At 36.0% G+C, this 272,401-nt stretch overlaps 44 protein-coding genes, 3 long non-coding RNA genes and 3 other non-coding genes across 84 annotated transcripts; 27 read left to right on the forward strand and 23 right to left on the reverse strand.

Moving 5' to 3' along the window:
- Positions 1-1,771: 1,771 nt before the first annotated feature.
- On the forward strand, positions 1,772-4,674 carry LOC125215567 (GATA transcription factor 8-like). 4 transcript variants are annotated; one of them, XM_048117022.1, is made up of 3 exons: positions 1,772-1,936; positions 2,861-3,122; positions 3,605-4,674. In XM_048117022.1, the coding sequence occupies exons 2-3, from the start codon at positions 2,895-2,897 to the stop codon at positions 4,310-4,312; spliced, it is 936 nt and encodes a 311-aa protein (XP_047972979.1). In that variant the 5' UTR covers positions 1,772-1,936; positions 2,861-2,894; the 3' UTR covers positions 4,313-4,674. The 4 variants fall into 4 exon arrangements, with proteins under 4 accessions (XP_047972979.1, XP_047972976.1, XP_047972978.1 ...); XM_048117019.1 differs by lacking the exon at positions 1,772-1,936 and adding an exon at positions 1,944-2,117; XM_048117021.1 differs by lacking the exon at positions 1,772-1,936 and adding an exon at positions 2,134-2,215.
- Positions 4,675-6,910: 2,236 nt separating this feature from the next.
- On the forward strand, positions 6,911-9,457 carry LOC125211515 (auxin response factor 18-like). Of its 3 annotated transcripts, none has more exons than XM_048111342.1 (4): positions 6,911-7,238; positions 7,345-7,498; positions 7,656-8,473; positions 8,637-9,457. In XM_048111342.1, the coding sequence occupies exons 2-4, from the start codon at positions 7,447-7,449 to the stop codon at positions 9,279-9,281; spliced, it is 1,515 nt and encodes a 504-aa protein (XP_047967299.1). In that variant the 5' UTR covers positions 6,911-7,238; positions 7,345-7,446; the 3' UTR covers positions 9,282-9,457. The 3 variants fall into 3 exon arrangements, with proteins under 3 accessions (XP_047967299.1, XP_047967300.1, XP_047967298.1); XM_048111343.1 differs by having other exon boundaries at positions 7,668-8,473; XM_048111341.1 differs by having other exon boundaries at positions 7,345-8,473.
- A 4,128-nt stretch (positions 9,458-13,585) lies between these two features.
- LOC125214742 (mRNA-decapping enzyme subunit 2-like) lies at positions 13,586-16,385 on the forward strand. The gene is made up of 9 exons (XM_048115878.1): positions 13,586-13,678; positions 14,148-14,299; positions 14,428-14,555; positions 14,870-14,965; positions 15,171-15,323; positions 15,478-15,581; positions 15,656-15,723; positions 15,819-16,000; positions 16,132-16,385. Exons 1-8 carry the CDS (start codon positions 13,599-13,601, stop codon positions 15,995-15,997), a joined length of 960 nt encoding a protein of 319 aa, XP_047971835.1. The 5' UTR covers positions 13,586-13,598; the 3' UTR covers positions 15,998-16,000; positions 16,132-16,385.
- Positions 16,386-16,446: 61 nt separating this feature from the next.
- On the reverse strand, positions 16,447-20,660 carry LOC125214741 (double-stranded RNA-binding protein 2-like). 2 transcript variants are annotated; one of them, XM_048115877.1, is made up of 3 exons: positions 20,169-20,660; positions 17,992-18,211; positions 16,447-17,525 (listed from the first exon to the last, which is right to left on the reverse strand). In XM_048115877.1, the coding sequence occupies exons 1-3, from the start codon at positions 20,412-20,414 to the stop codon at positions 16,636-16,638; spliced, it is 1,356 nt and encodes a 451-aa protein (XP_047971834.1). In that variant the 5' UTR covers positions 20,415-20,660; the 3' UTR covers positions 16,447-16,635. The 2 variants fall into 2 exon arrangements, with proteins under 2 accessions (XP_047971834.1, XP_047971833.1); XM_048115876.1 differs by having other exon boundaries at positions 16,447-17,528; positions 20,169-20,659.
- A 2,729-nt stretch (positions 20,661-23,389) lies between these two features.
- Positions 23,390-26,462, reverse strand: LOC125211152. The gene is made up of 4 exons (XM_048110858.1): positions 25,218-26,462; positions 24,933-25,094; positions 24,738-24,829; positions 23,390-24,211 (listed from the first exon to the last, which is right to left on the reverse strand). Exons 1-4 carry the CDS (start codon positions 26,370-26,372, stop codon positions 23,572-23,574), a joined length of 2,049 nt encoding a protein of 682 aa, XP_047966815.1. The 5' UTR covers positions 26,373-26,462; the 3' UTR covers positions 23,390-23,571.
- A 1,810-nt stretch (positions 26,463-28,272) lies between these two features.
- On the forward strand, positions 28,273-33,296 carry LOC125213791 (nucleolar complex-associated protein 2). 2 transcript variants are annotated; one of them, XM_048114528.1, is made up of 14 exons: positions 28,273-28,507; positions 28,640-28,703; positions 28,846-28,954; positions 29,044-29,095; positions 29,202-29,293; positions 30,004-30,072; positions 30,415-30,755; positions 30,858-30,918; positions 31,292-31,594; positions 31,682-32,005; positions 32,117-32,323; positions 32,477-32,566; positions 32,653-32,750; positions 32,977-33,296. In XM_048114528.1, the coding sequence occupies exons 1-14, from the start codon at positions 28,402-28,404 to the stop codon at positions 33,101-33,103; spliced, it is 2,043 nt and encodes a 680-aa protein (XP_047970485.1). In that variant the 5' UTR covers positions 28,273-28,401; the 3' UTR covers positions 33,104-33,296. The 2 variants fall into 2 exon arrangements, with proteins under 2 accessions (XP_047970485.1, XP_047970484.1); XM_048114527.1 differs by having other exon boundaries at positions 28,274-28,507; positions 30,415-30,918.
- A 4,590-nt stretch (positions 33,297-37,886) lies between these two features.
- On the reverse strand, positions 37,887-40,478 carry LOC125210632. Its single transcript, XM_048110175.1, has 2 exons — positions 40,377-40,478; positions 37,887-38,792 (listed from the first exon to the last, which is right to left on the reverse strand). Exons 1-2 carry the CDS (start codon positions 40,432-40,434, stop codon positions 38,167-38,169), a joined length of 684 nt encoding a protein of 227 aa, XP_047966132.1. The 5' UTR covers positions 40,435-40,478; the 3' UTR covers positions 37,887-38,166.
- A 71-nt stretch (positions 40,479-40,549) lies between these two features.
- On the forward strand, positions 40,550-40,621 carry TRNAP-AGG. The gene has a single exon. It is a non-coding gene; the product is annotated as a tRNA-Pro (tRNA).
- A 2,969-nt stretch (positions 40,622-43,590) lies between these two features.
- Positions 43,591-46,249, forward strand: LOC125216798. The gene is made up of 4 exons (XM_048118570.1): positions 43,591-43,760; positions 44,701-44,859; positions 44,988-45,278; positions 45,393-46,249. Exons 2-4 carry the CDS (start codon positions 44,725-44,727, stop codon positions 46,011-46,013), a joined length of 1,047 nt encoding a protein of 348 aa, XP_047974527.1. The 5' UTR covers positions 43,591-43,760; positions 44,701-44,724; the 3' UTR covers positions 46,014-46,249.
- A 2,854-nt stretch (positions 46,250-49,103) lies between these two features.
- Positions 49,104-51,461, forward strand: LOC125211712 (tetraspanin-6-like). Its single transcript, XM_048111616.1, has 3 exons — positions 49,104-49,816; positions 50,542-50,855; positions 51,258-51,461. Exons 1-3 carry the CDS (start codon positions 49,325-49,327, stop codon positions 51,295-51,297), a joined length of 846 nt encoding a protein of 281 aa, XP_047967573.1. The 5' UTR covers positions 49,104-49,324; the 3' UTR covers positions 51,298-51,461.
- A 2,944-nt stretch (positions 51,462-54,405) lies between these two features.
- On the forward strand, positions 54,406-58,177 carry LOC125212831 (MLO-like protein 6). Its single transcript, XM_048113099.1, has 15 exons — positions 54,406-54,588; positions 54,729-54,786; positions 54,874-55,022; positions 55,137-55,253; positions 55,425-55,485; positions 56,113-56,201; positions 56,311-56,385; positions 56,495-56,589; positions 56,694-56,743; positions 56,853-56,893; positions 56,971-57,144; positions 57,225-57,260; positions 57,344-57,411; positions 57,496-57,556; positions 57,692-58,177. Exons 1-15 carry the CDS (start codon positions 54,466-54,468, stop codon positions 58,067-58,069), a joined length of 1,575 nt encoding a protein of 524 aa, XP_047969056.1. The 5' UTR covers positions 54,406-54,465; the 3' UTR covers positions 58,070-58,177.
- A 2,463-nt stretch (positions 58,178-60,640) lies between these two features.
- Positions 60,641-67,266, forward strand: LOC125212829 (MLO-like protein 6). Of its 3 annotated transcripts, none has more exons than XM_048113098.1 (14): positions 60,641-60,991; positions 61,070-61,127; positions 61,211-61,359; positions 61,446-61,562; positions 61,637-61,697; positions 61,794-61,882; positions 61,952-62,026; positions 62,119-62,213; positions 62,312-62,361; positions 62,510-62,550; positions 62,649-62,822; positions 62,944-62,979; positions 66,629-66,696; positions 66,762-67,266. In XM_048113098.1, exons 1-14 carry the CDS (start codon positions 60,857-60,859, stop codon positions 67,198-67,200), a joined length of 1,587 nt encoding a protein of 528 aa, XP_047969055.1. In that variant the 5' UTR covers positions 60,641-60,856; the 3' UTR covers positions 67,201-67,266. The 3 variants fall into 3 exon arrangements, with proteins under 3 accessions (XP_047969055.1, XP_047969053.1, XP_047969054.1); XM_048113096.1 differs by lacking the exons at positions 66,629-66,696; positions 66,762-67,266 and adding exons at positions 63,100-63,167; positions 63,270-63,867 and having other exon boundaries at positions 60,659-60,991; XM_048113097.1 differs by lacking the exons at positions 60,641-60,991; positions 61,070-61,127; positions 61,211-61,359; ... (7 more) ...; positions 62,649-62,822; positions 62,944-62,979 and adding exons at positions 64,401-64,680; positions 64,755-64,812; positions 64,897-65,054; ... (7 more) ...; positions 66,258-66,431; positions 66,510-66,545.
- Positions 67,267-67,280: 14 nt separating this feature from the next.
- Positions 67,281-69,164, reverse strand: LOC125212832. The gene is made up of 3 exons (XR_007174780.1): positions 68,955-69,164; positions 68,797-68,860; positions 67,281-67,489 (listed from the first exon to the last, which is right to left on the reverse strand). It is a non-coding gene; the product is annotated as an uncharacterized LOC125212832 (long non-coding RNA).
- A 433-nt stretch (positions 69,165-69,597) lies between these two features.
- LOC125209146 (chlorophyll a-b binding protein 6, chloroplastic-like) lies at positions 69,598-71,204 on the forward strand. Its single transcript, XM_048108755.1, has 5 exons — positions 69,598-69,630; positions 70,060-70,283; positions 70,372-70,474; positions 70,542-70,830; positions 70,925-71,204. The coding sequence occupies exons 1-5, from the start codon at positions 69,598-69,600 to the stop codon at positions 71,068-71,070; spliced, it is 795 nt and encodes a 264-aa protein (XP_047964712.1). The 3' UTR covers positions 71,071-71,204.
- A 12,166-nt stretch (positions 71,205-83,370) lies between these two features.
- Positions 83,371-85,639, forward strand: LOC125214965. The gene is made up of 2 exons (XR_007175190.1): positions 83,371-83,907; positions 84,356-85,639. It is a non-coding gene; the product is annotated as an uncharacterized LOC125214965 (long non-coding RNA).
- Positions 85,640-85,960: 321 nt separating this feature from the next.
- Positions 85,961-92,360, reverse strand: LOC125214964 (arginine biosynthesis bifunctional protein ArgJ, chloroplastic). The gene is made up of 18 exons (XM_048116227.1): positions 92,201-92,360; positions 91,987-92,067; positions 91,699-91,827; positions 90,632-90,755; positions 90,356-90,429; positions 90,082-90,126; positions 89,836-89,886; positions 89,687-89,755; positions 89,495-89,553; positions 89,194-89,263; positions 88,867-88,947; positions 88,702-88,788; positions 88,097-88,219; positions 87,565-87,627; positions 86,981-87,058; positions 86,751-86,896; positions 86,440-86,510; positions 85,961-86,318 (listed from the first exon to the last, which is right to left on the reverse strand). Exons 2-18 carry the CDS (start codon positions 92,044-92,046, stop codon positions 86,236-86,238), a joined length of 1,413 nt encoding a protein of 470 aa, XP_047972184.1. The 5' UTR covers positions 92,047-92,067; positions 92,201-92,360; the 3' UTR covers positions 85,961-86,235.
- A 3,651-nt stretch (positions 92,361-96,011) lies between these two features.
- On the forward strand, positions 96,012-100,925 carry LOC125214609 (survival of motor neuron-related-splicing factor 30-like). 2 transcript variants are annotated; one of them, XM_048115704.1, is made up of 9 exons: positions 96,012-96,212; positions 96,878-96,946; positions 97,386-97,421; positions 97,527-97,649; positions 98,445-98,527; positions 98,653-98,728; positions 99,031-99,216; positions 99,591-99,719; positions 100,127-100,698. In XM_048115704.1, exons 1-9 carry the CDS (start codon positions 96,141-96,143, stop codon positions 100,148-100,150), a joined length of 798 nt encoding a protein of 265 aa, XP_047971661.1. In that variant the 5' UTR covers positions 96,012-96,140; the 3' UTR covers positions 100,151-100,698. The 2 variants fall into 2 exon arrangements, with proteins under 2 accessions (XP_047971661.1, XP_047971660.1); XM_048115703.1 differs by lacking the exon at positions 97,386-97,421 and having other exon boundaries at positions 96,022-96,212; positions 100,602-100,925.
- A 454-nt stretch (positions 100,926-101,379) lies between these two features.
- Positions 101,380-109,774, reverse strand: LOC125214608 (DExH-box ATP-dependent RNA helicase DExH9-like). Its single transcript, XM_048115702.1, has 14 exons — positions 109,354-109,774; positions 108,941-109,141; positions 108,637-108,855; positions 107,314-107,649; positions 106,861-106,965; positions 106,644-106,754; positions 105,886-106,136; positions 105,126-105,249; positions 104,765-105,047; positions 104,538-104,692; positions 104,043-104,192; positions 103,710-103,942; positions 102,659-102,923; positions 101,380-102,169 (listed from the first exon to the last, which is right to left on the reverse strand). Exons 1-14 carry the CDS (start codon positions 109,615-109,617, stop codon positions 101,891-101,893), a joined length of 2,976 nt encoding a protein of 991 aa, XP_047971659.1. The 5' UTR covers positions 109,618-109,774; the 3' UTR covers positions 101,380-101,890.
- A 514-nt stretch (positions 109,775-110,288) lies between these two features.
- On the forward strand, positions 110,289-113,020 carry LOC125210994 (glycosyltransferase BC10). 3 transcript variants are annotated; one of them, XM_048110663.1, is made up of 3 exons: positions 110,289-111,452; positions 112,215-112,297; positions 112,379-113,020. In XM_048110663.1, exons 1-3 carry the CDS (start codon positions 110,877-110,879, stop codon positions 112,854-112,856), a joined length of 1,137 nt encoding a protein of 378 aa, XP_047966620.1. In that variant the 5' UTR covers positions 110,289-110,876; the 3' UTR covers positions 112,857-113,020. The 3 variants fall into 3 exon arrangements, with proteins under 3 accessions (XP_047966620.1, XP_047966619.1, XP_047966618.1); XM_048110662.1 differs by having other exon boundaries at positions 110,289-110,462; positions 110,731-111,452; positions 112,215-113,020; XM_048110661.1 differs by having other exon boundaries at positions 112,215-113,020.
- A 180-nt stretch (positions 113,021-113,200) lies between these two features.
- Positions 113,201-114,794, reverse strand: LOC125209148. The gene is made up of 2 exons (XM_048108756.1): positions 114,505-114,794; positions 113,201-114,372 (listed from the first exon to the last, which is right to left on the reverse strand). Exons 1-2 carry the CDS (start codon positions 114,792-114,794, stop codon positions 113,418-113,420), a joined length of 1,245 nt encoding a protein of 414 aa, XP_047964713.1. The 3' UTR covers positions 113,201-113,417.
- A 165-nt stretch (positions 114,795-114,959) lies between these two features.
- On the forward strand, positions 114,960-115,811 carry LOC125209149 (serine/threonine-protein kinase BLUS1-like). Its single transcript, XM_048108757.1, has one exon. It carries the CDS (start codon positions 114,960-114,962, stop codon positions 115,809-115,811), a length of 852 nt encoding a protein of 283 aa, XP_047964714.1.
- Positions 115,812-115,883: 72 nt separating this feature from the next.
- On the reverse strand, positions 115,884-121,443 carry LOC125215505. 5 transcript variants are annotated; one of them, XM_048116934.1, is made up of 15 exons: positions 121,125-121,436; positions 120,306-120,422; positions 119,807-119,866; positions 119,382-119,483; positions 119,091-119,174; positions 118,836-118,954; positions 118,590-118,691; positions 117,990-118,106; positions 117,380-117,445; positions 117,063-117,129; positions 116,650-116,703; positions 116,475-116,567; positions 116,308-116,370; positions 116,187-116,222; positions 115,884-116,098 (listed from the first exon to the last, which is right to left on the reverse strand). In XM_048116934.1, the coding sequence occupies exons 1-15, from the start codon at positions 121,137-121,139 to the stop codon at positions 115,979-115,981; spliced, it is 1,215 nt and encodes a 404-aa protein (XP_047972891.1). In that variant the 5' UTR covers positions 121,140-121,436; the 3' UTR covers positions 115,884-115,978. The 5 variants fall into 5 exon arrangements, 4 of the variants coding, with proteins under 4 accessions (XP_047972891.1, XP_047972895.1, XP_047972892.1 ...); XM_048116938.1 differs by lacking the exon at positions 121,125-121,436 and adding an exon at positions 120,521-120,805; XM_048116935.1 differs by lacking the exon at positions 119,807-119,866.
- A 653-nt stretch (positions 121,444-122,096) lies between these two features.
- LOC125216160 (2,3-dimethylmalate lyase-like) lies at positions 122,097-127,262 on the forward strand. Of its 2 annotated transcripts, XR_007175363.1 has the most exons (9): positions 122,097-122,472; positions 123,233-123,444; positions 123,763-124,044; positions 124,448-124,570; positions 125,087-125,237; positions 125,627-125,841; positions 126,490-126,526; positions 126,603-126,897; positions 126,976-127,262. XR_007175363.1 is itself a non-coding variant. In XM_048117796.1 (8 exons), the coding sequence occupies exons 1-8, from the start codon at positions 122,223-122,225 to the stop codon at positions 126,719-126,721; spliced, it is 1,389 nt and encodes a 462-aa protein (XP_047973753.1). In that variant the 5' UTR covers positions 122,097-122,222; the 3' UTR covers positions 126,722-126,941. The 2 variants fall into 2 exon arrangements, 1 of the variants encoding a protein (XP_047973753.1); XM_048117796.1 differs by lacking the exon at positions 126,976-127,262 and having other exon boundaries at positions 126,603-126,941.
- A 281-nt stretch (positions 127,263-127,543) lies between these two features.
- On the reverse strand, positions 127,544-132,947 carry LOC125212982 (shaggy-related protein kinase kappa). Its single transcript, XM_048113305.1, has 13 exons — positions 132,682-132,947; positions 131,774-131,983; positions 131,540-131,632; positions 131,394-131,453; positions 131,012-131,284; positions 130,844-130,918; positions 129,670-129,726; positions 129,461-129,601; positions 129,319-129,369; positions 129,017-129,112; positions 128,567-128,650; positions 128,384-128,486; positions 127,544-128,035 (listed from the first exon to the last, which is right to left on the reverse strand). Exons 2-13 carry the CDS (start codon positions 131,921-131,923, stop codon positions 127,947-127,949), a joined length of 1,272 nt encoding a protein of 423 aa, XP_047969262.1. The 5' UTR covers positions 131,924-131,983; positions 132,682-132,947; the 3' UTR covers positions 127,544-127,946.
- Positions 132,948-134,534: 1,587 nt separating this feature from the next.
- LOC125212981 (aspartic proteinase nepenthesin-1) lies at positions 134,535-136,277 on the reverse strand. Its single transcript, XM_048113304.1, has one exon. The coding sequence runs from the start codon at positions 135,945-135,947 to the stop codon at positions 134,646-134,648; it is 1,302 nt and encodes a 433-aa protein (XP_047969261.1). The 5' UTR covers positions 135,948-136,277; the 3' UTR covers positions 134,535-134,645.
- A 2,801-nt stretch (positions 136,278-139,078) lies between these two features.
- LOC125212980 (probable LRR receptor-like serine/threonine-protein kinase At5g63710) lies at positions 139,079-142,641 on the forward strand. Of its 2 annotated transcripts, XM_048113301.1 has the most exons (12): positions 139,079-139,304; positions 139,479-139,667; positions 139,783-139,915; positions 139,997-140,068; positions 140,179-140,322; positions 140,420-140,491; positions 140,571-140,636; positions 140,774-140,844; positions 140,923-141,063; positions 141,138-141,479; positions 141,637-142,031; positions 142,129-142,641. In XM_048113301.1, the coding sequence occupies exons 2-12, from the start codon at positions 139,562-139,564 to the stop codon at positions 142,438-142,440; spliced, it is 1,854 nt and encodes a 617-aa protein (XP_047969258.1). In that variant the 5' UTR covers positions 139,079-139,304; positions 139,479-139,561; the 3' UTR covers positions 142,441-142,641. The 2 variants fall into 2 exon arrangements, with proteins under 2 accessions (XP_047969258.1, XP_047969260.1); XM_048113303.1 differs by lacking the exon at positions 139,079-139,304 and having other exon boundaries at positions 139,526-139,667; positions 139,783-139,904.
- Positions 142,642-143,620: 979 nt separating this feature from the next.
- LOC125212983 (U-box domain-containing protein 26-like) lies at positions 143,621-145,131 on the forward strand. The gene has a single exon (XM_048113306.1). The coding sequence runs from the start codon at positions 143,844-143,846 to the stop codon at positions 144,990-144,992; it is 1,149 nt and encodes a 382-aa protein (XP_047969263.1). The 5' UTR covers positions 143,621-143,843; the 3' UTR covers positions 144,993-145,131.
- A 945-nt stretch (positions 145,132-146,076) lies between these two features.
- Positions 146,077-147,198, reverse strand: LOC125212984 (probable gamma-secretase subunit PEN-2). Its single transcript, XM_048113307.1, has 2 exons — positions 146,842-147,198; positions 146,077-146,339 (listed from the first exon to the last, which is right to left on the reverse strand). Exons 1-2 carry the CDS (start codon positions 147,134-147,136, stop codon positions 146,179-146,181), a joined length of 456 nt encoding a protein of 151 aa, XP_047969264.1. The 5' UTR covers positions 147,137-147,198; the 3' UTR covers positions 146,077-146,178.
- Positions 147,199-148,983: 1,785 nt separating this feature from the next.
- On the reverse strand, positions 148,984-152,539 carry LOC125209150. Its single transcript, XM_048108758.1, has 3 exons — positions 152,395-152,539; positions 149,742-150,083; positions 148,984-149,621 (listed from the first exon to the last, which is right to left on the reverse strand). The coding sequence occupies exons 1-3, from the start codon at positions 152,537-152,539 to the stop codon at positions 148,984-148,986; spliced, it is 1,125 nt and encodes a 374-aa protein (XP_047964715.1).
- A 2,131-nt stretch (positions 152,540-154,670) lies between these two features.
- On the reverse strand, positions 154,671-160,655 carry LOC125213498 (integrin-linked protein kinase 1-like). Its single transcript, XM_048114082.1, has 11 exons — positions 160,249-160,655; positions 159,695-159,787; positions 159,070-159,150; positions 158,140-158,231; positions 157,935-158,055; positions 157,449-157,528; positions 157,259-157,321; positions 156,228-156,319; positions 156,068-156,153; positions 155,506-155,612; positions 154,671-154,950 (listed from the first exon to the last, which is right to left on the reverse strand). The coding sequence occupies exons 1-11, from the start codon at positions 160,492-160,494 to the stop codon at positions 154,833-154,835; spliced, it is 1,179 nt and encodes a 392-aa protein (XP_047970039.1). The 5' UTR covers positions 160,495-160,655; the 3' UTR covers positions 154,671-154,832.
- Positions 160,656-160,941: 286 nt separating this feature from the next.
- LOC125213500 (target of rapamycin complex subunit LST8-1) lies at positions 160,942-164,208 on the reverse strand. Of its 2 annotated transcripts, none has more exons than XM_048114085.1 (11): positions 164,029-164,208; positions 163,790-163,917; positions 163,209-163,310; positions 162,980-163,092; positions 162,808-162,877; positions 162,515-162,592; positions 162,300-162,416; positions 162,128-162,222; positions 161,944-162,023; positions 161,795-161,854; positions 160,942-161,405 (listed from the first exon to the last, which is right to left on the reverse strand). In XM_048114085.1, the coding sequence occupies exons 2-11, from the start codon at positions 163,898-163,900 to the stop codon at positions 161,284-161,286; spliced, it is 948 nt and encodes a 315-aa protein (XP_047970042.1). In that variant the 5' UTR covers positions 163,901-163,917; positions 164,029-164,208; the 3' UTR covers positions 160,942-161,283. The 2 variants fall into 2 exon arrangements, with proteins under 2 accessions (XP_047970042.1, XP_047970041.1); XM_048114084.1 differs by having other exon boundaries at positions 163,790-163,945.
- A 774-nt stretch (positions 164,209-164,982) lies between these two features.
- LOC125213499 (probable Histone-lysine N-methyltransferase ATXR5) lies at positions 164,983-167,581 on the forward strand. Its single transcript, XM_048114083.1, has 6 exons — positions 164,983-165,460; positions 165,636-165,728; positions 166,576-166,802; positions 166,880-166,980; positions 167,068-167,280; positions 167,356-167,581. Exons 1-6 carry the CDS (start codon positions 165,196-165,198, stop codon positions 167,513-167,515), a joined length of 1,059 nt encoding a protein of 352 aa, XP_047970040.1. The 5' UTR covers positions 164,983-165,195; the 3' UTR covers positions 167,516-167,581.
- A 4,383-nt stretch (positions 167,582-171,964) lies between these two features.
- On the forward strand, positions 171,965-174,813 carry LOC125213497 (UDP-glucuronate:xylan alpha-glucuronosyltransferase 1-like). Of its 2 annotated transcripts, none has more exons than XM_048114080.1 (5): positions 171,965-172,083; positions 172,242-172,301; positions 172,371-172,577; positions 172,654-173,282; positions 173,652-174,813. In XM_048114080.1, the coding sequence occupies exons 2-5, from the start codon at positions 172,282-172,284 to the stop codon at positions 174,686-174,688; spliced, it is 1,893 nt and encodes a 630-aa protein (XP_047970037.1). In that variant the 5' UTR covers positions 171,965-172,083; positions 172,242-172,281; the 3' UTR covers positions 174,689-174,813. The 2 variants fall into 2 exon arrangements, with proteins under 2 accessions (XP_047970037.1, XP_047970038.1); XM_048114081.1 differs by having other exon boundaries at positions 172,672-173,282.
- Positions 174,814-176,224: 1,411 nt separating this feature from the next.
- Positions 176,225-180,369, reverse strand: LOC125209151 (endo-1,4-beta-xylanase 2-like). The gene is made up of 6 exons (XM_048108760.1): positions 180,202-180,369; positions 179,445-179,821; positions 179,208-179,367; positions 177,646-178,019; positions 177,418-177,563; positions 176,225-176,967 (listed from the first exon to the last, which is right to left on the reverse strand). Exons 1-5 carry the CDS (start codon positions 180,367-180,369, stop codon positions 177,425-177,427), a joined length of 1,218 nt encoding a protein of 405 aa, XP_047964717.1. The 3' UTR covers positions 176,225-176,967; positions 177,418-177,424.
- Positions 176,228-176,424, reverse strand: LOC125217278. The gene has a single exon (XR_007175692.1). It is a non-coding gene; the product is annotated as a U2 spliceosomal RNA (small nuclear RNA).
- Positions 178,680-178,875, reverse strand: LOC125217240. Its single transcript, XR_007175657.1, has one exon. It is a non-coding gene; the product is annotated as a U2 spliceosomal RNA (small nuclear RNA).
- A 1,846-nt stretch (positions 180,370-182,215) lies between the features above and the next one.
- On the forward strand, positions 182,216-183,181 carry LOC125209153. The gene has a single exon (XM_048108761.1). It carries the CDS (start codon positions 182,216-182,218, stop codon positions 183,179-183,181), a length of 966 nt encoding a protein of 321 aa, XP_047964718.1.
- A 683-nt stretch (positions 183,182-183,864) lies between these two features.
- Positions 183,865-193,026, forward strand: LOC125210844 (pullulanase 1, chloroplastic). 2 transcript variants are annotated; one of them, XM_048110447.1, is made up of 28 exons: positions 183,865-184,165; positions 184,891-185,026; positions 185,112-185,164; positions 185,321-185,429; positions 185,663-185,799; positions 185,903-186,102; positions 186,189-186,338; positions 186,609-186,669; positions 186,966-187,086; positions 187,590-187,680; positions 187,800-187,893; positions 187,991-188,086; positions 188,247-188,387; positions 188,548-188,598; positions 188,912-188,982; positions 189,063-189,155; positions 190,002-190,092; positions 190,234-190,305; positions 190,580-190,636; positions 191,054-191,122; positions 191,282-191,338; positions 191,413-191,487; positions 191,635-191,723; positions 191,903-191,980; positions 192,076-192,214; positions 192,321-192,430; positions 192,516-192,615; positions 192,713-193,026. In XM_048110447.1, the coding sequence occupies exons 1-28, from the start codon at positions 183,935-183,937 to the stop codon at positions 192,821-192,823; spliced, it is 2,883 nt and encodes a 960-aa protein (XP_047966404.1). In that variant the 5' UTR covers positions 183,865-183,934; the 3' UTR covers positions 192,824-193,026. The 2 variants fall into 2 exon arrangements, with proteins under 2 accessions (XP_047966404.1, XP_047966405.1); XM_048110448.1 differs by having other exon boundaries at positions 186,966-187,082; positions 187,811-187,893.
- Positions 193,027-194,089: 1,063 nt separating this feature from the next.
- LOC125216643 (probable pectinesterase/pectinesterase inhibitor 51) lies at positions 194,090-196,547 on the reverse strand. Its single transcript, XM_048118401.1, has 2 exons — positions 195,455-196,547; positions 194,090-194,895 (listed from the first exon to the last, which is right to left on the reverse strand). The coding sequence occupies exons 1-2, from the start codon at positions 196,443-196,445 to the stop codon at positions 194,198-194,200; spliced, it is 1,689 nt and encodes a 562-aa protein (XP_047974358.1). The 5' UTR covers positions 196,446-196,547; the 3' UTR covers positions 194,090-194,197.
- On the forward strand, positions 196,329-196,705 carry LOC125216644. The gene is made up of 2 exons (XR_007175441.1): positions 196,329-196,421; positions 196,535-196,705. It is a non-coding gene; the product is annotated as an uncharacterized LOC125216644 (long non-coding RNA).
- Positions 196,706-198,509: 1,804 nt separating this feature from the next.
- LOC125214995 (O-fucosyltransferase 38-like) lies at positions 198,510-205,916 on the forward strand. Of its 7 annotated transcripts, none has more exons than XR_007175194.1 (12): positions 198,510-198,796; positions 200,239-200,317; positions 200,568-200,635; positions 201,495-201,583; positions 202,165-202,342; positions 202,792-202,920; positions 203,219-203,355; positions 204,067-204,280; positions 204,385-204,563; positions 204,978-205,047; positions 205,425-205,528; positions 205,616-205,671. XR_007175194.1 is itself a non-coding variant. In XM_048116259.1 (12 exons), the coding sequence occupies exons 1-12, from the start codon at positions 198,599-198,601 to the stop codon at positions 205,731-205,733; spliced, it is 1,539 nt and encodes a 512-aa protein (XP_047972216.1). In that variant the 5' UTR covers positions 198,513-198,598; the 3' UTR covers positions 205,734-205,916. The 7 variants fall into 7 exon arrangements, 3 of the variants coding, with proteins under 3 accessions (XP_047972219.1, XP_047972216.1, XP_047972217.1); XR_007175193.1 differs by having other exon boundaries at positions 204,991-205,047; XM_048116259.1 differs by having other exon boundaries at positions 198,513-198,796; positions 204,991-205,047; positions 205,436-205,528; positions 205,616-205,916.
- A 606-nt stretch (positions 205,917-206,522) lies between these two features.
- On the forward strand, positions 206,523-207,101 carry LOC125212547 (2S sulfur-rich seed storage protein 1-like). Its single transcript, XM_048112750.1, has one exon. The coding sequence runs from the start codon at positions 206,597-206,599 to the stop codon at positions 206,963-206,965; it is 369 nt and encodes a 122-aa protein (XP_047968707.1). The 5' UTR covers positions 206,523-206,596; the 3' UTR covers positions 206,966-207,101.
- A 1,767-nt stretch (positions 207,102-208,868) lies between these two features.
- On the reverse strand, positions 208,869-210,354 carry LOC125212060 (protein PIN-LIKES 2-like). The gene has a single exon (XM_048112097.1). It carries the CDS (start codon positions 210,262-210,264, stop codon positions 208,975-208,977), a length of 1,290 nt encoding a protein of 429 aa, XP_047968054.1. The 5' UTR covers positions 210,265-210,354; the 3' UTR covers positions 208,869-208,974.
- Positions 210,355-212,649: 2,295 nt separating this feature from the next.
- LOC125212400 (ELL-associated factor 2) lies at positions 212,650-216,228 on the forward strand. 3 transcript variants are annotated; one of them, XM_048112565.1, is made up of 6 exons: positions 212,654-212,755; positions 213,270-213,334; positions 213,498-213,742; positions 214,084-214,448; positions 214,894-214,936; positions 215,530-216,228. In XM_048112565.1, exons 3-6 carry the CDS (start codon positions 213,622-213,624, stop codon positions 215,964-215,966), a joined length of 966 nt encoding a protein of 321 aa, XP_047968522.1. In that variant the 5' UTR covers positions 212,654-212,755; positions 213,270-213,334; positions 213,498-213,621; the 3' UTR covers positions 215,967-216,228. The 3 variants fall into 3 exon arrangements, with proteins under 3 accessions (XP_047968521.1, XP_047968522.1, XP_047968523.1); XM_048112566.1 differs by having other exon boundaries at positions 212,654-212,749; XM_048112564.1 differs by having other exon boundaries at positions 212,650-213,334.
- A 638-nt stretch (positions 216,229-216,866) lies between these two features.
- Positions 216,867-221,084, forward strand: LOC125214829. The gene is made up of 9 exons (XM_048115998.1): positions 216,867-217,002; positions 217,840-217,960; positions 218,047-218,104; positions 218,205-218,339; positions 218,432-219,034; positions 219,106-219,249; positions 219,320-219,448; positions 219,971-220,012; positions 220,327-221,084. The coding sequence occupies exons 2-9, from the start codon at positions 217,845-217,847 to the stop codon at positions 220,939-220,941; spliced, it is 1,842 nt and encodes a 613-aa protein (XP_047971955.1). The 5' UTR covers positions 216,867-217,002; positions 217,840-217,844; the 3' UTR covers positions 220,942-221,084.
- A 1,816-nt stretch (positions 221,085-222,900) lies between these two features.
- LOC125214830 (heavy metal-associated isoprenylated plant protein 21-like) lies at positions 222,901-223,907 on the forward strand. Of its 2 annotated transcripts, none has more exons than XM_048116000.1 (3): positions 222,901-223,011; positions 223,121-223,196; positions 223,445-223,907. In XM_048116000.1, exons 1-3 carry the CDS (start codon positions 222,940-222,942, stop codon positions 223,741-223,743), a joined length of 447 nt encoding a protein of 148 aa, XP_047971957.1. In that variant the 5' UTR covers positions 222,901-222,939; the 3' UTR covers positions 223,744-223,907. The 2 variants fall into 2 exon arrangements, with proteins under 2 accessions (XP_047971957.1, XP_047971958.1); XM_048116001.1 differs by having other exon boundaries at positions 223,448-223,907.
- Positions 223,908-228,998: 5,091 nt separating this feature from the next.
- On the reverse strand, positions 228,999-235,692 carry LOC125215969 (protein AAR2 homolog). 2 transcript variants are annotated; one of them, XM_048117556.1, is made up of 13 exons: positions 235,058-235,683; positions 234,887-234,969; positions 234,733-234,790; positions 233,781-233,840; positions 233,242-233,371; positions 232,298-232,512; positions 232,131-232,223; positions 231,973-232,044; positions 231,047-231,079; positions 230,278-230,418; positions 229,949-230,005; positions 229,225-229,320; positions 228,999-229,156 (listed from the first exon to the last, which is right to left on the reverse strand). In XM_048117556.1, the coding sequence occupies exons 1-13, from the start codon at positions 235,151-235,153 to the stop codon at positions 229,118-229,120; spliced, it is 1,173 nt and encodes a 390-aa protein (XP_047973513.1). In that variant the 5' UTR covers positions 235,154-235,683; the 3' UTR covers positions 228,999-229,117. The 2 variants fall into 2 exon arrangements, with proteins under 2 accessions (XP_047973513.1, XP_047973514.1); XM_048117557.1 differs by lacking the exon at positions 230,278-230,418 and having other exon boundaries at positions 235,058-235,692.
- Positions 235,693-241,829: 6,137 nt separating this feature from the next.
- Positions 241,830-242,258, reverse strand: LOC125209154. Its single transcript, XM_048108762.1, has one exon. The coding sequence runs from the start codon at positions 242,256-242,258 to the stop codon at positions 241,830-241,832; it is 429 nt and encodes a 142-aa protein (XP_047964719.1).
- Positions 242,259-243,733: 1,475 nt separating this feature from the next.
- On the reverse strand, positions 243,734-244,152 carry LOC125216462. Its single transcript, XM_048118174.1, has one exon. It carries the CDS (start codon positions 244,088-244,090, stop codon positions 243,872-243,874), a length of 219 nt encoding a protein of 72 aa, XP_047974131.1. The 5' UTR covers positions 244,091-244,152; the 3' UTR covers positions 243,734-243,871.
- A 2,606-nt stretch (positions 244,153-246,758) lies between these two features.
- Positions 246,759-265,183, reverse strand: LOC125213642 (protease Do-like 7). Of its 4 annotated transcripts, none has more exons than XM_048114293.1 (24): positions 264,712-265,168; positions 264,558-264,628; positions 263,916-264,050; positions 263,528-263,586; positions 263,191-263,227; positions 261,015-261,140; positions 260,147-260,236; positions 257,893-257,958; positions 257,689-257,745; positions 257,488-257,553; positions 256,288-256,395; positions 255,795-255,875; positions 254,466-254,515; positions 253,658-253,823; positions 251,996-252,505; positions 250,972-251,154; positions 250,800-250,902; positions 249,797-249,967; positions 249,591-249,670; positions 249,274-249,501; positions 248,453-248,668; positions 248,210-248,367; positions 247,365-247,476; positions 246,759-247,192 (listed from the first exon to the last, which is right to left on the reverse strand). In XM_048114293.1, exons 1-24 carry the CDS (start codon positions 264,986-264,988, stop codon positions 247,013-247,015), a joined length of 3,330 nt encoding a protein of 1,109 aa, XP_047970250.1. In that variant the 5' UTR covers positions 264,989-265,168; the 3' UTR covers positions 246,759-247,012. The 4 variants fall into 4 exon arrangements, with proteins under 4 accessions (XP_047970250.1, XP_047970252.1, XP_047970251.1 ...); XM_048114295.1 differs by having other exon boundaries at positions 263,528-263,617; positions 264,712-264,774; XM_048114294.1 differs by lacking the exon at positions 260,147-260,236.
- Between the last annotated feature and the right edge of the window lie 7,218 nt (positions 265,184-272,401).

A 272,401-nucleotide genomic window follows, 5' to 3' on the forward strand; every position in this document is an offset into this window, starting at 1 on the left:
ATGCAATAAAACAAGACTAGTAATCAGCCCCTTGCAAAAACCATAGAAGCAAACAATCATGATATTGATAACTCTGCAGAATTAAAATAATTGAATAAGGTTTTAGCCAAAATCACTTTTGTAAAAGGGTGAAGTCTTTTTGAAGGAAGTGATTCATAGAGTGCATCCCAAGTAAGCCATATAAGAGATAACTAAAAAAATCTACATAAAGATAGTTATACAAATTCACTATATATTCTTTTTATATGAAATAATATTTTCCAACATTGTTTACAAATTTATTGTGGCAAAAATTAATGATTCCAAGAGTACACCTTAAGATTAGTTGGGAAAAAAGATTGTTAAAGCGTGGAATCTTCCTTCGTGTCTGTTTGAATAAAATTATGCGAATTCACTTTATTACCTTTATATTTCATATGGTTATGACTTATGAGCTATGTAAAGAAAAGGTTTACAACAGCCAGTCAAATTAATTAGTTGATAATTTTTAGTTTTTATAAACTCACCAAAAGCACTCCCTTTATTTCCAGGGAAAAAAAGCATTTCAACAATGTCTGGATATTAAAAAAAGCATTACGAGAAATAGGTAATAATGCTGCAAAATCAAATTACAACCAGTTGTATAATTTTAATTTTAATTAGTATACATTGACTAGTGTGATTAATTGCAATAATGCCGTCTTGAAAATTCTAATAGGTGGAATAAGTGATTCCATGACCATTTTATAAAAAATAGTACTACTAATAATTGCAATAATACATGGTAATAGTAATTATAATGATTAAATGTCATGTACTTGTAGCTACATGAAATGAAATCAGTTGCTATTACACTAATCATAGAAAGCAATTATGAAATGAAACAGTAATATCCACTTTAAACCTCCCTTTCGCGCGCTTTTACAACGATTTTATTCCAACAATTTCAAAAATTACGAACTAAAGTTCAATTCCTCCAAAGGTCACACAATTCTATAAATATGTAATGAAATCATTAACTTTTTTGAATTAGTTTAACATAAATAAACTCCGGCTGTTTCGTTAAAGTGTAGACTGAAAATCAAAAGAAAAAGCTATTAAAATCCCACTTTGAAAGAAAAAAGTGGGAGTGAAACCACGGGCTATTAAGTTTGTTTTACATCATACTTTTTTTAAAATTTGATACCATACTAGAATTTGAAATTATTAAATCATGCTTTTATTATAGGGATATATCAAGATAAGATATGTACATGGTTTGCTTTAATTAAACCTTTCTAAAACTAAGAACGGAAATAAATCGAAACATACTGTAAAAAAATCCCAGAGTAATTTTTTGTTAAGCATCACGCGGTCTCAAGATATAAATGAACATTACTAACTTATTATTTAGGGAGTGTATCATTATTGATTAAACTAGCATGTTCCATGAAACAAAATAAGAGTCAAAAGATACGATCGATTTGTGTAATAAACATTGTCAAACTTCATCAAATTAATGAATGTGTAGTGAATTTCTTAAAAAAAGGGGCAATTGATGAGATTTTAAAATTAATATTCAGTACAGTTTGGTTCGAAAGATTATATCTTGCTATCGAATTATACTAATGAGTCAAAACATTCGTACGGCACCTCAAAAACAATCGGACTAGATGGATAACGATAATGAGTCAAAACAATCGTAGGACAGGTGAATAAATAAAATGAAAAAGAATTTAAAGGAATAATTTTTGAAGAAAAAAAGAAAAGGAGTGATTTAGTTTAGAAGGTTAGGAATGGATGAAGTTGAGAGGAGTAGGAGGCTATCCGGGACAATACCATACCCGTGTGCGCCCGCTCATTTACACATCCGGTGGCGCTGGGAAGCGCGGTAGGAGTGGTGTGGGACCCGTGCTCAAGCAAGCCTTAAACATCACGACAGTGAAGCCTGAGAGTGCAATTGACAGCTTGCATTCAAGCTACAATTTCACCTACCTATTCTATTCTTCCCTCTCTCTCACTCACTCACTATTTTTAGCCTTCCCTCTTTCAATTCCCTTCTCTCATATTCACAATATGCTATATACATGCATAATTAGGCTGTAGCTCAGTTCTAGCAGTGTTGTTTAAAGACACTACCTATTTCATTGTATTTGGGGGTATGCCTCGCATTTTCCTTTTCTGTCTCTTCTTCATTTACATGCTTTCCTCACGTTTTTCAGCTCCTGCAAAATTCACTTCTAAAAGGAATTTTATGGTATTTTCCCTTATTGCTGAAGAAAATAAATCAAATCAAATGGGAAAGTTTTAAATTCGATGTATCAGTATATTGAACCATTTGAGTTATTGAAAATGGGATTTGAATACTTATTTCGATTTCTGCAATTTTCCATTTTTGAGAAATGCTCAATCTCAAAATTTGCTTTTAAGAAAAAATTCCATTACTCATTATTTCATTCCTACAATTCTCTGCGTTTTTCTAGATTTTGAGAGGTTGGTTTTATTGTTCAAATTCTCTATCACTCTCACTTTTTTTATGTTGAACTTGGGCAAAATTTTATGTCGGTTGAGTTTTTGAATAAAGTCATATGTCCATATCTACTTTTGTTTGTTACTGATTGTGTGTAAATTGGAAAAGGGACTATGATAAGGTTTTGGAGGTTCTTGTTTGCAACTTGCAAGAATTCAAAAAACGCTTGAATTTGAAAGAAAAAAAAAATCACCCTTTTGGTCCCAGCTCTGTATAAGCTGTCAAGCACAATCTTCTGATAATCCCTTCTCGAATTCTTACCGTCCCACATTTTTGAACTTGTATTCTGTAACTCTGTTTTTGTTTTTATCTACGTAGGCAAACTAGTCCAAGTTCTTGTTATAACATCACATGTTTCTTGTTTTGTTGCAGTTATTGGCATTGGTGTAGTAGAGAAAGAGAGGTGATGGAGCCAGAGTTGATAGATGAAATCGATTGTGGAAACTTTTTCGACCAAATGGATGATTTGATTGACTTTCCCCCAGACAGCGAGTGTGGTGATGCTAACTTAGTTAGCTCCAGTGACTGCAAGGATTTCCCCTCGTGGGAAGAGGCCTTGCAGGGCTGCGACACTCTCTTCTCCGCCAGCCATGACAGCTCTGCCTCCGACCTTGCTGCTGAGCTCTCTGTTCCGGTCAGCATCTTCTACATAGCTCTTAATGTCTATTGTGTTTAATGAATATTGTGCAGAAGAATTTGATAGCTAGAGATTCCAAATTCACATTAGTTTTGAATCTGATCATGTTGTCATTGGTAGAATATGTTTTATTGTGTTTGAGTTTGATTGAGGCTCAATTCTTGATCAGGAAAACTTGAAATGAATAAATGAGCTTTTACCTGCTTTTTCATGGTGAGAGTTACTAAATTTATAATTTATGAATGTCTTGATTATTTCATCCAATGCTTTTAAAGAGGTCGCTGGTCGTCTTTCTTCGTTGATTCTGAAAATATCGATTTTGTGAGTTAATTTGATTCATCCAATGAATGTCTTGTTAAGTTTAAGTTTTTTGCTATACTAAACCAACATGATTTCTTATGTTTATGTTTGCATTGTATATTTATTCAACCTTCATTTGTTTAACTTTGATCTGATTGTTGAACTGTTTGTTGTTGCAGTATGAGGATATAGTACAACTGGAGTGGCTTTCGACCTTTGTGGAGGATTCGTTTTCAGGCGGGGGGCTGACAGTCGGCAAAGAGAATCTGCGTGCCAGCAACGACTCACCACATAGCCAATTCCAAAGCTTGAGTCCAGTTTCCGTAGTGGAGAGCAGCAGCTGCAGCAGCAGTTCCTCCTCAGGTGGGAAGGTGATGCCTCTCAGCCCCTGCCATCGTGGCCCCCAGCGTGCACGCAGCAAGCGCCCTCGGCCAGCAACTTTCAACCCTCGACCGGCAATTCAGCTCATCTCCCCGGCATCCTCTTATCAGGAGAACCCCCATGTTTCTTCTGCCCTCCACGGTGGGGTTTCATCGGAATCCAACAACTTTGCTGAGTCGTGGCCCGTAAAGAAGAGCAAGAAAATCAAGATAACGCCTCCTGCAAATCCGACAGCAGCGCAGCAAGACCCTCCTCCAGTCCGGAAATGCTTGCATTGCGAGATAACAAAGACTCCGCAGTGGAGGGCGGGGCCCATGGGCCCAAAGACGCTGTGCAATGCTTGTGGCGTTCGTTACAAGTCTGGGAGGCTGTTCCCTGAGTACCGCCCTGCTGCTAGTCCAACCTTCGTCCCGTCTCTGCACTCAAACTCGCACAAGAAGGTGACCGAGATGAGATGCAAGGCTGAGACCAGAAGCGCAGCAGCTGCACCCGACACTTCAGTGTAGACGAGACTTATCAGTCAGTTGGTGGTTTCCCTTCTCCGTTGCTAGTCAGTCATGCAGGTTATGCCATTTGTTTGTTCTTTAGTTCTTTGTACATTGATGTAAGGAAGGGATAGGAGCTTTATAATTCATCATATTTTAGCTAGTTCGGGGCGAGGAAGAAGAGGACGAAGAAGAAGAAGAGAGTCTAGGGAGTTTAGCAATGAGGACTGAGGGAAGGTTTTGCCCTAATCTTGGATAGTTCCTTGAAATTTATAGCATTTCCAGCAAGTTTTGGTGGGAATTCTTTTTGCAGTTGATTTGCTTGTAGTGTTGATCTTGAACTGGTAATGGAGTTGGAGTTAAGTTCATGTCTGCTTTTTGCACATTTTGTGTCTTGCAATCTTCCTACCTTTTTAAATTTAAAATGAGTTTTTATTTTATCCAATCTATATAAGTTGGTTGAAATTAAAAAAATGTCGAATTGTGGGAATGATAGAACATTGCACTGAATATACTGCATAAAGTATTGCATTTGCCATTAATTTAATAAGATATGATTGATAATTTAATTGAATCAAGTATTTAGTTTCCATTATTAGGATTGTACTTGATACACTACAGAGCAGGTATATAATTGCATGACTATAATCATTTACCGTGTATGCCTAATAAATCCAATTACACAATATGTTTTACATTTACCATGAAACCAATCACATTAGATTGCTGCTAAAATGATTTTCTTAGTAGCATGGTTGAAAATGAGACCAACACAAAATGTAAGTTGTTGGATTTTGATGGGATGTGGAAACTAATTCTATTATATTGATTTCGACAAAGTCATTTACATATGTTTGGACTCCAATTCCAAATAAATGAAGGGTCCATCGAAATTCAAATGTAAGATCTGGCCTTCTATTTCGATGGGCTTCTTATTTACGTCTTTCCACTAGCTCCATATTAGGCACATTATGGTGTCTAATTTTTAGTGAGAATGCAATTTATATTTCATGTGCAATTTGATCATCATTATTATTACATGAGTAATGTGTAACCTAAACGCCATCTTTGAATGACAGTCATATTTTGATTCTCTTCATCACGTGTTAGAAATAAAAAAGACAATACTAATACGGTTACTTGATTATAAAAATACACACCAACTAGCATAATAATAAAAAAAAACATAATGACCTTAGAAGAGAAATAAGATGGTTTTGAAGTCATTATCTCAATTCAATGGTGACTGAAATTTTCAATGATATGTGAAATTTTCATTTACTATATATGAAATGGTGACTGAATGCCTAACTCTACACATCTGCTAAATATTTTTGTTAATACATACATAAATATAATATGTATAACTTACAAATGAGTTGACTAAGTGGCGCTAAGGGTGTCATTATTATTATGCTGTAAAACCAAATTACTACACCAACAATGTTAATAGTGACCTTCAACTCCTAACCGGCTTGCATCATTAACATTAATTTAGTGTTGCTTCCTCAAAGATTGGCACTAATTACAAGTGTTCCCTTAGCCGCCGATCACTTTTGGCTTATCTTGTACCTCTATACTAGTGTCCATTGATCAACCCTCACAATTTTCAATTTTTATAATATGGTTGGATATATGATAGTACTATACTTCTAATTGGGCATACAACATTTTGATGAATAATTTTAATTAGACGAAAAGTAGACATTTTACATTGTGATTACGCCTATGCTTGCCAATTTTTTTTACTCCCTACAAACTATAGGTAATATCTCATTAAATTTGATCATACAGTGAGTTTAAAGTATACATTAGAAAAGGCTATGTTTATTATTAATTTAAAATCTTAATCAATTTGTTTTTGTAGATTCTAATTCTAATGTTATGATGAACATCAGTACATGTATTCTTGTTTCTAGTGTTGCTTTAGTTTCCCACCGGTCTACCTTCTGATATTCAAATATATGGACATTTAACTGAAAATCATAACTACGCCCTCGTTTTGAATTAATATAGTCACTAATAAAATTGTACTGCATTTCTTTACCAAAACAATCTTATTTAATATTCATGAAAACGATGTGTGAAGAAATAAATAAGGACAAAAAAGAAATAAATATCAATATATGTGTGATTTTAATACTGGGCTTTTCCCCTTACCACTAATTTCGACACTATTTAAAGCAAACATTAATCACAGCTTAAACTCTATTTTGTTACATTTGAAAATCGAAAATATATACCACCTGACCTCCCATAATTTAAAACTTTTCAAGAAAGTCAATTTATTATTTATTCTACACTATTTCAATAATTTTCATTAAAAATTCATCATTACCAATTTTCAAAAATGTATGTGCGTTTGCTGATTTATAGTATAATTAATTTACTTGCCGCAGATTTTGAACGACTCTGTTATTGGTTTGAACTAAAAATTTCGAACAAATCGAGGAAGAGCAAGAATTAATTCTATGGCATATGATGCAAGAAATGTTTTTCTACACTAGTGTAGAAGTTTGAAGGCAAAAAAACGCACTCAACCACAACAAAATCGGAAAATCCCACTATAAATAAATTGGGACGCTTAATTTTTCTGCATCATTTGTCAATATCATTTTCCTCTGCCACCTTCTGGTCGGCAAGTCACAAACCAAAGCTCAACTTCACTTGTCTCCTCATTTCATCTCTCTCTCTCTCTCTAAAACTCACTGTTGTGTGTTTTGTCTGGTGTCTGTGTCTGTCTCTATGTTTTCATGAAACTCTGCATAAATTCTCACTCTCCTCTCCCTCAACCATCACTCCTCCTCCACCTTTTTGCTCTTTCTTCAAGTAAAAGATCCCATTTTTCTTCCCTCTCTTCCATCCTTGTCACGCGCCTCTATAAATTTGAAGGGCCCCTCACAAAATTACAAAGTTCTTACCTTTTCAGGATTTCCAAGCTAAAAAGGTGCAAGATATTGCTTTGTGACTTCATTACATTCCAATTTCATACTTTTTTGCTGTTTTCCTGAATGAAAGATTCAATTTTTAACTGAAATTCTTTTTCCCTGCAGAAATTGGTGAAGTGGGATTGAGTAATTTGAAGAAATGATTAACGTGATGCATTCATTGAGCAAGCCCATGAATCAAATGGAAAGTTGCTTGGATCCTCAGCTATGGCATGCCTGTGCCGGTGGGATGGCTCAAATCCCTCCACCGAATTCCAAGGTCTATTATTTCCCTCAAGGTCACGCTGAACACGCCAATGAGAATGTTGATTTTCTGAAATTTCCAAGAATTGCACCTCTTATGCTGTGTAGAGTAGAATCTATTAAGTACTTGGCTGATTCTGAGAGTGATGAGGTTTTTGCTAAAATCAGATTAGTGCCTCTGTTAGGGAATGAATCTGGTGTGTGTGATGATGGGGGAGGGGTTGATGGGAATGAGGAGAGAGAGAAAACCAATTCATTTGCAAAGACATTGACTCAGTCTGATGCAAACAATGGTGGTGGTTTCTCTGTCCCTAGGTATTGTGCTGAGACTATATTTCCTAGGTTGGATTACTCTGCTGAGCCCCCTGTTCAGACAATCTTGGTTAAGGATGTTCATGGGGCTGTTTGGAAGTTTAGGCACATCTATAGGGGGACTCCACGGCGCCACCTTCTCACCACCGGTTGGAGCAATTTTGTGAACCATAAGAAGCTTGTGGCTGGGGATTCAATTGTGTTCTTGAGGGCTGATAATGGGGAGTTATGTGTTGGGATCCGCAGGGCCAAGAGGAGTATCAGTGGTGGAGCTGAGGTCTCGAGTGGATGGAACACGGGGATCCCTGCCTTACAAGGGGGATTCTCGGGTTTTCTTGGTGAGAGCGTGGGGTTATGCAGGAGACGGGGTGGGGGTGAGTTGGGGTTGAAGGAGAGGGGTAATGTGAAGGCTGAGGTTGTTGTTGAGGCAGCTAGTATTGCTGCTAATGGCCAGCCTTTTGAGGTTGTTTACTATCCTCGTGCTGGCTCACCGGAGTTTGTGGTTAGGGAGTCGGCTGTTAGGGCTGCGATGAGGGTGCAGTGGTGCTCGGGGATGAGGTTTAAGATGGCCTTTGAGACGGAGGATTCGTCTAGGATCAGCTGGTTCATGGGAACAATTTCCTCTGTTCAAGTTGATGATCCAATTCATTGGCCTAATTCTCCTTGGAGACTTCTTCAGGTAACCCTATGATCAAATCTTGTATTGAATGATCCATGCTTAGTTGCTGATCACATTTTATGCTAAATCATGTTATGTTTATAATCTTGGATTAGTGTAGAATAATGAGTTTTGAGGTATTCTTGGATTAGATTCAAACTGTTTTTGGAAATTGCATTTGTAGGTGGTTTGGGATGAGCCTGATTTACTACACAATGTGAAGAGAGTGAATCCTTGGTTGGTTGAATTGGTGTCGAATATGGCAGCAGGCCACGGCCTCTCCCGGTTCTCTCCACCAAGGAAGAGGCCGAGGCTGCCTCTGCCAACGGAGTTCCAACTTCCGATGGGGACACTCGTTACCAACCCCTTCAGTCCTAGCAAGCCCTTGTGTTATCTACCAGACCACATTCCTGCAGGCATACAGGGAGCCAGGCATGCTCGATCCAAGAAACTGCAGCCGTTTGATTTCAAGCTGCTCGACTACGCTTCTCAATTTCCTAGACTCCTCACCGGCTACCCTCTCCAAATTCCCAACTGTGATGTCTCACTGAACATGGGTAGTTCTCCACATGAGGTGAAGAAAAGCAACGAGGCCAAGACCCCGATGTTTCTTCTGTTTGGTCAGCCGATTCTCACTGCAGAGCAAATCTCCCAGAGCCACTCTGCAGACACAGAAGGCAATAGCTTAGATGGAAATCAAGAAAACACAGCAAATGCATCCAATGCCTCGGGTTCGGCTGTCATTCAGAATTTTCCACTGGAGGCCTCATCGGATGGAGAGTTCCCGGGATTCGACGACCAAACGCCTTATCTAGAGGCGGATTTTTGATGGTTTATTATTTCTGTTGTACAGTTTGATCAAACTATTGTTGTAGTTGTATTGTAGGTTTACAATTTTGAAGTAGTGGGAAAAATCAATTCCTTTGGAGCAAAACTGTAGTACTCCTAGTAATTTGCTTATGTATGAACTCACTTTTTACTATAAAGATTTTTCATTATGACTTATAATTATTTGGTTAGTACATTCTACACTCTGTTTTAGTCTCCAACCATTGCTATAAATGAAGTTGAGTCATTTGAACCAAAAAATCCTAAATTCATTTATTCAATCATACACCACTTTTGCAAATTAGACGTGTGATGGGAGAAACCCTAATTAATCAAAACACATAATTAAAGTTACTAAACAACAATCAACCCCTTTCTCACATGAGATTATCAAAATTCAAATGATGTAAAAAGGCTCTTCTAACACGTGTCATTTATTTTAGACCTAACGAATCTTTTTCGGTCCAAATTTATGTTCTCAAATGATCAAATCATCATGCACTAGATTTTCAAATATTGTACTATTTCGATTTCACACAACATTTGATAATAGTGATTGCATAAAATATGATATCGGAGTTAAACGATCTCTACTGTCATTTATGAGATCCCAAGTTGGACTTGAAATTAAAATCCCAAGAATAGGCAAGAATTCAATTTCCAATTCCAATTCTGATGCCGCATGAGTAGGGCGAGATCAAATTGGGATTTGAGCCTGATTTTTTTTTATTAATGAGGTCATTATTAACGAATTAACGAGTAAGTAGGGCCAATGGCTCTAATCCCAATTGCTTGTTACAGATGTCTTTGAGTAAAAAGTCCATTGTCCCAAGCTGATTGAAAATTGAATTGACCCAAAATCGCTCAATAATTATTTTGCCATAAGTAATTTGACCGAATTTATACTATATTTGTATGACTAAATTTTATCTATTCCATCAAATCGAATACTCATGTGAATGTTTTATATTGAGATTACAGTATTGATAAAGAAAAAGGGTTAGAAAATACATACATGCACTTATATAAAAATGGAGGGGGTTCTGTTCTACAATAGATCGCTTCATTTAAGCAAGTTTGTGCGTGACAATTATGTTAGTAATAAAAAATGGTTAATTTGGGAGGAAGCATTTATTGTGTAAATTAATTGTGTAATTAAGAGAAGAAAACATAAGGAAATGGGCTCACGTGAGAAACCTCGAATAGTCAACCTCTCTCAAGGCCCAGAAACAACGCTTGCGCCGTGTTGACGCTTGGGCCATTCTTGAACATTAAATCAACAAAGTCAAACTCGATTTGCTCTAATTAATAGTGTTTTCGATTTAAAATTGGAACATACTATAAAATATTAAAATGGGTGTGTGTGTGGAGACAACTATCCTTTGAATGAGCTGGATAAGATTGTTTGTTTCGTAATGTCTCTCTTAGGTTAAGTAATTAGTAAACCGATAATAATATAACTTGTGAAGATAAATATTTTGCCAATAAATAAATTAAGTAGATCAAATTATTTAGCATCTTGAACGAAAGAGGAGTAGAGTTGATCCAAAATGATTTTACTAACTGAAATTTAATAGAATTATCTATTGATCAACAACATTCAAGAGGCGTTAAAAAGATAATAGAATCTCCAATCACGAGAATAGGGTAATAATATTTATAGAAAAATTAATTGGGATCTTGAATTTTAGGGTTCATAATGGGTAATTTTGCAAACACGAAGCATGTTATTGATGATGCACGAGGGGAAAGCGTTGAATGAGAGACATTAATTATTGTTGCAAAATTTCATGACCGTATAAATTTTTGTTTATTAGTATGTGATTGTTTATGCTTAAAAGTTAAAAAAAAAGGAAGTGATACGAACTAATTGTTCGAGAATAAGAAGCTAATACGTATATGCATATACTTAAATTTATAGAAAAACAGTGTCAATTTTTTAATTTTACACTCGTTCTCAATTAAAAATCTTCAGTTATTTTGGTGATTGTTGAAATCTTAAAGTAATGTTTTGCATAAGAACAGAAATTAAAGTTGTGGTTGAATAGTTAACCATGGTTCATACAATCTCTTAGGTCAACACACATTATAATTTATACCAAACAACTTTATGTTTTTCAACCTATGTAAGGTATCCAATGTTTTGATCTCTAAAATATGGAATTGCATGGCTTAGTTTGGTATTGTTACTTTATAAGAAGTGTCGAAACTTGGGTTTTGATATGTGAAAATAATAAATGAGTTTGAATAGAAAGCTTCCCTAAGCGCTAATCTTATTCTTACATTTTGACTAAATGGACAATCAAGATTGATTTTCAAGTTGAAAATGCATCTTTTTGCATATATTGTGACTGTGGGCCTTTTTTATATCATGTCATTAAATAATAGTAGTAGAGGGGAGGTAATCAATTGCTAACTAATTACCAATTCTAAATTGAGACCAATTTTCAATCATTAGATTAGAAGATCTTGTGGTTAATATGATGCCAAGTGTAATATATTTTAAATTTAAATAATTATTAATTAAATTAAAATGGTATTAATGTCAAATCTTATATGTAATAATTATAACTAACTAACTACTTTCTCTCTCCTCAAAATCATCTCAAATCTTTAAATTTACGTAACTCTCTCAATTTATATTATTTTTTCGCAAAAAATATATCAAATTAACGATAATTTAATAAGGATTCCAACGAGATCTCAATTGCATATGTTCCGACGATGTTCGGGTGATGAAATTTGATAAATTATATTTCAATTTTCGTACATGTTGATAAGCAGCTATTTTCAACAAATGCAACAAAAAATCTCAATATATTGTAGGCAAAATCTCAATATTATGCATGTCCAATCTCAATAAAAATGTGTTGATATTTTCTTGTCCTTGTGTTGATATTCTAATGTCATATTGTTGATATTTGTAATACACAATGTTGATATAAAAAAACACTCACGAAAACGATATTACCCTTTTGTTGATATTTTATCTACTATTTATTGAGATTTTGTGAGCTTTAATCTCATCCACTCATTTTAGAATCCAAGGGTGGAGATTTAGTCTTGATTTTGGATTAGGGTGCTAAAAGCATTAGAATAGGACCCTAATAGGGGTATATTATTATTTTATGTATAAAGGAGAAAGTTAAATTCAGATTTTGTAGAGATTACAAAGGCCCAAGGTAGAAGTAAGTAAACCCCAAGCTAGAGAAAAACTATTGTTTAATGGATAGGGATGTCAATCGGTTCGAGTTTCGATCAATCGGGTGCGGGCTAATCGGGTTGTGATATCTTTTGAGCTATAAAAGTTTAATCCTAACCCTGAAAGCTCGGGTTTCGGGCTAGCCCAACAGGTTAATCGGGTTGTTGTTGATAATATTAACATGCGGTTAATCCAATAAATAATGATTAAAATTAGTTATATTCATACAACGTAAAACATTTAATTATATTTGAGATATATGCTTAAACTCAATCATAAATATGATCAAATACTAATATTTGAGACATTTCATCGATTTTTAATGCATGGTTTAGAAATTTAAATATTGTTAATTTTAAGTTTTTAATTTATTATCAATTATTATATTAATAAAAAATAATATATAATTTGTATATCTAATATAAAATTGAAAGTTATTTTTTTAGTTATCCATGTTATAAAATTTATCAATAAAGTGTCGAATTAGTAGTAATAAAAATAGAATAATAGACATTTTATCGGATTTTCGTGTCTGGCCCTAAAGAGTTGCGGGTTAATCGGGTGCGGGCTAATCGGTTTTGATTTTATCGGGCTAGAAATTTTCAGCTCTAACCCTATAAATTTGGCGGGCTATTCGGATCAACTCACGGATTATGGGCTACACTGACGTCCCTATTAATGGAGCAATATTTTGGCTAATAACTTAAATTTAGAGCCTAAGCTCAGTATAGTAAACCACTTTTATCTATACTCGTTTTACAATAATTTTAATCATATTTAATTATTTTATAGCCTATAGAAATATTAGGCTTCATAGCTCCCAAATTTTTAATAGGAAGATTCATATACTATAAGGTATCTGATGGGCCTCAGATGGTCCTGGGTCAGTATTAAATTGTCATCATCGTTACCTTAATATTAATACAATTATAAACAAAACTTAAAATTAACTAACAAATGCCTTCAATAAAACATTTTACAAGGCAAGGCTGATATGCAATTTAGACTGATATACATTTTACATTAACTAACAAATCCAATAAATCATTTTTATTTAGACTGATATATATTTTTGACTCAAAATATTTGACAAGGCAAGGCTTTGATGAAGGAAGAATGTCGAGCATGAATCGATATGCAATTCCTCCGCCTAAGTATGCCCTTCCTCCTCAAGAGCTCCTCGACGATCTTTGCAGGTCTACAAATGGGATTTCTTTCAATTTCTCGATTTACGTTTATTTTGTGGCAAATTAAGATTTGGTGGAAAAAAAAATTCAATTTTTATTTTTCTCAATCTTCCTTTACTTCCCTTACCCGTATTAAATTGGAAATGTATTATGTGCTTGATTTTGATAAAGTTTTAGGCTATTTCGGTTGAGAATTTTGATTGCAAAGGCAATTCCTAAGGAATGCATGTAGCATTAGTATTGTATTTTTTCTTGATGAATACAAGTTTACATTATTACATTGCTGTCATGACTGGTTGATATGTGTTTGATGCATCATGATTGATATATTTATTGTGAATCAATCTTGGAGATAAATATCTTTCTCATAGAAACAGATATTCAATTATACATTGTATTTTGCTCATGCTAACCTTTGAATGCTTGTACTTGTATAAGGTTTCATTTTGTTAACTGACGTCCGATTTCCATTTCGCAGTCGTTTTGTTCTAAATGTGCCTAAGGAGGACCAACAATCGTTCGAGAGGATTTTGTTTCTCGTGGAGTATGCACATTGGTTTTATGAAGACAACTCGGTTGAAAATAATCCATCTCTCAAGTCATTAACTTTGAAGGAATTTACTTCTTTATGTATCCTTCACCACTCCCAGATTGAGTGCATTTATCCTTTGTTCGACTTATCTTTCATAGACAGTCTCGTAGTATTTGATTCAGTTTTTGTCTATGGAGCAATCCTAGTTATCCTTAACATCTAGCAGTATTCAACAACTGTAATGTCTTAAAGCCATATGTTGCTCATATAGACGATATATTTAAGGACTTCACTTCATATAAAGTCAGAGTTCCTGTTACGGGGGCCATTATACTGGACCAAACCTATGAGAGGGTGAGTGCTTTGCACGAACGTATTTGGTGATTTTTGTTTTTTGTTTTTTTGTTTCTGAGTGCATGAGCTGGTTCATTGGCAATTATAGATATGTGCTTTAGAATCATGCTTGATTTCCTTACTACGTTTGTTCTCATTGATTATCTTGATTTAAATGTATGGAAATAAATTTTCAGACATTTAGGCATTGCGTAATATATGAGGACGAGCAACCATCTGAGCATTGTCACTGTAATAGAAGATACTTCATTTAGATTTTGTTTCTTTCTATGTCTTCGCTTCGCTGCTTTTTATAGCCCGGTTCTCGTCTACAGTGTCTACTAGTGAAGGGATGGAAAGGGACAAGTTGGAGCTTTCCCCGTGGTAAAAAGAACAAAGATGAAGAAGATCACAGTTGTGCCATTAGAGAAGTATGAAATCTTTCTTCCTGCCTTTGTACTTTACATACATCGCTTTCTTGACTTATCAGTGGAAGAAGTGTTAACGAGATAGGTCTGAAACTTGTGTTGTTGCTTAATAACACTGCTTCTATATATATGCTTATGAATTATGATACTCCTCTATCCCATATTTTCTTGCCTCGTATTCGAACACATCATTTTCTGCGAGATGCAGGTCCTTGAGGAAACAGGGTTTGACGTATCAAAACTTCTTAACAAGGATGCATACATCGAGATGATTTTTGGACAGCAGAGAGTGAGATTGTACATAGTGGCTGGGGTGAAAGATGGCACATTATTTGCTCCTCTTACAAAAAAGGAGATTAGTGTATGTCCTTTTCCTCTTCTAAGAATGTGCACCTTTGAATTCTAAGTTACTATTCCTCTGTTTGTTGCCTTATTTTGCTTGATTCTTTCTCCGATTATCTTAGACAAGACAATGCGTACAAAATGTTTATCTAATCTGTTTGTCGTTATTGCAGGAAATAGCGTGGCATGTGATAAACGAGCTTCCGCATGCAAATGCTGACGTCATATCTCGTGGGAGCACTGGCCTCAAGCTCTACATGGTTGCTCCATTTTTAGCGTGAGTATCTTATATCGATTTTGTTGATTCCGTTGTTCTTAAGTCTTACAAGAAATGTTGGGACGATTTTGCAGATCCCTAAAGTCATGGATCTCAGTGCATCCACCTCGTGTTTCGCCTCGACCAAATAGACCCGCGAAAGGTCACGTCTCATATGTTCTCTTCCATCTTATGTGAAACTTGGCAAACTTGACGCTGCAATTCTAAAATTTACCTTGCTCAATCTCACTTGTGCAGGACTTACCTTGTGGAAGGCAAGAAACAGCTCGGGAGGCAGCTCAACAACCGACTACCAGATGAGTAGAACTGTGGCTGATGTGTACCCTTACGTGGCACGTCCTAGTCGGAGCTTTCGAAACTTCAGATTTGATACTGGCCCGATTTTACAAGCAGTGGACGCTGCCTTCTCTTCTTGAACGGTGAGCAGAGTCCTTGAAACATTGGTGTACATATTTTCTAGGGTTTGTGCACATTTTACGGAGTACTCTTGCTGATCTGACGGCTAATGCCTTTCCGATTCTCTTACCATGATCACAAATACCTCCAATAGACAAACGTGGAAGCATCTGCAGTCATGTTTGCTCGAGTGATGACAACGATATCTCCAGTACCGCGCTACAAAGTGTTATGAAGAATGGAATGAAATAACAACAGACAACAACTACGTTTGTTGTGCTTTGTGTTGGACCATTTTTCGTTCGTACATAACACATTCATTTCCTTCATCTTCGACTTTCCTATGTTACTTGAACATGGATGATTGGGACAATTTACTAAAACTGATATATTTAATGATATTATTGAGAAGCCACAAAGAAAAGGTTCGTTTCTGCATACTACTAAATCAAGTCCTAAGACAACAATAGACATTAAAGCATATACTCTAACATTGCAAGCATAAGAAGTTTTAACTCTTGAAACAATTCCTCCCACAACAACAGAATAAGTAAACCAAAAGGAGAAAGGAGGGGGGGAGAGGGAGAGAGAGAGAGATTAAAAAAAAGAAGCCAAAACCTAGATAATCCCTTACTGAAAGAAGCTGGCTGTTCCAATATCATATCTTCAGATCTTTCAGGCCTTTGATTTCAACCTCAGCTGGCTCCTGCAGCTTGTTCTGTTCAGCAGACGTCGTCTCTTTGGCTGATGGTGCCGGAGGACTGACATCAACGGTGAGAACTTCAGTTGTGGGTTGGTCGACTTGAACTGTTGGAGCTTCAGAAATTGGTGCCACTGCAGCAGGCTTTGTATAACCAAAAGGGTCCTCAACTAGAACAGGAGAGAATTTGGAGAATGGTGGCTCCTCTACTTGAGGTGTAGCAGGTATGGAAATCCGAGGATCCTCTACTTTAACAGATGGACGCACCACGGACGATAGCTCATCCATCCGTACTGGAGCAGCAAATGCAGGAACAGCTTGTCTGATTGACACGGGTGGGGCCATGTGCAAAGTAGGAGGCCTCATTACTAATGATGGCTGTGGCGAAGGAAGTGGTGGTGCGGAGAACACTGGAATCGCATTCCGAATTGTCACTGGGGGTGCAATCTTGCAATGCACTGGAATATATGGTGCTGCTCCTACTGCTGGGAATTTCTGTGGCCGGGGTTTGAAGATGTCTGCCAATGATGACTGACATTCATTCGGAACTGTAACCATTGGCTGGCCAGTTATGCTGACATTCTTTTGGAGAGTGGGGTTGTTGTTCAAGGCAGGATTAGGCCTGTTGCGCTGAGCAGTTTTCGGGCATATCAAGGGAAGGATTCTTGATGTTGTAGTTATAGACGGTTGTGTACTCGATGGCCTAGGATTTAGTGTAGGAAATTGTATTGGAAAAGATAGTCTCGCCAATCTAGCCTTTATTAGATACTTCTGCAGCGCACGAGCTACTGTCACATGCTCCTGTTCATCCTTATGGGACCTTTCATAAGGAAGCTCAGTTTGTTGCACTACTGGAAAAACAATGGGGCACAAAACATATTAACTATTAGATTCTTGCCACATAGTAAAATGCTTAAAATTTATATACATAAGGATCATATGATACTCAATAAGACCATATTAATCCTCCGTTTTCTCTCATAAACTATTTGCTATCCCCATGCCTCAGCATTATTCACATGATTTGAATTCCATATTCAAAGATTGATAAAAAGTTTAGGTGCAGAGGCAAGAAAGGCTGATGGACAACAGTACCAAGTAAGGCATCATAGGGACCATGTAATCAGTTTTAAATGGGCTACTGGGCGAGGCTGTATGACTCTTGATTCCTACTCATTAATCATCACCTATTTGTCTTTTATTTCTTTCTCTAATTGGCTTTTCAACTAGGTAGACATAAAAAATCAAGGGCTTGGTGACAGAGCAGCGGATGGGTTTAAAAAATTGAAACGAGTATGGACCAGGGCCACTTACAAGATTTAAGAGATAACCAAGCTGCCATGGCAGCATTCTTTTCTGCTTGCTTCTTGTTCTTAGCTGGCACACCGGTAAATATAACACCAGCCAACTCTACAGTACACGTAAAAATAGGAAGGTGGCCTAGACCAGTTCTGAAAGTTGAATATGCAGGCAAAGTTGCTCCTACTCTTTGTGAAACCTCCTGCAATAGATTCTTATATACACCTGTCTCGTCCTGCAAAGGTCAGAATGGTACAGCATTAGCAAGGAACAAGGAACCGAACTGTTCGAGAAATCCCAAACACATTATTTGACAAATGAATGTTATAGTTTACACAAAAGATGGTAACAAGACAGTTTGCAAAGTTCTAACAATTCATGTATAGGGCCTTCATTTTGAGATAAGCGTACATAGAAGAATATCGGAGATATTCAAACTTGAATGCACACCAAGTCATCCAATTTTTCACATGACAAACTTCAATTGCTTTAGCTCTTTGAAGCTACAAGGATCAATCATATATTGTTAATTCTGGGTGTGTCATTTGTAACTTAGCGATGAAAATCATTAAGTGTGTTAAAGATACTATATCCACTGAATGGTCATGAGTTTTCATGCGAATGATATGTTGAACTATAATTTGGTTTCCTATCACACGAGGATCTGGTAGAAAGCATATTTCTCAATTCTCAATCTAATTCTTATGTTATTGACTGAATATCAATCCAAACTGGCTATAATTTGGAAGGAGCAAGGTATAAGATTCTAGACTGATCCAGCAAAGAGTCTCTTTGGTAGACCTAGTGAAGATATGGCTTTGCTAAGTGTTATCGACTGAAACAACATAACAACAATATACAGCCTTTTCTCGCCTCCTTAGCTAGACCAAAGCACAACATATAATGAGTTTTCTAAGATTCAAAGATTTCATTTCTTCAATAAAAATGATTACAAGATTTCACACAGAAAGGTAAATTTATATTAATGTTTTGAATTTTAGAAAAGTTAATTTTTCCGGATTACAACCCATCTAATGTTCTAAGCGACGTTATGGTTAAGCTAAATACACGAAGCCTACTTTATTGAAAATATGGAGGCTGAGAAAAATAACATGAACTCGATCCTGCCACATGAGATGCCATTTAATGTTTTAAGTGACATCATAGGGCAGTTGGATTCTGTGATACCCTACTAATTCAAACCAAAGAGGCTGAGTTAATTACATTATTCATCACAGCTCACGACTGTCACTGTAACGGATATAATGTGTGACATACTACGCCTATTTCACAGAATGGTGGGTCAAAAAAACATGTTTTTCATGGCAAGTAGATAGCAAATGAAATTTAAAACATGGCATTGGCGTGAATCGCGTGATTTCCTGAAAACCAACAAACTTGTCCAAATAAATTCTAACAAACCATTCAAGAGTATTTTAATTTTTGCTAACAGACAGAAATCAATTCTTATCTGGAAACTTTTCCAATGCGAATGAAGTATTCAAAATGCTTATTATGCTACTAAAGTCTAAAAGTATGCGTATAATCTGATTCACTAAAGCCTTATGAGTCGTCTAGACTCTATAGTAGAGCACAAAATCCTTGACCAAAATGACTAAATTACCCATCCAAAAAGCTCTTTCTCATGTATCAAAGTGCAGAAGTTACTAAAACATGGCAAAGATTAAGTATACTTGGAGGAAAAACCCCCTCTAGAGAATCAAGGTTACACCAAAGGCATACCCAAAATCCTATCTAGTGAAGAGAAATTTAGTAGCTCTAGGAACTGAATCAATTAGAGGTTCTTACTTGTGAAATCGGCCTTAGATGCTAACAACATCTAAATGTCAACTTCCATGAGCTGATTGTTCACAAAACAAAGGCAGCATTTGAAAATAGAAATGTTTAGTAGCCACAAATTCATCGAAATGACACAAGTACAGAGTAACGTATTATAATTACACAATCATTCTCAAATTTACTCAGATAAATCCGTCCTTTCAGAAGATCACATAGACACATTGTTGCATTCTGTTTAATCCCCAATTTTGCAGCAATCAAATTATATCAAAGACGACAGGAGCACAATTTAAGAAATCAAACACCAAGCAAATTTCAAACAATAAAAGTTCCATGGAAACTAAACAACACAGTAAATTAGTAAAAAACTTGGAAGAAAAAAAGAAACTCACAAGAATTCGGGCTGCGAGCGAGTTTGACGGGCCGCGGCTGGCGAGCGCATCAAGCGCCATCTCAGCTGCAGAGTGCTCCGCCTGGCGGAGAGTGGAGCAGTAGGTAGGGCTCTCAAAGGTCTCCCCGTTAAAATTAACGACGGCCTTGAAGCGCGGCGCGTGATCGGGACCTTCCCTGATGGACGTGTAGGCCGGCAGATTGAAGCAGCTCCGCTGCGCCAGCTCCTGCAGCTGGTTCTTATACATCTCTACACCGAACCCCCCAAAAAATCAAAAAAATCAATCCAACAAACACACACTTTCTCTATTAGCGAAATGCATCAGATCATCGCCTCAATCGAGGCTCCAATTGAGATCCGGAGCGTCTTTCCTGGCGTTTTACTAGGGTTTTTGCTTGCATTTCTCAAAAAGATAGGCAGAGTTTTTCGGTGAGCTTTTTAGAGAGAGAAAGGGTTTAGAGAGAGAGAGGACTTTTGTTTCGCATTTTCGCTGTGCAGTAATAGCTTCGCTTTAAAACCAACGTGAGAGAGAGAGAAAGAGGTGGGAATATTTGGATGCATGCAGTTCCACGGTTAGATTCAGTGTGGAAAATAAATATGAATGCGTCGGAATTATTTTATACTACTAGATGGCAAAATAATTCAATTTAGTTTTAATTATTTTTATGTCATTTAATGATATGATGTCAACGTGATAGAAGATGGGTGCAAATAAATTTTTTTAGTGGCACATGGCAAATTACGAGGGGAATTTATGAGAGAAATTAAAAATGGGAAATGGAAAAATAAAGATAAGGAGGGAAATAAATTTGTGGGTGCCAATAATTAAATCAAGGTTTCTCGATAAAGATTGTGGGGATTGTTCCCATGTATATTTATTGGATGGCATTGACTAAACTAAGACATATTCGAGTGAAAAATTAAATCAAATTCAAGTACTTACTTTAATAAGTATGTTTTGGATTAACCATATTTTAGCTTAATGCATAAATTATAAAATAGTTAAAAAAAGAGAGGCGCATATACATTTGAATTTGGTAATCTGTTTAATTGAAACTTGCCCCAGTTGATTTTATTATTTATAAAGACTGCACTTGAAGTCGCTTTCTTAGAGAAAATAATTTGTGGCATAAATTTCAAAACAGAAATTAATGTAATGTGTAGTACCTTAAAACACTGCTTTAAATATTTTTTAAAATGCGACGATAAAAATCAACAATTACTATCTGGATAATTTAGGAATAATTACGGACTATGAAAAGGGACAAATGAAATAAAATTAGTGAGACCGATTTATAAAGCCGTTGGCTAATACTTGTCCCTTTTTTCTAATCACTATTAATTTCAACAAATTTAAAATTTCGGCGTAATGAAATTAATTAATCCTAGTTGTCCTATTCACATATGTCGAGCAGAAAATAATTTGGTCATAGATGGAATAGGGGGAATGGGAATTTAATGAGTAGGTTTATGGATGGAAAGTTGTGTTTAAATGGGATTAATTGATGATTCCTTTCACAGGGGACATAATTTACATCACTGCTTTTACTAATCATACTTGCTCAACTATGCAAATTTCTAGCCTTCACCTATATTCTATGTTATCATTACTTTTAAAGTTTACTAGTGTATCAAACTATCAATAGTATTAGTTCTTTTTAAGATTACAAATCTTTTTTCTCCATGTCCTAATTTCTTAAATCGAATAAAAATACCAATATGTAATAAAGGTAAACAACATTTTGTAAAACTCTGGTTAGTCCCATATAAAAACTATTATTTATATAATGACTTTGATATTTTATATCTATGTCCTACTAATTAATTTCTAATTTTAATGAAAACACACCAATATGTACAAGATAAATATTACGAAATTTGATCAAACTTTTTTAAGTCCTACAAGTTTGAAAATCGACTGCTAATAACATGACTTTGATATATTTTGTAATTATCCTGAATTATGGCCGAAACTTTTAAAATTAGCTAATAATATCATGAATATAATATATTTCACAACAAACTTAAATAATGTAGTACTACTTATTTAAAAACTGAAAAATAAAAATAAAAGCGATGGTAGAATTGTTTTGACGAACTACACTCAATTGGTCAGAAGCCAAAAAAAAAGATAAATGAAATGTTTGAATAAACCACTATTGACAAAACTCTAAATTGAAATTCATGACTTTTTTTTTTTGTTACATGATAGAGAGGGCATAGCCGACGGGGAATATCTCAGTTTGTCTAGAAGGAGAATGTTGAGTAAACTTTAGGAGGAGAATAGAAAATACTAGTAGGAGTATGAAACTCTGGCGGCATCCCAGTCGACCAATTTGCAAGAAAATCGGCAGCGGAATTGGCTTCCCTATAAACGTGCTTTATGTTTACCTCACATTGTAGCTCCATGAGCTGCCATATGTATTAGAGTAGGCTATGATCTATCTGAGTTAAGCATACATACCGTTACTGAGCTCTCACTTTCAACGTCTAATGCACGGATGCCATGCTCTCATGCTAGCTTCAAGCCATCTAATATTGCCCAGAGTTGAGCTATCGTGAATAACCATAGCAGCCCTTATGTGTTGTGAACATCCGTGAAGCTAGATGCAACACGTGTACTCCCTTTCACCGCCCCATCCGTGTTAGTTGATGGGGACTTCATTAGTGCTGGATGTTTTGGAATGTTTGGACCATGCTACCTTGTAACTGACATTTGCAGCTGCCCAAAACATTACCTAAAATCTAAGAGCTTTCAGTCTGCTTGCCTTTCACATTTCTCAGTGGAGCTACCATATTTCCTTCCGTGACCTGGCCACCATTCCACTAATTCGTCTGAGAAGGATTCTCGATATCACAGCTCGGAGAGCTTTCATCGTATAACTGATCAGGTATTAGTTAGTATTACTTGCAGAGTTCACATTTTTATCTTGTGAGCTTAGACAGAATGTACATGTTGATATTGGAGCTGAAATAAGGGAATATTTTTGCAGTTTGCCAGAGCTGAAAACTTCAAAAAAGAATGCTGCAAAGCCAAAAGAAAACAAGTAGCTGCTGATGTTCATGTTAACGCAGTGCAGAAGATCACCCTGCTGAAAATGGAAACAGAGGAAGAGAGCCCTTGAAGCTCAGTCTCAGTTATAACAACCATCAAATTCAATATAGCCTGGTATTTTTCTATCAAACTTGATTGACATCATCAATATTTTCCAGCTTTGAGGATTCTGAAACAAAACTCATATTTGCTGAGAACATAATGTACTTATCAAATAAATGAGATGTTATACTTGATGGCTGATATATTGGCATCACAATTCAATCAAAACCATGTAAATTGATATTGAAGAGAAGAATTTCCCTAATATTATCAACAAACACATCAATCAGCAAGGTGAGGAGGCAGGTTACTGGAATGACATGACAAACGAATAAATCTTTCCCTTCAAGAGCTCCGCCTTGTCCATCAGCACCCCGTCCCTTCTAGAGACAACACGATCCAACCAGTCGTTGACTCGTTTCAGCTGAGACAAAATAGTGGCCATAGGGCCACAGTCGAGACCTCCACCATTGCCTGTAGCGGACTTGCCAAATACACGAAAACCTGCATCAAGGGACTCCTCAACAAACCTCACGAACCACATTTGCATCTCAGACAGCAAATTCTTTCCCAGCTCTACAGTTTCGTTCATTCCCATGCATCGAGTCCATGTTCCAGCCACTGATGGTGACACCTTCTTGGCAGGTTCACTGATAGAGGGCCTCTTCTTTGAACTTTGCTCCACCTTTGATAAGCCATCAAACTCTTCGTTTGTGAGGAGGGAGACAACCTCAAGGTTCGTGGCCAAAGCAGCTTCCACCCATAGCTTGCTCGGTTTTGGTTGCTCTGTAGATGTAGAATCCGTACTTCTTGATGAACTGTGGCTACCGAAAATCAACTCAACGTCTGCTGTTGATTTCAGGGCATCCTCGTAAATGGACATGAATCGGTCGATAGTAGGCAGAGGATTCTCAGGCTTTGACATTGCAACTAAATCAGAAAACATGCTGCAAGTTGAAAATTTGAAAAGGGTCAGTACATATGTTCAAGATTGCTTTTTTACTAAAGCAGTAGTTATGTTTCCGTACTTTTAGTATAAAAACTTTGGGTATACAATTCTTTTTTACTCTAAACAATGATTATAATGAATATCACATAATCATGTTGGAAAGAAAGACAAAGCTCACAATCCAAATAATCAAGAAATCTAATACTGTAAGACAAATGAAAATATTGTAATAGGTTAACTTTACCATACTAGTTTAGCATAGCCTATGCGCAGTAGTCTATCCATTAAACCGAGACAAGATGCCTTCTACGTTTAGGTGGATTACAAGTATGGGTTTACTATATAGAGAGACTACTGTAAATATTAAAGAATCAATTTTCAAAAAGTACATGACAATTGACAAGAAGAATTCAGTCTGATCGCTCATGTTCAAGTTCTCTAACTATGGCTTCTTCATTGAACCTCTCAATCCATGGAAACAAATCACCTATAAATATATCCACTTTTCTGGAGTTAGACTATACCTCAAGTTTCTGACAACAGATTCAGTTGCCATGGCTTCCTCTAAAGCTTCAGCAGCAGCTATTGAAGCAATTCTTCTCCTCTGCATAGCATCCTGATCCAAAGAACACACAAACAGATTCATTTTTCAATTCTGGATAACATAAAGGAACATAAATAAGTATAATAGTTCTACTAAATATCATATCTTTATATACCTTCCCAAGTTTAGCAAGACCTGAAGTAACCGCATCAAGAGAAACACTGCCATCAGTCCATTTCTTTTCATGTATGGTGATCACTGGGGCTGCGCCATTCGGTTTCACATTCGGACTCTCAGATTTCTCATGTACGTCGCTTAGACGCCTAGATATAGCAGCCTGAAAAGGAAAAACACCACCACACTTTAAGATGAAAACAAGTTCATACAATTCAACCAAAAACAAAGCTAATTCAACCAAAAATGAAAGAACATTCATGAGGCTAAAATGGGAGAACTGGACCTGTGTCCTCAGGATAGCCTGGAGATCGATTTTGTTTTTAGCCAGAGTCTTTTCTTTATGTTCAGAAGAGCTGCCGCCGGATGCTGGTCCATCATCCCAATTTTTCCTACTAGGAGGTCTCCCATTCCCAACAAGCGCTTCAGAAACCTTCGAAATTCCAGCAGCTATATTAGCCATCTTCTTCCTCCCTGAGGAGTCCACTGCGGGTGATGCCCTAAGCCCGCCAGATAGCCTTCGAGCTGGAGACAACGACATCCTCCTCGCCACAATCGGGCTCGCCTGCCGCCTCCCAGCAGTCGGCGACGGCTGCCGGTACCTAGATGGTACAATTATCGCAGGCTCCTTTGATGTCCTCCTATTTTCTTCCTTTGCCACCACAAGGCTCGGGACCACACATTTTGACGGGGCAGGCGAGGAAGACCTCTTCCCTGATTTAGCCGCCGGCGACGGATCCCTCTCCGCTACCACAACTTTCCTTCCGGCTGCTGCTAATGGTCTCTGCTTCTGCGAGCCCGGCGATGTAAACCTTTGCGAGATCTTGTCTGATCCAGCTCTACTACTAACAGAGCTATTATCATCTCCGCAATTCGCAGCTATATTCACATTAACATTCTCTTTTTTGGGGGCAATTACATGTCTGCCGCCCTTTCCCTCTCCGAATTTCTCCTTTCCTTCCGTCTCCTTCTTCCCTGCCCTAGACAAATAGGCAGCGATGGGATCAGCAGAGGGGCTGGAGTCTGAAACCGGCTGAATGACGAATCCATTTTTGGAAGGGGAGATCCGAGCAATTAGGGGCTCGGGGGATCCGATGAAGGGCTGGCGGCCGGCGACGGGGCGGAGGTTGACGGGCGTTGGGACGGGAGGGGAGTCGGAGTCGAAGAGGAGGCGATCGAGGTGCACAAACTGACCTAACTGGAGGCGATTGTTGAGGATTAGGTCAGTGTCGCGGTCGGAGAGGGAGACGTAGGTTGAATTGAGGGAGTCGGAGAGCTGGACGTAGAATCCATTGTGCGGCCATAGAGAATCGGCGGCGGAGAGAGCAGGGAGGATGCCGATGACCTGGAGGAGGGGACTACGGTGGTCGCCGGTGACTTTGGTGGTTGAATTCATCGATTGGAGGAGCTTGAGGAGGATTCCGGGTGTTAGAGTGGCCATTTTGGAGAGAGGTGGAGAGGGCAGTGAGGATTTCTTCTTTACGAGAGGTGAATTAGAGTGAGGAGAAATTGAAAGTGGGATGCCTTAGCATTAGGGATTGACGACAGATGAAGAAATTGGGGTTTTAGGGATGAAGATGGTGACCGTTACATTTTTGAAATTCAAAAAAATGGCTTATCCGCTTAAATTGTTCTAACGGTGCCTTCTGTAGGGCCCACAGCAGTTGGATTCAACCAAAAATAATGCAAGCCGATTTGGACGCATTCTCGGTAAAAATCAGATGTGAGTAACATTTTTGAATTGATTTAGAATTAGATTACTTCAAATTTACTAAATAAAGTTGATATTAACCTTATTTTTACTCCTGTCTTTTGTCAAAATCTACTATATGATGTTGCATAAAATCAATAGTGAATTACATATTTAGGATCTATACTTATCACGACGAACGTTTGCGGTCTCTATACTTATAAAATATCATTTGCGGTCTTTATACTTGTACTTATGCACGTTTTAAGGTTCTTTTCACTCTTTTATCTTTTTTTGGACAAAAATACCCCCAAAGAAAAAATTTGTACACTATTTTCTCTCTTTCATCCTCCTTCTTTCTTTTTCCTTTGTCTATAATAAAATTAGAACTAAAATTATGGGTTTGTTAATCTTATTTCCTTGTATTCTGTTAAATTTTTTGAGAAATTTAATCATATGATGATAAATTTTATATTTTCACGTCATTTTCCTTTATCACACTAGAGTATTTGTGATTATGCTTCAAATGTGGAGTATTATAATTAATGATCCCGTAAATAAAAGATAAAAAATTTGAACGACGAATTTCAACAAGTGGATATTTGAATCTAATCAATCGCAAAGTGAGGAATAATAAGCAATAAATGGAATGTATGAAATTATGGTAATTTTGGTTGTGTATTTAGCAAGTGGGCAGCGCCCGTGACTTATGTGGGTTCTCACATCAGAAATTTCTCTTCGCAATTCTAACAAAATAATGTAAAATAAACTTCTTAGCTGAACATTTGATTTGTCTAATTTCCTTCTTCAAATATGTCTCATCTCAATTTTTGTTGTAATTATACAAGTCATTTACAAAAAGAAGAAAGAGAAAATATGAAGAAGAAAGAAAAAGGAGAGAAAATATGAAGAAGAAAGAAAAAGGAGAGAAAATAGTAATATATAAATTTGCCCTTCATTTATTTGGGGGTATTTTTGTCCTAAAAAATGTCAGAAAAAAAAAAAAGAACCTTAAAACGTGCATAAATACAAATATAGAGACCGCAAATGATATTTTATAAGTATAGGGACCGCAAACATGTATCGTGATAAGTATAAGTCCTAAATATGTAATTCACTCTAAAATCAATTGCCTCAAGTATCTATATGGTCTTACATTAAGGTACTCTACTCATGTAATCTTAACAAAGCAAAGAGCCAATTTAACAGTCATGGAGATATTTAAATGAATTGTAAAATCTAATTGCAAGACAAATGCCATAACAAAATCCAAATCGATGATGATGCTTGGACTTGGTTATAAGTACTAGTAGTATCTTTTAAACTAAAAGTCAACAAGTACTCAATAAATATAACTCCCATTTAATCATTACATTTGGTATTGGTTTATATTCCTCATATTGATTTCAAATACCATTCACTTATTCACACAATTGGAGTGCTATTTTGCACTCTAAATATAAATTTGTTTTTAAAAATTTACGATAAGATAATGGTAGATGGAATAGTATTTAAGTTTACAAAAGTTGTTCGCAAAGTATGACAACTTTGAGATGATGACTAATTGACTTTGATGAAGATAAATAAAAGATATATAACAAGCCCAGAAAATATTTAAAACATGGTGGCCCAAATAAGATATAGCCCGCCTCTTGTTGAACCCTAGTTAAACCCTTTCTCCACTTCCCTCCACTTTAGCCCCAAATTGCATTAGGGCTCAATCGGAGAGCAGCAAATAGAATTTTATTGCGCAATCGCGTAATCGAAGAGTGCGAATTTCATGGGTAAGCTAGGAAAGAAGGCGCGAAAATTTGCGAAGAAGCATCTTCAGTCTGTGCTGAAGCAGCGGCGAAAAACGAAAGCTTTGTTCAAGAGGAAAGCTCCAAGTTAGTAATCGTTGTTAAGTTATTGTGTAGATAGTTCTGGTTCATGCGGAAAACGAACATTATGTATGCATTTTTTATGAATTGAGTTGAATTCGTGTGCCTTTATATATGCGCAATTTCTGTATACTGCAGAAAACGGGAAAAATGACTCCGAGGAGGAGACAGTGGATGACTATGCAGGCACTTTTAATGGAAGGTAACAAGGTGAATTTGATTCGCATTCTTCATGCTTTAATTTTCAACTCATGGTTGGAGATTCTGTTCGATATAGACTACCTTTTGTGTGTTGATGAAGGCTGCGGTGTGTACTCAAGCACAGTCTCAACCTTTTTTCTCAGGAACAGTGAACCCGAGAGCACTGTAATTACTTCTCTTGATGCAGCATTCACTGAAAATGAAACAGATGAGATTGCACTTGCATCAGATAGTGATGGTTATCTTTCGGAGGTTCTTGATTGGATTCCATTTCCTTTTTATCAATCTCCTCATAAATTTTATGCTATCGCCAGTCCAATGATTTTGTATTCTATGTCTAGGATCCAAGTTGCCCATACTCGGTGGAGAGTGAAACGGAGAAAACACTAGAAGGTCAAATTGTTGATCATATTTATTCTCTCTCTTAGTTAATCTTTCTACTTATTTAAAATAGCTGTTAATGGTCTAACATCGTAATAAATGTCTATCTTTTATGCAGATACAATTGTTACTGTCTATTCAGCTCAGAACAACAAAATTCACTCTGATCTCGCTGCTCTAAAGAAGAAACTGGATAGGCTGAGAAAGAAGGTAATCTCACCTTTTGGATTTTTTTTGTTTACTGTAAATCAATTGTACTGGCCACTGGGATTATGTGGCTACTTAGCTTTGCATCTGTCATCATGCAAGGCTAAGTATGTATGATAATATGCGTTTCTCTATTTGTTTACATAGTGAGAAAATCTCCCCTTCTTTTGTCTGATCAAGATCTTTAGGTGATGGGTATCTTTAAACTTCTTAAAATACTGGATGAAGCATTTTGTGCTGATGGTTACCTATAAAATTGTCCTGTGAACTTTTGATCTTCCATGCCCAGGGAACTGTTTCCTTTTTATTACTTTTATACTTTATGAAATCTTTCACATGCTTGGTAAAAAAGTATTGGAAGATTGTTTTCATGCGCTTGACCAATATCTTTAAAATAAAATGAGGTTAATGAAAATTCTCAATAGGAAGGAAGAATAGTAAAGTAAAATGAGACTAAGTGCAGTTGCTTGCTCTATTTCTGTTTGTATGTCATTTCTTCTGTCTGCTATAATTCTGATAATTGGAATGGACATTTTCACTTGTAATGAATAAGGTTATAAGTAATTTGGAATCTCTTCATTATCTTTGTTTTTCTTATGTCATCAACCGTCTCAATGCTAATTTTATGGCCCTTAAGCTCTTTATCTGTTACATGTTTAAGAGAAATACATTCTTTTGTATTTAGTAAGTTAACTTGCTTCAAAACATTACAGGATCCAGGATTCAACAACTTCTTAGAAAGCTTCAAAAGCAGCGCTGAGACAATTCAGAATGATGATTCAGTAAGATACTTGCCATTTTTTCACTCTGTTTCCTTGTTATTATTCTTTCTGTTTAGGGAATGGGGGGTATTATTCCTTGAATGTATATGCTGCTTGACTTATTTATACATGAGAATGATAAGAAACCGAGCATCATGCTTTTTCAATTCAATTTTTCTTACTAGAATATAGATTCTGAGCCTTGACTTGCTGACTATTTGATATTCCTAAATCTATCATGATGGTTCTGCAATTGTTTTCAGATATACTACTTGATTTTATTCAAGCATTAAGGCAAAAATGGATATTGTAGATTGGCATCATAGTGTTAATAGCTTTTTCCTGTTTTTTCTCTTGTAACAGTTTTCAGATGAAGGTGATTCAAGCGATCACGAGGAGCAGGGTGAAGATGACCTGGTCAAAGATAAAGAAAAATTTCTCTCTAATCAAGTCATTGTTACATGGTGTCGAATGGTCAAAGAAGATAATAGCCAGTCAGCATTTGTTGGCCTGCTAAATGCCTACCGCACAGCATGTCACTATGGAGTTGAATCAGTTGGCCACAAAATCGACAGCAGTGAAACATTTTGCAACATTCTCATATTTACACTCTCTAATGCAGATGATGTATTTCGAGGCATGTTTCAAATATCATCTTCGAACAGCAAAAAGGAGACAGTAGAAAAACTACAGAAAAACTCAAAGTGGAAAAGCATGAAATCTCTTGTCAAATCTTTTGTGAGAAGTACATTGTTTTTGTTGGATCAGATTACTGACTCAGAAATTCTGACTTTTGCAATGGCGAGGATTCGAGCTTCTCTGATATTCTTTGTTGCCTTTCCATCTCTGGTTCAACGGCTCCTTAAGGTAACTTGAAGTTTCCTGGTGTTTTGATATGTTTTTAAATTGCTTGTTTTTGTAAGGAATCCCACCTGTTCTTAGGTGGAGCTCAGGATCTTTGCATTTTTTTGTAATACTGACTTCAAAGCAAAGGTGTCAACTTGCTATTATTGGATTGGTATATGTCTGTTATAATGTTTCATCTTATTTTTTATTGTGGAGGAAGTGAAAGAGCATTGTAGATATAATTCCTATTGCTTTATGATTGTTCATTGAACTTGGGCAAAATGGGTGGCCTTTTATCTTTCATTCCAACCAGTCAATTTTCAAATGAAAATTTCCACATGTATATTTTATTATTTATACTATCTGATTCCAACACTTAAAACTTATTAAACAGGCAACAGTTCATTTGTGGGCAACCAGCGGAAGGGTCTTATCATCAGCTTCCTTTCTTGTCATAAGGGACGTTGCTGCTATGTTTGGTTCAGATCACTTTGATACCTGCTTAGCGAAAACCTCCAGATCATTTCTTTCTCGATCTAGAGTAACTGAGATCACTGACATAGAACATATGGAATTTTTAAGGGATTCCGTAGTAGAATTGTGCTGTCTAGATGTGCAAAAATCATCTGTTAAAGCTGTTGCTTCTTTAAGTCAATGTGCAAAGATATTTAGCTTGGCCACACAAACAAAGAAAAAGGTTTGTTTTTTTTAATTTCTCTTTTTTTAAGCGCAAAATATCTGGAGGATACTAATTGGAATGAATTGCCCTTTTCTTCTGTGACAGGAAGCTGTTAAAAAAATTTGCAGTTGGGAATATGTTAACTGTGTTGATATGTGGGTTAGATTCATATCAGCAAATATACGCGACTTTGATCTTCAGTCCCTGTTCTTTATGACCGTAAAACTTATTAATGGTGTAGCTCACATGTTTCCCGGTCCAAGATATTTACCTCTGAGACTCAAGTCCATTGAGTGGCTGAATTGCCTCTCCAGTTCGAGTGGAACTTTTATACCAGTTGCTTCATTAGTACTGGATATTTTGGAATATAAGGTTGCCGGGGAGGGAAGAAAAGCTCAAATTGCATTCGATACTGCGTCGGTCTTGAAGGTGAGGATCATGTTTATTCTATCACATGCAGTAAATCTGTTGTCATTTTCTTCTCAATTTAATGCAATATTTGGATCTTGCTACCTTGTAATTGGGAACTGACATTTGCAGCTGCCCAAGCACTACCTAAAATCAAAAAGCTTTCAAGACGAATGCTTTCAGTCTGCTGTCAAACAGCTTGCCTTTCACTTTTCTCAGTGGAGCTTCCATATTTCCTTCCCTGACCTGGCTACTATTCCACTAATCCGCCTGAGAAGGATTCTTGATATCACAACTCTAGAAAGCTTGCGTCGCATTGTGAAGCGTATGATTGATCAGGTATTAGTATTGCTTGCTAGTTCTCGTTTTTATCTTGTTAGTTTCATCAGAATGTAAATGTTGTTAATGGAGCTATATCCACTAAATCTAAAGCAAGAATGATATTTCTGGCAGAAAGGCCATTGTGATTAGTTCTTACGTTTGCTACTGCAGGTGGAGCAGAATGTGGACTTTGTGCAGAAGAAAAGGGAAGATGCGCCTTTCTCCCCTCTTGATCATCAATCAGCAGATTCTTTTCTTCAGGTTTCTATCTCCGAATCCAATTTTTCATACTCTTACGTGTGTTGGGACATAATTTAATAAAGTATCATGGCTAAACATTAATGCAGCTTGAAAAGTCCAGTCTCAACTCTCCATTTACTCAATATTACAGAAGTGTACTGGACAAGGCTTGTGAAAGAAAGTTGCATAAATTTGATAAGAAAAGGTACAGTTACTCAAACTCTAGCTGCCCTTATGATTTAACTATTATCAATGACATAAAGAGTCATCTTGTTGCAATACTTGGTGAATCATCATGTGTTTAGTAAAGAAGAAATAAAGGAAAAGATTGGGATCTTGTGTTTTTGTAAACCATAAATTGACATTTTCAATTATCTGAAAAGAGTGTTATTCTTGTTTGTTTTCTATTGAACGAGGACTATTTTTTGCAGTTTGCCAGAGCTGAAAACTTCAAAAAAGAATGCTGCAAAACCCAAAAGAAAACCAGTGGCTGCTAAAGATCACCCTGCTGAAAATGGAATGGTGAATAGTAAACGAAGGAGGAAGGGGAGCCCTTGAAGCTCAGTTATAAATTATGGCCCATCAAAGCTTGGTAATTCACCCAATTTTGGAATCAGAATACTAGATTCACATTCAATATAGCTTTCTTCTTTTCTCATTGTTGTATTCTATTCGCTGAGTTCAATGTATCTGGAGATCGTAACTCTTTTTTTATTATCAAAATTGATAGAGAGGAATTTGCTTAGCATCATCAATATTTTTCAGTGTTGAATACTCAGAAATTTGTACAACTCATTTGCTGAGAACATAATTTATCAATGAAATGAGATGTTATAGTTGATGGCTGATATGTTTTATGTGCTCAACCAAGCCTGATTCTGAAATATTGGTAAAAATATTGGCATCATGGTTCAATCAAAACCAGGCAATTTGCTTTACACTAGTAATTTGTTCAACTAACTGTTGTCTAATCTGATTAACCTCTCTAATAAATGAAACTAAACATGATGAACAGTATGCAAATGCAAGTGCTTTCAATGAAGGAATCATCTTCCCTCTATCCGATTGCAGCTTATCGACCCAATGACCATGGCGTTGGGGTCACTGTTTCCGCCACAACTAAGTACTCTGACCACCTCCCACAGCCCTGATGAGCCTCTGCTCGTGTCTCCAGCCACCTTCTTTTCGTGGCTTTGTGTTGGGATGGGGCTGTGACGGTGGCTCTGCCTGCTCTTAATATCCCTCAGCTCCATTTTACTTGAAACTCTTGAAATCCCAGTCAAGAACAAGAACCATCTTGCTTTCCCAGATGGTGAGGATGTCAATATAGGCATCTTATGCAGTGGGAAATCATACCCTTTTCCCTGCTTGCTGCCGTTGTGCTTTTTCTTGGATGCTTGAGTTGTCCTCTTGGAGCCAACCCTCCATCTGAACATGCTCCAACCGCGCTTTTCCGTTGGTTGTTTGATGTCGACTTCTTTGGGTGGAACGATGCCTGATGCGTCTAATGGTTGTTTGTAAGGGATGATCTTCCCGCAGAAGACGATGTTCTCCTGTGGGAAACACGGGGTGGGGTGAGCGAGCTCGTGGCTGAAGAACTCGAAGTAGTCGTGGTGGTCGTCCGAGGACATGGATGTTGAGCCTTGTGAGTCAGCAGAGAGATTTTCTTCCCATTCTTCAACACTTTGATCACCATACAATGGGAGATCACGCAAAGAAAGTGTCTCATCTAATTCATCTGTTGTGTCATGCATGCCTTGGTGCTCCAAGAATGATTCTTGAACCAACATTTTGAGTTTTTTTTTTCTTCTTTTTTTGGGTGAAATCTATGTTATGACATAGGATGGTGGGAGGGTTTGGGGAGTTTATATATGGAAAAGGGTTTTTGTGGGAGACAAAGATTGTGAAACATGAAAAGGATTGGTGTTTGTTTGACTAAAATAATGAAGAAATTGGTTGATGGCTCTTGGGGTGCTTTTTGGCTCTCTTCTAGATCAACAAATAAAGGAGTTAAAAATGGATCTTTAGTGTATAAAATAAGTTTGAATATTAGTTGGTTTTCTAGAAGGGCATGCCATAGGCTACAGACAGGTCAGATCAGATTAAGGGCCATAACCCACAAATATGACCAATATACATTAAATATGGGAATTTAGCATAAGATTAAAACTTTTATACTCTATAGTTTGAGGTGTTTATTTTGAGTGATTAAATGAATTGATAAAATATACTTAGGATTTATTATTTGAAGGATATAATTGTCAAATAACTTTAAAATTAATAAATTCATCCAAGTAAATGATAAAATAGGTTCAATTTCTTTTTATTTATCCATCGCATCACTCAAATTAAATGTACATTAAGATTTTGTTATAGTGTATACTTATTCTTGTCTAACTACTCTGAATGACCCAAAAACACACACACACACAAAGACATTAAATTTAAAATTAAGTGGCTAGCACATATGAACTGTTACAACTGCCTGCAATCAATTTATCACTCATTTTTCCAATACAATAGTACAATAGAAGAGATTGTAAGTCCAAATTTCAGAATTTAACACCTCAGTCAATTTCTTCGCCACATTGATTAATGTAGGAAATCTCTCTATTTTTAGTTAATTATTTCATAAACGTTTCTTTAATGTAGTTACTAGTTACCTCCAAATTATTGCTAGCTAATTAATGACGTAACAGTCTACCATCTAATTGAGTCAAATATAGGTCACACATATTGATTCACTCAAATGGAGTATCTTTAAAGTGGTATGGTAGTAGACTAGTAGTTTCCTATGCGGTTAATTAACTCAAAATCTGTTTCGTTAATATATGTTGGATATTTGAGTTTAAGGTAATACGTAGCATTTAACAAAACATTTTCCCATTTCTAATTTAGAACAAGACTTTTGAATTTTGACACAAAAATGACTTTTAGAATGTGTTGATTTATAACATAATATTTCCAGTTAGATTAAAATTGACATGACTGTCGAAAAAATATACATGGACCAGTTCACATTACAACATTACACAAACTTTTTTTTTTATTCAATTTATACAATTGTAAAAAAATTAAAATATGTGATAAACAGGTACATTCTAACAACTTGTTTTACTTCTCATTTTCATTTCCTAACAAAATCATTAAAACAATGAATTGTTGAACTAATAGAAGACATAGTTTTGGGATCAAAGAGAGACTATTATAGAATATGATTCTAGATTATTGAGGGTTTCGTAAGTAATTAAGCTCAATAAATAAAAGTAAACTTAGGTAGTATATATAGAAGTTTCCGTTGTTACATGGATTATATATATAGTCTTCACTTCTAGAAAATGGGGCCCAGTTTACCAGAATAAATAGGTTAGTCATATACTATACAGAATTAAATTTATGTAATTTGTCGACACTATTTTTCAGTCTTCGCTCAATGAAAGAATTATATAACTGAAAACGGGCATAGTTAATTTCGACAAAAAAAATCTTGAAATGATGGTTTTTTTCCCCTTGAGATATTATAAGTGACTTTATCATAAAATTGCTCGTAGACTCGTAGTGGTGAGATAATATTAGTAAATCGCAAAACAAAATAGTACTCCATCTCTCTCTCCAATTGCAATTGTTTCGTTATTTTTACAAATGAATTAAAAAATTTGTGTTTGTGTTTAAAATAATAAAAGCAAAATAATTTTTTTTTTCTAAGCAAAACAAATTGCAATTGATGATTGACTGAAACAAAAGATTTTTCAGTCACGGTTGTGGTGTAGAGGTTTAACATAATCCCATGATTTAGGAAGACGATATGATGACTTTCCATCAAAGTATTAACAAAGTCGTGAGATCATATAGAAAATTTATTAACGTAGAATTTTAAACCCCGCAAATTAAAATTTTCTAGAGTCAGAGATAATTAATAAGATGAAATGTTTTTCACGTCGTAATTGTATGATTGCATCATGGACTTCATTGTCATTGAAAAAATAATACTTTAATTAATTGGTCGCAGATGTTACTATTTACGTAGTATTTTCAAAAACGTATTCATTTCAAATAAGAAATTATCAGAAATATTTGGCATTTTGTTATCACACCGGAAAAGAAAAAGGAAATTACAGGAAAAAAGAAATACTCATTTTCCTCTAGTTGACTCCTGTTTACACGTTTCCTCATAATAATAAATTAATAATTTTACTTTGATTATTTTGAAACGTAGTTGAAGGCTTAAAGCACTCATGTGTTCTAGAATACCAAATCAACTAAAAAAGAAAATATGACGATTTCTTATAGTACTAGTATTATTTATTAGGATTAAAAAACACAAATTGATTAATTATATTCAACATAGGTTAGGTTCAATTGTACGGTTTGGCGGTGAATATATGTTTTTTATAGAAAAAAAAATATGTCGATGTTGGTGTGGATCTTGTCTCTTTTATAGAATACTCCATATAAGGGTTTTGTATGGATAATTATTTATTAATTTTTAACTAGTTTTTTTTAATTCTTTTAAATTTGAAAACTATCATTGATATTTATGACAATTTTTTAAAAGAGATATTTTTGACACATTATGTGTAAGCTTCGCTAATTATTAGATTGAAGGAAACTACACAACAACCATTTCTATACTTTGTGATTGTTTATTATCTTAATACTGCAATTCTTATAATTTAAAAATTTATAATAGTTGATATTTTTTGACACATTATGCGTCAGCTTAGCTGATAACATTATATTGAAAGAAACTACGCAACAACTACTTTTCTAATTATGTAGTTGATAGCATTAGGTAACGAGTTTAGATTCTTTATGAATATTAAGAGAATCAAATTGCTATTTTTTTCCTTAAAACTCATACAAATTTTTATGGTGGCTTCAATTATTTTAACCTTACACACTAGTGAGTTCTCAGCCTAATTTCGAACTTACAATTTTCTACGACTTTCTTGAGTTAATTTTGCGCTTATATGATAAACAAACTTGATTTGAAATGGCTATACAAATTTAAGAAAAAGTTTAATGAAACATCACAATTCAAGATAAGTCAATATTCGCTTATATACAGCTAAAGTAGAGTTTATATGGATGTGTTAGGCAAAGTGCTATCCAAAACTTCTTTTTTTTTTTTTCTTTTTCTTTTTCTTTTTCTTTTTATGGATATAAATTAAAATGAGAATAATGCCTAATCTTTATATGCTAGATAGGTCAACAACTCAATAGGACAGCCAAGTGGAGATAACAACACTATTCTAACAACATTATGACAAGCTACAAATATACTAATGCAGTCAACACACACATTTTTTGTACATATAGATTTAAATAATAGACAATCAGCTACACCAAAAGAAGAATCCAAATGTTCAGTGTGTTTATTATAACAAAGATAAGATAAAGAAGCCAAAATTTAATAAAATGTACTTCTCAAGAAAAGGGAAGTTAAACTCACTATGAAGACAAAATGTGTTCAATATTATTCTGTAATTCAAGCATATGTGAACCTAATGATTCATCGGTAAACTTATTTCACCAAACAAAGCTTACCCGGTAAACAACGTAAGTATATCACCATACCTACAGAAGAGAGGAACACTTTGACCATGGAGCGTGGCAATGGACTATTGTTTCGGAGGGGTTAGTTTTGCCAATAACGCCTTGTTGTGGCAGTGCTCAGTGTCGACAAAGTAGAAGTTACCGTTAGCCTTGAAAGACACGAAAGGCCTCTGGGTCTGTGGAGGTCTGATATCTTCAAACTTGATGGTTTTTGGGACCAATCTCGCCAACCAGGACATCATTTCGACCTCAAAGGTGTCAGAGCCAGGCTGCCATCTGAGTGTGTGAATGTAAGGACTCACGAACCAATGAAGGGCAGCAGTTGTAGAAGCACTTAAAATTACAACAGTAGAAGCCACTGCGTACTTAAGGATGACATTCATGTCCTGTGATGTCATGAAAGTGATCACAGGACCTAATGAAACAGAGAGGCAGCACGTGGAAAGCGAGAGAAGCTTCACTTTCTTGATGGTGCCTGATATAGGACCGTTGTAAACAACCTCCCTCCCCTTTTCTTCATTTCCATCTTCTCTTCCTTTACGAGGTCCAATACTAATTTTACTTTCATCTTCTGCGACTGCAGCTTGAGATGCCCAGCGTACATGGGCAGAAGTATAGCGAGTGGTAGGACTATAATCAAATTTGGCACCGGATGCACGAGACCAGGGCAGGACCTTAGTAACACGATCACCTGTTGTGAAGAGAAAACAATTACTAAAAAGGAAGCAACTTCTTCGATATCTGATAAGTAAAAGATTAAGCTAAATTGACTATAAGAAAAGGTCCTGAAAGGGGAATAAACAGATCCCACAACATAAATGCAAATTAACGAAAAACTCAACACCTCTTGGCTTGGTTGAATACAAGAAATCAAGATCTGAAGCTTCTGAACATGAACCTTCAGATGAAACTGCAGAAAATGCCTAATATATACGTGAAAGTAACTTCACTTCTATCTTATTATTGGAGGAAACTAAGTCCCGTCAGTCAAACTTCATAAATTGATCAAAAGAAAGAACACAAGGAAAGTAAGCATAACAAAGTACAAACATATAAAAGTTCTACAAGAGGAGTATTATAAAGCATCAATGTGTTACAACCACATAAACATCACCCATTTGCAAGCACCAACAAAGACAAATATTCACTATATCAACCTATTCTTTATCGAATTTGGAACCTTTTACCAAGTCTAATATATACATTGTGTCATCCTCTACTAAACTACTTCTATGAGACTGCTAGAAGGTGCTTGATATGATAGAATGGACATGGAAATGGAATGGTGATAAATTTCATTCCATTATTTTGTTTGGTGTCACTCTTCTATAAGAATCACCATTCCCATTAGAGTAGGCATAGCCATTCCTATCTTCATTCCCTTCCCTCCTTATTCCATTCCATCATATCAAGCATTTCCTCGGTTCCTACAAATGGAGTATACCAGTTCTTAAGAGTTCCACCATGCAATTGCCATGGATTGTAATAAGCCAAAATCTCTCCATCAATTTAAGTAACATGTAAGGTCAAGAAATATGGCTGATCACACTAAGATAGGAAGATGCTCCAAATAAGCCTTTGTTTGTCTTATTTAAGAAATTCACCCTCAGTGCCTCACCCATGCAAACATGTTCTCTGAGTCAAAAACATTTTAATCCCCTCAAGCACTTCAGCAGTTACTTCGGCCTTCGTTGGGATGTTTTCTCCCAAAAAACATCCTGATAATTCGCATATTCTTCAAGCCCACTAATAAATCACATTTTCCCATAACATATAACGCCTCAAATACTCGACATAACACCAAATAATTTTAAAAATTTTAAACTACTTTCAAACTTACAATAAAATTAACATCTTCCCGGAGGCTTATAAACCACTACCCAAAACATTTCATCAGCTCTCAATCCTCAAATATGCTTACAACTCACAGAAAACAGATGTCATGTAGAGGATTTCATAAGTTATATTCAAGTTCAACGGGTGCTAGTGATTGATATTCTAATTTGAAGAGAATCGCAAAGGAATTGATTTAGCTAGACCAAAAGTCGGAATGCATTTTATAAGCTTTTGGACATTCGCATTATAATTCATCGATCTGATTTGGCTCATTTCAGCTCAAATCAAGCTGGCTATGAATGAGAACGGAAAAATCTTCGCCTGATTGAACACGAAGTATCTACGGACAAATATTAAAAATACAAAAACGAAACACGCAATCCAACACCGAAATTCAAAAAAGATAAACCAAGAAACAGATTGAATGTAGGCAAGGAACCTGAACGGAAGGCTCTGGATTGAGATCGAACCAGATGAAGCAGAGCTGCCCTCGCCATCTCAATTTGCAGTTCTAATTTAGGGCGAAAAATGATAAACCCCTCAAAATATAACAAAGGTTTTACCACTAAAGATACTGTATAAAATGTAAGTAAAATATTTAAAACACAAAATGGGCATTTGGTCTAGTGGTATGATTCTCGCTTAGGGTGCGAGAGGTCCCGAGTTCAATTCTCGGAATGCCCCTTTTCTTTTACAGTATTTTTTTTCTCTGTCGCTTTTTTTTTTTGTAAGTTGTTAATAATTACTCATTTCTCTGTCCGACTTTAATAAAAGTTCAGTGATTGCAATTTCAACGCTGTGTACAAGTAGTACAAGGCATGGTGCTTGGGATATGGTTCATCTAGAAAACAAACCTAGTATTTCCGCGTTATTGCCTCTTTATTACTTAGGGTGTATATTTTTCTAACACTATTTTTCCACTCATGTCATATGGATTTCTTATTATTCTTCTAGAAGTCTTTTCTCAACTCTAACTAATCACATACGTGTCACCATGTTGACCTTGCTTGCCAACATGAAATACAATTATATTCTATATCGCCAATACTACTATAGCAAATGGGGTTGTGTAAAATGAAAATATAATTATTTTTCATTTAGCCCCCGTTTAATGTAATCTAATACCATAAAATGTCTCATTTTAACGAAAATGGATGTAAACGATAAAATATACAGTACTACTATTCCGTTAAATTAATTATAAATTTCACTAATTTATTCTATTTCATAATAGTCTATAAGTAAGACATAACATAGAATTATACTGTATCTTATTTTTTTTATTAATTATTAAAATGATTAAGCCCTTATATTTATCTAACTTTTATTAAAATTCATAGGCATAGCACAGTTTTAAGAAAAGAAGGAAATACATGTAAGCAGACAAGCAGTAATATTGACACTAATTGTGTATCACAAGTCAACAACATATAGACTTTTACTACTAGTTGTAGTAATTAAGTAATTAGAGATATTTAAGTTTAGGAGGACCAATTCCACACAAGCATTTTGAAATCGTAGCTACAAAGAAACTGACCACCCCCACCCCCACCCTACCCCCAAAAACTCAATATATATTCATGCAAAATGCAATGTTACCACAACACTCAAAACCATTCACACAATTGTAGACAATCATTCCAGCTTTGCAAGCTTCTCACATACACAGATATCTCCATGGAAGAAGAAAACTACGCCTCTCTCTCTCTTAAACAAGAAAAAGAAGAAGAAGAAGAAGAAGAGCCCCACAGGCTCTCTTTCAGCCATCTCCCCATCCCACTAAACAATCCCTTCACCCCCTCTCCCAGCCCCAACCCCCTCTTCGAATTCTCCTCCTCCGACCCCACGCCTGCGCCACCTCATTCCTACCACAACGACATCGTTTTCTGCGGCAAGATCATCCACGAAGAAGAAGCCGACGAAGACGAGCTCAACGAGTACCAGAAGCGCGACTACTTCGCCACCGTCAAATCCAAATCCCTCCGCAACAAGCCCTCCAACCAGCGCCGCCTCTCCGCGACGGCTCGATTCTCCGGCGAGCTGATCACGCGGCCGAAGAGCCCCGACGTGGAGTACCACGTGCAGAGGGTGAACATAAGCTCGCTGACGTCGATGTCGGCGAAGTCGCGGAGGAGGATGTTCATGTTCGGGCCGGTGAAGTTCAAGCCGGAGATGGAGCTCAGCGCGATCAAGCAGAGGCAGGAGAAGCAGGCGGAGAGGAAGGGGCAGTGGGAGATGTTTAAGTCGAGTTTTAGGGGGAGATCGCACTTCACCACCGTGTTGGCGAGGTCGTTGGGATGCGGCGTCGGCGGTTGGTCGCGCCACCAGGATAACGGAACTCATCGTTTGGTGGCTGCGGATTCAAATTGAATACAGAGTTTTTTTTGACATATTGTGTGTGAACTCCAGAATGTTTCAATTATTTTTTATTTTTTTAGTGCATACAAATTCTAATTTGGAGGGCTTGTTTTGTATAGTTTTATTTGTTTGGCACTTCATTTAGCGTGATACCAATTAAGGCCCCTATATTTAGTCAAGATTTCTCATTTTATCATTAATTTAAAATCTTCATATCTGATTTGTTTCTGCGCGCCAACTAGTCGATTTGACCAATTACACAATTGCAGCTTTGTACTACTCCTACTACTTTGTTCCGCTAATTTGTTTATAAAAAGAATTTGGTCAATTCAAATAGTTCAAACACCATTTTGTTTATACTATATCCAATTTAAACAAAAATATACTCTAGTACTCCATATTTATCATCAGTCACATATATATGTGATATGTCCCATAAATGATTAAGACTGTGTATCTCCAATTCATATTGTAATTATTATGTTAATATGCTTTGTAAAAGGATTTGATTTTAAAAAAAACATAGTATTACTATAATTTTTATCCCAATTACTCTTAAAATTTAAAACCACATGGGTTTTAACTTGATTTTACTCAAATGGGTTTTAATTTTATTAGCGCGGAGAAGTATTTTAGTAAGTACTGTGTTATTACGTACTAGTATCTTGATTGTTGTCTACTTCAATAGCATTTTTATGATTTAATTTTTTCCATCTCTACATCAGATTAAATAACGAATAACGCTTATTTATTTTAATCTATAAAGTTATAGCTAAATTATCAATTATGTATTTTCTTAGAACTAACTAAATAGAATTGAGACAATACACAATAATATATAATAGAAAATGATTCAAACAAAAACATTTCTTATTTTGAAAAATTAGGATCTAATCACATCTTTTTATTTTGGTAGATGTACTACATGATAAATTCATGAGTTTTAAGAATTTAAATTTCGCAGCTTTTGGTCACATCTGTTATTACTTATTAGAATTAAGCATTAGATCAATACTTATAAATTTCACACAAAATATATCAAATCGACTATTGTCTATGTTACACACCATATTTGACAACACCCCGTCCCCACCTAAGGTAGTGGGCGACCAAAAACATTAATGAATTAGCCACCCAATATTGACTTAATAATTTCCAATTCAATCAAATTGATTTATGCATTTATATCAATATGAAATATTTTCGGAAAAAATAAAAATATAGGCATTCGGCCCCCACGCGCCCTCTCAATTGGCGTGTGGAGTAGTTAAGCCCCCACGACGTCGTTTAACTCTCATTCTGGCAAAAATTCCAACTTTTGTACGACTTCGCAATTTCTCCTCTCTTCCGTCCTCACCTACTCTGAATTTCTCAATCCCCCTCTTTTCTCTCTCTCAAGATCCATTTTTGCTCGAGGATTCTGATTGTGTAGCGTTCAATCCCTTATCTCGTTGGCATTCCGAAGGTAGTGATCTCGTATTTCGCTTTTATGCCTTCCTTTGCAATTACACTTTGATGTTATCGAGTTCTGAATCGATGCTGGCAGTTTCGTTGTTTTGGCGGTAGTTTAGACTCGAATCTCTGATAGATGATTTTCTTAAACTCTTGAATGGGTATAATGCGTACTTTTCTAGTCAAGGAGCATGCGAGTTCTATCTTATCTTTATGGGTTTTCTCTTATTTGACCTTTTATTTATGTTTGTTTGCCACAATTCTAAGTTTTTTTGGGGTGATTTTATCAGTACTTTGTTTCTGTTTTGGTAGATTGGCTAGGTTTGTTGACAATTAGAAGATAAGCAAAATTGGCTAGGTTGAGCTTTTGGGTTGAGCTGAGATTATACATAATAAGGTCTGATTTAACTGAAGTATGTTTAAGAGTCTCCAGTTCAATTGAAGGGTGTTAGGCTTAACGACTTGCAATTGATGAGGAAAAAATGGCCTATTTATCAATGGGCTCATATTTTGCTGAAATTTCAAGTTTTGAAGCAGTTATTTATGTTATTTGGGTTTACAAGCTCTAGGTGCAGTAGAGGATTTATGAACTGCATTGAAAGCTACTCGTATTCTGCCTGAATTTCGTGTGTTATCCTGGAAATATTTGTTTTGGGTGACTTATTCATCTGTAATCATTTTGGTTGAGTAATGAGGTGTTCAGTTTTCTCTGAGTTTTGGATTCATTCTAGATACCTACTTGATTATTGATTGATATCGAATGGAGAACTGTTTTCGATCGGAATTTTTATTCTCCAAAGATGCTCCGAGGATAGGTGTTTAAATAGATTGCAATAGAAATCTTTACTTTGGAGCCATAAGTTGTTTTTTTTAATGCTATCTGCTATGCTTTCGACAGTTTCTGTAGCAATTAATATCTTATTTCAATGTTCATTTTGTTATGCTTGTTTCAGGTTGCAGGATATTACATTTCTAGGATGGATTTTTTCTTTGGAAACTCAAACAGGGAATCTTCAAATTCTGACATGGACATTTTCAAGTGTCCATTTCTGAGGAACATCAATGAACCAACTAACTTCTCGTTTACATCATCAATGGCTTTCCCTATTCCTGTAAGTCGTATACATCTCTTACAGTTTCCATGTTCGCCCATATCATGATCTAAGCATCATCTTGCTCTCAATTATTTAATGCTCAAAGCTAATAGATTCCCTTGTCTCCTATTTCTTGCTCGTATTAGGCACGGGATGGGAAGGGTCCCATATTTGAGGATGGTCCAAATTTTGACATGGCATTCAGGCTCTTCCATGGGCAAAATGGTGTTGTTCCGCTTTCCGGAAGGTCATTTGTTTCGACCCAGAAGTCTCAGCCCGAACAGTCACCAGCTCAGTTTAACCCCTTGGCAGCTAAAGCTGCCACCATCAGCCTCTCTGGTTTTGGTGCAGGGGGGCCTTTTGGTTTTGATGCTTTCTTTGAAAAGTGGGGGAAAGACAACAAGAAACCAAAACCTTCAAAAAAGGAGTCTTCTAAGGTAAAATTATCTCCTTAAGCTACTGGCTATGCATAGTTGACTGATAACAATATTAATAATAATAATAATAATCTTGATGAAGCAATGTTTAAAGATGTTTGTGTTTGAATACAGGGAGGGAAATCAGACCATGAAGCAATGAGCGACGATTGGTTGCAAAAAGGGAACTGCCCGATTGCAAAGTCCTATCGGGCCGTGAGTGGTGTGCTTCCACTTGTAGCAAAGGCCCTTCAGCCCCCTCCCGGCATGAAGTATAGGTGCCCTCCTGCAATTGTGGCTGCCAGGAGCGCTTTAGCAAAAACCGCTTTTGCCAAAAACCTTAGGCCACAGCCCCTGCCTGCAAAGGTGCTTGCTATCGGCCTTCTGGGAATGGCGGTTAATATACCTCTAGGAATATGGAGGGAACACACTGAAAAATTTTCACCATCGTGGTTCGTTGCTGTCCATGCTGCTGTGCCATTCATAGGCATGCTCAGGAAATCTGTGCTGATGCCAAAGGCAGCCATGGCATTCACCATAGCAGCATCTATTCTAGGTCAGGTGATTGGATCTAGGGCTGAGAGGTACCGGCTCAAGACAGCTGCTGATGCAAGTGTATCGAAATTCGCTGAAACTTCAATCATTGGGCCAAACCAGGCGACGGCTACTGGGATCAAATGCCGGGAAAATGCTGATTGGAGTTCGAATTCTCTGCAAGTTCCTGTTGCCTCATCCTCTCCTGAGGTTTTCTGCTGATCTTGTGGTATTTTATTCTTGTTTGTCGCCGTTGTGTTGCAGGGTCTAGTCATCTGCAACTGTGAGCTTCTATTCTTGTTGTTTTTATTTACCACCAAAGACATCCATAAAAAAAAATTGGTGAAATAAATGTGAGAATAAGAGTCATTTGTATTAGATATCATAACTGAGGAAGTATTTTATGTAAAATTGTGTGTTGATTAAAAGATTATTGCACCTCTTCTTTGCCTGTTCAATCATAAAATAATTCTGAAAATGCACCAATCATGTAGCAAGACCACTCCAGTATAATAAGATAGTTAAATAGCAAGACCACTTCCTTGATTGATTAGTTCTTTACGAGGTGAAGAAAAAGGTTAGTGATAGAATCAATCTTGAATTAATCATCAACAAGAAATGCACCAATCATGTAGTACTAATCATAGACCAAATTGCTTTGAATAGGTCGCAGTTTGCTGTCTAACTGTATCACTAAATGTTAACCACCCAAATAAGTCAAAGTAATTAAAAACAAAGAAATGCCCAAATGAGAAATTGGTGTAGTCCCAGCCGTGAAAGCAACACAACCCTCTTTCAAACCCATAATCCAAAATATCTTTGATAGATAACAAAGTAACACAATTTTAAAGAAGCACGACTACAGGCCGAAACACATATTTCTATAATGCGTCTAAAATTTCTAGAAACAACACTTTTTTCAAAACAACAACAATTTTCTCCGGCGACGGTAATGTCAACGGGCTGTTTGACTATGAAATAACTGAGCGCCGAAACTAACGGGCTGTTTGAGGAAGGGCCCATTGTATTAATGGGCCACGCTTAGGCCCAAGCTTCTCAAAATAATTACATTTCTAAAAATCATAATCATATGCACTTCATAATTATTTTGAGCCAGAACCAAGTATATTCAATCTAAATAATAGTTGTAAACGCATGGATAAAATAAAATTTGTGTTCAATCTTATACTGGTGTGCCAATTTTGTATACCTCCATTTTGGCTTATCTTTCTTTCGGAACCTCCACTTAGAGAATCAATTGATGTGTCATTTTGGAAATAATGTTTACACTTCAAATTGGATCAAAGTTAATGAAATGCAATCGAATAGTTTATAGCTAACTTGTGGACCATCATGACTTAAACAAAACCAAGTTTAAGGAAACAAAAAGCTAGTTAATTAGGTGTGCACTATTTGATTTAATGAATAAATTATACACTAATCAAAGGCACTCTCTAAAGGAAGATAAAGCCTGAAGAACTTTATGAATGTTGATAATCATTCAAATTGTACAAGAATCAAAATAATGACCATGATAGAAGATAAGAATTGATAGTTAATAGTAGAAGAAACAATTTTTAAAATGACAGACCTAATACATGTTGGGGAAATGCTTTGTAAAGAAGCAAAATTGGGCTCCACAAATGAGAGTGAAATGACAGAATTATCCCATGTTCTTTACTTGCCTTGGGTCTCTAGACTGAGAACTTGATACTTTTATTCTAATCTAACTTCATCTTTATCGATTTGAAGAAAATTCCTTTTGCAAATTGACACTATAATTGATGTGAAAAAGTATTTAGAAGTAGCTAGAGATGCGATAATTAGATAACAACACACTAAATTGTAATGCTTCTAGATGGAAAGAAAGCTTACCGTAATTGTGCATTCGTAAATATATGAAAAAAGTAACGAATATACTGGTTTCATAGTAGTATTGATCATACTTATTAATTAACAAAGGATAAAATTTTGGAATAATCATAAATTTTGATCAAATTATAATTTTGTCTCATATATCTAAATATTAATTGGAAAATTTATAAATTTTGAATTTGTTTGCAATGATACATGACGACGACGACTTTTGTCGTGAAATTATATCTGATGTGTGATTAATCACATGTGAACATCATAAAAGATGTTGTCTATTCATAAAACAACAACAACAATGTTTTAGTTAAAAAATATAAAATATATATGTACATGTGAGCACCATTTTTTTTGCTGTGAAATAATTACGTAAGTATCCAAAATTTATAAATTTTCTTATAGATATTACAAAATTTATGGTTTAGACTAAAAAACTAAGATAGAGTATAGGTGTAATTTCTTTAGTTGTATTTAATCATGTTTGACACATCATTTCCCAATACCCTCGTACATATTCAATTACATGACTACATCATTTTATATAAATATTCAATTCTATGGTAAATATTACTCCCTCCATCCACGAAAATTTGTCCTAGTTTTCCATTTCCGTCCGTCCCCCAAAATTTGTCTCATTTCACTTTTACCATTTTTGGTAGTGGACCTTATATTCCACTAACTCATTCCTACTCGATTTTATTATAAAACTAATACTTTAAAAGTAGGACCCACAATTCACTAACTTTTTCAACTCACTTTCCATTACATTTCTTAAAACCCGTACCCGGTCAAACCGGGACGAATTTTCGTGGACGGAGGGAGTAACTAGTAAGACCATCTCCAGCTATACATTAAAAATGAGTTTTGGTGTAGGAATCTTCTCCAACCATACACCAAATTCATATCCATTTTGGTGTTTTTTATGAAATAACACCAAATATGGTGTTACTGCAAAATTTTTGTGGGATAAAAATTAAAAATAATGTAAATTTTGAATTTGGTGTAAATGGTTGGAGTAAACTCAAAAATGAGTTTGAGTTTGTTGTAAATAATTAGAGATGTCTAATGCATGCCACCTTTATATTCAACTCTTATAAATTAACTAAACAAGTGACATGTACCAAGGTAACATGTAGAGCATACTTATTTATTGGATGACTACACGCAATTAGCATTGTAGTACCACTACCATATTGAACAAGAAAGCTAGCTTAAATTTAAAATTTACTACTGAAGCACAACCCAATAATTTTACATTATATTACTCTCACAAATCGAATGTTTCATTTCTTTCTTAATACCTAATTAACACAACCAAAGTTCACTCACTTCACACTTTAGTAACTTCAAGATTTCCAAAAAAAAAGTGATTCCTTAGTGCCTAAGAAGTGCAAATTGGTCAATATATGAAGCATAGGGATATTGATCACTATATTAAAAGCACTCTCCCAATTCATACCTTATGCCAAGGAACTAAAGCAACTCACTTTAGCGACTCATATTTCTTTTCCACCAAACAATTCACACACACACAATACAAAAAGATAAAGTGATCATGTTCAAAAACCAACACCACAACAGCTAGAACCAAATCACCATCCTCTACCTCAACTCTCCAAAATCACACTAACTAGAACCAAAAAAAAAAAAAAACCCTAACTATGTACAGGCTCAGCAACTCAGTTATAGGGTTCCTGAACCTGTTCACCCTCCTCGCCTCGATCCCAATAATAGGGGCCGGGCTGTGGATGACGAGGAGTAGCACCACCTGCGAAAGCTTCCTCCAAACACCCCTTTTGGTGATAGGTTTCATTGTCCTAATCATATCCCTAGCCGGCTTCATAGGCGCGTGTTTCCACGTTGCATGGGCGTTGTGGGTTTACCTTGTCATCATGCTCTTGCTCATAGGCGCTCTCATGGGGCTCACCATTTTCGGGTTCGTGGTGACTAGCCCGGGAGGGGGGACTGCGATTCCCGGGAGGATGTATAGGGAGTATCATTTGGATAGCTACTCTCCATGGTTGAAGAAGAGGGTTTTGGACCCTCATTATTGGATGACTATTAGGAGTTGTATTTTGGGCTCCAAGACTTGTGACAAGATTGTGTTGTGGACGCCCTTTGAGTATTTGACCAAAGATCTTACTCCAATTCAGGTATTTACTTCTTTTTTTTAATTAATTAGGATTCCATTGATTTGTATTGTTGAGACATTATAGGAAGATGAGTAGATTATAGAAAAATCTTGATAAGTTTTGGTTAGATGATTAATAAATTCACTCATTAAAGCACTTCATAAGTATATGCGTGTTAATAGTAGGTTAGTCTTTAATGAAAATCGAACTTTGTTTGAATGCAATTGTTAAGAACTCGATTAAATATGTGAAAATTAATTTGTGAATTAAAAAAGTGTTCAAGAATGTACCTAGGAGAAGATGGTATTGGTAGCTGCTTTTTTTTGTTGAGTGCTTATTTAAAGTAGCTCATTTCCCAATATTATATTCGATCTTGATCAATGGCATGAATATACGTACGTGGAAAAGCACAATCCTTTAGTTTAATGGCGATTAGAATAACTTTATCACAACCCACACTTACCTTTATTGTTTTAATTAATTTCAATATATTTTAATTTCACAATGTTGGTAAATTTGGAATTCAAATGATGTAGGATAGATGATTCCCGCTGCAATCACTTTGCCCAACTTGCTAGTAAGAAAATAAAGAGAGAAGATAAAATTCTCTGTAACAACAGCATATATGCCTATTGTTAAATTAAATCAAGTTCAAATTATCCAATTTAACATGCCTTAATTTGATATAATTAAGTAAATAAAAAAAATAGTTTGATCTAATTAAGAATTTGGTGGTGGTGGTGTAGTCGGGGTGTTGCAAGCCGCCAACGTCGTGCAATTACGCGATGACGCTGGCGGCGCAGGATCCGGACTGCTACCGGTGGAACAACGCGGTGGCAGTGCTGTGCTACGAGTGCGAGTCGTGCAAGGCGGGGGTGCTGGAGGACGTGAGGCGGAGCTGGCACAAGCTCTCGGTGCTCAACATCGTGATGGTGGTCGTGCTCATCGGAATCTACTCCATCGGCTGCTGTGCCTTCCAGAACGCAAAGCGGGCCCACACCGACTACCCCTACGGCCACAACCGCATGTCCAAAGTCCGCCCGCGCTGGGACTTCCACTGGTAATTTCACGAAAATTAGTTTCAATTTTCAATTTTGGGTCGTCCATCAAAATTCGTCTCATTTTTTATAAAAAAAATTTCTTATCACTTTTTCTTTTTCTCTCTCTTCTATTATACTCATTTTTGTTTCCTTATTAAAATTATACTATCTGTTTTTCAATTATAGTGTCCCAATCTTTTTTAATTTATTTAATAAAAATTGAAACTACAAGGACTTAGTTTAAATAAGAAAAACATTACTCCGTATTAATTCAAACTTTTCTAGAAAAAAATTGTGGACCCAAATAAAAAGAAAAGAACTACTCCTATAAATATGCTGGGCTTTTCTTATCTTTAATTAGTCACTACAAATATATTGTATGTCAAAAATGAGTTTATTTATTTATTTAATGCTCCATATAGGTGGAGATGGTTGGATGACAGAAGGCACCAGCTTTATTAGCTAAAGAAGAAGTGTAGCTACAACTCTCATGTATCAAATCCATGTTTTCAGATTGAGTACTTTAATACTTTATGCATCAACCTATGCAAATTTTCGACTACAATGTTTGTATATACTTTAATTACATATATTTATATTTCTAGAGATGGCTATCTATTTATCCACTGATCCAGTATTCGTCTGAAATTTAAGAAATTATGTTTAAAGGTTAAATTAAGAGAAAAAAAAGTAAAAAAAAAAGTATGAGAATGAAAGAAAGCGTAAGGTATAAATTAAAGAGAAAAAGTTTTTGCTAAAAAAAAGAAAATATGCAACTTGCAAGAAGCTTGGGATATGTATCAATATGCTTAATCAAGTACTATTAGGCTTAGGACTATTAGACTTATCCTAAGCCTAATAGTATATGTAAGATGAGATCTGAAGTCTTACGGTTACTCTCATATTACTCTTTAATGCATATTGTTAGGCTAAATGTGTGTGTGATCATGAATGATTGTAGACATCAACCACCAATCTAATATACTTATTTTTCTTGAATCATCCGTTAATTAATGTATATGTAAATTAAATACTAGTAATTTGAATCCGTGAAGTTATATATGTCATGCTGAATTTGACCAACAATGCAACTAACTGCCTAGCTACTTATAGATGCATTGTGAATTTAATAGACAATAGTGCTTAAAATGGTCACTTTGTTGTTACTCACCCTTCTATATTTATACAAATTTCCAATTATAGCTCAATGTATTCACTAAATGCACCCTTATTAAGTTGTTAAAATTATGTTCATGTGATTTCCTGTGTAAATGGGTGATAGTATGCATTACTTTCACCACTATAAATTAGACCCCAATGTAAGCAAAAAATTACAATAACCTTAATCGATCATCATATACAAAATACATCGTGAGCCATGGATTACAATACCAAATTCCAAAGAGCTACCCTATTAATTGTTTTGATAATAGGAAGCATTGAGGTTGCAAAGAGCTGCACTTTCGTCACTCCTAAAGTTATTGTTAAAATACATAACAGCCTATCATCTTCATCTCCAGTCTTGCAAGTGCATTGCCGGTCTGGGGACGATGATCTTGGGGTGCACACAGTGTCTCAAGGGGGGGAGTATAGTTGGAGGTTCTGTAATTCCTTCTTCCAAACTACTGTATTCTCATGTGAAATTCAAGCTGGTTTCAAATTTACAAATTTTAAATCTTATGACTCAAGTGACAGAGAAAGCCAGTGTCCCAGCAATGTGTGTACTTGGATAGTTAAAGACGATGGTGTTTATATTATGGGGGTAAGAAAGGCTTCTTGGTGAATATTGTAACACATTTCATCTTCCAAATCAATAAATTAAATAATACACTTTGAGATCTTGCTTTATTCACTAGGAAATACTATGTCACATGAGTAAGACGATGTTAATTCACATTTCAATTACATCTCATATTATATTTCATTAGTTTTAAATTCAAGTATATACAAGTATATAACTAATTAACAATGTTCCATCAAATTTATTTTCATACGGCGATTATAATTCAAGAAGAAATCAGTTCGTACACAAAATGGGGTTCAATTTATTATTGGTGATCTCATTAATTAGATTAAAAATGCTGGGGCTTATGATTTGTTTCTAAACATAAATCCCAATATTCTTAACCGACACGCCTAAGGCAACCAACAAATTACACAAGAGCAATTATTATATTATGCTCCCTATACATATGTCATTATAGAAGCTGCGTTACGCATACACAAACATGATCATATATACAACAATGGAATTATTTTCAATAAAAAATATTATTTTGTGTGAAAATCAATTTTGTCAAAGTCATCATATGCTGGATCCTAGTTCATAGACTCCGAGATGAGTTTTATATACATGAACCAATCCCTATTGTATTTGTTGTGATAAAGGAAATAAATTTCCAAATTCGATGAATTATCAATGTGAATCACTGAGTAATTAAATGTGTTAGAAAAAAAAAAATATATACGACTATTCTAAATTGACTTTTTATATAATCAATCAAATGATTACACGAATACACCAAATTAATCAAAGTGACTTTAATTAATCTTAGCACATGATTCAATATATAGTCAGATATGGAAACTGAAATTCCAACCACATCGACACTAATTCAATCATACAAGAAAATCCCCCAAAGACCTATTCACCCAACTTTTTCGGAGAAAAGACCACACGATATCTATTCAACAGTTTTTATATATAATCATTTTAAAGAATGTTCTACAAATACGTATATACATGTTCAAATAAATTAAGATCTATTTTGATCATTATTTAATCTCAAAGATTTATCATGGATGCAATTCTTCTTTGCTGGATGAATGCAATTATGCAACACAATACGATTCGAATTTCATAAAAGTGTAAATTTTACTTTTTGTTTGAATGCACTTGATTGAATTCATTTTCATTAAACTGACTTTATATGTTTAATTCAATAATTATAAAAAAATAGTACTACTAATTTTCACATTAATCCCATGTAATGTGCATATTTTCTATTTTAGAACTTTATGGAATTGGTAACTTTGAGATGTAAAACACTTAATAAAATTAAATATAATATAAATCTGAATTGGTCCGCTGGTCAAGACTCCAAATGAAGTGGTCCCTAATATAGTGTGGATATGAAAGGTCTATCTATGCCCAAATTTTAGGAGTTATTTAATTATGATTTTAATAAAAATTATATTCTTGTGTCATTATTTGATTTAAATTTCTGAACTTTTCCTTCCATTTTTATAACAAACAAGTCAATATAGTATCTGTAGATGACGCGCCACCAATCTTATCTTACACAAAATATACCTAGGCTACAAATAACATCAGTGAATATTTTATATTAAAAAAAAGTTCAAACTCAATTAATTAAGACTATGACTAAGTCTAATCATTTCTTAATCACCAGTAACGACTTCACTCTCTTTCTATTAAATTTTTTTCTTGACTTATACAAAATCAGAAAGCGGAAAAATTCAACGCTTTTGCAACTTGCAAAAAACGTAACTCTTATCCTATATATATACACCACAAACCAATAATAGAATAAACTACACAGACAAAAATCTTACATATATTGCTAGAAATCTTTTGTTTGTTTAATTATTACTTGAATCGGAGAAGAAATGGACGAGTTACCTAAGGAGAAGACGTTGGAGGCGACGCCAACGTGGGCGGTCGCGGTCGTTTGCTTTGTGTTGGTTGCTATCTCCATTCTCATTGAACAAATCATTCATCATACTGAATCGGTATAGTAATATTCATAGATCATTTTATTTTATTTTTGTAAATAGTTCGACTTTACTAGAGTATATAATTTAATTTACTATGTAAAAAAACACTAACTTTAATATGCCTCTTATAACGTATTGTGCCTTTTATGTTGCAGTGGTTAAAGAAAAGAAAAAAGGAACCTCTACGTGAATCACTTGAAAAAGTTAAAGCAGGTGCAAATTAAATCAATATTAAAATTATTTTAAATGTTTATAAATGATTGTTTCTTTTTCTAACACTTTTGTTTTTTGGTGAAAAAGAGCTTATGTTGCTAGGGTTCATATCATTGCTGCTGACAGTATTGCAAGAACCTCTTTCAAATATTTGTGTTCCAAGAAAAGTTGGACATTCTTGGCATCCTTGCAAGTACACAGATAGTGGCAAATATTATGATCCATGTATAAAAAAGGTCATTATTTAATTTATATATAAATGATCTCCTACATTTTGGTATTATTTATAAATACTTTGTTTATCGTTTCACTATTTATGATGAGTTTGGTTCATTTTACATTAATTTCAGGGAAAAATTCAGCTGGTTTCAGCATATGGCATACACCAACTCCACATCTTCATCTTTGTATTGGCAATTTGTCACATAGTTTATTGTATTCTCACTTATGGCCTCGGAAAACTTAAGGTAATCTACTTTTGAAACTTTGTAATATAAATTTGGCCTACTTAAATATTTCAATATAATTACCTTCAAAATCATTAATTATAAACATCTTATGCATCTATCAAAAAATCCATTAAATCATGATATGTGTATATTAACGTAAATTAATCCATTTTTTTTCCTTTATATTAGATGAGGAAATGGAAATCATGGGAGGATGAGACCAGGACAGATGAGTACCAATACTATAATGGTCAGTATCAAATTGATTGCTATTAATTCGTTTGTTCATACGTACCTATCAAATTACTCATACTAATTTTTTTTTCTTGTATAACTTTTTAAGTGAAACACAACATCACATTATTTATTTATTTATCTAGATCTATGTATGGATAGTTATTAGTTAGGAAAGACATATTTTCCGTGTAACAAATAACAATACAATAATTATAATTACAAATCAATTTCGCCACGATTACTAACATTGTAGATTTGTAGTTGTACATTTTAATTTGGTAAATACTTATAATAAGATGTCGGCATATAAGATGGAATATTGGTTCAATAATTAATAATCGACACGTTTCATCGGAGACTTGTTAATAGCGACCCATATATATACTCTGATTATTAGTATTTTTTTATAAGGAGAAATCACAACCACTAAATAGGTCAATAGTCAAGACTCATGACATTGCTTCTTTCTAAATTCCCAATTAAATAAATAAATAAATAAAACTGGATGATCTAATGATTATCATTGCAGTCAAATAATTGAGCAATGAAATACATGTGTGTTTGTTTATTTAGATTGATATACCGAATTCTTACTTTTATTAAAAAAAATAATAATTTGTTGACTAATTGTGTTTTGCAGATCCAGAAAGATTCAGATTTGCGAGGGAGACATCGTTTGGGCGTCGACATTTGAATTTCTGGAGCCGCTGGCCTCTTCTTCTCTGGATTGTAATAACACTTCTCATTTACTTTTAATTAATTAATTTTGCTTCTCCATTAAACTTTTAAAATAAATAGATAGAGACTTATAATATAATAATCTGTATCTGTATTTTAGGTATGTTTCTTCAGGCAATTCGTCAGATCCGTTGCAAAAGTTGATTACTTCACACTTAGACATGGTTTTATAACAGTAAGTCATTCATTGCAGCAATAGATTCCAATTTTTAATAGCACTCATATGAGTTGCAAATATATATAATTAATTAATTACCTACAAATTAAATATGTCACAATTTCAGGAACATCTAACACCTCAAAGCCAAGCGTCATTCAATTTCCAGAAATATATAAACAGATCACTAGAAGAAGATTTCAAAGTGATTGTGGGAATAAGGTTTGATTAACTTTCTTCATTTTATTACTACAAAAGTAAAAAATCCTAGTCCCATTATTTGCAACATTTGATATTAATAAAACTAGCTAATTCTTGCAATGCAGCCCAGTAATATGGTTCTGTGCTGTTGTGTTCCTGCTCACCAACACCAATGGTGAGTCCAACAAACAATAATTTCTTCATCACGACTAAACTACTAATACTTTTGTGAAACCAAACTATTTAACTAAGACTAATGCAATTGTTCATGTTTCCTTAAACAGGGTGGTACTCATACTTCTGGCTACCGTTTATTCCTTTAATCGTGAGTGAATCCTTTCCAATCTCGTCACCGTGTAAGCCTGAAAATTTTATATCTAACATTTTTTTTTGAATATATAGATTATACTATTGGTGGGAGCAAAATTGCAAGTGATCATAACAAAAATGGGAATGAGAGTTCTAGATAGAGGAGATGTGATCAAAGGCAGCCCAGTTGTTCAGCCCAGCGACGACCTTTTCTGGTTTGGTCGCCCCCGTTTCTTGCTTTTCCTCATCCATTTTGTTCTTTTTCTGGTAACTTTTTTCCTCTACTAAATCAAAAAAGAAAAATATTGATTTAGCAAAACCTAATTACTATTTGCTGTGATTGGCAGAATGCTTTTCAAATAGCCTTCTTAGCATGGAGTTATGTAAGTCTAGATCTGCTGCAAATGATATGTACTAACAAAGTTCATTTCAACATATATAACTAATTAACATTCTTTTTTTCCAGTACGAATTCGGGTATCCGTCGTGCTACCACGACAATATTGAAGATATAATCATACGAATCTCAATGGGGTAAATAGAAACAATATTTTCTGTTACTACTAAATTCTAATTATTTTCCAAACCCTAATTCTTGTTTTTTTTTTTTTTGTGTAGTGCCATAATTCAGTTCCTATGCAGCTACGTCACTCTCCCTCTCTACGCCTTGGTGAATCAGGTACGATAAATGCTTATTTTCCTGTAAATACATGAACTTTTCTGATTTTTTTGTGAAATTAATTTTTCTTTAATAAATAATTTTCTGATCCAAACTCGAATTAAATAATCTAACTTGAAATAAATCACAATGAAGATGGGGTCGAAAATGAGGCCGGTGATATTCAGCAACAACGTAGCGACAGCGCTGCGGGGATGGCACCAGACGGCCAAGAAGCACGTGAAGCAGGGGCGGGCATCGGGCAGCAGCACGCCCTTCTCGAGCCGGCCGGCCTCACCGTTGCACGGGAGCACGTCGCCTCTGTATCTGCTGCAGGGATACAACAAGTCTAATTATGAGGAGGGACATGATCATGATCATGATCAGGATGATGGGCATGATTTTAAGTATGCAGAAACTTCAATTGTTGAGATAGAGACTGAGAGGGATGTTGAAAATCCCCCTTCTCCTAGTGTAGGGAGCAGACCTCCATACAATGATTTTTCCTTTCGAAACAAGGACCCTCAAACGTGATTTTCCTTTTTTGTTTTTCTTTATTAGTAAATAAGTGATCATTTTTTTCATGTGTTTTTTTTCATTGATGATACTTTACTAATTAATAAAGTTTTAAATTTTGATTCAGTTTCATTCGAATTTCTTTTATTTGGAATACATCAATTGTGATGTCATGTTATAATTAAGCATTAAACAGATTTTAAAATGGACCAATTAAAATTTGTATCTCGATCGCGTGATATATATATTTCATCCAAACAATTTCAATATCCAACTTAAGTTTATGGAAAAATTGAGAAGTATCATTGTTAATTAATCATATAACCACGAAGATTTGTAGTGCAATATTATAATTACTCGATCAATGTAACACCTCATTAATTAGTTTGAATATAATTGCATTAATTAGGACCATAATTTTATACTAGTATATGTTTATCATGCATCAACTATAATCACAAATTTTACTACTTCCTCTGTCTCAGCTCAAGTGATTAATTTCTTTTTGACCGTTGTTTTGCGAAGATGATAATAAATAGTTAAACCAGAGAAAAAATAATATAGAAGATAGTCGTATCTACATTATTCTCTCATCTACTTTATTTTCTCTCCACTTTAACTGTTTATTATCATTTTCCCTAAACACGTACTAAAAAGCAGTTAATCATTTGAGATTGGATGGAGGAAGTATATGTTTATGCATGTTTCTCATGTGTGTGCACTTGCCTTGCAGAGAATAATCTTTAACACTAAACTTCAAAATATTTTACATTAATATAATTAATTTTCCCTCATTAAGAATTTTCCTCGAGCAAAATACTCGTTTACTTGTACAAGGCACCGATATCTTGCTATGATTTTGAAGTACGAATAATATGAAGTTGAGAATTCTATCGTGGTATAATTCAAAGTAAATTAGTGGAGGGCATAATTGTCCGGATGAAATAAAACTCAGTCCACAGAATTTTGAAGATTTGGAAATTGTGGTGATGATAAAAACGAGTTTCGGTGATTTTTCAACTTAAAACTATAGAATTAAATTAAAATCAACTTAATTAGAGGGTTCTGTTTGGAAATTTGGGGTTTTCCTGTTTCCCACCAATGGGTATCAAACACCAAATATCGCAAATGTTACAGACATAATAAAAATTAAATTTATTTGAAGTTCGTGGGCCCCCAAAGGCCCAAATCTCATATAGTACGAATTTTGTGATGTACTGTTAAAACTTAAAACCATCCAACTCGAAAGTTCAAGATAGTGATAATTTATTTAAATTTTTTAAAGGGAAATTCATCTAAAAATCTTAAAACTGAAATCGGTCAAGATGACTGGACTTTTATTGTCGAAATCAAAGTAAAACGTTGAATAGTTTCGTATAATTTGATTTTTCTCCGCTATTAACCACGTCAAAATAATTGGAACACAAATAATTTAGTAAATTTCAACGCGACTATTAATAGATAAAATGTGATGAAATCGGTACGTATAAGTTATAACATGCCCCAATCTCGTAAACAGATTACAGATCGATATGATAAAGATAGTAGTATGTAGTCAAATAATTACTATAAATTTGTGTTTGAATTGCAAATATATATAAAAAAAAAGACAGAAAGTTCATGATTCTAATAAGTACTTACTAATTAGTTACGTACAAATAATTAAGACCGGAGTACAAAAATAATGATAGTATGTTGGTTTGAGTTAATGTAGCGTAATTTATAAATAAAACTATGCTACTAAATGGAAATGATTATTCATTCGTTCGATAATATATGTTCAAAATGATTATTCATTCGTTCGATAATATATGCTCTACTTTGACTTAGAATATATGTAAAATTTTTGTAAAAGTAGATCTCTTTTGTATATCCTAGCTAGTATTAATTTTATAATAGAACATAATTCAATGAACTAGTAGAACGTGTGACTTATTTATTAAATATGGTAGCATATATATGTGACATGCGAACATATAGAATTAAAAAAAAAAAATGAGCCATGGGTATTTTAATGGACTGAGGTTAATGGGAATGGTTTATTTTGTGAGTCCAAATTTATGATGAATGAATCTCGACGAAATTTATCATCGAGATTTAAAAACAGAACTTTCACTTATGAAATTTGAATCACAGACACCACAAATTTAGTGATTAAATTAATGAATTCCACTTTAATAAATGTTTTAATCACATTTTTCAAGCTATTTTGAGTCAATTCATTATTGCCATCGTTTTTAGATTGTTGGGTGACGATGACACCTTTCACCTTCTTTGGCAATTCCGATAACCCCAAATCTTTCGCGGCCGAAATTTTGACAGCATGTATTTATGTACACTGCATCTACATGATAACACATCAATTAATATTCCATGATTAACGAAATAAAAACACTACTCCGCATTAATTAAACATAAAAATTATCACCAAGCTGTACGTGTTATCTTATCCAAACATAAACATTGAGCTTTATGTTTATGGCAAGAAATTTCAAAAAACAAATTTGAATTTTCAATATTCAATAGTCCAAACACATGTTATTAGTACTATATCTCATCTTCTATGAAGTTCATATACTTCATCTCTGACTCATTAACTGACAAAATTGTAAGTTGGAAAATTCACACCAATTGAGTATGTACACTTATCAACTAAGTGAAATTTATATCTTTCTCCTCTCTCTATATATACATGATCGAAGATTTTGAAATTCCCTAGGGCCAGATAAATTCTATTTTTGTATTGTTGGCTGGTTGCAATACATATATAGTTGTCCACTACAACCTTTCCTCGTACCCGAAAAAATGGCTTCGCCACTGCCGCCGCCGCCCAAGGAGAAGTCATTGGAGTCGACAGCGACATGGGCGGTGGCCGTTGTTTGCTTTGTGTTGGTTGCCATCTCCATCGTCATCGAACAACTCCTTCATCATACTGAACTGGTACGTACAATACAACAACTTCACCTAAACTTAATATTTTTATTTTATTATGGACTTATTAGATTAATTTGATTGCAGTGGTTAAAGAAAAAGAGAAAGATAGCTTTATGTGAAGCTCTAGAGAAGATTAAAGCAGGTAACCATCAAATATTTCAATACTTGATTCTTTGAATACATGATTAATTAATTAAACATTATTTTTTATCTTGTTTTAATTAGAGCTTATGCTGCTGGGGTTCATATCGTTGCTACTAACAGTGACACAAGAAAGTCTTTCTGACATTTGTGTCCCCAAAACTGTTGCAAGTTCTTGGCATCCTTGTAATGAAAAATACAATAAAACATACTATGATCCCTGCCTGGCAAAGGTATAATTGGCTAATTTATATTCAATCTTTTAATTATTGTTACTTTATACTCCATTTTGTAAGTTACTCACGTACAAGTATTGTAGGGCAAGGCACAACTGGTTTCAGCATATGGGATACACCAACTCCATATCTTCATTTTTGTATTGGCACTTGCTCATGTTATCTACTGTATTGTCACTTACGCCTTTGGAATACTAAAGGTAATTTACACTTAGTTTTAAGTGAACAAATAGTGGCAGTGTTTTTTAATTTCTCGAAAATTATTTTGTTGCAGATGAGGCAGTGGAAAGCATGGGAGGATGAAACAAAGACAGTTGAGTACCAATACTATAATGGTGAGTGCAATTTTTCAAAGATTAATTTCATTGTGAAAATAAATTAGCATAACTACTTGAGTATATGTATACTTATTTTGAGTTTGTTGATTGTAGATCCAGATAGATTCAGATTTGCTAGAGAGACATCGTTTGGTCGTAGACATTTGCATTTCTGGAGCCGCTCGCCTATTCTTCTATGGATTGTAAGACATTTATTTTCTAGCAAAATATGTATGCATTTTTTGTATTTTAATTTATGTTTTGATGGGCAGGTGTGTTTCTTCAGGCAGTTCTTCCCATCAGTAGCAAAAGTGGACTACCTTACTCTTAGGCATGGCTTTGTAACAGTAAGTTGTTTTCATATATGAGCTCTAACATCTTAATAAAGTAGTAAGTGTGTTTCACCAACAATAACATTACTAAAATTGTTGAAATTTAGGAACATCTACCCCCTCAAGTCCAGGATTCATTCGATTTTCAGATATACATAAACAGAGCACTTGAAGACGATTTCAAAGTCATTGTTGGAATAAGGTTTGCAAAAAACATAAAAGAATTTATTCTCTTCTTTTTTATTGCATCATTTATAATTAAATTATTGCAGCATTCATAACTGATTCATGTTTTTGCAGCCCTGCATTATGGTTCTGTGCTGTCCTGCTTCTCCTCACAAACACCAATGGTGACTCAATATTTATTTGCACACATACATATATTGTGAATTTTAGTGAAACAGATCATGAAATCCGAATAATTCTAAATTGTACTAGTATTATAAAAAATTTAATTACTTAAAAACTTATTCAGTTGTTCATGTTTGCTTAAAACAGGGTGGTACTCCCACTTTTGGCTACCATTAATCCCCCTAGCTGTGAGTAAAAATCCTATCATCATATTCCATCTGCTAGTATTTAAAATTTTGAGATAATACAACTAATCTCTAACATGTACAAGTGATGAAATTCTCAGATCATACTATTAGTAGGAGCAAAGTTGCAAGTGATCATCACTAAAATGGGAACAAGGATTCTTGAGAGAGGAGATGTGGTGATGGGCAGCCCTGTGGTTCATCCCAGCGACGATCTTTTCTGGTTTAATCGCCCTCGTCTCATCCTCTCCCTCATTCATTTCGTTCTTTTTGAGGTATTCTTTCTTCCTAACAAACAAACCTTATCATTTCATCTACTTAGGCCTCTTTTTTATATACTTATGTTTATGTCTCTTTTTTGTGCACTTATGTGTCTCTTGATTTATCCTTTTGCAGAATGCATTTCAGATTGCTCTCTTTGCTTGGAGTTGGGTAAGTTGTTAGTTTGCCTCAAAGTCTCAAACTGATCAACAATAAAAATGTTTGTGCTAATTAAATTTCCAGCATTTATTCACAAAAAAGTAAATTGTGTTCATGATTTTGTTTTTTCAGCTTAAATTTGGATATCCATCTTGCTACCATGAGAATCTTGAGGAATTGCTCATACGAATCATGATGGGGTATTTGTTTCTTATGTTTTCAAATCGGAAAAAATTGACTTGATTCCTCAAAAAAGCATGTTAGTACTATTTACTAATGTTGTGTTTGTTTTATTTTGGCAGTGTTGTGATTCAGGTTTTGTGTAGTTATGTCACACTTCCCCTCTATGCCTTAGTTACTCAAATGGGATCAAGCATGAAGCCAGTCATTTTCGGGGACGACGTGGCATCAGGGCTGCGTGGCTGGCAGGCGGCCGCCAAGAAACCGGCAAAAGAAGGGCGTCCCACGGTCAAAGTCACCCCATTGACCGGTGTGCCTACCTCTCCGTTGCACGGTAGCATGTCGCCTGCCTACTTGCGGAATGTCCACAGAAAGTCCACTGAGGACCTGCGTGGTGGCGGGGAGAGATCGTACGCCTCTCCCACCCACCACAACTATCGTGAGAGAAATGACCGATCACCCCGAGCTTCAGTTATTGAGATAGAGAGAGATGTTGGAGAGCCTTCCTCTGTAGAGTTGGGCTACATAGGCCAACAAGAAGAAGACATTAGCTCAAATCATTTTTCTTTTGGGAAAAATGATAATTCCATTGCTCCAAAGTAAAATTGTTATGTTTTTTTTCTTATATTCTTTAGTCTTCTAGAAGAACCAATTTTTTTCAACTTTCTTGTAGAAATGTAAAACTATACTCTTTTTAGTGTAATCCTTGATACTCAGTCATATCCAAAAGCATTAAATTATTTATTATTATAAATTTATAATTCTTAGCTTCTTGAGGCGACGATATTTCAATGATCTTTCATGCAATCAACACGTCAAAGTATTATTGGACCAGTAACATGATAGCTTTGTTACTCTACCAACTAATCAATAAAAAATTATTTTATTGAGGCTACTTATAGTCAACTCTACAAAGTTTCTTATTTTTATGATTGTGTATATTAATATATATAATTATCATACTACGCCATTCTTGTCTTATTGATAATAAACTATTCTTATAATTGATGAGATATTAATATATATAGAGAAAACATTGGCATATTTAGAAATATATTGAAAAGTAGAGTTAGATTAGTACGTAGAAAAAAGAACACCCATCAAAAGTAACTACTGACCCTTGTTTTTTCTTTATCTCTTCAATTTCAACGTTTTAAGTTTTAAGTTTTGTAAAAAAAATGAAACCTTTACTGATTGAGGTCTATAAATTGAAATACAACAACGAAGATTTCTTATATTTCTCAGCTAACAAGCCACCTAAGTGACGACCTAACCATATATAAACTGAATTAAGTAGTTCCACAACCATGCATATTAATATTACAGCAAACAAAAGTCATGTGATTACTCTAAAATATCACTTTATTTATTGAATCCATAAATATACTGAACTTCTCATATCCATAAATGGCTGGTGAGTTGCCTAAGGAGAAGACGTTGGCGGCAACGCCAACATGGGCGGTGGCCGCCTTCTTCTTCGTGATCGTTGCTATCTCCATCGTTATCGAAAAAATCCTCCATCATGCCGAATTGGTAGCGTACCAATTTTATTAGCCATAGTCCACTATTTAGAAATATTCTAATCCTCAATTTGATTGAATATGCAGTGGTTGAAGAAAAAGAGGAAGGTAGCGTTACATGAAGCTCTAGGGAAGATTAAAGCCGGTAAATGTGTATCAATAATATTTGTTTCATCGAGAAAGTATATCTTTTTTTTTCATAAAGTTTGTTTTTTTGTTGGAAGAGCAGAGCTTATGCTGTTAGGGTTCATATCGTTGCTGCTGACGATGACGCAGGAGACTGCTCTTTCAGATATTTGCGTTCCGAAAAAAGTTGGAGATTCTTGGCACCCTTGTAAGGAGGATGTATATAGTAAAAAGAAATATCATGATCCATGTCTTGAAAAGGTATCGAAATTGTTAATTACTCCATTTGTGTGGATATGCAAGAGAAAAGATACATGTACAAGTTTTGCAGGGCAAGGTGCAACTTGTTTCAGCATACGGAATTCACCAGCTCCATATCTTCATCTTTGTATTGGCACTTTTTCATGTAGTCTATTGTGTTGTCACTTACATCTTGGGAAAACTAAAGGTAACTATCAATTACTATTAATTAATAATTATACATTGGTTAGGTTAGTATATTAATAGTGAATGAGTAGTTGACTTGTCTATTTACACAAACTCATAGAATTATTAATTGTTGAAGCAGATGGGGAAATGGAAAGCATGGGAGGATGAAACACAGACAAATGAATATAAATTTTATCACGGTCAGTATGCTGTAATTCCACATTAATAGTACTCCTTTTTTATCAGCATTTAATTATTTATTCAACTACATATATATGGTGTAAGTAGATCCAGAGAGATTCAGATTTGCGAGGGAGACTTCATTTGGACGCAGACATTTGCAATTTTGGAGCCGCTCATCTCTTCTTCTATGGATTGTAACTTTTTTTATCATTACTATTCTTCTTCTTCTTTATTAATTATAGTTGTAACCACCATGTATTTTGTATAATGTGTGCACATGATGCAGGTGTGTTTCTTCAGGCAATTCTTCCCATCAGTAGCAAAAGTGGATTACTTAACACTTAGACATGGCTTTGTATCAGTTAGTAATTGCACCTAAATATTTTTACATGGTTTTTTAAAATCTACAAACTGATTCCTTTTCTGATATACAGGAACATTTACCACCTCAAATCGGGGCAACATTCGATTTCCAAGTATATATAAACAAAGCACTAGAAGAAGATTTCAAAGTCATTGTTGGAATCAGGTAAATAATAATGATTCTTTGTCTTCCTTCTTTTTGTAGCAAGTGAGACTGATTGTTGATATGCAGCCCTGCATTGTGGTTCTGTGCTGTTTTATTCCTCCTGACCAACACCAATGGTGAGTTTCTCTCATCCCTTTTCACTCACAACTTTCCATCAGCTGAGGATTTCATCCGTCTTGAACACTAATTGATCAAGCTATTCATGCATCCGGAAACAGGCTGGTACTCTGATTTTTGGCTGCCATTCATCCCTCTGATTGTGAGTAGAAACCTTCTTTTCCAACCTAAAACACCTCATCTCTAACATGAAGAATCATTCTCAGATAGTACTTTTAGTCGGAGCAAAATTGCAAGTGATCATCACAAAAATGGGAACGAGGGTTCTGGACAAAGGAGATGTGGTGAGGGGCAGTCCTCTAGTCCACCCCAACGACGATCTTTTCTGGTTTCGTCGTCCCAGCTTCATCCTCTTCCTCATTCACTTTGCTCTGTTTGAGGTACACTTGTCTTCTTCATTTCTTCATCATGATAAAACAGAGTAATGCAACCTAGCCTTATCATTTCTTTATTTGCAGAATGCTTTTCAGCTTGCTTTCTTTGCTTGGAGTTGGGTATGATCATCTTTACCTCCAACATTAATTTAATTTCAACCAATATGGTTTGTGTTCATATTTATATATTTTGTTATTTTCAGCTTAAATTTGGATATCCATCTTGCTACCATGAGCATCTTGAAGATATGATCATACGAATCGTGATGGGGTATATGTTTCTTTCATTTCATGGGTGAAAAAAGAAGCATTTTGTTAAGTGGTTGTTTTTGGCAGTGTTGTGATACAGGTGCTCTGCAGTTATGTGACACTCCCTCTCTACGCCTTGGTTACTCAGATGGGATCAAACATGAAGCCAGTCATTTTTAGTGATGACGTGGTATTGGCTCTGCGCAGCTGGCAGGCAACAGCCAACAAGCACGTGAATGAAGGGCGGCCGTCAGCCATTGCCACCACATTCTCCAGCAGGCCCACCTCGCCAATGCGCATGTCACCAGCCTATCTGCGGCATAGCCGGAAGAGGTCATCAGGCTTGGACAGCGAAGGGCGGGGAGGTGAGAGGGCATCAGCCTCCCCCAGCCGCCACTACAACATTCAAGATTTGAACAAAATAGATGGGTTGTCTGAGATAGTAGGGGATGTGGAAAACCCTACTCCTAGAGAAGTTGACACTAGTTCAAGTGAATTCTCTTTTCGAACAAAGGATTCTTGCTGACAAATACCTTATTGTAAAACTCCACTATGAGTAATTACCTTCTATATTCAAAGTATTTCAACTTAATGACAGGATCCACATTCCACAGAAGAAAAGATCCTAGTATTAATGAATTGATAAAATGCAAAAAATTGAGGATCATAATCAATAAATGCTAAACAAGAACGAGATACGGGAAATGAGTGTGTGTTCATATGGATTACCTGAGTTCCTACACATTTCCTAACTCCCTTTTGTTCTGCCTTCAGTCTCTCAGCAGCCAACAACCTTTCTTCAAGCGCCACGTTCCCTACCAATTTGACAGGAATAGCATCAGAATCAGAACATGTAAACACCTACAAACGAATCTCTGCAGGCGCTATATAATCTGCTGCAACAAGTTTAACATGTCACCTTCTCTAATCATTCATTGACCTAAATGAAGGTGTTCTAATATAGTCATGGAAGCCTACACCACGGCATTAGGCTAGTGAGCTACCAAATCAAGTGTAACTCACTCTGATATCAGTCCCCATTCATGGAATAATTGCAGGAAATAAATTGGAATAAAATCAGCCCAAGAGTTGACTATGAAATGTTATGATTATGCACTATTTTAAGTAAGTAGGAATTGGAGGGATTTGAATAAATTAGATTTAATTTGAATAAATAAGATGTGATTTGAATCAATTGGGAATTGATTGGGATCAATTAGGTGCAAGTTTCGTGGGATTATTATAATGTAAACTCCTATATAAACTATGGAGGTTATTGAGAAAGGTATCCAGAAGAGAGCAATTGTTATTGGTGTATACCGTAGGCCTCGGTGAGAGGATTATTGGCCTCTTAGGAGGATTGTATCTTTTCATTTGTTTCTGTATTTCGAGTTAAGTTATATCCCAATCCAGTTTCTATTCATATATATCCTCTTCCTGCCTTTACTTCATATCACACTCACCTATTGTGAAAACAAGGCAAAGAATGCACAATCCATCATCCTGGACTAGGAAACGTGGTTTCTACAAAACTATAGTTCTTTGTCATTTGAGAGGGCTCCCGCCTTCTTCCACAATATCATGAAAGGAAGACCATGATAAAATGCGCACTTTCGGGAGAAATGTATATATGTTCCCTCCCCCGTATAGTTGTACAAGGAAATAGAAGAAAAACACAAACTGATGAACATCAAGAATTCCCTCGGCCCCCATATTGGTTCGAGCAATGAAGACCCCTACCTCAACTAGGTAGTGATCTTGTCTTTTCTATATATGCTTGATTGGATAACCCTAAGGGGGTGGTGATTGGCCCATTTCTACACTATCAGACCTTATGATATCCATATCACATATCCGATTTGGCCTAATGACAGATACAAGCAGAAGTTCCATGCTTGTTTGAGTGCAGAAGCAGCTACATTCAAAGTCATATAAAATAAAGCAAACCGCACCACAACAGCACAAAGAAATTCAAGAAAACCACCACACAACCATATATATACAGCCCAAAAAATGAAATCAGCAAATGTGTAAGAAATTAATTTAGAGTAGTTGGCAGGAATGAGAGCACGATAAGAAACAGCAGCACTGGTAATATGCACAACAATGTGGCTGCCTATACCTATTAATACCACTGCCAGCACCTTGCACAGCTTCGTGATTCCTGCGTTCAGCTTCATTCCCCCCTACAAAAAAATCAATCTTTTTGAATAAGAGTATGATAAATTTGATGTCGTGCATATATATGTATATACTGAAAAAAAGGAAATGATTGCGTACACCTGAGAGCTGTGTTTGGGTTCCAAAACTGGTTCGATGAGAGATTTTTTTGGGTAGGTCTGTTGATCAGAGATTTTAGGTAGTATTTGTTTTGCTGTGAATTAGTAGTTATCTAAATGTTGAATGTTTTTAGTATTTGTACACTTCCTGATTCTGAAACGGACCATAGAAGGAAGGAGAATTGGGCAATTGGCGTTGAGCCCCGCTCTATTTTATATTCTTATGGTCGATGTGAATTTGTACTGTTTGTTAAATTCCTAATTTTAAAGGGATATAAGTACGTAAATCAATTTGAGGCGCCTACACTAATCGATATCCAAATCGAATGGCTGAATAGTGCATACAGAAATGCAATAGGAAAATCTCAATCTTCTCAATCCAATACGTTCTGCATTTAAGTTGGCACGTTACCTGTTTGATAGAATTCCCCAAAGAGATGAAACATACAATGCAATTATAGGATACTGTTAAACCATTTGCGACGTAGTTATGGGGAATAAAGTTTTTTATTCCGTGAAAACGTTGCTGCAAATTGAATAAGTTGGATTTCGAGAATCATTCATTTTGTCGCAATAGTAAGAAAATCTTGACTCAATCATTCCGTTGTTGTGACCGGTAATTCCCATTAATTAGCTTTCTAGCAATGCTATTGCTAGTACTTATTCAGATTTCTGGGGTCTCAACTCTTCTTACTTTGAAATCGGATGAGAATTTGACTGATTTAACCAATATCTATATATATGCCTTAATTAAATTTTGATTTAGATAAATCAAAAACTTTTGTGACCATTATAGGAACTAGTTGTTCTTAATATTTTATCTGATGATTTATATAAATGTTTAGGTAGATTAAGGATAGCCGAAGTAAGTTATAAAAATTCATGAATTTTCACAAAAAGAGAATAATAATCCATTTAAGATATTGTGTGATTTTTTGAGACTTGACATTGAAGCTCCACCATGGAAACAGCTTCACAATATCCACATCAACATCTGATTGGTTAGTAGACGTGGACCAATAGCCTGACAGATAGCAGAACCCTGTAGCCAATAGCAATCACCATTTGGATTTGCCTATATCCTCCTCCATTCCCATATTACTTAGTGCTTCCCTCCAACAATTTTCTTCATTGCTCACTCAACAATGGCCGTGATGAGCTACGGCGTTGCAGCCGCAGCCGTCTGCCCCTCCGTCCTCTCCTCCTCCAAGTCGAAATTCGCAGCCTCCGTGTCGTTTGGCACCAATGCCACCACCTCCAGGTTCACCATGTCCGCTGAGTGGATGCCGGGCGAGCCCCGCCCACCCTACCTCGATGGCTCCGCTCCCGGGTAATCACTCTCAGTTTGAATTATTTCTAACTTGTTACACATGCATGTTATTCAATCTAATATAAGTAATATAATTGTTGGGGTGCAGAGATTTTGGATTCGACCCGCTTCGGCTAGGGGAAGTCCCGGAAAACCTCGAGAGATATAAGGAGTCGGAGCTCATCCACTGCAGATGGGCTATGCTAGCCGTGGTATGTTGATATTTAGATCATCTGTGTTGTTTATTTATCTTCCCTTATAATACAAGTTTATACACAGCCCGGAATCCTGGTCCCGGAGGCTCTGGGGTTGGGCAACTGGGTCAAGGCACAAGAATGGGCGGCGCTCCCAGGTGGACAGGCCACGTATTTGGGCAACCCGGTCCCATGGGGCACCCTTCCCACAATCTTAGCGATCGAGTTCTTGGCCATAGCCTTTGTAGAGCACCAAAGGAGCATGGAGAAGGACCCGGAGAAGAAGAAGTACCCAGGTGGGGCATTCGACCCACTCGGCTACTCCAAGGACCCTAAGAAGTTGCAAGAGCTCAAGGTCAAGGAGATCAAGAATGGTACGAGTATATAACATTAACATCTCTCTGTTTATCTATCTGTCTATCTATACATGAAGATGAGTCTGAATTCTGATTGATGATGTGGTTGAAGGTCGTCTAGCGCTGTTGGCGTTTGTGGGATTCTGCGTTCAGCAATCAGCATACCCGGGAACAGGGCCGTTGGAGAATTTGGCGTCGCATTTGGCTGACCCGTGGCACAACAACATTGGCGAAGTCCTCATTCCCCCCATCTCCTAAATCTACTCTCAAACACACCAATTCTGCAATTTTCTGTTTTGTGGCGTGGATGGATATTGTGTAGTGGTTGGTTGCTGATTAATTTGTGTATAAATTTGAAGAGTTCAATGAAAAGACAATGCCATTCTTCTCAACTTCACCATCATTTGTTGTGTTAGTCATGATGCTAAACCAGCATGCTTTTCTATTTTCAAATTTATCAGATATGGTATCTTAATTAACTGGGTTTTTTTGTATGATTTCAGAATTGAAGTTTTGTAAAAGTAAATAAATTGAAAGTATTTGTTATTGTTGGATTCACCATCTCTACCCAAAAAATTTGCAATTTGAATGTTTAGGACAAAATCTAGTTTGTTTTTCTGGCTGTTAGCCAGAAATTCGAATGTAAATGAAAAAAACATGTACTTCAAATTGTAGTTAATTCTCATGTTTAACAATTCTGATCAAATCAAAATTGACATGGTAAAATTAAAGTTGAAGTGTCATGTCAATGGATTCATGATCAAATCTATAGCAAACTGAGTCAATGGAGTATTTCAACTTTTGGAATTTGTCAATTTTATCTCCATCTTTAATATATACAACATGGGTGTGATCAATTGCTAACTTTCTTAAGTTGCTAACTTGCTAACTTATCAATGCAATGTATTAAAAATGCAATGTGTTAAAAATGTCAACAGTCAACACAATGACATTAAAATCTCAACACATGATTTTGTTGAACTTCAATATAATGTGTTGACATTTTAATATCACTGTGTTGACATTTTTAATACACTGCATTGATGAGTTAGCAGAGTTAGCAACTATTTCATCCTACGTAATAAAATTCCAAACCTTATAAATTGTCAATTACTACTACCACTACTATATAGCAATCTTTTCAACTTGACATGTCAATTTATCATAACAAAATTCACTCAAATGATTAGTCATAACTTGACGTGTCGAATGGTGATTTATGGAGTATTTTGTTCTTATACGATGATATTAGCATTTGACTCTTTTTAATTTTTAAAATACCAAAAGTTGATAGATTACAAATTGGAAAGGTTGAGGATCATATTGTCGCTACTCGCTAAAAGGTTCAGATAAATTGATCAAGTCAATGATTGAATGATGTCATTTTGAATCTAAAATTTGAAAAGAAAAAGAAAAAACGAAATGAAAATATCATCCATACATTTAGAGCCCTAAAACTCTGGAGTATTATGTGCTAATAACGCATCGATTTTTCTTTATTCAATTTTATTTATTTATTTATTTGTGTTATTACCGTTTTATCGGGTAATGACGAGTGTACCAAACTAAATTGGGGAGAAAAAAATATGTACAGTATATTTCTAAATTTTTGGTGGTTGTTTAGGCCTACAATTCAGAATGGGCTGAATATGCTTAAATAGGAAAATGATGAGCCCACCAAACAAACTCAGAATTTATCTATTGGGCCACTAAGGATTATATATACCCTCTTCCATATGATCATCTATTAATGAGCTAATCCCAAATCTTTTAATATTAATGAGCTAATCCCAAAAATTCAAAAATCTATACTAGTAGTATACAATATTGAACCAAAATTATTATAATATTAAATTTATAAAATAATAAAAATTAAATATATATCATTATAAGTTAAATTGTAGACCTAAGTACTATAACAGCTCATGATCAAAAGCTATAATAACCTTATGCGGTTAATTAACATCGAATAAAATGTGTTGTTTATTTTAGTCATGAAATAATTAGTTGTTGTTTATTTTTTTCTTATTATAATCCATATACATATACATAGCACAAATATTATTCTACGTGGCAAGATAGTTAATAAATTATTACTACACTATATAAGTGTTGTCGAAATAAAAGGTCCTTCATCTTATTGCTTCAAACTTAATGTCAATTATTTTGGGAATCGAGCACTTTACTAAATTTTCGACACTCTGAATGGCCTTAAAAAACATAAACATGCCCTTGGATCTTTATATGTCATCAATGAGATTGCTCTTTTCCGAGTTACTTGCTAGACTTTCAGACAATGAAAAGGAGTAGAACTTATAAGTTACACAAAGATTATATAAAACCTACCTATACATTATTAAATTATACTAGTAAATAGCATTTTGTACCAATAATTTATTATCATAGCATATACACACACCACTTTGCATATGTATACATCACACTTGTGAATCCAGGGGAGTGTTATATTGTTAACTCAATACCTAATTGCTAACTACAACTAAATAATAGTCATTAGATATTCAAATTAAGGGTCTAGATCATCAACCAAGAAATATCAATACGATCAACAAAAAACGTCAATAAAGCCATATGATTAATTTCATAAAATATCAATAGAGGTATTAATGTCAATTAACTACATGTTTAGTTATAACTAACTTTTAAAAGAAATTCCAAAACTTTAAATTCATATAACATATATCAAATTAAAGATAATTTTATAAGGATTCCAACGATATCATATATGCATATGTTTCGACGTCAAAATTTGAAAAAAAAATCGAAATTTTTTCAATTTTTTCGTAAAGCAGAAATGTCAACATACTATATAAAATATGTCAATATAATACATGTAGAATGTCAATAAAAGCAATGGGTTAACATTCTTAAAGCATCGTGTTGACATTCTCAAAGCATTGTGTTGATATTTCCGAAACACTATATTGACATTTTCATCTAAAACCCTAATTTGGCGTTTTTTTTATCTTTTTTTATTTTATTAATAAAAACGAAAATTACACATGACAAATTGTAGACCACACGTTTTCTAAAATCCTATAGCCTTAAATTAGTTGTAGTCAGCAATTAAATGATGAATTAGCAATTGATCACTCCCCTGTGAACCCAAAAGTATTTTATTTTTTCAAGATATTTATTTAACTTCTCCACTTAATTTCTTCACTCAAATTTAAATTAAATAAGGTTATAACTATACACACGCGTATCAATAGTAATATAATACTCCCTCCGTCCCACTTAAAATGCAATATTTGAGAATCGGCACAGGATTTTATGTAGTGTTGTTTTGTGAGTTAATGAAGAGAGAGTAAAGTAAGAGAGATGAAAAAGTAGAGATAGAGTTGTTTCCATTTAAGGAAACGTTTCATTTTTAATGGGACAACCGAAAAAGGAAAACGTTGCATTTTTAATGGGACAGAGGGAGTATATAGTACCATTAAACATAACATTAAAGAAAGCATGATCTTACAACATATAATTAATGAAAAATTTAGGGTTTCTTTCTCAACAAAACAAATACTACTCCACTATTTGATTACTTGATCCACTCCAGGACAAAAGAAAACCTGACTATGAGAGCCACTAATTAAATACACTATCAATAATACCGAATTGAGACAAACCAACATAATCAAAGCATGCTCACTCAATTTCTCCATATATATATTCTCATGCTTCATCTAATGATTATAAATTCGAGGCGTATACCATCTAATGATTATATTTCAAATAGTTACGCATCGATATAATATACATATAAATATACATCAAGAGAGAGAGAGAGCATATAAATATATATAAATATGTCAGCATAGTTGCAGCAAAATGTGATGGATGATGATCATACATGTTTGTCATCTTCGTGCGTGAAAGCATTTTCATGTTTCGAGGTGCATAGAAGCAATTCAAGCTTAAAGGCGTCAAACAAGCATCAAATTAAATTAAAACTCACTCTCCCATAATTCCCACAAACTCCTATACTCCTCCTATATATATAATCAAGTCTAATATAATAGTAGAACATTAATATATTGTGACCGTATATAAAGTATTCTCTCTATAAATTCATAAGAATGTGAAGAGGATGTTATATACTACGACTACTATTTAATTGAAATAATGCACTAATTTAAGTTTATTATTTTATTCATTATTATATTATAATTCTTGAATTACCAATACGTGCCTATTAATTATAACCAATACTCCATATATTATGATCAGATAGCTGTCTCCATATATATAATATATGTGTGTGAAATTCCCTCTCTTTCTCTCACGCTTGACAGGAAGGATTCCCACTCTCTTTTCCTTTCTGCCATTTTTGGCTACCATTTTCCACTTTTGTGCCATTTTTACCTTTTATTTTTAAGTAAGAGGTCTCCCAGAGGGGAAGTTGATGTTATAATGTACTAGTAATTAATTGAAATCATTTGATGTGTTCATTTCTAAAAAATTTCTCATTTTCTTGGTTTGATATGAGATATTGATATTAAGTTGAGATCTTATAAATTCACATCTGAATACCCTAGTTAGTACCATAAGAACTAGAATCTTAATAGTACTCCCCTCGTCCGGGATTAAATTCCCTACTTTGATTTGGTGCAGATTTTAAAATTGTTAAAGAAAGTGGATAAATTAATTTCGTTATAGACAATGTACAAGTTAAAATTAACTTCTTAACTCCATTCCTTTGTTATTTTCCCATTAATTGGAATGCAACTATGAATAGGGACTAGAGTTTGACGTATAAATATATAGGAGTTTAATACTTGAAAATATATGCCCTCAAATCATAATCCCCAAATTTTGTGTTTTATTTGACCTAATTCTAAAACAAGAAGTTCTTTCATTCCAGATCATGAAATGCACTGGATTCTTTTGGAATTACATGTATCATGTTTTAGATGAAGACAGTGAGAATTGTGTCCCATCAAACTAACTGACCTAATATGTAAGATTTCTCCAAATATAACTAGAATTAAATATGAGAGAGATTTGAACGAGTACCTAATGCTAGCTAGCGCTAGTATAAAAAAACGGTGTTAATTAACTCATATTTCCAGCGTTAATTAAGCTCAGAAAATAAATTAATTAAAGATTTTTTTTACAATATCTATTAAAAATAAATTAATTAAAGGTAGATATGCATGATGTGTATAATTAGGGAATGCAGAAAAGTAAGATGGTTTCCATGTGAGCAAATAGTTGTTTTTAGGTGAAAAATATAGTGCATCGTAATGGGGTGCATCAGAGTAGGACAGAAGTGTTGTTTCCTCACTTTATTGTGAATGTAATAACATAATTAAAATGAATTGCCTGTCTTTTCTTTGTAATAGTTTCTCATATGTCATGTAGCATTCATCAATATATCCCCTGGAGAATTTTAACTTTTCTGCTAGCCTTATGTGCAAAACTAGTAAGTACATTATTACAGTGCTGTTTTTACTCTATCTGGACATTATCATTGCCCACAACCCCATGTTTTTCAAATTGTTTTCTTTTATTTTCATGTGTGATTTAAATTTAATCGAGTTTGATTGTTTTATAATGCTAGTATCAAATAGTTTGAGGTTTATATATCGAATGAACTCTATATTTTAGCAGACTAACTTAAGATGGCTTCTTTTGTTTGGTCATATACTTTTGAATTTATGTAAATTAAGTCCAACAAGGTAGGCAATATTATATGTATAGTTGATCAAACAAACATGTCGAGTTTGTGGATTCAAGCCTAGCTAAAGCTATCGGTCTAAGGTACTGGACATGCCAAGTCTCCGTTTATAAATTTATCCGTCTATAAAAATCAGTTTTATTGGTACACGAGTTTTAATACAACATAATTGGTAAAGTAAAAAAAAAGAATGATAAAAAGTGGATAAAATAAAATAGTTAAAGATATAAGTTAGTAAAAAATTCTTTAAACGGAAAAGAGACTAATTTTTGTGGACATACCAATATAAAAACATGGAACATTTTTTCATGGCAGAGGAAATATTTCTAATAGAATTTTTTTTAGGCCTACATATTTCTAGTAATAGTTACTCTAAATTCCATTTTTTTTATTCCTGGCATCATCGATTTTGATATCTTTCCCCTTGTAATACACTATAGTTTAACTTCCCAGCCTTGAATAGTTTAATTTTCCACTATTAAGAATCACATCAAACTAAAAGTATAAGATACTCGTTATAAAAGTGTATTTAATTTTGGACCCACAAAACTTATAAAAACATAAATACCGTTCTTAATTGTATTAAAAATGTCCTTAATGATTTTTTTAGTGGTCATATATTGGTACCAATCATGAATTAACTAGTCAGTTTTATTTTCACATTAAATATTAATTAACTTTAGAAGGTAGACCTAGCCAATGGCCACCAAAACCTTAGTATTTTTATTGAGTCGGAAATTAAATCTTTTTTACATTTAAAGTTTCTCAGTATATGTAGTAACTTTTCATAACTAAGCAAATGACAAGATTTTCCATCATGTTGTCAAATCATCTTAAGCATGTCTTCAACCCATAACTTTTAAGTTGTCGTGCTGCTTTATTCACAACACATTCCCGAAAAAATGGTAAATATTCCTTCATTAGTTTTGTTACTACTATTTCAGTCCAACAAAAGAAAATCTTAATAGTTGAAACAAAATTTTAGTACTCCCTCCGTTTCATGTTAATGGAGTCATTTTTTTTTATTTGGGAAAGTTCTAAGTTAATTGAGTCATTTCTACTTTTAGCAAAAAATCATTCTCACTTTTACTTTTCTCTTCATCTCTCTTACTTTATTTTTCTCTTACTTTTTCCACCATCCATATAACACACTATTCTTAAACTTCGTGCAGAAAAGAAATGCCTCTATTAACAAGGAACGGGAGGGGGTATAAAATTATTAAAAGAAAAGAAAAATAGACAAAAAAATCTTAATAGTGAAACTGAAAAATAGAGTTTTAGTATAAAATTATTAAAATAAAAGAAAATTAGAAAAATGATTGTTAGTGGAAATATGACTCACTTCAGTGGAAAGAAAAACTTAAAAAAATAAATAGAGACTAATTTAATAGATCAATGATCCAAAATAGAACGGATATACTACTACATAACTTAATAAAAAAAATATATACATATCCTTATAAAAGAGAGAATGAGTATATATGATTGAATAAATTTTGCATGCTATATTCATTATAAAAGTTTGTTATAAAACTGAAATACTCAAAACGGTAAACTATTTTCAAAATTAAAATTAATTAATGAACAGTAAGCTAGCAAAATTATTAAATAGGAAATATTTTTGCATTTAAGAATCCCAATGTTGATGTGTCTATGACTTTCATGTTGGGACTGAGATGCCCTTGTCCCCCTCTCTTGTCACACCTACTTCTATAATGGAATGTCTTTTTCTTTTTTTCTTTTGTTTGTATAAAGATTTTAATTTTCACGTTCCCCAATTATTTAATGATCCCAATATCATTTCATTTTGATATTTCAAATTTAATCAAAATATGTTCGTTAAAGTATGCAAAAAGCCCATATATCTATTGATATTAATTATAATTTGCTTTGAATATTTAGTGGACAAAATTTGAGGATGCAAAATCTATTTGGAAGGGCCAAAACCCTAGTTTCAGTCTTATGTAAATTCCATATGAGAACACTACAAATTCCAGAGAACATAATAATTAGACAAGAATATGATCATCAGACCTTGTTTTATGTGATCATATAAATGTCGCTATCCAAGTTGATTTATGCTTTAACTCAGTTTTGCCTGTTATTGTAGCCTTTATAGACTATGAGTCTAGCTACTATTTATCTTTACATCATCGTATTACAACATCATCGTATTACACTTGATATTTATTATTACGTTGGGATATTTACATAACATTGAATGTTTTAATTTTTTTTATTTTAATTACTCAATAATTTTGTTAATCCACCAAAATTGTTTTCCGTAAAAATCTATTAGATTAACTTTTTTAGTCATCGAAAGAAAAATTGAATGAAGAAAGATTTGAAAGTCCTAATTACATGAATGAATATAATGTGGTCGAATTCAGTCTCATTCATTAGCTTAATTATAGCATGAGTATCAATATTTCAATAAAATTTATGTATGAACAAGAATCTATAGTATTTCCTATAAATTCTTTAGCAGCCTTTAATACTATTAATGCGAAGTGCGAACAGTGAAACTTTTCCCTTTGTATGCCAGCGACTCAATGATGTTCTAGCTATCTTGGTTGGGATTCCAATTCCGAAGATTTGACAAGAAAATTTTGGATTGCCTTATTCAACCGCTACTTTGGCATCTCGTCATGTAAATTAGAAGGTGGTATCCGAATTTCTCTTCCGTAAATTAGAAGCCGCTACCTGTCCATGTGGTTTTTCTTTTTCTCGTAGTTTGTTGGTAGAGTCGGGTGCCCCGACATTTTGGTTTTCTTTGAGCTTTCATGTGTTTTCTATATGGTAGATGAGCTAGGTACTCTAGTGAATTTTTGTCTTTGTTGTTGGGATTTTGGTGTTTGTCCTAGTTAGCTTGAGCGTTTGCTTTTAAAAAATAAAATATATTTACTCATTTTTGTGGACTGAAAAAGAATTGATCTCGAAATTACTAGTAGATAAATCTGATTAATAGACAGCTCCACTTTCAAGTCTTGTAGTTAAAGCATCACTATATGTGGACTGACATGATTTTAACTAATCATAACAAATTAAAGCAATTAATTAAATTAAAATTTGTCAAAGAAAGAAATATTTTGTTGTGCCCACAAATGGAAATTATCTGCTTTCTTTTGCTCTTCTTTCCCCTTTTAGTCAATTACACAACGAGTAATAAGATTGTAGAAGTCGTGATTTGACACATAATTCTCTTAATTTTCTCCCTTTGATTTAACAGTAATTCTTTTCAAATTTGAAAGAATCTTCTTATTTTAATGAATAAAGTAAAGTATACATAAACCTAACAAAATGTTAATTTGCAAAACGCTCCGTTTTATTTATTGAATTAGAAGGATTAATTAGTTGATTACACAATTGAGTCACTACTTAAGTTATTAGCTATGGATACGTCAGTTAGTATTTATTCCACAATCATACTGATTAATTATAGTACTTCAAATTATTGTATGAAAAGACACAATATGGGACTGTGAATCTGTGTAGTTGTTGGAAAATAAATCCAATTTCTCATTGGTCTATCAGTTATCATTTTTCCTCGACTAATTAAATTGATTGTCTCGTGTATAAATGGTTCTGAATTTATTCATGTCTTTCCTCTATCGAACTGTTATTGTGCCAGGTTTCTCAATTTGGTCGCATTCAAATTATAGCAGAGCTAACAATTTTGGAGCTAGGGTTCAATAATTTCATATGTATGGTCGTCGTTCTATAAATCTTTCTGAATTAAATAATATGTCAATTTTTTGTATAATGAACAATTTTTACACGTACAATCGCCATTTTTTTATTAATTTAATCAGCACAACTTGATATTTAGTTATTGGGTGGGAATGAGGGCTTGACCACGTTGAAGCTGATGTAATTTTTGTTTCCTTACTTTGATCAATAAATTAATGTTTACATTTAGGATTAGAAATAATTAACACTTCTAATTTCTAAAATAATTAAATTAACTAGCACGCACACACGCATGATGATTGGACGTGATATTTAAAATATCAAAATATTTATACGTTTTAATGATAATTACAATTATCGAATAAAAAGAATAATTCGCTGAATTATTCCGGTGGCAAGTGGCATATGATCTATTTATATGTACAGGGATTGCCATACTGCAAATTTTGTTATTGGGAGAATGTGAGAGCATTTGCATTTATCACATAAAATAATTGCATTTGAGAGATAATTAACTACATTTATAAAAGTAAAATTTCTACCCCCTTTCAATTTTCATGATTCGAATCTAAAATTGCATTCATCTAAGGAAGATATATCCATCATATTCATAATTTAATGGCTAAAACTGGTTATCATGAAAAGAAGGGGTACAGATAGTCTGAACGTCATTTGAACCTCTCATGTATACATTAATCGTGTGAATACCTTAGAAGCAAATTTAATTAAATATTTAAAATAATATATAAATAATACGCTAATGTGAATTAAACGAGAGCTGATGCTTATTAATAGTGTTCAAATAAGACATGGTGCATAATATTTCTTGTACTATAAATTAATCTCAAATTAGTTAACATTTCTTTTCTCCTTGTGGATTTTGAGAAACAAATTTAAACCACACACTTCGTTATTATTAATATATTGAATAGATATAGGATGAAATTAATCAAATAATTGGGCATGGTTCATTTGATATAAATTTGTACACACAGTGAGAGGGCTAGCTATCTGCAGTTGATGTCAACCCTAGGATTGGATTTGGTGACATTTTTAATATTGACAGCAAAAAGATTCTCATAAGATATTGACCATTCAAAGGAACATCAAATAAGGTTAGACGTGTTATGGTTGCCATGCACATATATGAGGCAATATGACGCTGCCTTCTATATACTCACTATCCCATCATTCTAATTCAGTTTCATCCTCAGTAAAAAAAATTAACATTCAAATATTAACCACAGTTGGCAGCAAGAAGCTGTGTCACGGGTTCAAACCTTGCCACTTTTTGGGAGACTTTCAGCCTTAATCCGCAAATCCGGTCGAACAGGATTAGTCAGATTCCGTCAAAGAAGGGTTCAATATACATGTGGTCAAAACAAAAAAATAAATCATACTAGTTTAATTTTGGTCCAATCACAATTTATTAGATGCGAGAAAAAGAGGTGAAAAATACTTATATGAATTAAGCTTGCATGATGACAATGTATCCCATCATTGCACATGTGGAACTTGGTAGTGAATATAGATAACATTCCATTTCTAGGTCCCTAAACAATACCAACCAAGAAAACAATAAAAATTGATAGTCTAATTTTTCTTCTAGCTAGATTTTCGGTTTCTCCATAGTGCTCAATCTTATTTTTTGTTTTTTGGCCATATGAAACATTATGTCATATTATTATTGTTTACACCTTGTGGGCCTACTCAATAAAATAACTCAACACTTACATAAAAATAATATGACCTTTCAATTGTTACATGTTATCCTCAAATTTTTAGTCTTTTTTCAGGAAAATTGGTAACCTATAAAACTAATGATTGCTGGTTGATGGAGTCTCACGTGTAGATTTATTTCAAAGAGACAAAATGAGTTATCTACCCACATTCATTCATACAAATGATGTATGTCGTTTCTGTAATCTTCAACTTTCTTTAGTTGTAAACTTGTAATATAGTCGGATCTATTTAATCTCACCTTGACTTGATCTTGAAGGTGATAGATGGGGACAAACGTACAAGGGGTTTGCAATCTTCTTATGGATCCCATTGTGTGTATTTGGTGGGAAACAAAACATGATCTTCATATGATGATAGATTTCTTTCGAGTTAAATAGGCATTTGAAATTACCCACACCCGTAGCTTGTAATTAAATTATGTCAATGTTCTCTTCTTTCCAAAACTTAATTTTCAAATATTGTGCTAATAAAAAAATATTAATGAACATGTAAAAAGACATTAGATATGATCACTACTAGCTATATGACATGGATTTATGAAATTAATTAATTAAATCTGGTATACTAGATGTGGGTTGAGAATGAGCAGGACATGTGGGAATTAAATAGCATCAAAGGTAGACTTTCGGCCTTAATCTGCAACCCCGATAGAGCAAGATTAGTCGGATTCCGCCAAAAGGCGGGTTCGGTATTCCTCTGGTTAAACCAAAAAAAAATAGCATCAAAGGTAGGGGAAAATGAAAGTTGAAAAACCAAACTCACATTTGGTCTTTGCTCTTTCCATGTAAAACGGATTAGTTAGGTGAATCCAAGTACAGTTATAAATCAGTTACACCAAAGTGGCATAGATTTATCACAAACCCTAAAACATAGATTTAGCCACTGCGTGTTTAGGACAACATATCAACACACAAAAATGGTAATAAAATCAAAGATATGATAGAAACCCTAATTGAAAAAAAAACAAAATTGAAACGAGACATAAAAATGGCAAAAAGGGTTTATAAAACGATATTTATTTAAGACAAAAGTATTTATATTATTTCGGGAAACAAAATAAAGGTAGAAATATATATGGTATTGGCACCTAATCCCACTTTCATTTATCGTTTATTTATTTCCAAATATGTTCTAATCAATATATACTATAAATCTATATTTTTTTGGAAAAAAATAAAGTAGATAGATGAGGAATCCATGTCGTCCAAACACTCCGAGACAAAGTAGATTCAGAAGAGAAAAGCAAGCTTTACTTTACGACCCAGAAAAAGGAAATTTCAAACCTACAAAAGAGTGAGCTTAGGAAATTGGGTCGACACTAACATAACCCTATTTTTTCATCTTCATACCCACCCCACCCCACCCAACCTATCTCTATATTTAGTGGGCAAGTTTTTGTGATTGAATATTACAACCCCCACAAGAAATCAGGAGCGCCCTTTTCTTGTGTTGAGTTATTAGGCCATGCTTGTTTCTTGCCATTTTCAAAGGGCTTATGTCTCTTAATTATATCTCTTCTCTATAGTGAATGTTTGTTTGTGGTTTTCTTTTGCTTTTGCTTCACTGTTGAAAAGGGTTTTGTGGGTATGATTTGTTTATCAATCTTTGCTTTGGTTTGGACCCATTTTGATTCTCAAAATCTCTTCTTTAATCCCTCTTTCCTTTCTTTAATATATTCGTTTATCATATATGCGTTGTGTATGCGCCACTTGAGCCCTATTTTCAGCTTCATTTGTCTTCCACTGTTTCATCATATTTTTGGGTTTTAATCAGTTTTGGGGAATTGAAGTGCATGGAATACACATGAGCACATATACGTATATGCCTGGCTCCCTGTATGCCATCTGTGGAGCTCACCGGAAAAATCGATGGCCCTCCGTGGATGGCGTATGAGGAGCCAAGCATATCCACACATCGTATATGTGTTTGATTTACTTTGAATTTCAATTTTCAATTTCTCTTGCCAGGTACATATATATATCTCTTTAGTTTCTTATTTCTTCTAAATTTTTCTTCAGAATTGAAAAAAAGATTAATTAGTTTCATTAACTAAGAGCATTTATATGTTTTACTAGTATTTTGTCAGAGATCGATGAGGTGTTTCACGTGGAACTAATTAAAGAGAGGTGTTGCAATTATTCGTTTTCCGATAAGGCATCAACACTCTCTATAAACCGACAACATGAAAGTTACAACCTATGTATTGCCCAATCAACTTCAACCCTATATAGTATATAAATTTGTGTGTGTTTCTGTAATTAATCTTTTTTGGCACCTTACAATTACATCAATTTGAGAGAACCCCACATCTCACCTGTTCCATTAGTATAATTCTTGATTAACTAATAGTGGTGGCCACTTAATTACACCTTTACTAAAATGGTTTTAGTTAACTCAATTCATTTAGTTTTGCAGATACTACATGCAACAATGTAAGAGTATCAAGATTGGAGATATCTTGGTGAGGAACATTATTTATACATAGTACTCCACTTAATCAATCAAAGATCAAGAAACCCAAAAACTTTACAATATCTTGCAAGATTTTGATGGGAGGTGGATGCTAGACATATAGCTAATTGTGGATAGATACAAAATTGAGTGGAGAATGTGATGATGCTAGCTGAAAATTGTAATGAGTTATACGCAAGGGACACGAGGCTAAGGGTTGTGGTCACTTTCAAGGGTATAGTGTATAGGAAAGTGAAACAGATGGATGTATGCAATGTGTTTGAGTGCTTAGGGTTTTTTAGGTCCATCTGCATAGACCCTAATGTGGGGTTACCCCTGTGTGTGTGTGTTGTGTGTGTGATAATATGAGATGAGTCTATGAGATGATATGAAGAAACATCATTTTATTTCATTTTGCAGGTTTAGAGTGTGTGTGGTTGGTTAATTGAAGACACACATACAACAATGTACATTCACATGTGTGTTTCCATATAAATGTAATGTGAGTGTTTGTGTGTGTGTGAGAGAGAGGGAGCTAGGGTATGTGGGCAGGAGAGTAATGGGATTCTATGAGTAGTAAAAAGAAGATTTTTTTATCATATGATGGCTGCTTTTGCTGGGCTTGTGGGATCCCCCATTGATTCATACATTTACTCTAGAGAGGGAATGGGGAATGGACCACATGCACCCATCTAAAACACAAGAAAAGGGGAAAGAGAATTTCAAATTTTCAATCTCTCTCTCCATTTCTTGGTCTCTGGTTGGTTAGTGGAGAATAAAATTACACAGTCAATGCAGGTCAAAAAAGGACATATTATTGGGGTTCTGGCATCAAGAGATGGGACCACCCCACCTCTTCCAGGAGATCTCCTGAAATCAATTGGATCTCTCATCTCTCTCTTCATGCATATCAGTATATGTATGTGTGTGTATACCTACACAGACACACAAAGAGATAGCTCATCAGGAAACCAGTGTGGTGTGCAGTATGGAGAACATTCCCACTGCATATATCAGCTTTGTCTTAAAAGGAGGAAAATGTAAAGGAAAAAGAGAAATTATTATTGAAATGAAAAATAAAAAAATAAAAAATAAATAATAAAAAAAGAAGGGAATATGTGAGGAGAGCATATATGGGGTAGATCACCTTTCTTTTCGCATTGTGTTCAGACTGTACTTAAAAGCAGATTCTATTCTCCACACACACCTCTCAAACTTTTAATAATATCACCTCATCTTCTGACTCCACAGCTTTAAATTAAACAAATCATTGTATATTTGCATATCATGTAACGGTTGTAAATTGTAAAAGTGCTTGAATAATTGAGCTTATAAGGTAAAAGTGAGGGGAAATTGAAACAAAATACCTGTAGATTTTGATGTTGGCTACCCAGCTGCATGAGATATGTTTGGTGGCCTATTTCATGGGTTGATTTTTCAAGATTTGTTGTCTTATTTTAAGGTGATGTTGGTCTCTGTCCCCACAGCTGATTGGGCTGAGTTTGAAGTTTTGAACTTTCAAGATTGGTAGGTTTTGCCTCCCAAGTTGGAGGCATTCGATCCTGCTGATTTAGTAAACAAACTAACATACAATTCAAATACTTGTTTATACAATTTGCTTGTTCCGAGATTGCTGATTAAGACCATAATACACGACTTAGGACATAATTATTGTCTAAAATCAACAGGCTAAAAATACCAGATTACAATATGATCCATCGACCAACTGTTGCAGAGTGCTGGAGCCCGAAAAGTGATTGTGTAGAGAGTGGAGACCAATCTTACAGTTGAATAACTGATGAGTGAAAGATTGTTCCATAATTATAGCCGCAAAATATATCTGCTCAAGTTGTGTACTCTGCGTTTATCTTCACGTAATCATAGCTGAGATCGCAGCCCCATGCTTGTCCAGCACCCGGACCATCGCCTATTTTAGACGGCAACAATGGTGTAAGGAAAATGAAAAAAGTTCCAAGGTCATGATATAAGTATAGTTGATATGCCCAAACATGACGTCAACAATTAGAAAACAGATTTCTCAAAGTTACCAATAGATATCTGAATTATGACAGTCCCGTGTCTTTCTCCCGCCTCTCGAAGGTAATTACTAGCAACAGCCCTGAAACATTTTTTGGCTTATTATCACAAAAAAGGAAAGAAACTTGACTGCTTAAGGACACCTATCAGCTTATATAATATGATGAACTTTTGTGAGCCTATACATATGCATGCAGAGTAAGCAGAAATTTCAGTTTGAAGGGAACTTCTTTATGAGCACATATGAAGAGGCTTGTAAGATAAGGTCCAAGACATGCCGATTGGCTCTAATTCCACCTAATTTCTGGTAATTTAAAGTTACCTATCAAATGACAGTGGCTGGCCTTTCTCCATCAATTTAGTATCACCAAGTGATATTCGAAGGTTATTTTGATCAAAAGGGATTCCAGCATAACCAGCAGCACAAGCTATGCGCCCCCAATTTGGATCCCTGCCATATACTGCAGCCTACAACATGGAAAATGAAATTAATATCTGATCATGTCTAATCAGAATTTCCCAATCAGATAATTTAAAGATATATTATCATGCCTTGGTTAATGAAGAAGAAGCCACAGATCGTGCAACTTTTGCCGCGTCGGCTTCTGTACATGCTCCTGATACTTGTACCTGGAAATTGTATTCAGTTAAATTCGGAGAAGCTATCTACAGACTATAGACTCTCATAACTTCGGTCAGTCAACACCAACTTCAAGCATTAAAAAGTAAATAGCTCCCCGTGTAAAAATATTAGGAGGGCACCACAGTGACATTATACATTGTTGACTCGGCCTTCAATGGTGTTTTTACCTTTCAATGAGATACTTTACTAGAATATAAAAAGGTAACTAAGCATTTTATATTATAAGATTGCTGAGCCTTGTGAAGCAGATGTGTTCCAAAATCTAAATTATAAGATTATATCATATGATTGATGCCCAGTGGCCGAAAGAGTTTATGCCCATGGGTAAGAGCTTATTCCTTCTTGGGTAATGGGTAAGACCTTATTTCTTCTTAGCAAATACTTAGCAGAATACTTTCGTACTAGAATTCTCATTTTTAGCTGCTATATAGTATGTCACAAGGGAAGGGTTTTCGAAGCAGATGGAATACATGTTTTGGGAAAATATGCACACCTCAATCAAACACGTTGCTCCTTCTCCATCCCAGGCTATTGACTTAGCAAGACCTTGCATTACCTGACAAATTGATATTAGAAAATGTCACGTGGAAGTGAGATCATCTTTGAATGTATGTATGAGATAAAATAACCAACCGTGTACACTATCCACCATTCCATACCTAGAGCAGTAATCACATATTACATATCTACTAATGGATCTCATATCAGTCAACTGCAATGTCAACTAGGTAAATAGATTTGAACTATTTTGTTCAAACCAGTTCCATGAAATAAACATCACAGCCCCCCAAACATATGGTACTTCCGTTTTGCTTCGTCCTCCCTGGCAAATAAGCGCAGGAAATTCATAGAAACTGAACTTCCTCTACTACAAAAAGCAAGCGCCTTAATCTTATTGCAGTTTTACACATTTTTTAATGATAGAACAATAATAGACAAGTATCAGATACAGTATATGCCAGTCTGGATAGTATAATAGAGAGTCAGAGAGATTATTTGATACCAACTAAGATTGAGATACGTACAACATCAAGACAGGCTTGCAAATGTTGTGCATCAGAATCATCAAGAGAAGATATTTTATTTGCTCTTGAAAGGCCACTAGCCAAAGCAATGACACAATCGTTAGTACTGGTATCTCCATCTACCTGCCAAAAAGCATCGAGCGGGATAAAAGTGAATACAAGCTTTTCTCAATCAGTAGTTACTAGTGTTAGGAAAAAGAAACTAAACTTTATTTCAGAGTTACGTACTGATTAATACATAAAAGAAGATGGTGTCTTAACTTGTTATGATTAAATAGTGAGTGTGTGTGTGTGTGTGTTAAATAGATTGCATTAGCTCATGTAAGATTATTAAATCATCAGGGAAAGCATTAATCAATCAATACAATGGACCATAGTATACATGTAAAATTGTCAGACTACACATGTGTCGATTGTCAGACAAATGTGTCAACTGTGTATCAAGAAATGGAGGGACTACATAGGTTAGTGAACGCTATACATGTAGAATCATCCATAATGAACAATAAGTTACTGTGCATATTAGAAGTGCATGTATTGGCTTCATAGTTCCAAGCAGATAAATCCTTCTGAAAGCAAGATATAGGAAGAACTTTGACACTTACAGTAATTTGATTGAAACTACGGCCGACAGCAACTCGTACCATTTTTCGCCACACTTCACTTGAAACTGAGGCATCGGTTGTTACAACCTATAAAAGTTAAATAAGTAAAATTAATTATTTGTTACAAATTTTGTAGTAGAAAAAAATGACATCTGAAGTACATACCCCAAGCATTGTGGCCATGTTAGGATGAATCATCCCAGAACCTTTTGCCATACCACCAATCTTTACTTGTTTTCCTCCAACCTATTTCAATAAATAACAGGAAAGCTAACAATGATTATAATGAAACTCATCATCATATAGCTCAACCATCAAATTCAAATCTATCAAACCATAGAAATTGACAACACTAGTATTGCTAAAAATTGCCCCAACTCAAGATGTCAACTTCAACTCTAGACCAGTAACAGCAGTTCAATATAAATCATGATTAGATAATAAAGAAGACATCATCAATGCATACACATGCATGAACAAAGAGTTCCACACCTTTGATTCTATTGCAACACTTTTGCTCACAAGATCTGTGGTAGTTATTGCTACAGCAGCAGAATCTGCACTGTAAAAATACAATAAATCAGAAACTTTAATGTGGGAAAAGGAAATCGAGTTTGAAAACGAAGGAAATAGGATGAAAGGGATTCAACTATGCATTTTGATAGAATAAAGGAAAAGAAAGCTCATCTTCACATCCAAGTCAAGAAAAGTAGCTGTAGCTGGAGCTGGAGGCATAAATGGAACAATATCTATAAGTCTAACATTTATCATTAGGTCTATTCTGATTAATTACCCTTGAATAGTCGACGACAGACGATTTACTAAATCTGGAAGTGACTTGAGAAGTGCCTCCTGCATGTGAGAAAGAATAGCATTTAGCCAGGCCAGTTGCTATATTGCAGTGTCTGGATAGTTAATTAAAATCTTAAACAAGTTATGAATACATGCATTGAGCATAACCAATAATCATGACTATTGTTTCTACCTTCTTGATACGTTTACCAATCACACCAGTGGATTCAATCAAAACTTGGTCGGGCTTCAGTTGCAGTAACTGTATTCTTGCAAGTTAGATACATAAAGACTAATTTTGCAATCAAAATATAAGAGAGTGGCAATCTCAAATACAGATACCTCAGCAAGGGCATGGGAACAGTCTAGTACATCCTGATAACCAGCATCACCCTATAAACAAGTTCAAAGAAAATTAGTTCCATCATATATTGGTCAAAATAGCCACTGCTACTCCAAAGTCCAAATGATCTAACTTCTGGAAGTAGCATAGAGAAATTTCCTGGCTGAATATTTCCTTTTCTTTTATCAAAATTTAACCATGTTGTTTTAATGTACAGCAGCAGTCAGTAGTTTAAGGAAAATTACCGTTGCTGCATTCGCTTGACCAGCATTTATCAGTACCGCACGGCCCTAAGAAATGGAGGCACACATCAGTTATCTGGAGATTTGTTTTCTTCCAGGTGTCTTAATTTCTCGTGTTTTCTAATCCTTTGTAGTCCATATATTAAGATTTCATAAGTTGAAAAATACAGATAGAATTAGATAATTTTAGAGAAAGGTATGAAAATTGTTGCCTGTAGGCTAAGATCACTGTAGGAGATCCCCTACAACCAACATAAACAGGGTTGTAATAACATACGGTTTCAGACTTTTCTAGTGCGTCTTTGCAGTATAGTACTGGCGCAGCAGCAACAACATTAGTTGTAAATGTGCCTGCATAAATAAGTAGTGTATTAGAACAAAGCACATGTTTAAGAAACTAATGAACCAAAACTCCAATTTTTTAAAGATGTAGCAAAAGGTTGTAGTATATCAAGGTTCCCACTGGGATGCTGGTTTAATGATATGAACCATTCTACTACTAGTCTAAATGGAAGACTGCTAACATCTCTAACAAGTAATAAGGAGATCAAACCTGCAGATACAGCATCTACATCGCAAGTGACCAGTGCAAGATCAGGCTTCTCTCCAACTGCACGTAATCCACCGTATATCCCAGCAGCTTTGAAACCCTTTGCTGCTGTAACTCCACCCGGTATCTGGAACATTGAATGCCATATTAGTGGTCAACTAAAATGACACGTAAACACCTTAGCAGATCCATTTGGTGAATTCTTCAATTTGGGAGGCAAAGAAAAAAAGCATCCCCTTTTAATATTTAAGAATTGATCGAGTAAGTCCAAACTATCAGTCTATATTGCACTACTTTATCTAGTTCAAATTCTACATCAGCATTGCCATATATAAAAAATTATGTGATTCTTACTGAATCTAGGTTCATTGCATCACATACGGACTGAATTCTGAAACATTCAAGGATAAGCATCTCCATATTAATTAACCCAAAACCAACCAACCAGTGACTCCCCTAAAAAGTTAATGATAAATAAAATACTACTAATCTACAAACCAATCAAAGAATTAGACTCTGAAAAATCAAACAAAAGTGTTCATTTTCCCCATGATTGTAAGGAGCAGATACACATGAGTCCTCCCATTTGGGTAGAAAACTAAAACTGCACCCATGTGATGAATGACTAACATGATAACACTGTAATGCACTCGAACAAAGAAGAGAGCACAAGACAGAAGCTAATATGCATACTCACATACCGCACTGTATACACGCATGTACATTGCATACATGTACAAGGCCAATCCATAATTTGATAACATGGTGAGCTAAAAACTTAACACTTGGATGCATCAAATTTTATAATACCAAAATATCAATGTCCATATAAAATGTGTTTGAGAAACTTCAATGCATAAAATTCAAGCCAAAATATTGAGGTATTAGTTTTAATCATTTTAGGTTGGGTTAGTTGTGTTGAGAGCATAAATATATAGGGTATACGGAAATGTTTTGGGCTTGCAATGGGATTCAGCCCTGCGCTAGCCCTTTGTAGATACACCTCTCACTGAAAGAGCACCAAATACTTGGAAGAAAAAAAAAATGAAAACTTGACTCTAATTATTAACCTGATGCCATGGCCCTTCAGGCAACAAAATAGGAGCTGCCGGTATGTAATTCGACACGTCCTCTCCAACCGACACTGTCGCGAAAACTCTGCAGTTATTCATTCTCAAACTACCTGCTGGTGAATATATCTGCACAATAAAACAGCCGGTCTGATTGCCATCCACAAATGCATATTTACTAATTTACTGATTAAATCATAAATGTAGAAGCAAATAATCAATTAACGAGACATGGAACCTATAGCTATCATTACAAGTATAGTTGAATGAAGGGATAGAAATGCAAACCTTGGATTGATTGAGTCCGCGGAATTTGAGGGTGAAATGGTGAGAAACGTAGAGAGACATTGTTGGCGGCTGAGTCCGGAGCTACATGGGATGGATTAATCAATTTAGTAATTTATTTTAGGGTTTAGCAAAGATTTGGTGTGAGATTAAGCTGGACTGAGACTTTAAACAACACAGTATATGAAACATAAAATATACTACTACTCCACATTACTGTTTAACGGCGACGGGAGAGAAGCGGAGATAGCGGCACACTGTGGCTGTGCTGCTGTTTATTGTTCGCAACGAGAGAGAGATACGATGCGACGATTCTTGATTATGTATGCATTGGCGTGAGCCGTTAAGCATCTCATTCAGGTATTTCAAGTTATTTCTTTCTTCTCTTTCTTAATTAATTCCCCAAATTCTAATTTTTTTCTAGATTTGACAACGGTTGAATGTTGAAAGATGGTCTTTTTCTACAAGACAATTGACATACCTCGAATTTTTGGTTGATTACTAAATGTGCTAAAATGTTTATTTGATTGAATTAATCGAGTCATTGGCACTCACAGTACACGCCTTAAATTCAGAGTTCATCTCTAAATAGGGGTGGGGAAATGGTTCTCGTTTCTTGGTTAACCGAGAATCGAACCTTATTTTTTCGGTTATCGGTTAACCGAAAACCGAAAAAATAAGATTAAGGTTCGGTTCTCGGTACCGAAAGGTTAGAACCGAAGAACCGATTAGTCTGTTTAATTTTGATTTTTTATAGATTCATTTTAACTTCATAAACTCTTTCAAGTTTCAAAGAAGTTGATAGAATCATAGAAACCAAACTAAATGTGACTCAACTTATTTTTAACACAAGTATACCCGCAAGTGTACGGGGCTAATGTAGCAAATAGTAAGCAAAGAGTATCGTATCCACAGAGACAATGAGTGTCAACCTAATTACCACGAACCAACCTCAACTACTATCTAGATGAATCAGAATTTTGGTTTTTCTAAATCTATTTAAAAGTAAGGTAAAAACAAATAGAGAAAGAACTAAAGCAAATAAGAGAAAACGGATGTAGATCAAGGATGAGGAAGGTAGAATCTTACGGGATCGATAACAACTATCATATGCTCAACTAATTTCCAAACTATGCCAACAAAGGGTCTCAAGGGTTATTAAACTATCACTAAGGTAAAACTATATCTTTTTCTCAAAGCATACAATTTGTAGATTGCTACCTAGAACCGAAGTGTCCTTCCTAGAACTAAGGTAACAACTCCTAAAAGCTCCTAAGATACTTAGCTTCATTCAAAGGCTCAAATTTGTCGATTATATTGGCAAAGATGTCAACTTCTCTTCTTTCAAATTAAACTACTCACTTCTCATGTATTGTAGTAAAATCCACATGCATTTATAAGGTGATGAATCAAATAAATGTATAAGCACAAGAGGAATCAAAATAACCACATGAGCCAAGGCATAGGAAAAGGAAATCAATTAAACATAAGAATCATTGTATCTCCCCCGTAGAACTCTACGAAGGGTTTAGCTACTCATGTTCAACACAAAAGTCAAAGAAATATTCAAAAACATGGTTTGAATAAGAATAAAACTAAAAGTAGAAACTCCTAGAATTGGATTGGGCGGATTGGAGGCTTCGTCTTCAATCTTGCGATGAATACTCGTCCTCTGCTCGTTCTTCTCTTCTTCCTAGGTGAAAAAATGGTATTTTTGGGGTAGAAGGCGTTTCCTAGGCATATATATACCTAGGGTTGACTTTGGGCCTGAAATAAACTGTCGAACGAAGCTGGCGGGTCGCCAGGTTGGGTGTGCATCAAAGCTGGCGAGTCGCCAGCTGCCTACGGCGTTTTTCTCGTGTTTTGTTGGCGGGTCGCCAGCTATGTCACTGCTCCGCGCAGTCTTGGTAAAATGGTCATAACTTCTTCTACCAAACTCCGATTGAGACGTTTAAGACATCCACGCGAAGCTATTTCGAAGACGAAGAGAATGGTATGCATTGCATGCGAATCGGACTTCAAAATCTCCAGAAAAGCTGTCTTGGACATTGAGTAGCTGCACATCCACATGTTTTGTACATTTTTTTACACATTTTTCACAAAATGGTCAAAATACCAACATAATAGAGAAGTAGCTATAACCATGTCTCAAAGTACATAATATATGATCAAAACCAAGTAAAACTACCCTCTAAAACCATGTAAAATCCAAGTGAATCAATATGTCCATATAATTTGTATGCATTTTAGACAAGAGAATACACAAATAAGAGAGATAACCAATCTCATGACATCTACTTTGTTTATTGAAATTTAGAACTTAATCGTATTAGATAAATATGGAGCATTAGCAAACAACTTAAATATCCCATAATGATATAGGTACATAGACTTATCTTCCTCTCTCATCTAAATTCTCGTAGCACGCCGACACCATTGCGCTCTCCACACCGGCGACGACGAGGCTACTGCTTCTCCTCGTTGTGCTGCTCTCTCCCGCGCCGGGGACGACGAGGTTGCTGCCCTCTCCACACCGCTGCTCTCCGACGAGGCTGTTGTCCAACTCTCCACGCCGATGTTCTCTCATTCGGTTCCTTTGGTGGAACCGAAGAATCAATCGGTTAGGACCGAACCGACAAAGGGTGCGGTTCCGGTTCTAGATTTTGGAAAAAATGGGATTAGGTTAACCGACTAATTGGTTCGGTCGGAATCGAACCGACCGAATCCCCACCCCTATCTCAAAGTCTATCTCAATTTTGGGAGCTTATCTCATAGTCTATATCAATTTTCTCCTGTCACATACACCTATCTCAGAGTTCATCTCCATGCAATGGGAGCCCATCTCACCGGGCATATCTCATTTCCACATCATCACCTATTTTCTTTTATTTTTAATGTCAATGTTTAAATAATATAAATTAAAATACATAATAAATTAATTCTTCTATGTATTACAATATTGAAAAAAAATATAACGCTAAGCAAATTTCAATAAAATTACAATAAAACATTTTAATTGGAGAAGAAATTTAATAAAGTAATTTTAAAAAATAGTAGTGAGTAGAGAAGGATGTGGGTGTGTGAAATGAATGTGATTGTGAGGTATTTATAATAGGAGAAGAAATTTAATAATGTAATTTTGAAAAAATGATTATTGGCCTCGGCGCCCTGCAAAGGGGGCCTATCTCGAGGCCGATTGAGTGCCGGTCGCGGATCGACTGAGGCGTATGATCGGCCATGGGGGGAGGCGTTGTTGAGTGGCGATCGGCTCCCTCTCCACAATGGGAGTTGATCGGCGGCGATGGGGTGCCCGATCGCTCGGCCTTCCGATCGGCCACCATTGTGAGTGTCCTAAGTCAGTTATTTAATTTAATTTTATTAGTTGTTCCTCAAATTTATTTTTCAATTAAGAATTTTATATGAACTCTAAAATTTTTAAAAAAATATATCGTGATAGTCTTTATTGGTGGTACTCATACCAGAACTAATGCGAAAATCGATATTCAATTGTGGCGTTTACTACATTTTCTTATTATTGTTCAAATTAGGAAGGTCAGTAAAGCCTGTAATCCATGATTAGATCCGAATAACTCATTAAATTTAAAGAGTTAGGATATCAAATTTAATATTTGATAAAATCACAATCGAATTACCGAACAACTCATTAAATTTAAAGAGTTGGTATTGGAAATTTATTGTCTAATAAAATTATGATCCGATCAGCCTGCTATCCAAGTAGTGTTGATCCGATCTTTGACAATTAATTCATATAGATAGTTTTTATAATATACTATAATTTTACAAAAAATTAATCTTTCATTTTATATTTAATATATATATGTGTATTATATTTTATTAATATAATACTAGATAAATGAGTTATAACACTTGTATTCCGTATAAAAAATATTTTTAATCATGCTTGAATGAACTAAATAAGCAATGGGGCATTATGTGATATTTAATTTTGGTAATAATATTATAAACCATATAAAATGTATTCTGCAGACGTCGGCCTATATATCCATTCCTAGACGAGGGTTTCAAATTATTTTTCTTATATTCGATTAGAATTCATTAATATCCTCTTCCTTAGCAAAATTGGGGTTTGATTCGATCCAGTTTGAATAATTTGAGTAGAATTTGTAGAGAAAAAGATGGAAGACGAAGAGGTGAATATCGAAGAATTGGCTGCCAACCTTTCTACTTACGAAGAGCAACTTCAACAGGTGCTTCCTTTTCCTTTTCCTTTTCCTTTTCCGTTTTCGTGCGGGAATTGATTTTGTTTGTGTAGATTACTCTCGCAGCGATTCAAAGACTTCTTTTTTGGCTGTTTTGCTATGGATTTTGGTCTTTTTTAGTGTGAATTGTTTCTTGTTCGACGCATTTTAGTGTTGATTGTTGACAGCGAAGATTGGAGGTTCTCCTTAGTCTTCAAACCTAACTAGAGGTGTTTAGCTGCTTTGATATCCTAATATTTACCGAGTATGGGAAGGAAATAGGCTTTAAAGTTTAAACTTTGCCTCTTTAAGTTAGGCTTCTGAATTTGTGATGTGTGTTGACAACTTCAAACTTCTCATTCTGATGCTATTCACTCTACTTTGTGGCAGTGAAGTCTAAATATGATCTTTGTATATTTTATAACCAAATTTAATGGGATATTGCTCTTGGAATCAAATACTTCAGTATAAGAGTGAGATGTGGTGTTCACTTATTCACTATCTTGTTCTTATTGAAGGGGTATGCCTGGCCAATGTACAGTTTTATCATTCCCTGCTACTATTTTTAATTTTTGGATTTTTGGTTTCTCTTAAAATTGAATATTACTCATTTGCTTCAGTATTCCAAATTTGGTATTTATGTCAACTGTATTTGTGTCTTAATATGATTCAAGGTACGCAAACTGTTGAAAGATGATCCGAAGAATTCTGAATTTTTGGACATGGAGAAAGAACTTGCGGAGGTGATTTTCATTTTTTTTGTTTTTGCAAACTTCCTTCCTCTCATCGTTACTGGTGGATCCCACAGTTGATAGTTCTAAGTATGGGATCCTCCTATTCTTTCTGCTTAACATTACATATATCATCATAGTTGCTAGTTGTTAGAGATGTTTAAGAACACCGACCATTGTTGTATAATAGGTTAGAAGGTCATTACTTTCTCTATAGTTTAATTTCAATCTCTCCCTCTCTCAAATATTACTATTGCTCGAACAAGCAGTTTCAAGAAACCACCTCTGACAGATGAAAGATGTTTTTTCCCTTGTGGTTTGTCAAGGTGAGAATATCTTATCTTGTTAAAAGAAATAAGCATACATGGTGTGCAGAAGTGTCGGGGTTTTAGAAAGAAGACACTAGGACTTTGTCAAGATGCCCATCACTTCTGTCTTGATTCCATTGCAGGTGTGCTATGTGGTGATGGCCGGCTTGCTCTGTCTCGTGAATTTTGGCTGTCACTCTGGATTGAAGTTCATGTTTTCGTCTTTTCACTAATTATATTATGATAATTGGAAGATTATAATTTGGGTTTATTTGTGGCTGAAGGTGATTGCATTGACAGAGGAGCTTCTGACAACTGCTAAACAAAATGATGGTAGTTCTGAACTTGTTAATGGGACTAGTGGAGAAGCATCTCCTGATCTGCAACTTTCTGGGATCACCTTTGATGTTAGTCCTTTTCTGACTTGATTTTTTTGACGAGTCTTTAGATTTTGAGCTAACAATGAATAACGACCTTATATTCTTGTAAGTTGTAAGACACATTACATCTTGGTAAGTTGGTATTCAATTTGTGTAATAGTGGTACTCTAGCTTGGAAATATTGGGTAATTTACATTGGGATTTGGACTCATCTCGGATAAGTGGTTGGGGTAATATCTGAGCATCGATCCCATGTTCTTTATTTTTGGAACTAAGTTCCAGGATTGAATAGATTTATAGTAGTCCTCCAAGCCATGTCCCTACTTATTATCTATTCTTTTATACGTACCCAAAATAGAGTTATCTCTACTAATTCAACTAAACTGCATAGTTGCAAATAATGTTGGTAAAAACATGTTTTGATTCTTCATGTAAAAAAAGGGACCCAATGTACTTATTTTTTCACCATGCAAACTTCATTTATCTACAAATTTACCATGCATGGCCCTCCATTTCTCCACTCATAAGCCGCAACACACTCTAACTAATAAAGTGGGTCCTTTTTCCACTCACAATACATTCCATCTAATATTTATTAAAACTTAGTGTCACAACCTATTGTTGTAGCGTGCACTATTTTGTGGGACGTATGAACTATATATATATATATATTATCTGATGTCCCCCTCTCTTCTGTACCGAAATCTTTAACTACTCACATATTCAAAGTTTTAAATCGAACTAATTTCTAAACAAATCCCAGTTCTGGGCTTCACTGCCACTCATGCTGATCTGACTACTTTTATTGGTAATCCCATGCAGAAACCAAGAACTACTGCTATTGATGGTAATAAATTTCCACTTGGAACCAAAGTCCAAGCTGTCTGGAGCGAAGATGGAGAGTGGTATTTATAGTGAATATATGTTTTTGTTGGGTTGTGTGTCTATTAGTTAGTAAAGATGTCTCTATCCTTCAGTTTCTTTATCTCTTCTCCCTCTTGTATGTGGCTGATTTAGATCGAATGTTCAGGTATGATGCAACCATTGACTCTCATACTCCAAATGGGTATTATGTCACCTATGATGGATGGGGTAACAAGGAAGAGGTAATTTATCTTCCTTCTTGCATGGTGCTTTTTTCTAACATCAAACGGTCAATGAAAACAAAAAAAATTACTAGTAATATTTAACCCTGTGACATAGCAGAAACAGGAAAGGACCCTATAGAACTTGTTAAACTTAAAAACTGTTTTTACAACCTGGTCTACTATCTGACCTACTAATCTGGTTTATTCATCACGCAAACCCTCAATCCCATGAATTGTATGAAGGCTCTGCCTAACCTTATGTAGCATCATATTGTAATGTGATTTTTGAGATTACATTTAGAAGGGGTTGGTGATTCCAGGTGGATCCCGATAACGTCAGATCTATCCAAGAAGGCACTGCAGACCCTTTGCTGGAAGCTGAAAAGATTGCTGTTGCTACAAAAGAAGCCCTAAAACGGAAGATTGCCCAATCTGCTAGCAAGGACTTCGAGGCCTGGACTGTTCCTGCAAAACTTCAAATTGATCGTAATGATCCTGAAGATGTGGTATGTTTGGATTTACTGCTCATTTTATAGTGATTATGATTGAATTAGTGCTCATATACTTAGTTGTCAACTAAGTTTAATCCAACTGTTATATGAAGGGATGTTTGATTTTATTTTCCACTAGATGAGCTAAGATTGGGAAGGGTATTGGTCATTCCAGAGCACTGGCCTCATCCCCTAATCTTAAAATATTCGTACCTGATTACTGATGTTTAATTGCATCCTGGAACCCCCTCTATGCCCTCCATCGGGGTTGAGGATAGGACCCATGATGGGGTTTGAGGATGCCATTCTGTGTAATAAATTAAAAAAGATGGGGTTTGAGGATACCATTCTGTGTTCTTTTACATTTTTTTAAAATTTATTTTACACAGAAAGCTACAAAGCGTAAAAAGATACATGCATTCAAGTCCAAAATGCGTATGGAAGAAAAAGAAGTTACACAAAACAAGAGGCAGAATGCCTGGCAGCAATTCCAGACCACGAAAGGCAAAGCTAAAAAGGTGTGTTCACGTTTGCTGCCTGCTTGTATTTGTGTTCCACACATCTTTTTGTTGAGTCATATACTGCTGTAAGCAACCCCCCATTTTGTGTGTTTTTTAAGAGAGCATGATCCACCTTTTATGCGCTACTCACACACACCCACACACACATTCTGTTGTGTGCACAATGCTGGTATATGTGTTTGTATTTTTCTTTTCTTGCTTTTCTCCTCGTGTCTCAATGTGCTAAGTGCATAACTCATAACCTACAAGTGCATCCAATGCTATTCTTTGCTATGAACTGTATGTGGAATCTAGAATCTTCAACCACCTTGCTTTAATTGCACACTTGTCATATCCTCTTCTTTTTTACTGACGAGAACTAAAAATTAATCAAGTCTTTTTTCCTCATGTTCGGTTGCCTGCAGGATTGTTCACCACTTGTGCTGTAATATCATGTCTTCCACTATTTTTACCTTTTGGTTTCCCTCAAAAAGCTTACAATCATAGTTGTGGGGTTTACATCAATGGTTGAAATGAAATTTGATATCCTACTTGCGCTACACCAAACATGCATTCTATGATACATCAGCATGTGACTGGATGGCTAATGCAGTAGGAGTTTAGACGTTACGTTGATGCTTGGAAGATCTGTACTGTCCTACTAGCTGCATGTATCTCATTTCTGTTATTTCTTTCTTCTTCCTGTCATTTACGTCTTTTGTTTGCTTTCTACACTCCAAGCCATACTCAGGGGAATTTAGTGACCAAGTATTACTAATGCTTGAGGCTTCTTTGCAATCTACAAGACAAACATTTTTCTCGTGTCGTGTCGTGTCTTTTCAACAAGTAAAAGGCTCTCTTTTTTCATGTACTATATTGAAATTTGGCTTTATCTTAAAGGTTGGTTTCTTCTCCGGCCGAAAGCGCGAGAGCATATTCAAGTCTCCTGATGATCCATTTGGGAAAGTTGGAGTGACTGGAAGCGGGAAGGGTTTGACGGAGTTTCAGAAAAGAGAAAAACATTTACATCTCAAAGGAGCAAATATGGAAAGTGCAGATGAGTAATGTAAACCAGTTAGGGCTCTCTCTCTGTTGTGTAATTTTTATGATAACTGAGTTTTCTGTGCAAATTGTGGTTGCACTAGCAGAGCCATATATGACCATGTTGGTTCGTGATTGAAATGGTTTCGAACTTTCTATAGATGGCATTAACTTGTGATCAAATAGTTCGTACCTCATCTGTTGCATCCAATGAAAGGCACACTTGGCCTAAACTATCGTGATCCCACATAATTTATGGAAGCTTGATCTACACTGAGTAGTAGACAGTGAAAATTACCAAGAAAATGAATCCTCAAATTTGAATTCTCTGTGGGGCGTATTGTAACCTTGCAATATGACAGACCATAACTTCACAATAAGATACCTCATGCCAAAAGACAAAAACTTACCTTTGTGAATGATTCGTGCTTAAAAAATAGACATTCTATTTAAAGAAACCTTTTTCTCTTTAATGAGGTGAATCTTATTCTCCAGTTACAATTCTCTAATATATTTATATTTCTATCTCTCTTACTTTACTAATTACGCATTAAAATCCATGCCGTTTCAAATCCATCTTTAATCTTTTCTTTTTTTCATATAATCAGTGCATGCGAATACGCACAATGGGGAAACATAGCATCAAAATTGGTCATTCACATAACTGATTTCCTGTTCTAACAGCGTTTCACAATCACGAAACTGGCAACAGAAGATGTAAAGAAAAGGTAAACAAAAATAATAAAACTACTTATAATCCATGAAACGGGGAGCAGCTACTCTTACACCTACAGGGAAACCAAGAATAACTTGCTTCTCTTTTATATCAACAGTTTTCTTCCCAACTTTGCAGCAAGCAGTTAAGTTAAACTCTCTCTTCCTTTTGCATACTCTCTCATAGCACCTTCCCTCTTGAATGCAGAACTCACGTCGTTGTCCTCAATGCTTATAATCAAGATTCTCCACAGAACCTATATCGTTTTGAGGAAGGACTAGGTCCATCAGATAAAGCATTTTCCTGGTGTAGATATACAGTCCGGAGCTGAGGAACTACCATTCTTTCTCTTGCTCACATGACCTTTAACACACTGGAGCCATCTGTCTACCTATGGATGCTGGCAAAAAAAATTCTCCAAGTCGTCTATAGTCTATAGGTACAATGATGCAGCAAAGACAATATCTCTCTTGATCTTGGTGACAGCTTCCTCGAATTTAACTTCAAGATCTTTCTCACCGATTGATTTTGCAGCTTGTATCAGCTGCTGGAGGAGTTCTTCCAGTCTCCTGATTGCTCGGATCAAGCTGCCCTCAAAAACAGGTGTCATCTCCATAATTTCGTAGAATTTAGATCCTCTAGCCCAAGCATAGACAGCCTCCATGATATCTGGTCTGAAAGAGCTCACGAAATTCTCAATATCTATCTGTACCTGGGGTAAATAGAATTTTGAAATGACACAGGTGGAAATAGTCTTAGTTAACTTTGAACAATGACAGAAACCACCGAAGCTATAAGCAGATAACAAAATATATATGTATGGATGACTCGAAAAAAGGTGTGTATATCAGCATAAAACTGAAATTATGTTTCCACTATTTCACTCAATATTAGAGGCCCTCAAAATGTAAAGCTATTGTTAGAAAAAATTGACCTAGCATCTAGAGATTATGCATACGGAGTTTAACTCCGTGTCACCTACTAAACAGCAATTTTGATAAAGACTACTCCTATCAAAATTCTATTCCTTGTGGACACTGGACATTGTCACAGACTATATTTTTAACATAAATTATAGTCTCCATCCTGTTTAAGAACAACTATAAGCAAGCAACGAAAGAAAGATTGACATTAAAAGCATCCAGAGAGACCAATATTTGAATCAATCACGAGGAGCACTAAGAATAAGGTGAACAGGTACCTTGCACTCAAGCTGAACCTTAGCCACCTTACGTGCTGTTTCCTGTAGTTGTGTAAAAAGCAACTCAAGCTCATCACGAGGCTTTTGGGCTTCCTGTAGTTTTTCTTGCCAAACAAAACATGACAGAAGAGATATCATCTCCTCCACTCTTATATCCTTTAGAACCCCATTAAACATGAGTTCTGTCAATGTCAACTCTTCTGCACTGCTGATTTCACAAGCAACTTTTCCCTTCAGCTCAACAACATCATCACTTGTAATATATCTGTATATTTTAAAGATGTTTAGAATTAACACTGATAATAATTATACACAGCAATACTGGTAGATGAAGAAATGATCACTAAGAAAGAATCAAGAGTAGCCATGGCATATAAAAATTCTTCAACAAAGGAATTGGCAATGGATCTTAGCTCCACCCGGTTAGTGAAATTCAAACCCGCCCACATAAATAAGTCGGAAATAGTTCAAATGAGAGTGGTTGATTTTCAATCCTAAACAAACTTTACATTCAAATGCAACCTTATAGAATTCAGATTATGCACAAGGAGCGTAAAAAGAAGTGCAACATGTGGCTCCAACTTTTTCCCCATAAAATGACATTGAACAGTATAGAGAAAAGCAATGTGCAATAGGCATATTAATGAAACTATTTCACGGTAAAACAACTGTATCTTAGTGAAATTCTCTTGAAGATCAAATGTATTGTCCTTCCATCATTATTATGGTTATCTAATACAAACTCTCAAGCTGTCGTGTTCTCAAATGGATACAATGATTAGACAAATAAATTTTGAAGCCAGTTTCCAGAGAAACAATTTAACAGAGGTAGATAGAGAGGAATGACAATATTTCTAGGAAATGCTCATGAAGACATTCTATATTGAAAAATAAGTATTTTAGCCAGCACGGCAATATAATAGTCTATAAGAATAATAAATATCTTGCTGAAAACAACAAATGATATATTCTTGCTTAGGCTGACCTTCAATGAAGGTGAAAATAGCAGGGTTTTAGGGTTTACTCATATTTGACCAGAAAAAAGTCTTACCCCAGTCTCCTAAGAGTCCTTTTCCTTGCTTTTAATTCATCTTTGAATGCCAACACTGATGAAGACTTCATTGCTTTCTTAAGAGATCTAATTTTTGCAGTAAGTTCCTTCTTCGTGTGCAGGACTTTGAGCTTCTGTTCAATCAGAGGAGACCTTGCAACTTTGTGCTTCTCAAAAAGATTCTCAAGTGCTTCTATCCGCCTTGTCGCCTTCCTGTAAGAGCTGCTTTGAACCTGGAGTTTTAGACCGTTATTCAACCAGGTTAATATAAATTAAAAACCTATAAAATACTTGAGTATCATGACCACAATGGAAAACTGAATTCTAACTTGCCTTCATGTCATCTTCAGGGTCTAGAATAGGTACACCTTCTTTTGCAAATCTTACCAAAACTTCAGACACTTTCTTCAAAGTATTTTCTCGAGCTTCTAATGGGAGAAGATCCTTTGGTATTATTAGCCGGACACTACTTAAGCTATCAATCTGCTCAAAATGACATCACAAGGAATGTCATCACAAGGATAAGAGCAAATTACATGAAAAAAACAACAGCAATTATAACAACTAGAAGAAAACTAAAAAAATATTGTACTCGATCTTTAACAGCATAAGCTACGAATGCTCAAAGTCAAGCTGCACATTGGAGTGCCATGGAATATGCAGATTATTTCATAGCCAGGACACAACAAGTTAACTGATCTAATTCCACTGTAGCACCACCCTTTGTTTAAGTTCAGCAGCATCAGGAAGAACGTAAATGCCAAAATAAAGCACATCACATAATGTCGAAACAAATCCCACCACAAGTTATCATGGAAAAGATTTTACCTGTGAAATAGGGATTGAAATGACAGCAGGCTCTCCAGGCTCTTTTAAGGGAACAATTCTAATTGTTTTTTTAGCAATTTCATCCTTATGCACTCTGCACCTCGTGAGAATATCCACTGTATAGCTTGCCTCTTCAGGCTTCTTGTTTGCATCATCTGAGTCAAAAGATTAAGGCTAGTGAATAAATACACATAGAAAGTTCACAAATGACTTAAAACCCATCTCACCTTCAGAGGCAACTTTAACCCTCTCAAAATTTATTATGACTCCCCATGTGACCTCATCCTGCATAGAGAATGATGGTGAATCCTCATCACTCTTTGTGCATTGTATAGAAACAAGTCTTCCGGGCTGTAGAAAAGGCAAACAATTTTTTGGAGAAAAAACTGTATCACGGATTTCCTTTTTCAGAGTTTTGTATTGTTTTATAAGGGAGTAATAATTTTCCACGCTATCTTCTTCCTCTATTATAATAGAATCCCTCTCTGCTTCAAGGATCTTTGCTTGTTTCTGCAAAGTTCAAATTATATGCTTATAGTTAATCTCATATATGAGACTCATTTCAAAAGAGCATATATACCAACTGACCTCAAGATCAGGAATGGCACGATCTGCCTGAAACTGATAGAAAGAATTTCGAAGCAAATTCTCAGGGTCTGCATCTGCAGCTCGTATTTGATTTAAAAGCATATTGTAGCTCAAGTGAAACGCACTGGATATTAAGATAAGCAAGCCATCATATATATGCAATCAGATCTATAAGTCTTTCTCCATAACAATTATTTGCAGTGATGAATATTGAAGCAACTAATTAGTATCCAGATGTAGTGGATACGAGTCTATACTTCCATCTTTTTCACACGCTGTAAAAACATTCTAAATTCCAAATCAATCTGAATTTGGCGAAACAATAACTAAACTGTATCCATCTATACAAAAGAACAAATTTGTCTTAAGCCATTAATTTACAGCCCTGTCTAAATCCACATTTATAACATGGATCCATACTTATTAAACTGTGGTTAAGCACCCTAAAGATGCAGCTAATATGTTCAGACTGGGCAGGACTGCAGGAGAATAACTCAGTATGGGTGATCGGTGTACATCGATGTTTTTAATTTATAAACATAAGCATGAATTATCCCTAACTACAAGAATTCATAGACAATTAGCATGCCTGGGAGAACTTGAGACAGGTAAATTTTAACAGTTTCTCGAAAGAGATTTATGCTAATATGCGACAAAGAACCTTAAGAAGCTGGTTGAAAATGAAGCTTTTTCGAGCAATACTACAACTATGCGGTCTTGCTTTTTACTATGACACTGGATAACAATTCTGCCAAATCACCTGTTCAAAGAATCTGCACTTCCTTTCAACATAAATTTCACTGTTGAAGGCTCTAGTTTCTCATCAACCATAAGGATACAAATCCCCCGATCATCAATTCCTCGGCGACCAGCTCGGCCACTCATTTGTATGTACTCCCCACTGGATATCCATCTGAACTTATCTCCGTCAAATTTTCGAACATTAGTAAAGACGACAGTTTTAGCGGGCATGTTTAGCCCTATGCTAAAGGTCTCTGTGGCAAACAAGCACTAGACAAAATGTAGAAAAGCCTTATCAGAGAAATGCATGAGATGATGACAGAAAAAGAACATACAGCTCCAGTTCAAATTATTGTCGCAATACACACAATAAGAGGAAGAGAAATGACATGGTAAAAGGGCAGGGTGCAGCCGTGCAGGTGCCTTCACCATTAGATGACACAAAAGTCCAAAGTGATCTAAGGTTATCAACACCTCCTAGCCATAACTAGAATAGTGCACCTTTATAACATACATATGACTCCGTATAGATATTATAGCACCAAACCAGTGGAAACTATATAGGTAACAGGAAGTATGCAATATATAGAAGGTAGGTCACTATACCACAATAAAATTCTGCATTAAATAACTTATTGAGCTAAGAATTCCTTTTCACTTCCAAACCCAATAAAATACAAACTTGAGCGAATATTAGGGCAGGCTTAAGCGTGACAGAGCAGTGAAGCAAGACAAATGAGTAATATGAGGTTTCATCAACTCCTCGTGCACACTGACCTTGATAAATCCTTCCTGGAACAATATTTCAATGACTTCCTTCAGTATGGGAAGCAAACCAGAGTGATGTACACCTATGCCTCGTTTCAACAGGGGCAGCATATTTGAAACCTAGGGTTGGTTGACATACATAGACATGGATAAGAACATGGTAAGAAGTATGTTCATGATAATAGCTACTACATGATATATTGGATGTGATATGAAATACTCTAACCTGTGGAAGCTTCGTATCATCATCAGACAGCATATCCATAGCACTCCAGAAGATAGTTTCAATGTTTACTTTCTCATTGTCGTCACTTAGATCCATTTTCGCCATCTGTTCGGAAAAGAATATGTTATCTACTAAGTAGAAAAACCCAAATAATAACTATGAGTATCTTTACAGCACTTGTCTACAGGCTAGACACAATCACAAAAAAATGGTGCTTTAGCATGATACTTCTAAATGCTGAGATAAAAGAGTTGGCAGTCTTACAAGAAACATAGCACTCTAAACAGTAAGGACTCCAAATTCCAGGCTTAATCTAAGTCGGGATTTGCTAGGTTTCAGCTATTTATAATAAAATGACCAGAATTTACAATCGCACATTTAAGAGAAATATGCAATTCATGAAATTATAAAGGATAACAGTCGCTCTTAAAAGGTGTAAAGAACGAATGGTACCTGCATAGCAAGAAATTCACATTCTCTTTTGCTAAAACTGAAACATATGACAGGATCATACTGTCGCAAAATGATCATTTTCACCATCTTAAATATATCACTATCTTCACCAGATTTACCAACAAGTACACCTTTCGGAACTTTTCCATTTTCTTTCTTTCTGTCTTCACTGGTCGGAATCAGAGCATTTAGAGCTTTCTGAAAGCTATCCTCACGAAACTTACCCTTTTCATCAACCACTAAGTAAAGGCCATCACCTCCACAAGGGAAGATGTAATGCTGAAGGGGTGTTGGTCGATAATCGGTGTAAACAATATGACATGGTTGCTGATGCACCTGCATTACAAAGATGATATTAGCACACCAGTGCAAGAGAGAAAAACTTGAAACAAAGAGTTGAAAAAGGTCTTTTGCTATCTCTATCATATGCATAAGTTCTCAAAGGATTCCCAAAGTAAGAACCTTTCATCATCAAGCAAATATAACTGGAAAGCATTAAATTCACTCATAACTTTCTTACAGTTTTGAGGAATTTGTGCAATCATGTCACGTGTCATGTTGACACGAGCACACATATTGCACAAACAAAACACATTCAGGAATAAATGAATGACTATTGTCTGCCCACAGTTACTTGCTGGTAACTCATTATGAGAATATACCTAGACCTACCCAACTCCTTCAATAACATATTGATATCCTAACAGTATGGTCTAGGCCCGTGCAAGGGTTCAATCAGAGCCCAAAACAAATTACAATAGAAACATCAATACAGAAAATAATAAAAGGAATAAGACATTTAAATAACCCAGCTACCCCAGCCATCTCTCACTTCCTGCTATGCTGGTGCAGCTTTAACACAATAAGCCCCGAATCGCGACACAAACACAACAAGGCATACATCTTCCCTCACATAAATACAGAATTTCGTACTAACACAATACGCATAATAGCAACTACAAGCAGTTTTTTTTGCACCGACACAACACAACATTAACAAAAAATAGTTAAAGTCAAAGTTTTCTAATGATATACTCCCTCCGTCCCAACAACCCACATATTATCGCCTCACTGACTCACTAACAAGTCGTTATCAAAATTATAGGATTGTTAGCTGGTTATCACACAGTACTAAGCATTAAGTTGTTAGCATGTTATTGTTTTATTATTTTCAACAGGTTGACACAAAACACAACATGACATGATAAGCCTAAACATTAACCTGATAATGATCATATACTATATTGCAAAGCATAAGGATGTATAACCATTTTAAACAGCATTGATTAAATATCAAGCGAAATGGGGAATCAAGTCAAGTACCTTTGCAACCCAATCAGCAAACTCCTTTGCGTTAGGTACTGTAGCAGAGAGAAACACAAATCGGGAGTTCCTCGGGGCCATAACAATGCTCTCTTCCCACACGACCCCTCTCTCTCTGTCTCTCATGTAATGCACTTCATCAAAAATAATCCAGGCCACCTCCCTAGTAATTTCTGATCCTTTGTATTGCATGCTTCGCCAAATCTCAGTGGTCATAACCTGAAACGACATTCCAAAATAAACTAAAAGAAAGAACATATCGAAAATTGAGCATATCGGCACATGTAATTATCAGCAAACTTACCAAGCAAGACGCATTGGGATCAATAGTTACATCACCTGTCATCAACCCAACATCCGAAAATTCTTCTTTGAACTCTCTATATTTCTGGTTGCTAAGAGCTTTAATTGGAGATGTATATATCACACGTTGCTTGTTGCGCAGCGACATCGCAATGGCATACAAGCCCACAACTGTCTTTCCTGCAGATGTATGCGCAGAGACCTACAAACATGTCACAACCAAATTCTGTGCCCATCAAAAACTCACCTCTCAGACAATTACAAACATGCTGTCTCTACAATAGATATGAGGGGGCATTTGGCTAAGCTTATAAATTATTGATAAGTGTTATGCAAAATAAGCTCCAACTACTTAAAGCTCTTCAATTAAACTAAAACAACCAATCATAAAGTGAAGTACCAACACAAACATACCATGACGGATTCGCCAGTTTCGAGACACTTAATAGCTTCCTGCTGAAAAGGATCAAGAGAAAAGGGGAATTCCTTGGCAGGCTTTGCCTCACGTTGCTGATTACTCGAAGCGGACGGCTGGTAGCCCTCTGGATACGATACTTGGTGAAGGCAAGTTACGGCTTCATCTATCAAACCATTCCCGTGCTCTCTCCGCTGCTTCATCGGCGGAGTCTCGCAGCCCTCCGTCGCTTCTCCCAACGGCTTTCTCTTGACTGAAACCATGACTAAACGACAAAAAAAGCCTCCACCAAGCCGCCGACGACGGAAAAAGCCAATAGGTTTGAACGAGAGAAATTCTCAGCGACGGGCGGCGATCGTTTAATTGGTTGGTTTTGCCCTCCGCTGTTGGAGAAGGAAACGAGGTTACGACGACGTATTGGTGGTGCCTATTTTTTAAGTTATGACGCAGCCCGCTTAAATTCGATTTACCAGTTTTTTATTTAAATTTTTACAATCCCTTTATATATAAATAAAATACAGTATACTCTATATTACACATTTATCAATTACATTAGTATAATTTTATTTCATAGAAATAATAATTACTGTACTACATAAGGAGTATTAGAATTGGAATTTTTTTTTGGTTTTTTTTATTCAAAAGAATTGGAATTTGGGTGTGCTTACATCTAGAACTAATATAGTAGTAATAGAATTTCAAAAGAAATATGATTGAGTTTGTTGGTGGATTTGACTACGAATCTATGATCTTTACTTTGAATTTAAAGATCGTGTATGTTGATTATATTCTCATTATTGTCCAATCTAGTCCTTCGACGCATCATTTGCGAAAATTAAAATATTTTATATTTATTTACAAATATTTAATAAATAGTTTATTATAGGATTGCCCCTATAAAATTAAATAATCTTAAATACTTAAATCTGAAGGTGTAAACTAAAAAGTAAAACCACCGTTTCCCCGAACTTTATAATTGCCGCCTTCAAAATCTGATCAATCCCCCTCAGTGATCGCCGAAATACAGGCAAAAAAAAGAGAAACAAAATCTAATCATCGAAATTCTCGTTGCTGCTGCTGGATGATCCCTAACCGAAACGCAATTCTGGTTATTGCTGTTTTGCCCTATTGTTCTTTCTGCTTTCTGTCGCACAATTTTTTTTATTTTTTTTATTTTATTCCTTAGTTATTTCGTCGACTCCTCTTTTTTGGCGTTTTTCCGATTTACCTTTTTAGATAGTTGCTGTAGATTGACTAAGATCCGGTTTCGATTTCCCGAATGGGCGAGGTTGATATTCAGCATTTCAAAAAAAAGTTTAAAGTTATATTTGAGGGGTATTGCTTTTCTGCTCATGGGGTTTTCTAATTTTTTTTAGGCTGATTAACGCTTCTTGAAAATATCCCAGCAAATCAGAATATAAAGATTCAGTCTTGGTTTCTCAAGTGGTAGGTTGATTTTTCACATTTTGGAGGACCTTCTATATGCTGTAGTGGTGTAGGGGAAAGGCAGAGGGATAGAGAGATGGTGCGGAATAGGGAGAAAGAAGAATCAGAGTCTCGACTGATTCCTCCTGTATCGATATCAGTTGCGGATTCAACATCAATTAGCCTTATAAAAGTTATCTCTACTTTGATTATTTTTGTTTTGGGTATAGTTATAGGACTAGTTTCTAGCTTTCATCTCCGTAAGTACTTCACTTTTGAGGGTGATCAGTTTAGTTTCAAAAGTATTTACTTTGAAACTGAGCAATTTAGCAGCCATGATAATGAGATGATGTTGGTAAATGGCGAAAGAGATGATTGCCTGAGCATGGACAGATTCCTCAGGCAGGGGAATTTGATCCATCAGATGACAGATAAGGAGTTGTTTTGGAGGGCCTCACTAGTGCCCCAAAAGGAAGAGTTTCCATTCAGGAGAGTGCCGAAGGTGGCGTTCATGTTCTTGACCCGTGGGCCGTTGCCCATGTTGCCATTGTGGGAGAGGTTCTTTAGTGGCCAGGATGTGGAAAAATACTCTATATATGTGCATGCTCTTCCTGGATTTGAGCTACAAGTGTCCAACTCATCTGTCTTTTACAGGCGCCAGATCCCTAGTCAGGTATAAATTCTGAGATGATGCCTCTCTGTGTTGATTTTTTGGTTTTTGGTAGTAATAATTTCTTGGTGGTACTTAGGGAAGAAATTCTGTTTTCACTGATGTTTCTTTTCATGTTAATTTCATTTGGATAATTAGGAGTTGTTTCGTAGTTCATAGCTGTTTTTCACCAGACATATTGCATGATGGCTTTAATCTACAAGGATAGCCTATGACTTTTTGCTTCAAAGGGCATACAAAATTATTGACTATCAAGTGTTGAAGGTCGAATTATAATGACAGATAGATGAGAATAGAAGTTCTTATGTTGATATGAACCTCTCCCTTGTTCTCTCATTTAAGACCGTGATTTATTAGATGGCCTAAAAATCAAATCCACTAGCTTTCAAAATGACTAATGTCAATTATAAAAAATAAGGATCCATGGAATTACTATAAAAGGTAATCTCCAGGAATAATATTTTTCAACCCTTGAAATGTTAAAACTTATGGTGTTCTTTATGGAATTGTCTTCAGGCTGAAAATATTTCATTATATTTGTGATCTTTATGCTAGGCCCTAGATTGTTTTTAATGAACATCTGGATTTGCACTGCTCTTGAGGGTAAGGCACTGTTATTCCACTTCTTCAGAACCACATCGTTGATTTGCTCTCTCAAAACTAATTGAGGGGGGTTGGGGTGTTGTGCAGTGATTTAGTAGACGGCATTTGTCTTCGTATTTATCCTTGTAGATAGATGATATATGTTTCCCTAATATATTGCAGCATGTTCAATGGGGATCAGTGTCGCTGGTTGATGCAGAGAAACGGCTCTTAGCCAATGCCCTTCTCGACTTCTCAAATGAGCGGTTTGTGCTTATATCTGAGAGTTGTATCCCCATTTACAACTTCTCCACAATCTACTCATATCTCATGGGATCTGAACATAGTTTTGTGGAGTCATACGATGACCCTTCTCGATATGGACGTGGCCGCTACAGCCGTTGGATGAAACCAGATATTAGACTTGCTGAATGGAGGAAAGGGTCTCAATGGTTTGAGATTCGTCGTAATTTGGCAGTGAGAGTAGTCGCAGACAGCAAGTATTACTTGCTCTTCAAGAAGTACTGCAAACCTTCTTGCTACCCAGATGAGCATTATATTCCAACCTATTTACGCAAGTTTTATGGCGCTCTCAATGCAAACCGAACAATAACATATGTGGACTGGTCACAAATGGGCCCGCATCCGGCAACCTTCGTGGCTGCTAACATAACTGTAGGATTCATACACTCACTTAGAAACAACGTTACACAGTGTTCCTACAACTCAAGAAATACGTCACTCTGCCATCTCTTTGCTAGGAAGTTTGATCCCAGCTCTTTAGAGCCTTTGCTGAATCTGACCTCCCAAGTATTGGGATTTTGAAGTCAGATTATACTTGTTACGATTTTGTTACATTCTAGTACAATTTTGTATAACTGCATAGTTTTTGTAGCCATTTGTAAAATACATGAAGAGGAGGACCCTTGGCTGGTAAATTTGTTAGCTAAAACAGTCATCTATCTATCTAAAAAAAAATTCAAACCTCACCACATATTCTTCAATTTAAATTTTATCCACTACAATGGTTCCCTTGTAAGGTACTATTCGAATTTCTTTTACATTTCATTTGTAAGTTTCTATAAAGTTTGAAAGTAGTCAAATTCTTTTAGGTGGGTCAACCCAAAAGAAAAACGATTTTAGTGTTACTACATAAATTTGAGCAAATGAAAAGTTTTACAGGGTTGTTAGAGACTGTAAAATCACTTTCGAAATGAGACTATAAATGCCACCGGAATGAGTATATTTTCATTTTTGTTGTGTGTAGTATAAATAAGTACTAATATGAAATAAGTGAAAGATACGTGCATGTGTTAAAGTCCAATGAAGTCCATCCATTTGAAAGTGCATAATCTAAGGGAAAGAGTGATTGAATATGAAGAATGATCAACCAATTCGGGTCATTGAAGAAGCATTTGAAAACTCATCATGAGGAAAGGGGCCCTCTGGAAGAACGTGCCAAGATTGGACCCTTTTGAAGGCGTGGTGGCATAATAGTTGAGCTGATGTGGGCCTTTTTTCCGGTCGGAAATCCAGACAAGCCACCACCAAATCCAGAAAGCCCTTAGAAAACACCCTTTTTTGGGCGGAAACATGCTCCGGGAACACGCGGCCTCGGGTGAGGCAGCACAAAGGAAAATGTCGCGTTCCACTAGTCGTGTCGGTTTCATTAATCTTCTTGGGGAGCCTCCTCTCCACATTTATCTTTGTCACAATAGATTCTAGCTCTCTCCTGCTGGTAATCCTGAGGCCACCATAGGCCAATTCCAAGGCAGTAATTCCTAGCAGCCACATATCGCCTTCCACGGTGGGTGCATGTGCATCGTACGCCTCCGGTGCGGCCGCCCACCTGCAGACTGAGGTCGAGGGCATGTAGGGCGACACGGAGTCGCTCTCTGTGTCGGTGGCCAGATCGACGACGGAGGCGGCGAAGCCCAGTTTGACCCGACGCGTGATCCCTCGAGTGATGTAGATATGGGCCGCGCAGATGCTGCCGTGGGCCTGGCCCAGCCGGTGGAGCGCGTCAAGGGCTTGCACAGCCTTGTAGAGGATGAAGAGTATGTGGTCCGGTTTGGGGAAGCCGTGGGGCCCGGGCCCGGGCCCCCGCATTATGCTGCTCAAGGAGGCACCGTACGGGTAGTAGAGTAAGACGCAGCAGTAGTAGGTTTCGTCGTGGTAGAAGTGTTGCTCGCACTCGATCAGGCTGCATGTTGGCCCAAAGTAACGATCGCGCCGACTCAGCATGCGAGATCTCGCCACATCCGCCTTCAGTCGTCGCTCGCCCTCAGGGTCTTTTTCCCTGTTCACACACTTAATCACGAACTCCACCTGCCGCGACTCCCTAATTATTGGAATTATTAACTTCTGAATTTCATCTCACCAAGGAAACATATTTAATCATGTGATTTAATCTTATTAACCCACAGCCCTTTATAAAAAGAATAAAAATAGATTAAATAAGTAATAGTAGTACCAGATTGAGGAGCTGAGCCTGAGCCATGCGACGTAGGCAGGGATGGAGGCGTAGGCGGAGGTGATTGGTTTGGAACGGATCAGCCGGAAGGCGTCCACTCCTTGGTGAATAAGGAGACCGGGTATGGAGTTATTATTTTCTTTCCTCGGAGGGTATCGGTTTTGGTAGTATTTGCACCAGTAGACTTCGAGAGTAATCCAATCAAAGAAATAACATTTCAGGGATGAACGTGTGTACTGAACTCGTTTAAGGATGTTGGGATCTAATGTGATCTTATCATCCTCATCCATCTTAATTAATTTTAGATTCACTGCATTGTTTATAACTTTTAAATTTATACTCCAGGTGGCATACATATATGTGGTGATCCTTGTTATTCTCAACCTACCTACCTAGTCTTCAGCCAACCTTATATATGTGTAGTGTGGTATATACATTTTTGTAGTTGTAGGAAGATGATTGTATTAAAGCAAGCAGTGGGGTGTAGCCTGGACGGCAGTGCAACGGTGAGCAGAGCGGAGAGGATGGTGGGATGTGAACGTTTCCTGGTTAAACGGCTTCACCGGAACCTGGATCCCGACGATACCGCCACACTGGAGCAGGAAATAACTATGAGCATCCAACTCAATGAACAACCACATATACTGCCGTGCGAGCACCATTTCGTGGAAGGGCCATATCTCTACGCCATAATGCCGGAGGTGGAGAACTCACTTTACGAGCTCATGGCCAAGTACTACGTCGATATGATGCCGGAGGGACTAATGCTCGCTATCCTACAGCGCCTGATCAGCGTGTTGGCCTCTATTCACGAGCTAGGCCACACCCACGGGAGGGTATGCGCCGCCCACATCTACTATGACGCCAATCGAGATGTTAAGGTGGGCTATGCTGCCTCCGTCTTCGACTACTACAACTACCACCTATACCCTCGCAAGAAGCTCAGCCCCATGTGGCCCGAGTCGGCCATATATCATCTAGCTGCTGCACCCGAGGCTCACAAGAGCTTCGAGTCCGATATTTGGATGGTTGGAGTGGTTGCTTTGGAGCTCATCTATTTTGGTTTGTATGTGAGCAAGAGGGAGGAATTTGATAATTTGGTTGCCACTATCCTAACTCACAGGAAGTTTCCTCTTGGATACTTCGGTGTCAAGGAGAATCTGTCGGCCAGGCAATATAGTGATGGATTTGTCAATCTAGTGACTAGTTGTTTCAATATGGAACCTGCAAATAGGCCTACTGCAAAACAACTTCTAACTTGGGATGTAATTTCCCACCCACTTGCTACTCGAGGCTTTTATATGTAATTTGGATTTTGCATTCTTTCAGAATCAAAACCACAAACACATGAAGTTTATTTATCATATCTACAACACAACTGACAACAACAAACCACTTCTTTTCAACTCACCAAACAAGGAGAAAAAGTTAAAATCATGTTCACAAAATGATTCTACTCTAGGTCTGTACAAAACTAACATTTTGTTGTGCAGGCTGGCTGTTTGAACGGGTCGACCCAGCATTCGTCTTCATTAACAGCTTTATTCCACCTATCCCTAAACATACCCATTTCAATATAGGATCGTAGCCGCACCTGCACGCGTTTCAATCAAATAATCAAGAATTCTCATTTATATATGTGTGTTGTGTGTGTGGGGATGTATGGTGTCAAGAAAACTTACTGCAGACCGGTTATCAAATTTGTACATATCACCTTCCTGCAATTTGTGGCACAAGGAATCACTTGTTACAAACTCTCTCCTTATGTAACAACTTTAATAAAAGTAGCATTGCACTTCATACCAATGACTCTGAATCTGACAAACTCTTAGAACGAGAAGATTGATCACCCAACTCGGCCTTTTCCTGCATTCATAATGAACAAAGGCACTGTTATTTGCGATAGTCTTTTAAGTTTGCAGTGAGTTCCACAGCAAATTTTCTCTGAGAAGAGGCAGTTATTTGCGTACCTTACTTCTATCCAAAAAGCCACCAAGAGTAGGGAGACCGAGATGAACAATATACTCCTCATCAACCACACCAACTTTAACAGTCCGATCACCCTGTAGATTAGATCATTAATATCAATATATGACCGAGGTGAGTAGGAAAACAGATGGAGTAACATCCTAGTCAAGAACTCGCCTGCGCACAATAACCAAGTTGCCTATCCAGGCCCCAAGCATGGATTAAGTCATTCTGCAAGTACGTGGTATGGTTAGTTTCCGAAATGAGGGCAATTAGAAAGCATTAAGACCAACAGACTAACAGTATCGTACAAACAATGAACTAGCAAATATTTGTAAAAAATCATATGCGAGTAAGGAACAGAAACTTGGTAAATTTCTTCTGCACATCAGCAGCCTAAGAAAATGCATTCTTTGGCCAAGACTAATATAGCTTGTCCAAGACTCGGTTCCTAACTCGTATTCCATAATAAACAAAGTATATAAGTGGTCAGATATTTGAGAAAAACTCATTGTGTCCTGTAAGCCAAAAAGCTAAATAGACTAGTCTAACAAGGTTACTGAAAAATGGTAAGGGCAAATATTCAATACCTGTATTAAATGCCAAACACAACGCCAGGCCGCTCTCGTGAAAACAGGTGCCATCAATTCCACCCAGCTGCATCGTATATATTAATCGACACTATCAGCATTAGTGTTCATCCAAGACATTAACAGCTAATGCTACATGTATGTTTGAAGCTAAGAATATTAAATAAGATTTTGACTAGCAAATATCAAGATGCAAGACAACAATGATGATCTTCCAAGACTACAAAAGTCGACATCCACATATGTAATCCTGATTGGAATATAGAAATAAAGAACCTGTGATTTGATGTGAGGAATGATAAGTGTTTCAAGCTTACCCAACACACGGGGGAGCTGTACTGTTTTCATCACACCTTCCACCACCTTTAAACTTATAGTATCTCCTACTCATGACACAAATACAGAAATTTAGATTACTGCTGTTCATGCAGAAAGATGGAGCTCTTAAGAGTGTCATTAAACAAGAGCACTTTTTCTTATCTAAAAGTACACAACCAAAGTTACATCCTTCTTCAAATACTAGAACCCATTTACTAATTTGGATTTACCTAGATAGATAAAGACAGTAAAGGTCAATCCATTGTTTACTAAGATGAATTTGATCAGTGAAGTTAATATTGCTTGATTCATATCCCATTGAAAGGATAGGATTGGAGAAATCCTAGCACTGAGTACTCAATTATGTGTCTTCTCAATCATGAAAAGTTAACGCCCCTAAAAAGATTAGCAATTTCATACATGACCACATCCATGGCAATTTTATGGTTAATGGTTAAAAATATCATTAAGACCATCGGCTGTCATATAATCGTAACAACATTTAAGGTTCAGTTGCACTAATGCCCCCTCTTTCTCTACTTCATTAGAAGAGTACTGTGCGGAAAGCTTTTCATTCTTTAGTTTTATACATGAGTTCTTTTATCTAACCTGTGACACCTTGACCTCTGTCTGCGTACGGTAATCGGATGATGCACCTCAGATTTACCAGGATCAAGAGCAGGCTGGGATATTTCGAGACCTTCTTCCTTGACTATAGATAGATACCTGTGGAAGTACAAATGAGGATGTCATTTTAAATATGAAGATTTGATCCATTCGTCAACTGTTTGTATTACTTTGTAAATCTGGGATGGAACTGTTAAATCAGGTACAACAATTAGATCACTCTTTTGCACAGTAAAAAAAAGTTAGGAGATCAATCACAATCAGAAATGTTGTCTTTGCAGAACTTAATCATCATTCCACATGTGGAAAAATATGCCTACATAATCCAGCTCTCATAAACATATTATTTTTCATCAAAAACACATGCTAAAGATCAACTTTTACACCCTTATTGCCAAATGCAGCTTAATTCTGCACCTTATTTAGAAAACTATTAGACTTCCAAGTGGTGTGTTATATAGGTTGTCTTTCTTGCTTCATTTGAGATTTTCCTTGTACACTTGTACAAATGTCTCTATAATATTTTATATGTTTTCTCATTCTTATCCAAATTATAAAAAGAAAATGCAACTTGGGATATACCGTGCTGGATGAAAATTGTCAAGTTTGAGGTCCTCATCCCACAGAAATATATACTCATAATCATCAACAATATCCGGATGTAGGAACCGTTTGGCAAACCACCTATTTCATTAAAGCAAAGGACATCCTGAGTTAACTCTATTTGCAAGAGAACGTAAAGGATATCAAATGACTCATAACACATTATGGACACATTTTCATCAACTTGAAGAGTTACTCGGTAAAGAAAAGCACTAAGACCAATACCATTTTGTTTGGTTTACAACAGAGACATGAATGGCCCTGTCACTCCATTCCAAATCATTCCATTTTTCCACAACCCCATCGTAATGAAAAAGCATCACAACAAAATCATTTTCCAGAAACTGCAAGAAACCCAATAACAAGATGCAAATGCTATGTCAAATACTCAAAATAAAATAATAAAAGGAAATTAAAAGAAAAAGAAGTGAACGGTTGATGAACTTCAATCAGGGTTAATAAGAGCTTAAGAATATGTACCTTTTTAACTATTTGGTTTACTACTCCCTTTTGATCTATCCCAACTGCCATGGCCAGCAAACCTGTTGGCTGATGTGATTTGTTCTGCCACGAGTATACAATGTATAGTCAATAAAATTGTATAAAAAATCAAAACGAAATTTAACAAAAGAATTAACCATGCAAGTATACTTCCGACAAAGAGTTCATCACTTTCTCTTATTGATTTGTAACTTCAGTTATCAATAATCTAGTGGTATCTGTCATTTTATATATATTAGGAAAAAAATTAGTAATGCCAGTTCAACACACATGCTCAGAAACAGGTCCCCACAACGGATGCATTTCCAAGTTTGACGAAACTGAAACAATTCCTTTTGGCAAAGCTTCAGTGCCCATGGGTCGCCAATTATCCTAACAGTTGGAAAATAAAAGTCAGGTACGATTCTTCAGAATGGAACTGAAAATGAGCACATGGAAAAAAACATAAAAATTATAATTTCAATGAGTGGTGTCCATCAAAAAAATTTTGTGGCATTATAGATACATATTATTGCATAAACTCATTACTCTTATTCTCTAGAATTTCGTTTCCACCTTAAAGGGCTTGCAAGCATACACCTCGCTATACCAGGCAAAAAAGGCATATGCTTCTACTCTATTTTCTAAAGTTGTTATTTGCAATTGGCATGCTGTTTAGATGCCTTCATAAACACTCCAATCACACAAAGATCTACCTTGCATTCATGAGAAATTGTATCTTGATCTACGGTCTTCTGCCCAAATACAGGTGAAAACTGCATTGATCATATACTATATTAGCAAAATTTTGAAGTAAAAAGCACGATATTGAAACAATTGGGAATCATTGATTACTTAATAAGCAAGGTTACTTAGATACAGCTTAAGTATGCACCACATTGGTTTAAAAAATGCAATACTAGAACTTGGATGAGGGATGTCAATAATCCCACCCGACTGGCCAGAACCAAATAGAACTACAGCCCAATAAGGCTGGCACAGAAACTAAAGTATTGCCAAAGTGTAATCTGATTGAAACTTGTGCTCTTTCTCGTAACATTTTTAATTAATGCCCGTTTTGTTGACTAAATTTTAACGCCAGTACTAATAACTAAACTCAAAACACCAAAACTACACTATCTACAACATCTTGAAACACAGTCTAAAATACCAACTACTTTTGGCTTATGAAGCTATGAAGGTTCTTTAGTATACCTTGATGAAATCTTTCCTCAGCCATGCACTTCTAACCAAGTAAACACCACAAACCAAAGAGATGCTTATGATAAGGCTGCTTAGCCATCTGCTTTTAGGATCTGATAAGGGAAGTATCTGAGAGCAATAAAAATCCCAAGTCAGTGTGAAAACTGGCAATATTCCCAAACCTGTGATTGAACTAAAGATTGTGGGAAAATACAATTCATACACACCTCACGCACACTAGGTGACTCGAAACCCCAACCTAATAGTAGGAGGGAAAACGCCTAACCAACTAAGACGACCATCAGGAAAATACAACAATACAACAACATTTTCTTTGTTAAAATATGGGATATGCACAATACTACTAGTATTCTCTTAGCATTGAATAGCATTAAATAGCCATGTAGACGATTGATGATGGTCAAGATGAATTTTCAAATGCTTATTAATGACTAGTCCATTTGTATATGCAAATGTATAAATTAGCTATCCAATTTAAGAGAAACACCTGAATGAAACAGAAAAAATAGTAGTGGAAAAGAAACAAATAGTGAATGTTAATGTAAATCACATTTAATTTCGGACAACACTGCCGTGGTTATCAGGCAATGAGACAAACCTACAAAAGAAAACAAGATAGCTGCTTCACCTAATAAATTACAGATTTACTGTTTCAACTCAAATTTCAGAAAACTTTTTCAAATAAGTTACACAAAAAAAGGGGGGGAAGCTATCTTCTTGGGTTCTTGTACAGCACAAATTCAAACAAATTTCTCAAATATAACAAAAAAGATTGTAGTATTTGTGGAGAGAGAAAGAGAGAGATGATACACAGGAAGACTTCATGTCGCATCACAATCAAAAATTCGCTGGTATTGCTGAAGAAGATAAAGAGGCAGAAAAGGCCTTTTGCTCCCCCCTTTTCTTAGGACTTTTGAACTGAAGATTTCCTTCGGAAAAAGAAAGGAATAAAGAGAAAGGCAACAGAAGCAAGGCAAAAAAAGGTATCTTGTTTAATTCCTTTGCCGCGCCGCGAGCAAAACTCCTTAATTTGAGTATGATTTGAACTTTAATTTGAGCGAACGCACAGGCGATTCGAGTAGAGTATAGTATAGTATAGTATGCATAAGTTTGAAGAGAACCGCTTTGGATCAAAGGTGGTGTGGAAAGTGACGTTTTTTAATTTTGCTTGGGGGCTTGACGTCTGCACGTGCCGCGACGTGTGTCCGATTTAGCTCTGGCCGCCACGTGCAAATACCTGAGGCAGTTAACTTAGTGAGTTTCAAAGGATACATTTGTAAATTACAAATTTTAATTGGTCAAACCATTCAATGCATTAGCAAATACTCCATTAATTACTTTATGTCTTCCTACACAAAAATTACTAGTAAGTATCATTTTTTTCATTTTGATTCATCTATTAAAACTATTTTCATTTCTGTTTATACAAATTTCTTATCACTTTTTTTTATTCTATATTCATTTCATTTTTAAAAATTTTTAGTGTAGTATTTCTAATTAAATTGATTCTTTTATTTAATTGAAATATGAAATATCTAATTAAATTGGTTTTTATATAATTAAAATAAAATATTCATATACAAATTCACATGATAAAAAAATATAACCACATTATTAGAAAAGATAAACACACTACTGTAAAACAAATTATAAATATAAAAATCCAAAAATAAAGAAATGAGCACAAACAATAAAAAACTTAATGCTACGAGTACTATTTTTTTCTCTTTTTATAAATGAGTTGTAGGAGTATTATTATTTTTATTTTTATTTTTAATTTTATTTTGTACAGAGGGAGAAGAAGACGTTGTCACTTTCGCAGACGAAAGCTGGATATTTCCAGCATAGTTTGAAAGCCAAAAACGAGAGTAGGTTTAACTAAGAAGGACTTTGCCGGTCGCCGGAGATATGATGAGCTTCTCTATTTCCCCCAATCCACATTCCTTACATCTCACATCTACAAATTTTTGTTCCTCAAATCGTCGCTCAATCATCACCTTCTCATATCCTAATTCAGCGGGAGACGTCGGCGCCACCCCCGCCGAGTCCCTCAGGCGAATTCTTCGTGCTCCGGGAGCTCACCTCGGCCCAGCTTGTTTCGACGCATTGAGCGCAAAGCTCGTCCATCGTGCTGGTTTCGATTTCTGCTTCACTACTGGTACATACACCATACTCTCCTATTACTGATTGGACTTTGATTTTTCATTTTAAGTAAGGATAATTGATATAGACCGTGGGTAGATTGGTGTGGTGAGTATCCTTTGATCATGCTTCGTTAGTACACTGGCAGTGTGACTGGAATGTGAAATTGGGGCTTGATGCTGACGGTCATGTTTAATTCGTGCAAAAATACTTGTGGTCTGTGGCTTTTGTGCTCTAACTGCAGTAGCTTCATTTGAACGTGATATTGATGTAAGCCGTTAACTCGTATCGAGAAGATTGGTTGCGAGGAAGATGCCTCTTCTCTTGCATCTGGATTGGCTGTGCGTGTGCTTATCTTCCTTGAGAAATGACATCTTTATGGAAAAACCATGATCTTCACCAAAAATATTGGTTGTCAATTCCAAATTGAACCTCGTCTGCTGCTGATTGTCTTCAACGTCATCTAATCTTGTACATCTGACCAGAAATCTGCATTGCGCTGATGCTAGTCTCGTAATCACTCTTTTGTTTGTTGATGCATCTTTCTTAGTAGTTCCTATTAACAACTATTTGAAAGAACAACTCTTGATATATAAAAACTTATTTGGCTGCATTTTTCCTTGCAACAACTAACACTACTTCTTTTTATATGAACAAATTAGTCTCCTGTTTATCGGATTCATTAACTTTACAAGCTTGGTTTCTCTATTATAGTAACTTATAGTAATCTTCTTAGTACTAGCAGAAAGTTCTGTAACAATTTCAACAATCCTTAGGGTTTGGAATATCAGCTTCTCGCTTAGGATTACCAGACACTGGGCTTGTGTCTTATGGAGAGATGGTGGATCAAGGACAACAAATAACTGGGGCTGTGCCCATCCCCGTCATTGGTGATGCAGACAATGGATACGGTAATCCTATGAATGTTAAAAGGACTGTAAGAGGGTACATTCGAGCTGGTTTTGCTGGATTAATTCTTGAAGATCAGGTTTGTGTTGCTTAAGAAATTCATTTTTCACATGTTATCTATTGCATATTCTTGTACAGGCGCCTGACCATTCGGGTGGTCTCTGAATAGTGAATAGTGGTTGTCTGATGGGCTGACTGTAATGTTGCCTCTTTTGGAGCATCTTCACATTTAGCTTGATATTAATTTATTAACTATATTATCTATAACCAGTGCCATATGCGTTTGTTCATATAGATGTTTCATTATTATAGTTTTGCATCAATGATATATAATACATACTCTTATATGAGTTCATTTGAGATCCCCCTTTACTGTGAATTATCTGTTGTTCTCAAGGTTTCTCCAAAAGCATGTGGTCATACACAAGGGCGCCAAGTTGTATCCAGAGAGGAGGCAATAATGAGAATAAAAGCAGCTGTTGATGCTCGAAAGGAGAGTGGTTCTGACATTGTCATAGTGGCACGAACTGATTCTCGTCAAGCTGTGTCTTTAGAAGAGTCTCTTTGGAGGGCACGTGCTCTTGGTAATGCGGGAGCTGATGTGTTGTTTATTGACGCACTTGCTTCAAAGGAAGAGATGGAGGCCTTTTGTGAAGTGTGTCCCCAAGTCCCAAAGATGGTAATTCACTTTACATTCAAATGCTTTCGTATCAAAAAATCAACAATGATGAAGACTTCCATAATCAGTAATGGAGAATTCTTCATCTTCATCCACACATTCTTGTGAAATTCTGGGGTGCTGAAGTTAGTGTTTATTACGGCATGTGTTTTTAGGTACAACTTTCTGTTGCTATTTATATCCTCCCAATCCCAATTCATCAAGAGGTCACGCAGTTAAAAATTAAAATATTTCCACACTTCAGCGACCCTGTCTTACTTGTACCATTTTTCTCTTAAACAAGCATATCAATGTATAATTATTGATCTCTGGTTATTGTTCAGATTTATCATTTCTTTTAGTAAATGAGTGAGTTTTGAATGGCTATGAAATTGCACTCTCTTTTGTAATATATCATCCTCAGGCCAATATGCTTGAAGGAGGTGGGAAGACACCTATACTCAGTCCTAATGAGCTGGCTGATATAGGATACAAACTTGTGGCATATCCTTTGTCTCTGATGGGTGTTTCCATTCGTGCAATGCAGGTAATATTTATATTTGATTTAATTTTAGTTGTAAAATCTTGATCTGAAATGATACTACTATAACTTTATCCGTGTATCTGTGATGTGACGGAACTAAATTGCAAACTGAAAACTCCTCTTCACATCAATTAGGAAAATATCAATCTTGTTGCCAGGTCATTCTTTAGTCATAATTTTTTTCTTGCTCTGGCAGCTTAGTATCTTCTAATACCTTCTGTATTTGCCAGCCACAAGGATTCATTTCCCTTAGCTTTGAACACAGTTGACTTAGAGTTAGATGGTTGTCATTTATGAATGATATTTACTCAATATTTCACAGTTTTCTCACAAGATGTGGCAGATTTAAACATCCATATTCTAGTAAAATATTATTTCCTAGTTTTCTCTGTTGACACGATTTGTTTGGTACAATTTGTTTGGTTATAATCTAGCCTGAGTTTCGTTTCATTTCATTTCACTGGCTATTTTATTTGATTTAACAATTTTGTGTGTACTTGTGGTTTAATTGGCGTTTAGGATGCTTTGTTGGCTATCAAAGGAGGTCGGATGCCCCCTCCGGGAAGTATGCCTTCTTTTGAAGAACTTAAGGAAATCTTGGGCTTTAATGCATATTATGAAGAAGAGATGCGGTACAGCACCAAGTCTACCAAACCTAACTCACAAAAGAGTAAGTATTGATATTCAGTCTGCCAAAACTCTCTCTCCTACTGTAAATCTAATCACTGGTGGTGCATGGTGATTTGGTTGACTTACTTTTGCATTCCAATGTTTGAAATTTGAACTTATTTCTGATTAGACAAAGAATGGTTTGGGGAAACTTATCCCTTGAACCTTTTTATATTATTACAAGGTTTCAGAAGTTTACCAAAAGAGCTGATGAGACTGTGATATCAATATCTTTATGATCTGCAATTAAACCTGTGAAATGATTTCAATTGGCAGTTTACCATATTCCATTTCAACTTAACAGTTCTTTACTCATTCATTTATTAATGGATGCATATAACCCTGGTGACATGGAGAAACTTGTGATTGCTAAACTTTATAATATTCCAGGTTATTCCTCTGTAAGCAACTCTTCTTACAGCATACAACAGAGTACCAAAATCGACCCAGAAAAAAATAATCAGAGTGCCCAAAATCCCAATGTGGAAGTAGTGATCCCTGAGATATTCAGTTCAAAAGGTTCATTCTCTGGCATTTGGTCACGAAAACTGAGAATCAAAATAACTGGCCGAGATGGGTTTGAAAGACTAGATGTCCGAGTGCCTGTAAGTTCTATGTTCTCTTTCCACAAAATATCATATGAATACGTGAGTATTTTGCTTTTGTGTACGCTAGTGCCCATAAAACTTGAAAAATCAATGGTAGATTGTTTCACCTACATCAAGTCCCTGGAACTGACTCTTCATAAAAATGAATCGCGAAAGATGTAGGTTGCTGCCCTTGATTATGTCTATGGCCACATTCAAACTTGAGAGAATCTGATACAGACTAGAATATGTATTTCTGGCTTCCTGACTAAATATATTTAATAGTTGATGATGTTTTATCATTGTAGAAGTTGGTTTGATCTTTTCAAGTTCGAATTCGTCATCCGTTTTTGGATTTAAATATTGAAATGTATATTAAACTGTGATTCCCACTTGCTCTATTACTGATGGATAATAGTAGTAATACATTATGAAATGTTTGACCACTTTCATTCTTGTTTTGGTTAGTTTCATTTTCAACATGCTTCATACTCTAAACCCTAAGTAGTACAAATAGTTGTATTTGAAGTAGACAAATACTCAACAAGAATGAATGTTATATTATTACAATTATATGCATCTTCAGTGCTTTTAGAAATTACTATTGATCTCTAATGGGCGTTTTCACTATCTCAAAATAACCAATAAAGCCATTTTATTTCTCAGGCTGGTTTTCTGGATGGCATAACAAATGTAGTTCCAGGTACTGTTAACACTACTGAAATTGTACAATGTTCGATAGATTGAATCTTATGTTTACGTGTTCTGTTGGTTCACAGCCTTGGGAGGCATAAACATCAAGGAGTTGTTAGATGATGCAGCTCTAGAAGAGGGAGGCAAGCAGTTACTCGACTTCAATGATACAATGGGGGATAGAATCCAAGTATTTCTGGAGTAATTGATTTAGCTACTTGCTCTTGCATTTTGATAGCAGCATGTGTTCTATATATCTCTTTTTGGAGCACCATTGAACTCATGCGGCAGATACATGCGCCACTAAGAGATAATCCCAAGTGCAACAATGCCTTTAGTAATGTAGCATCATACATGTCCCCGACCATGTAACTTTCAAATGTAATAATAATTCGACTGTGCAAAATGAAGAAAAAGTTTATTTCCTTCTGTACTTTGACACTTCAGTTAACATAACAGGTGATGCTCGAACTACGACCAGTGTTGGATGGAGTTGTGTGATGTTGCAATATCAAAGATTGACAACTGTGGTGCAGGTATATCGGTGTGATATTGACCTATGTTCAAGGTCGAGACATTTAGAACATAAGATCAAGGTCTCAAGTGCTAAACCTGATGAGGAATATTGATTACCAATTTACCATGTAGCCTATATTATGCGCATAACATCAGAGTGTTGATTTGCACATTCAGTCCTCAAAGTTGCGTTGTGCCTACAAATTCCATCCATTTCATTCTATGTAGACTAAAGAGATCACACTTCTTCAAATTTCATCAGTTTATACTTTATTCTTTTAATTAAGTGAGAGTCGTGTAGCTTACTGGTATTCTCTTAGTAAGACTGAAAGATATCTTAATCTTCTGCATCCCAACTCAAAACAAAACAAATGAATATAAAACAAAACAAAAAAAGGAATACTGAGGATGCGAGTCTACTACTACTGTTGCATGCCTGTATTTTAGGCTAGAATAGAGAGCTATTAGCACTTAATAAAACACTTAATTTTCCTATTCTCCAGAAATAAGGTTGACGAATGCATATGGCAATTGGAAATAATCTGAGTGTATCACGAACAAGTGGTAATTTACAATATACATATATTACCACAGTCGAAGAAGAAGAGGGCTTTTGGCAACATAAACAACCCATATACATAGGCAAGCGACACAAAACTGATAGATCTATAAGCATCTCCATTTCTCACTGTGTTACAATAGACACTCTCTAGTCTCTTTGTATGCAGTCTGACTGCTACGCAGGCAGTTGCAAAGAGTTTGCAGACCATATTGCTGTCGTATAAGTTTCATCAAACCAAAAAAACTCTTTCCCTCTACAAATAGTTGGTGAAACTTAACAGACAAGAAGTACATGAATGTAAGTAGCAATATGGTGCAATAAGACCAAAGCAGATAGCAGCAGGATACACTGACTATGAGTTGAAAGCCATGAACAAGTTCTGGCCCCTGGCATGCTCTGGAATGAGGCGGTGAACAGTTTCAGGAGGAATACCTGAAAGCTCTGTCACCAGAAAGAGTTGTGTTATGATGATTCCAAGTCAAGAGTACATGAGAAGAAAATGAGTTAACGAGGAAAGCATTTTACAGATGCTTCAACTGGACTCATGCGAGTTACAAATTTCATTAACGACGAGAAAACAATTACTATCCAATCAACTAGATAAGATCAGGAAATAGCGAACCGGTAGCTCAAATATTCTACTGCAATGCAAGGTTTCAGTGTCTTAGTAGTAGTCTTCACATTATGGCAGCATTGTATGCATGTATTTTGAACTAAGAGCTCAAATAGGCAAAAAAAGACAAAAAAACATGCATTTATTTATGACTTGTTTTATTTGCAAAAAGTTACCTTGAGGTTTAAAATTGAAGAGAGGAGGAAGTGGGCGACCATTTGGAAGTCGAGTGTTGGGATCCCTCAGTTCATCGAAGAAAGGATGAATACAAGCTTCCAACTGCAGTACCACAAAAGAGGCAGTGGTGAATTCACTTTTGATTTCCAAACTGCAGGTTTGAAGGTAAAAGTGAAACTTACAGCTGTGCATCTTAGATTTGGTGAGTACTGGAAAAACCGACATACAAGGTCCACCGCCTCTGGGGGCAGACGCTTCTGGAAGACCTGATACAACAACACATAACCACACTATATTTGTACTTGAAAGTTAAAAATGAACATTGAGATGGTATTCACTTTTCACACATGCAGCTTCAACCCAGCATGCTAAAAAAATAAAGTGCAGCCGCAAACAGATTAATTAATACGGAGCAAGTCTTTGCAGAATATTTATAATGTTATATGACCAACAAAAAAAGTTCAGAGCTGTCTACAATAGATTTCCATTGCAATATACAAATATATCAAAAAATAAATCTGAAGCATAACCAAAGGGACAAGCATGTATGAAGTATGAACTGAACTGTACTTAGCTTTTCGACAGACAGAGTAGATTTAAAAGATTTATCTTTACAACGACAGATTGCATACCTTGTGCCAAGGATGGGGCTTGATTTGTGGAAACTTGAACTTGGTGTAGTTTGGGTTCATGCACTTTATCTCCTCTCTTGTAGGTGTTCCCAAAACCTACCACAATTCAGATAACAAGAAACAATTGAAGCAGAAATGTCTAGTTTGGAGATACATAATCTGTCTTTGCATCTCTGGTCAATTAGATTAAAGGTTACAAATCAAAATTAACACAGAGCCATTTGCCATATATGCTAACATATACCATTACAAGAACCTGGCACAAAATATTCACTTTTAACCTCTAGCAGGACTTGTATTACCTTAATTACTTCAACAAGTTGATCAACTCCACTCTCTCCAGGAAACAAAGGCTGAGAATTAATGATCAGAGAGATATTTAATGAGCATCTGTAGAAACACAAAATTTTGGAAATTTGTAAAAACTATTCAACATTGTATAACCTGCCCAAGAAGTAGTTCAGCCATAACACAACCAGTTGACCATATATCGATTGCAGTTGTATACTCAGTGGCGCCAAAAATGAGTTCAGGAGCACGGTAATATCTTGAACATATATAGGAAACATTCGGTTCTCCTTTAACCTGATGAGCAGACCAAAGGAATGAACAATAACACACTAGCTATTTACTGATGTTGCACAAAAGCTTACCAGAACTTTGGCACTTCCAAAGTCACAAAGTTTTAGTTGGTGCGTATGCGGATTCACCTGAAAAAAAACAATAAAAGTTTCAGCTTCTTGAAGAAAACACTATTGATCAATTGAGTTGACAGTCACCCAAACATATGAAAGGTGTGTAGATCATTTTTCTTTTCTTGACCAAGGGGGCTATTATTAACACATCAGACATCTCAACTTATAGTTACTCATTTACATATAAGAAAACCGAGTAAACCTGTCCCTATGCATATATGAAATCATATGGAATATACAGCTAAAAATTCCATAACCAAAGCAGTCACAAGATTCTACATTGTAAATCAGTAGTAATTAATTATCTCGTAAACAAGCCATGCTTGCTTCTACATTAATAAATAATGCAAGATGTTTTTACATTTTTTGTTTCTCATAATCTTCATCAACTCCCAGCGCTGCATTTTCAACTATAAGGAACATAAAAGAAAACAAAGTTTAACTTAGAGTTGACCGTTTGGTCCACTTCAAAATAAATTATCTTTGTCATCATAGTTAATGGTTATAGTGGATCCTATTACAAATGACAATCATGGATAATGGACACTGCTTTGACAAAAAGTGGGGTAGCTAATTAAGATGGAGCTCGACTTAGACCACCTTATGGTGATCTTATTTAAAATTGGTATTCAAAGCACTTGCATAGTTCTTATATATTTTAACACAATTGCCTACTATAATTAGGTAAATTAAAATGTGATGAATGAAAAACAAAACTATTGAAACCAACATTATCCATACAACTCTATCTATAGGGATAATTGATATATTATTTAAATCACAAACTTTGACCCAATTTGCAATTTTGACCAAACTTTTGGCAAACGAGTACCTACCCTTTATTGTCTTAACTTCAAGTCATCTAAATCATTAATATCATGCATGTTCATATTTTTAATCTTCTAATCATAAAGATAACTGCATAACCATGGATAAGACCACACCTAAAATATTTATGCACATAGGGAATGTTCCAGAAAGGTTATTGTATTCGACAACAGTCCCAGTTAAAGTAAAAAGCATATTTAATAACCTGCGATTTTATTGAAGAAACAATCTGATAATTTGTTCGTAAATGAAGGTGGTAGGGCTATAATCTAATTCGCCCCTCATCCGTAAGGAATATACTTACAAGTAAATTTTGAGGCTTGATATCACGGTGACAAATGCCAATGCAATTATGTATGTATGCAAGGGCTCGACATATCTGCATAGAGGGATAGAGCTTGTGACAAACATCCCCAAGTGAAAATAATAAAATCAAACACAAAAATGCACAATACAAATAGTTTCTGCATGCCTGATATGTGTAAAGTTTGACGTATATCAAAGGCATTCTCTGGTTCATCCTGCTGTACTGTCGTGCAATCCGGTTAACAGTTTCAGGTACATATTCCAAAACGAGATTTAGGTAAAGCTCTTCCTTCTCAGATTTTGCAAAAAACGAATGTTTTAGAGCTACAATATTGGGATGGTCCAACATTTGCATAATCTGCAACTCTCTATTTTTGTAGCGTTTGTCCTGAAGAACCTTCTTGATAGCAACTATTTCTCCAGTCTCTCTGCATTTCGCCTGTTAAAAACAGTTCCAACTAAGACGGGACACAGAAGAGTAGGCCATATAATTATCATGAGACAAACACTGCAGACTTAAAATTCAGAATTACTGCAAAATGGCTTACTTGAAAGACCACTCCAAACGAACCAGTTCCAACAACGTGTTCTGCTATGTAGCTTACCACCTGTCAACCCAAATAAACCATAATTATCATCTAGGATTATCTTCAGCACTTAATGTGATATATTTCTAAAAGTAATTTCAACCAACCTGCTTGGATTGACCATTCCGGCCCCCAATGGTTGTCCTTATTACATGCCCTGTTTCAGCACCCACACCATCAATTACATCAGGTTCACTGTCCTGCTTAACAGGGGATATATGTCATGAGTTTTAAAACAAACTAGATACCGAAGCAGGTAATCAAGGTTTAGCTACTAAAAGTACAAACACAAAGGCTAAACACATCAATAAGTGTTGGCAATAAAAATGCCACACACATACCCTATCATCATCAGGGTCCACTCGATCCCTCAGTCTCATTTCAAGCATTTCTCTTCCCAGCCAGTCAACTGAACTAGAGGATACTTTGGAGCCATTATTAGCAGATCTTGAACTTCCAGCTCCCCCATGTCCTAGGCCAGCAGATTCCATGAGTGATGAACAACCTCTCCAATTTTTTAGGATGCAGCACTCTTTGTCATGATCCCAATCCTTATCGAAATGCAAAAGGTTGCAAAAGAACAAACTTCATTTAATGAGATAATCAGTGAAGGAAATGTGTTCAGTGTGCCACACGTAATGGCAAGAAGAACATTGTCCATATAAATCTAAATTACTTCATCCAATGTCTGCAGCATAGGTAAACATACATACCATACAATATGGTTTTAATATTTCTCTGGAGATAGAGGGGGATCAAATTTTGACTCTGTTAATAATGCACAAGGATATTAGCCGAACTCCAATCTATTAATGGAAATGTTGGGTAGTCTGGCTTGGGTATCTGGAAGAGTGTCAGGTATTTCTGTTACTTCTTCTATATTTATAGCTGTTTTGAATTTTATGAAACTACATTGACAAATTGTGTCCAAATGTGATGTGACAAATGCATTCCTACTTACCTGTTGCACTGAATAAACTAAAAAACTAGTCATCGATGAACCGAATGTAATGGATAAATTGCAGTTCATTATTTTACCAAAAAGTAGTTCCTGAAACATGTATCATTAAAAATAACTTATTAAATACAAGCAACTAACCAAGTTCAAAGTTTGGACAATAAAATTAACTAGCAAAAGCAACAATGTGCAATCAGCCAAAACCTAGCCTTTTCAGCACATAACATAGAAGCCAGTCATCAATTGCAAGCAGCAACGTCAGTGTGAAGAAGAAGTCTAAAAAAATCGAACCTTCCGCTAATTGTAGCGCTCTCCAGTCTCAGATCTTAGAGTTTGGGGGGAAATTTGTGAAAATAGACTAGCCGAACCTCATCGCTTTACCAGAATCTATTTGGAAATCGGAGCTCTGCGTGGCCTGTGGAGAGGCGATGTGGCGGAATGGTGAAACGGCAGCGGAGAAGGAAGAGGAAAGGGGACGCGTGTGAATTGCACTCCTTGAATTGCTGATAAAGTTAAAAGGAGATATTCATTTTTAGGCACTAATTCACTGCTCTGTCTCTCTAATACACTTTTCTTTACTTTTTTCTCCTTTTCGCCATTCATAAAATAAATAGCATTGGAGTACATAATTAAGTGAGTGTTACACCAAAGTTTCTTTCTTTCTTCGGTTGTAACCAAAGTTGAATAACCATTCACTTTTTGACACTTGACATGTTTTTATTGGACGTGAAAAATGTATTTTATAGTTCATTCAAAGTATAAAGAGTGTAGAAGTGGGCTGTAATTATTTATTCACTTGTGTTATATGTGGATAAGTTTAGTCTTAAAAAATCAAATGCACAATTGTGTTGGAAGTAAAGGACTTAATAATAATTGATCTGTAAATTTGATATAATTGCTCATTAAATCTCAAACCTAGTGTGGTGATTAGAGTAATATATTTGCTTCAAAATAAAGATGCTTTGTAAAATAAGGGATCGCGACCTTATGAATAATTAGATTTAAATTATAATTTCATCGTCTACTGTAAATTACAAAGACCTCAATCCAACTGTAAAGGCCTTCATTTCAAACTTTCACACCTTCAAAGGTATATTCTCGTGAAAATATTGTTGGTGATCTACAGAATGGCAAAAATCTGCTAAGTCAAAGCATTGAGTGATGAAAGTCAAGTGTGAAAGGAAAATTCACAAATGGAAAAAATCAAGAAATCTTGGAATGACACAAGAAAACAGGGGATTCAAGAATTCTTGAATGACAGCGTTGAATTTGAGATCAGATACATTCTTTTACTCCAAAAAGGAAATTGTTATTTTTCAGTTTTTTAATTAATATTTAATACGTACAAAATAAATATGCGTATAATTAGAATTTAGAGCTCTTTAACACCAAAAAGGATAATGTTTTTCAAATTTTTTTTATCCCAATGCATATTTTATCATTTTTTATTTTAGATTTATCTACAATAAGGTGATGGCTCTATTTAAAACCCATTCTAGGACTTGAGCTTAGGTTTTGGTGTTATAGGACTCTATCAACCCTCCCTCTCCTTAGAGCATCTCCAGCCATTCCACTAAACTCACACTTATTTTAGTGTAAATCTCACATTAAATATTAATTTTACTCCAACCATTTATACTAAATTCAAACTTAAAAGAATATTCCCTATATTATGTATTTTTTACTCACAAAATTTGAAAAACTTTTAGGTATTGGTTTAGTGTAAACCTAAAGATAGGTATTTTTTAAAAAAAACTAAAAATAGGATTGGTTTTTTAGTACTATTGGAACTAAATACCTATTTTATTTTAGATTTTAGTATAACTTTGGAGATGGTCTTATCCCATGTCATCCTTAGTAATGATAAAATAGAAGGAAAAAAAGAATAAAATGAATGTAAGAAATAACTATCAATTCTCTTTCTTGAACTATTTTTGAGACCTAACTATCAAAAAAAAAATTATACTACTATGTCATACGTGGCACAGATTACAACATCAAGATATTTAATTAACTACACCCCATTCCTTTTTCGTGCTATAATGTGGGAATTAGTTTATCAAAATAGAAAACTTAGTGGCCTTATCACTATAGATATCTGGTTTATTAAATTATGCATAATCATTCGTAATTACACGATATAATAATAGTAAGTGAAAAGTGGAATTGAATATGAAAGTAAAATCCTCCTTCCCTTTCGCGCACACACAAACAATGAAACGAAATAGTTTTCTTTGCGTGTAAACACAATGAAATCACAAGTCATCACACTGTTTAGGCAGAAACGAAATCGCCTCCTTTACAAGATCATGCACCACTTGCATATTCTGCTGCTGCACATTCCCAAATATGGACATCCCACTCGACCCCCCCATCGCCAAGCACGCCACCCCGCTCGCGTCGCCGATCATGTAGTTCTCCCCCGGCAGATCCAAATCCGCCCCCTCGAAATGAAACACCAGCTTCGGCACCTCCACCTTCTCCTCCCCCTCCCGCACCTTGAAGCACAGATCCAACCCCGTCTCGTTCGACTCGTCCACCTCCAGCTTAACCTGCCTCTTGAACTCCTTCTTCACCGCCTCGAACGCGCTCCCCTCCAGGTACGTGATCGTCGTCCCCGAATCGATGATCATCCCCCCGCTCCCGTCCCCCTTGATGCTGAAAACCGACTCCTTGATCGGCAGCTTCGTGTCGCCCACGGTGATCCCTTGTAAATTGAGATAGTAGAACGATGGAGACGATGGATTTTTTAACAGCGGCGTCGTCATGATTGAATCCTTAGCGTCGACGCTCGCTAAGGATCCCATGATTAGCTTGCTTTGCTTTGTGGAATCGATGGATGTGAGGCAGTAGGAGAATTTGGGCTCGTCGAGCTGGGAGACTAACGAGAGCGGGCCGCGGCCCAACCCGACTAGCCCGCCTCCCTGGTTGAACCCGCCTCCTTCGTTGTCTAGCCCGCACCCGAACCCGACTTTGGGGACGGACACTTTTCCAAATGTAAAAGTCTCCGTGGCCATGACGCCCTGCGTGGACGAGTAGTCGCCGTAGGTGTATAGATACTCGCAGGCGGAGCCGTCGGCGCTGCAGGAGGAGAGGGGGAGGGCGGCGCAGAGGCGGCTGGAGCAAGGGAGGTTGGAGAAGGAGGAGGATTTTTTGGGGTCGAAGATAGGGTTTGGGGAGGTGAAGCATTGCTTGCAGGGTTTGCACTGGGTCCAGATGAGGTCGCTGCCGGTGTCCACGATGGCGGAGTAGGACGACGGCGGGGTGCCGATGGAGATCTCCATGAGGAACTCGCCGTTGCCGGCGTGGACCGGGGCGGAGACGCTGGGGTCGGAGGAGGCAAGGGCCATTGCGTAGAGCCTCTCCATCCGCTTTCTCCCGCGCTTCATCCGGCGTTGGAGGAGCTCTAGTTTGGTGAAGTTCCCGCCGGAGTCCACGTGCTTTAGGCTCACCGCGAAGCCGGTTTTCGCGGCTTCAAGGGAGTGCCTTGAAGTGGAGGTGGCTAAAACCGCTAGGGTGAGAAGAAGTAGTAGGGTTATTGCCATTGAAGAATACATTGCTTTTGTGAGTGTTATTCACTAGGTTGTGAAGAGCATATATATTAATATATGTGTGTGAATTGATGAGAAAAAGGCGAGGATGATCAAAGGGTGATTCGAAAAGAGAGGGATATAGAGAGGGAGAGATTATAGATTAGTGAAATTAATAGGGAAAAATTTATTAAAAAAAATGTAGACGTCAAGGGAAGGTGCAATTTCGATATTGCGTCAAAATATCATGGGATGGTGGTTGGAACAAGAGAAGCTGAAGTAGTGAAGCATCATGACAAACCCTACCACAAGTATGAGCTGATTTGGTGTTACTAAAATGACTAATGCTTTTCTTACATATGTTCTCAAACTTTGCTTACAATATTGTCATATATGTTAGAGGCTTTGAAATAAAGACCATAGCTTATTTGAAGAAAAGGCTATGATGATTCGTGGGGTTAGTCAATTATGTCCAAGACCTACACAAACAACCTATGAAGTATTAGTTCACCTTCCATAAAACCATGAGTCAAATCTCAAATGTGTGTGCCTTCTCTCCGTTCTATAAAAATAGATACTTTTGGGACGATACAATTTTTAATACGTAACAAACGGTAAACTAGAAGAGAGATTATAAAATAATTAATCATGGTTAATAGAGAATGAGACTCACCTCAATAGAGAAAAAAGTTACCGAAAATAGAAGTGGACTAGTATTTTATGAAACAGACCAAAATGGAAAGGTCTATTTCTATAAGACAATAGAATATATATTTGATCTGAATTATGGTGAGCAACGTACGGAAGATGTGCATGTCATCTTTATTAATTTGTTGGTGAATAAACTTCCCAACTTTATGTAAGTGTGTGTATAAACAAATTTGGTGAGATGACGAGGATGAAGAAGAGAATAGTTAGGTGGGCAAACACATCTACTAATTATTGAGAGAATGGAAGTTATGTTGTTGTCAAAGCAATGTTGTTTCGATCGGTGAAACCGTGGTTTAAGTAGGTACGAAGCAACACCACAGTTATTATTATTTTTCTTCACCACAATTATTGCATATTATACTACTACTTTTTATTTTATTTTTTCACTTTTTTCCTTTTGTGAACGTTAAGTTATTACGATAAAATTCAAAATGTATAATTGAAAAGGAAAAAAGTTCTACAAAAATGTTGATGAAATGTACTACTATATGAGTCTATGACACCTCTTTTCGCCAGCTGGAAACCAGTTTTTAAGAAGTGCGCCACTGGAAATTTTCTTATTATGAATCGATGTACTAATAGTACTCCAATGTGTATAAGTATTGTTGTTAATACTTAATATAATAATATGAGTTCACATGTTTAAGTATCAAATAAGTTGACATATTGTTATACTCCCATTATAAAAAGAATAAATGGTTTTTGTTTATATTTATTTATGGGCCAACGCAGTGGGTTGAGCCCATGAAGCCCATTATAATGGAACCGGTCAATATCATCACCACATGACTTCTCTTTGCATTTTCAAGTTTCAAAAGATGAATTATAGTGGAGTTAGTATAAAAAGAAAATTATTACAAGTCAGAAACTTAGATATAGTACATAATCTTGTTTTGTTGCGAAGCTATTTTGGACAGCGTGGCCAATCAAATCTGTTTTGTCGTTTTATATATGATGTTTCTCTTGTTTCTTTTGCAGTGTTTGTTCAAAGAGGTGGTGCTTTTGTTGCATTATTCAATTTAATTATTTGATTTGATTGACTTTCTTTTGTTCGATTAATTAATTTGCCATTGGGTGACCTTGATTGATTATGTAGAGATAGAGAGATAATTTATTTATTCATCATATTAGCTAATTGTTTGGTCTTTTTAATAACGTATGAGATCAATGCTCCCTAACATATAAGTTACTCCACTATAATCCACACAATAGGGCAATCATCAATATTTTCGTATCTAATAAAAACTGATATTTTATTCATTAATTTTCTCGACAAAATGGTTAATTGGTGATACATACATCTCAAAGAAAAATGATCGAATTTTTACACAAATATCTGAAAAACAAATAATAAAACATTGAAAGTGGATAAAAAAGGTTGTGAATAAAAAATTGAAATGTGAATAAGATTTTAGCAAAAGAAAGGCAAGTGGCTCTCGTTTTCGGTTCCCCAATTGTGACACATTTAGGACTTGGCAGCAAATACCATAAGCAAATGGATTCACCACTTTTGATTACTTAATTATTATATTACAGATCATGCACCATCCTTTCTATTCCACTAACCTCTGATTCAATCAACACAAGTGTAAATAATTCTCCCATATATACCTTCACAAATGATAAATTATACCACATATACCAATATCTAATGATGTGGCCTGTCACAATTTCACAAAGGCATAATCCAACACTAAAACTTATCTCAAATATTGATATTCATTATTTAAAACTAATAGAAGGAATAAAACTATATTGTGACATGGAAATTACACCATATTTTTAGAATTTGATGTGTCAGATAGAAATTTTTGCACACGATTTACACAAAATAATTACAATCTCACTTATCAGAACAAAGAAAAATATTATAGTTTGATATTATTGGTGGGAATTTAAAAGCATCGCTCCTCCTCTTAGTGGCTCTCCCACTAACTACACATTTTAAATGTGTGTTTCGTTGCATTAGTACATATAGTTTCATTAATATATATTGCTAGTAGCCTATAAAAATGACTAAACTTTGACCAAAGTTTAACTTTGCATATCAACTTTAAATTTACTTTGATTTTGCTAAGGAGACTAGAGTCCAGTCAAAAAAAAAAGTCTCTATATTATTCAAATTGACCATCTTGGATTTCCAGACGACCATACCAACATTAAGTTGGTCCAGAATCCATTCCGTTAGAAAAATCATAGTAATAAAATTTAAAATTTAGTGATTACAAATTTACAATACAATTTTTCCAAATTAATTAGCATGCAAAATCAAAAGATAAAATGTTGGATTCTGGCATAAGATAAAAGTAAAAGTTGATGTGCTCTAAACATGGAATAATCGATTGAAAAAAAGGAGCTCCTTTTGCTCAGTGATTGCTTCTAAGCATCTTATCCTCTAATTGGAATTGAAGTCTATTTATTTTGAGCATTATATCAGTGGGATTCTTATTCACAGCTCCAACAATTCATTTCATTTAAAACCCCACAAATTTTTCTTTTTTTGATTTTAACCCATCGATCCTTTTCTTTCTTTCCTTTTTCCCTCTTCTCAAAGCAGTTTTGTTTTTAATCTACGCATGCTATGTAGACGTCACCACTATTAGATAATTTCCTTGTGTTTTTTTATATGACTTTTCTAGTGTAATTTGCTAATCCAAAAGATCTGCTAATGAGGTGAGCTTTCTTTCTAATACATCACATGTACTATGTCTTTAAGTATTTCAGCAATTTTTAAGAGTGATGAATATGAAAAATGATTGTTGATTTTCATTTCTGATATTTTTTTCATGCACAAACCTGCATGCTTTTTAAACTTAATTTACTTGACTAATTTTCCTTGTGTTCAAGGTTTATCCACACAGATTAAGCTACTATAAGTGTGGTACAATTTATTGGAAGAAATTCTAGCGTAAAAGGAAGAAGAATTGGTGATGGGTGAAGGCTCTCCTCATCTCTCTTTGAAGCTGTTCATCAAATTTGTTCTGCTCTTGCTTCTCCCTCTATGTTACTGTGCCACAAACCAGCCAGACATTGAAGGTATATATAGATGCTTGACCAAATCTATGACTTGAAAAAAAATATGTTTGTATTCTATAAGTTTTAGTCCATGAATTAAGAAGTTCCAGTGTAGAATGATGAGTATATTTTTCAGGTGAGGCATTAATCGATATTCTAGAAGCTCTCAACGATTCGGGCCATAGAATTCGAGATTGGGATAGACATTTTGTGAGCCCTTGTTTCAGTTGGTCTCATGTCACCTGCAGAAACGGAAGTGTAGTAACTCTGTTAGTATACATAATTAATCCCTAAATATTATCATTATTAAATGACAAATTTTACAATTTTGATGCCTCTCAACTTTGCAGGAGTTTGCCTTCTAATGGATTCACAGGGATTCTCTCACCATCTATTGCAAAATTACAATTTCTTGTTAGCTTGTAAGTCTATAGACTTTGGGATCAAAATTAATGAAATTAAATTAAGCTGCATGTACTATTAATTAAGTACTCCATATTTTTCTCACTCAAAATAACTTGTCTTTGTGTAGGGATTTGCAGCAAAACAATCTGTCTGGCACATTACCTGAATCACTTAGCAGCCTTTCACATCTCCAGATCTTGAATTTAGCCGACAATAAATTCAACGGCTCCATTCCATCGTCGTGGGGTCAGTTTTCCGACCTCAAACATCTGTAAGTTCTATATACTATCTGATCAATATTTTTCCTATATAATTTCTATAATGATTTTTGGGCATGCAAAATTTTACAATCTTGCAATATAAACCAGGGTTGTGAGAGGAAACCAGTTGAGTGGATCTTTACCAGAATCACTAACAAACATAACTGGCTTATTGGAAATGTGAGACTAACAATCTCTCTCATTAACTATCTTTGCTATTTGTTGGTTATTTACATTAGTGAGTTTTTTATTCTTACAGAGATGTTTCTTCCAATGATTTGACTGGAATTGTTCCTCAGCAACTGTTTTCCTTACCAACCTTTAAGTAAGTCAACTCAAAAGATTTACATAATTAAAAGTGTTAATTCAAAATATTCCTATCAATTTTGTTATTATACATACAAAACACAGCCAAAAACATAAGAAAAAATATCAATTTTGAAATATTGTGTATATGATCAGCTTTACAGCTACTCATCTCACATGTGGTAGTAACCTCAAACAACCTTGTGTCTCAACCTCCTCTACACCAGGTTATTCATTTTTCTTAATTTCTTGAAATACAAAAAATGAATGATAAGTTGTAACTAAATTTGTTAAAATTGTTGCAGTTACAAAGAGAAAATCAAAGGTTCAGGTTGTTGTGACTGCAGCAAGCATTGCCGCATTCTCCCTCCTCCTGCTCGGGGCCATCGTTGGATACCGGTCTCGTCGCATGCCTAAGCTCAAAGACGTATTCGTCGACGTAGAAGGTGCACCATCTTTCTCCTACATCTCAATCTTATACAAATATGGTGATATGTAAGCTCAAATCATATTTTGTCAGGACATGATTCGAGCGAGATTCAGTTGGGACAGATCAAAAGATTCTCAGTACGCGAACTGCAGCTAGCGACCGATAATTTTAGCGAGAGCAACGTAATTGGGCAAGGAGGCTACGGAAAAGTGTACAGAGGAGTGTTGACGGATGACACTAGAGTAGCCGTGAAACGGTTGATGGACTACCGTAGTCCAGGCGGTGAGGCTGCGTTTATACGGGAGATTCAACTCATCAGCATCGCTGTTCACAAGAATTTGCTTCGCCTCATCGGATTCTGCACCACCGAGACTGAGAAAATCCTCGTCTATCCGTTCATGCACAACCTCAGCGTTGCCTATCGCCTCAGAGGTTAGTATGATAAGGCCTTTTGGTAAGTGTCAGAATAAAAAAATCGTGAGGGCTTAGCCCAAAACAGACAATATCATACTAATGTGAGTTCACATGTGCATCGACGAACTCTGACAAATATGATAGTAATAACTAAAACAAGTTTGATATGTGGCAGAGCTGAAAGCAGGGGAGAAAGGGCTAGATTGGGGCGCTAGAAAGCGCATAGCGTTTGGGACCGCGCACGGGCTAGAATACCTGCACGAGCACTGCAATCCGAAGATCATCCACCGTGACATGAAGGCCGCAAACATACTTCTTAACGAAGATTTGGAGCCCGTGCTCGGAGATTTCGGACTAGCCAAGCTCATGGATACCAAAGTGACTCATGTCACCACCCAAATACGCGGCACGATGGGGCATATCGCGCCTGAGTATTTATCCACCGGGAAATCTTCTGAGAAGACCGATGTGTTTGGGTACGGCATAACTCTGCTAGAGCTCGTCACCGGGCAGCGTGCTATCGACCTCTCTCGCCTGGACGAAGAGGAGGATGTTCTGCTTCTTGATCATGTGAGTTTTTTCACTTCTTTGCTCTCTTTTTTTTACTACAGTGCATTAGGATCGTCGACTGCACATTAGTTTGATATGCTGGGTGGATGGTTTTCAGATAAAGAAGGTGGTGAGAGAGAAAGGGGTGGAGGGGATAGTGGATGAGAAGCTGAGGAGCTACAACAGGGTGGAAGCGGAGAGGATCGTGCAAGTAGCGATGCTGTGCACGCAGAGTATGCCGGAAGATCGGCCGAAGATGGCGGAGGTGGTGAGGATGCTGCAGGGGATTGGGTTGGCGGAGAGATGGGCGGAATGGGAGCAACATGAACAGCTTAGGATCCAACAAAACTCACTCATGCCTCACAACTTCATGTGGGCTGAAGATTCTGCTCATGACCAACAAGCCATACAATTGTCACAACCCAGGTAGTTATCCCCGTTTGCTGGGGTAGATAACTCCTCTATCTTGCAAGTAAATATAGACAGTACTATCGCATATAGAATACATGCTATGTATAAGAAAATTTTGATTTGGTGTTTGATGTTTAGTGTAAGGTATCATGTAATGCACAATTCACAAACATATCATATAATGTACTACTAATGTGTATGCACCTAGTGATTTTGCTTTCGGATTGAGTAAATACACAATTACAGTTGAAATTAGGTTCAAATACAACTACATTGAAACATAATTATTTTTGGGACACAAACATAATTTCTTTTGGGACATTATATTCTTTGAATTGTGGTTTTGCTTAAAGCCTTAAACAGACAATAACTGTTATATTTGTGACCATGTTATATATGCCAGCACAGTCTGAGGTGATGTGTCATCCTTGGGTGCCAGAAATTATTTTTGAGACACAATCATGTAGTACTATCTATTACTAAAACATTAGATATTTTTTTGCAATTCTACTTATGAGTCTTATGATTTCTTCTATGTAGGAATAATAATTGGTAATTAGTCTATATATAATCACACGAGGAACTGTTCCTCTCAACACTATGGAATCATATTTATTTGGTCTTAAGAAAAATAAAAATCAAGTTCTACTACGTCATCAAAGATAGTGTTCAGATATAGGTTGTTGTTCACTACTTAAAATTAGGAGAAAAGTAACCCACAAGCCCACAATTAGGAGAAAAGTAACCCACAAGTCCACAATTGTGTGTACATGTTTGGCTTGATCCAAATGATATTATTGCTATCACTTTTTAACTAGAAGAATTCGTATCGAAATCATTGACCTCATCTTTATTCCAAAGAGTCTCTTCAAAGTTGAACTCTCGCCATTGGAATTAACGTTATCATTAAACCCCCCAAAAAAACCCAAACAAATGCCACATAGTATCTGCACTATTAATTTCCCCAACTCCAGAAATTATAAGCTCATGCTTGCCTTCAACACATGGTAATGGGTTGTCTATAATTTAATTTTAATCAGATTCAAAATTCAAATTCAACACTTCAACCACTGTATTCAAAGTTGATCAATAGCAACTTGCTTTCTCCCTTTGACTGGTAACTGTGGCCCCTCTCATTGCAATAATTAAATATCATTACTTACCTCAAAAAAGTCTCGACCAGGGCAGATAAGCCCCCTATATTCCGGCCATTTTTCTGTTTCTTTATGCCTGTTGTCTTCTCCAAATTCTCATCACGCCGTCCCCACCTCAGACAACTCCATCACTTTCTCTCTCATCCTTTTCTCTTGCCATCTAATTAACTAGCTCATCCCACTACAACATGCCATGCTTCCTTGTTTCTATCCCACTTCATATTCCACTTCTTCCTCTCATGTAACTCTCTTTTCTTCATTTTTATAGATGAAGTGTGAGGAAATCAGCATCCCTCCCTACTTCAGGTGCCCTATAAGCCTCGACTTGTTCGAGGATCCAGTCACTCTTTGGACCGGCCAAACCTACGACCGATCATGCATCGAGAGATGGCTAGCTGCCGGGAATTCAACGTGCCCCGTCACAATGCAGAAGCTCGTAGACTCCTCCATGGTGCCGAACCACACGCTTCGCCATTTGATCCAAGAATGGCTCCACTCCCACGGCTACTCTCTCGATGACTGGGCTCACCCGGTTGCTAGGATCAAGCAGATCATCGAGTCGGATGAGTTTGATTCGGAGACTAAGATCACTGCCTTGGAAGACCTCCATTCCCTCTCCCAAGACCTCCCTCACAAGAACTCTTGCTTGATCACCTTCGGCTTCTTCGAGATTCTGGTTTTTCAAATATTCAAGAATGTGGGGAGGAGTGGTAGTTTGATGCTTGTTGAAAAAGCTCTATCGTCTGCTCTGAATCTAATGCCATTTAGCGAGCTGGGGTCGTTGAATATATTAAAACAAGACGATAACTATACAGTGATGCTCTCTTTACTCGAAGAAAGCTCTGTATTCATCAAGAATGGGCTGTGCCTTGTGATCGAGGCAATCTCAAGGGAGAGAAAGATGAAGCCTCTCTGCGAGAAGCTCGGGAATTCAGACAGAATCGTTCGAGCAATAGTGGATATGGTTAAGCAGCACGACTCCGAGGAGGCTATCAGAGCGGTTTCAGCACTCTCTTTGTTGGAGTCGAACCGAGGGAACATTGTGAGGCATGGCGCGGTGGAAGGGCTCGTGGCGTGTTTGTCGAGCGCAGAGGCGCAGAGGAGAAGCGCGGCGGTGGGGGCGATTGAGAAGCTTGTGGCGGAGAGGGGTGGGAGAGAGGCGGTGGTGAAGCATCCATGGGGGTTGAGGGGGGTGGTGAAGATGGTGTTCAAAGTGTGTGAGCATGAAGGGAGTGAGAGTGCGGTGAATACGCTGTTGGTGTTGTGTGCGGAGAGCGAGGGGGCGAGGGAGAGGGCGATTGGGGAAGGAGTGTTGACGCAGTTGCTGCTGCTGCTGCAGAGCCAGACCGGTTCGAGGACGAAAGCTAAGGCCAGGCTGCTGCTCAAGTTGCTAAGATCCAAATCATCTGTCTTGTAGTAACTTGTCATGTTTCCTGGTCTTGCCTTGTGTTGGGTTATGCTTTTGTGCGGTGAGAATGTAATTTTGTATCACCCAATATTTTGGTGCAAGTTGAAATATGGATAGGAATTGATTGCTCCGAACTTCATTCTTTTTACATAGAATAGTTCCATGATTTGAAGAAAAGACAGTGGATTAGCAATAAAGAAAGTAAATGATCAATAAGATTGATTTGGACGGACTTTGAGTGCAAAGACTTCACATACAACTGCATAATTTAAACTTCTCCATTGTTCTAGATTGTATGATAATGAAACGAGGAACTCAGATTTTACCCAGAAAAAACCCTACATCCACTTTATATTTTACCAAGGAAGGGATCTAACTCATAGCAGTAGCACAACTTGTTATTTACTCAACATTAACTGCCTTAAACAACAACAAAAAAAAACATAAGAATACGTACCCTAAACCATAATACTCCATATGTACAATATACAACACTGACTTATCTCTATTCCTTCATGCTACTCTAGATTTGTATAGTAATTCGTAAGGGAACATCAATGGTTCTTCAATACGTAGTTTCTAACTTCAAAACTGCTCAATATCTAGTGAGATTTAACTGTAAAAGTCTTGAAAGTTTAGGTACCTGTTAGCAGAGAAGAGTTTAAGATTCCTAACCTTTAAATTCAAGGACTCCATCAAGTTTAGGCAACATAAAGTCATAAACTGAATGCATCATAGTGGTACTAAAGATGAAACCACTCTTCAAATGAACATCTTGATTGATGACCATCTCGACAACTAACACTGTTAATTTGAACTTCTCTACAGCCCTTGTTACCTTGAGAAACATGTCCTGGTTCAACCGTCATTGCCTAACACAGGGTATCTCACTTCACAGAAAGACTAAATCATCATTTTTTTCCATTTAATTGTAGTTTTAATTCACATTTATAAAAAAAGGAAAACCAAGTTTGTCAGTAACTTTCAAGTTTCAACACGGCCACTGACTCACCAGAATAGCAATCTTATGAAAATGTAGAGATCTTTATAGACAAGCAGCTTACAGAAAGCAACAAATAATAAGGCAAGTTGCTTATGGATCAAAATGTAGCAATTGCATTAAGAATCCCAAATCCTCTCAGAAACATAAATCCATGTTTTGTATATGTAGATTAACAAATGCATGTAATTACATCTAGATCCATCCAGCTAAGCCATATTTTTCTGCCACATTGTACATTACCAATTCCCCCCATACATGGCCAAACAGACGCTCCCCTCCAATGGCAAAGGTAAGAGCCCATGAAGAAAGAATTGTTGTGAAAAGGAGGAAACCAATTGCTGATCCAACAAGATCTGTAGAAAGTAACTACAGCTCAGTAACTAGCACTTTGTGGTGCTAAAACAAGACAAACATCAAAAGACACAAACGGCCAAAACTTGAAGAATGAAGCTTTTATCCCTATTTACATTGTAAACATGGGCATTCATAAAAGAGGGTATATGTACATGCTTTTCTGTCTGCATCTTGGTGTTATCTTTCAATTTGTAAGAATCACAATCACCAAGACCCAAGGTAGCTGTGTGAATAGGCAAACATGTCTAATTTGAAATTTGCAATCACTTCATCTAGGTATGATTGCAATTTGCAATCTTAGTTCAATGTTATCAAGCTTGTACTACATTCCTTGGATGCAACAATACAGACCTACCAACCAGTGAATTCGTTCGAATTCACTGTTTAAACTAATGAAAATGAAGTTTAAACAACATAGTAGGAGTAATACACAATTAATTAGTAGATTAGCTGAAAAATAAATAAACCTATAAAACAGAGAGATATTTAGGGCACACTTACAACGGCGGAGTTGCGGGTGAGATTGATGAGAATGGGGATGGCGGAGGACAGGCCAGAAGTAGAAACAACTAACCGCCCATAGGAAAGGCAGGCACAAAAACCCCAATTTGAAGAATCTGCGGGCGTAGGTTAGCGATTCTTCATGAGAGAGGCCGAGAGGGCCGTCGATCGTGGGCCATTCGATCCGCACCGATCTACCTGTAGAAGATGAAGCCTCGTCAGTGGTGGGAAGAAGGTTCCCGGCGCCGGCGACAGGGTGGAGATTGGACAAGGGTGCCCTTGAATCTTCGTCCATGGCAGGAATGTTTTGTATTGTTAAACAAACTGTTCGCTCTTCATTTTTTATACGTTTACTTACTATGGCTTTGGGAAATTAGACTGATCATTCTAAGAGAAAATATTATTTTAATGAGTAATGATTTAGAGATATAATGTCTCCATGACATAATGCCTTTATGTCACTTTGATATAGCTATATTTTATATCATGACTAATTTACCCTAATGTTATATTAAGTAAATTTAAACCATTTGATTATGATTGTTTCAAGTAATATAAAATTCTTAATACACATTAATACACTTCTTTGGATATATACATGCGACAAAATTGAAATATTAAAAAAATATTTAGTTATCTAATATTAATAATTTTAACTTGTGTATAAAATAAATGCGTTATCAATTTTTGAAAGAAAAACATTTTCTTTCAATAAAAAGTTTTCTGTCAAAAAATTTAATATTAAATTTAAATTTTATTTATCAATACCAAATTTATAACATAATTTTCAATAAACAAATATGAAATAGTTTTAATACTCCACAATAGTTTCTTTTTATTATTTTCTTATTAATCATAATCTATATTATATTATTACAACTTTTCTTCCTATTAAATTCAAATAAAGTTAAATAATTCTATTTTTTTGGCATTTTCAAACTTTTTATATTCCTTTTAATTCAACGATGATAAAATTTGTAAATTTTTTACAATTCTTTATATTTTAGGTATTATTATGAGAAATTGAAATTATGAATGTGCAAAAACACATTATGCATTGGAGTTATGGTCTGATTTATATAGGGTTTTGTGATTTATTCTAAAATGACTGTAGTTTTTCTTTTAAACTAGTTTTACCACCCGTGCTATGCACGGGCCAAGTGATTTTCAAAATATAAGAAAATATCTTTAACAAAAATTAAATGTGAATAAGGAATATATAGGAAATAAGTAAAATTATTGAAAATAAAGAATATAAACTATTCATATATTGCATTCAAAAGATTATAAAGATTTACAAAACAAATGATCAAGATAACAAATGAACCATTTTATATTTAGCATATAATTTTGATGGCAAGTAGCATTTATTATGTGATAAATAAAATTGAAGGATAAATAAAAGGACATGAGAGAAGTAGGACAAGGGAGAAACGAAATGCCCTTTAAATACTTGTGACTGAAGTAGGCACTAAAGTAATTTAAATACTTCATTATAAATTCGAAGAACAACATATAGAATTCAAAATCTGATTTTCGTAACAAAAACGTTATAAACATCTCTCTAACATAAGTAATTCATACATTTTGAAAGACTTCTTTGTATACAACATTAAGAGTAGAATCACTTCTACTGCCAATCTCATCCCCGCAAACTAAAATCTTCAATCCTTCACGACTTGTAATTCTAGATATAGCAACATAAAGTTGTCCATGACTAAATACTGGTTTTCTCAAAAATAATCCAACATGGGACAATGATTGGCCTTGACTTTTGTTAATGGTCATTGCATATGACACAGCCAAAGGAAATTGACGTCGTTGGAATTTGAAAGGTAGCCTCGGATCAGACGGTATCAATGACATGCGTGGAATCAAAACCTTGTCACCAATATTTTGACCCCCCAAAACACGCGCCTCCTAAACATAATCACCTAAACGGGTAATGATCAATCTAGTGTCATTACACAAACCATTTGAATGATCTATATTTCTTAACAACATCACAGGAGTTCCAACTTTCAACATCAATTCATGATTAGGGGTACCCGAACATTTCAAATTATTCAAAAATTCAACAGGATGTATCTCAGCAGAACCATTCGAAGTGGAATCTGAATTTGAAATGCTATCAGAGCTCAACTATACGCGCCCTGGAGCCTGATGCACCGATATCATGAATTGGTTAACCTCATCAACAACATCAAGCGTGGGAGCAAGTATAGCACGATCATGCAAACAATTGCTCAACTCTTCTGGATCCATATAGGAAGGGTATATGCTTTCAACAATGGTTTTAAGAGGATCTCCAGAATTTGATAATATAATGTCAGAAGGAAGATCTATAGCAACTTCACCATCATTCGGACCACCAACAACTCCATCACCTACAGAAGCAACCCAAGATGAAAATTCCTTCAACTTAGAAGCTTCAACAGAAGATTCAACACTCAACAGTCTCATGTTCTTAGTCAACCTCAAAACTATACAACTACTCCAAAGATAAGATGAGTTAATGGTGGCATTCACAACATTCTGCCGACTTCCTTTAAGCACAACAGGCAAAATTTGTCTAAAATCACCACCAAAAACTATAGTCTTTCCACCAAATGGTTTGTGCACACTTGACTCACTACACACACGAAGAATATCTCTAAAAGTCCTATCAACGGCTTCTATGCAATGCTTATGAATCATCGGTGTTTCATCCCATATGATAAGTTTCGACCTTATGATAAGCTCCGCAAGATCAGATCCTTGTTTTATATTGCACATAGAATCTTCATTAACATTGATAGGAATCTTAAAACGTGAGTGAGCTGTTCTACCCCCTGGTAACAATAGAGAAGCTATGCCACTGGACGCTACATTTAACACAATACCTCATGTCGAACGAATACCTGCTGACAAAGACCTCCAAATGAATGTTTTTCCAGTACCTCCATAACCATAAACAAAAAACATTTTTCCTTCAGTCGAATTCACAGACGACATTATCATATCATGAACATTAAGTTGCTCATCCGTGAACTTTGATAGAAATTCCAAGTGTTCTTTCCTTAAAGCTTCACGATCATAAGACAACTCATCGCTGATCAAAGTATTCTGAAATGATTCAAAATACTGCGGTTTTGGATACGGCATACCATGGTAGTCATGCAAACTTTTACCAACGTTCAGTAGCAATTTCTCAATGTTGGCCAACACAATATTCTGAATTTCATCATCATTTAGCACCAAATCTGGAGTACAAAAAATATGCATGTAACATTTGGTATATGAAACAAAAATATTTAAAAAATATAACAAAAATAGTTCAGTTTAAAATTATCTTGTAGATTCTTCTTTGATTATAAACAACATCATCGGATAAATGTTTCCAACATTTTTGCAATAAAACATCGGGCCGAGATACAGATTCTGATGACAACAAACTTAGAGCATCCGCAATGGTCGGCTAGCGACCGGCTAGCCGATTCTTCGGGCTGGCCGATCGGCTAGCCGAACCATTGGAGGCGGCAAGCGGCTAACCGGCGAGCCGATCGGCGTGGGCTGGCTGATTGGTGGGCGCGCCGATGCGCTAGCCGATCGGCTAGCCGCCATTGTGGCGGCCCGATCGGCCAGCGCCGATTTTTGTATTTTTTTTACAAACCTATATAAATGCGATTTTCGTTTCATTTTCATTTGCACCACTTGTTTTAACGAGTTTTCTCTCTCTCTAACTTTCTGTACAAGAGCATCATCGCGCGATGAGTAACGCGGGTGGTAGCGGTGGTGGTAGTGGTGGGGATGTTGAGGAGTACGAACGGAGGATGAACGAGGCTATGAATGCCTACATGAACCGCGAGATGGAGCGGTACATGCGTAGGGTGGAACAGCAAGCGATACCTCACCCTCCACGAGTTGTCCACTGCCAAGAAGTGATTGATCGGGATCAAGTAGTTGCACATCAGCAGTTGTACGACGACTACTTTTCAGAGAACCCGCGGTTTCCCGCCAACATGTTCCGGCGGCGTTTTAGAATGCGCAGGGAGTTGTTTATGCGCATCGTTGGGGCATTAGAGCGTCAATATCTGTGTTTCCGCTTCAGGCACGATGCGGCTGGCAGACCCAACCACACCCCTATTCAAAAGTGCACGGCGGCAATCAGGCGGTTGGCCTACGGAGGCGCGGCAGACATGTGGGATGAGTACCTCCACATCGGTGAGTCGACAGCCCTGAAATGTCTCGAAGGATTTGTGGGGGCGTGATAAGCGTTTTCGGTGAGCGGTACCTTCGAAGCCCTACTCCCGAAGATTGTCGGAATTTGATGCGAGATGCACGGGGAGAAGCATGAGTTCCCGGGATGTTAGGCGGCATAGATTGTATGCATTGGGAGTGGAAGAACTGCCTCGACTGCCTGGAAGGGGGCCTACACGACCGGCTACAAGTCAAAGAATCCCACGATAATCCTCGATGCCATAGCGATTACCGGCTATGGATCCGCATGCGTATTTTGGGGTAGCCGGGTCGAACAACGACCTCAACGTCCTGAACTCGTCTCCCCTCTTCAACGAGAAGTGCCAGGGCGTCGGTCCAGCCGTCTCATTTGTGGCCAACGGCAACCGGCATGATATGGGCTACTACTTGGCGGATGGGATATACCCTCGGTGGCCGGTCTTTGTGAAGACGATTAGACAAACAAGTGATGAAAAGAAGGCCTACTTTGCGGAACGACAGGAGTCGGCGCGCAAGGACGTGGAGCGCGCATTTGGTGTGCTCCAGTCTCGATGGGCGGCAATTAAGGGTCCAACGCGTTTGTGGGATGTCGGATGCGTTTCCCAGATAATGTACGCCTACATTATCTGCTGCACAACATGATCGTCGAAGACGAAGGCGTACAACCGACTAGTTGGGTCAATGACGATGAAGCCGGTCCAAGCCACGGAACGGCCACCCCTAGTGTACGACGTGGGGTACCTCTCGATGAAGCCGGCCGCCTCAAGGAATTTGCCAACATGCGCCAAGTGGATGCTCATATTCAACTCCAAAAGGATATAATTGAATAGTTGTGGGCACGGAGGATTGCACGGCGATAGTTTTTTTTCTTTATTATGTACCTTTTTAAATGTAATTTTTTTTATCTATGTACCTTTTTTAAATGCAATTAATGAATTTTCCCGTATATGTCTCGTAAATTTAATTCCGTAATTTAATCATAATTTTAATTCCGTAAATGTAGTATATTTTGAATTATTTTTATTGCGGCTGGCCTATGGCTGGCCTAAATCTGATGTGTCAGGTGGATTTTTTAGTGTTGCTGACGTGGCAGGGGAGAGAATGGCTGGCCTATTGCTGGCCTAAGCACCATTGCGGATGCTCTTACTAATAGCAATCTCAGTGAATGTGCAGACGACCAAAAAGAAGCCTCAACAATTCCATCAATATATTCCTTATCATCATCCAACAATCCTAAAACAAAGCATGCATCTCTAAATGTATCATACTAAAGATCCTCATAACATGTAGCCCCCTTAACGACGTTCAACAAACATCTTAAATAATACATATCACCAGAGCCAGGAGCAACATAAAACAACCTCTCAACCGAATAACGTTGTTTTCTAGGTTGCCAATGATCTTTCTTCCACACGAACTTGGTTGGAAATTCACCATATGTCAAATTTCTACCTTCAGAATATACCTTATTTGCCTCCATCCAACCTAAGAACTTACTCTCATAAATAGTCCTACGATTTAAGACGTCATCCAAAGAATCGGCTTCATCAAATATTATTACAACTTTTCTTCCTATTAAATTCAAATAAAGTTAAATAATTCTATCTTTTTGGCATTTTCAAACTTTTTATATTCCTTTTAATTCAACGATGATAAAACTTGTAAATTTTTTACAATTCTTTATATTTTAGGTATTATTATGAGAAATTGAAATTATGAATGTGCAAAAACACATTATGCATTGGAGTTATGGTCTGATTTATATAGGGTTTTGTGATTTATTCTAAAATGACTGTAGTTTTTCTTTTAAATTTGAGTTTAAGATATTGGAGTTAGATTTAAGAATGTAAAAAATTATGGTATGCATTGGAAATTGATTGTAACTTTAAAATTAAAAATTGTTAAAAATTTTAAAAGTGAAATTAATCTTATGATATTCTTAAAATAAAACAGTAAACTCAATTAGTATTAATATGTCATATATCAAATTTAGTATATTCAATGAAACAGTGAATCAAGCCTTAGAATTCTAATATTTTAGAAAAAAAAGGAGAAAATATTAATTATATGATGTTAAAATGCTAAATAGATTAGTTAAGAATATGTAACTTTTTGTCGGAGGTTTGATGCAACGTTCCAATACCAAAGGATTTAGTTATATTTTACAATTTTGAAAAGTAATGAATTAAAATCAAAATCATAAACTTAATTAGTATGAACAAGAAAAATATCAAATTTTTTACTTTTGCAAAGTTTATATAATATCATAAAAAGAAAAATAGAAAAAATTAAATAATATTTAAAATATTAAATAACTGAGTTAAAAACACGTAATAAATTTTAAATAACTGGTTTAGAATATTTAAATAACTGTTATGGGAGTACTTTTTATTGAGATTCAACATAACATACCAAAAATTAATGAAAAAATTAGTGAGATAAAGAGAGAATAAATTGTGAATAAAATTCCAAAAGAATACGTTAATTTAGTTGACAGATATGGTGAACATAGTTTTAAATTTAATACTACTATTTTATAAAATTACATAACCATTCAAAAATTTAATGAATTTAAAACTATCAGTTTTATTAGTTTTTCATTATTAATTAACGAAAAAAAGATGGTCAAAGTGATAAATTTTTCCTTATCCTTCTTTTCTTTCATTTTTCATATTTTCATGCGTACAAGTGAATATTTAAAAAATGGTTAAGACACAAGAGTGGTAAAATTGAAAGTGGATCCCAACTACTTCCATTTATATCTTGTGTAATTAAGCATTGAGATCTTAATTAATACTCCTATATATAGATAATCAAAAATGCAAGGGCAATGGAGTATATAGACGCACAATAATTTTAATTAAAAATAAAATATAATGCATAATTACTACTTTAACCTCGTTATGTCTTAGACATTATGTCTCCAAAACATTTTTCTATTTGTATTTTATCAATTCTAAGACTCCTAATTAATAACACTAGTTTCTACTAGCTGTAAAAGAATTTCAAGGGTAATTTTGTATTTATAATAGTATAAACCAATAAATGTGCAATTAATTTGAATCCAGTCTTTACAAGTTTATTCCTCGGCTTTGGGCATATTAGTTACTACTTACTAGTACTATTTTGTAATCTAAAATAGAAATTCATAATATGTGATGCCTTAAATCATGATAGATCATATGGAGATAGTAGTGAGATTTGGGAGGTTTATTAAATCCTTGGATAATCAATAAGTTAATTTGGATAGAACTACACAGCTTCTTACTTCGAGCCATCTTATTCACTATTCTTATTTGTGAATTTTTAGAGATCTTCTCCAATTTCATTCAGTTTTGCTAATGAATTTTTTTTATCTAACTTATAAAGAAATGCTTTGGTTAATAGTGTTTCTGATCAGTGTAAATGTTGGATTCCAACTCAACCAAAACTACAAATAATAGAATGAAGATCTCAATATTAGTAAAAGACTGAAGACGAAAAAGGAAATACTTAGAAGAACAATATCAAATGTAATTTGCTAGCCACTTGTATCAGATCAAAAAACGAAAGTGAAACACTTTTGATAGACAACTAAGAAAGGAAATTGTTATTCACTTTTCATGGACGAATGGAACACCATAGTATATATATTTATTTATGTATTTATATTTATTTATGATACATCAACTGATTTTGTTCATAAGGTTTATTCTAATAGTCTAAAATCACACATGGAACACGATTGCTGATGTCTGTTTTTAACACGAGTACATATACATGCTAATCAGGAGTTAACAAACATTACAACCAGCAATTTTAAACAGCAAGATAACCTCCTCCAGAATCTCTATCACTGCCTCAAATGATGGTTTTTGGCAACTATCTTTGCTACAGCACTGTTTTATCAGTCTGCCAAAAGGAGCATTCATGTCATATTACATCTACAAATCTAATAATCGTTCTTTCACAACCAATAACTGCATTTAAAAATAGTAAATGATCAAATACTTTGTTTAGATATGGTCTCAAAAGGGAGTTTAATTAGACCGAACTCAGTTGAGCTATCCCACAAACACAGGTTTTTTAAATGCCTATAGATATGCAGAAAGATTTCTTTCAATAGAGAATCACCTTCTCCTGGATGACAAAAGTAAAACAAAATAAATTTTGTGAACTATATTAGGAAAGGCTCTTGAAACAATTTCCAACACTTAACTTCAGATGCTCAAAATATAATCACCATACGTGACTCTCGGTAATGTTTAGGCTGGGTTATTAACAGAGATTCTTGAACCTTATTGTCTACAAAAAATCTATTTGACTTGTCTATGCCAAAAGTAACAAATACTTTTATAAACTATAGATATTTTTTCATCTTGAAAGATATAAAAAATGCCAAGTGAGGAGATAAACAGAAGAATGAGAAAAACAGCTTAAAAGGAACCAAAAGTACAATCAACTTACTGAAAGATTCGCCCCGGGCACCCGCTTAAGTTGAACTTCTTCTCGAACTCAACAGACTTCAGATGCATATAGTCATACATATTGGTGATCGGTTTTCCTTCCAACATCTATAGTATTTATGATCCAAGAAAGTACCATTTGTAAATTTATAAGCATACTTCTCAATACTATAATTAGGAATGAAATAGTACAAACCACAAAATTAGGAAATCAATCATGAAATTAGGAATGTAAGAAAATTGTGATTATATTTTCTTTCTGTTCGTGCATCCGAGATGAATAAATTGTACAATACTCAGAGCTGTGTATTGAAAAATCCTAGAAAGAATTATTCATCAAGGCCCTTCACCACTAGGGACATGCAACTAGGCAATAGAGATAAAAAGCTGTTCTTTTACAAGCTAATGTTAACCAAAGATATTGATCAAACTCCATTTTGACTTTCAGGGATAAGGTCCAATCAGGTAAATCAAATTCTCATATGCAATGATCAATTCCAATTACTCAACAAAAATCTATTTTTATAAAGACAGGATCCAATAAGTAGATAAATTTTATATACCTGATGAAAGATATGTCCGAAGTCATAGATGTCTTTGTTGGTGTCATATGAAGCATCAAGGTTGTCAGAAGAATCTGCTAACCAAGCTGCATCATGAGGACGAAGAAGATTCACTACCATGTTAAAATCTTGATACTAAACTTTCATACTGTGGACGTACACTTTTCAGAATTTGGGTGTATTTGCTCATACAACATTTGAATCCAATACTCTCCAATCTTGACTTGGTCGCCTTCATCGATTAGCAAGTTCCTGAAATAGTACATAAAGAAATGCAGTAGGTCAAAAGCCATGAACTAGGACAATAATATGGAGTTAGTCACGAAATCATAAGATTGATATGCAAAATATTATCAAATTACACATCACATGTATAGTAAATAAGAAATTTGTAAAACTTGTTGCCAACTTATAACAAAAGGATATACTTTTGGCTGACAATATCGAACTTTATATTTCATCTAATTATGCTAACGAATTGGATTCAGGCCCAATTTCATGTTGACATGGCCATCTGAATATCTGAGGTGGTGAAATCGGCCAACGCTTCTTACCAAAAGTTATTATTTTCGACTGAAATTGTACTGTTGTACATGATTAACTGAAATGGTATATATGAATACGATGGCAGAATATGGATGGTATACATTTTGGTTAGCAACACCAAATGAAATGCAAACAGATTCTTAAGTTGTTGCGCAAAATACAAATTTGGTCAAAATTCTTAAATTTATATGCTATTATCCCTTTTATTTTATGTGGACAAAAAGTTTCATAAGGCATCAAGATATGCAAGAGTTGCATACTATGATTGTAAATAATATATCAAGCTCTCCATGAAAAGAGACCATTTTCTCAATCAACAATAATATCAACATTTTTAAGCATCAGGGTGAAATTGCAATAATTTTGACATCAGATACTTGGAGTAACATTTTAACATAAGCCTTAATTGAACTCAAAGGTTCAATGACATGTTCGGTCGTAATCGATCAGAAGAAAAGAGAATATACATGTGCTCCATCATCAACCATAACCAAGTTTGAAATACTAGATAACAAAGTAAAAGGTAGCAGCTGATAATATAATCTGAGAGAGGAAATTTCTGTAAACAACATAGCAGCTCAACTGAAATTTGACGTTCCACACACAGTTCTAGGTTTATGAAGACTTCAGAAAGAAAATGCTCACCTAGTGTCCAAATGGTTGTGAACAATGGGTTGGGGTTTGTGCTGATGAAGATAATTCATTCCCCTGGCAATCAGTGTATAATTTGCTTTAATATTGATAAGCACTGGTTGCGACAAAACAAGTTAAAGAAACAATCTGAGATTATGTGTAAAGCAACCATGTATATATTATTATTTATAGAGCATCCAACCTAGCAATATCAAGTGCGTAACGAAGACAAGTTGCAGGGTCCAACTTCCCTTTTTTGGCCAAAAGGTCATCCAAGTTGCCCTGATACATTAGAATGAATATTAAAAATATACTACTACATGTTAGTTGCTTGTACTGTATTATCTGGTATACGAAGTCGTAGTGGGGATCATAAGGTTGTAAATGGGGATCATAAGGTTCTAACTACTAAATGCACATGATTATAAATGTATGACTGAGGTCTTCCTCCATGAAAAATAAATTTATTCCGGTGTGCAAGCAGGCAACCTGTATTCCTTTATTTGAATAGGAATTATTACAAGCATTGTTTACATCTAAATATCTGATATCAGCTAAAAAACAACTGGATGAAATTAAAAGCCATGATTTGTAATTCCTTTAAAATGTGGACATGAATAGTCTTGCTGATGAACCCATGCCGAAAAGATACACTTATTGATTAAAACTAAGATGTAAATATTGTTACCTTTGGCAAGTGTTCAGTGATTAAAATCATTTCTTCACCCTGCACTATTGATCCAAGAAATTCCAAAATATTTGGATGCCGAAGTTCACCAAGAAGAGTATTATCCTTAGCAGTCAGCACCCTACATCATGTTCAAATTATCTTGTAAGACCAATAATCAGTATAAATTCTTAATAAGGATGAGTTTCAAGGTCATCAAGCAAACATTTTCACAGGATGCTGTATGTGTCTGGAGATGACTGTTTTAACAACACATGTTCCACGCCACTTGACCTTTTCTGACTCACCAAATAGGCCCTAAAAATACAGTAAACCATAAAACAAAGCCTCATTAGTTCAATTTAATTGCATATATATTGTACATTTTTTATGGAAATACATACGCATGTTTGATCCCATACGTAAAATACTAACAAAAAGCCCAAACTACATTAAACAAGAATGAAAAGTTGGTACAATGAGTTAGTAGAATTTTGACCAAGTATCTCAGACCCCAGAAAAGCTATTTTCCATATGCTACTATGCATAGAAATATTTAATATACCTAGAATCGTTAAATTATTATCAGAACAAAAACAGACCTAAAACATGCGGTGATCCAAATCGAGGTTGGGTGGGATACGCAGAACAACACTTAGCCGAGAAGCAGCACAGAGGTGCAAGTCTAGGTACACAGTTTTTACTAACAATGCGAGTGAAAATTACACTTTAAGTGAATCATGAGTAAAATATAAACTTCAATGTTAATGATAATAAATGAGGGAAAAGCAAACTTCTTTGTCCAAACACCATGCTAATTATGATGTAGTTAGAGTCATAAAAGATAGAGTCAGATTCTCCATTGTTTATGTTGGACCTGAATGGAAAGATGGTTATTGCAACTCTCTGGCTGTCTTTATTAGGTGGGGACTATTTCTGTGAGATGATTGGCCATTGGGACCATAAACATTATATTTTTGGAGGCATGTAACAACACTAGATCAAGAGACCATCGGGTTTCCCACAACCTCTTGCTAATTCAACCTAAACACTATATCTCTATATACCTGAGCTGTCTAAATAGAAAACACTCATGTTAGCACCGAAAGACCTTGATTGTTGATAGGGGGTTGAGCGGATTAGGTAACTATGATACCTGTTTGATTATGGATGAATTCTGTAAATTCAGCTCAGAGATATCAATGCTCTCCTGTGGATCATCCTCATGACAGACATGCTGCACAAAATTATGGGCCACACCATCAATGAGATCACAAATGGCGAGAGACATATGCAACGATCAATTTACAGATTCCACTGAAAAATAAAGTGTGTGTGACAGGATAAATGCTTTTTAAGATTACAGTTTGCAACTCTCTTGGAAGACATCAGACATCAACAATGATTAAGAATTTGAGTGTACATAAGAACATACTTGAGCAGTGCTGTGTAAAGATCCAATATGCGATTATTGGCTCAAGATAGACTCTAACAATTGCAGATTACGTACCCAGAGGAAAAGGACTTATAATACTAATAATGGACACAACTCTATATCACCTGGTTAACAATACGATGGAAGTGAAAAACAAAGAGTTATTTATTTTGCGAGTATAGCCAAATTGATGCATTTAATTCTGGACTATCATTGATTGTGAATTCCCGCAAAGCTTAACTATGCCAGCATTGAATTCAGATATATTCAGAGATTTAGTATAGAGCTACTCAACAGAGAAAAATGAATGGCCTCAAAATTAGCAGAGTATTTTCGTTGATGTTACCATCTCATGGTCTTCCATAAGATCTCTGCCTCCATTTAGTTCAAGGATCCTGCAGATATCTCGATGCTGATACATCTTTGCATCTGCCAATGGCTGGTCATGTAGATAAAAAAACATCACCATGTGTCATACTAACAAAAATTTATGATATAAGCAAGGGTAACAATAATAAACGAATGTGCTCTTCCGTGACACTAAAATTCCTAGAATATCATATTTTTCAGAATACCAAAAAATACTATAGTAATAACTGAAAGAGCATGGAGATGATCTATTTTTTTCAAAAGAACCAAAAAAATCAAATAAAGAACACATCCTCCACATTAAGTTCAATTTGCTGACAATTATAGTTGTTGAGCTCGTGATTGATTAACGGTAATCATCCCAATAATTATGAAAAAAACTGAATTCATAAATAGAAGGACAAGTAGGATGGTAGTTAAATTCTGTGACAAACTAGAGAAAGAAGAATCATGCCATTTGCAAATGAAAAATAGTACTTCAAATTCAATATCCAGAACCAAAAACTAATTGAGAAGGGCGGAGAAAATCACAGTTCGTTGCCATCGATCCCGGAGATTGACGTCGGCGTTGTAGGCCAAAAGAAGCTCGACGATGGAGGCATGACCTTCGCTGGCGGCGAGATGAAGCGCAGTTCGGTTATCGTAGTCCTGCACGTTGGGTGGCATTCCCTGCCTCAGCATCTCATTCAATCCAACCCGGTCTCCTCTCGAAGCAAAGCTCAGGAAATTCCCTATCATTTGCATGTCGAACCAGTAGTGATGAACGATATTCGACATTTTGCTCCAAACTTGCTCAAATGAGAATGCTATGATTCGCGGTGACAAAATTGTGTATGCAATTTGTTGATTTGTTTAATTTCTCCGTCAATCGAGAGCTCGGTAGGAAGAAGCCAGCCCTGGCGGGTAATTCCAAGATGAAGGTTTTCGGATTCAACGTCGCATTTCATCTCACTATTTATTTCTATCTACTTTTCTATTTTTCATTTCATTAATTATTTTGTAAAAAATCATACGTACCATATTACATGATTGAACTAATCAAACTATATCGTATAATAGTACTGCTACTATTATTTTTCTTTTTCAATTTAATTACTTTTCCTTTTTATGCTGTTTAATGTTTTGCGTAATGATTAATATCATCAGATCAAAATTTTGATTTCTAACTTGATGAGGCCTAACAGAGAAAATTACTAATAAGTAGTACTAGTATATTTGTAATGCTTAATTTAGAGAGAAAATATTACTAGCATGGAACTAAAGTTTCAGGGTACAATATAAGAATGTACATTCGGAAACGGTAATAATAATCCATGAGAAGAAATAGCTGCAATAACCGACAATTAGGAAGTCTAAGAGTAAGCTAACCCCTAAAATTTTTTTCAGAAGGTGATGAAAATCACTTAAAAAAACTGATATTCACACAATGCAAACTGAAAGACAATTACGAAAACTCCCAACACACATATGACCACATGAAATGACGTTGTCAACAACTCCATCACGATGGCACTACAGAGTTTCGATGTGAAACAGGGCAAGGACGAGAGGGTAGTTCCACATTCATCATGAAGGCTCAGTCCCATCGTGAAGAGCACAGCACACAGTTGCCTTTTGATGTCCTTTGTAGACTTTGATCTCCTCACCGGTGGACATGGACCACAATCTTGCAGTTGAATCCGATGAAGCTGCAATCAGGTTTTCCAAGTGTTCAAGAAAATGTAGCTTCATATACGTTTTTCAATGCACGATCTAGACTGAGTAGTAAGCGGGCCTTTTTTACTTTGAGTGGTAGATTAGATTGGTAATACATACTAGTATCATTGAGTGTTTGAAGGAATAACAATCAGATAAGCTCAAAATTGTTCAATATCTAAGTTATCATTCTAAGCAGCACTCGCTAAAAGCTGATCAGATTCAATGTCATAGCATCAAGAAACAAAATAATGTTTAAATGATGATCACAATAAAATCAATATCAAGGGAGATTTGGCTTTTGAAGAAGCATCCCCCCACCCCCCAAACAACATGAGTTTAGCTTATTACTTAATATGGATTTACGATCAAACAACAATACCTGTGATTAGGAAAGCACCATCGACGGAGAAAACACAGTCCCAAACCCAGCGCTGGTGACCTGAAAGTATACATTATATTGATATGGACTGTAGGTGATACAAAAAAACCATCACAAATAACACCTATTCATTGGATAAAATTACATACCAACTAGTGTTTTTTCCAACGTAAAACCATCCACGTTCCATATTTTGACAGTACCATCCGAAGATGCAGTAGCCAGATACCTGGAACAGCCATTTTCAAAAGATAAGTCTTTCCATCTTAGTAGCTAAAAAGGAACCCAAAAACGACAATGTAAAATACTGGCACTACGAGGTTGGATCCTGACCGATTAGGCTCACACAATTCTGGTGAAAGTAGACACTTAAGTATATATTGATCATGAGCTTGAAGTTTATGAAGTGGCTCGAAGTTGGTCATAGTCTGCACATGAAGAATACTTGTGAATACTGACGATGGAGGTAAAGCCCGACAAGCACATAAATTCATGTACGTGTCACCTGTGTTCCTTGCATTAAACGCCACACATAGCATGTTCCACGGTTATTTGCTGCAACCACCAAGCTGCCGTCCCACATTACAGTTAAGGATCGCACTGCTGTATCGACTTCTGGTACCTAAATTATGAAATTGTACAAATTTTGTCCAACTATCATCAACTTTGCCAAAGAATAGTGCAACACAAGGTCTTACTAGATGAGAGCAAGCTACATACCAACTCACAACTGCAAGAATTTGCTGTCAAATCCCAGACTCGGATATTACCATTTTGGTCCCCAGAGATCAATTCAGTCTGCATATTACCAAATAGACAAAAGGGTAAATCCATCTTAAGGAATTTGGAGCCACGAAAAATCATATTAACATGTGAGCAATGGGATGGAAAGTGCAAGTTTTGAGTCGGAAAATTCATAGAAAAACAAATGGTATAATAATTGTATTACAATGCCTCTAATACAAAAAATTTCAGAGCAAAATGCATCAAATGAAAAAGTAAATTTGTCTCACCTGATTGGGGTGCAAAACCACTGTGTTAACTGCTGCACGACTTTCATACTCTCTCTGGCAACCTGGTGCTCTAAACCATTCAATAAAAAAAAGTGCATCTAATTAACATCAAATGTCAGCTAAGATACAAACAATGTAGGAATTCTCACTATCGCTAAGCTAAAGTATATACCTTAAATCCCAAATCTTCACAGTGCCATCTTCAGATCCTGAATACATCCAATTTCCATCGCATTGAAATCCAACAGCCATTACATTATTAGTGTGCGAATCATAGCTCATCACCTGACATTAAAACAGATAATGTAGTTGTAAGATGCCTAATTAAGGGTTGAAACTCTCTTATAAGGAGAGACCTTGAGTTAATGAGTAGTCTGTATAAACGAAGGTGAGAAACATACTGGCTGAGGGCTGTTTGCATTGACATCAAACAGTCGAATATGAGGATTTCCAGCTGCAGCCAGGTAGCGCTTATCAGGTGTAATCTCAAGCCTGTTCACTTGCTGCAAGAGGGAACAATTCATCACATTCTAGGAAAATTCTCAAACCTTTCTTTGCTCAGCGAGACACTTAAATTCAAAACACTAAAATCGCCCATCCAATGTTTCATCCCAAGAATATTGCAGAAATACCTATCATATTCTATAGGAACTCATAAAAATTTCCCAATTCAAGAATCTTGCATATTGTCACCTCCAACAAGCTAACTCCTTTTCACTCAATTCCTGACTTTGCGCATGATCAAACATTTTAGGAAAAATCTTTTCCTCAAACCTAGCTTCACCCAATGTGAATTAGAAAATTTTAAAATAGTCCATGAGTGTTTACATTTTCAAGCAACTCACATCAAAATTCCCCAATTCAAGAGTACCTCTGACAGGCTAACTTCTATCACACATTAAAATTCACATGATCGCACGTTCAACTACTTGCAAAAAAGGATGAACAAAGATAATCAAATTGAGAACTTTATTAGACATACCGATTCAGGGTACTGGATTGTTCGATAGCAGCGCCCACTTTTTGCTTCCCAGAAACGAATTGTGTGATCGTAGCTTGCAGTAGCCAGAACAACTGATGGTTGTTGACTCATCTTTAATCTCTATTCTCCTTCAAACAAAAAACAACGGGATGATCCCTAGTGCAACATAAGAGTTGTACAATCAGCATGGCCGATGAAAAAGAAATTGAATATGTTCTTATTTAGGTCAAATACATTACCTGGGGAATTAGTTGAAGCTGGGAAACTTAATCCATCATAATAAGCGAAGTCCTTTCGTTGGAGAAAGAGAAAACGGTGGACTAATTTAGAGTGAGAATCTCATTCGCTCGAATCGCAGCGCGGCGTTAGGCGACTGAGACTACCGACGGCCAGGGAGAGCGCCTGAAATAAATCTTTCTTAACCTTTTTTCATTAATTTTACAATACAATTAGTATTATTAAAATTAATAATTACGCCTACGAAGGTAAATTTGGCAAAAATCAAGAAAAATCTTATTTCAGGGAATTTATTAGTAATTTTTGTCACACAACAAAGGTCCAGAAAAACCTTTTTATTACTTCACTCCAATGTTTGTTCCATAACGTAGTATGTGCTTCGCAACTTTTTATTCTCGGATATATAGTTCGTTTAGCTTCATTTGGCGTTAAGCCAATATTTGCGGAAAAGTGTTAAGTTAGTGTTAAAAAAGAACTCACGCAATAAATTTTAGCGCTCGATAGACAACGTGTCTCGTAGGAGCTCCAAGGTTTTTAAATACTTATTATCAGTTTTTGTTCCAAATGCCAATATACAACATTTCAAAAGAAGTGTTCCAAAAATATTTTTTGGTGCTCAAAATATGAATGGTGCAATTTTGTAGTAGTATATTTACATTTAATAAAGTACTTGAAATTTTAGGCTCATCTCTTTTCTAAATTGTTTTGTTTTCTTTAATTAGAACCAATGATTAATAATATAAGTACTAGTAACTTTTATCTTTTGATCTTCAAAGTAGATTATCATCATAAATTAATTTTATCAAATTAGTGATGATATCAATATCCCCTAAAAGCAGAAAAATCAAATAATCTCATTGTCTCAATAAGGAATAAAATAAATTAAAAAGGAAAAGAAAAAAAAAGACAGTGTAGCATCCATCCTCTATAATGAATAAATGATCGTCTCTCGAGTCACCTGAAAGCATCAAAATTGAGACGCCGGCCACCCCGTCGACCTGGCCCCACAATCAGCACTCGCCACGTCATCCCTAGCAGCTGCTCTAATCCCACTCATATTCTTGCAACCCTGGATTGCCTACATTTAATTCCTCCTCTCCGACAAAAATCAAGAAAAAGGATCACATTTAATTTTCAGCCCTGCAATCAATCACCAATTCTTCTCCCAAATGGCTCCCTCCAGGAAGTTCAGGTCGATGAAGGAGATCATGAGGGTGGCGAAGCGTGTGGCAGAGCCCGACTCCAGCGACGACGACGATGACCATCTGGTCTGCCAGCAATGCGGGGAGGGCAATCGGGCCGAGGAGCTCCTCTTGTGCGACAAATGCGAGCGAGGCTACCACATGCTTTGCCTCCGCCCGATACTCACCCGCCTCCCAATCGGGCCCTGGTGCTGCCCCGCTTGCTCCGGCGACGTCAATCGCCCTATCAAAAGTATATCTTTTTGCTCTCGCGTGTTTGTGTGTGTACATGCATGATTTTATTGATGTGATCGATCTATTTCTTGCGAGAGAGAGAGAGGGAGCTAATTGGTGGTCCCATTTGTTTCTTCTTTTTGGGATTCATTGCTTTACCCAATCATTTATCTTTTGTGTTTTTATGCATACAGGCTTCAAGGGATTTGCTCGCAAGAAGCTTGCTGAGTTTTTTAAGATTGAGCACAATGTTTTCTTCTCAAGGAAATGCACTCCTTCTCTTCAAGGTACAATTTTTGTTTTAATTAATCCAAAAATTGAGTAGCTAAGTCTTGAAAGGTTCCAGTTTTATGTACTTATGCAATGCTTATGGCATAAGTACTTTTTAACTGAGGAGACTTTAGCAGATTCTTATGTTAACTTGATATTAAAAGACCATTTGCTCTAAAAAATTCCAATCATCAAGATTCAAGTGTCTTGTGTGGTTGTTATTACAAACAGAAGCTTATAGGCACATGTGTTGACAGTTTGGGTTCATAGATCATAGATGAGTGATGTATTTTTCTTGCTCTTTATGCTGCTAAAGATCTTAACTTAGTAAGATTATCTATATTTCATGCTCATGTCTGCTATGGAGTGCGATTGTTACTGCACTTTGTAAATCTCGTGTCTTCCGTTAGAATTTAGAGCGAATGAATATGTTCCGTATAATTCATGAGCGTTTCGCTCTATCAACACCAGTCTTCTGTTAGCTTATTATCAGTTTCTAGAAGTTCCGAAAGTGTGCGTGGTTACATCCTCGTTCAACCTTATCAACCGAGGAGAGTAGAATATAAACACTTGTTTTTGCAATTTGATTTAACTTTAATTTCTAGCATTACTGTGGGAACAGCTTTACCTATCCATTAGTTGGATGAGTATATTTAGAAACTGCAATTATGATTGTGCAATAGCATAAGATGTATAAACCCTACCGATTCAGATAGTCAAGAAACTGGTAGTATTAAATGATTCAGATTAGAATATCAACTAGTGGATATGTTTGATAACCTTCCTTAGAGTCGACTGATGTATGTTTCGCCTTATTGGGAGGAAGATTTTCACCAGTTGTATCTTTCCATTTCCTGATCGCAGATGTCAAAAGACGACGCAGGCGAGGTACACTAGTGTTCCAAAAAAAGCGCAGGAGATTGTTTCCATACGTTCCATCAGAGGATCCAGCAAGAAGACTAGCACAGATGAGATCGCTTGCTCTGGCTTTGACATCTGACAACATGGAATTCAGCAACGATCTCAATTACAGACCGGGAATGGCTCCTAGAGAAGCCAATCAATCCAGATTTGAAATTGGAGGCATGCAGGTCCAGTTTGAGACTCATGTAGTTTAACTTATGATTATTCCGTTGCTGATGACTCATCCTCTAGTTGTGTACATCAGGTTCTGTCGAAGGAAGATACCGAGACATTGAAATACTGTAGGGCCATGAGCAAAAGAGGGGAATTCCCACCTCTTAAGGTGACATTTGATCTATATGAAGGGTAATAATGCGCGCAACTGTTTTAGCTTTTGCCCCATCATGTCTTACACACAAGTTTAACTTGGCGTCATACTGTGTTTATCTGCAGCTATACGGTAGAAGTTGACGGGCCTATAAAGGACATGACAATAATTGCTGAGTACGCAGGGGACGTGGATTACATCAAGAATCGAGAGAAAGACGACTGTGACAGCATGATGACCCTTCTTCTTACAAATGATTCCTCCAAGAATCTAATCGTCTGTGCAGACAAGCTTGGGAACATTTCTCGGTTTGTCAGTGGCATAAACAATCATACAGTGTAAGCCTTTTATTGTTTTCGGATTCAAGTTCTAAAAACAGTACATAACATAACACGTAAATTTGATTCGTGCAGGGAAGGGCGGAGGAAGCAGAATACGAAATGCGTGAGATACAGCGTGGATGATGCATGTGTGGTTCTTTTGATCGCGACGCGTGATATTGCAAAGGGGGAAAGGTTATACTATGATTATAATGGCTATGAGCATGAATATCCAACCCATAATTTTGTTTAAGCCTTTCACATACTATCTCAGATAAGACTAGTTGATTTCAAATTTTCCTATTAAGACCACAGTAATGCAGGGAGATCTTTTCTTTTTTTACTTCTTGAAACTAGAAATTTTTTAGGTATTATTTTGAGATTTTCTTGAGAAAATGCATGTTCTAGTTGGAAGTTAAGTCAGCTGGCACAGTAGCTCAAGTTGCTTGTGGATTGGTGATTTTGATGTGTATATTCAACTAGAAAAGCTCTTGGCTACAAATATATAAAGCTTATTGTAGAAGTTCCAAAGTAAAATTATGTTTGTTGCTGGATTGAAACCATAGAAAATTTGTGGAAATAATTTATTAAGATTGAGTCAATCACATTTGTCCTATATTGAAAAGCTTTCTTTCCCTTTTCTTCTTCTTTATTCATTTTTTGCTGGTTTTCCCTTTTTTTATTATTGTTGGTTTTGCCTTTTTGGTGTGTGTATTTGAGAATTCTAGAAAGTTGCTAAATGCTAACTAACTATAGCAAAAATACACATGTACACAGCTAGGCAGAAGTTTGAATGTCATACCAAAAATAAATATTTGATTCATTTTATGTTATGTTTTTCAGTGCTAGATGAAAAACTGCACTTTTATTGGATAGCTAGATAGAGTTGGCTCATAGGCCAATTCTTCTTTATGTCTAAAACGAAATAAAAAAATTTGTTAAATGACAAAATTATTTTTATGGCATTTGCTCTTTGCATTTGCCACTTTTTTAGTCCATGGTCCAATACAACTGCAATTTGATGTTGCTTTAAGTGATTGGCTTCAAAATCTAAATATTTGAGGTATATAAATATATGGCTGTTGTGGCCGGCTGTAAAAGAAAGAGAAAATTAAATCATGTTTGAAAAATTAGATTTGGCAAACTCAGACACAGAAAAATAAATTAGATTTGGCAAACTCATAATATAGATGCGTTATTTCTTCTATAACTATATTGGGAAAGTTGGGCCTCAAGAATTGGGGCGAGAAAGATATCTGACATTCGTATAATTTGATTCCAAATCAAATTGAAATTTAATCTTGGTTCAGATTTTTGGTTTGGATCGAATTTTTAAAAAAATTCTGGTATTTGGATCAGATATTTTAAAATTTGAAAATCCAATATATATTTATTAGTATAATATAAACATATTATAATTATAAATGTAATAAATATAAAATCTTTGTGTTGAACAATTCTACAATCTAATGGTATTTGGTGTGTTAGATTTTCAAATTTTGGCACTAAATTTTCAGATTTTTGGTATCGAATTTTTAGATATATTTTTATGCAATTTCAATTTTTTTGGATCAAATTATATGTTATAGTTTGGATTTCGAATTTCCAAACAATTACAATCAGATCGAATTTATTTTTAATAAAATTTTGAATTTTCGATTGGATCGGATTGGGAAAATCCGAATACTCAAGAATCCCATTCCACAAGTTGGTCATTTCCCATTTAATGACAAGTTACCAGTTACCACTATGTTTTATTTTACTACTAAGTATTTCAGAAGATAATTTCCTAGTGAATAATGTTATGCTGATCAGTTTTATTACAAATTAAATTTAGGCTACTTGTTTTCATATGTTAAGAACTAGTGTTAAACTAAAAGTGCAAAAACTACGAATTGGAAGTACTATAGTCTACAGTTTAATAAATCAGGTAACAAGTAAAAAATATTTCCCACAAAAAATAAAAAAATAAAATAGGACACATAATAAAGAAACTGGCCAACATACGATGCCTACATCTGACTTGAAAATGATTGCTTTGCTTCAAAAATACACAGTATTTATACTGTTATCAGTTATAGTATTTCCCAACCTTATCTTCCTTTCCATTCCTGGAATAGTTTGCAACTCAAGCCTGTTTTATCTTACTTTACAAGCTTGCTATCTCATATCAAATTAGGAAAAATATAAAAATAAAAGAGAAAATCGGAAGAGGATATTTATTGCAAGCCAAAGCAATTATAGTTTGGCACGTACATAAGTTGTCCTGCGACCAAATGAATATATCTATTAGTTACTATAAAATGTCTTAATACTTTGTGACATAAATGTGTCTAAGAAACAAAAACTATATTATGTATTTAATATTTTCTAAAATTGGATGTTGGTTTGTGTCATTATTTCTTAAATGGACCCAACAAAATCAATAGTGGCTAACAAATACACACGATTTTGACACAACAACGTTTAAAGAATCAAATCCGTTTATGATGGAAATATTTCAAACCAATTGACAGATTAGCATGAGGAGGATGTACACGAACATAATTATGAGAGTTTAATTTTCTTATCTGTCAAGATTGTTGCGACCTACATCAAGAATCATTGCTTTCTTTCTGAAATTATACAGGACAGTCTTATTTATGTGTACCGTAGCTATCAGTTTAGACATTTGTATTATATAGTACATTATCATAACAAAAAATGTTTTTTAATATATAAAAATGTTATTATAAAGAAAACACTACCTACAAATTTTTTTATTAATTACTGTATTACACTACTCTTTTTTATAGGATAAATTCCTATAATCGACTAATTTGTGTATTTACAATTGATGTTTAATTAATTTGTACGTCATGAGTCATGATTATACTAATTAATAAGTGTATAATTGGAACAAAACATAATAACGATAATAAAAGAAGTTTAAGGTAAGAACTAAAACTCAATAACATATTTACATAGTCTTTTTGACGGATAGAAATTAATCACATTGCAAAGTAAGAAGTGATTTACTTCACTAAGCAAAGTTCAAAGGACCTAACTAAGAGGATAACTTTTTCGGAAGTCAACTATAACAAATTAATTGTTAAATGTAAATGACATATTTATTTTTTATTTAAAAAGTATTTAAAAAAATTAGAAGTATGCGATGGAGTAACGAAACAGTTGAATACATGGCGATAGGTGGAAGGGTCCAGTCATATAAGGATATCCCACCCTATCAACATGTGTTGTGCATTTAAACATGTTTTGCCCATCATTATTCCTAGCTTAACTTTGTCTTAACATATAATTATATATGTTGGTGACTTGATATAATTCAAATATTGTACTTTACTAAAACAATATTCTATTTACATTTAATAATTTACTTTTATGGAATTCATAACCTTGATACATTTTTTATTGAAAATGATGTACTACATGATAAGTGATTATAGAATATGCATGTAAACTTGTAGTAGTCATTATCAAAGCTTATAGTATATAGTACTCCTATGTGATAACAAACATATATATACAATATATGAATGAAATGAGTAATCGTAGAACTACTACAAGTACATTAAACGTAGTACTATAATTTTGTTAAGAATTGAGATGCGGCTTATTCATGAGCAGAAGATAAATTAGATCAAAGTTGTATACCTACTTCTCCTATCAAACGCCATCTTATCAGAAAAAGATATCCCAACTATTATTCGCCATTATATCCACTATGATATTAACACAAAAAATGTGAAGGTAAAAAAGTTAGGTGATAGCATAATTGGGCAAAAAACCCATTTCCATTTATTATTATAATTATTATTACTATTATTATTATTACAATTATTATTAACGAAAAAAGAGAATAAAAAGTGCCATTTGAGATATTATAAATCTGAATTATGGTATAAATGATAATGTGATTTCAAATTAAACCGAATGACTGTTGTTGACCAACAAGTTTAATGTGCAAGAAATAGTTTTGTTTTCCTTTTACAGATTATCAATTGCTTAGTTAACAAACATTTTTAAAAAGGTTGTAATAAAGGATGGTCAATTCTAACTTAGATGTTTAAATCCCTTAGAGACAATTCCATTACCTTTTGACTTGATTATTGAGTAGCCATTACTGCAAACAATATGGACCACTTAACTACAGAAAGCATAAAAACTTAGATTTGGTTAATTTAATTTGGTTTCATAATTTAACACGAATAGAGTTTATAACCAATAAATAACTAACCATTTTCATTGAGTAACTATAATTAATGTAACCATCAAGAAAAAAAAAATAGGTGTTGCTATTTGTTTAGCGACAAATATGATTCATAAATCATTATCAGAGTGTTTAGCGACAAATATGACTCATAAATCATTGTCAGAGTGTGTAAACCTATTGTTTTCACGAACCTAATCCAGCTACTCCTTAATTCATTTTCGCAAGTATTTTTTAAGAAAACCATAGTTGTTGGTAATATTAATTAAGTCATTAAACAACTTACACAATTAAATTAAGTGAAAAAGGTTTTTCAAGAACTGATTTTGGTTTGTCACCAATTATAGTACAATATCATTTGAAATTTTTTGAAACAAAACATTTAATTTGGTATAAACATAAGAAATTAAAAATAAAAATGATCCAGATGATTCTGAATTCGGTAGTTACAATAACAACACGTATATGATAGGAGGATTCATACCGACGTTACTCACTTATATTGCGCCCTCCTTCTCCATTAACACTCTCTGCCTCTTTTCTCTTCTCCTCACCAATCAAAATATTTCAACTCATTCCTTTCAAGAAGAACTATTTCAACTCCTCAAAAGGTAAAAATGATTAAAACCTATACTCTATAGATCAAAATAGCCATCCTGTTCCTCAGAATTATGCTATATAAATTGAACATATAGACATTCTATTCTTCCTATTTATAGTAATCAGAGCATTACTCTTCCTCTCAATTTGTGCTTTTCCTGATGAACAGATTGTCAATCCGAATGATCAGAACGCTTTGAAGCCTGATCATGGACTCCAGACAACGCCTGTGAGTTAATTTCTCCGGTTTTATTTTAATTGCGACATTAAATTTAAAGACGACGTTCAATCTTTGCAGAGACGATGCGTACAAGAGGAAGTTACAGAGGATCAAGGTGAAGAGCATGGGGAATCCCCTGAAATTCGTAGTTCCAGACAAAAACAGTAGATGCAGACCTCATCCATTGAAATTAATACTAGCAATCATCGTGCTAGGCTCATTCCTCACCATCCTCTCCTCCCCGCCCGTGTGCCAGCAAAACGGCGTCGCACTCAAAGTCTCACGGTACGTCGCTGCTCTTCATTATATTATTGTCTCTGTGTCCGAGAGCATCAGGCAATCGATACTGTTGATAATGCAGGCAACGTTTTGTGAGCAGGTGGATTTGGGGCGGCTCCGATCCCCGCTACGCCGCTGATTTCGACATCAACTGGAGCGACATCACCGCTGCGGTGAACAAGCTGCCGAGGGAGACCGAAATTGGCGGGATCGGAGTCCTCAATTTCAACGAGGGCGAGGCGCGGGGGTGGCGGCGGATCTTCCCTGCGGCGAACCACACGGCCCTGAGGCTGGACCACGCGGAGAGGAACGTGACGTGGGATGTGCTCTTCCCGGAGTGGATCGATGAGGAGCAGGACGACGCGGTGCCCAGCTGCCCTGCTCTGCCGCGGCTGCAGGTGCCGGCGCAGCGGCTTGATCTCGTGGTGGTGAAGCTCCCCTGCAGGAACGAGGGGAACTGGTCAAGAGACGTGGCGCGGCTCCACCTGCAGCTTGCGGCTGCGGGGCTGGCGTCGGCGTGCAAGGGGAGTTATCCGGTGCATCTGCTTTTCGTGACGCGGTGTTTCCCCATACCCAATTTGTTCACCTGCAAGGATCTTGTGGCGCGGCAGGGGAATGTGTGGTTGTATCGGCCGCAGCTTAATGTGTTGCGCGCTAAGCTGCAGCTTCCGGTCGGATCGTGTGAGCTTGCGCTTCCCCTTGGATCCCAAGGTAATTAATTGCTGGAGGAATGGTCGATTTTGTCCTATCATTTGAGCGTTTACCTGAAAATTTCCCGATGTTTTTAGATGATTACCCTTTAGTATTCGCTATTTCATTTTTCGCTGGGAAAGGTCGATTTTGTCCCATCATTTTAGGCATTAACTGCAAATGTCCCGCCGTTTAGATAATTATCAATTAGTACTCTTCATTCATTTTTTTGAAAAAAGTATCCGGGACAATTTCTAGTCATCGGAATATCAATGTGACAATTAAAATTACATATCGATTACCAAAAATTAATTATACATGGATTACAAATTATATACTATTACCAAAAGTTACCCATCGATTACTCAATGGACATGTAATTTCTGCCAGATATAGACTACACGGGAAAGAAGCAGCGGGAGGCGTACGCGACGATCCTGCACTCGGCCCACGACTACGTCTGCGGCGCCATCGCAGCTGCACAGAGCATTCGAATGGCGGGGTCCACTCGTGATCTGGTGATCCTAGTGGACGAGACGATAAGCGAGTACCACCGCAGCGGGCTCGAACTCGCGGGGTGGAAGGTCCGCACCATAAAGCGGATCCGGAACCCGAAAGCCGAGAAAGACGCATACAACGAGTGGAACTACAGCAAGTTCCGCCTCTGGCAGCTAACCGACTATGACAAGATCATCTTCATCGACGCCGACCTCCTCATCCTCCGCAACATCGACTTCCTCTTCTCCATGCCGGAGATCTCGGCCACCGGCAACAACGGCACCCTCTTCAACTCCGGCGTGATGGTCATCGAGCCCTCCAACTGCACGTTCCGCCTCCTCATGGAGCACATCAACGAGATCGAATCCTACAACGGCGGCGACCAGGGCTACCTAAACGAGATCTTCACTTGGTGGCATCGGATCCCGAAACACATGAACTTTTTGAAGAACTTCTGGATAGGGGACGACCAGGCGGTGAAGAATAAGAAGACGAGGCTGTTTGCTGCAGAGCCTGCGGTGCTGTACGTGTTGCATTATTTGGGGAACAAGCCGTGGATGTGCTACAGGGACTACGACTGCAACTGGAACGTGGACATACTGCAGGAGTTTGCGAGCGACGTGGCGCACAACAAGTGGTGGAGGGTGCACGACGCGATGCCCGGGGAGCTGAAGGAGTTCTGCCTGCTGGCGTCGAAGCAGAAGGCGCAGCTGGAGTGGGACAGGAGGGAGGCGGAGAAGGGAGGGTATGAGGATGGGCATTGGAGGATAAGGGTGAGGGATGAGAGGATGAAGAGGTGTATTGATCCGTATTGTAATTGGAAGAGTATGCTCAAGCATTGGGGGGAGAGTAATTGGACGGAGGTGGATTTTCCGGTGCCTACGCCGCCTGCCTTTGCTAACAAAGGAGGAGCTACTCTTGCTTTGTGATGATTGTTGATCATCATCATCATCGTATTCTCATGACCACTGTTTGTCTCGCTAGATATATGTACGTATCTATACACATTTTTGCTACTTGTTCATCACTAATAACATGCGTTTAACTTTTATTACATTCTTCATCACTAAAATTATTCTATCTCCACCTTCGATGCCACAACTCTCCGACTAAATTAATTATCCATCCCATGTTTTTGCTTCCCACCATTACCCCCATCTATCTCCTGTACACTTTGGTCGACACACGAGTGTTTGTTGGTGGAGAAAAAGAGTATAATATGGTAAATTATGTAAATAAATTATAAAATGTATAAAATGGAGTAATGATTTCAAGAATGGATTGATAGTAAACCATTAGAAATTACTCCCTCCGTCCAAAAATTTTTTTCATGTTTTGACCCTATATAAGAAATGTAATGAAAAGTAGGTTGGAAAAAGGTTAATGAAAATGTGAGTCCTATTTTTTCATACAAAATATTAATTTTATAATAAAATATAATGAGTTAGTGGAATTTAGAGTCCACTATAAAAAACAATACAAGTAAAATGTGACAAATTTTGTGGGACAAATGGAAATAGAAATAAGTGAAAAACTTTATGGGATAAAGAGGGTAAAACTGAAGAAAAAATAAATGAAAACCAAAGAAACAAAAAGTGCAGATATAAAATGGGACGCTAAAATTGAGATAGATAACTTAGGGGATTGTTGTGATACTAAATACGCCAATGGCATTTATGCGTGTGATTGTCTCGTGGTAAATGATCAATGTTTTACTGCCTATATCCATGAAAATTTGATACAGTACAATTTACTATTTCGATCCGTCCCTGAAAATTTGATACACTTCACTTTTACCATTTTAGTAGTGGACCCCATATTCCACTAACACATTCCTATTCATATTTTATTATAAAACTAATACTTTAAAAGTAGGACCCACATTCCACCAACTTTTTCAGCTCACTTTCTATTACATTTCTTAAAACCCATGTCGGGTCAAAGTGTAACAAATTTTGGGGAACGGAGGTAGTATATGCTAAAAATGTAGAGTTCAAATTGACTATGACGTAGATTGGCCAAACGATGCAATCGTCCGACTTAAGTCCTTATATATACACCAATCTCTTGGGCATCTTAATGTATAGGCCCATATTTCTCATTTAAATACCATAATTGGGCCAATGTGCCCACTTTTTGGGGGTCCATCCAAATTCGTTTTCATTATCACTTATTTTATCAAATCTTACTATAGATAAAGGAATATTTAGATATATTGTTAGTAATTAATTATAGTTCAAGAATAGTTAAGAAATTACGATGAAAAAATCCAACTTTTTAATTAAAATGTACGTACAATAAGGAAAGCTCATAAATGTTCGAGCTTTCATTAGCCTTGGTTATATTCGTTCACACCTTAAGAAAGACAACACTTTAGGCCCTGGAAAAATTATACACATTCAAAATTACATAAACTAGTGGTATTAAGAACTAGATCATTTATCAAATAAAAAATTAGACTAAAATTGGTAGGGTGTGCCAGGCCTGTGCAGTACTACAACGCATAGGCAACACTTGAAAACCCAGATAGCAAGCTATCTTAATGGACTTTCCCCCTTAAAAAAATAAATTTAATATCGTGTGGACCGATGGTCCACATATCAGATATTAAACTGATAAGAACAGATACTACACTTGATCTTAGCCAAAAGGCCGAGAAAGGTATGAGCTTCTTTGTTCACGGACTTTAGATGTTTATACTATGCTTGGAAGCTTTGGTTTAGTCTTGTATTCGATGTGGGAGAATAGTGCAAGATACGAAGACTTCTTTTTTCCCAACTTTGTCGATGTTAGTTCTCATTTGGAGCACCATCAACTAGACAGTACAAAAACTGACTCAACGAAGTATCATCCATGTCCTAGTCACCACATTGAAAGATAACTTTTGCAATTAAACCAAGATACAACATAGGTTATAGTAAAAGCAAGCAAAAAAACCACCCAACATGGTATCATCCATGTCCTGAAGAAATCAGAGTTTACATGAAAGTTGTTATACTAAAAGCAAGCTCCCAAACTTAATGGCATTTTACAGCAACCTATTACTGACTCCAAATCAAACTAAGACTATTGCCATTAACATAGCAGCAACATGTAGTTCAGCGTCATGCCAGAAACGACGAACATGGACTTCAGAAGAGCGAGAAATATTTGGAGTCCAAAAAGACTTTGATGCAGCAAAAGGAGGTCTTGCTTTTAGTTCTTACACCTGAGTCAAAAATGTAATCAGACATGTTCTATACATGGTCTTTCATCAAACCATACAAAATACACAAGGATCGAATACAAATGACTGAACAACTTCATGACATGGGGTAATTGTACATCAATTTTATCACCTAAAATACTAGCAAATCTATCCACCACAATGAACTATGCTTTTCATGCCAATTTGAAGACATTCCATCACCTGTGATTTCTTATACTTCGATCAAACTAATATACATTCATATATATGCAGAAATAAGCAATCAACGTTATCATTGTGGTTTTTCAGTGCTGTGAATCATTGTCATCTGTCAAACGGGAAAATATGTGATTGTATCTATGTATATAGTAGGGCATTTACTTTTTATGAATATGATCGAGTCCTTAACAGTAAAAGCTCACTAAACAGTGAACATATAGCTGAGAGACACATGGAGGAGCATTAACTTACACCAGATTCATCGGACAACAACCGATCTTATAAATAGATCAATGCCAGGAGAAGGCCCTTCAAGATAAAGGATAACACGACAGGGCAGAATTGGCAGCGAGAAGGTTCCTTCTAACTTCTCCCAGTGGTCCGTGGAAGCAGAAGCTCTGCTTACAAATCACAGGATCAGAAACTGAGTCATGAAGCAATAGAGCAAACATAAAATAAAAAGATAACAAAGACAGTTACTTTGCAATGAACTTGTAGCTAACTGAAAAGTAATTGTTTTCGAGTCTCAAAGTGGCTAGCACGTCTGTGGCGCCTTGAAGGCTCGAAACTCCAACCCAAGCACAGATGGTGTAAATGGAGCCTGCTGAGATTCTATTGGTGATGTCCTGCTCCAGGCCTTGCCAGCATTCTTTACGGTTGACAACAACAGCGAAATGGCCACTTAGCCCTCGCGGATGAGCAGTTAGTTCTGAAGTGACATAGGCAGTACACCGGTTGGGGCGCCAGTGATGAAGTCCACCTGAAAAATCATGGTTGATTATGATATTGGGAGCAGGTTTTGCAGCAGCAGCAGCCTCGGAGCACTGATTGGTACCCGGTTTATGATTCAACTTCTGCTAAATAAATTAAAGAAATTTCATCAGTTTGTCTGCAATGGGCTAAAGCTGAAAGAAAGGACATATGGAAAACAACAATATGCACATACAATAGCATCCAAAGAGTAAACATAGTAATGATATTAATTATGAAATTATAGAATAGATGTGAAAATGGATTAATAATCTCAAGAATAGATTGATACTAAAACATTAGAAATTAAAATTCAAGAAAAAATTGGAAACCAAAGAAAAAAAAGTGAAGATATAAAATGGGACGCCAAAATTAAGAGATACTATAACTTAGGGGATTGTCGTGACACTAAACAGGTCGATGATGTTGTGTGTGTGTTTCGTCCAGTGGTAGAATGATCAATGTTTGATGCTAACAATCTCGAGTTCAAGTTGAGCATGACATGGCCTTTGAAAAATACAAATTTGCCTTAAATATGCACCATCTCTTTGGGCTTCTTAATGTGTCAGCCCATTTCTCATTTAACTAGTGGTACCATTTTTGGGCCAATGTGCTCACTTCATGGAGAACCATCTAAATTCGTTTCTAAAAATGTACGTACTATAAGGATAACTTCTAAACATTAGGCCTCTCATTCTTCTCCCCCAGCAAAATATAAAAATTAAGCATTGTTTCATAAAAAATAAAAAATTAGACTAAGATTGGTGGGGTGAGCCAGGCCTGTGCAGCAGTGCAACGCATAGGCGACTCTTGAAAGCCCAGATAGCAAGCTACCTTGATGGGCTTTCCCCCTCAAAAAATAAATTTAATATCGTGTGGACCGATGGTCCACATATCAGATATTAAACTGATAAGAACAGATACTACACTTGATCTTAGCCAAAAGGCCGAGAAAGGTATGAGCTTCTTTGTTCACGGACCTCAACTTTTATACTTAGTTTGGAAGCTTATGTTTACTCTCATATTCGATGTGGGAGAAATAGTCAAGATAGGAAGGCTCTTTTTCCAGCTTTTAGCATATGCTTTTTATCATTGATTTTTAATTCTCATTTGTAGCACCATCAACTAGACTGAACAAAATATAACTCAACAAAGTATCATCCATGACCTGAATCACCACATTGAAAGATAACATTTGCTATTAAACCAAGGAACCACATTAATAAAAGGCAACAAAATAACCCAACAAGGTATTTTCCATTTACTTTTTATGATTGATAGCATTAACTTACATCAGGCTGGCTGGAGAAGTTGCAGGAGACGACAACCGATCTTATAAATAGGTCAATGCCGGGAGAAGGCCCTTCAAGATAAAGGATAACACGACGGGGCAGAGTTGGCAGCGAGAAGGTGCCCTCTAGCTTCTCCCAGTGATCAGTGGAAGCGGAAGCCCTGCTTATAAAACACCAAATCAGAAACTGAATCATGAAGCAATAGTAAAAAAAGACAACAAAGACAGTTAGTACTACTTTGCAATGAACTTGTAGCTAACTGCAGAGAAATTGCTTTCAAGTCTCAAAGTGGCCAGCACGTCCGCGGCGCCTTGAAGGCTCGACGCTCCAACCCAAGCACAAATGGTGTAAATGGAGCCTGCAGTGACTCTATTGCTGATGTCCCGCTCCAGACCTTGCCAGCATTCTTTACGGTTTGCAACAACAGCGAAACGGCCATTTAGCTTAGCCGATTTCCCTCGAGGATATGCAGTTTCTTCTGAAGTGACATAGGCAGCACAGCGGTTGGGGCGCCAATGATGAAGTCCTCCAGAAAAATCATGGTTCATTATGATGTTGGGAGCAAGTTTTGCAGCAGCCTCGGAGCACTGATTACATGATTTATGATTCAACTTCTGCTAAATAAATTCAAGAAATTTGATCAGTTTGTCTGAGATGAGCTAAAGGTGAAAGGAAGAACATATGGAAAACAACAATATGCACACACAATAGCATCCAAAAACTAACATAGCATACATTTTCACAGCTCATTGGTAACAAATCAGTGAACAAAGAAACTATTTGGTGTAATTAACTCCACAGAACAAGATGGCCAGCAAAGTCAAACTTCTAAACCAGTATCTATTGATCCCTAAAGCAAAATTAACACCAAAAAAACCAGGATATAGTTGTTGTTCAGTATATTTATCTCACTAGTTAGTTGAAGAGTCGGTCATGCTTTTTCATTTTCCAATAAAGCTGTTTTACAACTCTTCAACTTAGGAAAAACAGTCACCTCGGTGAAGAATAGCCCCATCGGCATTGCTTGCTTCTCCATATTGTTCACGCCACCGCAGATGGCAGCAGGATAAGGTTGTTCCACAGCAACCAAGAAAAAGTTCAGATATTTGTAGGGTTTCAAGTGCTGCATGCCCACCAAATCTGAATTGCGAAATCTAATCATTTTGATAATTAAAACCGATTTCGAACTATATAGCTCTTGTTATTGATTAATCTTATTGCATACGAATATTTGGGTATGTTTTGTTAGCTAATCATCTTCATATCGAAGGGTTAAAACTCTTCCTATAGTATCATAAAAAGGTATTTTTACACGAAGCTCCACGCAAGTATCAAGTTTAACAAGTCTTACATTTAATTGTTCGTGAGAGCGTCTTACCTAAAAGCAAAGGTAAGAGCATCATCCACCGTAGCAACAGGCTAGCCTCAAACTCCTCATGCCACATCATCAGGACAAGAAACTCCTTATATTACATTAGTAGGACAAGAAACTAGATAAGCAATAGTCTAGCCATAAGCCAGCAAAATTATAAAAAACAAATACATTACAATCATGCAAAATCGGAATTAAATTTACGACACAAATATGGGAAAGTGCAATAATTTTATTTAAATTAATAAAAATACATTAAAAAAATTACATAATTAAAAAAAATACCCTCCTGCTTCCACGCACGAGCCCCGCCTCACTCCTCGTCGCCGCCATCGCCACTACGTGCGCTAGCCGCCTTTGCGGCCCGCATACTTTGGAGGAAATTAAAAAGAAGCCCCTTCTTCACAGGGTCAGTTGTCGCTTTCCATTCACTTATGATTTTCCACATGTTCACCTGCGTTTGTAGTCGCGCGAGACGGGAGAGCTCGGCTGGAGGAGAGTCGTTGTTGTTCTCCAATTCGCGATATTGCTCTTGTCAGGAATTCAGAGAGAGAGAGAAAAACTCATTAAAACAAGCGGTGCAAATGAAAATGACGTTCAAATCGCGTATGTATAGTGTTTCGGAAATTAAATATATATAAAAAAAAACCGTTGGCCGATCGCCAGCCTACAATGGCGGCGAGCGCATCGGCCAGCGACCATTAATCGGCCAGCGCTCGCCTATTTTTTCGCCGAATTGGCGCTCGCCGCCCACAATGGTTCGGCGAGCGGACCGGCCAGCGCCGAGAATCGGCTAGCCGGCCGCTCACCGTCATTGTGGATGCTCTAAGTTGAGAAGGTATATTTCTCATTTATCGTTTTAAAAAGGTAATTATACCTTCCTAAAAAATGATGGACTCTAAGAGAAAAATGTAAATTAAGAAGGTAAACAAAAATAACTAATTTTTACATTTTCTTCCAATAAGAGATAAAGATATCTTCTCAAAATGAAAGAAGATATAATACCTCCTTCTGATACTTTTTTATTGAAGCATGATATTTTATTAAGAAACGGTAAATATGATAGTTATTTATCTTTACCTCTCAATTTACCTTTTCCCTTGGAGATGCTCTAAGGTAAACATATACTCCCGTCCCACCAAATATGATCCACTTTTGCTTTTTAGTTTATCATAACCAATGTGTTCTATTACTAAAAATGGAAATACTTTTATCTTTACTTTATTTTTCCTCTTTCACTTTATTCTATTCACTTTATGTCATTCAAAGAATGGGTCATCTTCTTTGGAATGGAGAAAGTTTGATATAGGAAAATTATATAGATGGAGTAAAAATAATGTGGGTCCTTTTTTAAACTTGGTCTATTTTTCGTGGACAATCAAAAATAGCGAATGTGGTCTATTTTTCGTGGACGGAAGGCTTATTAATCATAGTATATAAAGTGAATAAAAATAAGAAGATACATAATATTTTTACAATTATAATTAGCTGACTAAAAACTTAATGTTCGTAACATTTTACCCTTGATTAATTAGTGAAGATCCTAATTTCCTCCCAATAATCCTCCTTTTCCAAACAAAAACACAGAAAACAAAATTTGGAAAATCCAATCTGAAGAAACATTTTGCCATCATCAATGAGCGAGTCCCCGGATAAATCCGGCAAAGCCCGCAACAAATGGGGCGACCCCTTCAGCAAGGGGCGCGCGGCCGTAGAATCCCTGGCCGCCATCCTCCGGTACTTCCCCCCTCACCTCTCCTCCTCCGAGACCCCCGCCACCTCCCTCCTCCACGACCCCGACGTCGCCACCCAGATCTCCACCCTCCTCCGGCGCCCCGACTCCGGCGCCGTGAACGACAACCTCTGCGCCTGGCTCTACGACACCTTCCACTCCGCCGACCCCCACCTCCAGCTGGTCGTCCTCCGCTTCCTCCCCACCCTCGCCGGCGTCTACCTCTCCCGCGCCGCCCTCAGCAAGCCCCTCCCCGGCTTCGAGTCCGTCCTCCTCGCCATCTACGCCCACGAGACCTCCTCCCGCGGCGGCCTCGCCTCCACCGTCTCCGTCCCCGACCTCGCCCACCCCTCCGTCTACCACGAGAACAAAACCCCCCCCTCCAGGAGCGCCTCCACCGAGCTCCACCTCGCCCTCATCACCCCCGCCCTCGAGCCCCACGGCACCGTCCGCTCCACGCGCCGCGCCAAGATCGTCGGCGTCGCCCTCGAGCTCTACTACAGCCGCGTCTCCCTCCTCCCCGTCGGCTCCAAGCTCGACTTCTGCGAGTTCTGCAGGCTCTGGTCCGGCTGCGACACCGACAAGGACAAGGGGGACGGGAAGCGGGGCCGGATCGGCATGCCGTGGGAGCTCATGCAGCCGATTCTCAGGATATTGGGGCATTGTTTGTTCCGCCCGGCTAAGAACTATGATTTGTTTCACGCGGCTTTCACGGCTTGCCAGTGCATGAGCGCTAGGGCGCAGCATGATATGAATGCTAAGGCCATGCTGGCCACGGCTAGCCTTGTTAAGCTGGCTCAGATTGCTATGGATCCGCATTCTGACTTTGATCATACCGACCTACCCCTTACTAATGAAATTTCGGTTTAGGAGTTTACCTTTAGGGTATCCAATTAGCTGGAAGGATTTTTTTTCTTAATTTTCATCACAAGTTACACCACTTACATCTTGGTTCACACATAAATTAATGCCTATTTGCTTCTTCGTTGCATTTTATGTAGTGGTTTGGAACCATAATTTGCTCTTTCTATATTACTACTAACAAATTTTGTTCCTTTGTCAAAGATGTTTTGATTTAAATTATTTTTAACATTTTGTTGTTCGTCATTTCTATGACTCAATGATACGCATTAGATTTTTTTGAAGGCACTTTATACGTTTGGAGTGCAAAAAATGTTTTTGTACATTTCTTATACTGTAATTGGTCTTTGAAACCATTTTTTCCATCTAATGTACTCCTAGTCGAACTAAAAATCACCTTCATACTCCTAGATGATGATTTTTGGTTGATTTTAATCAGAGCTTGAAGATATGTCTGTTAGAGTAGGAAAAAAAATAAATCTAGAATCAATATATGATCAAGATTTTAAGAGATGGTTTGTGAAGAGTCAAATGTAAGTAGAAATCAAAATTAAGCAATCCAATAATCCAGTACAAATTATGTGCCACTCAAAATATGCACCTATAACTTGAACATTTTTGTTGGATTGCGCATTATCTGTAGAAATAAAATTAATGTACTACGAGAACAATGGAGATATTTTGCATTTGATATTTATTTGTTTACACTGCAAAAGTGAATCGGATTCAAGTGGAGCAGAATTCCAACTGCAATTTGAAAAAATGTCACTTTATCGTTGTTCCTCACTTCAGTTCCAGTTCACCTCCACCAATTCCAACTCTCCACGTTTCCAACTCCGCCATCACCCGCCACCACCGCCAATTCTACCCTGGCGCCGACCGGGTGGCTCCCGCCGAATTCTCAAGCTCAGAGCTTCTCCTAGACTTCCCTGTTCTTCAGCCATGGCCATTGATGACGGCCCTACTTCTCCCCCTTCTTCTCTTCAGGATCAGGTAATACGGATTCTTATTTTGAGCACATTATTTAAATTAATTTGTATAATTGGGATGAAAGGTGAATTACGCGCAATAAATGGGGAGGGGGTTGGGGAATTGTGGTAGTTCGTTAAGGTATCTCAGTGAGAGAGAGTGCCCAGGGAAAAGAAACAGGATAATTCAACTGCTTCGGTTGTGTAAATCAACGAGTCTTGGAGATCCGTTTGATTGTATTAGCATGATTTCGAAACCGATGAACCATGGGCTTCATTTGATGAAGCTGAGTGTTGGTTGTGCGCCCAAAATTACACCCTGATTAGGTAGGTGAGTGGGTGATATTTGGTCAGTAACTTATGAGTGTAGATGATGTCTCTCTTGGTATAAGCCATCTTGGTGTGTCCTCACAGGCTACGGAGCCCAACAGTGAGGGATTTATGAGAGAGAACATTATAGTAAATACATTACCTAATTGATGTATTCTCATGGAAATGGGAATACACATGAATGGATTCTTTCAATTATAATGGAACAATTTGGTTATATGATTTATTGTTCTTATAGCAGCCTTTTGAAAGTAGTCTCGTCTTCATGTAACTCTTACATTCTAGTTTTTTTAAACTCTGGGATAAGGGCAATGGCAAGACAAGACTTGAACATACAATATGTTTACCTCTCTCTTTGAAAAAGGCTTTTCTTTTCATATGTTAATACCCTTCAGCTCTTGCACCTATATATTCTTGCAGGAAATCATGCTGCATTCTCGAGCATTTTGGGTTGGTAAGGATACAATTGCCTGGAATATGGATGTTGGAGATGGTTCGTGCTGTCTATATGGAAGTAAAGATGCCTCTCTCTCTGCAGTAAATGGGAAAATTGGAGGTTAGCTTCTCTAATAATGCATCCTTGTCTATTCTTATTTTAACTCGATAACCATCTTATATTCTTATACCCTTTCTCTGAACAGGGTATGATGTTAAGATTAAGCTTGAACCAAGTAAAGAAAGGCTCCCGAAACATGTGAGGCACTTACTAATGTAAAAAAATTATATTCCCTATTTCCCTTGCAGTGAGGATTTCAGCTTAGCAAACTTATCTTTTGTGGTCCATTGAAACAGATAGTTGTTTACACCTCTAATGAAAAGTTTATTTTTCTTGATTTCTCTATGTTGTTAGGTAATTGAAAAATTTCCTCATATCCACGATTACAAATCCTTCCAAATTCCTCCAGGTCTGGATGTCAACAGTTTACTGAAATACCAATTGGCTGTTGCTGCGTTAAGCTGTAAGTGAAATGTTTCAGCATCCATTTTAATAATCTCATGAACGGACTTGTTGGTGGTTCCCCGCATAACAGTACATTTGAGGATGTAACCCTAATTTTTAAAACAGACTTTTGTTCCGATCGGATTGCTTAGCTGATTAAATGATGTTCGTTACATCTGTAGTTTTCTCAGCTTTTGAATATTTTCAGTGACTTGCTGATCACATGGATTGTGAAAATTTAACGATATGCAGCTGGTGAAGAATGCACTAGCATCACCGGTCTGCAGTTACCTGGTGTTCTGGATGAACTATTCTCTTACGATGGTCCTCTTGGTGCAACTTTCTCATCTGATTCTGTTTCTCTTCATCTCTGGGCACCTACTGCACAGGTGAATGCTATTCCTATTTTTTTATTTTTCCCAGCTCCCAAATACTGACTATGAATCATTCATATTATCATTTGAGTATATTTTTCTTTTTTGATATATAAAGAAAGTGAGTGTGCTTATTTATGGAGAACCTGAAGGTGGTGATCCCTTAGAAGTTGTCCAACTTGAGGAATCAAATGGTGTCTGGAGTGCTGAAGGTCCATTGACTTGGGAGGGCTGTTACTATGTTTATGAAGTCTATGTCTACCACCCTAGCACCTTGCAAATTACAAAATGTATTGCAAATGATCCATATGCAAGAGGGTATGCTGATTATATATATTCATGGATGTTAATGGTTATATTAGTGAGACTTAGGGTTAACATGGCCACATCTTTTGTCACTGTAGGCTGTCAGCTGATGGAAGGCGAACCCTCTTTGTCAATGTTACTTCTGAGGCTCTAAAACCTGAATCTTGGGATCATTTGGTAGATGAAAAACCAGATCTTCTGTCATTTTCTGATATCAGTATTTACGAGTTGCATGTAAGAGATTTCAGGTAAATCATGAACCAAGCTTGTCTTATTCAAATCCTTGTTGAGATATATGGTAAGCCATTTGAGGCTGAAAGGATTTTATGATTCATATTTTGAAAATTTATCGGTAACATTAAGAAATCTGAGTCAACAAAATTGAGACCAGTTAACTCGTTTGCCCTTTATTTTATTTAGCAATGCAATTGCTTTGAGCAAGTCGTATATAAAAAGTAAGATAGATACTAATTTGTTGATGTGTGCTACTTGTGGCTTTTGTCAACCTTTTATTGCAGTGCCAGTGATGATACTGTTCCATCTGAGTTCCGTGGTGGCTACCTTGCCTTTACTTGCCCTGTAATCTCTGCAACCATTTTCTTGTGCTAGACTCCTCTCTTCCATCCGCATCTTCTTGCTTTTATTTTCACTTTATCTATTAATTATTAGTCAGGAGCTTACATATCTCAATGCAATTGGTCAGCCTGAACGCACTTAGTCTTGTATTATGCGTATGCCTTTACCAAAGGAAATATAAAGAGAAAAAGATCACGATCCTACCCAACCTAGAAACTAGAATGATAAAATACTTGAAGTATTTATGCCTGCTGTGACTTTAAATATCCTATTTCATTAAAGTTTGTTATTGCTTGAAGGATTCAGCTGGAATGCTTCATCTGAAGAAGTTATCACATGCTGGTATCACACATGTTCATCTGCTTCCTACCTACCACTTTGCTGGAGTTGATGACGATAAGAGAAAATGGCAGACTGTAGGTACAAAATTATTAATTATGCTGCTTCTGGTCCATCTCGATAGTTTTTCTCTGGATTCAATTGAAGTAATCATTTCTTCCATCATTTGTTACTGCGCATGTTGGCATCAATTGAAGGACATTAAAATTGGAACACAAAAATCTTAGGTCCTAAGATGTGAAGTTTCATCTTTTATATATTTTCAGTTTTATATGTTCATACCTGGCTTATACTTGCAGTTTTGCATAAAACTTTTGATATTACTGTGATCCTGCCCCTTCCATATAAGCATGATACACAGCAATAGTTTTGTTTAACATCCTATTTTGGAGTTATTTGTTCAATTATTCTTAATTATTTCGTCATCTAAATACCAGTTCTATATGTTAAAAATTTGTGCAGAATGTGATATATCTCTGTTCAAAACTAAATAACTTGTTGTATTTTGTATGACTATTTCTGTATGATCATATTTCCTTTTATGCTATTTGGTTTTGCTGTGAATGATACAAGACCATACACAGATTCTCAGATGCTTGAATCATTTCCACCTGACTCGGATGAACAACAGGCTTGCATCACATCTATCAAGGATGCAGATGGGTATAACTGGGGGTAAGATTTTGTTTCCTAAGGATAACCTAGAGCAATTTATGTGTCCATTATGCGTTTCATGATTGATTCAATGTGTTAAATGTCTTTATCTGGACGCCCTTTGAATTGCGCCTGAAAAGCTATAATCCAGTTGTATGGGGTGTCCCAAAAGGAAGTTATGCTAGTAATCCTAATGGGTCCCTCCGCATATTCGAGTTCCGCAAGATGGTGCAGGTATATGTTTGTCTGACTAGCAGACTCAGAGTAACATCATTTCTAATGGGACTCGTGTTACTTTGAGGTCTAACCATGATGGTGTATTTTATTGCAGGCTCTAAACCGCATTGGCGTTCGTGTTGTACTCGATGTTGTTTACAACCATTTGCATGCAAATGGTCCCTATGACGAGAACTCTGTCTTGGACAAGGTCACGTGGAAATGCTCATCCAAGTCGATAAACTGATTACAAATATCTTTTGTTTCATATGAAATGTGGTCATTTGCATATTAATTTGGATTAAAATTCAGGGATGTACATGTTATTAGTGGAGATTCAATTTATATGCATAACATGAATTTATTTGCAGATTGTTCCAGGTTACTACATCCGAAGGAACCTTGATGGCTTTATCGAGCATAGTACATGTGCAAACAATACAGCCAGCGAACATTACATGGTTGAAAGGCTGATTATTGATGATCTCTTGCACTGGGCCACTAATTACAAGGTGTCATTTTTCTGTTTACCTGTATCATCATCTCCCTCCGTGCTGCATGAATCATTCGCTAATTTAAGGATCTTAGTACAGATTCATAGTGGACATGGTTGATTATGCCTATAAAAATTTATTTTGATATGGTTTCTCTGATTTTCTATCTGTATTGCAGGTTGATGGATTTCGTTTTGACCTCATGGGTCATATTATGAAGCGCACAATGGTATGAGCTGCATTAATGAGAAATTTTTTCTTGTGAAGCTGTGCATTAACCATTCAAGGCCATAATTTTTGACAACATGTCAATGATTTCTAACTATTCTGATAAACTGTGAACTTTTTATTCATTCAAAATCTTGTGAGATATTTATAAGTTTTATACTGCTAAGTTCTAACTTATGTGCTAGCTTTTGAATATGGTGAAGGATATTCATGTAAAAAAGTTTGAAAAGTAAAAGTAGCGGTGATCAATAGGTTTTTTTATCTTGATTTTTATGATACATTGGAATTCGTTTATCTTGGTTGAGTGCCTGCAGGTAAAGGCCAGAAGTATGCTTCAGAATTTAGTGAAAGAAAACGATGGAGTCGAAGGCTCTAGCATCTACATGTATGTGTGAAGAACTGAATTATTTTTGGTTCTTTTGTTCTTCATACTTGCCTCATCATTGTGTGCATGTTCATTATCAGATACGGTGAAGGATGGAACTTTGGAGAAGTGGCTGGAAACGGGCGTGGCGTTAATGCATCACAGTTCAACATTTCTGGAACTGGAATCGGAAGGTATAAGTCTTGCTAGCCATCTAGATTTACTTGGGTTAAACATCATTTTCTTCACCTAAAATCCCCTAACAAGAATATTGTGCTTTGTATGTCAAATATCACATCCTAGATCATTCGTTAGCTGCTTCGTTATCCTTAAATCAGGAGCACATATCACTGTGGCATCATAGTTATTCTTCCAAAATTGTGTAAGCTCACTTCTAAAACACCATAAAAAACTCAATAATAAAAATGTGCTTTATTTACCTACCGCAGAGGCATAGAACATGATTATCATTAATAAGGTAGCATCTTGATCTCATTCTCGGTTCCAAACTGTGGAAATTATTTTTCATATTTAGACAAAAACAAGTCAACCCTTTTAATTTGGGTCAATTGTCACAAATAACACGATCTTTACCCAATTTGCAATTTTGACACAATATTTAATGGATTTTTAACATCATCTTAGCAGCACACGTAAGACAGCTTGTTGAATGTTGTAATTGCTGCATTTTGAAAGTTGTTGAAAATTGAAAATATGGTAAAGGTTTGCAACAATTAATTAAGCCTTGTGATTTTCATTATTAAGGATTTTGGTCGGCCGTGTTCAAGTTTACCTCATAAATGCATCATATATGATAAGATCGTCTCAAAGACTTTTATGGTCAGTGTTACTATTGAATCCTTACCTTAACCAGATAAGCTAATCCTGATAAAATCCTGTGCTGACTGAAGGATCTTATCTATACGGAACTTATCCTAATGCTTTAAGCATTAAAAGTGGCAGATACCATAATTTATACTACCTAACATGAATTTAGAATTGTTTCCAAGCAACTAAATAACGGAGAAACATGATTTCAGCTTCAACGACCGGATTCGAGATGCAGTGCTTGGTGGATCTCCTTTTGGACCTGTACTTCAACAAGGTTTCGCAACAGGTTTATTGGTTGAGGTAATCCCCATCATGGAGTCCAGTTAACTCCATTTTATCCAACATTTTGCTTTGTGAATTTTCAATAATTGATTTACTGACTCCTCGGTTCTCTCATCAAAACTTTGTAAAACTTTTTCTAAAGTCATTTTACTTCTTCAGCCCAATGATCATGACCATGGAAGCAAATCTACGATGGAACATATGCTTGCTGTATCCAAGGATCACATTCAGGTACTTTGAAGATTTTCAGAAATTATTGCATAATAAATTGATAAATTAACAAACTGTTAGCCTAGGTTCCTAGTTGAAACGGATTAGTAGTGAAAAATTGGCAAGCTTTTGATAGACACTCTTTACTTTCACAATAGGTTGCATTTTCTTAGCTTAGTCACATTTCTCGTGTCGAATGGGCTTCAAGGGGTTGATGATTTTAGTACTCTTGTTATCTTCTTCTACTAGAAATTATTGTGTGATGACTAATCCATCGTCATGTTATATAAGGCAGGTTGGGATGGCTGCCAATCTGAAGGATTATGTTCTAACCAACCACGAGGGCCACGAGGTAAACACGTTCTCATCAGCTATTATCTGTTAATATTTTGTTTATGCAAACCACTCACAATCACAATATGTTCCAGTAGGCTTTATTATAAATTTTAAATCAATCAAATAACTTGCACACTCTTCTTCATGCTTTTACCTGCACAGCTCCAAAAGATATCGAAATTTTTTATTGAAGAAAACATCGAACTACAGAATCAAAAGTTTAGCATTAAAAATTTTTCCCCATGAAGATGATTTTAAAAAAATCTGCATAATAAGTATTAAAGGAACACCTTCTCGTACATAATATATGAACTTCATAAAAATCACTATGAAATTATATTTTGCTAAACTTATTATCAAGAATACATATCTTCCAATATTTTTCCATAATCTATCACAAAATCCCCTTTTTTGGTCCCTTGCTACCAAGCAGGTTAAAGGATGTGAAGTTTCAACGCATGATGGGGTACCTGTTGCATATGCTTCATCCCCCATAGAAACAGTAAGGGCTGCCAAATCTATTTATAAATGAAGGTTGCTCAATATGCAATCTTTCTGTCAGTCAATTAAAGTCTTCAAATTTCATAGTATATGCAAGTGCTCTTATTTGATACTAAGAAGAAGCTCACGTCTTCAATTATTTTTTATTTTATGTAATTAGGTTAATTATGTCTCTGCTCATGATAATGAGACCTTGTTCGACATTGTCAGTTTAAAGGTAACTCTCATTTTTTGTTTGCACAGGAATTCTTGCTGATATACAGTAATTAATACTATCCTTATTATGTATAGACTCCGGTAAATATCTCTTTGGATGCAAGATGTAGGACGAACCATTTGGCAACCAGCATCATTGCACTTTCCCAGGTTTTTAATGAGTTCTATATTCAAGTTGTCTTAATATATCCTGTTGGATCCAGATTTTTGTTTACCTTCATAGTTATAACTGAAAATGGTAAAAACTTGATTTTCCTCGGTATGTTATGCTTTCATCTAACATGTATTTAATCGTAGGGAATACCTTTCTTTCATGCTGGCGATGAGATTCTGCGATCAAAATCATTAGATCGTGACTCATATAATTCAGGCGATTGGTTCAATAGGTAGGTCAAGAGGTACTCAATTCATTCAAAAGTCATAACGCTACTGTTATGATTTTGATGGAACTATAAATTGGTGGAACTATCGCTTACTGGGGAGTTGCTGACATGGTGCAATAAGTTGATTTCTCTCAAGTTGTTATTTCTTGATAACTCTACAACCCTCCAATTTCATCTTTCAGGTTAGACTTCAGCTACAACTCTAATAACTGGGGCGTTGGCCTTCCTCCAAGAGAAAAGAATGAGCGAAATTGGCCATTGTAAGCATAATTTCCCTTAATCATATAGCATAGTAGTAACTATTATGCGATGTATTTCTCTTGCCCAACTCTGCTTCTTTTCCTGTTTTCTGCAGAATGAAAATCAGACTGGCAGATCCAGGATATAAGCCTCAACAAAATCACATCCTTGCAGCACTCGACAACTTTTGTAGCCTTATTAGAATCAGATACTCTTCCCCACTTTTTCGTCTGCATACAGCAAACGCAATCCAGGTTATTAGAGGATAAAAACTGTTATGTATTTTTTTTACAAATCAGATGGATTCAAGAACTAAGGCTCATATCAATGCACTCATTTACGTTTGACATCTTCATTCAGGAAAGAGTGCGATTTCATAATACTGGTTCATCATCAATCCCCGGTGTGATTGTCATGAGCCTCGAGGATGGACACAATGGAGTTCCTGGACTTATGCAGTTAGATCCAATGTTAGTAAAACCATAAAGTCTTATATAAAAAACCATTTACATTTATGCCTACTGTGTGAAACATATGTATGGACTATGCTTGCAGCTACTCGTACATCGTTGTTCTAATCAACGCGTGCCCCACGGATGTCACATTTACCAGCCCATCTCTTAGGGGAAAAGATCTACAACTTCACCCAGTGCAGGTTCCTATTTGCCCTCTTCTTTAACCACTTTTCACTATGATATACAAACTCCAGTTCATATGCATATATTCTTGTATAATGCGGTGATCTCTTCCAGGTGGATTCAAGTGATCACGTTGTCAATGAGTCGGCGTATGACTCAACCTTGGGCTCTTTCAGAATACCCTCAAGGACAACTTCCGTTTTCGTCGAACGTCGAGCCACCTGAGAGACCATATCCTACATGTGAACAGACTTATCAAATCCAGTGCATTCATGTTGTAGAGACTAGAGATGCTATGCTTTACGAATATTTTTTACCTCATAAAAAACTGACTCGAATTGGTTCAGCCAATTTTTAATAGTAATAACCAAAAGCTGAGATGGGAAATACACTTGATGAAATTAATATAGGCTTTTATTTTGCGCAAATCAGGTTGAATTCGAGATTGGAGGTTCAGTATCACCATGTGAATTCATTAAAAGCTCAAACCGATTTGCTCTTACTGTGTTCTTTCGTACTGTTATGGTTAAATAGAACAAAGAGATTGAAATTGGATCAAATTTTGACCAAGCTCCGTTCTTTATTCCACAGCAAATTTTAACAAAATTTGGTTTTATATGCTATGCATCTATTTAATTTTGTTACATAAAAATATAAATAAATATTGCTACATAGTATAAATGTAAAGGAACGTACAATTGCATCTAATTAACTAGTAATAAACCAATTATAATGACCAGATTTTCAGAATTTATAAGAAAATTGCAATATAACTAGTATAAAATTTACTCCCTCCGTCTCATAGAAATTGGCCATTTAGGGTTGGCACGGGTTTTAATGCGTAATTTGGTAAAGTAAGAGAGGAGGAGAAAAAATAGTTAAAATTGTGTAGTGGATGGTGGGCTCATAAATGGAAAAAGTAAAAAGAAGGAGAAAAAGGTTACAATAAATGGATATATGACTATTTGTATGAGACGATGAAAAAATGAAATATGTCCAATTTCTATGAGATGGAGGGAGTATTTTATTTGTCCATCAAGAGTAGCGATGGCCGACGGACACACGTAAAAAGTATAGAAAAGGGCCAAAACCCTATTAAACAAGATTTTTATATTTGTATAACATTGTTGATCAATTTTCTGTATCTTGTGCGAGTCAATATATAAAAGCCATTACCAAACAAGGATATAATTATTGTCTCAGAATTTTGATGTACATTGAATCATGCATGCATTAAAATACAATCTAATCATATAAAGCCTTCGGATATAAAATAATATACTCCATTTCCCAGTAAAATCTAAGGTTGATGACCAAGAGAAAAGTTTCAATTATTTCATCGAAGTTAGTTGTGTTTTGACGAAAAATTGAACGGTGCCCCACAACACATGTGATCCATCCAACTCAAGAGCACCGCTAAGTATAGTGGTACAACTTTGCTATTTCTCATTCTTTCGTTAAGTGATACTACAATAATGTAAGAGTCCAAAATATACTTTCACCGGTAATTAAAATTGGTAAAAGAAATAGTTAATCCACCAAAGATAGTCCTTTAATTAGAATTTAAGCTTTTAAATTTAAATATTCAATTATATGTAGTTACAAAGATGATGAGAGAGTGTTAGGAATCCAGTGATCACCCTGGATGAAGTTCTGAAGCGAGTACGAATCCACATGCTCGGCCGGCACGACGCTACTCCAGTTGACCCGCTTGGACGTATCCGAGCCGAGGCCCTTATTTTGAAATTCCCCATAATAGAGGGTCTCCAACGCAAAATCGCCACTCCAAGGCATCCACCCGTCCACCGACACCAAACTCTCCAGCGTGCAGCCAAGAAACACCGTCCTCGAGTACTCCTTCCACGGCCTCCCGAGGTACGTCTTGTGCACGGCCGGGTCCGCCGCGTACAGCGCCATGTACTCCTCCGTGCCGTTGACCACGCAGTTTCGGAACACGAACCCCGTGGACTGGGCCGGGTCGATCCTGCCGTGGGCCGTCACGGCGTTGTTGTCGCCCTTCTCGGGCTCGTTCTGGTGCGGGACGATGAGGAGGAGGCAGTCTTGGAAGACGGCGGCCGACTGCCCGAAGATGAAGTCGATGTTGCCTTGGATGCGGCAGGATTTGTAGTACTGGCGGAGGCTGTGGGCGTAGAGGGTGTCCTGGTTGCCGAGGAGTTCGCAGTTTTCTAACACGGAGAGGTCGCTGTCGGATCGGAATGCCACGGCTTGGTGTGCGTCTACGCCGGCTGTGTTCTCGATTGTTAGGTTGCTTGCCATGAATCCATCTCCCAGAACACCTTTCATAAGATCATTGTTAAAGATTTTATTTAGTTAATCTTGTGCCTAAAAATATACTCTACTATCTCCATTAAAAAAATAGACTTGTTTTTTTTTTTAATTTTGGTTCCATTAAAAAATAGTACTAGTACTCTCTAACGTTTATAGTAGTTTGGTGGATCTTATTTTTACTATTAACAATATTTTAATCATTTTTTTCATATGTCTTTTACTTGATAAATTTTACACTAAAAATCAATATAATGACATTGGGATTAAGGGATACAAAAATCTATGTTTGATTCATACCCTTGCCACTTGCCAGCTACATTATTGAGCAATAATATTACTTTTTCACTGTCAAGATTCAAAAAGTCATTTTTGGTGATTTCCCTTTATTTCACTGTTAAGAAATATTCTAAATTATAGACACGATAAAGATAGATTACAATTTAAAAAGTTGTGTTTATGAATTTTAGGCAAAAAATATATACGTTAGCTATTGTTTTTTATACATGTGATTTACGTCAATAATTGATGTGGAATATGAATAGGAAGAAACAACATTTATGGACTTACCAACGGTTGCTGAATTATAGGTGGATACTCTGGGCATCCCCACGTTGAGGGCCCCCGTAATGACCGTTTTGCCCATCCCATCTCCCAAAAACACCACATTCTTCTTCTCGAATCCCACCCGAACCGTCTCCTTGTACGCCCCGGCCTTGATCCATATCACAAACCGCCCGCTCGAATTCTCCGGCGCCGCATCCACCGCCCCCTGCACCGTCTCGTAGTCACACCCTCCTGCGCCGCCGCACACCGTCACATTCACCGCCATCCCCGACGGCACCCCGCCAACGACCTCCTCCCCCGCGGCGGGACGGGACGGCCAGAACCCGTCCCGCTCCGTCTTCGGCGGGCCCCACTTGCTCGTCTCCTCCCCGAAGTAGTCGTAGCTCGCCATCATCGCCAGCACGTCGGCGGTGGACCCTATGAGGGTGGTGTTGAAGAACGCGACGGCCTCCGCCACCAGGGGCGTGTCGTTCACGTTCTTCAGCCCCGACATGCACCCGTACTGGTACGCCAGCGACGCGCTCATCCACGCGCGCGCGTCCCTGACCCCGTCCGCGCCGCGGGGCACCGCGTCCGCGGACATGGCCGCGCGCGCGTCCGAGTGGCGGAGCACCTCCAGGCAGAGCCTCGACGTGTCGGAGCGGTTCACGTTGTCCGCTGACCCGTCGAGGATCTTTTCCACCGTGGCGATGGCCTCGCGCAGGTGCCGCGTGGACACCTGCAGCGAGGCGTTGATCGCCTGCAGGGCGGTGGCGGGGGACGACCCCGCCGCGCGCCACTCGGACTTGAGGGAGGCCTCGCAGCCGGATTGGTTGCGCGCCGCCCTGCAGGCGCCGTGGATGACGGCGGCGTTGGAGTAGACGGGGAACTTGCGGTGGTGGGGGGTGTAGATGTTGTAGATGACGGTGAATAGGATGAGAGAGCAGCAGATCAGAACCACCACCAAAATGGCGGTGAATTTTGATTTCCGGTGAGTCTCGTCGTCTGCAGCCATTTTTTTTGTGGGGCGATTCGTTTTTTTTTTTTTTTAATTCAATGGTGCATATTGTGTAATTACTGATGAACGAATTGTGTTGCTCACAGCAGAGATGATGGTGAGTTATTTGAATTTATTGCACAAGGGGTACCCAATCGGTTGACGTTATAGTATAATTGGGTATTCCCTTAGGAAAAAAAAGTTAGAATGTTAATTCAGCACTCCCTTTGGGGGAAATATTGATGGAGTGAAATGGTTTTATACCAATTTAAGAAAAAGGTTTCGTTGCTATTTTCATGTAAAATGGGTCTGAATTGGTGGTTGAATTGTTGTTTGAGGCTGAGAGTACAAACGCAGATGGATATTTTGGAATATAAATAGTGTTTCAAGTCAAGTTGATATAAGCCACCAAAAAGATTCAAAGTCAAAGGCATATAGTATGAATTGCTTGGAGAGAGACATATTAATGTTATTTCCTCTTTAAGATACGAGAAATAAGAAATTTAATAATGCTTCGCACTATAATTTGCATGCTTTATTAATTTCTTAAGCTCTTGATGTTTAGTATCGAGAATACTATTCCTTTGCTTGAACTTTGTCGTCGTTGATTTGAAAGGAATTTTATAGATTGTCGAACCCATATAAATCACTGTTCACGTGCATGTGCACTACAATGCAATTTCTCAATAGGTCCCCCAAATTGGAATTTTAGCTAGCCAAATTCGGGGTTTTTACACAAAAAAAATTATTGAATCATCTTGGATTAATTAAACCTTGGCGCGTGGGACCATGAGCTTTTTTTTAGATCTCAGAGCATTCACTATAATCAGCAAGCGCTCGCCGGTCCGTTCGCCGATTCTCGGGCGCTGGCTGATGCGCTCACCGCCCTTGTAGGCTGGCGATTAGCCAGCGCAATTTTTTTTTTTAATTAAATTTTCGAAACACTATATATACGCGATTTTCACGTCATTTTCATTCGCACCACGTGTTTTAACGAGTTTTCTCTCTCTCGTATTTTGTGTTTAATTCCATAAATGTAGTTGTTTTTTTTAATAGTGCTGATGATGTGGCTAGCCTATTACTTGTCCAGTTGCTTGTCTTAATGACGTGGCAGGAGGAATTTAGTGCTGGATGATATGACAGAAGGAGAAATAGGCTAGTCTATAGCTGACTTATTTACCATGTGGATGCTCTTACTTAGATAATGGTTACTGATTAAATCCTGTATATAATTAGTAAAATATAGTACTAGTAATTAATTAAATTTTAATAACGTACATATACTGTGATGTGAATAGTTTTTATTGTGCGAAAGAATACAAACCACAAAGGATACCATCTCATGTTTTCATGGACAACAAAAGTGTAAAACTTAATGTAGAGCTCAACTCCCAAAGTTGAACTCCCAAAGTTGAGTTAGTTAAACAACTTCAATTATGCCATATTTAAAAATATTACTACTATTCACTCTGGATAAGCTACCAAGGTGGAATCAGTGTAATTGTCAGCTTGTATCAAGTCAATCTAATTATTTGTAAATCTAATTGTCGCATATCACTTAGAGCATTTCCGAGAAGGATATATAAAAATGGTATACCATGTAATCTTTTCAAAAAGGAAAATATATCCTTCTAAAAAATAACCAACTACAAAGACAAAAGGGTGCTAAATACTACTCCATATACTAGGGTAAATTATTTTTTTAAAAAAAGAAAAAAATAATACAAGATGCATTATAAAACATAAAAGTATAATACCTTCTTAAATACTTTATCTATTAAAAATGATTTTTCTTAAAAAGAAAATATATATGATAATTATAAGAATTTATCTTTTTATTGATGAAGAGATAAAAATATATTTTAAATAAGAAAAATATAATATATTCTCAAATACTCTTATAAAATAAAAGTAGTACTTAGTATCCAAAAGTATTTTGAAGTTTTAAAGTTTTAACTAAGATATTCCCTTTCATGTACTTACTTACTCGCTTGAGATATGAGATCTTCTCAAAATAAATAGTACTACTAGTAATAATTATTCTTAAGGTTAATAAAATTCATAAATAAAATAATTTCGAGGTAAAAAAGGTGAACCCGAACAATCGAGTGCTATGATTGATTTGGTGTCTCTGCGCAATTGAAAGAGAGATCTACCGATGAGTGCAAAGAATGGTTAATCAGCGAGGGCATCATCACCTTTCATCATCCAGACACAGAAAATCTCGATTCTTTTCAATCACTTTGTACGTCATCCTCATTTTTGCCCTCTCAATCTTCACTTTCATGCTCTACAGCAAGGATGTGTTGGAAGAAGAAGACGAAAATAACATGCCGCTTCTTAGAGTTGAGAAGCCCTCAATTAATAAGGTCTGCCACTTTTATTTGTTCTTTGTTAGTGGTATGAATCAGGAGGAGTGGATTCGTTCCGATCTTCTCTCTTTGTCATTAATGATTGTACTAATTAGGCAGTATAAAACTCTCTAGGTCATGAGATTTATAGTTGAAGCTAAAGTGCATTGGATTTACTTCTCCCTGATAATTGTTTGAAACTTGTGATTTGCATTTTCTCATATACTGCTTTGTTTAATAACAAGCTGATGTGCCTTTGATTACAGATTTACAGTTCCTGGAAAATGACTCATAATACGAAAGTGGGGAAGTTGGTTGTGTGTGTGTATGAGAGAGTTAGAGGAGGAATTGTATTTATGCATAGCACTTGTTGCTAAATCGAAATAATCCAACAATTTTTTGTCCGAATCTTGTTATTTTGACTTTTTTCACAAATCTACAAAACTTGTTTTAGAGACATCCCAACATTGTTTGAGAGCTTGCAAAAAAAAAAATAAAAAAAAATACTAATGTGTAATACTTAAATTGGTAGACTTATTTGAAATCATGTGATCTCGTTCAGCTCCTAGTTTCTCCGTATATTAGTTAAATCAAATTTCAAAATTTCAGAATTTCAGGGGTACTATTTTAGTCGAACAACTAAATATTCATTGTCAATTACTGGAAGCTCATTTGTTTGTGAAATCCAGGGTAGACCCCCTAATTGTCTTACTCATTTGGTTGCAAATTTGGTCCATTTATCTGGACTACTGGATTGTTAGCTCATCTCAATCATGTCTCTGTCTCATGTGATATATGAGCACATTCATACTTCATTTAACAGTGGCTAGAAGGAAATAAATTAACTTAGTCAACAGTATGTTAAGCTGTAAGCTTTCTGATTATTGAAATTTATTTTCAGTTTGATCTGATTAGTTATGCCATTGTGAAGCTGAACTCTTCGATTTCTTAATAAAGCTTTGATTCTTATACTCACGCCCAATAAAAATAGACCCCATTGGGTGTGGGCACGAGCTTCAATAAAAAGTGGCCGGAGTATTGTGTGTTGATAATGAGTCTCGTCTTAAAGGTAGTGTTAGTAATTACTAAAAAATATATTGTGAGTGAAGAAAGTGGGTGTAAAAAGGGTCTCACCTTATAGGTAGTTACTATAAATGAAAAGGGCCTTTTTCTGATGGACGAATTGAAATGGAAAAAATGCCTATTTTTGTGGATGGAGTGTAAAAAAACATCTTTGTTTGACCCATGTGAACCTCCTCTAAAGCGCTATACATTAACAGTATACGGAAATCTCATGCTATAACATGGCATACGTAAGCCGAATACTAAAATTAGAAATAAGATTTTGTTGCGTTGAGATGTTAGTTTCACAAAAATTTGAATGCATTAAAAGTTCAGACACAACATTCTGAAGTCTTTTATACCACAAAATGATCCACATATATGGTCATATTCTGCAGTTATTAGATGGTCAACTTTGGCAAACTCCTTCAAGTCTTGGTTTGCGGCAGTGTGTCAAGCCAACAAGTAAATATAGAGGTAATTATCACTTGTCTAATTTACATTTTATCTAACCAATAGCCGTTATCATCATTTGTCTTTCTTGCTCAATAATTACCCGTAAAAATATCTGATTTGCTGTTTCCTATGGCTACCTGGGCTAATGAACATGATTCATATTTATTGTCTTTACTGTTATGTGAGTTTGCTGCTGTTCCCCCCATATATGTCCCTTGTTTTTGCTCCCACCTTCTTCCTGTTTCTGACACTCTCTAATTTGCATACTCAGCTACTCCTGCCTCGGAGCACTATATGACTGTAAAAACTAATGGAGGACTAAATCAAATGCGCACTGGGGTGAGGATTTTGTTTGTTGTCTCCTTAGTTTTTTTGGCATACCTGTCTTTTATAAGTAGCTCCATTTTTGGAGACCCTTTTGCTGTCTCTTTCATAGTGGTCATATCTCATGAGCCTTCTAAGTTTTGATTTCTGCTGGTATTTTCCATAGCTCCAGCTTTAGCTTCATTTATGCCAGAATTATTTTCTTTTTCCATAAATGAAGCTAGCTGTTGGCATTTGATACTCTGGTTCCTTATGATAGGAGTTTCAATCTGTATTTTACAAACAATCTTAATGAACTGCAAATTGATAATCAGACTGATTGTGGATGGGTACTTTTTGTTTAGTTTTTATATCCCAACCATGCAATTCTGTTATCACAAAGATTAACTCCCTCTGTCCCATTAAAAGCGGTGCATTTCTTTTGGGAACAGGATTTAAGAAAATGATGTTTGGTAAGTTAAGTGGAGAGAAAATAAAGTAGGAGAGAGTAAAGATGTTTTTAATAAAAAAGGACATGGGTCAATTTAGGTTGGACACCCTAAAAATGAATACGAGTCAGTTTTAATGGGACGGAGGGAGTGTAAAACTTAATAGCACCTTAACACATGGAATGAAATTATGTTACTCCTCTCCCCCCTTCTGTGTGCAACCAAGAAAGACCAACAGAATCTTGTATCCTATTTCTATCACATGTCATGCTGTCACTTTCTATGCTGGATTGCTAAGTAGGCCAGACAGTTTGATAGTTTACTGGTTATTTTGGATTTGTTTTGTTCATCCTATATATTACTATTATTTTTGAGCAACCACTATGCTGCTATTATGGATAAACTGATTGTTAAAGGTTTGTTTGATGATAATGTCTTGCTTGTAGATAGCTGATATGGTAGCTGTGGCACGCATTATGAATGCTACACTAGTGATTCCTCAACTTGATAAGAGTTCATTCTGGCAGGATAGCAGGTAAATTACTATACATCATTTATTCATGTTACAGATGGACTCCCTTCCTGACATCTCTACTTATTTAATGTCTGTAGTTATCTTTTGCCTCCTCAGTTTTTTGAGTTATTTGGGGATGATCTTTTGTTTGCGGAGCCTTAGTTCCTTTTGTTATTAGTTCCTTTTGTTATTCATATGGTAGAGTTTAGTAATTTAAGATCATTAAAAAAGTTATCTTAGTTGGGTTGCAGAATCTGCATAGGGCAGGATTTCTGACCAGCGCTTAGTGCTTGGGGAAGGTTTGCCTGCAAGTTGTTTCTATCTTCTCTTTTGATATCATTTCCATCTAATTTCAATACAAAATTGATTTGAATTCTCTTTCATCTCAGAATACCCTTTCTGTAGAAAATGTCTTAATGCGTTTACTATGGGAGTTCCAATGTGCACATTTCTTATGTTTGACCTAATGGATTAAGAACTTGGAAATATATTTTTTATGAAACTTAGAATGGAGTCTTAATTTCATACATTTCTATGAGTTATGCTCACGGCCATGGAATTTATTCTACCTTTGGCTTAATTTTTATGTTCTTAATGTACAGTACATTCTCTAATATTTTTGACGAACTCCATTTCATCAAATCCTTGGAAAAGGATGTGAGGATTGTGAAGGAGATTCCTAAAGAATTAGAATCTCTACCTCGAGCTAGGAAACACTTCACCTCATGGGCTGGTTTGGGTTACTATGAGGAAATGACGGTATTATGGAAGGAATATCAGGCAAGCTACTTTCATTTATTTTTCATTCTCTTAAGGGCATCCATACAGAAACATGTGCACTTTGCAATTAGTAGAATGCGATATTGGAACACTTCCAGCCTTCTGTCATATGGAAGGATACTGATATGTCTGGTTATTAAAATGCTTGATTCTATGGTGATGTGTTATTTGTTAGGAAAAGTGAAATTTTCATATGGAAGGATACTGATATGTTCCTGAACAATAGTCTCATTTTGGTACAGCCACAAAAATTAGTCTATTTTCATTTATAGACACTACCCCATATTGTATCACCCTCAATATATAAACTTTTTTGCACTTTTTACTGCATGGCCCACCTCGTTTGTTTTAGTTAGAAACTTAGAAAATGTAGAGGCTGCTGCAACTTTAATTACTCTGTAAAACCTGTAACAAGAAACGTCGATCAACCTATATCTTCTTTTCTACAGGTAATTCATGTCGCAAAATCAGATTCTAGACTTGCAAACAATGATCTGCCCCTTGACATTCAGAGATTGAGATGCCGTGCTCTGTATCACGCTCTTCGTTTTTCTCCATCTATTGAAAGTCTAGGAAAGGTAAAATTCATAATCTTGGCTTTCCTATGTCATACTAACCTTTTATATGCACTTAGAGGATGCAATTATCTTTAAGAAGTATTTCATCCTTCTAAGTGAAAATATCAACTCGCTTCCACTTAAGTTATCAGTCTAGAGTGTCAAAATTCATTATAGGTCTGCTAGATGCCAATAAATCTATATTGAAAAACATGAAGTCAATCTTGAGATTTTGTGTTTCTGCTGTTGCATTTAAGAGGTCTTGTATGGGAATTCACTTTATATTAGGGTCTGAGCATAAATCACGGTGACACAACAGAAGCTTGTGGAGCGGCTACGATCACGTGCTCAAAGATACATTGCCCTTCATCTGAGATATGAGAAAGATATGCTGTCTTTTACTGGATGTACTTATGGTCTTACTGTTGCAGAATCAGAGGAGCTCAGAATAATGAGGTGAAAGCCTTTCAAATTTATCATGCATGCTGATGTTGCCTTTTAAAATTCTCCTAAAGAATGCAAATAGGGTTTCATTAATTATGGTTGTGACACATTGCAGCTCCCAAGTCCTAATCACTCAAGTTTACTTTATATTAGGGGGTATTGGCTATGGAAAGGTTCAACCAACTATTTTATGTATGTAGCTATTTGATCAATGCCCCCACCAGTTGGTCACCTGCTGAGAATTAGACTGAAAATTTTCAATAATTACAATGGATAGGAAGTATGAAAGCAATGAATATGCATTAAGATTTATGTCCTCCCCCCCCCCAAAATACCTCCCCCACCATGTGATTTTTATAATCAAGTTAGCTTGGTAGCATTTTTCATTGGCTAGTCTGAATTCTGAATGTACTACTGCGTAATGCATAGAAGCTGAATGTACTATTCTTGGACTACCCTAGAGTAATGAATCCTTGAAGCTTGATCTCAGTTTATTTATGCTACATTTTTGCTAAACATTGCAATAAAAACCTCCAGAATTAGAAGCATGTGTTTTCCCATAAATAATGTGGTTCGTGTCCAAGTAACTGATTAAGTTTTTTCAGTCTTTTCTGAAAATTGAGAGCACTGAAATTATCTGTTTTTAAGCTTATCTCTTCCTGCAATTCTTCTTTGTTTCCTTCGCTTATGTGAGGATTTCGTTTGCTATATTGCCTTCACTAGAGAGAAAACAAGTCACTGGAAAGTGAAGAACATTGACCCCACAGAACAGAGAGAGGCTGGTCTCTGCCCTTTAACTCCGAAGGAGGTCGGGATATTTCTCAAAGCTCTTGGTTATCCTCCGTCTACCTTAATATATCTTGCTGCTGGAGAAATTTATGGTGGTGACACACACCTTTCGGAGCTCACTTCCCGATTTCCTAACATAGTTTCCAAAGTTAGTTGAGTTCATATTTTGGATTGATGTTACTCAAAACTATAAAGAACAATAAGCAAGTCAAGCTATTTCTGCAGCCTGGCTAAGTTTTTCCCCTTGTACAGGAAATGCTTTCTAGCACAGAAGAACTAAAGGATTTTTCAAATCATGCATCTGCAGCCTTAGATTACATAGTCTCCATAGAAAGTGACATTTTCATTCCTTCCTACTCGGGTAACATGGCAAGAGCTGTTGAAGGTCATCGCAGATTCTTAGGACATCGCAAAACAATCACACCGGACAGGTAATGTCTGCTACTAATTCTCACTTCTTTAATTACTTGATGATTCAGGCAGTTATCTTACATGTAGGAGGCTATCTTTCCACTGGAAAACTTAGATAGCTAGGCAACCAGGAAACAATAATAATTCAAGTTCGTACATACTTTCTCCGCCCCATAGAATAATCCTAAAGTTCCTTTTTGGATGTTCACAGAAGAATATGTGTATACCATTTCTGGGCACTACCCCACAATGGATCACTCTCATTATATCAACTTATTTTACGATCACTCCCATTATATCAACTTATTTTACATATCCTACCGCATGTGGCCCATGACTTCTACAGTTAATTATTATTAATACTACTACTAATGTGGGTCCTTTTCTCCACTTGCAATACACTCACCTAAAATTATTGAACCCCGTTCCATGAGATCCTATGACTAGGTCTACAGGACGGATGGAGCACAAACTTTATGACTATGCCCTATGCTCCTCATGCTGGTATTTCAATACTGCCAGTTTACTGATTTGGGTTTATTAGTTGAAGGTTGGAGTTACCAATGTCTTTGTACAGTTGGAATATATTAGTTGCATGAAACATACCAAGCAGCCAAGCAAATAGATGTGGTTAAAAGAGTACATGTTCATTTTTAGTGAGCAATTGGGTGTTTATGCTCATCTCTTCTGAACTTTTAGAAGTATATAGACTGCAGAGATACCGTTAGTTTATAGTATATTATTTGTAAAAATATTTTGCTGAAATAAAGTCATAGCAACTACTGCATATAGCAAGAGTAAATAGTAAAAGAAGTTCACAACGGCAAGAAGTGTGGAATTTCCCATACAACCAATAGTGAGAGTAACATTCATTTACAAAGGTAATATGCAGGAAAAGCCTAGTTCAATTATTTGATAAAATGGAGGCTGGAGAGCTTGAAGAGTCATCGCTATCCCTGCCTGTGCTGCAGCTGCATAGAAAAAGGTAATAGTAGTTTTGTCAACCAATCGGTCATACTAATGAGAAAATTGGAGATTGACAGGTGTTTTTTTTTGCATTTGCTGATTGCAGGTTTGGTGGACCTCGGAGGAGAGGAAGTGGCCCTCCTGGAATCAAGGGCAGGGTACGACTGCGCTTGGAGGAATCCTTCTACCAAAACCCATTACCAGAATGCATATGCAACTCATGAGGTCAAGAGAGGTTACAAGAAATTGGGACAAAATTGGCACTCATCCTCTTCTGATTGTTGGCGCCCTTCCTTCATTCGAAATCTGTGCATTCCATGTATCAGATGTAGCAATCAGTTGTACCGTTGATGAATCACAGAGTTTGTTTCCCAATTTGGAAATGATTTTGGAAATTTTCCTCTAAATTATTTGAAGTCGGTAGTTTTACTCCAAAATAAACACTGAACATCACAAGTATAGTTACGGAGTATGGATCCAAATCCAATTGATTTTACCTTCGTTTCCAATTACTGTTGCTTCTTTAACTTAGAAATTTTCCTTAATAATTGCAACGATTAAATTATAAACATATCCATTGGTAAATATGTGATCCCAAGAACCCTCTAGCAATGGCCTCAACTTTTGGCTGACACGTTTAATTATGTGAGTTTAAGTAACATATTTGATTTATTATTCATTATTTGGAAAAAGTAAAATAATTTTATAGGAGTAACTCGTTCTTTCCCATATATGTTAACCGATATATACCTCAACGTAGTGATGCTTAATGAATTTTGTTTATTATTCATTATGGTATATAGGGGCAAATTGATCCTATATATTCCTATATCCGCCAAAACTTTTGAGAGACTTGTAGCTTTCAGTCGACCCACGTAAATCTGCAAAAGTGCAATGAGGATGGCAGCAAGTGCCTGAATTCATGTACGTGGAAGCTCTCCTCCGCCGCCTCAACACCACGTTCCGGCCATGCAAATCCCTCAAATCCTCTATAAATACCGCCTCCTCCATCACCACTTCCTCACCACACACAACAAGAATCAATTGTTACACACGCATATAACATTCACAAACACATACCATACCAATGGCGAAGCTGACAGCTCTGATCCTCTTGATCGTGGCCATCGTGGGCAGCGCTTCCGCGTACAGCTACAGGGGCGACAAGTGCGAGCAGGAAGTTGAGAAGGTGATGCCGATGAGGAGCTGTATGATGTGGGCGGAGAGCAAGATGAGGAGGGGGCCCTTCGCCAACCGCAGATACAAGGAGGAGCACCTCAACGAGTGCTGCGAGGAGCTGAGGCAGGTGAGCTCCGAGTGCAGATGCAAAGCGGTGAAGGAGATGATGTTGGAGATGCCGCAGAGGCATGTGGAGATGCAGAGGATGATGTGCTCTCTCCCCACCAAGTGCCACATGAGCTCCTGCGCCTGCCCACGCTTCGCCTACCACGACTAAACACACACACACTCTTTCTCCATGTCTAATAAATGAGCCATACATTGGTTCTCAGCTGTAGATCTTAGCCCATCGGCTACCATCTCCCTTCCTAATAAATTATTACCACATCATCCATGGGGACTTTTACTTCTTATTGTTCATTGATGGTTTACACTGCATCTCATAGGATATTATCCAAAAATACTCCTATTTAATTATCAAAGCTAAACGCTTACAACAATAACATCGAACCCTAGCTAGCATGCTTCTTCAAAGGGATTATTGGGATTATTGTGCACCTAACACTATTTAAGAGACAGTACACAATAACACAATTATAGCACCTAAACATTTGGTATAACTCAAAGTAACTGAAAAGCTTATTTATATATTTGGATCATTTCAACTTAAAATCTTTCTTTCATTTTTTTTTTAATTTGAGCCTCCATAATTTAATAATTTATGACTCACTTTTCAACTATACGTCGGTCCATCAATTTGAATAATATTCACAATTTATCGCTTTTATGTTAAATAACAAATGCAACTTGAACTTTTTTTATTTTCATACTTCTAGCTATGGGAATTATCCAATTTTAAATAATTAAAGGATCCATCTTATTGTCGATAGCAATTTGAGTGCATCTCCATCAAATAAAGACATCATTTAAACCATACAACATGTTTAATTATTGTACTCCCATTGTGGACCACATAATATCAAGAAATTAAACAAGTACTATACGATATTTGAGTGCAATAGATGAACCACCATATATATTAATTATAGTGAGTGGTGGCACAAAAGAAAATTTACACCACATACAACCTTCAAATTTATACAAATTTAACTATACGTCAACAACTTGTAAAATTTTATTGCCTTTCTCACTTGTTATATATTCGCCTTTTGTTAATAATTACGTATTTCAGAGATCAAAGAAGGACGTGGAGTGATTTTAATCCTTTGCACACTAAAGTAATACACAAGTCAACTTTATTTGGAATCAAGATTTTGCGGCCGATCCGATTAGAGAATATAAAATAGTTTTTTAAATAATTTATGAATATAGATTATAGGTGTGTGTCTGTCTGTATATTGTAACGTAGTACAAATTAAAACAATTCTAGATACAAACGGATTCTAAATATATCTTCAGCTAGACTACCTTCAAAATTAAAATAAGAATACTGTATCTCTAGACTCTATACATATAAATATCAAAATTTGTAAGAATAGAAAAAATATAATACTGTATAATGTATTCATTACTACTCTTAAATTTAAATTAAATTAATATATAAAAAAGATATAATAGAACAAATTCAAAATTTATAGCTTTCTTATAATAAGGAGTAGTATATAACTGGAAAAACTTTCCACATGACATATCGCAGATTTCGACACGGACAGTGTGCGTGGCCAGTTTCCACACGAGCCATGTGGATTGTTATGGACACATATCGCAGATTTCTACACCGACCATGTAGTTTGTGGCGACGAGCCACACGGTTCGTATGGTTTGCACTTTTTTACACTTCGACCTTTGTCCATTTTACCTCAAACTATGATCTATACAAATAAAATAACACAAAAATAGTAGTCTATAAAACACTATAAAAGTGCAATATAAACTAAGAGAGATGCTGTAGTTTAGGAAATAAAAAAGAGTAAATTGATTTCTAGTTACTTACGTCGGGTAATGTTTGGGGAATAGATATTTCATCATCACTTCCAAAAAAGAGGTGACATAAAATCTGTTTTTCACTACAAGACTACAACTGAAAAAGATTCCATTTAGTAGCATTGCATTTGGTTTCATTACATGAATAAGACCCTCCACTTATACGAAGTTTAATCCAAACATTTTGACACAACCTAGCAATTCTCTATTTGTGCTAATTCATTTTTATCAAGACAAACTCAAAACTACCAAATTTATTCAACTCTATTATCAAGAAAAGAAAAGAATAAATGAATAAACTCCTCAAGGAATTCCTGTCATAACAAAGGCAACAAACAGAGCTCAATCATAAGCAAACAACAATTTCGAGTAGATCACTAAATATATGGTAAGAGAAAAGACAGCAAATATATGCTGCCAGAATAGCACCGCCGCCGCCTCCTTTGCGGCGTATCCCCTCAAACTCCCCACCGCCCCCAACAAGATGGCACTCGGCGTCGTGTACTGCAGCAACACCACCAACTTATACATCTCATCTCCCGCCACAAAAATCTTCAATCCATCTCCCAAACTAACCACCCCGATCCCGACCAACGGAAGCACCAGTAGTCTAGCCACGACAATCCCGACCGTTGTCCGAGTCCCGAGCCTCGACTCGTTAGGCCCCTCCGCGAGCATTCCCCCGAGGACGAGCATCACCGACGGAACCATCGCCTCCGACATCATGGCGAGGCTGTCGGTGATGAACGCCAACGGAGCGTCGCTGCCGTAAATAAACGGTTTCAGCGACGGAACCATACCGACGAAAAGCGCCAAAACCGTCGCAAATATTGGGGGTTGGAGAATGTGACGGAATGGGGTTCGATTAGCTACGAATTTGATTTTCGTCACTAATTTCGGCTCCGCCAGACACGTGATCGATTTTGGACTACTACAGCTCGCCTCGGCATCCTCCTCGTCCTCCGCAAAAACCGTCGCGATGAGCGGCGTTTTGCAGTGCTCCGTTGCTATTTCGTCCACCCCCGGCCACTCGGCCTCTACGAGGAGTGGTCTGCTGAGATTATTCGTCATCGGCAGATCCTCCTCGATCTCGTCTCCGACTCCCACCTCCTGGTGGTGGGAGTCGGAGACAGGCTCCATCATGTGGTACACGAGTGTGTAGACGAGGAGCACGGCCACCCACTGCGCGAAGCAGACGTAGGCCGTGCCCGTGTTCTCACACTCGGGGCCATAAGGAGTGTCGGCCCCGTGGCACACGGATGCCACGATGGCGAGGGGGAGGTTGCCGGTGTTGCCGAACGCCGTCATGATGACGGTGAGCCGGAAGAACTCCGGCGGAGGGCGGCAGACTGCGGCCACCACGAGGCCTAAAAGGCAGCCGGCGGCGGTGCTGATGATGACATTGAGCGGAATGAACCACCAGCGGATGAAATTGTGGAGAGTGATGGTCTCGCCGAGATTGATGAAGATCAAGCAAGGCAGAAACAGCATGAAAACGAGCCTGCTGAGAAGCTGAAACGCTGCTTTTGGAATCAGCTGCGATTTGGGGTGGGCTAGAATTAATCCGAAGAGGGTGAGAGTGATGAGCTTTAGCAGCGGAATAACGGATTGAATTACATTTACTATCTCCATTGATTTTATTAGCAATCATTTCTCATCAATTGGAGTGAAGTTGGTTATAAAAAGGATAAAATGGAGTAGAAAACTATGTTAATTTCTGATTCGTCAATTCATATTGTATTCGCAATGTACTACTAACAAGTACTAGTAGTATCTAACATGTCATCGATTGATGAAATTGAGCGCCGCGTGGAGTTTTCATAATCAACTACCTATATAATAATAATCAAAATTATATTCGAAAAGCCTATTATAAAATTATACTAATATTTTAATCATTTTGGACTGAAGATCAAATAATAGAGGAGAGGTATGAGCGGTCAAAAAGATCATCATATATATATAGAGAAACACTGTTGATACTTGCGCACGTCAGCATGTGTACATGTAGTGGCATATCTTTCTGGAAATAGCATATTAGAATATACTACTCCGTAACTGTTTGTCTTTGTCGAAACGTAATGAATTTTAGCTAAACTAACCTTTCGTTGTTCACTTGTCACTCTCAGCATTTCTGATTTTCGTTGATTATTTATTTTTTACTCTAGTTTACTTTTGTGAACAATCATCATTATTGATCATTTAAATATAGCATTGCATTAATCACGAGTGTATGTATGTAGACGTAGTGGGGTTAACCATTTGAAAATCCGGATCCTGATTTAGTAATTCTTTATTATGAAGAAAAGATTATGCACGTTTGACGTAACCGTGTGGTGGTGCATAAGTTTTTTTAAGTGCAAGGAAAACAGACAATTTCGCTGAAAACAACTGACAGTAGAAATCCCTCCGTACGATTTTATCACTTAAATTTCCGTATTATTTCCTGACACAAAATACCGAAAATCATTTTTTTAAACCATAAACTATCGATTTACTATATTAGAGCATCCGCAATGGTCGGCTAGCGACCGGCTAGCCGATTCGTCGATCGCTAGCCGATAGGCTAGCCGAACCATTGCAATCGGCGAGGACGAATCGGCGAAAGCGGATCGGCGTGGGCTGGCCGATAATTGATTTGGCCGATCGGCTAGCCGCCATTGTGGCGGCCCGATCGGCCAACGATCGGCCAGCGCTATTTTTTAATTTTTTTTTAATTCTTTTTTTAATTTTTTTAAATTCTTTTTTTTAATTTTTTTTATTCTTTTTTTTTATTTTTGAAAAATTATATAAACGCGATTTTCTCTATCTCTAAATTTCTGTACAAGAGCAACATCTAGCGATGGACAACAACAACTAGCCCAATACAAAATTAAGACCTAAAACAAAAACATGTCATACCGGATTCAAGGCATACTAACATTTTTTTATGTATTTTTTTAATAAATTAGTGAGGAGTAGAGTGGGGCGGTGGCTCGTGTGTGGAAGCCCGGATTTTTTTTTCCGTATATGTCTCGTAAATTTAATTCGGTAATTTAATCGTGATTTTAATTCCGTAAATGTAGTATATTTTGAATTATTTTTATTACGGTATGGCCTATGGCTAGCCTATGGCTGGCCTAAATCTGATGTGGCAGGTGGATTTTTTAGTGTTGCTGACGTGGCAGGGGAGAGAATGGCTAGCTTATTGCTGGCCTATGGCTGACCTAAGCACCATTGCGGATGCTCTTATACTGGTTTCATATTTCAGTTCCCAAAAAAGACACCGCCATCATATTTTTAAAAAAATATACGTACCAAAATACATAGGTTTGTAGATGCGACAACAGGCCACATAAGTTATTTGGAATCAGAAAATAAATGAAGGGTGCAATTGCTAGCATATTGATAGTTCATGATTTAAAAAAAATAAAATAATAAATAATAATAATTCCTGAAAATTCACACTCTGATTGATGGTGCAAGGATAGTTAGTGTTTAAAGAGGTAATTTTCCTAATTTATTTGTCGATTATGTATCCATAAAATATACTCCCTCCATTTTTGGGTGTCCCAACATATTTGAGTCATTTCTATTTATGGTAAAAATTTACTTTACTATCAACTCCATTTACACCACTTTACACTATCTCCTAAAATCTTGTGCCCAAAAGAAAGAACTATAATATCTCGAGACGGAGGGAGTACTACTCATCGTATATAATTTTCAATTAATGACTTATCCCTAAACCCTAACATTGTATCTTCCTATATATATATACTGACTTTTGATCTTTATAATATGGCGTTGTGGTATTATTTTCTCTCCTATTTCTTTCCAATCTAGTGTACAATAATTATATTAGTATATTAACATAAAACATGTTGTACTATTATATAACTCTTATTTCAGTAAAGCCCAAATAAATTACGATGTAAGCCGATGCCTAATTAAGCCCATTTTATCCCAAAAAGCCCATTTGATTTGGATGATAACTAAGATTTGTTTTTTATAATTTCTACATTTTGGTGATGGCAGAGAAAGAAGGCGAGGAGAAGAGCAACAATAGTAGAGACACCGCCCTGTCTACCGGAGCCGCCACCGCTGCTATGGGCTGATTCTTTCACCTTCATCACCAGTTCGGGTCACTTTCCGCAATGCATTACTCGCCTTTGACGAATTCTTTTATGCCTGCCGAATGCCGATTGCTGGCTGTAGTTTAGAGAAATTGCTCTGCCTCACTGTGTTTCATAAACGATATGTGATTTGAAATTATACATGCCATATAATGTGTATAAACTCAATCGGCACTATCGCCAGTCTTGTTGTGAATCCTGTTAAGTTTTCCATGAACAATTTGACTGATTTTCTAGGGGAGTACCAAATTGTCTGAATTTTTCTGCTAGCCTGATAGCATCAGAAGGTGCTTTTTTTTGGAAAAAGTATCTCCGAGTCCTTTAATGGAATTCTTCTTCCTTGGATCGATCCAACTGTTTTAGGGGAAAAAAAGTATTGATTGTGTAGTACACTAGTGTTAGATGGTGTTAGGCCTATTGATGGTAGAGTGACTGCATTTGGATAAGGAAGCTACGTTTCGTTATGAATGACAAAGTTGAATTATTTGCCAAATAGTTTATGCCGTTTGTTCTGCTACTCAGGAATGAGCTGCTTTAATCGGATGCTTGAATACCTTGGATATATAAAATTACAGTTAATGCCAAAGGTAACAGCAGAAAAAGTTTGTCTCTAGATGATGCTGAATTTTAGTAAACAATGTTTTGTATTGCGAATTCTGTTGTTGTTGATCTTAACGAAACTGAAAGTTACTTTCTGGAATCATGTAATGATTTTGGTTCAGTAACTTTGACCTTTTCTTCACACAACAGGAAGTTAGATTATGGCAAAGCCATGAATGGTTGAAGCTTACCATCGGTCGATTCCAACCACGTCAGAATCATCTGCGTTGAATAACGTATATTTGGTCAGACATTGCGCTACAAAATATATAGAATGACTGGGATGAACCATTCGAGTGAACCGAGCACTGCACCCCAAGCTGATCAGTGGTACAACATAACCCTAGGCTCCTCATTCCACGATCACAATCCCTCAAAATTCTGCACCTTTCGCTGTAAGTATTGCTACTAGTACTATTCTTCTTTCATTCTCTTCACATGGATGCTTAATTTTCTTAAATTTTTAATGTTCTAAAATTGCCTAGTAACTTGTGGTAAACTTCTTGTCTCTTCTCTAGTTCTCTTCGGTTTGAACTCTGAAGGGATTTTTCTTTCTATTCACTGTCTAATTCTGGTAATGGAAACAAATTATAGGTGCATATGGTCATTTGTATTCTCTTTCTTTACATTCAAGAGTTATGATTGCTTGAACTATCCTGCAATAAAATGTGTTTTCTGAGAGTTCAATGCTTGAAGCTATGCACCTGATTTGGATTGTCTCATCCTTCTTTGTCAGATGAGTTCAAGCCAGCATCAATCGATAAGAATCAGCGGGGCACCCTGCATAAGAACAAGGATAATAAGGTCTCCGTGGAGTTTCAGAATATACAACCTGGGAAGCCTAAGGTAACCTTCGAGGGCACTAGTGAAGATTGCAAGGATAATGATGCTGTTCTTTTCTTTGATGGAGAGTCATTTAGATTGGAGCGGGTGCACCGCGCTGTGAAACGATTGAGGCATAATCGGAAGATGGGTGAATATGCAGGGCCAGGGCCAGGGCCAGGGGTTGCATCAGTTGGAGTGGCTGATGCAAGTTCACCACTGATTGCAAGAGGGATTAAGCATCAGCCTTTGAACAAGGACCCATATCCTGCTCTGCCTGTAAGTTCTTTATATTCAACTGCATTGATGTCTTCTCGATCTTTTTAGAGAGTCAAAGTTTCAATTAAGCTTTATTTATAAAATGGCTTTCTCTTAAGAAATTGGCTGATTGTTGCACACATAATAGCTCCAAAAATGATTCACTTTGTCTGATTTTGTAGCTATTAATGTAATATGATATTATGTTGTGGTTCAGGGGTTTATTTATTACTTAGTAGTACTAAACATGACCTGCACATTTTCTGAACCTTTATGTGCATGATTGGTTTTTATCCATATTCAGATTATTTATACACATAAAACTTGTATACAGATTGTATAGCAAGTATGTTGATTTGGTGTGATATCTTGTATTGTATAGCAAATATCTTGAATTGTGTGATATCTTGTGTCATGCCATTGGACTAAGTAACTAAACTTTTCCTCATCCCATAAACTTTTGCAGGTTGAAGTTGAACGAATTGAGATTGGAAACTTCAAATGCTCGGGTATGTATGCTAATCCATAAACATCAACAACATATGCACTACACATGAATTTGACTTTCCTCCCTCATTAACCGTAGGCATTTCCACTTAGTAAGACTCATGGCTAAAGTTTGTCATAGGGGAAAAGAACTTACAATGAGAAATGGTGAAATATGTGTTCTTTATCTGTGAAAGAAGAAAAAATATTGATAATGATAGTGATACGTATCTTAGGCTTTTTATACTTCTTTCTAGTTTCACCTCGTTTGAAGTATAGAATTCAGCTTTGCATGCCTGTTTCTGACCTATTTCTTTTTTCGGGTATGAGAGGGAAGCTCGAATAAGGGGTAAGGGGAGAGAGGGTAGTGAAGTCGATTTGTTTCTTTGGTTTGTTTAGAAAGAAATCATTATAAAATTCATATTAGAATTTGTTGATAGCATTTGGGGGTAGTTGGTTGTCTTGGTTACGTTGGGTCAACTGAATATATAGCAAATACAAGTTGATTTGCATCAAATATAATTTTTTGTTTGTCCTTGTGGGTGGGATGCCTTGCATAGTGCCAGTATTCGAGTCATACGTAAGATATTGGCGAACTAATTTTTCTTCAAATCAGATGCAAAACCTAGACCGGAAAAGGCTGTTCAAATCCATGTAGCACAGCCAGATTCATCAAACCTGTCACCGGAGTTGAAGATTGATGACCAAGATGAAGAAGATCTTGATATAATGAATGTGGATGAAGATGATGGTAACGCAGGAGCTGATGGAGGCACTATCGAAGTAAAAGAGCTTGATTTTGACATCATACCACATCAAACTGATACGGATGAGGATATTGTTGATATTGATATAAGCGATGACGGAGGTGATAAGGAACCAAATGCTGCAGAAGCACTCGGAGCACAGGTCAATGCAGAAGCAAGAGAAGGCCAGACTTCGAGCTCCAGTAGCAGTAGTGGGAGTGATAGCAGCGGCAGTGGCAGCGGAAGCGGCAGCAGGAGTAGCAGCGACAGCGAGAGTAGCGATGCTGATTCGGTTACCTCCATTTGAACAACCCATAAATTAGAATGCCTCTTCATATTGGTATTTCTGTATACAGATAAACATTTTATTCTTTTGCTCCAAATTAATGGAGTACTGTAGTAATTTTAAATTAGTTTTTTTTTTTTTTTAATGAACCAGCTGTACTAGTTAGTTTAGTGGGTTCGCATAACAAATAGATTGGTTTAAGATAGTACTAATATCATGTATTAGAGTTAAGGTTAGGGTTAGACTGGCATAAGTTTGAGGCAGTTTACCAATAAAGTTTGAATCAGTTTTACTTATTTATCGATGTTATTGAATTTCAATAATATATAACTGAAATTATCTAAACAACAATTTTCAGTTGGGACTGAAAAAAATTAACTCTATATAGGGTCACAGAAATAGCTAATAAGATTCTACTTTGTAAACAACATTAGAACAGGAAAACAGCTTAACGATGAAGTGAAAAAAGATTAACGACATCATATGTCGAAAAAATTATTAAAAACATATGATGCATTATTAATTATATTTCTTAGCTTCGTTAAAGTAGGCCCCTAAATAGTTTTAGATTTACACGAATTTATTCGTAATAAGGTTTAATTTAATTAGTTAGATTTACACGAATTTATTCGTAATAAGGATTAATTTAATTAGTATGATTGGGAAAATGAATATAGAATTTTACAGATGCCTTAATTATTCGATAGCCTGATACGAAAACATATCTCTAATTGCATCTGCCATATTTATAAATACATGCTTAACAATAGTGTACAATTCCAAAAAGAAAAGAAGAGAAAAAAAGTGAGTATATTATATTTTTAAATATAAGTATTTGCTAAATTCTAATAGAAGGCCCAAATGCTAAAAAAATTAAAAGGCCCATTTTCTCAGAAATGGCCACAAAATAAGAAAAAATGATGCAGTGATGCAAGTAAAAAAAGAGGAGCAAAAAAGGGAAAAGAAACAAAAAAGGAAATAGTGGAGACGAGAAACCGCCGTGCCGACGGAGCAGGTGGAGCTTCCGTTGCCGTCGCCCATGAGGTCTTGATCCTCGGTACGCGCTGATTCCTTATTGCTCAAAACCCGATTACGGTTTCTTTGCAGATTGCATGCGTTGCATTTCGCAATTTCTTAGGTCTATTGATCGCAGTTTGCACTTCTGTTAAAATGTTGGATTTCATTTTCCGAAAATTATTGCGTCATATGAATTCATTTTGTGCAATCTAGGCGGAGTGATTTTACCATTAATTGTGTGCGAAACCTGCAATTTGCCTCATAAGAACTGGCTCTTATCAAAAAGGAGGTTGAGTTTTGATCCTTTTTTTTATTGTGTCAAGAGAAGAGATGCTTGGGTTTGACTACACCAGTACTCAGTTAATAGCTCAATAGTAGTATCACGTGTGAGATGATGTTAGGATTCTCTGCTTGTCTGATTCCTGAGTAACCCTTGCGTCCTAGAATAGCTGAAGTTAGACTGATGGTCAGGTAGTTTCTTCTGCTGTGTGTTGTGTACATAAACCAAGTGGACCTAGTTGGTTTCTGGCCATGTTGATAGATAACTGTTGTCTATACTCGATATGGAATTTTTTTCATAAAATTTAACAGATGCCATATTTTGGATGATAGTTTCTAGGTTTTTTAGATATGAAGTGGATTTTTTGTTGCGGAGGAAACTTGTTTGTGAATGGCATGAAATGTGTCCTTTTATCAGTTTTTGGTTCAGAATGTCAAGTGCTGCTATGTTTTTTTTTGTTCTTTCAGTCTTTCTTTATTTGGAAATGAATTGCTGTCATGGATTTAGTAATAGTTCTATAAGTTTCACTAGTTATTCATTCAAGTGTGAGTTAAATGATGGTGAAGGTGCTATTCTAAATTATGGTTCCATGTGAAGAAGATATGATGGTGCTCATGACTAATGAACAAGAGCATAGTGAGTCGGAAATCAGTCGACCAAAGAAGAAGAAGAAGCAAGATGGAACATCACGCCCTGCATGTTCTTGGGTGCATTTTAGGTACTACATTCAATTAATGGTTTCCCGCAAACTTTTGTTTCCCATATAGAAATCCATATAGCTGATTCCTGCCATTTTTCACTTAGCCGTGAATTTATTAAGGAGTACACTGCATCCCATCCAGAATCCTCGGGCTTGAAAGTGGTATGTCTATGTTGTTATAGTGTTGATACAACATTATCTGCTCACAAGATTGGGTTTGAATGGGGATAAAAGAAGTGTACTTATGGTCAATCTCTTTTAGGCCACAAAAGCTGCCTCAGATGCTTGGAAATTGATGAGTCCAGAAGAGAAGTCAAAATACACTAATCGTGCCCGTGAAGTATGGGATAAATACTTGAGCACTACCCCGGCACGTATTCCCAAGCCAAGAAGACAAGTATTCACAAGTTTTCCAAAATTTATGTTCAGATGTTTATGTAACATTGGATCTTCATAATATTTACCTAAATGGTGACCCTTGTGCTGCAGACCAAACTTGTTACCAGATGCTCTCCTGGCCGGCTATTAAATGTGTTGCAACAGCTCACACCTGACCAAAAAGCTGCTGTAAAGAGCATGGGATTTGGTAGTATCCTCAACCTCCGATGCCGAACTCTGCGACGCAGCCTGTGTCTTTGGTTATTGGAGAAGTTTAATACTGTCCGGCGCAGCTTGGAAATATGTGGCGAGCGCATACCTTTAACTCCTCGAGATGTTGAATTGGTGATGGGATTGGCCTCGAGTGGGAAGGATGTGGTTAACTCCGGACCTGATGAGCTGATTGCTGAATTGCGCAAGAAGTACAATGCTTCAAATCGTGGGATTTCTGTCCGACTCCTGGAAGAAAGGTTGGCGGTCCCAGAAGCTGGGGAGGATTTTAAGAGGTCTTTTCTCCTTTATGTGTTAGGCACTCTAATATGCCCCACGGCAAGGCTGGATGTTAGTCCTTCGTTTCTCCATTTTCTCACAAACATGGACACTGTTCACCAATATAACTGGGGGAAATTTTTACTTGATCGGCTAGTTAGAGAAGTAGCTCGCTATCGTCAAGGGAAACAACGTGCGGTTGGCGGCTGTCTTCTGTTTCTCCAGGTGAGACTCGATAAATCTTTTCATTTTTGAATACATTACTTTTTGTTTCCAACCATTTGGTTCTTTTGCAGCTTTTTTATTACGAGAGTGTTGCTGTTGGAGAACCGTTTGAACTATCTCCTGCTCTATTTCCATGCCTATCTTCTTGGGGTGAAGAAGAAATTAGTGAAAGAGAAAAGCAAGAGAGAGAACTTGGTGGTTACGGATGTGGAGAGGTATGCTTTATGTAACCCATATGCATTTATTGTAATAGTGTCAAATCTGGTTTAAAATGTTTTCTTGTAGGTGGTTTGCAAGGAAAGAGGACTTGGGATGGGAATGCTGGGATATAGGACCCAATTAGACAGCAGTAATTTAGGAGTAATGGCACCAGATGCTGAAAATTATTCTCTACTTGAGCAGGTTGGCTATCAGGTAATCATTCTGAAGATGAAATTCATCTTTTACTGTATTGATTCTTCTTGTGATTATTCATGTGTTTCAAATTTACCCATTAATTTTGTTGCTTGTCTAACTATGAGAAGGACATGTTGTTCGTGCTTCTTTGGTTCACTCTTCTATTGTTGTCCTGGTGGCTGGTGCTGCTTCCAGCACTTTCTGATCCCATAAGAACTACAATTATCTGGTCCACCTAAGTCTGTAATTGCATTATTTTCACAAAGTAAATGACATATGGAAATTTTCAGTTGTACCCTTTTGCTCCCTTCGTCCCAAGGTAGATGACCCCTTCCTTGGGCGGCATGAGATTTTATGCAACTCTCTCTCTCTCACTTTCTTTGTTTCATCTTTTTCTTGATTCCTTTTTATGTTCTGCTTGGCAAATGCTACCTTATTCTCAAGCTTTTCATTGGCTTACAACTCCTTTCTTAGAGTTCTTTATTATATCCAACTTGATTATGTGTAAATTTGCAACTGATTCATTGAGTTCATGTACAGGCTGGAGAAGATCAAGTTAATGGGGGCATGATCACTATAGAGGTAAATGATGATTCAGATATTTTTTCTCTCTCTCTCTTATTATTTCACACGACCAGATATTAATGGTGATTTTTCATTGGTTTTGCTGTTGGTTGAAAATTATTTTCTTGCCAACAGTTCACAATATCTGATAAATGCTTTAACCTTAAAGTTCCCTTTTAGTTTACCCTAAGGTCTCTTTACACTGACCTTCCTAAGAATATTTTATTATACCATTCTCTTCTGTAGACACATCTTAATCATCGTTGGAAATACTTTCTGTATGTTGAATAATGTCATGGAATGAACAGGGGTTTACTGCTCTGTTATTTCAGGAAAATATGCCTATAAATGGTGATGAAGGCAACACCGTGTGCGTGGATATTGAAATTGACGATCCAGTCAGAGCACCCTGCCGAAATGCTCAGTATGGTTGTGCAGAAATTGTCGATTACAACAAGAGAAGAGAGCACGAAGAAGTCTGCATCAGTTCACCGTGTGCTTGCCCCCTTCAGAAGTGCCATTTTGTTGGCTCGTCTGCACAATTGTCAGAACATTTTAGTAGTAAGCACTGGGACTCAGGAAGACGGTTCCAGTATAACTGCCCTTTACCAGTCACCTTAAACAAGAATGAAACATTCCTCGTGCTTCAAGCCGAGAAAGATGGCATTCTTTTCCTTCTGAATAAAGGAACGGAGAGTATTGGGCATACGGTGATGATAACTTGCATAAGCCCGAGCTCATTGAAGGAGCAGTATCTGTATGATATTGTATCTGAAAGAGGAAATAGTTGTCTCAGACTGAAGTCATACACAAACAATTTTCCGGGTAGGGTTGAAGGATCACCACCTGTGGATTTTCTCTTGGTTCCTTTCGGTTTTTTAAACGCAACTGGCCAGCTAGACCTAGAAATGTGTATATGGAACTCAACTGATATAGGAGCTGATTGACCTTCATTAATCTCTCTCTCAAAATGTATCTAGTTTTTTTATGTTGTAATATTTGTTTCTTCTCTTGTAGATGTAGTTCAATTTTTACCAGGCCAATGGTATTCTAAGTAATTAGTTCCAATGGTATTCTAAAATTATTTTCATTTTTTGGTTTTTGAGTAAAAAATACTTATTTTTAGATTTACACTAAAATAAAATCAATTTTTTTTTAAAATTTTGTGAGTGAAAAAACATAATATACATTAATGTTCTTTTAAGGGGATGATTGGGGATGCTCAACTTACAACAACTAATAAATTAATTAATTATTCAAAATCTATGTATATCTGTACATTTGTGAATGCGCAAATACACCGGACACAAAAAAAATCAATAAATTAACACCAAAGAAATAATACTACTACTAATTAATAGTACTACAACATAAAATCAACAGCAGAACTATCATATTCTTCTTGGCTTTTGCGAATTGCGATAATGTAACGACCTGCGGTAACCTCATCTTTGTGCCCTCTATCATATTCTTTATCATTAATAATATTACCTGCGGTTCATTACATTATAATAATGAGAGTACCTTTTATTCTGGCAATAAATTTTATACTCCAAATAGTAGAAGCAGACTTTATTGTACACCAATAATTTTGGGGCAGAAGATCCTATCCAATGTACTGTAAGTTGACAATTGAAAAATAAAATTTTCACGGTCATAAACCTATTGAAAGATACTAGATAGATATGGATGACTATATTTGTTAATTTTTTATAGTATGTCGATCAATGGGAATGTTCATTTAAGAGCAATGTTTCAATTTGATTAGCAAGACAGCCATATACACGCACTAATCAATTAGGAATGAAAAGGAAGGAAGATAAAAAGAAGAAAAGAACCAAACAAAAGTAGTACTCCGTTGCGGACAGAATCAAGGAACAAGAACAATTATTGGGGCATTTTGCAATATATATCAATATAAAACTGGTCCGCACCCATTGAAAGCTAACACTTATACACTTTTCAAATATACAAATATTTCCTAATTAGCCTATCACCATCAACAAATAATAGAACACAGAAGGTATTTTTCACCTCAGATCGTGAATATTGAACAGAAATGAGAAATTTAATATATCAATTTGCCAATCATTTCAATTTTAAAATTTCTAAGTATTTTTGGTCCATGCCCAAGTGGAATTTTTTTATTCATAACTATTCTTGTTAGATTTTATTTTCAGAAAGTGGAACATGGTTATTTATTAGACTTAATTTAGTTGTTTGAACTAGAAGAATATAATGAACAAACGAAGACGATGAAGCACAACTTAACTAATTGATACGACATTTTTCATTCAATTAATAGGTTGAAGGTTCGAGTTAATACGATCAGGGATAGATGAAAAATATTGTTGATCTTCTTGAGAAATAAAATTTAAAAAAATAAAGAATAAATTAGAATATTAATTTTCTCAGAAGTTTCATATGAATTAAGTTTTGTTAATTACTCCCTCCGTCACACTCAAGATGACCACATTCTTGAGTGGCACGGGATTTTAGGAAGTGTTGTTAGGTAGAATAAGGTAGAGAGAAAAAAGGTAGTTGAATATTTTAACGAGAGATGAGGTTGTTTCCAAAATTGGAAAGTGATCATCTTGATTGAGATAAACAAAAAAGTAGAGATACCATCTTGAGTGGGACAGAGAGAGTAGTTTGGTAAAACCTCATCTTTTTACATGTGACCAATTATAAGAAAAATATTTATTCACTTGACACTCTCCATATCTTTTTTCCACAAAATGTGGTACAAAACAAAACCTCCTTTCCCCTTATAAGGCTTCAAAACATAACTTTTTTGACAAAGAGAGACCTTTATACTATTTAAAAATTAACAATTACACCTTATCTTCCTATATATTCCCACTTTATATATATTGAGGTCTATATAATAGAATAAACACAATATGATCTCTTCTTCATTGACTTGTGGTGAGAAGTAGTAAAATATGGGTGCTCTCAACTATCTCTTGAAGTTGTGCACTTCCACCACAACCAGAAACAAAAGGAAATCAATGCAGGTACCTCTTAATCATCATCATCCACATTGCTACCTCCTTTGCTTCTACACACACAATTATTCAAAAATGTGTTTCTTCATAATTTCTTATGCATGGACTTGTGTTGCAGACGGTTGAGATCAGAGTGAAAATGGACTGTGATGGATGTGAGAGAAGAGTAAAGAATGCCATCAAACACATCAAAGGTTCACAATCTTAATTTATCTCCTTTTTTTCCCATTAATTCCTCCAAACCCTTTTCTCTTCCTAGTATGGTAATTCTTTCTACAACTAAATTCTTTATCAAATTGTGATAGTTCCAAAAATGTAGCACAGCTTCAACTTAAAAATTTGTCATACTACTTGTGATTTTCATTTGATTTTGCTAGCAAGCCCGAATTCGACCAAATTTTATGTTCATGCAATCTTCATAACGACTTGATCATTGATATAGCAGGAGTGAAATCCATCGACATAAACCGAAAGCTAAGCCGTGTGACAGTGAATGGCTATGTTGATCCCAACAAAGTTTTGAAGAGAGTGAATAACACAGGAAAGAAAGCTGAATTCTGGCCTTTTATTCCATACAACTTTGTTCAGAACCCTCATGTCGCTCAAGTTTACGACAAAAAGGCACCAGCTGGCTTCGTACGGAACGTTCAGGGTGCCACCGCTCCTGTGCCTAATGCAACTGAAGAAGCCATGACATATCTCTTCAGTGAAGACAACCCTAATGCTTGCTCTATAATGTAATTAATTATTATATTTTTCATTAGTTATTATATAGAGGTGTTCCTCTGCCTTGTGGTATGAGGGTTTTTCCTCTTTTGGAAAGAGGCTATTTTGACTTTTAAACGTAAGATGATGAGCGAGAATAATAAGTATTTGAGGCATATATGAAATGAAACCAAGTTCTATGTTTATGGCTTAGTTGACAGTTTCACTTTGTTGTTTTCTTGGTTGTTTATTTTTTTTTTCCTTTTTTATTTTTTGCTTCTTTTGTTGGGAGAGGGAACAACTTTTAGGTATAGTTGAATTAGCTTTTGAGGCTACTTGTTGCACACACTTAAGGTGGATTCCTTTGTTAAATTTTACTACTTGGCAGTGGATTTCCTGTACTTAATTTTAACGATTCCTTTCGAGTTATAAATGAAAATAGTCTTACTTTCAAAATCTCAAAAAGGAAAAGTAAGAACAAAAAGAACGATCTTTTAAAAAGTTGGAAAATGTAGCCAAGACGCCTACATATTTACGTTGGAATTTTGAGCCGAAAAATGTAGACCAAGACTATATTTGCAACTTTCAAAAGGTCAAGTTTTTCTTTTCCAGATTTTTTATGGAATTCTACCTTTTAGCTTGTTTTTTTTCCCACTGTTTCAGTGTTATATCCTTTTAATTATCAGTCGATTATATTACATCAATTAAGCAACAAGTCAGGTTAGTATTAATATTAGCCTGAATTGCAAAATTTGATCAAATCAATAGTTCAGTAATGAACATGTAGGTTTTACTAATGTATTAAAAAAATATATATATTATTGAAACTTCTAAAATTTACATGCAAATAGCTAGAGAAAGTATTCGGATTTTGATTCTGAAATTTTCTCAATCTGAACTGAACCAACCTGAAATATCGAAATAACTAAATCCAAACTATAAAATTTGTTTCAAATAGAAATGTCAGAAATTGCATAAAAATTTACCTACAATATATAACCAATTTTCTAATTAGAAAAAGATTAGGGTTCTCATATGAGCACACCTATTCATCTTCACCCTCCATCTTTTGTACCACATGTCGCCCCCTCCTCCACCACCCGTCGTCTCCTCTTCCCTGCTTGCACTACCGTTGTCTCCCCATTCCCCACCACCACCATCGTCGTCGTCTCCCCCTCTTGCCGCCTTCTCCCCTTCTAAATTTTATACTACTATTTTGGTTTAATTCGGATCGATTATTAAGATTTCGGGTATTTGCCCCTGCAAATAGCCCCATACAAAATAGTATCGTACAGTTTATAAAATATACACTGCATATTCTAATCCTAATTGATTTTTAAAATTCAAATATGAACAAAGTTGTATAGATTTTTCAGTTCGGATTTAATTACTAGTTCATATCTTATACTTCGATTGTCTATCAATAGAAGTCTCATTATAAATGGAGTGAGCATAAATCTGGGATCATTGAATTATCATAAAAGTTCATTAGTTTATTAGTGTCCTATTAAAATTGGACACAATGCGGAGTGGGACTATTTATGGGACCTTGCTAATTAATATTCGCAACGACTTTTAATTATAATTATCGGAAACATCTGTCAATCAATAGCTAGATTTGGCTCTAAATGATTCTACCCAACTGATGAACATGCAAATGATTGTCTTCAAATGATTTTAGGTAACTGATGAACATGCATCTACAATATTATGCCAATTTAGAGTCTGAAACTATTATTCTCTTTTTCTAACTCTAAATTCGAAAGAGGTTAGCATTTTGACCACTTTGTCAAGCTGAACTCCAATAGAATTTCAGAATAAATTTTAGTAAATGAAAATCACATATTTTGAACATTCGTAGCTACGTTCTTCTTCACATATTTCTGGCGACAAAAAGAGGCGCCGCACTTGCTTGTGTTAGGATGCTTAACTCACTACAATTGAATATTAATATTAATAATAGAAAGATGGGGTACTTTTTTATAATTATTTAGATTGGAAAATAAATATATAAGTCTAATGAATGAAAATGTATAAGACGATCGAAAAGTATTATTTTTGTTTTGGGTATATTATGCTCTGGATTCAATCTTTAGGTCGAATTACAAATGTAATTATGAAAATTACTAAAATACCAAATTACGACTACTTTATTTAACATATTAAATTTTATTCGGGGTATATTATTACGGAATTACTATAATCTTTGTCTTATTATATATTTGAAAAAACTATATACTATGGTCTATGTGCTTAATGTCAATTCGTTTAATAAAATGTTTCTCTTGTTATATGTTAACTTAATTTAATTTTCACGAAATCATAATAGCATAAAATGAGTAAATTTTCAAGTCTTATCCAAATAATTTTTTTGACTTGCCTCTCTTCCAATTAATTTGAGGTAGGTTGACTTATAATCGGAAAAATATATTACTACTTTAATTACATATATATTATATGTACGCAGATCTAGATTATATTGAGAAAAGTGCTAATCGATCTTAAAAGCTTAGGTGAAAGAGAGTGGAATAGTCAAATCAAGACAAAAACAGATGAAATGGAGATTCAAAAATTTAGACACATACGTACCTTTAAATTTGTGATTATGGAATTAGATTCTGTGCTTTGAGCCCACCCTAAACCGATGGGAACTAATGTAACAATCAACTAAATGCAACTACAAGCCCGCGCAGTGGCAGCGTAATTGATTCTAGAGAGGCAAAGTTGCACAAACTAAATACAACTATAAGTCTATAAACATATATAGATAAATAAATATGTAATTACTTTCTTCGTCCGCCATTAGGAGTCTTGTTGATTTTTCTGCGCTCATTTTATAAAATGATACTCCCTCCGTCCCGCTTTAGCAGTCCCATTGACTTTTCTGTACTCGTTTTGTAAAAATGATAATAAATAGTTAAAGTGGAGAAATAATAAAGTAAAAAAGAGAATAATGTAGATAAAACTCTTCTCTATATATTTCTCTTTTTTACTTTATTATTTTTCCACTTCAACTATTTATTATCATTTTTACAAAAAAAGTGCAGAAAAGTCAACGGGACTGCTAAAGCGGGACGGAGGGAGTAATAAATAGTTAAAGTGGAAAAATTGTAAAATAAGAGAGACAATCATGTAGTAAAGACTCTTTTCTACATTATACACTGAAAATTTAAATAAAAATAAGTAAAAAGAATTTTGTATTTCACTTCACATTAATTAGTATATTTTTGCTACTAATTCCAATTTTTTGAACAATATAACGTCTTTTGATTATTTAATCTAACTTGAATAGATTTCTCGAGAAGATGAATCCAAAATAAATCGAGTATATATGGTTTAGGGTTGATTAGATCAGAGCATCCGCAGCAGTAAGAGCATCGCCGTCCGTCCGTCCTTGCCGCTGGCAAGGAAAAGCTCGTCCGCCAATATAGCTCGTCCGTCCGTGCCAGCGGTACGACGCTGCTCTTAAATAATAGCACGTCCGTGCCGCTGAGCAGCCTTACGTGGCGGCACACGATTGGCCAACGACAATTTCGTTTTTTTTTAATTTTTTTTAAAAATTCGAATTTAATTTAAAAAATTATTTTTAAATAATAAAAATATTATTTTCCCAATTCTCAATAAATTATATCCGTTTTCTACACACTTTTAATTTATTTTTCAAATTTTTTCCTCCAAAATTCACATTTTAATTATGTATTTTATTTTTTAGGATTATAATTATGTAATTTTTATTTTTTAGGATTTAATTATGTAATTTTTGTATTTTAATATATTTTTAAATTGCGACTATAGTACTTCCATTCCCCCATAAATTATAGCATTGTTACTATTTTAAGGTCTCCCCAAAAGTGCAACATATATTCCATGTTGTATTTCAATCTTCCAAGTACAGTACTATTTTTGGATTGATATGGTAGACGCAAATCCAAGATTTTTCGTCTTATACATTAATACTCTGCCTCTATGTCAAAATACACACACTTCTAAATACATTTTATTTACTATGCGCTATCTAATTATGAGATTGTTACTAATTATCCTTTCAAACTATATCCACCAATTAGTTTACTAAAATATGTCACTAATTAATGTACTACTATTATTGAGGACCAAGGGAGTCCTTGACAAGAAATTAGCTTTAAAAAATTACGTGGCCCTCATTTTGTCAAAAAACCTACAAACATGGCATATTGCAAAGTCTTTTCGGAGATCCAATTCCATCTTTAGAAGGTGGAAAATATTGCCTGGTTCAATATTTGCAACATTTTTGAAAGGCAAAAGATTCCATTTTATGTATTTTCAAAATTATGCCATATTTACATTTCAGTCAATGCCTCATCACGTCATAAAGTATAATTAATCAAATTTTGTTTCATTATGACGTATTATGAAATGGTTACATATGATAAGAGATATCGGGAATGTTACGATGAGAAACTTTTAAAGGATTACCAATTTTAGAATTATCTTAGACTTAGCAAAACTTAATCCTAAAATTTTTATCTGATGAACACGGGAAAAGAAAGATGTTTGTTTACCTATCAAATCTGCTAAGTTCTTATCGACGACACAATTTCATAGTTGCATACTCGTGAAATCTCTCTTTTTAGTGTGATTTTGTTTATTAAAATCCTCCATTTTAAAAATAGTAGCAGTTCCTTATTCATGTCTATACACCGGCGATCACTCCATACTTTTGCCTCAAGCGCTACAAGGATATAGCTTTGGCATAAACTACAAGATAGACACGATGTGCTTTAGTGCACCAAAAAAGTCTTTAGCACAAAATAAAGTTTGAAAACATCAAATTTTGACAGAATAAAGTTTGCTTAAATTCGCTTTCATTGAAAGGCAACATTTTGAATGGGCACAAAAGTTAACAATTAAGAGTTGAGATGGTACACAAAATTGTTTTGAATAAATTTCAAGATAACTCATGGTGAAACTATTGATCTGGTTTAGGAAACACAAATACCAATCACCAAGTGTTTAAATATGACTTATTCGGTTTAAGGGATTAAAAACATCTATGCATGATATTATTATTATTATTATTATTATTATTATTATTATTATTATTATTACTACTATTATTATTAAAGACGGTATATTATGAGGCCATAATTTTTCTCAAGACACTTTTAACGGTTTCAAGTGCGTATATACTTCGAAAATGTTAATTGCCTAAAAATAACAACTTTTGGTAGATTTAATTTGTTATTACAGTATACATTTCTTATATTTCAATTACAAAATAAGTTACTGACTAAGAAATCACAACCTCAACATGCACGAGCTTTTTCTGTTTAATTTGAAGAGTAAGGCTGGTGGTTGATTGAAACTACATACAAAACAACAATCTACGCTCTTGTATATTCATAGACAACTACTACATTCTCAAGTAAGATTAAAATACTCCATCCAAATTCACTACCACTGGAGCATACTGCAAGATTTGAAGAATGATTAGCATAAATATAATGTAATGAGATATATTAAAAGTGGCTCATGTACCTCATCTTCTTCGTCAAAGTCGATTCCATCAGCTGCACCATTCTCCTCGAAATTCCATCCTATAGTTTCTTCGAGCAGTGACCTCAGCCTTCTCGTCTTACAAAATTAAAAGCACGTATTCAGCAAAACCATCTTAAAAGGGCAGCATATGGAAGCTCTCTACCAACACAGCTCCGTCTAATTCTCCTATAGTGCCACACTTTTGTTTATTTGAATTTTTTAATGGCAAAGTTAGAAATTGACGATGGCCTAAGTGCCTAAGTGCCTAAGTTGGCCATTACGTTAAGATAATAACTATGACCTAATCTGCTCTAATCTTTTGGAAACACAAACCTAAGCTCAGTTAAATTTTTTGAGCTGAGAATACCTCAAACTTCTTGTTATTTTACAGTATCAGTTTATAATGAATCTTGATGATTCTAAGTTTCTAACAGATCCCCGTTCCCGGATAAGAACCAAGTTGGAAATTTTCAAAGAATGACTGATATTTTGAACACCTGAGATCATGAAACCGAATCAGGAAATGGCAATGGAGCTAGAAGTGCCCTAGCTTTCAAACATTCAGCATCTCTAAGGTTCTATACTGATACAAAATTAGTTATTGAATATGGATAATACCAATTGCCAACAGTTACGGATCAAATCACTGTCAAATTGTAGAAAAAGACTGAATGACAATCTTGTTAAACAGCACGCTAAAAGAAATAGTATTAGGATAACTCACCCAAGTAAGAAGATCTCCATCCACCACTGGAGCTTCGAACACTACCGAAAAGAAATCCTGCAATACAAAAATGGATCTTATGCACATCTGATGACCTAGTGCTCATAATAGAATACCAGAAATTTCCAAACTATTCAGGAATATGATAATTTAAAGGATGATATAACTCTAGTTAATTGGATGGAAAAGTTGGTGTTTGGTACTAAGAGTTAAGAAAAATGTCGGAGTGAACCTAGGGAAAAAATCATGTTATAAGTAAAAAAGCACAAATGGCGAAAATCATATCTGGATACATATTTTTTTCTAATAGACTGTATTGATAGCATTACCTTGCATAACCGGTGCAAAAAGCTATCAGAAGATAACCAAGACTCTTCTAATAATGCTGACACTCCTTGTGGCACATCACCGGTACCTTTTTGTTCCTTTTGAAACCCAAATTTTAACTGATAATATATGACCTTGATAAACTGTGAATGAAGTTGTCTTAGAAACCAGCATAAAGATAATGGCAAAGAGAAAATGAGAACTATGCTAATGTTGCAAAAGTAATCATGCCAAGTAGATGCTGTATCCACTTAACACATACAGCCTGACCCATAAAGCTGAAAATCATAGGATTGCAAGTCCTCTTGGTTAAGAAGTGCATTGTATTTTGTCATGTGATGAAGAAAAATATATGGCAACTCAACTGTAACCATGATAAACTTTTATCAATCATCTACACATAATTGCAGATGTGACAAAGAAGGAATTACTTTCTTGAGAGAAAGGTCTACTGAGACTAAGAGATCACCATCAAAAGAGTATAAAGAGAACTCAGAGGGAGAGGAGAGTTCTCAGTAGACCTTTCTCTGAGATGCACAGATCAGGCAACTGCATTCCCTCCTTGATTATATAGAGAAGAGCATGAACAGTTTACACATGATTGCAGATGTGACAATAAAGAAAATCACTTTTTGGGAAAATATTACAAGGAAAACGGAGAGGAGAGTTCTCACTTCTCACTTCTCAGTGGATCTTCCTATGAGATATGCAAATAAGCAACTACATTGCCACCTTGGTCATAAAGTAGAGCACAGAGGATGAATAATATACCTTGGTAAAAAGAGAACTCCTGGAACGAAGAGGCTACATGGAAGAAGAAAACATGGAAAGAGTAGAGGCAACAAATTAGAGATAAGAGTTTACATAAATATGTAAGATATTACATGTGCATTGAGATAAATATCATTCAGATATGCATTAAGAGATAAACATCATTTTGATATGCCTTTTTAAATAATAAACTTTTGTAACTAATGTAAAGATGAATTGCAAAGGGGTCATTATTACACATGATGATGATATTCATATACTATTCATTTACAAGACAAGAGAAACAACCTTCTAGTGAATAAAATCCAAGTTTCATACTCCCTCCGTCCCACAAGAATATGCATTCTTTCCTTTTTAGTCCGTACCACAAGAATATGCACTTTCTAATTTTGAAATGTCTTTTCTCTCTAATGAGGTGGGACCCATTCTCCACTAACAATACTTTAATTACTTTCTCTCTACCTCTCTATTACTTTACCAATTTTACATTAAAACCCGTGCCGAACCCAAAATGCATATATTCTTTGGGGTCGGAGGGAGTAAGAATTATCCAACTACATATTGAAATTTCATACCTTCCACCTATGCTTATTTGACATAGATAAAGCTCCTAATTTGCTAATGTGGGAGGCAAACGAAAAACGAATTCTAATGCCCAAATGACAGGCATAAGAAGGCTGCAGACTCACCTCCACATTTATGCATGATATACAAAGTTCAAGGATCACAGTTTCCACAAAACAATTCTAACTAGTCAGATTTCCATTGACTACAGCATGTTCGCATGTGAAGTTTCATATTTAACCAATACTCACATCACAAAAGACTTTGACAGGGGAAATAATTAACAGATACTGTCGATCACAATTTGCATCTCAATCAAATATTACAACATTCGAGGAATCCAATGATCTATGAGCACTTACAGATTCTGTACAGCCAAGTAAGAGGCTCACTAAGAGCTTCCATTGCACAAATGCTTGAAGAGATTGACCCATCTGCATAATATATGACACATGAGCACAGGCCAGCACATATTTTTCACATCATATAATAAATCTCACATATAAGACTTTTTTATTACCAGAAATGCAATGAATGCAAACTGCAATTCTGCTAGAAGTGCGTTTTCATCACTGCCATATTCTTTGATCAATATGGTTTCCAGGAGATGCGTCTGAAATTAGTAGAATAATTCCCATAGTCAGGAATAGCTTAAAATACCAATTCAGAAAGTAATAATTTCAATACCTTGTCGAGATTCAAACTAGTGATATCCTCCCCATAGATTCCCTTTCGTTTGACAACTCGGGGAATAGTAGTGTAGTAGCAACCTTGCTTTTGGGACTTTTTTTCATGACCTGAAAACTTGCTGTTCTTTAACTGCTCAGCCAAAGATTTATCCATGGATGTTCCAGAAAACATTTCCGATTCACATGCAATTGTGATATCCCCTCCAATAGGTTCTAAAAAAGAGTATATCCCAGTCAACGAGTGAAAAAAGACAAATGCATCAGCATGAAGGGATATATACAAATCCTAATGACTGCATTTGATATTAGAAATCTGACATAACTTAATTTAACATGAACGTAGATAACAAAGGTAACCATGATATATTAAGTTCCAAAAAGTAGTGCCTCTATTAAGTGATCATGGCACCCAATGACCCAAAAGAGGCTTTGTAACTGCCATATGCTGTAGATATGAATATGCATGAAGTTCAATTTTCCAATGCATACGGACCTTCCTATTTACTCTGGTCACCATTAATGAAGAACAGACCAACTGAAACTTTATTTTTAATATAAAGAACAGTGTTGGTATACAAATCTTAACAGTGCTAATGTGATGATTTTATCTTTTGTTTGTCTAATCATGTCTTAACCAAGTTATCATATAGTAGAAGCTAACTACAGCAAAAGTCATGACTTAATGAGGGACTCTATCCACGTCATGAACCCACCTTAAGTACAATAAACTGGCAGATTTTTTCCCAGTATGGGTATATTTGACCAAGGTGAATGCCAATAACAATTATTTTGTCATGTAATGAGATCAATTCCTATTGTTATTTAGTTCCAGTAATTACAAGCCATATACACTATAGAATAGATCAATAGAAGGCCAAAATGGATCAACATGAGATGCAAGAACACATAGCAGATACACCATCAAAACGTTATAATACCTACCAAGACGGTCAACAGTATCCTTGGTAATGAAGTTGGACAAATGTATCCAATCCCCATATTGGTTTAATGCATATGGTCCGAGCTGCATATCAAATTCCAATCTTTTAACAGCATCAGAATATCTGTCTTCCTGTATAAAATAGAATTTTAGGAAAAGTTTCATAATCATGACATAAGCAAGCATTGCTGAACGATATCATGACTTTTTCCAACATAAATATAATTTTATGAAGTCCAAAAGATATTAGGAGTCAAGAGTTTACTAGATATCTAAGCCAATTCAGTTTCCAATATCATTTTTCATGCAGAAGCAGAATTATGCATTAACAAAAGGTACCCATCATGGCAAGTTAAAGATATCACTTGCCAAAAATGTGTGGTCATTTATTTATCATAAGAGACAACTGGGTATTAACACATTCAAATTAGCCCAGCAATCCAAGGAAAGCTAGGTAAGAATTTGATGCCAGTGTGCAGCTTTATGTGCATAGTATAAGTCATCAGAAAAAATGTAAGCATATGGTTACACAAACACTCACCTCTTCCTCTAAAACTTTGACTAGCCGCTCTTCCTTTTGATCCCATCTCCGAACAATCACCTTCCATAGTCATGTTAAGGATACACAATGTTAATCTTGAACAATGTCGCCTCAAAGGACAGATTTCTGGGGGCAAATGTATTAGCAGCTTATATTCCATCGGAGAATTACGATTTCAAGATGTGGCACTCTGGCTAGCAACTGATGTATAAAAACTTTTTGCATTCGAAGTTGAAGTTAGAGCTTTAGAATTGATTTGATACAGGAACATGCAATTAACAGAGTTCATTAAAGGCCCCGGGTATAAGATATCCAGCTGCGAGATTAATTAAATGACCAGAGACAATCATGAGATAGTGTTAGGAAGGTGATAGTGTAAATTTTTTAGGAGGGTATATGTAAATCCTAATAAACAATCAGGGTGTCTTTGCACCTTATGCCTCCAATAATTAACAACAGAATACCAGCAAATTCCTCATCATAAGTCAAAAGTAGCTTATAGACAATGTTCCCTGGTTCCCGGATATGTTCCTGCAGATTTACCTTTTAGAATTAGACTCAAGTTAAGAGTTTTATTTAGTTGGGAGTCTGACAGTACTTTATTATACAGGGCTTATGTCCTACACATTAATCAACAAGAATACAGTTTGAGTGAAGCATGTTGATGTGGCCCTTTTCGGAGGATCCACCTCTTTAGAGGCTCTTTACAGGAGAATTTATCTTTTGTTTACTGCTTTACTCTATCGTTATTATCATGTTCTTTCTCTTCTCTGCGTTCTCTACCTATTTCCCAATCAACAGTGGCATCTTCTCTATTAGTAGCCTTCACAAGCTGAGATGTAATGAGATGAACTAAACATATAGTTCTACATATCTTCGTGAAATTCAACAATCGTAGGGTCTTAAATGTACATTATAAGATGCAAATAAAAAACATAATTACACTAAACACCTGTGATGAGCTTGCATTGATGAAGAAACCAATTATCGGAGAAAAATCACTGCCTTCCCTGTAAGAAATAACAAGAGCTCAAAAGTAATCATATGACATTGAAAGTATTCAAGAACATTTCTAATTGTTACGTTGAGCGTTAACAACTGGTCACCTGTTACAAGAGCTATAGTAGATATAGTGAATACCGGGAGGAATCATCTTGACACCCTTAAAATTAGGACCTACCGAAAACATCTGCAGAGAAACACACAAATGAGTATGTAGAAAGCTGAAAATGCAAAACACGCACTCACACACATCACATACTGTGAGAAATGAGTACCTGGGTATCAATACCGAATAGAGTGTAGGGAGGGACGTCGAGCGCGAGAAGCGTAGCGCCTTTCTTCACTAATTCTAAAGCCGTATCTGCATCCATTCTTCTCCAAATTGACCCTTAGTTCACTATTCTGCGAAATTCAAGGCTTTCAATAGTCTTCACTTTGCTAAACCCCAATGCTCTATTTTCCCGCGAATTCCAGAAAACTCTTCACTCTTCTCCTGACCTAGCCCTCAAAGTGTTCGAATCAATGACCAAACCCAGCATACACGTCATGGACCGAACCGAACCGAATGGAATTAATTGATTTCGGTCTGTTTTTCACACATTTTAATTTCTAACACAAAGAATGAGCCCAAGGTGGAATTTTGGGGGTATTTATAGAATTATAAGGGAAGTTTTGGGATATTTATGGAATTACTAAGGGGAGTTTTGGGATATTTATGTAATCACAATTCTTGACACTATTGAATGAAATTCTCACAAAATTTTGAAATGAAATGAAATTTAGTGGTCGAAAATATCTTTTCCCTGGTCTCTCATCTCCTTTGGTATTTTGCAATGAAATTTAGAATTTATTTGATGGAAAACAAATTGGAGTGTAAACGATAGTGAAGTTGAAGTGAAAGGGCAAGTAATTAAGAGGCTTAAATGATGACTCTTTGGTTGCAGGTTAAAGGATATCAGAAGTCTCACCGGAAGCATAGAAGTCGCCAAATCTGTGAGAGGAATGAATAATTTGGGATTGGGAAATTATTTGAAGCATTGGGCTATGACATATTTTTTTGTCAAAACAAGTTAGGATAGCCCGATTTGTATTTAAGTTGGACATTGGACTTTGATTTAATTGTACTTGGGTCAGCCCAAGTTCATATATTTTATTTATTTATTTAATTATTTAAAGCTTTATTCAACTTTCTTTTATAGAGACAAAAAAATTAACTTGGTGTTGTTCCAAGCCACGAAACCTATTCTCCCTCTTTTGTTCGATCGCTCAACATCTCTATTCGATAATTTACCAATCACCACGCAACATGTTTCTTCATACAAAAGACAACTCATGACATTGTACTCGTTCATTTCCACAAAACTTAATTGTCTTGATCATCCAAAATTTTTCTTTATTCGGCAAAAGAAAAAATAAACACGAAAGTCGTCTTAAACAAACGATATCTTTTCTAGTGAAATATAAAGATAGAAAAAGTCGGGGCGTTACACCACTACTTAACCGGCCCATTTACCCTTTTATATTTCTCCCTATTATAATACTCCATAATTTTACTTGAATAAAGATAAATTAACAAAAAATATACATACATATTGCCTTCAAATTTGAATTAGATAAGATTAAAATTATTTTGAATTGATAGCATCATGTATTACATACTTCTATGACTAATTTGACCCTATTTATAATTATAGGACAAAAATTGTTTATCGGAATCACAAGCCACCTACGGCAGCCAATCTAGCCTTGTATCGAGGTATAGCACCATTTGACAGCCTCTTGATTCTAAAAATCCATGTGCAGCCTATAAGGTTCTTGCTCGGAGGTAACTCACATAAATTCCATGTGCGGTTCTTGAGCAAAGCAAGGAATTCATCTAACTTGGCTTGCTTCCAAACGGGAATGAGTAAGGCTAAGTAGGCAGACTTCGGAATAAGGGAAGAGAGAACCACTGCAACAAGTAATTTAGGTTTGAAAACACCAGTCGGTGACCATGGGATGTGTGGAGGTGGTTTTTTGTGTGGGAGAAGGAGATGTTGTGGAGGCAGGGGATGTGGGTGGAGAAGTAATAAGTGCTCCAGTAGAATATGATGATGTAGAAACAAGAGATGGATCAGTGAGTGGCTCATGAGTAGAGGAACTGAGGTGTTGATCATGTGGTTCAGTATGATGAGAGAAGTAATAGGTGCTGCATTTCATATATACTCTAGTAGATACATTCAATTCAATTATTTATATAGCAATGACACAGAACCTTAAACTTGGAATTATCACGTGTTTATTCAGAAAATTTTGTGGAAAATGGTCTGTCCGACTAGCACGTGTCGCACAATCAATGGCTTAGTGTAATACATGTAAACAGTGTCCCAAAGATTCCTAAAGATTCAAGTTTCAGCAAGAAGGGTGGATTTTTGTTAACCAGAGAAGTCGATCAGCAAAATCCCGCCCTTGTAGCAGCAATCATCCTGAAAAGAGTTTAACGACGAGTTAAAAAATGCACACCATGACCAAAACCGTCCTATACATTAGCTATGAGCAACTTAGAAATAGGCCTTACATTAGCTCAAACAATAATCAGTTATACAATAAGCACATCCTACATGATCATAATCATGAGACTAACAATATTAATGACGAAGAGGGACAAGGAAAGAAGTGTAATAAGAAGAAACCAGACTTAGATTAAGATTTTTATGGTAACAGGAAAAGAAAGAAGAAAATACACATATTGATCTTACATAGAATCACCTTGCTACATTGTTGGTTCAAGGACTATGTCAAAGATCGAGCAGCTATGTGGTTTGTTCAGCTGGTTTCATCTGACATTCCATCACCACCATGCCTGCCACCAAATCAATGAATCAATCTCATATTCCATAGATACAATAAAACACTCACATGCACATCAAAACTAAATCCAATAAGTTAACAAGTATTCATAATCCTGGACGAGAAGTCTCAATTGTATGCGCAGCCATTCATATTCCTTTGGATACTTCCCAAAGATGCCACTTTTTCAAATTTCCTCTGTCCCGTTTTGAAGGTCCGATTCTCCGAAACATTAAGATTTAAAGGTTTAGAAAATGGTATTGCATACAAGACTACATTGATCGATTTTTCATATGCTGTAACCTAAGGATTCCATTGGCCACTTACACGAGAGTGAAACACTAGCAGGATCCACTACAAAGTTTAAACTATTGAAGTGAAATTTCAAAATTCAAGGATTTTTTCAGATTAGTATAATTAGTATTGCTGCACTATTACTACTTTTTCATATTCTAGCTTAATTTATATTAGCAATTCATGTGAGGTATTTATTCCTTTTATTCATTAAAATATAAATTGGACACATCTGCACCAAACTTTGTACTCCAATTAAGCACCTTTTTCATTTTTCATAAATTTGCCCATTCATTCCTCTTGTCCAGATCCAGTTTGTTTCATTAATTTTCCCTAACTCTATTTAGACTATATTTATCCACAATTGGTCACAACCGAAAATGCTAGAAAATGAATATTTGTTTGAATAAGGAAATGTAATGTGTATAAAATAATAGTAGCTCATTTAATTAGTTGGAGGACACAATTCAATTTTCATTTAACGCATGTCACCATTTTATTGAACTGGTAATAAGTCCTTTATAAATTACACAAATTGGTAAAAAAATAAATAAAAGTTAGACTTCATATTGGAGGAGATATATTGATAATTTGAATGGAATCAATGGATCAGTGTGTAATCGAATATTCTGCTGTTATATAGAAATACTACTATACTAATCATGAAGTGAAAGAAACTTTATTATTCCATAACTTTTAAACTATGCGAGTTAAATTAAAACTTTAATGCAGTTTATATTTTTTTTTTGAAACTTATTATCACGATTATAAGGTACTACTACTTATTTAATGAGATGGCATTATGAATTAGTACAATAGAGTTTTAACCAGACTTTCACATCGTGATGGATAGAGTAAATCTTAAAATTAAGATGTAAAAAATGCAAATTAAGAAGGAAAATTTTGAAATTGATTAAAATGATGAAAACAATACTCCATCATTTTTATTACTAGTACCATCCACGTGCGATGCACGACCCAATTTTTTTTTAAACTTATTTTATAATGTAAAATGATTTTACAAATTCATAAAAATATCATTGTATGAAATCTGAAATCATAAATATATAGAATAAAAAATAATTATTAAAAAATATAAAATCAGACAGAGAAAAAAAATAACACATATTGAATGAGAAACAATATTATTATTTCCAAAGTCGATCCATCCAAGGTCTACCTCATTTTCTTCAATTCTTTTTTTATTAATTCAACAATTTACTCTTTCTCGATTTGTATGAGCGGAAGTTTGGATTGGGAATATCTCTCTGTCTGATTTGTTTGACAAGGTTGGTTAATGCACCTTCGTTTCTCTTGATCTATTCTTAAATGGAGGAATCATAAATGCAGATTGACTGACTTATTTTGAATTAACGAACAAGTGATATCAGTTTCACTTTATTTTTGATCCATAGATCTTTTAGGTATTGGCTGCAATTATTCATTCTGTTTAATTCTTTATTATGATAGATTTTTATCTTTCTACTCCATCATTTAATGTTTAAACATTATATTGGGTGATTTGTTTCAAATTTATTATGCTTCAATATTGATTTGTATAGATTTTTTATTTTCATATAACTAAAATTGTTACTCATATTGTTCATTGTTAGTATTGATTCTAATTTATTTAATTAATTAAAATTAAAAATTAATTTTTTTAAATATATTAACATGTGCATATAGCACAGGCGTGATACTAGTTTAAATATAACCACAAGTATTTCAACATATTATTACTAAAAAATAATGGATTAGGATGCAACCAAGAAATTGAAATTTCAATAAATAAAAAAATGGATTCCCAAAATCGCCTATGCTCATGCAGCTCTACCCACCAGATCTTCTCCGTTCATCATCTCCAACATTTTCATTGTCATGCGTCGACTCAATCTTTTCAATTAATAAAAACACAAACAACATATATTAGTAACAAAATATAATAATAAAAAAAAGAGTGTGCAAAGTAAGCAAATTGTTTTTTCCAGCGAAGCAATAGAAGGTAGTAAGTGTCGTACAAGCAAACAAAGACGTGAGTATATTTATAGCCACAGATTTAAATTGTACGCATGTATTCTTTATTTGTAACGGCTTTGATGTTAAATAGTGCAACGAAAAATAATTGTTAAGGAAAATAAAAATAATTAGTAGTTAAATAAAATTAAAATCATTAAATCTTAAAAGTTTTATAACATTGATTCATGATTCATGATTTAAGCATGAATGATGATCTATAATAAAATTTATTACTACATGTTTATTAACAGTTAATCTAATTGTGGTAATTTGATTGGCCCTAAATGGAAGATAGTCTAATTATTTTGCTACACTAATATGTGGTTACTATATTTTGTGGCCATGAAATCTATTCATACGATAAAAGAATTAGATGCAAAATTAAGATGATTTAATAATTTCTTTACATAAAAAATTAATTATAGGAGAACCATTTCTCCACATAATTTTTTGGCAACAAAATCGATTGATGATAATAATATGTAAAAAAAGAATTAGTATAGCTAAGACTTGAGAAATTAAAACAAAACTAAAAAAATTAAAATTAAAATTAAATAAAAGTTTAAATATGAACTAACATAACGTAAAACACAGATCTATCCTCAAATAGGATTTCAAGTGCTATGTTCATTTCACCTTCTCTCACACGACTTTCTTTCCCTAGCCTCCGATTCACTTCTTCCACGTCGTCGCCTTCCACTCTCTCACATGAGTAATCTCCACCGCCTCCTTGACTCCGTCTTCTTTGACTGAGTTATGCTAGATTGTAGGTCTTTGAAAAAGGTGAATTCCTTGATTTCAATTTTCATTCTTCTAATAATATCACAATATGATTAATATAATAATCAAACAAAAAAGAGTAAATAAATAGATGAATATAGATGTACTACTTTTGGTAAAAGAGCAAGAACCCTAAAGAACTTTTTATGCAAGCAATGAAGAAGTGAGTAATAAGAATGCAAATAACACATGCTCCCTCTGTCCCAAGGTATTAGACCAACTTTCCTTTTTGGGATGTCCCAACATATTAGACTCATTTCCTTTTTTAGCAAAAAGCATCTATCTTATTTTATTCTCCACCTACTTTTTTCTCTCTTCTCTCCCCTACTTTTTCCTTCTCTCATACTTTACTCTCTCCACTTTAACTATTTAAATATCAATTCCTTAAATCATGTGCCCAAAAGAAGTGAGTCTAATACTCCGGGGCGGAGGGAGTACTATTTATAGACAAAAAAAATAAATAAATGTCAAGAAATTCATCAATTAGCAGCCATAAATTTGCATTAAATTATTATCCTTGAAACATCTCGTGCCAAATTCCTTACAAAATATTGTTTCAAAAGATTATTAATACAATACAATTCTTAATAAACATGGTAATTACAAATTAATGTATAATTCAATTCTTAATAAGGCAATAGTTATAAAGCTTATAATTAAATATTCCATGGCTTAATTATAGATGTATCATTCATATTTAAATTTTGGTTGTCCGTTTCTTAAAGTTTATATATTCAAATTTAACTCCGAATTCATAAATATTTAAATTAAGACCAAAACTCACCTTTTATATATGTATAGATTTAGCTAACAGCCTAACACCAACAGCCAATTACGTTGCATTCCAATTTCCACGTGCGGAAAAAATTGGAGGAGTATCATTTTTTTTCACTTTTTTTTACTTGTTTTGATGAAAAAAATATAATACGGTATAGATCGAATTGATTAACCTTAGTTTTACACTGAATAAATCATGATTTTCTCTACACGCAATTCCATTTTTCTTGGGGGTAAGAAAGATCATTATTACAACAAAAACTAATTAAGCAAAAAATAAAAACAACACACAAACACCAACACACGAAAACAAGCCACATTGATTCTTATCACCGGAAAGCATTAATTCAATTAATCCGGCAGAAGATTTCCATCGGAATCATACAAAATCTTGCCGGAGAAATCAATAGGCCGGCACTTGTCTCCCTTGATGATCGTCTTCTTCCAAACGACGTCGTCCTCCTCCTCCTCATCATCCGCGGCGCAATCATCAACTTTTCTCCATGAAACCATCTTGCTCATCAGCAGGGCCTTACTGCTCAAGCTGCTCTTCACCTTCTCCATTCCCTTCTTCTTGTTTTCGCCCCCTAATCTCACCGTCTTCGTCTTCGTCTTCGTCTTCTCTCTCCCCATCACAGAAGCTATCATCCCATGGTGAGCGCCGCACATAAATATCACCGCCGAAAACACTGAGAAAATCGCAGCTAATGCTATGAAAAAACCAAAAGGTATGAAGCTAGTGAATTGGTGGTGCATGCTATTCGGAGAAGGCCTTGCCATCTCTTTGTATTGATTGGCTAATTAACAAATCATGAAAGAAAAAGGTTTTTTAGAGAGAGAATTGGTTGTAGGTAGATATGCCAGCAACATCGGTCCTTAGTGATAGTTAAAGAGCTTAATTACAATTGACTTGAGGTTGTCAATGAAGAGGACCACTAGTTTAATTTATTCATCAAGATGGGAAACTTTTTAGGTTTGAAGGGTTTTCTTGAAGCATTATTATTATGTGTTTTTCAATTTGTTCTATAGTTATTTACAAGGACTAATCTATTTATGTGCTTAGTTGATGGAGTTTGTCCCTCAATTGTGTGACTATTATGCACCTTAATTGTGTAATAGTAGTACTAGTATTACAATTAAAGGGATTATTTAGATATGTAATTGGTGTCACACCTGAAAAGAAGTATGCCAACTATATTGTTTCCCATTTGAGCTGTCGAAATCAATTGTACATTTATATTTTCGTCCATACTAACATAAAATCTTTTAACCTATTGTAGTTAATGGTTGGTCCTGGGTGTCCAAATTGGTCTTTTCCGATAAACAAGATTTTTCTTTCCTTTATTAAAAACTTTTTTTATAATTGAGAAACTGATTACTAAAGTAGATGATTTATTGGTTCATGATTGATAACAGAAGAATTGAGTCATGAGTCATAGATTAGATAGGTAGGCGTATGTTTTGGGAGGTTGACTTGGGTCAAGCATTGAGTTGTTCTAAGTAAATTAGTGGAAAAGTTAGGTGTGGTGGGGTGTACGTGTAGCCTGGAAGGTAGGCGTGGCTGAAGAGGCGGAACGACATCGTTTGGCTCCAAAGCAACTACAGTGCAATGCGGTCTTGCAAGGGAAGAAATATTGAGAGGGAAATAAAGGTAGTTATTTACCTCCCGACGATGGAGACGTTATTAAATTAATTTAATCCAATGCCTACTTACTTTTCTTGCACACCAAATCATCCATTACAAATTTAAAATGTTTAATTTCAGTTATTGTGTTATCCATACATACGCCTTGTGTAATGGTGGAGTTGGATAATAAAATGGAGGTAGTTAAAAGCAAGGTTTTTGAATGCTTGAGCCTAACCCAACCAATTCCACACTAGACCTTATGATGAACCCGCAGTGGCCAATGATTGGGCCTGGAATGACCAAATTATGTGGGTCTTGGATGGAGAACACAAAAATAAATAATAGTCCAAATTAAATTCCAGATTAATTAGCCAGCCCATTAGCTTCAAATACGCTACGCATGAGTCCTATAGTCTGTTGGTGACTTGGTGTCCTACAAAATGTGTGTGTGTATTAACCTAGTGGTTAATGCTCTCAAGTTCGAGTCTCTATCTATGCGATATTTAACTTGTATTCATTTATCAAAGAAAAAAGAATGACTAATGAGATAAACTTGTATTCATATTTGTCAAAGAAAAAGGAATGACTAATGAGATTTCCATCTAAATCTCTTAATAGCACAAAAAGATAAACATAACGACTCGTTAATTTAAGACATGTAAAATTGGCCCATTCTATAACATCATAATATATCAATATTGGGATGTAGACATTAAAAAATGTCTTTATTCTTTCATGTCCAAGAAAGTGAGTATTGTTAATTAAACTATATAGGGATGGAGTTAGTGACTTTGGGGTAAACGACGGTGGCGGGGTGAGCCATGATGCGGCGGCCCTTCATGTGGCGGAAGCAGTAGACGAGTGCGCCGACGGGCCACTCCACCAGCGCCGCCGCCGCGAACGCCAGGAAGCCGACGGTGGGACCCACCACCTTGCACCTGCATGGGTTGCTCCGAGTCCCGCATTCCACGCATATTGGAACCATTTCTTCTCAAAATGGAAAATCTCTTATAACGTTTTTCGGTGGTATTGGAATGCGATTTATGTGTCTTTGATGGGATTGGAAATTAGATGGGAATAAATAGTAGCGATTATATGACACGTGGCGAAATGCTGCGTTTAAACTTTTTATTGATTGGACTACACGTGTCGCTCTCTGTCTTTACCAGCTTGCCACGTTTTCTTCTACAATTCCTTGCATTATTATTGCCATCTTATTCAATGCATTCTATCACAAAATCTATTATTTTAACAGTATTAACCGTATAGTAATAAATTATATTTGTATTTGAAATAATATAACTTTATATACTTGGATTTATCAACACTAATGATTATGAAAATTAATCAATTAACAAAAGTGACATTATTAATCTACTAATATTACCAGCACTAATAATCAAATTTTATTTAACAAAAGTTACATTAAATTTTGAAACATAATTAAATACCCCAATTAGGTATAAGTACGAAAATTTAATTAAAGCTTACAAATAAAAATAAAAATGGTAGATAGGTTGTCATAAGTTTTCACCCTTCCTCGAATTCATTTTCCTTCTATTACTCTTCCAAATAATTTCAAGAATTTTGGACAAATAACAGTACATTGGATGAGTCTTGGAAGTATACAAACATGGAATATGTATTTGTACTGCTGCAAAAGGCCTTTACTCAAGAGATTGATCATCTAGCGCAAGAAATTTAAAAAGATTGAATGAAATTGTCTGAAATCCACAATTATTTTGATTATCAGCTGAATTCCATTTGTTGTAGACTTGGTAACTTGAGTACCATTTTTGTGTTTAATTAGATTGATATAGATTGCGTGTAGGCCTAGCTAGTTAATTTATGTATAAGTATAACTAATGTAATTGAGAAGTATGGCATTTTAGAGAATTTTTCCAACTGCACACATCTTTAAAAAGGAGAAACAGCTATGTGGAATATGTTCTGCCACCACTAATATGACAATGGAACTTTTTCACTTAATGCTTCTGATAATATAGATATAAGGAACGGTATAGGACCTATGCATTAATTTACTTGTAAGATTATTTATCCTTCTTCCCAATTACTACTATTTAAGAAATTTGTGTATGCAATTGAAATACTTCTTGTAGTAGTAATAATATCTCACTCATAAGGTCTCACTAATAATACTTCTTCGCAATTATATATTACTATATAGTTTTTCAAGTTTTTTTTATCTTTATGCAATAATCCTACTAATAATATCTCACTCATAAGGTCTCAAAAACTACTTTTTTGTTGTTTCATTTATAATATCTCAGACCCAAAAAAGAGCCCAGAATTATTTTATAAATAAAACTCTTTAGATATATAACCACAAAATATGCATTCTTCATTTTTGTGCCTAAAGTTTTTTGAGATGTTATAATGAGATGGAAGGAATATTTTATTTAGGAGTAGGTCACACAAGAGTAGGTAAATATGAAAAAGGTGAGATGGGTGATCATATCTTAGCATTGACACCACCCACATGCATGCAGATCATTGATACCCTAAGAATAACTTCCTCTATATGTATATATAGCCTTGAATAAAAAGAGGCTCATTTATACCAAGTCTCTTTTCCCAAATGAAGCCACAACTTCATTTAACCATACCCAACCACATTGCATATATGCCTACTTCTTAGAGTTCCACCTTTCAAATTACAAAAAAAAACACTCCACTCAAATTTGTTCCCTTTTTAACAAGTGTGTGTAGATATAATATACTGAGAGCTACAATGCTCTTGATTACCTGCAAATGGAGTCAAATATTGCTGATGATGGTCCTTCTCAATGCTACAAGTGTGACATTTTCTACCAAGATTTATGATTCCATTCATCCAACCATAAAGTGTGGGGAATGCCCTTGTCTGAATCCATGCGTACAACAGCCGCCATCTCCTCCCCCTCCACCTCCTCCAGATTGCAGTCCTCCTCCTCCTCCTCCACCTCCGCCTTCCACGCGTTGCAGCCCTTCAGCACCGGCGTATGCACCTCCTCCACCGAGGTTCATCTATGTTACTGGAAACTCTCATGATGATCCATTCAATTTGCAGATTTACTCATCACATCAGTCTCTAGTCACTGCGCCATGCATATTTTTTTTCCTTGCACTTCAGTTGCTACTGTTTTCCTTAATTTAGACATGTATTGTTTGGCCTATATTTAGATCTACCTTAGCCTTGCAATGCATTTTTAACTCGCTTAGGCTGCACTACGAAATCACAAGTTTGGTGACATTACTCACAGTAATTGTGTTTATTATTGCAAAGGTATGTTGTTGAAGTAATTGAATGATAAAGCTTTAAGATGTTAACAAAACTCAACTAAATGATTAAACTAATTGTGATTTTGAGAATGAGATATTTTGTAACATTCTTCTTATAGAAGAAATTATTCTCGATATAAAATGAATTAGCCATCTTCTTTAGGAATACCAAGAAAAAATCCTTCAGCAAACAAGAGGGGGGAAATATTGCATTACAAAAACAAACTGGAAAGCTTAGCTTTAGAACTATTTTGTTTCATAAACAATTTTTTAAAAACATTCACTTATATAGATTAGATAACCTATAAAAAATCAAACATAATATGAACCGTTTGAAAGTTTAAAAATGTCCGTACACTTGAAACATAAAAGGTCAGAAAAATATTGAATTGGAAAATAGCGAAATATTTATTGTTCATGCACAGATGCACTCTACCATCTCTACATGTATATGTATCTATAACCTCCGTTATAAATATTCTTGCGATCATAATGTACAACAAATAATTCAATGCTAGTTTCAAATTTTTATGGCTTGTGGTCTAAACAAATTGGCGGTTATGAAATACTGTAAAAGACAATAATAGTATTGAATAAAGCTAATACATTGAGACTAACACCCGAATCACATAGCCTTGCTGCAGTCGACTGACTTGATCGTAGTTCGACGCCACATTGCAGTTTCAGGGTCAAAACTCAGTTCCCACGTAGGCCAGTAGTGCAAATCCTGCTTCAGTGTAAATACCCGAGGCCTTCCATTCAAGTGAACAGTTCTAACACGAACAAATTCCCCATGCTCTATTTCCTATAATAAATGGTATGTATTACAGAAATAACTCAGGCTCTAGAATCATGTAGAATAACAACTAAACCAACACACAGCCTTTTGCTTGAATCACAATGATAGGAGATTGGTTTTAGGCCTCCAGAAAATAAAGTTGTAAGTATGATTTTATAACCCATGATAGGGAACGTACCTTTGTCACGGCAACAAAGGCATCTAAATCAGGAGTTGGCTTCCCATTTACTTCTACAATCCACTGAAGAGCATATAAACCATACCGATGAACAGGACTTCCATGACACCACCTAAAAGTTAATTGCACCATTAAAGTCTTGATTATGGTATCAACTTAGATCAAATATTGATTCCATGTAGAGCATTGCGATTTAATTTAGGTAAGCAAATGTAAACTTTGGGATAGGCTAGGATTGATTTGAAAGAATGAGGCTTTAATCCTTAAATTTGACAAATTTAAGAAGGATTTCGATTGGGAGTCACCAATCATTGTTGTTTTGCAGATAAGGTCCAAAAAGAAATCTGTTTTGGAAACTTTCACAATGAGCTAACTGAATGACGTGACACCCTACCCCCCCAAGAAAAACAAACTAACAAACAAACCCTTTTTTATCTCTACCTCATATCTTGAAAAGGCAAAACATGTGTACATCTGGAAAAATAAGTTGTAGAAAAACCATAATATCAGGACATTTTAGTAGTGGATTAGTTGATTTCTAACAAAATAATCAAAACAAATACTACTCTCTAATTATTAGCTAAAATCTGCGGAGACATATGGAAACGGTGAGAACTTATTGTGTATTTATTGTTCTAATAAATGAGGAAAAACAAAAATGAGTAGCTCCCTTGGCCACAGTGCCCTTGGCTTAGACGGTGAAAACTTCAGTTCAAATAGGGCTCATTAATAATCCCCAGTTATAACTAATTAGGACAGGTGCACCCGTGCATACGGATGGTACTGGCGTGTGCGTCTTTCAAAAACCTTTTTAAAATCAAAAGATAGGGAATATGGCATCTTACCTTGCCACATACACGCCATGACCTTCTTCAGGCAGAAATCCAAGGGCTCGTACAGCCGAATGAGGATCCTGGACAATACAACCACACCAATTTATGACACGTGTGGTTCCATTTCCATCCCTCACGTCTGTCCCCACCAGTAACTCAATTTCACGGCCCTGAAATCATTGTAATAAGATACTGAAGAAAGAATCCAGGTATAATAATTTAGCTAAACATGATAGACATTCTTTACAAGAAAACCTGACGAAATATTGTTATTTTGAGCTTCCCATCATTGTCACTACACCGGTCTAGTTCTTGGCAAGCATCTTCAACGTTTCGGAAACATGTGACTGGCTCTTTATTGATTGCCAAAACCATGTCACCTTGTTCTAGCAGATTTTCAGCTTTAGATCCTGCTAAGCAACCTTTAACCCTCAAAACTTGACGCCTAATAGGGTCTTTCTTCACCAGTGCCTGAAAATAGAGAACCAAGCTTTGATTTAGAAACCTTAAATGCATCTAGCACAATTAGGGAGATAGAAATTTCTTAATTCTTATACACTTCAAGGTTCGTGTGCAGGAAACCTTCTTAGCTTTTTTGATAGATTGCACATTTCTTCAAGCAAATCTGATTATATCAGAAAAAATGTCCGACAGTTGAACATGTTGGACGCAGAAACAAAATAAAACACCTTATTAATTTGAAAACATTAGGTACAATAAATACATTATTTCTATTATCCGCAGTTAAAACAGATCCTTCGCCCATTTCTTTGCCTAATCCATCATCGGTGACAGATAAAGCAAAATCATTAGTAACTTCAGAACACCTTAATATCACTAGAAGTTAAAACCTGATCATTTCATTTATTGTTCTCATGTCAGATACTTCATCAAAGGTGCCGAGGTAAAAAGAAACTCATGCAATACCTGCTTAAATAAAATTAAAAGGAACAATTAAAGACAAAACATATAAAAAATATAAAAACCCAATTTATTGTGCATCTTATCCTTTAAAAGTAGGGTGGATTACAATTAATGTAAGATATAAAAGTAAAAATGCATAAAGGTCATAGTACCTGTATCCACGAGTCACTTAGGCCATAGCTACGAGCTTTGGAGAGCAAAGTGGGATAAAGCTCAACCTCCAGTAATTTAGTAACTGGCATGGGCCTCTTAACTCCATTTATGAGACGGGTAGGCTCATTGGCACCAGATATTATTTTGTCAAGAGTCTGACTAATCCAATAAATTGGAATGCCTCGAACAAATTGATGGTCTTCGGATGAACTGCAACTATATTTGAGCTAGAGGTATCAAGTGCACCCAGCAATCAGAAGTTGTTTTTGGCAAGCAGCTCAGATGAACTGAAGCAGCAGATAAAGAAAGGTCAAACCTGTGTTGAAAAGCTTCCCCAAATAGCTTGAACCCTTCCAAGATCATCTGTGAGAACACCAGAAAATGTACTTCCAAAATCTAAACATGAGGAAAGAAGAATCAGGACTGTTTATTTGACCAATGGGCGATGCACAGCAGGAAAAGCCAAATTACAGACACTATATAACAGTAATAAGATTAGATAAGATATTGATTCTCACCCACCTGTATCGAGCTCAATTACTTCCATATTGGTTGCCCTATATCTTGGACAGTCAGCTGAGCCAATATTCAGAGCAGCAGAAGGATTTGTAACAAAAGATTTACGAGAAGTTGCCTGCAGACTCCTACTTAACCCCACAAGACACACAGAATCTCCACGGTGTAATGCGGGTTCTGTTGAACATGTACAGCCAGATATTTTTCAAGTGGGAGTCAAGGAGAAGAGAAGAATTGACGATAAAAAAAAAGTAGAAGGGGCCAATTGGAGGAGAAATTGAATAGTAAGGAACATATAAATCATTTTGTGCATGCATTATCACATAGAATATGAGATTTTCCACGTGTTTGCCATACAGCTTAAATATAATTTTTTTCTTTCTGGACATGCTCAGGTTTGCCTTTCATATTTTATGGCATTAAACCTACAAACAGTGTGCAGTGAGGAGCCAGATGATTGATTGCATTGCACCAAACACAAATTTACTAAATGAAAAAGGCAAAAATGGCCAGCAGCATAAGAATCTGTAAGAATAAGGCAAACCCCAGCATAAGAATTCTCTACGAATATGCCAAATAATTCTACAATACCCAAAACCTGGGTAAGAGCGTGAAAATACTATAATGTTACTTAGGAAACTTCATCAAATTCAAACTACTCCACCTTCAATCCAGCTTTTTGAACGTTACTTCGGCAACTTCTTTAAATAGCATTGCATGAATTAAGCATGAGACTTTTGGGGCGTTTCCTTTGAGTGATGGGATGGAGAGATAAAATATAGTAGTGAGTTTGAAGGATAAGATGGTCAAACAAGCTCAAATTTAATCAATCCAACAAAAACCAACAAAGTAATTTAATCAATCCAACAAAAAAAACAACAAAGTAAATAGTGGATTAGCTTGGATTAGACTAAGAGAGGAACACATATCAAGATTCAAGAGCATAGAACAGTAGAAATATTAGACTAAGAGAGGAACACATCAGCTAGCACAAATTCATAGAACATACCGGGAAGAAGTTCAGCAGCTCGAACTACCGAAGCACCGGGACCAAGAGAGGAAGGGTCATATGCAACAAGTGCAAAATTGTGCACCGGATGGAGAAAAACAACCTGACAGAATTAATACAGCGGTTAACATCACCTGGTAACAGACTACATCAAGAATAGGTAGAATATTACTTCGCCGGGAATTTCAATTGGGTAGGCAGCAAAAGACAGCATGACATCAGATACGGACACCGCAACAGTGTTTTTGTCAACAGCAACCAATCCCATGGTTTGAGAATGATATATGATAAGACCAGTTCCAAAGAAATGCTGCGAGTGCACACCATCAAGCATACAAGATGATGGCACATGAACCTGACATGACAAAGAAGTTGATTTAAGTGGCCAAAACCAGGATTAAAATCAAACATCACTAAGGGAAACAAAATGTTTTTGCTTCACTTGTATGAATAGTACATTGTATAAATTTGACTGAAGTTTTGCTTCTTCCTCATATCTGCAAGGTAATTGCTCATTTCCCTGAGTAGAGATACAATGAAGTGTATCTCCTATAGAGAACAAGAAAGTGCGAGCATAGAGCCCAACTATATCATGGTTTGATTCTTAGCAGGCTATTTATGAAAAAAAAAAGACCAGCATATACCACCATAATTCCCCAACCAGACACCAAATTTCAGCCAGACAAAATTCAACCTTGCCAGACGCCACCACCAAGGCCACTTTTTTCCAAATATGGTTTTTTTTTCTTCAAATCATGACCTCCCTTTTCCAAGATTAAAGTTGGAATATTACAATTATCTCTATTAAATTTTTTTTGAAAAATTCTCCTCTTCAAAAAGCAAATAACAACTCTATTTCAAACGCACTTAAAGGTATTAATGCTAGTATCTAACAAACATGAGAGTGCAACAATCCCCTATTTTTGCCTAACATTTTCTTCAATATTGCTCATAGTGAGGAAAGGAATGCTTCAAAAATAATGGAACACCCCTGGCCTCAGCTTCTCAACCTACTATCTCTGAATCTCTTATATGGATACCATATACCAACTTAGTCCACAGCTTATAACTCCTCCTAATCATGCAGTCCTCCAGTTTCATCAACAGATACTGTTTATATTGCAAATTTGTAATGACAAAAGAAAGGCCAAAAGTAATGTTAATGAATGGAGAAGCTATTCATGTATTTATATTACCTCCAGCATCACTAGGGTAGGCTCAATCGCTCGCTCAGCTACTGAAACATTATTTGTTGCAGCTGCTGCACCTGGAAAATCTCTCGGAACTGTCTCAGTTTCTGGTCCAGTCTCCTCCAATCTTACTTCCCGAGATTCATGCAAGGTGCATTCAGGTGATAAAACACCATCAGTAGAATCATCTTCAACCCTCCTTTTCTTTGACCCAGCATCAGATTCATCCACAGAATGTGAACCATCATCAATTTCTTCACAACTAGTTTCCATACTAGCCACACCATTCGTCGGTTTTTGGCCAACGGATTGATGTGCAGGTTCCATTGGAGTAACCTCGGCAGAACATGATGAAATATTGCTTGGTAGAGCTTGTTCGGTTGAATTAACACATAATTCCAGTGAAGAGTTTAATGGTAACATTGGCTTCACTGTCCACAAACCAGTACTGTCATTACGAGTGTATATATGAGGAGGGGCATACCATTCATGGCGATCGACTGTCACCAGGACAGACTGCAGAAAGATAACATGCATCTCAGAGAAATTTCATGTGTGTATATACTTAAACGATGCAACTTGGAAGGATGAATTAAATCCATGTGGAAGAAAAGAAACGGTTCATTTGGGATATCTTTGTGAAGCAAAAGGTACTCACACAAGCCCAACGTTGGTAGGGAAAAAATAGTTGACCATATGAAACATTTGGTTATCCATTGATCAATATGCAGAAATGTATCAATACACCACACAGCAACATAAGATTATAGCTACGATAAAAAGAATATGAAAGTAAAGATCCTAAACTTACAAGCTGGACCTTTATAAAACCATTAAGGTTGCTGTTTGAAGTGGACCTCTAGAGAAAATGCGGGTGACTCATGTGCCAGATTCAGTCTAACTAGCCAAGAGAATCTTAAATAATTAATACTTAGACAAAGTATTATGCTGTTATTCCACCATGCATGATGGAACAAAGAAACTTGATAGTACTACTATATCCCAGGACATATACCACCCAATTTCCCAGGCTGAGAAAATAATTACTCCCTCCGTCCCATAAAAGTACGGGCAGATGATATGGCACGGGAATTAAGACAAAATTGGTAAAGTAATAGAGAGGAGGAGAAGGGTAGTTAAAGTAGTGTTAGTGGATAGTGGACCCACATTGTTATTAGTGTTTAATGAGTTGTGATGGTGGGCCATAGTGGTATAAGTTGTAAATAAATTGATGTGTATGGGTAATGAGTTGGGGACAACTTTCCATAAATGGAAATGCCCATATTTATATGGGACGGATGGAAATGGAAAGTGCACGTATTTTTATGGGACGGAGGGAGTATATGATATATCTAGTAATTTAATTTTCTGTAATTGGATTACACAACAAATATGCAGACTTTGAAGTGAAACAAGCAAACATATGTAAAAATCACGGCCATACCTAACAATCACAGCTGACGCATGTTTTTTTGTCACAATCTCAAAATGCATAACACATCTTTTTGCAAAGGAAACGGAAGAGGAAGATTTTTTTATTTCTGCACCATGAACCAGTGGAAGGAAGTGGGAAACAGGTATCACAGTTCACACATGGATTATTATCTAAAGAGACATGATAAGCTACATCCATCAATGTAGTCCATAGGCAGTAGGCACCAGGAGTACCTTTCTTCGATGACGATCAGTATAAGTGATATACTCCAATGGTACTCTAGCGCCCCTTGACAACTTAGATAAAACAGAAATGAAGTCATCGAGTCTTGCTATGTTTTCTCCAGCAAACTTCTTAATAATAGCATGGCGTGGAACTCCAGCTCTGAATAGCATGTACCTACAATGAAAAATGTGCTATTAATAATTGAAAAGCCTACAGTTTATAGGACCATATGCAGGCTCTAGTCTATGGTATAAACATAGACCAAATACTACTCTCCATTTGTATCTAGTACCAAGTTAATTGGCGATAACCCAATTCGAAAAGGTCAAAGGACCAGTTGAACTATATCTGAGTGATTCCATGAACCAATTATTATTTTGACTTTATTTTTTTAGAATTTATTTTGTTGTTAGATGTTTCTATAACATGTAAGGGGTTATTTTTAATTATTCATTGCAAATAAGAAATTAACAAACCACTAATGGGAAAAATCATATATTTTTTATTATGTCGCATCTTATACTTTTTATTAAATAACTTAAACATTATCATTAATTAATTATTGTAAAATATTAATGAGAAATTTCTATTCCAATAAAGATTCTAGAAGCATATTGTTTGATATAACTATTCCTTTTACATGTACATATATATATTTATAATTATCTGGTGTGGTGGGTTTCTACACCAAGCCAACCAGTTGAACCAATGACCTGTGAACTTATCTGGTTCGACTGCAACATAATTTAAGGCAAAGAATCTTAGAAATTGGCATTATTAACCAATATGCAGAACATGTAGAATAAAATTGCATACCCTTGTTCAGCAACATATACAAGACCACACTGGAAGCGGAAGTTCCTGGCCTGCACACAATAGAAGTTTACACAGTATATCAATTACGAGGACATTGCAACGCCCAGCCACAAAAAATGTATAAGGAAAACACACTGTACTAAGATAGATAAGAAAGAAATAGGTCCAATAAGTTACTAAGCAACTACTAGAGACTCAATCATTCAGGCATGAACAGACATAAATACTAAGGGCACATGACAAAAGATAGAAGTTGACATGTGCTCTAAATTTCTATTGCATTGTCAATCACCGCTCCATATGCTTCTATTGTATTGCCTCTAATAAGATTAACAATTTCCTGTTCCTCTATGAAAATATCCATTTAAATTGACTTTCTTAGGGACAGTTCTGATGATCATGATCACACTCATTGCATTTTTCTATCTTGTTGAAAGATTGGGAAAATATTCAACATCACATCTAAAGCAGGCCTCGATATGTCTGAAATAGCAAAGCAAAGAGTGTGATAGCTAAGGTCTGCAGCCATTGTTTTCAGAGAAAACCATCAATCCTGAATCAATGAAGCCAAATTTCCCTATTGAGGAAAGGTACTATTATTGAGCCTTTGAGTACCTTACTTATACTTTCTAGTCAATTAACATATTTTGCATCTGGAATGTTTTCCAAGAGGTGGCGAGCAATTACGGGACCTCAAAAAATGACAAATTAAAAGAGATGCATAAACCAAACTAGCCTATAAAACAGAATGCCACAACAGTTTGCATCACAAAAAGACAAAACAATAAGGTTCCATTGTTCCACACACTCTTCACTAGGCTTATAAAGAAACCAATTTAGCTCCTTTGTCCTCCCACAGAGGTCAAGGCTTTAGATACTTCTTTTCAATATGTACAGTATTCAAATAAAAGTACAGCAACCAAGATTACAAGGGTCAACTGTAAAAGTACCGCCAACATACAGTGAGAGGCAATCGAGCATGCAGGAAAATCTCCATCTTGCAAGCATGTGTTGCATTGAATAGGTTTCAATTGACATAGTATTCCTACAGTACATTTTTGTTCCATCAAGAAGTTTACTTTTTTAATTATAACATCAAAATTCCAAAACTATTAGTCGGGCAGGCTGAAAATTTTAGTTGATAATTGGTTTGTGAAGCATTAATGGCAACTCATCCAGATTACATCCCGAATGAATAAGCTTCTCTAACTGAGGAATTTAAATAATATAGGCAAAATGCAAGGCCTTCATAGCATAAGATTATGGCATCAAAGCAAGAAAGAAAAAGAATAAGACCCAAGTGAATAGAGTATAAAGTTAGTGGCCAACCTGTTGATAAGATAGAGGGTGTATGATTGCACCACTGACTTCAAGAAAGTAGTCAGGTGTGACCGAGTGCAAATCCTGAACCTGAAATTTAAGGAAATGCGAAAAAATGCAACAGTATGCCAACATTAGTCTTGTAACAGTACTAACTAAATACTTCCTGTATTTTTTTCTGACAAAATCAAATTAATGTTTTAACTCTGCACTTACAAGGAGCCTTAAACTATTCTATCATCAGTCATACAACTCTAACAAACATAACACATACAAGAAACAAGAATATGCCATTAAAACTTGGGTACTTGCAAACATCCTAGAATATATGGAGATCTATTGCACTAGGGCCAAATTTGAAATTCAAGCCAGTATTATACCAAAAAGAATATGAGCATAAGTGTTGTTTGAACAAAATCAAAAATTAACCAAGGAGACGGCTGAAGGAAAAAAGAAAAGTAGTAGTTATATCTAACTTTGAAAGGAGAAATTATATTCTTACCGTTAAGTCTAAAGTCAAAGGTTTGCCACCCCTTTCAATCTGGAGTTCAATTTTATTGTTGACATTATCATCAAGCAATGTCTCCATCTTCAGAAACTGGGTACTCACCTGTATCAAGGTTCTAATATTAATTCAGACTTGAGTATCAGGTCATTTTATAGGACTCGCAAAAAATCATCTGCTGCAACTCTTACATATTTACACTAGGTTGTAAGTAATAACAAAAGAAATACTGGGGTATTAAAGCCTTATCATGTATCCAATTTCAGGCTTTTAGCATAGAATCTTAAAAGTGTTTCTGATACTCAAAAACAATATAACTCTATTCTGATTCTTTTGGATCTTAAAGTTAAAACTGTACAGGCTGGGTGGAAATTTCCGATCTCTCTTTTTCTGAACTTCAATTAAATGTCACTGAATGACATAGCCACTTAGGTTTATGCATTATATGACAAACATATCACATCAATGGATTTCTATTGATGTGAAAGAAGAAAGGATTAAACATGCCAAAATGTTTATTTTAACCACTTATTATCCCACTAGAGATGTGATTAAGAATAACATATGATTAAAATAATATAAGTACAATTAACTAATCAGCATATCTATAAACATATATTTTCAATGAAAATAAGAGACAAATTTACTAGCCTTTTCTTCACCTAATATATTCCAATTACTCCCTCTGTCCCTGAAAAGTACGAACATTTGGTTCGGCACGGGTTTTAATGTACAATTGGTAAAATAAGAGATATAGAAAGAAAGGTAATTAAAGTATTGTCAGTAGAGAATGGGTCCCACTTCATTCGAGAGAAGGAAGTTTCCAAAATAAGAAAGTTCATCATTTTCAGGGACGGACCAAAAAGGAAATAGTTCATACTTTTCAGGGACGAAGGGAGTATTATATTTCATAATCATGGGTGAAACATAACTTAAGCAAACATGTCAAAACTCTGTGTAAAGATCCATCAATTCCTAAATTCAATACCCCTTTTCATCCGTCTCATTTTTTTCAGAACAACACAGATATTACCAACTACCAGAGTCCCGGACAAAACTTTTGGTATCTCATCAAAATAAAGAAACAAGACTAGTAGCAATTCCCCACGATTTTCCACATATGATCAAATAAATCACAGGTGGACGTGTAGAAGGAATAAATGAAAACATTTTCCTCTGACTATAAGAACAAAATACCTCCCCATTCAATCGAATCAGCACATCACCTGGCTCCAAATGCTTATGGGCTGGACCACCTGGCACCTGTAACAAACACCATAGTGATGTTGTATTCTTATGATACCAACATAAGATAATACTAATTTCTGCTGCAACTGTCAAGATTAATGGAAACCCCCACAAAGAAGATAGAACCCATAATGAGAAAAGTTCACTCACCACTGAGTCAACCACAAGCATTCCAGTTTCACCTGGTGGAGAAGCAAGCAGCACTAGCTGAAATATAAAAACAAATACGATAAAAGGTGTGGATTAGTCATTCAGATTACTACAGTTAATGGTAAATGGTAAACCAGTAATAAGTAAAAACTTGGTTTCAGGAAATGGAATCTAGAGCACACGAGAAAAGAAGAGCATATAAACCTGTTCTGTTTCACTTCTGAGGCCAAGTCTACGTGTCTCATCAAATCCTTTGTGAAGAAATGTAGCCTTTATCATAAAAAATTTTAAAAATGCATAAAAACGTCAGAAATATGAAGAAATCAACAGGTGAAATTCATATAAATTTATATTTTACAGAATAAAGATTTACTTAAAACAAGTTCCACAAAAATACAACGAGACTTTTCTTTATAGAAACAAAAATTTCAGGTTAACATATACAGGGACAAAACATGAACACCTCTCCAAAAAACACGAATAAAGAAAAAATAGCAGTCACAAGACTGCTATGTCTGCAATCTATTAAAAAACCTGAATCAATAGTCTCACTCTTTGAACTTTTGAATCCATGAAACAGACCTAAATTCAGGTGCATGTTCCTCCATACTGTCAAAAACTCATTTATTACTTCCAACCAAATGGACCAGCACACAATGGCACAGTGTCTCCAAGAAGCCTTGCCCTATTCCCAATGAACAATCATAAATGAAATTAACCATACTTTGGTCTATGCTCCTAAATATCCAAACTTTGACTGCACGTGCTAGGATAGTAAAGGATATGAGGATTGTTTGCTGCAACATCACAAACTTTTACCCATCGTGAAAAGATGACTAACCTAGCTCACAGCCTAACTTCATGTGACTAGTCTCTGATCCTAATCTCGTCAAAGTTAACCACAAAATGCACTATCATAAACATGTTAATTTTCTATCAAGGCCCTGCTATCGATACAGCCTTGTCCTCAAGGCTGATGTTAGAACCACCCATGGAGATCCGTCTTCTCCACCCTAAATGTTGTGTGCTGATTGGTAGGAGGCTGATACTCATGCTTGCAGAATCCTCCCACGAGTAAAGGACTTGGCTGGTGCGGAAACAAGAGGTAGGGGCAGCGGAGTGGAAACGTCACGGGAACAGGAGACACAGGATGAGGCAGGGAAGAAATCAGAAAGGAAGCCGTGGGCATGGACAGTTTGCCAGAGGGCACTGGAGAAGATAGCTGCTGCAGAAGGGGCTCGACCGAACACACACGCTTACAGGAGTAAACATCCCCTGCAGTCGGAACGAAAAGCAGAGAATGAAAATAGGAGCAGAAAACGGGAGGTGCATGCTGTCACAACGGCCAGTGGTGGAACGTGCAGTGGTGGCTGTGGCATAGAAACGGGAGGGCGGGAAATGAAATTTCCTGGTGCTGCCAAACTTGAATGATCCATTGGTTGCAACTTGCAAGACTGCCAAAGGAGTAGCCAGCAAAGCAAGTTGCTTCATGATGTGCCCAGGCATCGCCTTCATGGAAGCGATGGAGGCTGCTTGTGCGTTGAACTTTACCTCAATCAACTGCATGTCCGATCTCGTCCTCAACCGCCTTCTCTAATCCCTCAAAATAACCATCCGCGTTATGTGTGTTAACAATCATTCACCGCACCAACTGATGGAGTACAAGTGGAGGATGACTGTAAATGAACATTCAAAACAGAAAAGAACGAACAAAACCAAGAATGGAAAATAAACTCGATAGACACTGAATATAAAATACAGAAAATAATACTCGAATGAGGCACTATGGTAACTACCATCCTATACTAAACCCAAGACACATTGCTCTTCTATTAAGGAGCTATTTATAATAACAACGGATAGACTCCTACATCGAATAAAACTCCTAATTATATAAGGACTTTTAAACCAAATATAACTCTAAGTGATACTCCTAAACCAAAGCTAACTCTAAGAGATAAAACCTACCTCTACTCAAGTCAACTACTAATACTAGACTCCCTACTCAAACAAATAGTCAATAAAGAATAATAAATAACTAAATATAATGCAGGGACGATCTCTACCACAGCGGTTCAATGGAAATATAGATATGAACAAATTTCAAGAAATAAAAGCAATACAGTAGATGAAACTCCAGCACTCTGAAGGTAATGCAGAAAAGGCTCTATCAATTTTGTTTCAGTCACCATGTGCAGTCCATCTTCTTAGCAAAATTTGAACCTTCGCATCCCTTTATTTGGAACTCAATAATGTTGTAATTTATAACTAATATTTTCTTTATGGATATAGTGAACCAAAAATTGCAGCAGTACATAATAAGTTCAAGTAAATTCAAAATAATTAAAGGTTACATATAGAGTTGCTGAATTTTGAAAAGGATGGCACCAAATATCAACAAACCAAGAAAGAAAATGAAAAAAATCAAGATAAAACCCTATCCAAATATCCAACAAACCTGAAGCGTACCACGGGGAATTGTGACAGCCTCCCATGTGTTGCTAATGGATTCTCTTCCTCTCTGCAAGAATCCTAAGGCTCTCACAACCTAGTGTCCAAATCATTTTAGCTCTTATTAAAAGAAATTAAAAGTCCACTACGTACCACAAAATTTTAAGCTCAAGAGATTTATTCTAAATAATCAACTAGATGAAGAATTGCAAGATATAAAAGGACAAGGTCAAGTTTGTCCATGTCAAAAAATACACGCCTTCATACAAACTATAACAATAGTCATAATAAAACCATTAGTACTTATAAGAGAACACCATATATAAAGAAAATACCAATACTTTATAATTATATTAAAAATTATACACAGTAGTACATGATATAAGAAACATCAGAAAGCTGAATCCCTTGAGTTTACCAATTGAAGATGGTCTCAACATAAAACTATAAGGAAAATAAAGATAAACAGGGTCTACAAGACTATTAACACTCTGGGACTGGAAGGATTTTCAAATTAACCGAGTAAAACTGCTTCTATCAACAAAATGTAGCAAAGAAACAAAAGGTGACCTGACATCAGTTCAAAAAGGCTTTCTCTCTACTGAGCTAGACAAATGAATGAAAAACACCAGAACCTGTACGTAGTTTCTTCCAAAATGACGCCACTCATTTGATTTATCATCTAAATACTGAGGAAGTAGAGCCCAAGTACTAAACCGTTAATATGCACAGAAAATATGCATATAAAGTACAGGATATAGAAACATAAATTACTAAGAAAACGGTAAAAACACATAAAAAAGATATTTAATGAAAAACAAAAAGCAACTAAAAGTCTCAAAAAAGACGTTTCTATGTTATAACAAGTATCTTACTCTTTCTAAAGGTAAGAAAAATGCTGAAGCACTGGATGTCTTGCTCCCAGCATTCAAGGCAACTGCTCTACCTTGCCAGTCAATTACTGGAGAGCCACTTGAACCACCTTTTGTCCCAGAAGCTGCCTGTGCGAGACAGGTAAAAGAGAAAACGTTCAATTGAGAATTAGGACACGACAATAGCCACAAATCAGGATGATCAAGATTCAAGAATCAGACAGACCAAGGCACTGGTCATTCTTCTCAACAGGACCCAGATTTTTTAGGATGATACAGCCCTCATAAAGAAATTTCTATTGCCTATATGAACTCAAAATTTTATGAATTATAACAAACTACTTTTGACGAGAATATGTGGAACAACTCTCTTTAACTGGTCTATTCCAAAGAAAATTGCAAATGTGATATCTCAACTTTATCTTCACCAACAACCAAATCATTGAGCAATGTAAACCACCAATGTAATGCTTTTTTCCTGCTCAAGGTTTCCCCCAGCAAATTTAAAAGAAAGGGAAGGAAGGTCATCTCCTTGCCGCAAACCTCTGGAGGCCCAAAATTTCCTTTTAGGTTTCCCCTAACGTTTATTGAGAAATTAACTGAGTTCAAACATCCTCAAAACAACCTCCCCTATCTATCACTGATGCACTTTACGGATTACAAAGTCCAAAAGGACCCAAACAACATGAGCATATGCTTTAGTGAAAGTAGTACGGAAGAAAATACCCACACTTGAATTTTATACACACCTCATCACCAAGGAGGGTGGAGCTTGAGTTTAACTTCTGGTGCATGCTTAATGTCCTATTTTAACTCATACTTTTGCTTAGTGGTTTCCTTTTAGGGAACGTTTGCTATGCAGGCTGGGATAAGACCTGAAACGTTTGAGTTTTGACTAGGAAATTTTTTATCCGATATGGTATCAATATTATGGATGGATGGATGGATGGATGGTATCTCTAGTTCCTAATTGTTTCGAGCAATTTTTTAGACACAATTGTTTGTCGCCCGCAGTTACCAAAAAGAGATGCAAAACCCTATTTTCAACTTTTTTTTCTTAGTTCAAAGTGCATGCGTAGTGAAAGCAGATTAAAGTCAACACTGATAACAATATTAAAATAGGAGATAGGATTACGAAACGAAGTAAAGCAAGGGGAGATCGAGGAAACTTAAACACATAAGGTTGCAAAAAAAAGTAGAATAGAGAAATTAGCAAAGCAATAACCATGACAAGATACAGAAAAACATGAACCTAAGATTACACGAACAAGAGCAGGAACGATAGAAGAACGGTAAGGAATAGCGGGAGAAGAAGAGTATGTAAACACGGTACATACTTTGGGATATGGTTAGGGTTAATTTAGTCTAAATAAATGTTTAATACTATTATCATTATCTTTTCTGTTACTTATCAAGACTCTGAGATGCGATACAGATTCACTCATGTGTGGGTTATAGATTACTAGATTATGGGCCATTAGTTATCAAAGGCTTTGAGTTTTGAAGCAAACAGGGTATTATGGCATGATAGGTATCTACCCACCCTTATGATGCATGACAAATGAGCATTTATAATATATCATGACAAATTACACAAGTGATTGTTTGCTCCAAACAGAGACTTATAATATACGGAGAGCTTTACAGGCTGAAAATATGGAACAGTTCATCTTGGCTCTCCCCTCTTCTTTGTCATACAGCTCGGTCCTAAAAACCTTCCTCAATTTCTGCATCTATTTTAAGCTTGGTCTAGGGTATCAGAACTGGCTGATGTAGTCATTCTATATACCAGAGAAGAAACTAGATAAATGCAACAGGAACTAGAGCTACCGGCCATCTTTTCTTATATTTCTCATAGCTTGATACAATGTCTTAGTCAACACAATTGAAAAACCAAGGATATATTAATTTCAGCCATTAGTTGGTAATCCTATATCGTAAGCAAATTAGGTGCTATAACAGAGCTTAATGCTACTGAATCTGACGTACAGGATAAACTAGTTAGACGTCGTAAATTCTAATATCAGGAGATTAATACATCAAGAGAACAACATGAATATATAAGATCACATGCTTGAGGTACTCAGAGACCATAACATATAACAGATAATTAAAGTAATCAAGAAACCACACAGTATCCAGTATTCTACACTGAAAAACAAATCATCAACAAGCTTACTTGCATGTAAAATGTGTTGAAGTCGTTGTAGCCATCCCTGCATACATCGTAAAAGAAAATTTTGACGCTTGAGTACGATTGCATGCATAAGGCTCATCAATCAGCAAGGTTATTAAGTTATGACTATATCCCATTTCCCATGGTCAAAAAACAGTTACAATTATAGATACTTGGCCAAAAAATAAAACTTCCATAATTTCCTAAAACATCAAGTACTTTGTGAATTACAAGAGTTTTCCCTCCAAGTCCACACCCAACTGACAACAATCAATCTTCATGTGAGTGAACAATAATAAATCAAGAGAATATATCATCAAAGTGTGAAGTGTGGACATACTTTTTATAGTGTGGAGCATCTCTATCCAAGCGAGCAAGAGTTCCTGCTAAAATAGAGACCTGCACATTCCCAAGAAGGAAGAAATATTTCCTAACCCAAAATCAATGCCTTTCAAGAAGATTCACAACAAGACTCTGGAAAACAACAAAATGGAAGCTGGTGATATAAGTTCTAATAAATACATGTGTAGAAATCATTCAAATTAGTATCATTGCAAAATGGCAGTTTGAGACAAGTAACACAGAGTTGGACCTACCATAACCAGTAATCATTAAAAAGTAGAAGCCACGGATTAAATACAATGGTCAGTATCTAGTAGTACGACTACGACCGTCCCTATCCTCTTCGCTAGAAATGTTACTAAAGTAGCAAACCTTGAAATATATACCTTTTCACCACTATCATTTCCGACCACCCGAATTTCAAGCCCCACACATGCAGCCTCAGGAGCAAGAGGGATCTCATCATAGCTAAGGAACTTTATAGCAGAAGGGTCGTAAAGGAAGAATCCGAAATCATGAACCTGGAGGATCACAGAATCAATTCATACATTAGGATTTGAATCCAATCTCTAGAGCTAAAGAAATAGTAACTACATAAAAAAATGGCATGGCTTCAGATATCTAGAAGTTAAAGGAGCATATTACTTCTGCTGAGCAAGCCATTAATCTGTGTTAGGGTAATGAACCACAAGGCTCGTGCACATTATAAGTCACACTAGTTATTCGAATCAGCAAAAATCACAAGCACAAAAATTCTAATGCATTGTGAAACACTATGCGGCACTAGCAAGTATGTAATAATCAGCTGCAAGTATGGCAATCGATCAGTTTTCCATAGCAAATTATAAGCCACACCAGTTATTTGAATCAGCTAAAATTTGAAGCATGAAAAATCATTTGTAATGCATTGAGAAACACTATGCAGCACTAGCCAGTGGTAATAATCAGCTGCGGGTATGGTCTAAAGGTTACAATTGAACAGTTTTCCATAGTAAATCCATCACACAGTTACATAGCGGCTAACTTACAGGGTCTCTGTAAATCGGATGCACTGGAATTTCTTCACGGTTCACAAACATAGCTTCCGCCACAACGGGGCCTATTACAAGAAATACAGACATTAATTAAAACCAGTATCAACAAATTAGGAGTTCCATAAATATCAATTACTACTATAAACACCTGGCTTGACAACATGGCGGTTCGTAAGAATAATTCCGCGGGACTTGTCGACGACGAAGCCGGTGGCGTATGAGGCACCAGCTGACTCAGTGTCGAAGGCGCGGCAGGCAGTGGTGCGGAGGACGACTACGGCGGGGACCACCTTGTTGAGTGCCTTCCGCCAGTCCTTGGAGGTGGCGAGATTCTCCTTGAAGGGCGGATTAATCTCCATTGAGAGATCCTCCGTCATGCTCGACTCCATCTCCGCCAACGCCGCCTCCGATCCTAATCTCTCCATTTTAAAGTTACCTGCACCACTTCAAAAACCCTACCTTAATACTACAATTGATCAATCTCTCCCCTCACTAGGAGTTCGCGGTTGGAGGGAAAATGTACGGTGGAACCGGAGAGAAAGAGAGATATTTCCGGCGACTAATTACTTATTGTTAAGTTTTTTAGGAACGGAAATCTGCTTGCTTTTCCATTTTAAGCTTCAAGCTGTATACTCTTTTACTTTTGCTATTAATTGTAAAAAATTTACTATAATCCTATTACTCTTTCGTTTCGCAGTAATTTAGTCATAAATTGACCTGGTTCGAATTTAATAAAGTATAAAAAAAGAAATATATACAAAAATGAAACTATAATCTTCAACACACATAATTGGAATTGAATTACAATTGAAGTCCTATCAAATTATATTAGAATGAGTTGATCCATTTCCTTTGTTTAATATAATTAAAGAATTAGCATGGAACTGCATTGTAATTTCACTCAAAATAAAGAATTTGGAATTAAACTGGAATTCAAATTAAAATTCAAAATATTTAAAACAATTAAATATTTTTTTATAGTATTAAGTGAGTGGAAGAGAGTTAGTGGAATAAGACTCTCAATTATATATACTCCTTCCGCCCTAAAGAATATGAACTTTAGATTCGGCACGTGTTTTAATAAATAAGGGGAAAAGTAAAAGAGAGGGAGAAAGAAAGGGTAGTGGAAATAATGTTAGTGGAGAGTGTGATCCATATTATATAATGATATAAGTGTTAATGGTAATGGTATAAGTTATAAATAAAATGATGTTTATGGGTAGTATGTTGTTTGATTTTTTCAAAATTAGAAAGTTCATGTATTCTTTAGGGACGGACGAAAAAGAAAATAATTCATACTCTTTGGGGACGGAGGGAGTATTATTTTTAAATGATATGTGAGTGAAATGAGTTAGTGGATGGTGGGACCTCTTTACCATTTATTAGTAATTATGAACAGGGATTCTTATTCGTGGACTAACCAAAATAGAAAAACGGGACTCCTATTCACGAACATGGTGAATAGTTTTATATAGTGCATGTACTTAAGTATAGTTATGTAGTACAAATTATATCATGTCAATTATATACTCCGAAACAGCATCAAATTAACATAATCATTTTCCGAATCGTAATGACAATACTCCCTCCGTCCACGAAATGTTATCCAAGTTTGAATTGGCATAGGTTTTAAGAAATGTGAAGAAAATTAGTGGAAAAAGTTAGTTGAATGTAGGTCCCACATTTATATATTGTTTTTATAATAGAATATGAGGGTAATGAAGTTAGTTGAAATTGGGATCCATTTACTAAAATGAAAAAAAGAATGGATAATATTTCGCGGACGGATCGAAATGGAAAAACTGGACAATATTTCATAGACGGAGGGAGTATTATACAAATTATAATGATAATATTATACAATTGTCAACAACTGATTTACTGTATTTATAATCACAACCTACTCCATCTTTGATAATAGAGAAACATAGCTTCAGCTAGATTATTCATAAATCTAGTCCACTCATATGTAACTTGAACAATTTTAATTTGATCCGAGTGTTGAGTATGTTCCACCTCATTATGATAATCACCCAACACATGTGGTTGCGCATCTTCCTCGTTATAAATATCACCTTCTTGAGCAACTATAGCTTGAATCTCAGCATCAACTTCATTCTTTTTTTTTATTTTGATGAATAAATAATCAAATAGAACAAAGCCAAACGTTTACATCATACATTCGGGCATACCCGAGGAAGTATAAGAGCTATAGCCACTAGTTGGCTAGTACAAAGCAACATAGTAAAGACCAAGAAACGAACAACACAGGGCAAGCCCCCAAAAAAGGACGATCATAGTTTAAGTCATCCATCTAAACCTAGAGTGGGCGGGCCTCATTAAAACCCCTTAGGGGGAAAAATCCCATGGGATGAAACTCCCCAAGGGGAAAAAGAGTACCCTAATGAGTGGCTCAAAGTGCGTCGAATACCAAAACATCCAAAACTTGTGAACTCCATCATCTGTCTGGAAGGTGGAGAATAACCTGCTCATGTGAAAATGTGAGTACAAGATGCTGTAGGTAGCTTCTTTGATCTCAAAGATGACCCTAGCTTCGTCTCAAGTTTTTCCATCAAAGATAATCTTGTCTGGGTCCTCCAAATGATCACCACTGTAGCCATGAGTGTAATCCTCTTCGCCATCTGGACAATCTGTGAACCTTGAATCTGTCGTCCTGCCCATTTGATGACACTCCTAATCGTCGTTGATCTCCTTGCAATGCCAAGCCAAAGCATGATCTTTCTTCGAACTGCCCAAGTCTTCGAGCACTTGAAGAAAAGATGATCCACTAATTCCTCCTTCCGGTGATCAACTTCATTCAATAGTGGATCATTAGGTGCTTCAACTCGAATAAGACTATAAAAAATAGCACAAGCATTGATGATCTTCACATGCATTTTGACATCTAAAAAAGACACTTCTCTAAGAAATTTTCATCGCTTTTTAAACAGTCAAAAATCTCTTTCAATCACATTCCTACCAGTTGCATGTATAACTCTCTGAGATTGTATAACTCCTTTGGATTTTATGGATTATTGCCTCTATTGGACCAATCATTGAGATGATATCGAAAACCTATATGCCATAGGTACATCTTACATCTACCAAAAAGTACTTATCTATAAAACAGCAAGTGAAACTTGATTATTAATTTAGGCTTAAAAATGATAACAAAGGGAAATAAATAAAATTTACTAACCACAACATACACTTGGGAACTATTAATAGATCTTTTCCAGTAAGCGCATCACGGGATGCAAAACTATCCGCTGCAGATCTTTCTCATCCCGGTGAAATATAGGTAAACCTCAAGTCACGAGAACGCACGGTCAAAGCACTATTTGTCATCCTACCTTTCAATTTCTATACCTTCCTTGACCTTTCAATGGAACACTTACTTCAACATGTGTTCCATCTAGTGCTCCGAAACAGTTCTACAAACTATTAAACATTCGAAGTGTTATGGTTTCCAATAATAACAATTTTGACACCTATCCAATTATAATATGAATTAACATATGAAACTTTAATATATTTAGGGCAATGAAAACATTGACCAAAGACAATATCTTAACAAATGTCTTCCTACGTTCAATATCATTAAACAATAGCCTTTGCAATTTCAAGTGTTGAACCAATCATCTGAAATTTTGATATTTTCAAGTTCATCCATTGTAAACAAAGGATGTCCAAATTAGTAAATCGACTGTTAACCGACACTTTTACAATTTCGGCGAGGAAATCAGGCACCACCAAGCGGAGTCAGATGTACAGCTTTTGTGCAGCCGATTTTTTAAGGAACCGGTGGTTTTCATTATTTCAGTGCGGAACACGGAGCTGACGCGAGTTTAGGGTTTTTTGACCAAAACCCTAAACTCGAGTTGCAGGTGGTGTCAAATGGCTTGCAAGGGGTGGCATACGGTTTTTGACCAAACCCACCGGTTTTGATAAAAAAAACCGCCATAATTTAGTTGAATGGATGATGCGACCCTCGTTACGGACGAGACGCACAACCCAGGAATCGACTAATCGGACGCTGGTGCAGATTGAAACAAAGAAAAACCAACATAACTTACATTTATGAGGACTTCCTTCTGATATAGTTCATCGTATTCATCTTGTGATATATGTCTGTCGTGAAAAGGAGAGATGGGATGATTCCCAAATCCCATGAGTATAAAACCTGGGAATAGTGAGCTCGCAGCCTTGTATGGAATAAGGCCAATTGAGCACAGACTTTACGCATGAAGGAAATGTTTTACTATATTTTTGCAAAAAGAGGCCCTTCTCAAATGGAGTGGCAAAATTCTCTTCAGACTGAAACAGGAAAAGAACAAAAGAAAAATATTTTTTTTTAAAAATCATTAAAAGACACACTTAGACACGTAATAAGTACTTATATGTGGCCTAAATCTGTGTTTGATGATACAATGTGTGAATTGGTATTGGAAGAAAGGTAACCTTCTTAATCACCGGTTTCTTGAATCTTAGATATGGGTTACCGTGATTTTTTATGCTGAAGGGTGAAGAGGAAGACAGCGGTAGCATATTGAGAAAGAGAGAGATCTTGGATACTGGAAGAAGGGATATCGTGACAGATGGTGTCAGACGGCTTGCAAGGGGTGGCATACGATTTTTGACCAAAACCACCGGTTTTGGTAAAAAAACCCGTCATAATTTAGTTGAATGGATAATGTGAGCCTCGTTACGGACGAGACGCACAACCCAGGAATCGACTAATCGGACGCTGGTGCAGATTGAAACAAAGAAAAACCAACATAACTTACATTTATGAGGACTTCCTTTTGATATAGTTCATCGTATTCATCTTGTGATATATTTACATCGTGTAAATGGAGATGTGATGATTCCCAAATCCCATGAGTATAGAACCTGGGAATAGTGAGCTCGCAGCCTTGTATGGAAGAAGGTCAATTGAGCACAAACTTTACGCATGAATGAAATGTTTTATATTTTTGCAAAAAGAGGCCCTTTTCAAATGGAGTGGTAAAATTCTCTTCAGACTGAAACAGAAAAAGAACAAAAGAAAAATAATTTATTTAAAAAAAAATCGGTAAAAGACACACTTAGACACGCAATAAGTAGTTATTGAAGGGGTTGGCAGCGGAAGCGCTCACATAAATCAATTACATAATAATTCTGATCTATTTAGCAGATTATTTAGACAAATTCTATTCGCGCAACTATCACATGTATCATACTCATAACTCAAATAAATCATGCTTTAAATTAATTAAAACCTAAAACATGCTTTTCTACGGTTTAGCTATTTTACCTTGATGATTCTCCAAAGAATGAAGATAGCTAGCGCCTTCTCCACGTGAAGATCCTTAGTACTAAACCACGGATCTTCTGTCTGGTTCCCGGACTGTAAAGCGATATCAGGGTGGGCTGACCTCACCAAGTATACTAGGACTTAAATAAAGAAGACAGAAAATCAATCCCTCGAAGAAGAGGAAAAATCGTCCTCTACTAGAGAGAGAGGGACGAAAATTTTGATGGAAAATTAAGTGTGTTTTCTGTCTCCTTTATTCTCCTATTTATAATAAGTCACATATTGGGCCCAGACAAGGATCTATGGAAGGTTTTGGATATGGGCTCCTCCAATTAACAAAAACTTGACTCAACTTATTTTTAACAAAAGTATACCCGCAAGTGTACGGGGCTAATGTAGCAAATAGTAAGTAAAGAGTATCGTATCCACAGAGACAATCAGTGTCAACCTAATTACCACGAACCAACCTCAACTACTATCTAGATGAATCGGAAAGTTTGGGTTTTCTAAATCTACTTAAAAGCAAGGTAAAAACAATTAAAAACAACTAGAGAACTAAAAGCAAATAAGAGAATACGGATGTAGATCAAGGATGAGGAGAGTAGAATCCTACGGGATCGGCAACAACTATCCTATGCTCAACTAGCTTCCTAACTATGCCAACAAAGGGTCTCAAGGGTTATTAAGCTATCATTTAGGTAAAACTATATCTTTTCTCAAAGCATATAATTTGTAGATTGCTACCTAGAACCGAAGTCTCCTTCCTAGAACTAAGACAACAACTCCTAATAGCTCCTAAGATACTTAGCTTCATTCAAAGGCTCAAATCTCTTGATTATATTGGCAGAGACGTCAATTTCTTCTCTTTCAAATTAAACTACTCACTTCTCAGTTCTTGTAGTAAAATCCACATGCATTTATAAGGTGATCAGTCAAATAAATGTATAAGCACAGAAGAAATCAAAAGAACCACATGAGCCAAGGCATAGAAAAAGGAAATCAATTAAACACAAGAATCATTGTATCTCCCCCGTAGAACTCTATGAAGGATTTAGCTACTCATGTTCAACACAAAAGTCAAAGAAATATTCAAAAACATTGTTTGAACAAGAATAAAACTAAAAGTAGAAACTCCTAGAATTGGATTGGGCGGATTGGAGGTCTCGTCTTCAATCTTGCGATGAATACTCGTCCTCTGCTCGTTCTTCTCTTCTTCCTAGGTGAAAAAGTAGTATTTTTGGGGTTGAAGGCGTGTAAGTTGTGTTTGGAGGCGTTTCCTAGGCATATATATACCTAGGGTTGACTTTGGGCCCAAAATAAGCTGTCCGACGAAGCTGGCGGGTTGCCAGGTTGGGTGTGCGTCGAAGCTGGCGAGTCGCCAGCTGCTTACGGGGTTTTTTTGTCTTTTGCTGGCGGGTCGCCAGGTTTGTTTGCATGCGAACCTGGCGGGTCGCCAGCTATGTCACTACTCTGGGCAGTCTTGGTAAAACGGTCATAACTTCTTCTACCGAACTCCGATTGAGACGTTTAACATATCCACGCGAAGCTCTTTTGAAGACGAAGAGAATTGTATGCATTATACGCGAATTGGACTTCAAACTCTCCAGATAAGCTGTCTCGAACATTGAGCAGCTGCACATCCACATATTTTGTACATTTTTCTACACATTCTTCACAAAATGGTCAAAGTAGCTATAACCATATCTCAAAGTACACAATATATGATTAAAACCGAGTAAAACTACCCTCTAAAATCATGTAAAATCCAAGTGAATCACTTTTTACTAATTAAATTAAACTCAATTTAATATAAGCTTATAATTGGAATATTACGAGCAACCACTACAGAAGTAATATTGCACTCCCCATCCAAATCCAAAATTATAAGTACTTCGGGTTTCCATTGCTTGATATTTATTTCTCGCGCTTAAGATAGAAACATCCATTAATTAATTATTGTCTGCTATGGACTTAATTAATTAATATATTATTCATTCCAAGAGATGACTCAGCAATAAAATCTTATTTATTATTCATAAAGTAATTAAACTTCAACTAGCTAGGTTTTGAATAATAAAACCTTATATCAAGCTTCTCTTGAGGATGTTATCAAACGAGACTCACCTCGTGCACGATTCAACATAATAGCAATCCTAGCACCGCTAGATATTAATCACCACTACCCAATATACCAGGCTTATTGGGTTGCGAAAAACCCGCACCATTTGGTAAGTCAAAGTAGTGCATAATCAATATCGTATGCTCAATGCTAACGTACATTGATTAAGAAACAATAATTTACGAGACCTCGTCTTTCAGTAGATAGCATAAAGACATGTCTCGCTGTTAGATCCAATTCAGTGTTATACCACACCAACGTCATCTTATTTCAGTAAGGCTTAGAAATAATCGGACTGACATTGCAACCTTTCACGATAGGTAGTCTAAGCCTATCTAGGTTGTGAAATTCTTCTTTTTCTTTGTTCAGAACTGACCGTGTTACCTTAAAGTGAACGACGCCCACAACGGTCTACTAAAACCA

This window comes from Salvia hispanica, chromosome 3 (assembly GCF_023119035.1).
Source record: "Salvia hispanica cultivar TCC Black 2014 chromosome 3, UniMelb_Shisp_WGS_1.0, whole genome shotgun sequence".
Taxonomy (NCBI): Eukaryota; Viridiplantae; Streptophyta; class Magnoliopsida; order Lamiales; family Lamiaceae; genus Salvia; species Salvia hispanica.

Bases quoted from the DNA above. Each gene is read 5' to 3' on its own strand.
- LOC125215505 (XM_048116934.1), bottom strand. The intron at 116,704-117,062 runs GTATTGAATATT...ACGTACTTGCAG, and splicing joins GTGTTTGGCATTTAATACAG to AATGACTTAATCCATGCTTG. The intron at 116,223-116,307 runs GTATGAAGTGCA...CACAAATTGCAG, and splicing joins TGTCAGATTCAGAGTCATTG to GAAGGTGATATGTACAAATT.
- LOC125209153 (XM_048108761.1), top strand. From the start codon at position 182,216: ATGAGCGAGTCCCCGGATAAATCCGGCAAAGCCCGCAACAAATGGGGC.
- LOC125210844 (XM_048110447.1), top strand. From the start codon at position 183,935: ATGTCACTTTATCGTTGTTCCTCACTTCAGTTCCAGTTCACCTCCACC. The intron at 185,430-185,662 runs GTAAGTGAAATG...AACGATATGCAG, and splicing joins GGCTGTTGCTGCGTTAAGCT to CTGGTGAAGAATGCACTAGC. The intron at 192,616-192,712 runs GTTCCTATTTGC...GATCTCTTCCAG, and splicing joins TACAACTTCACCCAGTGCAG to GTGGATTCAAGTGATCACGT.
- LOC125209146 (XM_048108755.1), top strand. From the start codon at position 69,598: ATGCTATTGCTAGTACTTATTCAGATTTCTGGG. The intron at 70,475-70,541 runs GTATGTTGATAT...GTTTATACACAG, and splicing joins GATGGGCTATGCTAGCCGTG to CCCGGAATCCTGGTCCCGGA. The intron at 70,831-70,924 runs GTACGAGTATAT...ATGTGGTTGAAG, and splicing joins GGTCAAGGAGATCAAGAATG to GTCGTCTAGCGCTGTTGGCG.
- LOC125216462 (XM_048118174.1), bottom strand. From the start codon at position 244,090: ATGGTTCCAATATGCGTGGAATGCGGGACTCGGAGCAACCCATGCAGG.
- LOC125215969 (XM_048117556.1), bottom strand. From the start codon at position 235,153: ATGGATGCAGATACGGCTTTAGAATTAGTGAAGAAAGGCGCTACGCTT. The intron at 232,513-233,241 runs GTAGGTATTATA...ACTCTTTTTTAG, and splicing joins GGATACTGTTGACCGTCTTG to AACCTATTGGAGGGGATATC. The intron at 230,006-230,277 runs GTAATGCTATCA...TTTGTATTGCAG, and splicing joins TTTTGCACCGGTTATGCAAG to GATTTCTTTTCGGTAGTGTT.
- LOC125216643 (XM_048118401.1), bottom strand. From the start codon at position 196,445: ATGGCTGCAGACGACGAGACTCACCGGAAATCAAAATTCACCGCCATT. The intron at 194,896-195,454 runs GTAAGTCCATAA...ATCTTATGAAAG, and splicing joins CTATAATTCAGCAACCGTTG to GTGTTCTGGGAGATGGATTC.
- LOC125209150 (XM_048108758.1), bottom strand. From the start codon at position 152,539: ATGGAGGCAAATAAGGTATATTCTGAAGGTAGAAATTTGACATATGGT. The intron at 150,084-152,394 runs GTGATATGTATT...TTTGTACTCCAG, and splicing joins TTATGTTGCTCCTGGCTCTG to ATTTGGTGCTAAATGATGAT. The intron at 149,622-149,741 runs GTATTCGTTCGA...ATGTTAATGAAG, and splicing joins TTGGAGGTCTTTGTCAGCAG to ATTCTATGTGCAATATAAAA.
- LOC125214742 (XM_048115878.1), top strand. From the start codon at position 13,599: ATGTCGAGCATGAATCGATATGCAATTCCTCCGCCTAAGTATGCCCTT. The intron at 14,300-14,427 runs GTATCCTTCACC...AACATCTAGCAG, and splicing joins GAAGGAATTTACTTCTTTAT to TATTCAACAACTGTAATGTC. The intron at 15,724-15,818 runs GTCACGTCTCAT...TCACTTGTGCAG, and splicing joins ACCAAATAGACCCGCGAAAG to GACTTACCTTGTGGAAGGCA.
- LOC125212831 (XM_048113099.1), top strand. From the start codon at position 54,466: ATGGACGAGTTACCTAAGGAGAAGACGTTGGAGGCGACGCCAACGTGG. The intron at 54,589-54,728 runs GTATAGTAATAT...TTTATGTTGCAG, and splicing joins TCATTCATCATACTGAATCG to TGGTTAAAGAAAAGAAAAAA. The intron at 54,787-54,873 runs GTGCAAATTAAA...TTGGTGAAAAAG, and splicing joins ACTTGAAAAAGTTAAAGCAG to AGCTTATGTTGCTAGGGTTC.
- LOC125209151 (XM_048108760.1), bottom strand. From the start codon at position 180,369: ATGATTAGATTTCGCAATTCAGATTTGGTGGGCATGCAGCACTTGAAA. The intron at 179,368-179,444 runs GTAGTACTAACT...TTTTATAAGCAG, and splicing joins AGCTACAAGTTCATTGCAAA to GGCTTCCGCTTCCACTGATC. The intron at 177,564-177,645 runs GTAACTGTCTTT...ATTTGTAAGCAG, and splicing joins AGCTACAAGTTCATTGCAAA to AGCTTCTGCTTCCACGGACC.
- LOC125214741 (XM_048115876.1), bottom strand. From the start codon at position 20,414: ATGTATAAGAACCAGCTGCAGGAGCTGGCGCAGCGGAGCTGCTTCAAT. The intron at 18,212-20,168 runs GTGAGTTTCTTT...TGACCTTTGCAG, and splicing joins CGCTCGCAGCCCGAATTCTT to GACGAGACAGGTGTATATAA. The intron at 17,529-17,991 runs GTAAGTGGCCCT...TTGTTTTTCCAG, and splicing joins TTGGTTATCTCTTAAATCTT to TAGTGCAACAAACTGAGCTT.
- LOC125211515 (XM_048111341.1), top strand. From the start codon at position 7,379: ATGATTAACGTGATGCATTCATTGAGCAAGCCCATGAATCAAATGGAA. The intron at 8,474-8,636 runs GTAACCCTATGA...TTGCATTTGTAG, and splicing joins CTCCTTGGAGACTTCTTCAG to GTGGTTTGGGATGAGCCTGA.
- LOC125212829 (XM_048113096.1), top strand. From the start codon at position 60,857: ATGGCTTCGCCACTGCCGCCGCCGCCCAAGGAGAAGTCATTGGAGTCG. The intron at 60,992-61,069 runs GTACGTACAATA...ATTTGATTGCAG, and splicing joins TCCTTCATCATACTGAACTG to TGGTTAAAGAAAAAGAGAAA. The intron at 61,563-61,636 runs GTAATTTACACT...ATTTTGTTGCAG, and splicing joins ACGCCTTTGGAATACTAAAG to ATGAGGCAGTGGAAAGCATG.
- LOC125213791 (XM_048114527.1), top strand. From the start codon at position 28,402: ATGGGTAAGCTAGGAAAGAAGGCGCGAAAATTTGCGAAGAAGCATCTT. The intron at 28,704-28,845 runs GTAACAAGGTGA...CTTTTTTCTCAG, and splicing joins GCAGGCACTTTTAATGGAAG to GAACAGTGAACCCGAGAGCA. The intron at 32,324-32,476 runs GTATTAGTATTG...TTGCTACTGCAG, and splicing joins TGAAGCGTATGATTGATCAG to GTGGAGCAGAATGTGGACTT.
- LOC125215567 (XM_048117022.1), top strand. From the start codon at position 2,895: ATGGAGCCAGAGTTGATAGATGAAATCGATTGTGGAAACTTTTTCGAC. The intron at 3,123-3,604 runs GTCAGCATCTTC...TTGTTGTTGCAG, and splicing joins CTGCTGAGCTCTCTGTTCCG to TATGAGGATATAGTACAACT.
- LOC125211152 (XM_048110858.1), bottom strand. From the start codon at position 26,372: ATGGCCACTCTAACACCCGGAATCCTCCTCAAGCTCCTCCAATCGATG. The intron at 25,095-25,217 runs GTCCAGTTCTCC...TTTCCTTTTCAG, and splicing joins AGGCTATCCTGAGGACACAG to GCTGCTATATCTAGGCGTCT. The intron at 24,212-24,737 runs GTATAGTCTAAC...TTCAACTTGCAG, and splicing joins TCTGTTGTCAGAAACTTGAG to CATGTTTTCTGATTTAGTTG.
- LOC125213500 (XM_048114085.1), bottom strand. From the start codon at position 163,900: ATGAGTCAACAACCATCAGTTGTTCTGGCTACTGCAAGCTACGATCAC. The intron at 162,223-162,299 runs GTGACACGTACA...CTTCATGTGCAG, and splicing joins GTTTAATGCAAGGAACACAG to ACTATGACCAACTTCGAGCC. The intron at 162,024-162,127 runs GTCAGGATCCAA...TGGCTGTTCCAG, and splicing joins GAATTGTGTGAGCCTAATCG to GTATCTGGCTACTGCATCTT.
- LOC125212980 (XM_048113301.1), top strand. From the start codon at position 139,562: ATGGGTGAAGGCTCTCCTCATCTCTCTTTGAAGCTGTTCATCAAATTT. The intron at 139,916-139,996 runs GTTAGTATACAT...TCAACTTTGCAG, and splicing joins AACGGAAGTGTAGTAACTCT to GAGTTTGCCTTCTAATGGAT. The intron at 141,480-141,636 runs GTTAGTATGATA...GATATGTGGCAG, and splicing joins CGTTGCCTATCGCCTCAGAG to AGCTGAAAGCAGGGGAGAAA.
- LOC125213498 (XM_048114082.1), bottom strand. From the start codon at position 160,494: ATGTCGAATATCGTTCATCACTACTGGTTCGACATGCAAATGATAGGG. The intron at 159,151-159,694 runs GTAACATCAACG...AATTTTGTGCAG, and splicing joins TTATGGAAGACCATGAGATG to CATGTCTGTCATGAGGATGA. The intron at 158,056-158,139 runs GTTTGCTTGATG...AACATGATGTAG, and splicing joins ATACAGCATCCTGTGAAAAT to GGTGCTGACTGCTAAGGATA.
- LOC125213642 (XM_048114293.1), bottom strand. From the start codon at position 264,988: ATGGAGAGATTAGGATCGGAGGCGGCGTTGGCGGAGATGGAGTCGAGC. The intron at 263,228-263,527 runs GTATGTCCACAC...CGATGTATGCAG, and splicing joins GATGCTCCACACTATAAAAA to GGATGGCTACAACGACTTCA. The intron at 250,903-250,971 runs GTAATATTCTAC...TAATTCTGTCAG, and splicing joins CAATTGAAATTCCCGGCGAA to GTTGTTTTTCTCCATCCGGT.
- LOC125212981 (XM_048113304.1), bottom strand. From the start codon at position 135,947: ATGTATTCTTCAATGGCAATAACCCTACTACTTCTTCTCACCCTAGCG.
- LOC125213497 (XM_048114080.1), top strand. From the start codon at position 172,282: ATGGACTCCAGACAACGCCT. The intron at 172,302-172,370 runs GTGAGTTAATTT...CAATCTTTGCAG, and splicing joins ATGGACTCCAGACAACGCCT to AGACGATGCGTACAAGAGGA. The intron at 172,578-172,653 runs GTACGTCGCTGC...TTGATAATGCAG, and splicing joins GTCGCACTCAAAGTCTCACG to GCAACGTTTTGTGAGCAGGT.
- LOC125214964 (XM_048116227.1), bottom strand. From the start codon at position 92,046: ATGTCTCTCTACGTTTCTCACCATTTCACCCTCAAATTCCGCGGACTC. The intron at 90,127-90,355 runs GTATGTTATTAC...TCCATTTCTTAG, and splicing joins CACTAGAAAAGTCTGAAACC to GGCCGTGCGGTACTGATAAA. The intron at 89,756-89,835 runs GTATCTGTATTT...GCAAGAATACAG, and splicing joins GTTCCCATGCCCTTGCTGAG to TTACTGCAACTGAAGCCCGA.
- LOC125214829 (XM_048115998.1), top strand. From the start codon at position 217,845: ATGATGGTGCTCATGACTAATGAACAAGAGCATAGTGAGTCGGAAATC. The intron at 218,340-218,431 runs GTATTCACAAGT...CTTGTGCTGCAG, and splicing joins TTCCCAAGCCAAGAAGACAA to ACCAAACTTGTTACCAGATG. The intron at 219,250-219,319 runs GTATGCTTTATG...GTTTTCTTGTAG, and splicing joins GTGGTTACGGATGTGGAGAG to GTGGTTTGCAAGGAAAGAGG.
- LOC125212984 (XM_048113307.1), bottom strand. From the start codon at position 147,136: ATGGACGAAGATTCAAGGGCACCCTTGTCCAATCTCCACCCTGTCGCC. The intron at 146,340-146,841 runs GTAAGTGTGCCC...TACTTTCTACAG, and splicing joins TCACCCGCAACTCCGCCGTT to ATCTTGTTGGATCAGCAATT.
- LOC125210632 (XM_048110175.1), bottom strand. From the start codon at position 40,434: ATGGCGAGGGCAGCTCTGCTTCATCTGGTTCGATCTCAATCCAGAGCC. The intron at 38,793-40,376 runs GTTCCTTGCCTA...TCTTCACAACAG, and splicing joins ATCCAGAGCCTTCCGTTCAG to GTGATCGTGTTACTAAGGTC.
- LOC125210994 (XM_048110661.1), top strand. From the start codon at position 110,877: ATGGTGCGGAATAGGGAGAAAGAAGAATCAGAGTCTCGACTGATTCCT. The intron at 111,453-112,214 runs GTATAAATTCTG...AATATATTGCAG, and splicing joins GGCGCCAGATCCCTAGTCAG to CATGTTCAATGGGGATCAGT.
- LOC125209148 (XM_048108756.1), bottom strand. From the start codon at position 114,794: ATGGATGAGGATGATAAGATCACATTAGATCCCAACATCCTTAAACGA. The intron at 114,373-114,504 runs GTACTACTATTA...TCCAATAATTAG, and splicing joins AGGCTCAGCTCCTCAATCTG to GGAGTCGCGGCAGGTGGAGT.
- LOC125214995 (XM_048116259.1), top strand. From the start codon at position 198,599: ATGGTTAATCAGCGAGGGCATCATCACCTTTCATCATCCAGACACAGA. The intron at 202,343-202,791 runs GCAAGCTACTTT...TCTTTTCTACAG, and splicing joins TATTATGGAAGGAATATCAG to GTAATTCATGTCGCAAAATC. The intron at 204,281-204,384 runs GTTAGTTGAGTT...CCCCTTGTACAG, and splicing joins TTCCTAACATAGTTTCCAAA to GAAATGCTTTCTAGCACAGA.
- LOC125216160 (XM_048117796.1), top strand. From the start codon at position 122,223: ATGATGAGCTTCTCTATTTCCCCCAATCCACATTCCTTACATCTCACA. The intron at 122,473-123,232 runs GTACATACACCA...AACAATCCTTAG, and splicing joins CGATTTCTGCTTCACTACTG to GGTTTGGAATATCAGCTTCT. The intron at 123,445-123,762 runs GTTTGTGTTGCT...GTTGTTCTCAAG, and splicing joins GATTAATTCTTGAAGATCAG to GTTTCTCCAAAAGCATGTGG.
- LOC125209149 (XM_048108757.1), top strand. From the start codon at position 114,960: ATGATTGTATTAAAGCAAGCAGTGGGGTGTAGCCTGGACGGCAGTGCA.
- LOC125212983 (XM_048113306.1), top strand. From the start codon at position 143,844: ATGAAGTGTGAGGAAATCAGCATCCCTCCCTACTTCAGGTGCCCTATA.
- LOC125214608 (XM_048115702.1), bottom strand. From the start codon at position 109,617: ATGGTTTCAGTCAAGAGAAAGCCGTTGGGAGAAGCGACGGAGGGCTGC. The intron at 106,966-107,313 runs GTACCATTCGTT...TTTTCCGAACAG, and splicing joins GTGAATTTCTTGCTATGCAG to ATGGCGAAAATGGATCTAAG. The intron at 102,170-102,658 runs GTACCTGTTCAC...TATTTACCCCAG, and splicing joins AGGTTCAGCTTGAGTGCAAG to GTACAGATAGATATTGAGAA.
- LOC125213499 (XM_048114083.1), top strand. From the start codon at position 165,196: ATGGCTCCCTCCAGGAAGTTCAGGTCGATGAAGGAGATCATGAGGGTG. The intron at 165,729-166,575 runs GTACAATTTTTG...TCCTGATCGCAG, and splicing joins ATGCACTCCTTCTCTTCAAG to ATGTCAAAAGACGACGCAGG. The intron at 166,981-167,067 runs GTAATAATGCGC...GTTTATCTGCAG, and splicing joins ACATTTGATCTATATGAAGG to CTATACGGTAGAAGTTGACG.
- LOC125212547 (XM_048112750.1), top strand. From the start codon at position 206,597: ATGGCGAAGCTGACAGCTCTGATCCTCTTGATCGTGGCCATCGTGGGC.
- LOC125212400 (XM_048112564.1), top strand. From the start codon at position 213,622: ATGACTGGGATGAACCATTCGAGTGAACCGAGCACTGCACCCCAAGCT. The intron at 213,743-214,083 runs GTAAGTATTGCT...CTTCTTTGTCAG, and splicing joins AAAATTCTGCACCTTTCGCT to ATGAGTTCAAGCCAGCATCA. The intron at 214,449-214,893 runs GTAAGTTCTTTA...AAACTTTTGCAG, and splicing joins ACCCATATCCTGCTCTGCCT to GTTGAAGTTGAACGAATTGA.
- LOC125212060 (XM_048112097.1), bottom strand. From the start codon at position 210,264: ATGGAGATAGTAAATGTAATTCAATCCGTTATTCCGCTGCTAAAGCTC.
- LOC125212982 (XM_048113305.1), bottom strand. From the start codon at position 131,923: ATGGAATCTGCTGGCCTAGGACATGGGGGAGCTGGAAGTTCAAGATCT. The intron at 131,633-131,773 runs GTATGTGTGTGG...CCTGTTAAGCAG, and splicing joins TGGACCCTGATGATGATAGG to GACAGTGAACCTGATGTAAT. The intron at 129,113-129,318 runs GTAATACAAGTC...GAATTGTGGTAG, and splicing joins AACTTGTTGAAGTAATTAAG to GTTTTGGGAACACCTACAAG.
- LOC125216798 (XM_048118570.1), top strand. From the start codon at position 44,725: ATGGATTTTTTCTTTGGAAACTCAAACAGGGAATCTTCAAATTCTGAC. The intron at 44,860-44,987 runs GTAAGTCGTATA...TGCTCGTATTAG, and splicing joins CAATGGCTTTCCCTATTCCT to GCACGGGATGGGAAGGGTCC. The intron at 45,279-45,392 runs GTAAAATTATCT...GTTTGAATACAG, and splicing joins CAAAAAAGGAGTCTTCTAAG to GGAGGGAAATCAGACCATGA.
- LOC125214609 (XM_048115703.1), top strand. From the start codon at position 96,141: ATGGAAGACGAAGAGGTGAATATCGAAGAATTGGCTGCCAACCTTTCT. The intron at 96,213-96,877 runs GTGCTTCCTTTT...ATATGATTCAAG, and splicing joins ACGAAGAGCAACTTCAACAG to GTACGCAAACTGTTGAAAGA. The intron at 96,947-97,526 runs GTGATTTTCATT...TTGTGGCTGAAG, and splicing joins TGGAGAAAGAACTTGCGGAG to GTGATTGCATTGACAGAGGA.
- LOC125211712 (XM_048111616.1), top strand. From the start codon at position 49,325: ATGTACAGGCTCAGCAACTCAGTTATAGGGTTCCTGAACCTGTTCACC. The intron at 49,817-50,541 runs GTATTTACTTCT...GTGGTGGTGTAG, and splicing joins AAGATCTTACTCCAATTCAG to TCGGGGTGTTGCAAGCCGCC. The intron at 50,856-51,257 runs GTAATTTCACGA...TGCTCCATATAG, and splicing joins CCGCGCTGGGACTTCCACTG to GTGGAGATGGTTGGATGACA.
- LOC125214830 (XM_048116000.1), top strand. From the start codon at position 222,940: ATGGGTGCTCTCAACTATCTCTTGAAGTTGTGCACTTCCACCACAACC. The intron at 223,012-223,120 runs GTACCTCTTAAT...CTTGTGTTGCAG, and splicing joins ACAAAAGGAAATCAATGCAG to ACGGTTGAGATCAGAGTGAA. The intron at 223,197-223,444 runs GTTCACAATCTT...TCATTGATATAG, and splicing joins TGCCATCAAACACATCAAAG to CAGGAGTGAAATCCATCGAC.
- LOC125209154 (XM_048108762.1), bottom strand. From the start codon at position 242,258: ATGGCAAGGCCTTCTCCGAATAGCATGCACCACCAATTCACTAGCTTC.